The sequence below is a fragment of the Neovison vison genome, chromosome 13 (genome assembly GCF_020171115.1).
Source record: "Neovison vison isolate M4711 chromosome 13, ASM_NN_V1, whole genome shotgun sequence".
In the NCBI taxonomy this organism is placed as follows: Eukaryota; Metazoa; Chordata; class Mammalia; order Carnivora; family Mustelidae; genus Neogale; species Neogale vison.
This window is the reverse complement of record NC_058103.1, coordinates 110,384,887-110,624,402: the sequence shown is the minus strand read 5'-3', so window position 1 is coordinate 110,624,402 and position 239,516 is coordinate 110,384,887. Positions and strand designations below refer to the sequence as shown.

The 239,516-nt window shown below is 36.6% G+C and overlaps 6 protein-coding genes across 13 annotated transcripts; 2 read left to right on the top strand and 4 right to left on the bottom strand.

Moving 5' to 3' along the window:
• Nucleotides 1-7,403: 7,403 nt before the first annotated feature.
• On the bottom strand, nt 7,404-9,457 carry PIGBOS1 (PIGB opposite strand 1). Of its 2 annotated transcripts, none has more exons than XM_044229954.1 (3): nt 9,235-9,457; nt 8,131-8,196; nt 7,404-7,836 (listed from the first exon to the last, which is right to left on the bottom strand). In XM_044229954.1, the coding sequence occupies exon 3, from the start codon at nt 7,752-7,754 to the stop codon at nt 7,590-7,592; it is 165 nt and encodes a 54-aa protein (XP_044085889.1). In that variant the 5' UTR covers nt 7,755-7,836; nt 8,131-8,196; nt 9,235-9,457; the 3' UTR covers nt 7,404-7,589. The 2 variants fall into 2 exon arrangements, with proteins under 2 accessions (XP_044085889.1, XP_044085890.1); XM_044229955.1 differs by lacking the exon at nt 9,235-9,457 and adding an exon at nt 9,111-9,228.
• On the top strand, nt 9,445-50,592 carry PIGB (phosphatidylinositol glycan anchor biosynthesis class B). 4 transcript variants are annotated; one of them, XM_044229950.1, is made up of 12 exons: nt 9,445-9,577; nt 11,408-11,543; nt 11,963-12,080; nt 16,661-16,765; nt 18,187-18,317; nt 29,794-29,934; nt 37,586-37,637; nt 38,905-39,116; nt 39,710-39,774; nt 47,106-47,319; nt 49,408-49,588; nt 50,350-50,592. In XM_044229950.1, the coding sequence occupies exons 1-12, from the start codon at nt 9,445-9,447 to the stop codon at nt 50,485-50,487; spliced, it is 1,626 nt and encodes a 541-aa protein (XP_044085885.1). In that variant the 3' UTR covers nt 50,488-50,592. The 4 variants fall into 4 exon arrangements, with proteins under 4 accessions (XP_044085885.1, XP_044085886.1, XP_044085888.1 ...); XM_044229953.1 differs by lacking the exon at nt 9,445-9,577 and adding an exon at nt 9,738-9,757; XM_044229952.1 differs by lacking the exon at nt 9,445-9,577 and adding an exon at nt 10,194-10,264.
• Nucleotides 50,593-50,917: 325 nt separating this feature from the next.
• On the bottom strand, nt 50,918-90,442 carry CCPG1 (cell cycle progression 1). 2 transcript variants are annotated; one of them, XM_044232027.1, is made up of 10 exons: nt 90,328-90,442; nt 73,060-73,128; nt 70,772-70,892; nt 68,912-68,988; nt 67,458-67,659; nt 62,697-62,948; nt 58,122-58,243; nt 53,928-55,333; nt 51,586-51,683; nt 50,918-51,043 (listed from the first exon to the last, which is right to left on the bottom strand). In XM_044232027.1, exons 2-10 carry the CDS (start codon nt 73,117-73,119, stop codon nt 51,027-51,029), a joined length of 2,355 nt encoding a protein of 784 aa, XP_044087962.1. In that variant the 5' UTR covers nt 73,120-73,128; nt 90,328-90,442; the 3' UTR covers nt 50,918-51,026. The 2 variants fall into 2 exon arrangements, with proteins under 2 accessions (XP_044087962.1, XP_044087961.1); XM_044232026.1 differs by having other exon boundaries at nt 50,918-51,683.
• Nucleotides 90,443-90,618: 176 nt separating this feature from the next.
• C13H15orf65 (chromosome 13 C15orf65 homolog) lies at nt 90,619-99,631 on the top strand. Of its 2 annotated transcripts, none has more exons than XM_044232032.1 (2): nt 90,619-90,893; nt 99,141-99,631. In XM_044232032.1, the coding sequence occupies exons 1-2, from the start codon at nt 90,876-90,878 to the stop codon at nt 99,486-99,488; spliced, it is 366 nt and encodes a 121-aa protein (XP_044087967.1). In that variant the 5' UTR covers nt 90,619-90,875; the 3' UTR covers nt 99,489-99,631. The 2 variants fall into 2 exon arrangements, with proteins under 2 accessions (XP_044087967.1, XP_044087965.1); XM_044232030.1 differs by lacking the exon at nt 90,619-90,893 and adding an exon at nt 91,092-91,114.
• A 5,795-nt stretch (nt 99,632-105,426) lies between these two features.
• Nucleotides 105,427-161,333, bottom strand: DNAAF4 (dynein axonemal assembly factor 4). 2 transcript variants are annotated; one of them, XM_044232028.1, is made up of 9 exons: nt 161,058-161,333; nt 160,552-160,699; nt 156,818-156,951; nt 139,020-139,251; nt 125,527-125,672; nt 124,117-124,226; nt 109,410-109,563; nt 108,099-108,204; nt 105,427-105,796 (listed from the first exon to the last, which is right to left on the bottom strand). In XM_044232028.1, the coding sequence occupies exons 1-9, from the start codon at nt 161,178-161,180 to the stop codon at nt 105,687-105,689; spliced, it is 1,263 nt and encodes a 420-aa protein (XP_044087963.1). In that variant the 5' UTR covers nt 161,181-161,333; the 3' UTR covers nt 105,427-105,686. The 2 variants fall into 2 exon arrangements, with proteins under 2 accessions (XP_044087963.1, XP_044087964.1); XM_044232029.1 differs by having other exon boundaries at nt 161,169-161,333.
• A 23,472-nt stretch (nt 161,334-184,805) lies between these two features.
• On the bottom strand, nt 184,806-214,327 carry PYGO1 (pygopus family PHD finger 1). Its single transcript, XM_044230179.1, has 3 exons — nt 214,218-214,327; nt 193,749-193,834; nt 184,806-192,733 (listed from the first exon to the last, which is right to left on the bottom strand). Exons 1-3 carry the CDS (start codon nt 214,264-214,266, stop codon nt 191,609-191,611), a joined length of 1,260 nt encoding a protein of 419 aa, XP_044086114.1. The 5' UTR covers nt 214,267-214,327; the 3' UTR covers nt 184,806-191,608.
• Between the last annotated feature and the right edge of the window lie 25,189 nt (nt 214,328-239,516).

The window sequence follows — 239,516 nt, the reverse complement described above, 5'->3', positions numbered from 1 at the left end:
GTTATAAAGGTATTTTCCAGGGGATCAGATCACTGCCTCCGCCGTAGGAGCCGGGGGTGCTGAGCAGCTGCAAAGCCGGCCCCACCCCGGGATCCTGGGGCCCAGCACGCTCCTTCCTGCGGCAGGTCCTCCCTGGTCCGGCTCCCTAGAGGCCGGCTCCGCGCCGAACGTCCGGCTCTGCCACTGTCCAGCCCACCTCGCCAGCTCCTTCCTCACTCGGACGCGCCTGGGCCTGGCCTTCCAGCTCCGGGATTCTTGGAAATGACAGGAGGGAGGAAAAGTAAAATACTGGCAGGAAAAATGTATTTCTGAGAGGAAATAAACGGGGTCTCTGTTCATACAGGGTAGTTCGGTTTAGAGAGTTATTCCAAATTTCTAAAAGACAGCAATTCGTTAAGAGAGAGAGAGATAAAATGCAGTAAGATAAAAAATAAAAAATAAAAATCTGTGAGGAGACATCTGCGAGCCTTTGCTGCCCCCCAGCGGCTTCCTTCTCTCAGCGCTGAAGGGTACCTATGCGTCCGCTTGGAGCTGCAGCTGTGAAGGGGGTTCAGGCCACCAAGTTACCACTCAGAGCCAGACAAATTTCTCTTCCAGAGGCCTCGAGGTATGGACAATGGCCTTTGGCCTTGCTTCTGTGGGTTCCAAGCCAAAGCACGTCTGAACCAAATAATTCTACATCTAAGAAGGGCAAAAAATGATTGAAAACCCTAATCCGGTTTCTCTTACAGTCTACTTCTACCACAAATTCCAGCGGTCCCAGGCCCACGCCCCCAAACCCATCATACTTCGAGTTTGCAGCTACTCAAGTTTATGCTACAATACAATTAGCTTCTCAAATATGTGTCCAATTTGCAAAATCACAGAGCATAAATATATGAAATTGTGAAATATTAAACATGCATCCAATCTAATATTTATAGGGAAATATACCAGAGTAATCTCAGAATTAGAGATAACAGATTTCAGCAGGGTGATAGTGTCAAGGATGTTCCCCAGTTGAGAAAGGCCATCAGACTGTTGGTGGTGGAGGCTGGCAGGGAAAGTAGCCCCAGGTTCATGTATAAAGGAACAGTCCTGGGATTTACTGATCAGCTAATAGTTGGGGGCAAACAATGAAGCAACTGTTAGTGGCTGATATGATATGAGAGACTTCCCCTTCAATCTTCCCCACTCCTGAAGGGGACTGTAACCATGAGCTTATGAAGCAGATCAAAAAACAGACAATGGTAACGTGGCCCATTCATTATCCTTTCATTCACTGAATGAGTCCAAATTAGGTACCAGGGATGGAATAGTGAACAAAGTAAATTGGTCCCTACCCTCAGGAGCTTGACACCAGCAAGTAAGCAATTAATTTCAATGTGGTGACGTAAGATCATCAATAAGGGAAGTAAGCAAGTTATTGGAACACAAATAAGTGACACCAAATCAAGACTTCCCAGAGAAAATGATGTATAAATTAAGAAGGATGAATAAGGCAGAAGATGAGGGAGAAGAGAATTCTAAGAAAAGAGAACAGAGAAAAGACTTGGAGCCGAAAGACACTATCCTATTAGTTCAGAAAAGCTGAAAAATTGAGTAGAAAGAAGCAATCAGGGAAGAGACTGGAGGAATGGCAGAGGCTGGATTTTGAAGAACTCTGGAATGATTATTCATTTATTGACCACTTACTATGAATCAGCCAATATGCTAAGAAATTTGCATATATCCCCTCATATACCTCTCACAAGTGCCCTCTGAAATAAGTACTATTCCTGTCTTTGTATTACAGATAAGGAAACTGAGCCTGAAAGCAATGAAGCAACCTGACCAAGATCATACAGCTGAAAGTGGCACAGCCAGGACTAGAACTTAGAACTCATTTTCTAAATGCCTATTAAGGTTAAGAATGGGTTTCAGAGACCAGTTAGCATGCTGAAATCTAAGTAAGGAATAACAACAATCTGGTTTAAGACCATGACCATGAGGATGAAGATGAATAAACAGATTTGAGATATTTAGGAGAGTAAATCAAGACATGATTGTAGGTGGTGAGGGAGACAGAGAAATCCATGAAAATGCCTGTTTCTGATTTGGGCAACTTGAAACCCTTGAGCAAAAGGAAGAGGGCCCAGTTGCAACAGGGTGAAATAGACCACAATGAACAAGTTTAGACATTTTAACTTTGACAGATCAGAGCTGGGAGAACATACAAGTGAAATTGTTCAGTATGCAACTGAACAGGATGATCTGAAGCACAGAACACAAGGGCAGAAGCTATTGCCTGAAAGGGTACTCAAAGACATGAAAGTCAATGAGCTAGTCTAGAAAATGTACTAAGAGGGCAAAGAGGGGGTTTGGTACAAAATCCAGAGGATCACTCAGTTAATGAAGTCTGAGAAAAGAGTGCCCAGAGAAGTAGGAAGAAAACAAAGAGAAAAAGTTATGACAGAAATTAAATATATTGAATATATCTTGCATACCAATTCAAAATCCTCTCTACACCGCTTCTTACTCTAGTCTCAGAACTGGTCACAGTATAACCTTGCTTCCTACTCTGGGTCTTTTCTGACACTGCAGGCTGTTGCTTGAAACATTAGCAGTCCCACTCCAGTATCACTTAATGGGGTGGAAACTGGAAATATCAGTAAGAACTCATGATTTTTAATATGTAAACTAGGTAGGAATAGAATTATATATTGATATGTATGTGTGTATGTACCTTCCAGCAATGTCTGCTAAGAGATCCTAAAAGCAACTATATCACAGTAGTTATGAATACATTAGCATGCAGATTTTGATTTCTAAATACCCTTCTAGAATAAAAGCAACAGGCACATGATTATATCTAAAATATCTACCAAAAAACTATTACAGCTAATAAATAAGCAAAGATCAGGATACAGGATCAGTTGTATTTCTACGCATTGGCAGTAAATAATCTGAAAAGGAAATTAAGGAAAAACCCCTACTTGAAATAGCATCAAAAAGAATAAAATACTTAGGACTCAATTTAACCAAGGAGGTGCAGGGTTTATACACTAAAAACTACAAAACACTACTGAAAGAAATGAAAAAAAATGAAAGAAGACTTAATAAATGAAGATAGTCCATGTTCATCTTTACCTAATATTAAAAGATAGCAATATGTCCCAAAGCAATCTACATATTCAACACAATCCTTATCAAAATTAACTTTATCAAGATTTTTTGCAGGGATGGAAGAGTTGATCCCAAAATTCATGTGAAATTGCAGAGCACCTGAAATAGCCAAAACAATCTTGGGGGTAAAAAAAACAAAAAACAAAAAAAGGACATTGATGGACTCACTTTCTGATTTCAAAAGTTAATACAAGAAGCAGTAATCAAAACAGTGTGGTATTGACCTAAGAATAAACATGTATTTGAAAAAAATTGACATGAGAGTCCAGAAATGAACTCATAAATCTGTGGTCAATTGATTTTCAACAAGAATACCAAGAGTATTCAATGAGGCAAGAAAAATCTCTTCATTAAACTGGTTATTCACATGCAAAAGAATAAAGCTGGATCCTTATTTCACACCATATATAAAAATTAACCGAAAATAGATCAAAGACCTAAACTGCAACAGCTGAAACTGTAAGAACTATAGAAGACAAAGGCACAAATCTTCACTACCTTGGATTTGGCAATGGTTTCTTACATATGATACCAAAGGTATATGAAATGAATAGGTTAATTAGATTTTATTAAAATTTTAGTATTTTATCAAGGGACACGAGAGAGAGGAAACACAACACACAGAATGGGAGAAAATATTTGCAAATTATGTATCGGATAAGAATATAGTATCAGAACATAATAAAGTTCTTACAATAAAAAAAGACAACTCAATTAAAAAGAGGGCAAAGGACTTGAATAGATTTTTCTCCAAAGAAAATATAAAAATGGTCAATAAGCACACAAAGATGTTCAATGTCATCAGTCATTAGGGAAATGCAAATCAAAACCATAATTACTTTTTCACACCTATAAAGCTGGTCATAACTTTTTTCAAAAAGAAACACATACAAGTGTTATGTGAGGATATGGAGAAATTGAAACCCTACAGATTGCTGTGGAAATGTAAAACGATGTAGTCTCTTTGGAAAGCAGTTTGGCGGTTCTTCAAAATGTTAAACAGAATGACCATATGATCCAGCAAGTCCAGTGTCATCTTGGATTAGTTCCCAGACCAGAAAAAAAATAATTGTCTATTGATCCTAAGGACATCAGTAAGACTTGGTAAAATTTGGATAATATCTGAGATTAGATAATATTGCATCAATTTTAATTTCCTGATCTTAATTATTATATTGTAATTATGAAATACAAGGAGTTTGCAGGAATTACACACTGAAATATTTAGGAGTAAAAGGGTATCATATGGGCAACTTACTCTCAGAGGTTTAGAAAAACAATGTGGTGTGTTCATGTGTAAATATACGTACAAGGAGAGAGATTAAAGCAAATATAGTAAAATGTTAACACTTGTGGAATTTTATATACAACTTTTGTACTGTTTTTGCACCTTTTCTCCAAATGTGCAATTACTTCACAATAGTTTAAAAAAAACTTTTGAAAGTCACTTTAGCAAGTCCCATTGGATCAAGTCTAGTGGCCCACTTAAAAACCTAAAATCATTTTCTTGGCTTCCCCTCTCACTTTTTTTACTCCATCTGCTCTCCTGATCTTAAGAGTTAGAATGGATTTGTGCTGAGGTTGGAAAAACAGCCTCCCGATTATTACATAGAAGGCCCTGATGATATTCCTTTCACTGAGGCACTGGTGAGGCCATTGACATCTCTGAAAAGCTCCATGGTGGTTGCCCTTTATAGGCTGAGATTGACAACTGAAGATACTGCTGCAACAGGTCTCCCTAGCATCAGCTAGAAATAAAAGAATCCCCATTCACTAAAGCTACAGGTATTCTCTGTCCCCAATACTTGTCCCAGGCCTTGCTAAAGCCTGCAAGTAAGCACCCTCCACACATGGGATGCCTCTGGAGGAGTTGGCTCTGGAGGCCAGCGGGGCTACCTCTGGTGCACAAAAAAGCTTGAGTTCCTGGGCACCAAAGTACTGTAACAACTAGAAAGGTATCTGGGGGCAGGCCACTATATCGAGGGCACTTCACAGACTGCCAACTGAAACACACCCCCAGTCTGTCTATGAACAAGGCCCATTTACATGCTCTGTAGCTATAACCTGATGGACAGACTTCGGTTTTGTCATATATGTGCAGACTGCAGAGGCACTACTGGGAATGGAGCCAAGGAAACCATCTTTGTACCCTCCCTTCGCCTCATTGCAGCTTACTGGTATCTCTCAGAAAGTAGTTGATACTCATCTGAAGTCCCAATTGTTACAACTTATACCAATAGGACACCTCCAGATCTCCTGGTCTATAGATCAGCAGGGTCTACGATTGTGTGCCCACAGGACTATATATATTTACATAAGTTAAGACCTGCTGCCCAAGGATCTGGCTTCCAGTTAGCCTGAACCCAGGTACTGATTGAGATCACAGGTCTCAGCACACCATCCACAGCTGGGATCCACTCAAGAAAAATCAGTCTACTTAGACAATCACAAATGTTCCAAAGACAAATAAGAGCTAGGGCAAGGTTGAAAAATAAGGTTTATCTCCTACATAAGACCACTGCTTCAAGACTGGGAGAAGTAGCTGTTTTGCACTATACTTAGAAACAAACATGGAGAGTCAAGGGAAATGAGGAAACAGAAAAGTATGTTCAAAAAAAAAAAAAAGCAAGAACAAGACAAACAAGTCAGAAAAAGACCTTAATGAGATGCAAAAAAAAAAAAAGAAAGAAAAAAAGAAAAAGTAATCTACCTGAGAAGAGTTCAAAATAATGGGTATAAAGATGCTCCCCAGGGGAGCCTGGGTGGCTCAGTGGGTTAAAGCCTCTGCCTTCCGCTCAGGTCATGATCCCGGTGTCCTGGGATCAAGCCCCGCATCGGGCTCTCTGCTCAGCGGGGAGCCTGCTTCCTCCTCTCTCTCTGCCTGCCTCTCTGCCTAATTGTGATCTCTATCAAATAAATAAATAAAATCTTTAAAAAAAAAAAAAAAGATGCTCCCCAAACTCAGGAGAACAATGGATGAATACAGGAAGAACTTCAACAAAGAGATAGAAAATATAAAAAGGAACTAAACAAAAATCACAGAGCTGAAGAACAAAACTGAACTGAAAAATACACAATACCATTCAACAGCAGGCTAAATGAAGCATAAAAAAATGGATCAGTAACCAGTAAGGAAGACAGGGCAGTGGAACTCAGAGCAACAAAAGAAAAAAAATTTTAAAGGAGAAGATAGCTTAAGAGACATAGAACAACATCAAGGAGAATAACATTAATAGCATAGGGGTCTCAAAAGGGGAACAGAGAAAAAGGGCAGGAAATTTATTTGAAGAAAATAATGGCTAAAAATTTCCCTAACCTGGGGAAGGGGACCGACATCCAGGTACAGAAAGCAAGGAGAGCACCAAACTAGATATATCCAAGGAGAACCACATCAAGACACATTATAATTAAAATGTCAAAATAATAATAATAATAATAATAATTAAAATGTCAAAAGTTGGGGCACCTGGGCGGCTCAGTGGGTTAAAGCCTCTGCCTTTGGTTCCAGGGTCCTGGGATCAAGCCCCCCATTGGGCTCTCTGCTCAGTGGGGAGCCTGCTTCCTCCTCTCCCTCTGCCTGCCTCTCTGCCTACTTGTGATCTCTGTCAAATAAATAAATAAAATCTTAAAAAAAATGCTTTATAAGCATCTTTTCTGATCATAATGGCATGAAACTAAAAATCAATTACAAGAAGAAAACTGAAAAAAAATCACAAATATGTAGATTAAACAACATGCTATTGAACCATCAATGGGTCAACAAAAAAGTCAAAGAGGAAATCAGAAAATACCTTGAGGCAAATGAAAATGTAAATATAACAATGCAAAATCCATGGCATGCAGCAAAAGATGTTCTAGTAGAGGAGTTCATAGTGATACCTGCCTACCTCAAGAAACAAGGAAAATCTCTAACTTCACATCTAAAGGAACTAGAAAAAGAATAAAGCCCAAAATTAGTAGAAGTAAGGAAATAAGATCACAGAAATAAATAAATAAAATAGAAACTAAAACTAAAATTAAAAAATCAATTAAACTGGTTCTTTGGAAGGATAAACAAAATTAACATTTTGCATTGTTATATTTACATTTCATTTGCTACTTGAGGGGCATTCTGCCTGAGGTGCTTAACTTGATCCACTTCATCTATAAACAGTACTACAAACACCATTTCCAGCTAGTTTATAAATAGAGTCTTGTCATCCCTTGATCCTGTTTATGCTGCATTCCCAGAAAAATAAACATCAACTGGGAAACAAAAATTCTTTAGACATTTATTTGTTTTTAGAAATGACAAAATTAAACACTAAAATTGACAGTGCTTGTTTTAAAATCATTATCTATGATTTGCATTTAAAATCTACTTGAGAACTTTTTACTAGATTATTTATAGTCAATGCATAATTTCAATAGAACTTTAAACAATTACAGTTTAACTCCATGTAGTATTAACTTTTCTTCTCTTCTGATTCTTGTGCCAATTTCAACTTTTCTTTTAATTCCATCTGATCTCGGTAATACTGCTCAAATATTGGTTGATAAATATACATCCCTCCAGCAATTCCAAGGATGCTAGCAAAAAGCAGTTGTGGAAGAGTCAATCTTCCAAACATTTTTCAACAAATGCAATACAGTGCTTTTGCCACACGGTGGTTTTGAAAAATTACAGTCAACATCCAGGAAATATCTTCAGATCTGTGTACAAAGAAAACAGAAAGCAAACCAATAACTCAGCATGACATCCTTTTAAAAAGATTCCATGAGTGTTCCAGAGTGAATAGTATTTTCATCATATGTAAATATCACTTGATTTAACTAAAATAGGAATATAAATACACAGAGAATATGACAAATGGGTTAGGGGGTGGTGTTAAGAAAAAGCAAAATCCTACTACAGAATTTTCTCAATGGTTTTAAATAAATAATTCTTAAAATGACAAAAGTAGGGGAGAGGTTAGGAAGAGGCAGGCTCTTGTCACCTTTACATACCATCATAAAACTATCAACTAAACGAAACAGCTGCCCCCAAAAGTTGAAAGTGGTTGCCAATCCAATCTGGAAGTAAAAGAAAGAGAACTGTTACTTTTCATTATTAGCCCTTTTTTATTTATTTATTTCATGTTTTTTGGCAATATGCATAATTAAAAACAATTTTTAAAACAGGATAAAGGACTTTGAGATCCCTTTGATGTTTAGAAGGTACAAGTAGACATCAAATATATGTAAATAACTTGCCATCCACTTTCGATAAAAATACAAAGAGATCTGACTGATTTTACTTTTAATAACTGAGGAGTACAGACTCCAGTATTTCTCAGAAAGTTATACTTATGAACACCCTAGTCTCTGGAGAAAACAGAGCTTATGAAAGAGGAAAGCAGAATAACGAATTTATATGTTTGCTTATGTAACAGTCTTTCACAGTCTCCTAGACAGGCCCCCGAGGTTACAAAAACCATTCGTGGCAAAACCGGTACTAGAAACTAGGTTGTCCTTAACATCGCTAAAATGTAACTTAAACTAATATGGGAAAGAAATGCCTGTTTGCTCTTGGACTCTACGATTAACTAGATAAACGACAACAAGCATGCTACGGTTCATCGCCTGCGGAAGGAAGGACGGAGGGAGGGAGGGGGTTTTTTGCAAGTAGGCTCCTTGGAAGGTAAACCACATAAAATGGGAAAAAATGCCCTTTTGCCACTAGTTTCCTAAGTGACCCTGACCGAGTCACTTAAGTTTCCGAACCTCATTTTCTACATCCGTACAAAAGCTTAAATCAGCCCTACTCCGCGTACCTCGTCCAACAGCTAATCTGAGATCACCCAAACAGTGAAATGTTACACAAACACGTTTGCAATTATCATTACTACGATCACTGTCACTTAAACACCTCCGACCTTTGGGCTATCGCTGCGCGTCGCTGACCCCGCCTCCCGTCTGCCCTAGCCTAGGAGAGTTCTGGCTCCTACCAGCAGTTTCCGGAAAACAGGGAGCAGAGACCACGAAGCCAAAGGCGGACAGCAATCTCACGAGAAGCAGCTAAAGAAAAAGCGCAGACCCGCTCGCGACCAAGCGTACGGGTGCCAAACAAACCTGCAGCACTCGCCGGCAGACACAAACTTCGGAGGTACTGTGCGAGAAAGCGGCCTTTTCCCAGCTACCTCCGCGCCTGCGAGCGACGGCTGCTGCAGAGGCCAAACTTAGTGAGCGGAAGAGCAACGCGCGTTTCTCCGACTCCCGTCTCCTTCCTCGTAGGGACTGAGGTGTCAAGGGATCCTCAGCCGACCTCGAAGGAGGTGCAGGATGAGGCAAGAAGGGGACGACAGCCGACTCTTTTTCCGCGGCTTCCAGAACCGCTCCCAGGAGAAGATGAAGCTGCGAAAGAGAAAGTCAACTTTGTACCTCAGCCCCCGGAAGAGCACCTTGCGCCACGAAGGTGAGGGGGTGGAGGCGGGGGCGGGGGCGGGGCGCGGACGCCGAACTCCCAGGCGGTGGCGGGAAGCCGCGGACCCTGAGCTAGGGCTCCATCTGCTGGGCGGGGTTGCCAAGGAATCGCAGTGCGCTCGCGACCGGATTCTCGGTTCCGGCCACTCGCAGGGCCCTTTATTCTGCATTGGTTAGTTCTGCCGCGGCCGTGCGGAGCGAGGGGCCGTGACGTAGCCATCCGCATTTTAGAAAGGCACCCGGGCTGGGAGTGAACCTGCGATCTCGCAGCTACGGAGGGACTGGTTCCTGGGGTTGGACCGGGTCTGACTGCCACCCCATTTATTTTTCCCACCCTCGCCTTCCCTCTGGTCCGGTGTGATGATGTTGGCAGGAGCAAAATCACCCCAGCGAGGGGACTTTTGATCTGTCAGACAGGGGTATTTACTCTAAGGAGGGACTTCTCATTCATTCAGGAATTATGTATTGTGCGCCTTGCATGTGCGGAGCACTGTGGAAGCGGCCGGAAAAGAAAGCCGAGTTTCCCCCTGCAAACCTGCGACCAAGAAAGGAGAGAGTCGTTTTGCTAAATGGAGGAGGATTGTGACGGGAGGGCGGGGGGCGGTTAGCCGGGCCCGAGTTCTGTCGCTCTTTTCCCCTAATCCTTCCTTTGTTAGAAGTTGGATCCCTGAGGGTAAAGGTTAGTAACGACGGTGAATTATCATACTTGTCACAGACATATGGTAGAACTTTTAGGTGATTCGAGATCAATTGTTCGGGGGCCCGCTCTGAGTTGTGCACCAGTCCACAGAGTAAAAGGGTTTTTCTTTCAGCAGATATAGTTCAGTCGGGGTGTTTCTTTAGGTGCTCCTGAAAGATGAAAGTTGAGATGGGGCGTGTGTGGTGTGTTGAATGTGCCAATCATCTGAAAAAATATTTAAATATGTTCCCAGAGAATAAGGAAGGAGAGTGGCAGGAACCTAGAACTATATAGCAAAAGACTCAAATTGGATCACAGGGCAAACACTCAGGAGTGTTACTCAGGAGGCCAGACAGGCAAGTCTGAGTAAATTAAAGCCCCTTCTCTTATAAACCAACTGGGTATTGCCAGTTGAGCTTTGTCAGATCTTGGTTGTGAAATGCTGCAAATCTTTTATATTGAAAAAGATTTTAATACAAAGTGGGATTTTTAAATGTTAACAACTAAATTCACATTTTAAAAAATACTCTGTATGCAGCTGGCGGGCTGTCCAGTTGTGGCAAAGAACAGGGCTTTGGAGGCAGCAGACAGACCTCGTTTTGAATCACGTTTACTCATTTATAACCTTTTTGACTTTGGACAAGGCAGTTTAACTTCTTAGTCTCAGTTTCCTCATATGTGAATGGGGCCAGTACCTATCCTTTAGCATGATTTGGAGGATCAAATGAGATAAGGCATGTGAAGGAATGAACTCAGCGCCTTGCATAGAATAAGCATCAATAAGGACTATTTAAAAACATGCAGAGGACGAGCAGTTTGATATGCCACTGTTTGACATACATAGGAAGAGTTGATCCTAAGTAATTTGTTAGCTTTCTTTCATAGGATACCCATATAGTTAGTTCAGTTAATTGCAAGAAAGATTGGTTAAATGAAGGTGGTAATTTCCCAGTGGTGAGGCTTGGGCCCTTGTTTAACTATCTGCCCAGGTCTGCTTTGAGAGTAGTGCGGAGGGGCCAGACTTCTCTATCGCACCTTCACCGAGTCTGAGCAAGGCGCCAACCAGAGCGGCAGATTTTAGTTCTCTCAGTGGAACTTCCCTGACTTTTGTGCCACGATTACCTGTTTTGTTTTGTTTTTCAGATCTCCTTGGTGAAAACATTTATCTGGTCTTGTTTACCATAGCATTACGAATATGTAACTGTTTTTTAGTCCAGACAAGTTTTGTTCCAGATGAATATTGGCAGTCTCTTGAAGTTGCACATCACATGGTTTTCAAATATCCTTTGTAGTTTCTTTTCTGGACTAGGAATGTATATTCATTTTAGAAATTGTGCCAGCTTCTCTTATAAATTTTCTATCAATTTTACTAAGTAATTTTACTTACCAAAGTATACCATTATTTTACACTGATATTTCTTCTTTCTTCGATGGTAATATATTTGACTCAACCTTTAACCAGCAGGTATTACCATAGAGCTCAGTACTGTGGAGGATATAGATGAAGTAAAACACACATTCCATTCTTAAAGAAGTTATGAGTTTAATTGGCCAACTGCATTTTTGATTCAAATAACCAGTATAAAATGCTATGATTTTAAGCTGCTTTATCCAAAAAAATGGAAATTTTTTCATGCACAGAAATTAAAATAGATTATGTTTCAGTGCTATTTTAACATTAATCCTTAATATTACTAATTATGGTTATTTGACCTGGGAATGGACAGAAAGATTGAGGGGTTACACTTATCCCTTAATCTTTGCAAGCATTTACAAGGTCCTGCATCTTTTGGGGAAAGATAGTGTTCAACTGCTGGTAAGTTTGAATAAAAGTAAATTAAAAAGTAATTAAAAGTTGATTTATTCCATCCTTTTTAAAAGGCTAATGTATATTAATTAAATGACTTTATTGGTATCACAAGGTTTGTTTTTAAAAAGATATTGTTACTGAACTCTGACCATATCTGGGCATCCTACAGTTCTGAAGACACTGCGATGTGTAACCCTTCATTATGTGCTAAAACACAAAACTGAGCATGAAAGTGTCCTACTTAAAGGAATCCTGTGAATCCTATTAAGATATTCAGACTTCCAGAATGACTACATTATATATTAACTATTTGGACTTTAGAAGTATTCTTCCTTCATGAAATAAGATATAAGAAATAAAAAATACAACACTCCTCTCACTCATGAGAGGAGTGTTGTATTTTGTTTTAACTTGTGAGCAGAAGATCCTGTTATATGAGCTTATGAAAAACACATATAAACTACTCAGCATTTAGTGTTGAAAATAAATCTTAGAGAAAATTAATTTGATAAGAATTTGATGATATGCACAACCATTGTGCTATGTATATAGTAATTAGGCAGCAATAGTAAGTAAGGTTGTAATTCCTAGATCATGTACTTCTGGGGTCAGTTGCCAAGGAGGGTACAAAAGAACTAATGGGGCCAAAATTTCCCTAAACTCACTCTAAAGATCTTTTAAGCTGTCTTCAGATTAGACTCAGAAGTTTGGGCCTTCCCCATTTTCTGTTAGGGAAGTAACCCAGAATTCCAAAGGCAGTCCAAATCCTGAGGGTTTCTTAGAACCTGGAAAGACACATGGAAGTATCATGGGGAAGGAGAATTTAGAGCAGCAGCAGTATTTCTTCCATGGACAGATGTTGAACTTAGGGGCTATAAATTCCCTTGTCCTGAAAGGGTTTCCAGATTATTTGGGGTAACCATAAAGCCTGGAACCACAGGCAAATATATGTAATGCTATCAAGGATATCTTATATCTCAAGAAGCCATCAAGGATCTTATATCCTAAGAAGAAGATTATATTGTGAATGAAGGAGTCTTCAAGATAGAAAACTTCCTATTCCTCCAGGACCTATCCACTTCCCTCAACCTCTAGCTGACCCACCTGTGATTTAAAGTAAGCCTCCTCTAGTCCCCATCCCCACCCCCCTGCCCCCCCCCAAATCTGTCCTATCTGGAGCTTGACCAGATGGAGAAACTTAAGATGCTATCAGTTAGTCATTCATACTGTCATATTATCTTTTTTTCAAAGATTTTATTTATTTATTTGACAGAGATCACAAGTAGGCAGAGAGGCAGGCAGAGAGAGAAGCAGGGTCCCCACTGAGCAGAGAGCCTGATGTAGGGCTTGATCCCAGGACCCCGGGATCATGACCTGAGCCGAAGGCAGAGACTTCAATCCACCGAGCCACCCAAGCGCCCCGTCATATTGATTATCTTAAACATAGACCACATGATTTTGGAACTAGAAGGGGCCAGAGAAGTGAAATAAATAGACCAAGGTCACAGGATGTTAAAAGCAGAGCCAAAACTAGATCCTGGGGTGCCTGGGTGGCTCAGTGGGTTAAGCATTTGTCTTCAGCTTATCATGATTCCAGGACCCTGGAATCAAACCCCACATCATTCTCCTTGTAGGGAGCCTGTTTCTCCCTCTCCCTCTGCCCCTCCCCTCCACTAGTGCACTCTATCTCTCAAATAAATAAATAAATAAAATCTTTTTAAGAACTTTTTTTTTAAAGATTTTATTTATTTGACAGAGATCACAAGTTGGCAGAGAGGCAGACGGTGGGGGTGGAGCAGATTCCCTGCTGAGCAGAGAGCCTGATGGGGGCTTGATCCCCGGACCCTGAGATCATGACCTGTGCCCAAGGCAGAGGCTTAACCCACTGAGCCACCCTGGCGCCCCTAAAATCTTTTTTTTTTAAATAAAGAAAGAATAAAACTAGATCTTAGGTCTACTTATTTATAGCCTAGATATCTTGTCCCCAAACTGCATGAAGTGTGTTTACAGAACTAGTAATGGCTTAGAATTGCACTGTCTAATATGGTAGCCACTAGCCACATGGGTCTATTGAATATTTGAAATGTGGCTAGTCCACATTGAGAAGTGCTATTAGTGCAAAATTCATACTGGATGTCAAAAACCTAGTACAATATAAAAATGTAAAATGTTTCTGTAATATTTTATTTTGATGAAATGATGATATTTTAGATATATTGGGTTAAACAAAGTAACAAATTAATTTTACCTGTTTGGGATTTTTTTTAGTTTTTTATTTGGCTACTATAAAATTTTAAATTACATACATGGATCATGTTATATCTCAACTGGACAGTACTGGCTTAGAACAAATGAGAAGAAAGGGATATAGAAGACAGACCTGAATAGGGGACCAAAGTGGGGGCTTTCAATAGTCAGAAGACATATAAGGGCATTTGGCATCTGGAGATTAATGGAAGAATCTTAAAGAACAGGAGAATGGTGAGCTGCCAACACAGTACCATACTCTAGATTTACCTCTTGCATGTTCCTTCTCTTTGCCCCACCTCTCTACTTTTCATTTCCAGAAGTCATATATAAGTGTTACTTAATTCTTCTCAGGTCTTTACTGTAAACCTAGAAAATTACAGTATCTTAAAGGTCTGGAGAGAGTTCTAATAACTGGGAATTTACATCTCTACTTACTTTTGTGTTGAACTAAAATCTACCTTATTTTTATTATTTTTAATATTTTATTTATTTGAGACAGAGAAAGAAAGAGCAAGTACAAATAGGCGTCGAGTGAGAAGCAGGCTCCCACTTAGCCAGGAACCCAAAATGCGGCTCTCTCCTAGGACCCTGGGATCATGACCTGAGCCAAAGGCAGTTGCTTATATGACCGAGTCATCCAGGGGCCCCAAATGTACCTTTTTTTAAATTCAAGTTTTCTACAAGACAACCCTTCAGAAGGTTATATTTATCCAGGATAAATATCTCTATTTCTAAATATCATAATCAGATAATATCCTTTAGACATCTTATAATTTATTAAAATCTGTCTTAAAATGTAGGTCTCCAAATTGAATATAATATTGAAAGCTAGGGTAAATAGTTCAGAATATAGTAGAACCATTAATCCTACAAATGTTATACTCCTGTCATTGCACAACCTATAGTTTTAGTGGTTTCTTTGTACTGTTGTCGTATATTAAACTCATAGCTAAACTGACTTCTCACATAAACTACTTTCAGGCCTGAGAGGCAAGAATGAAGCATAAAAATCTCTAGGCAGAGTAAGCAGAAGGTATGTATATAGGTGCCTTTTGCTGTATTTTACAGGGCAGAGTTTAAGTGAAATTATGAAGTACAGCATACCTTTAAAACTTAAACATTTATTTACAAATTACTGATAAAGAGGAGGAACATATAAAGCTAAAGTGTTAGAAGCCATTGGCACCTGAAAGTAAAGCCACTCTAATTACACTGTAAAATTAATAAAGACTGGTCCAACATAAGTAAAAATTTAAATATATTTTTAGAAAACATCTTTTGAGCTAACCTAGATTAAATTGTCCTCTATCAGTGTGTTATTTGTTAATGATAACTGTGACACATTTTTTTAAAACTCTCGAAGATGTCATTGTGTATCATTAAAATTACTAACTGTAATTAAGTTATAATATTTACTCTTTAGTTTTACCCTTAAATTTACTTTTTAATGTCATCTGATTACTGTGTTTCTGTAGTTGTAGAATACTTGTCCTTTTATAGAAAAAAAAAAGTAACTCATTTTATTACCCATATTGCAGGATGGGGAAGCAATGTATCTTAGTAGTTAAGAGCACCGTCTTTAGAATCAGGAAGACCTGGGTTTGAATTCTGGTTTCTACGCTAGCTGTGCAGCCCTGAGAAAATTATTTAATGTCTCTTTACCTCGGTTTCCTCACTTATAAAGCAGTGCTGATCTCGCAGGGATTGTTAGGACTGAATGCGCTGATACACGTAAAGTACTTGGTATGATACCTATCACATATTACTATAAATACTTCATAAAAATTTAATATTGTTATGCTAACAGAGATCATTAAGTGTGCTACTAAAATAGAACCTTAACACAATGAACTGTTTTGTTGGCTATCTATATTAAAAGTAATAGTGTTGTGGGTGCCTGGGTGGTTCAGTTGGGTAAGTGACTGCAGCTCAAGTCATGATCACAGAGTCTCCAGATCAAGTCCCTCATCAGGCTCCCTGCTCAGTGGGGAGCCAGCTTCTCCCTCTGACCTCCCCCCTCTCATGTTCTGTCTCGATCACTCTCTCTCAAATAAATAAATAAATAAAATTTTAAAATGGTAGTAGTGTTGTAATATATAAATTATAGAAAGAAAGAGAATAAAACTACCTTGGGCATATCCCTGAAAAATTAATGTCATTTTTTCTAGAAAAACAGGTATTTTTGCAAAAGAATAGAATACTATATTACATCTGTTTTTGTACTAAGAATGGCCTTCAGTTGACAGTTGGATCAGTTTGTTGATTTCTTAATGATAATTCTATGTGAAACAGTACACGTTTTTTAATATCTTCTTTTTCCTTTTAAACTATTGAAGATTTGGATTCCTAGACTTGCCCAAGCACTTTTGTCTGCTATAGCAGACATCAGACTCTACTCATTAATGAAGCAACTTGAAAATCAGCAAATGGCAAAATGGGTGGTAAGTCCTAAACACTTTAGAAACTATTCATTTCATTCCTAATAGCATGAAGCACATGAAAAAATGCCAGTTCTCAAAACAGCTTCAAAAGACAATTTGTACAACTTTATTATAGAGCTACTTCCATATTGAAGAGCAGCAAAATGCAAGTGGTACATGCCATATCTCTACTTCTGATTGCTCCCCGGGTGACTGAAGCCACTAATGCCCTCAAAATCTTTGAGAGGCTAAACCCCAGGAACAGGCTTGGAAGCACTTTCACTCATCAAACCTGTCAGAGTCCTTGCCTCACTTTCTACAAAATTCAATAGGAATTGTTCTAATCATTGTCTACCTCACAAATAACCTCCACTGTGCACAACCTTTGTTCACTACCTCTAGCTACCCGAGACTGAGCCCAAGAAGCAGGTTTTCACTGAAGCATTCTTTCACCTCTAGCCTGAGTGTTTGAAAGAGGTAGACTCTGTAAGAGAGAAAATGTGGTATAGAAAACTGTCCTTTGTCAGACTGGCTTATTTCACAGTGGGTAGATAGATTCCTGATACCACATTCAAATTTTGAATGGAATTTCTCATTGAAACCATATCCTGAAGAGTGATTGGATTCTTTAGTACTGTAGTTAACCTCCCTTGGGTCTTTCTTAAATAAATTTTTATACAAGCTAGCTTAGAAATCTTACTACCTTTTTAATACTGTTTCTACCAGAAAATATATTCCCAATTCCAAGTAACCAACTTATCAACAAATTTCTGGAATATAATTTATTATTAATTTATTAATAAATATTAATTAATTTGCTAATTATTACTAAGACATGTCTATAGATAGTGTGTTTATTTGAATTAAAAAGACAGGAGGGTTTAGCGATTGAGTCCTTGTTAATGGATTCAAGGATAAAATCAATCTACTTTGTGCTTACATACACTGAAGAAGGCTCAACCTAAAATGTCAAAAAGTGTAATACCTTTGAAATCCTTCCCCCAAAGTAGTAGTACCAGGCTCTTCTAGATTAGGAGAAGCCTGTAAATCCACAAAAATTTGGAACATTTTTTAAAGGCCGTATTTGAAGAGCTAGGAATCTAATACCACATGTTTAACATCCTTGCACAAGCTAACAAGTTTAAGACATTTGCTTTGTAGACTTGATGCTTCTGTTTGCATGTTCTTCTAAAGCCTGGTTTATTATTTTAGTCAATTACCTGAAAGTATAAACTTGGTAACTTTAACACCTACATATCTGGTATTATTATAGACCTATGTATAATGTAACTTCTTGAAAACAATGGGCATGCTTATTTTCAATATCATTTATGTTTTGATGTGATTTTTGCAGTATGTATACTTGCTGTTTTCCATAGAAGATGATAATACTGAGCTTTTCCCTTTACACTCCATATATGTTTGCTTACAATTGTTCTTAGTTTTTTTGCCAGTTGTGCTCTTGGTTCACATGGTATTGCTGTACCAGAACTCTTACAAACACCATGGAAACTGTTCTCACTATAATTGCTCTTTTCTACTATCCTTTGGAAGGTTCAAAGTCTGTGAACAGGTGAGATATATTACTGTTAATAATACTGTGAAAAATCTTAAATAGCAACATACTGTAATGTCTGGTGGGCCCCCAGATGTTTATTATTTCATGAAGTTTATTAAAACCACACTCTCAGTTGATACATTTCTTATAGTAGGAAACATATATGCAAACTAGGTAATGAAGGGCAGTTTAGTAAAAGGACTATGTATAAATATTTAGGCAATGTTTAGAAAAGTCAATAAGGGGACAACCATAGTATCCCAGGGCTAGTAATAGGAAGAAGTTTCTGCTACTCTGTGGCCCCAAAGTGAGGTAATTGTTAATGGGAATCCATACAAAGGTGTAACTCAAGAGAGGGCCCCAATAGGGGACATGCACAGCCAGCCTTTAGCCATAGCAAGAAGAGAACTGGGGAAATAAAATGCCCTGACTTAACTCTTCTGCCCTCCAATCAGTCAAGGCCAGTGAGAAGCCAGAAACCAAGTGAGCTCATTGATATAGACCAGGTAGGTCAGCTTCCCTGCACATAGAGCAAGTGAAGAATAGAGGAAAATAGATCTGGAAGGGCAAAGAGAAAATATAAGGACCCAGGAGATTGGGTCCAAGATGGCAGCACAGGAAGATTCTGAACTCACCTCCACCTCAGACATGCCATCTATAGGAACATTTGGATCACTTCCTTCCAAAAAAGATCTGAAAGCTAGATGAATTGCTCTCCACAACAAAGGGTAAAGATAGGTAGAACAAGCAGAGACACAGTCTCACAAAAAACCTCACATGCAGCATGGCAGCACACAATAGGGAGAGATCTTACCAGCTAGACACTTCTTCCAGAAAAGCAAGGGGTTGATGCCCCCAGTCAGGCACTCTGGCCCCTGAAATCTGCACCAGAAAACAACCTCCCAGAACATCTGACTTGGAAAAACAACTAGTTGATATCCAGGGGTCCCCAAGTTCTATAGGAAACTGAGGCTCCCCACTTGGAAGTCTCACATGTAGTCTGTTTCCCTTGAGACCCAGTGGAAAAACAGCCATTTGAAAAGCGTCCAGCAGTGACCCCAGCAGGAGGGATATCATAAGTGTGGAGGTCATCTTTGTGGAGTTAAGAGGTTCAACTCCACATCAGGGACCCCCTGCCTGGGGATCTGCATCAGGAATGTGAGTCCCCATAATGTCTGCTTTTAATATCAGTGGAGTTTAACTCCAAAAGACCCAGAGGCCTATAGGAGACCTAGACTCTGCTCTTAAAGGGCCTAGAGACAGCATCACTTGCTCCAAAAACCAGTAAAGAAGCAGCAGTTTAAAAATCACCTGAGCCAGACATGAAGGAGATTTATTGACAAATTTTAAGGCATGTACCAGAGAGGCTGGGCACTTTCCCCAGGAACAGAAGTGCTGGTAGGCATCATTTTTCTTGCCTACCTTCAGCCCAGCTGGCCCAACACTGGCAAATGACAGTTCTGACACTTTCTATCTACCTTGCTAGCATAGCTTGCCCCACCCTGGCATTCCCCTGCAGACCTGCCTCACCCAACCTGGCAGATGCCCCTCCAAAGCAACTGCCACCATGCCATACCCAGGTGGCAGCCACTGTCAGAGCTGGTACCCCTCCATAGTGACTCCAGTCCTGGGTAAGAAGGGCATCCCTGCCCACCAGTACACCCACACCAGTTGTGGCCTGTCACCAATGGGAGATCACACAGCCCATACAAGGATAGCCCTGGAATACCTGGTTCTGGTGAGCAGGGGGAAAGCTTTTCTAGGCCCATGGGACACTACCTTTAAACAAGGAGACATAGCTGACCTACCTAATACCAATAAACAAACATAGAGTCAGATAAAATGAGACAGAGAAATGTGTTTTAAATGAGAATAAGACAAAACCTCCAAAAAAGAACTAAAGAAAATGGAGACAAGTAATCTACATGGTAAAGAATTCAAAGTAATGGTCATAAATGCTCACCAAACTTAGGAAAAGAGTGGATGAACTCAGTGAAAACTTAAGGAGATAGAAAATACAAAAAAGAGCCAGTTTGAGCTGAAGAATATAATAACTGAAATGAAAAATACACTGCATGGAATCAAAAGTAGATTAGAGGATGCAGTGCAGCAATCTGGAAGACAGGATAGTGGAAATAATCCAAACAAGAGCAAATAGAAAAGAATTTTTAAAAATGAGAATTGGTAAGGGACCTCTATTACATTAAGCAGACTAACGTTCACACTATAGGGGTCCCAGAAGAAGAGAGAGAAAAGGGTAGAAAACTTATTTGAAGAGAAAATAGCTGAAAAGTTCCCTGAAGGAAACTGACATCCAAGTTCAGAAAGCACAAGAGCCCCAAACAAGATGAACCAAAAGAGATCCAAAATAAGACACATAATAATTAGGATGCCAAAAAGTAAAGATAAAGAGAGAATCTCAAAAACAGCCAGAGAAAAGCAACTAGTTATATACAACAAACCACCCATACAACTATTAGCTGTTTATTCAGCAGAAACTTTGCAGGCCGGAAGAGACTAGCGTAATATATTCAAAGTGCTGAAATGAAAAAACCTACAACCAAGAATGCTCTACTCAGCAAGAATTAGGAAGAGATAAAAAGCTGTCTAAACAAAAAAGCTTAAAGGAGTTCTTTACCACCATACCAGTGTTACAAGAAATGTGAAAGGAAATCCTCTACGCAAAAAATTTAAGAAAGTTATCAAAGGAAAATTTCACTGGCAAAAGCAAAATACAATAAAAGTAATAGCTAGCATAAAATTTAAAGACAAAATTAGTAAAATCAATAATCAGTTAAGATATAGACAAAATAAAAATATGTATAATATGATATCAAATACATAATCATGGAGAGGGTAGATTACTGTGCTTTTAGAATGAACCTCACGGCTTTTAGAATGAACTTTTAGAATGAACCTCATGGCACTAAAAACCAATAATATATACACAAAAAATAGAAAGGAACCCAAGCATAACACTATGGAAGTCATGAAATCACAAGAGAAAAGAGCAAGAGGAAAAGAACAGAGAATTACAAAAACAAATAGAAAACAGTTAACAAGGGGCACCTGGGTGGCTCAGTGGGTTAAGCCTCTGCCTTTGGCTCAGGTCATGATCTCAGCGTCCTGGGATCGAGCCCCGTATTGGGCTCTCTGCTACGCAGGGAACCTGCTCCCCTCCCCCTCTCTCTGCCTGCCTTTCTGCCTATTTGTGATTTCTCTCTGTCAAATAAGTAAAATCTTTAAAAAAAAAAAGAAAGAAAACAGTTAACAAGATGACAGTAAGTACATACCTATGAATAAGTACATTAAATGTAAATGAACTAAATGCTCCAACCAAGAGACATGAAGCAACTGGATGGATTAAAAAGAAACAAAAACAAAACCCCATCTGTATACTGCATAGAAGAGACATGTACTGAAAGTGAAGGGTTGAATGTAGATATTCCATGCAAATGGAGGTGAAGAAAAACTAGGTGGTAATACTTAGACAACAATAGACTTTAACACAAAGATTATAGCAAGAGACAAAGAAAGGCATTATAGGGACGCCTGGGTGGCTCAGTTGGTTGAGCAGCTGCCTTTGGCTCAGGTCATGATCCCAGCATCCCGGGATCGAGTCCCGCATCGGGCTCCTTGCTCGGCAGGGAGCCTGCTTCTCCCTCTGCCTCTGTCTGCCTGTGCTCACTCTTGCTTCTCTCTTTCTCTCTGACAAATAAATAAATAAAATCTTTAAAAAAAAAAAAAAAGAAGAAGAAGAAGGGCATTATATAATGATAAAGGGATCAATCCAACAAGAGGATATAACAACTGTAAATATTTATGTATCCAACATAGCAGCACCCAAATATATAAAGAAGATATTAACAGACCTAAAAGGAGAAATATAGTAGTAGGAGGAGACTTTAATGCCCCACTTGCTACAATGGATAGATCATCCAGACAAAAATAAGGAAACAGTACCTTTAATGACACATTAAACCAGATCAGCTTAACAGACATAGAATATTTCACCCCCAAACAGCAGAATACACATTTTTTTTGAAGTGCACATGGAACATTCTCTAGAACAGATCACATGTTAGGCAAAAAATAAGTCTCAATAAATGTAAGAAGATTGAAATCTTACTAGCATAGTTTCTGAAAACAGTATGACACTAGAAATCAATTACAATTTTAAAAAACTGGAAAAAAGTGAAGGCCAAAAGCATACTACTAAACAAGCAACCGGTCAATATAGAAATCAAAGAAGGAATGAAAAAATACCATAAGACTAATGAAAATGGAAATATAACATCTGAAAATCTTTAGGACACAAAAGAAGTTCTAAGGACAGTTGTAACAAAACAGGCCTACCTCAAGAAGTAAGAAAAATCTCAAACAATCTAGCCTAATCTAAATTTAGTAGGGAAAATCACTTCTCGGCCTTTTGGCTAAGATCAAGTGTAAATTTAGTAGGGGAAAAAAAAAAACCAGTTAGTAGAAGAAAATAATATAGATCCCAGTGGGGGGAAATAGAGACCAAAAAAAAAAAAAGAAAAGAAAAGAAAAGATCAGTGAAACTAACAGCTGATTTTTTAAAAAGATAATGCTTAAAAACCTTTAGCCAAGACTACTCATCAAGGAAAAAAAAGGACTAAATCAGAAATGAAATGGAGAAATTATAGCCAACACCATAGAAATACAAAGGATTATAAGAGACTATTACAAAAAAAAAAAACATACGCCAGCAAATTGGAGAACGTAGAGGAAATGGATAAATTTAGAAACATAATCTTTCAGGACTGACTCTGGAAGAAACAAAATCTGAACAGACTGATCACTAGTAATGAAGATGAATCAATAGTCAAAAAACTCCCAACAAACAAAAGTCCAAGATCAGATGGCATCACAGATGAATTCTACAAAACTTTTGAAGAAGAAATTAATACAGATCCTTCTCAAACAATTCCAAAAAATTAAAGAGGAAGGAACTCTTCTAAATTCATTCATTATAAGGCCAACATTACCCTGATAACAAAACCAACTGGAAGAGATCATGCTGAGTGAAATAAGTCAAACAGAGAGAGTCAACTATCATATGGTTTCACTTATTTGTGGAGCATAACAAATATCATGGAGGACAAGTGGTGTTAGAGAGGAGAAGGGAGTTGGGGGAAATTGGAAGGGGAGGTGAATCATGAGAGACTATGGACTCTGAAAAACAATCTGAGGGGTTTGAAGTGGCGGAAGGGGTGGGAGGTTGGGGTACCAGGTTGTGGGTATTATAGAGGGCACGGATTGCATGGAGCACTGGGTGTGGTGAAAAAAATAATGAATACTGTTATGCTGAAAATAAATAAATTAATATAAAAAATAAAAACTATAGGGAAAATAATAAACTATAATTTATTGATCCAACAATAATTAGTAAAGGGAGAAAAAAGAAACCAGGAGAAATCTTTGATGAAATAAAAATATAAAATAAGGTGGTCAGCATAAAAAAAAAAAAAAACAAAGACACTACCCCCCACCCCCCAAAAAAATTACAGGCCAGTATTTCTAATGAACGTCGATTCAAAAATCTTCAATAAAATATTAGCAAACTGAATTCAATAATACATTAAAGGTATCATTGATCATAATCAAGTGAAATTTATTCCAGAGATGCAAGGATCGTTATATGCAAATCAACATGATATATGCAACAAAATAAGATTAAAAATCATATGATCATCTCAATAGATACAGATAAAGCATTTGATAAAATCTGACATCCATTTATGGTAAAACTTTCAAAACAATGGATGCAGAAGGAATATACCTCAACATAATAAAGGCCTTAAATGATGAACCCACAGCTAATAACCACACTCAGTGATGAAAAGCTTGAAGCTTTTCATCTAAGGTCAGGAACAAGACAAGGATGCCCACTCTTGCCACTATTATTCCACATAGTACTGGAAGTCTAGCCATAGTAATCAGATGAGAAAAAGAAAAGGCAACCAAATTGGTAAGGAAGAAGTAAAACTCACTTCTACAGCTAACATACTACATACTGAAAACTGTAAAGACTCCCACCAAAAAAACTTAGAACAAACACAATAAGGTTACAGGATACAAAATTAATATACAGAAATCTTTGTGTTTCTCTACAAACTAGCAGTCAGAGAAATTAGGAAAGCTGTGCCATTTATAATTGTATGTTAAAAATACCTAGGAATAAATTCAATAAATAAATAAATTCAATAGAGGAAGCGAAAGACCCTTAAAAAGACTCTTAAAAACTGTAAAGCATTCATGAAAGTAATTAAAGACGACACAAGTAAATGGAAAGATGTACCATATTTGTGGATTAGAAAATTAATATTGTTAAAATGTCCATATTACCCAAAGCAATCTACAGATTCATTGAAATCTCTATCAGTGTACCAATAGCATTTTTCTCAGAAGTAAAACAAATAATACTAAAATTGTATGGAACAAGAAAAACAAAAACAACATAAACACCCGGAATAGCCAAAAAATCTTGAGAAAGAAGAACAATGCAGGAAGTATCACTCCCAGATTTCAAATTATACTACAAAGCTATAGTAATCAAAAAAAGAATGTATGGGCACTAAAATACATAGATCAGTGGAACAATATAGAGTCCAAAAGTAAACCCACACTTTTTAAAAAGATTTTATTTATTTTGAGAGAGAAAAAGAGAGTGGGCATAAGCAGAAGGGATGGAGAGAGGGAGATGCAGAATCCCCACTGAGCAGGGAGTCCAATGTGAGGCTCGATCCCAGAACCCTGAGACGATGACCCGAGTCAAAGGTAGATGCTTAACTGACTGAACCACCCAGGCACCCCTGGATCCACACTTCTATGGTCAATTAATCTATGACAAAGATAGGCAAGAATATACAATGGGGAAAAGACAGTCTTTTTAATAAGTGGTGTTGGATAAGCTGGATAGTTACATAGAAAAGACTGAAACTCGATTACATTATCAACCCATATACAAAAAATAAACGTCAAATAAAGACCTAAATGTAAGACCTGAGACCATAAAACTCCTAAAAGAAAACAATGGTAAACTCTTGGATATCAGTTTTAGCAACATTGTTTTAGATCTGTCTCCTTAGGCAGAGGCAACAAAAGTAAAAATAAACTTTTGGGACTACATGAGCAACACAGCAAACCATCAACAAAATGTAAAGACAAACTACTGAATGGGAGAAGATGTGTGCAATGATATACCCTGTAAGGGGTTAATATCCAAAATCATAAAGAACTCATACAATTTTAAAAAATCAAATTAAAAAATGGGCAGACAACCTAAGTAGAGATTTTTCCAAAGAAGACCTACAGATGTCCAACAGACACATGAAAAAATGCTCAATATCACTAATAATCAGGGAAATAAATGCAAATCAAAATCAAAATGAGATATCACCTTACACCTATCAGAATAGCTATTACCAAACAGACAAAAAATTACAAGTGTTGGCTAACAGAAATACCATATGTATAATCCAGCAATTCTGTGTCTGGTTATTATCCAAAGAAAATGCAAAATCCATTTTAGCCACCTGGGTGGCTCAGTCAGTTAAGCATCTGCCTACAGATTCCAGGGTCCTGGGATCAAATCCTGATTTGTACTCGTTGTTCAGTGGGGAGCCTGCTTCTCCACTTGCTTATGCTCATTCTCTCTCTCTCTCTCAGAAATAAATAAATAAAATCTTGAAAAGGCAAACACTAATATGCACTTCTATGTTTACTGCAGCAATTATTATAAATTATAAATTATTATTATAAATAATTATAATAGGCAAGATATGGAAGCAACCGAAGTATCCATCAATAGATGAACAGATAAAGAAGGTTTGCATACACACACACACACACACACACACACACACACACACACAGTGGACTATTACTCAGCGATAAAAAGAATGAAATCTTTAAATAAAATCTTTATAAAAAAAAAGAATGAAATCTTGCCATTTTCCAAAAACATGGATGGGCCTAGAGGATATTAGATAAGCCTGAGAAAGATAAATACCATATAATTTCACTTAAAAGTAGAATCTAGGGGCACCTGGGTGGCTCAGTGGGTTAAAGCCTCAGGTCATCCTAGGGTCCTTGGATGGAGCCCCACATCGGGCTCTCTGCTCAGCAGGGAGCCTGCTTCCTCCTCTCTCTGACTGCCTCTCTGCCTACTTGTAATCTCTGTCTGTCAAATAAATAAAATCTTTTAAAAAAAAGTAGAATCTAAAAAACAACAAATGAATAAACTTAACAGAAACAGACTCACAAATACAGGGAACAAATTGATGGGAGGAGGAATGCATTGGATGGTCAAATTTGGATGTACAGTTTTCCACTTATAAAATAAATTAGTGGGGTGCCTGGGTGGCTCCGTGGGTTAAGCCTCTGCCTTCGGCTCATGTCATGATCTCAGGGTCCTGGGATCAAGCCCCACATTGGGCTCTCTGCTCAGCGGGGAGCCTGCTTCCCCCTGTCTCTCTGCCTGCCTGTCTGTCTACTTGTGATCTCTCTCTCTCTCTCTGTCGAATAAATAAATAAAATCTTAAAAAAAAAATAAAATAAATTAGTCATGAGGATATAAAGTATAGCATTGGGAATATAGTCAATAATGTAATAATTCTGTATGGTAATAGATGGTAACTTCCCTTTTTGTGGTGAGCATTTTGTAATGTGTAAAAATGTCAAATCACTATATTGTACACTTGAAACCAATAACAATACTATATATCCACTATACTTAAGTTTTAAAAAGTAAATTAAAGAAAATATATGGACTGATTTGGATTTATATAAACTGGGGAAGCAAATACCAGACAAATGGAACAACCAACATGAGCAAAAACACAGAGCTGTAGAAGGGCTTCATTTTATTGTGGGCAGATTGTCCATTCTACCATACACATGGTTGGAAGCATGGGAGAAGGGAAGAATAAAGGATGAGGCTGGAATGGGACTTTGCCCTTCTCCAGAGTTTGGACTTTATTCTGTAGGTTGTAAGGAACCACTGAAGGCTTTTGAAAGCATGATATAATCAAATCTGAGTAAGAAAGCATTCCCTTGCAGTACCAGTATTTAGAATATAATGAAAGGGAGAAATATAATGAAATGAAAAGGAGAATATAATGAAGGGAGAAAGCCAGAATTTGGTCTATTTAAGAATCCATTCTTCCTATATAAAAAGTTGTTGGGAGAATCAACTCAAGTAAAATCATTTCAGTATTAAGACTCCTGACTGACTGCAAGAATAGGCATTCACTTAATTTTACCTATATGATGAGAGCCTTATTGTAGGGCTGAAAGTAAAAATAAGGAAAAGAGGTACCTTGTGGCCAGGCCTAGTAGAAAATTATAGAGTATCTCAGCCACATAAATGAAATGAATTAATTATGGCAGTTTTGGGGAAAAGTCTGCTCTGTTGTGCCTTTATAGCCCAGTCTGAATTTGTTTTAGTTGTCTAATTTTAAGGCTCAGCTAGTTTCCGTTTCTGTCCTCACTACCAATTGACCAACTTTTTTTATTTTGCATATAATTTAAGAAAATCTGATTAGGTCTGTTAAATGTCATCATCCCTATAGTTTCACACTGGCCATATTTAGCTTGGCTGCCTGTGTTCAGTCAGGAAGAGAGGGTCACATAGCACAGGCAACTGCAGTAAAAGCATTCTTCCCTGGATAAACATGACAGGTACTATTCCTGGACTTAGAATATATGAGATTTTGAAAACTTCTTTAAAAATTTTATAAATGAAAGATGTAAGGATGGACTGAAAATATATAAGCATTGATTTCTGTAAAATGGTAACAATAAAACATCTCTCTTCACAATTAAATGAAAATCTATATAAAGTATATATAGCATAGGGCCTCTTACAAAGTAAGTGCTTAGTAAGTGTTGTTGATGACAATGATACCAAATAAAGGATTATTTGGGGGCAACACAAAAAAAAGTAAGACAACAACTTTGAAAATATTCCAGACAAGTGGCTTAATGTAAAATTATGGGACTGGGAAGGAAACAAGGTGGATGTGTGGGGTGAGATTTTGCTGTTTGAGGGACTTTACAATTTTAAGACTGAGAAACTGAGTGATGCTATAAATATTAGACACTGAAGTTTCAGGGAAGGTTTGGGGCTTATTTCAGGTGCTTTGATTTTGAGTGCCAGTAGCAATCTATGTAGAAATATTCAGAAAAGAGTAAGAAATCCAAGTCTGGAAGTTTGGAGTGAGGTTAGGACTAGAAGTATACACCTGGGTGTCCTCTCAATAGTTTCTCTATAGCAGAAGTAGCAATCAGGCTGTGAGCAAATCAGACCAACCAATCTATGTAGAAATATTCAGAAAAGAGTAAGAAATCCAAGTCTGGAAGTTTGGAGTGAGGTTAGGACTAGAAGTATACACCTGGGTGTCCTCTCAATAGTTTCTCTATAGCAGAAGTAGCAATCAGGCTGTGAGCAAATCAGACCAACCTGCGAATATGTTTTATTTCACCTGCATAAGAGTTTTTGTTTTTTGAAGAAACTACTTGGCAAAGATTTTTAAAAATTGGGAGATCTTACATAAAAACCTTGGTTTCTAGTTTCTCTTGAAAAAATGAGAGGCCCAGCAACATCTTGGGCCAAGACTCCTTCATGACAATATCAGAACCTCCCCACAGTCTATATCATTCATTTTTATTACTTATGTGGTCTCTGTAAGCATTTGAATGGAATCCCTGCTCTTATGTTCTCACCAACCTTAGAAATGCATCTATACCTCTTTATTAGTTAATAGATATAAAATGGTACCATAAAGTTTTATTTTGCTTGCCTTCAGTTTTTAGCAGAGCTACCACTATTTCCATGTGATAATCTACTGTATGTTGTCCTTATGATTAAATTATTAGTCTTCTTTAGCCATTTATTGAGGCAAGTCCTAATAGTAAAAATCTACATTTTTATCCATGATCTTAAATATTTGTATGGTAGGCTTTTAATCAATTATACATATAGACCTTCTATTTGCATAAAATTAGCAATTTACTTTCAAAACAAAATTGTAGGTACTAAGAAGCCCAGCACTGCCTAAATCCTAGTATTTCCTTAAATGCATTTATTCTTTTTTTTTTTTTAATTAGAGAATGGTTTTGTGTGATTTCCTTTAATCTCCTTAGGAGAGGCTTGGTAATTTTTCCATCAGGAAAGCAATTGGCAGAGTCGTATGGCTAAAGACTAGCATTAAGACATAGAATAACTTAATTTCAAATACTAGAATGGGCTATTAGAGCTGAAAAAGACCTTAGATATTACCTCTTCTTATGGAGGAGGAAAATTAAGAGTCAAAAAGTGTAAGTACCTTACCCAACTTTACATATCTATACCAAAATGAAAATGCTCTCATTAGGAAAAAAAAAAAAGTTATATCACAGTATAAATAGTAGATAACTTCTACACTCATTTCCTAGTTTCTTGATAATACATTTTCCTTGCTTATAGTGTCAAGTACTCGTCCCTGGTGGCACTTGCCTTCATAATTCGTCCCACAGCTATCATTCCATGGATACCCTTGGTCTTTAGACATTTCTGGCAAGAACAGAAAAAGCTTGATCTTATTCTGCATCAGTTTTTACCTATAGGGTAAGTATGGCTACAATCCATCTATTAATGTCCATAACCTATAAATTATAGATTATGAACAAGATTTTACATCTTGAAGTCAATTATTATATCTTCTAATGTCAGCATTGTCAGACTAGGGAAACAATATTTCCAAATTTATAATTTATATTTTTATATTTATGATTATTAACTATAATTGTTTTAATTTACTTAAATGGAGATCTTTGGAACTTTTCTCACTTAGAACTTTTCTATACTTCATTTCCTAAATATCTCTCATGTACATTTTAGAGATGCTTGATTCTTTTACATTTGTATAAGACTTTATAATTTACAATGTATGTTTACATATTACCTCATGACTCACAATTCTTGGAACTGGACAATGTAGATATTTTTAGTTTGTAGTAAGGAAATGGGGAGGGGGGAGGTGGAGCATGGTGAAATTAAACATGCCTTAGCCAGAGTCTCTGGGTTGGTTGCTGTGATGGAACTAGGATTGAAACCCATGTCTTCTGTGTTCAATTCAATAGCATCTATACTAAAATTGGGACAATACAAAGAAGATTAGTGTGGGCCCTCTGCAAAAAAACAAGACCAAACCAAAATAAAAACACATGTCTTCTAATTTTGAGCTGCTAGGATCATACTTATTCCAAGTATCTAGTAGAGTATCCAGAATAGTTATTATTGAAGGGCTGAATTAATTCTGATTCTTAGAATAACAGTCTTTTTACTATACTAGTATTCACTCTGTTTGAGTATTTTTGGATAAGAATTTAAAAGGACTAAATCATCTAGAAGCCAAGTTACCACTGTTGTCATTTCTCAGATTTATTAACATTGTTTTAATGTATTGCATTCATTCAGCAAATATTTGTTTAATCCCAGTAGGTGCCAGGTACTGTTCCAGATGCTGGAGATAGAGCAACTTAACAAAGTCCCTGACTTCATGAAATTTATATTCTAGTGGGAGAAGACAGAAAACTAAAAACATAGAGTAATGTGTATCTGTCCAGTGATAAATGCTACAGGGAAAAATAATGATAAGGATAGAATGCTGGTGTAGGGGATGCCTGGGTGTCTCAGTCAGTCAAGCGTCTGCCTTTGGCCCAGGTTATGATCCCCCCGGGTTCCTGGGATCAAGTACTCCATCAGGCTCCCTGATCAGCGGGGAGCCTGCTTCTCTCTCTGCCTGCCACTCCCCCTGCTTGTCCTCTCTCTCTCTCCCTCTCTTTCTCTCTCTGACAAATAAATAAAATCTTAAAAAAAAAAAAAAAAAGTATGCTGATGCAGGAGAGAAGCATTGTTATTTTTTATAGGGTATTTTTAATGGGGAAGTCCATCATGAAAAGGTGCCACTAGAGCCAAAACCTAAAGGAATTGAAACAAGGAAATAAGGAAAGAACATTCCAGGCAAAGAGAACAGCAAAGACCTTGACATAAAGGTGTATTTGGCATATCTGAGGAACAGCAGAGACTGGAGAATATGATAATGAGGTCAGGGACAACAAGGGCTCAGATTATGTAGGCTTTTACACAGGGAGATAAAAAGCCTTTTTTCTCATTGCAATACAATGTATAGTTTACTCATTCAACAAGCATTTAGCCTGCTTTGTAGCAAACATTTGATGATTCAGAAGTGAGTAAGATGCAGTGTCTGTTCCCAAGGTCAAAATCTGGCATGGGGGTAGGGGGGTAGGGGGAAAGAGATACAACAGTAATTCTTGATCAGTGATATAGACTGTTCTAAATAGTTATGTAACAAAATGTAGAACAGATAATAAAAATGCCTAATTCTGCTTCCAAGGGAAACATTAATAGAAGGTTTACAAAGTAGATGATGTTTTAAATAATATCAAAAAGTGAACATGAGTTTGCTGGGCCTAGGGGATCAGCATGCTTCGAGCTGTAAAGGCCTGAGGGAGCCTATTCATATAGATCAAAATGCTTGTCTTTTTTATTTTGAAGGGAAATACATGAAAGAACAAATGAGATAATGTATGTGAAAATACTTTGAAACTGTACAGTGCATAACAAATATGATTCACAGTCCTAATTAGTCTTAAACTGTCAAGTGTTGTTGCACTGAGTTGGCCCCAGCCAACAGCCTTTTATGTACTAACCACCCTTTAAAAATAACCATTTGCAGGGCACCTGGCTGGCTCAGTTGGTACAGCAAGGTAGGCCTTGCTCCCGGGCTTGTGATTTCAAGCGTCAAGTTGGGGGTAGAGTTTACTTTGAAAAAAAACAAAACACAAAATTATCTCATCTATCATCCCACTTCACATATGAGGCATTGGAGATTCAGAGAAGGAAATGATACCTGCAAGATGATTGGGCTGGTCAGGGTGAGAACTGGGAAGGGAACACCAAACCTCTAGCACCTAGGGCTATTTATTTAAAAAAAAAAAAGAAAGAAAGAAAAGAAGAGAAAAAGAAAAAAAAAAAAAAACCTGGAACAGTAGCATGTCCAGACAGGAAAAGTATCTCTAAATACAGAGAAAAATCTTGCATTAGTCTTAGGAAAATTTCTATTATGTATGGACATACTTCTCCTTGCCTTTTATATGACATTGGGAATTGGGGACATCATTTTGTCATTTATTCTGTAAAATCAAAAAAATTGCCTTTCAGCTGCCACATTCTCACCAACAATTAGCAAGACACAACAAACTATGGGACATCATTATAGATCTTATAGGCATTGGGATAAGAAGATATTATGAATAACTTTTTGCTAATAAATTTGACAACTCAGATGAAATGGACAAATTCCTAGAAAAATACAACTTACCAAAACTGACAAAAGATAAAATAGTAAATATGAATAGTACTATGTATATTAAAGTTAATTTGTAATTAAGGACTTTAAACAAAGGAACACCAAGCTTAGATGGCTTCACTGTGAATGCTACTATATGTTTAAGGAAGAAGAAACATCAATCCACATAAACTTTTCCACAGAATAGAAAAAGAATCACATTTCTCAACTCTTTTTTTTTTTTTTAAAGATTATTTATTTATTTATTTGACAGAGATCACAAGTAGGCAGGCAGGCAGGCAGAGAGAGAGAGAGGAGGAAGCAGGCTCCCCGCTGAGCAGAGAGCCCGATGCAGGGCTCAATCTCAGGACCCCGGGACCATGACCTGAGCCGAAGGCAGAGGCTTTAATCCACTGAGCCACCCAGGTGCCCCACATTTCCCAACTCTTAATGAAGACACCATACCCTTGATCCCAAAACCTGACAAGGACATTATAAGAAAAGCCAATTATAAATCCGTATCTCTTATGATAAGAATGCAAAATTCTTAAAACTTACCAAATTGAATCTAACAATGTATTAAAAAAGAGAGTGGGATGCCTGGGTGGCTCAGTCTATAAGCATTCAACTCTTGATTTCAGCTTGGATCATACTCTCAGGGTCATGAGACCGCCCTGTGCTGGGTGTGGAGCCTGCTTGGGATTCTCTTTCCCTGTCTCCTCCAACCCCCTACCTTCCCCCCAACTTGCACACATGCTCTCTCTTTAAAAAAAAAAAAAGAGGGAGTGCTTGGGTGGCCCATTCGATAAGCATCTGCCTTCAGCTCAGGTCTTGATCCCAGGGTCCTGGGATTGAGCCCTGCATCGGGCTCTCTGCTCAGCGGGGAGCCTGCTTCCTCCTCTTCCATGCACCCTCCTTGTTTTCCCTCTCTCACTGTGTCTCTCTCTGCCAAATAAATAAAATCTTCAAAAATTTCTTTAAAAATTAATTAAAAAGAGAATATATTATAAGCAAGGTTGGTTTTAGTTCAAGAATGTGAAGTAGGTTTAGTATTTTAAAACCAATCAGTATGATTCATGACATTAACAGAATAAAGGAGAAAATTCATAGGATAATCTTAATAGACACAGAAAAGCCACATGATAAAATTAAAAGCCTACTCATGATGGGTAAGGGGGAACAACCATTAGAAAATGTGTATTAGAAGGGGACTTCACTAAAATAACAAAGATTTCTATAAAATGTCATAGCAAAATCATACTAAGTTTTGAAGCCCTGAAATCCTTTTACCTGAGATCGGGGGCAATATATTATGCTCATTATTTCCCCTGCTGTTTAACAGTATATGTCCTAACTAGTGCAGTAAGGCAAGAAAAACAACTGGTTGGAAAGGAAGAAATAAAACTATATGGCATTACTGTATGTAGAAAATCCAAAGAATCTAAAATTAAACTATTAGGATTAGTAAATAAATTCAGCATGTTTACTAAATACAAGGTGAATATGTAAATATTTTTATTTGGATGCTAAAACTAGTGGGTAAAAATTAGAGGAATAAGAGGATATTTATATAGTCTCAAAGTGTCTCCCCATGAAACATTAATTATAAAGGATAAAATAATCATTTTACAGTGGAGAAACTTGACAGACACTTCCTTAATCAAGGGATCAATTGGCTGGCTCAATTGGCAGGGTTGTGGGTTTAAGCCCCACATTGGGTAAAGAGATTACTTAAAAATAAAATAAAATAAATAATTTTAAAAAGAAAAAGGGATCAAAGTTAACATTACCAGCAACTGGATGGATCAGTATCATAAGACACATAATCAGAAGCAGAGAAAACACCCTGTCACTTCTATGGTATTACTCTCATTATGTATAACCTGAATCTATTCATGAAAAATATCAGACAAACCCAAATTGAGATACATTCTAGAAAATAACTAACCTGTATTCTTCAAAGATGCCAGTCATGAATGACAAGGAAAGATTAAGGAAATAATCTAGATTAAAGGAAACTATAGAGATACACAAGTGAACACATCAAATAATAAGAATAATAAAAAAATCAAAATGTTTTTCTTTGTATAAAGGAAATTATTGGGACAAGTGGTAAAATCTAAACAAGGTGTAAATTAGATAGCCATAAAAACTTTGTATTTCCGGTTTCTGATTATTTGTGATGTAAGAGAATTTTCTTGTTTTTAGGAACTAGCCACTGAAGTATAGGGATAAAGGTGAATGATGTCTGCAACTTATTAAACAATTCAGAAAAAAATACATATTTAAATAGAAAGAAAAAGATAAAGCAAATATGGTAAAATGCTAACATTTGGGAAATCTAGGTGAAGGATATATGGAAATTCTTCATACTATCCTTGCAAATTTTCTCAGTCAGAAATTAGTCAAAATAAAAAATTAAGGGGTGCCTGGGCGGCTCAGTTGGTTAAGCATCTGCCTTCAACTCAGGTCATGATCCCAAGGTCCTGGGATTGAACCCCACATCAGACTCCCTGCTTGGTGGGAAGCCTGCTTTTGCCTCTCCCACTCCTCTCCCACTCCTCCTACTTGTGTTCCCTCTCTCTTTCTATGAATAAAATAATAAAAGATATACAAGGAGTCTACACAGGAAGGTATAAAACATTATTGGGAGAAACTAATAAAGACCTAAATAAATTGAAGAATATACCATGTTCATGGATGGAAGACTCAATATTTTAAAGAAATCAAGTCTCCCCAAACTGTGATCTGTATATTCAGTGGAGTTCCAATTAAAGCCCAGTATGGGGTGTGTGTGTGTGTACTGATAAAGCTGATTTTAAATATTTAAGTGGAATGCAAAATACTAATATTAATTAAAAGAATTAGAGAAAATAATGTTGGATGACTTGACTTTACTAGATATTAAGACTTCTTACAAAGTTACAGTAATTAAGACAACTTAGAATCAGTGCAAAACAAGTAGACTGACTGGTGAGACATAATAGTCCAACAACAGACCCAGACATAAAGTCACTCATTTATGATTAACAGTGATAAGGCAATACAGTAAGTCTTTTCAATAAATATATAATTAGCTGGATATCCATATGGACCCCTACTTGCCACCATAACAAAAAATAAAAATCCAGGGAAATATAAATATTAATGTAAAGATGAAAGAATTATACTTCTTCAAGATGTGATAGAATATCTTCATAACCTTGAGACAGGCAGAGATTTCTTAAGTAGAATGTAGTATTAACTATAAAGGGAAAGATAAATGCATTTGAATACATTAAAATTCAAGACTTTTGTTCATTAGATTCACCATTAAGAGTGAAAAAGCAAGCCTCAGACCAGAAGATATTTGTCGTATAAAACACAACACCAAGAAAAAACATCTATCAATTATATACAACACTTGTACAAATCTTTAAGAAAAATAGAAAATTGATTAAAAGACCTGAACAGGCACTTCAGAAGATATTTGAATGGTCAAGAAGTATAAAGGTGCTCACCTTATTAGTCACTCAGGAAATGTAAATGAAAACCACCATGACATCCTAGTATACATCTACCCAAATGCCTGAAAGGGTATAGAGCCTTTATATATTCCTGTGGGAATATAAATTGATACAACCACTTTGGAAAACTAAGAATTTACTAAAGCTGATTGCACTTATACCCTGGAGCCCAGTAATTCAATCCTAGGTATATACTCATCAGAAATGTAAGTACATATATTTGGGAAACAAAAGGCACATAAAAGAATGCTCATAGCACTGTTCATAATAGCTTAAAAAAAAAAGCAGCATCCATCAACAGAATAAATACATTGTGGCATAGTAATTCAGAAGAATACTATATAGTATTATAAATGAAGTACTGCAACATACAAAAAATGTGGTTAAATTTCACATGATTGAAGGAAATTGTGTATGAATACTACAGTGTGATTTCATTTTTGTAAAATTCAGTAAAGGTAAAACATCTAAACTATCATAAACCAGGATAGTGGTCCTCTTTGCGAAAGGAGTGGAGATTGGTTGGAAAGATAGAAGAGCCTTTTGAAGTGCTGCTAATGCTCCATACCGTGGTCTATAGGACAGTTACACAGTTGTGTCCATGCAGTGATGATTCATGAAGGCTTATACTCACTCATACATAGTGTGTTTTTCTGTGTATATGTTTATAGTATGCAGCCTCTGAGATGGCCCCCACTGGTCCCATCTTCTTGATATTCATGCTATTATATAATCCTCTTCCCTTGAGCTTATGCTGGATATTTTGAGTAAATTCTAACAAATAGCAACATGGCAGGAGGGATGTCACTTCCACGATTGGGTTATAAAAGGACTTGGCATCCATGCTAGATGCCCATCTTACTCTCTCTTTGCTGACTTACCCTGTGGGATGCCAGTCTCCATGTCAGGAGGTAGTCTTTAAAAGTCTTTAAAATCTCCCATGTGTGGGAGATTGAGCTCTGCCAACATCCATGTTGAGTGAGCTTAGAAGCAGATTTCCCCACCAGCACCAGTCAAGCCTTCAGATAAAACTCTCTAGCCCCAGCCAACATTTTGACAATTCATGAAAGGCTTTGACCCAGGGACACCCAGCTAAGCTCCACTTGGATTCTTGGCCCACAATGAAGTAATAAATGTTCATAGTTTTAATTTGCCAACATTTAGGGTACTTTGCTGTATAGCAATAGATAATACAGTGTTCATTACTTTTAGAAACTTTCCTTAAATACAGCTTCTATCAGTGAAAGATCTCTCAACGTGTAAATCCATATTCAGTTGACAAAAGTGTAAGACATTTTTAAAGTGACTTTGGTTGGCCAAGCATTTGTAAAAGCCATATGCCAATATTGGATTTTCTGTAAGTTCAGAGTATTAATCACCCTTCTATTTTGTTTTTCAGATTTGTCACTTTGAGTTTGTCTCTGATAGTTGATCGTATTTTTTTTGGTCAAGTAAGTAAAAAATACCTTAAGCTAATAGCTATTTTTAATCTAACCATTTATTACACTAAAAACTCAACCTGACCTATTAATCTGTGAATATTTGGGAACACAGGCAAATCACTTTTTAAAAATTTTATGGGATACATTGAAAAAAAAACTATTGGCATATGCCTTTCATTCAATTTGCTGTGTTTTCTATAAAATGGAATTGTATATTCATAGTTGAAGTTAAAAGGAGTCCCATTTTATGGCATTTTTGTCAAGTTTGTACAATTTAGTCAGGTTTGTTACAAAGGTTAAATTTTTAAACTTTAATTGAACTTAATCATTCAGAATTCCAAATTAATCAGAATACTCTCTTCAAGGATTTGATTTGACATTTTAATGTAATGACTGTTGGTTATGGCCTTTGGTTGTTTTTAAGTTCCCTGATTTTAAGTCACTTAGGGGCTCTGGAATCAGGTTGCCACAGTTTGAAACCTGGTGCCTTCGTTATTAGCTATGTGACCTTGGAGAAGTTTCCTTAACTGGAAATAACTGTGGTACCTGTTTCATAAGGTTGAAGGATTAAATGAGATAATGCATGTAAATGCTTACAATATTGCCTGGCAGAAATGAGCACTTACTGTTAACTGCTGTTTTTGCCGAACTGTTGTTGCTGTTGGTGACAGTTCAAAAGGTAATGTTCTCAAGGCTTATATTTTAATGTGTGATATAATAAACTATAAAGTTTTTAATATGGGTAACACATATACTCATACAAAACCTATTTTGAGGATCTTCTTTATCATTTACCGTATTTAAAACTTACATTATCAAAATACATATGAACATTTATTCATGATTTCTTGAATTGCAGAAACCTAGTTTTTTTAATAAATTAACAACACATTAAAACTTAGAACATTAGGGGCGCCTGGGTGGCTCAGTGGGTTAAGCCGCTGCCTTCGGCTCGGGTCATGATCTCAGGGTCCTGGGATCAAGTCCCGCATTGGGCTCTCTGCTCAGCGGGGAGCCTGCTTCCTCCTCTCTCTCTCTGCCTGCCTCTCTGCCTACTTGTGATCTCTGTCTGTCAAATAAATAAATAAAATATTAAAAAAAAAAACTTAGAACATTAAAAATGAATAAAGAATGATTTCATGTTGTAATTAATCAAAATTATTAATATAAAGTATTGTTTGGTTTTTAGACTTCAAGATTCTGCCAAATTCCCTAATGTCGAAGATTCATACTTGGCACTAATATATTTCTATTTTCTTTCCATCAACTATGCCAGTGGACCCTGGTTCAATATAACTTTTTGAAATTTAACGTGCTTCAGAATTTGGGAACATTTTATGGTTCTCATCCATGGCATTGGTACTTTAGTCAAGGATTTCCAGCTGTCTTGGGTACTCACTTACCCTTCTTTATTCATGGCTGCTTTCTGGCCCCAAAGAGGTACCGAATACTTTTGGTAACTGTGCTATGGACACTGCTAGTTTATAGGTAAGATTTTATTTGTTCAAGTAATTAATTTATTTAATGTTACCAAGAAATTAAATTAAATTCTTCAAAAAGTAAACTGTTTATCTTCTGGATGTATTGACTCTTATGATTTATTACTGGAGATTATTTAGCAGAGAGAAAAGGTAATAATTATGCTGATGCTCAGAATGAATACTTCTGATATGTATAGTTTTCTTGACAAGGATTACATTCAGTTTTCAAGGAGTTGAAAAAACTTTATTTGCTCTTAAAATTTGAAACTACCAAAATTTTAAGTATTGAAGGACTAGAGAAATATTTTTAAATGATAATGTATGTATCTTTATTCCAAATTTGAGTAATATGACTTAATTGGATTGGTAACAGAAATCTTTTTTAGAATGTAATTGTACTTTAGAATTTCACATTGACATCAAATATTAGGATTACTTTTAACACTTCATCACCTTTTAACTAAAAAATAATGAGACTGAATCCTGAAGCAGGAAATTCAGTCTCAGTATTTAGAAAAACAGATTGTTAATATTTCATTTTAAATATATTTACTTCTCAAATTGTCATGTAATTCTCTTAATATCTTTTTTTTATTATAGCATGTTGAGCCACAAAGAATTTAGGTTTATCTATCCAGTTTTACCATTCTGTATGGTGTTCTGTGGTAAGTATTTTTGTTTAATATAGAAAAAGTTGCATTTATGTAGAAATAGGTTAGATAATAAATTTTCCTTAAATACTAAAATACATTTTCAACTAAACTAAATGAGAGATGCTACTTAATTACAAGGTAGACTACTCCAGTATTCTTTTTACTGCCTAAATATACTTTTTCCTATGTCCTAAAATGTGATATAAAAACATAAGGATTTAATATCCAAAGGACCTTTCAGTGATGGTGTTTCTGGCTGTAGGACTCTTTCATTCTAAAGTAATGAAATATGTCTATTTTATAATAGCATTTTAAGTTTATGATTAAACTATGGAATTCTTCATTTGACAAATGAAAAATCTATTTACAGCTGTTGAAACTACTTTTTAATACTTCTTCATACACATCTACCACTTTAAGATTCACTCTAATGCATACGCAATTTTTAAAGTGATCCACGCCTCTGATTTTATTTTTGGCTTTTTCTCCATTTTTCCACTAGGTCTTTTGGAATAATTTTTTTTTTACATGTGACTTCTATAAAGTCTTATAGCACTGATCTCTGGAGAAAGTGACTTTTTACATTGGTTGGTTTGGAAAAAATATGAATTGAAACTTTATTAACTTCAAGTTTAATTCAGAATAAATGACTTGGCTTCCCTCAAATATTAAAAAAAAAAATCACTACTGGGAAGGGAAGAAATAAGTATACAATGGAGACTGGAGGCTGGAAAAAACTAGGGAGTTAATGATATCAAACTTTTGACCTAAAAAAAACAATAAAATACCAAACCATCCACTGGGTTAAGCAGCCAGCTTTGATCAAGTATATACTATCTCAGCTATATGTACTGTCTTCAACTAGATACAAACATAATTATATATAAATACATATATAATTTATATACACACACATATAACTTATATATGTATACACACATACATCCAAATATTTGACACATCTGAATTGCTGAAACCGAAGTTCATTTGTGTTATGACTTTATAGTCTCACTTCATATATAGATGCAGGCACAAATTATAGGCATTGAACAGCTATTTGTCAAGTCTTAAGAATAGTGGGTGGATTCATCAGAGCAAATCTGCACATCTGCTCATGAATCACTATTCAGATTTAAAATTTTTCTTTACCACCACTTGAGCTGGAGTTGAGTTATAATTAAATCAAGTCCAGAGGTCAAATATTTGTGTGTGTTATTCGGTTAGTTTAGGAACTTGGTTTCATTTCATTTTTATAATTTAAGGTTTTTCTAGCATTCCACTTCTGTGCCATGTCTTTACAGAGTGTTTTAGATAAAGACTGGGTTGTCTGAATCCTCATTCCCAGTCCAAAAGAATCAATCTTTTAAGTGGCACATTCTTGGTAACCTGTTTCCAATTCCAAAGATTGAGATAAAATGCTGATGAGATTTGAAGAGGATCTCCTTCTAATGAACAAGAATCAGCATTTGTTCCATATTTTGTCCACTCAGAAGGATCCCTAAAGGACTGGGAACGAGCAAAACCCCTCATTTTCTCAAAGAATGTGATCCCTCCTTTGGACACATTCCTAAGGTCCTTGAATTGGACCTGAAGAGACTTGTATTCCCACTAAGAGTCCATAGTGAGCTCACCAGGACATTAGTCTTTGGATGTTCAGGAGCAATGTCAGATAAGAGTTCTTTTCAGAATTGTTCTAAATGGCCTAATTTGTGTCTTTTCTAACTACATGAAATCTTGAGTTATACTGTACCTCAAATCTCAGTTTTTATTCTTTTTTTGGCCTGTTTTAAAAACCTGATTTTTAGATAAACATAACAACTCAGTCAGCAATTTCTTTATAATAGACACCTTAAAACTCGTTGGCTTAGAACTTACTATGTCTGTAGTTGTCTCACTATCACTTCCACCACATTCTTTTGGTCAAAGCAAGTCGCAAAGCCAGACCAGATTCAAGAGATGAGAAAGAAACTTCAGGCTCAGGTAGAGACTGGACATGAAGAGTGGTAACTGCAGCCATTTTTTCAATCAACAGTAACTTCTCTTGCCTAATTTGAATTTCCCTCAGTTCTATCCAGAACAGGACTAACTCTGAGAAACGTACCTTCTGTAATTGGCTCTGATCGTTAGTGAACTATATAACCTTGTGCCTCTGTTTCCTTATCTGTAAAAGAAAGGTGCCATTGGTCTAGTAAGATTGATATTTTTAGTTGAACCTCTTGTAATTTGCGCTGATGAGGTTTCCAACACCTGCTACTAATTTTAGGTTGGGTATCTGCTTCATCTGTTTTTATCACAGTGGCCAACACAGACTTGCAAGTCTGTTTCTCCATACACTAATTGTTTTATCAAAACTGCACATGCATGTTATTTGAAAAGCCATTTCATATGTTTGTTTAAAAAAAAAAACAAAAAACAAAAAAACAATGGTTCCCTGCCCTCCTTCCAATTCTTCTCTTCAGAGGCACTTACACTCTTTCAGGTGGTTATTTTGATAATTTATCTCTTTAAATAAAATGCTAATAATGCCCTTAAACATCTTGTTTTGGGCATTTCTTAGGACTTCTATGAAAATAGCTTTATTTCCTTAGCGAAGTAGCAACATAAAATTCTTCCTGATATCTCTGTGCCCAATATTCTCCTTACTGTTCGTAATAGTTCCAAGTTTCTCTTCCCCAGGCCCATTCTTCTGTATGTTCCATCACAGAATTAAACCACTTTTTTTTTCATGTAAACGCTGAATTTAAGTTAGCTGAACAGCTTTCCCAGAGAAACATCTCTGATTGGTAAGACTTTAGGTAGAGATCTTTTTCTTGGGCTTTTAGATTGGATTTTCTGTCAAGTCTTGTCGAAACAAGGGTGCATCCTTCCTACCCCTGTGTTTGATGGGATCAGTAATGTACAGCCCTTAACTTTCGCATCCCCTCCATTCCAATGAACCTTACCTTGGTAAGAAGGAACTGATCAGTCCTTGCTTAAAAATACATTGTAATAGGAAGTATCCAAATTTAAAAAGTAACTGTGTGTATCAAGATAAATCATAGGATGATTAGGAGATATGGCTGAGTAAAGAAGGAACCAACTCATGCAGGGCCTTCTTATATACTCAAGTTTTTAGATTTTATTCTGGAGAAGAGTCAGCTGGGACATGATGGATTTAAAACTTTAACAGTGATCTGATAGTGATTGGATAAGAACCCAGTGTGTTTGTTATAAAAATAAACTCCTGGTATAAAAAGAAAAAAACCCTATAATGTCATCCTCTAATCATCTGGTTCCATTTCCCAGAGATAATTATCAGTCTTATAAATTCCTAACAACTTCCTCTTTTATGTATCTTTTTGTTGGCATAGGTAACAGGAGCAAATTAAATATTCTGGGATGTTATTTAGCTTGAGTTAGAGTTACTATGGTAGCGTGCCCTTATTCAGTCCTCATTTCCCACAATTTTAGTAACCTGCACCAACCAAGATCCAGAAGCAGATGATCCCCTTTCTGACCTATCCTCAGGTCAGTAGTAGCCTAACACCACATCACAATGCCTAGGTCATTTGCCATACTTCATCTTATCACATAGGCATTTTTATCGTCTCATATCATCGCAAGGAAGATGGCTACAGTACAATAAGAAATGTTGTGACCACATTCTTTTAACTTTTATTACAGCTTACTGTTACAATTCTAACTATTAATAGTAATAGTAGCTAATAGTAATAGTAATACAGCTATTAATAATAGCTGTTACTATTAGCTGTTACCATGCCTAATTTGTAACAGGAAGAGTATAGGGTTCTGTACTACTGGCAGTTTTAGGCATCCCCCAGGGGTCTTGGAATGTATCCCCTGCAGAGAAGGGAGGACTGCTGTATGTGAAGTGAAGGTGTCTGAATTCCTATGAACCCAGGTTCATAGGAGGTCTTTGTTCTCTTGGAAATTACATGAGGCCAAAAGATCTCCCTAAGTGGTTTACAGAACAGAAGAAAACTTGTGTTCACAGAATCTTCAGTAATTGGGAGAGGGGTCTCACATTTCAAGTTAGATGATGCTTACATTACAGTGTGCTGCCTATCCCATTCTGAGCTTGCTCATTCTAGGGTGGATCCTTGCAGTGAGAATTGCATCTGCATTATTATTTGTACATACAGTTATGTAGACTTGGTAGACAGCAGCTACAGGATCTTGTTACCTTTTTTAAATACTGAAGAAACCACACTGCTTCCCTGTAAGTAAACTGGGAATCCTAAGCTTCTCTTGTGGCGCAGACTAGCACTGCAGCTGTAATGTATTTCCATCTCTCCCTTTAAGAGCTCCAGTTTCTGCAATTCTCTGGAGAATGTTCAGTGTCAGACAGTTTGAAAACCCTGGAAGTCTTCAAATCCAAGTCTGTTCAACTGTTCCTTCTTTCCTTCTTTTCCCAGCATTTTCTGTGTATTTTTTCTCCAAATAATAGGAAGATTCAGTTCCCTCTGAAAAGATCCATCCTACTATCACCACAAAGAAAATATAAAAGAGAAGCATTACCTAATTTAAGACTCCTTCGTACTGAACCAGCTGGAAATACAAGCATATTTTCTTCCAGCATTCTACCCAAAATGCCATTTTTACAGCATTTACCACCGTGCACTCCAGTTTTAGATCAGTCACCATACCATTGTATCCCTAATGCCCATTTTAAAAAAAGCTTTCAAGGAACATTTAGTGAGTAAAAAGACTGTGGATGAGTGAACATTTCACAAATGCAACCTGAAGAGGTAACACTTCATTTGAATATTCCTGAGGGCAAGTTGTCTTCTAAAGTGGCTTGCCAGGATAGGCTTTAATGTAGATTTTTGTAATCTGAGGCCACTAGGTATATTTAGTTTTTTCCCATCTACTCAAGAAAGTACAGCTCTTAAGCTTGCTGGTCTATTAGTTCTGTGACTAGAATTATTACAGATAAGAGAACTCCTGGAATCCTATTTCAGTTCTAATAAAACTAATCCTAGTTCTCAAACTTTAGTAGGTTCCTTATTTTACCATAGCAAACATAAATTTAGATATATTGTACACAGAGGTTTAGTTTTCTTGATCTTCCTACATTTTTTACCACACTTTTAAAAATGTGCTTTGGCTTATCAGCTATTTCAAGTACTAGTAACGAGAGAGATGTGTGATATTCCAACTAATGAATAGAATGAACTATAGGTAATGATATCTAAAACATTTCCTAGAGGAATGAAATTCAAGATTTCTTGGCCAAATTTGGTTCGGCAATCAAGTAAGTGGCAGGTATCAGATGTCTTGGAATAGATGAAGTTATTTTATTATTTTCAATTATATATTACTTATGTACAATATATTATTTATAATCTTCAAAGCAATGAATAGAAATAAAAGAAAAGCGATAAAGGCACCATACCTAATTAAGATATATTTAAGTGTACAACAAAAGGTATCTTTAGTTTTTCCTAAACTGAATGTTAATATATACTTTTTTTAAATTTATGACAATGGTAAGTTGAAAGAATGAGTGTCTTCAGTTAATGTGAAGTGTTATGCCTCAATAATGGGTCTGTGATTAAAGGAGTGAGACCGATACAAAGCGAAGGTCAAGCAAAGCTTTATTTCTTGCCAAGCATCAAGAATCAGACCTGCCGTCAAATAGCCGGGTCGGGGCTGCCACTTACAGAGAGGACCACCCCTCCCTGCTTTCCAGACTAACTTGTATGGAGCAAAGGTCATGTGGTTGGGCCTGGCCACACACAGGTGGCTGATTGAATTACAATTCACCCCACAGTAGCCACAGAAACTAGCCCACCACCTTGGTAGCTAGAAGACAGTATGCGCCCCCACTGACTGGATGTCTCCACCTGGCCTGACCCACCCTTGTATTTGAGCTTTCTTACCTGAGGCTGGTTTCCAGGACTTGTTTTTAAGTCCGTCCCCTGGGGGAAAGGAAGCAGGGACAGTTTAAGGGTTAAAAAACAATTGGGTTAAGCCGCTGCCTGCTGCCTTCGGCTCGGGTCATGATCTCAGGGTACTGGGATCGAGTCCCACATTGGGCTCTCTGCTCAGCAGGGAGCCTGCTTCCTCCTCTCTCTCTCTCTCTGCCTGCCTCTCTGCCTATTTGTGATCTCTCTCTGTCAAATAAAAAAAAAAAAAAAAAAAAAAAAAAAAAAAGCAATGTTATTGTTTAACCTCAATGGAAGCCTCTGGCTAAAATGTAAAAATATAAAATAGGTCCCTACATGAAGTACTGGATCTAAATCAAGTAAATTACAGGTCTTAATTTACTCCTGTTTTTGAAATAGTCCCTCCTAGGCCAACTTCATGTTAGTGTCCTTAAATGGGAACAGTTCAAAATTAATTTTATTCATGTTCAGTCATTTTCAGTGATTGAGCCAACCTAAAACAGCTGAGGCAGTCAATTAGGTGATGATCATGGAAAACAGTGCCTTAGCCCTGGTGGGAATTAGTGCTAAAATTCCAGGCAAGCCACAGACTGGAGGATACCCAAATTCCATGAAATTCCATGAAAACAGTGTATGTGGGGTATGAATAAAATGTCAAGTTCATTAATAAGCTCATTCTTTTCCAATGCAAAGACCTGTTTTTTTAAGGGTATTTTCAATAGATCCTTATATGCTCATTATCAGTGGCTACTGCTGGGGAGGAGGACTATAGGAAGGGGATGGGAGACTTTTACTTTGCATTTATTCTATTCTGCTTGGGGTTTTTGCCACATGCAAGAATAACTTTTACAAATTTAAAAATAAATTGTTCAACATCTCCAAATTGCCCAACACTATAGTGAAAGAAAAGACATACTTCTTTCAGAAAAAGATACCCATGCCACCATATGTACAGTAACTACTGAAAATCTCCCAGTGGTGTATTTTTCTCAGAGGACACTCTGCCACATATGTACACAATCCATTGTTAGCGCTTGGGAGATTAAAGAGAGGAGACAGACAAATGAACTATGTACCAGGATAAGCACTGGACATACGTTTTTTCCTAATACTTGGAAAAGTTACTGTTACCCCATTTGCAGATGAGGAAAATAATGCTCAGCAAAGTAAAAGAAGACACCTGTGCCAGGGTTAGAATTCAAATCTGGGTCTGTTGGACTCCCTAGCCATTCTTTTTCCACTATGCTTCCATTCTTTTTTCCAAGAAAAATGTCGAGATCTGAGGACAATGACAGTGAATAGAGAAATTATAAAGATGACCTATTGCTTATTTCTTATTTGTCCATGACATTATTTCAATTTGTGCTACTTCCATTAAGGTTTATAAATGTATATTTGCTTAGCTATCCTAAAGCAAGAATGCCAATATTATGGTTCATGTCTGTCTTCATACAGGGTACTCACTAAACCACCTGAAAACATGGAAGAAACCAGCTCTCAGCTTCCTGTTTTTATCGAATATGCTCCTTGCCCTCTATACTGGTTTAGTTCATCAACGAGGTACTCTGGATGTCATGACTCATGTTCAAGAACTCTGTTACAATAAACCAAATAAATCTTCAGCTTCAGTATTTATAATGATGCCTTGCCACTCTACTCCTTATTATAGGTAATAGAAGTTGTTCCACTATATGCTATTAAGAAAATGAAACTACTCAAAAATTCCTTTCAGATTCCTGAGTTTACTTGATAACTGATCAAATGACTAAGAAATCTGAAACTTTATCCATATTCACTGAATTTTAAAAGCCATTTAAACTATGTCAATGAAAATCATATACCACTTTTAAGTAGGCTTTATTTTAAAAATGTGACATATTTAAATGATCTATTATAAATGTAATATAAAATATTTTGTAGATCATTTGAAGGTAACCATAGTAAAATTGTTATCATTGAGCTTACTATAAATCTTTGTAATACATCTTCTATTTTTAAAACTTTGAATTAATCTCAAAACACTAGATTCTACTCCAGATTTACTGTTGGACTGCTGCCCTGGTCTTATACTAGTCTTTTAAAATCTCTCTTTATATTAGTTGTCTCACCTATAAAAATTAGGAAATTCAATTAGATGATATTCTAATGCCTGAATTACATATTTCTGAGAAATGCAACACTAAAACTGCCTTAACTATGCAGGACATTTAAAAAGAAATCCATTTGGGCCTGTGCTTCCAGTTGCCTACTAACAGAACATGGGCAAAGCAAACTGCTTTCCTTTAAAAAGCTCTACATCTACTTAGCCTGGCTTTAAACAGTCTGAAGTGAAATTTCCATGTGCACATTAACTACAACTAACATTAACATCAACTATCAAAGCTGACATCATTTTAAGATAATTTAACACTTTTGGAATACTCAACTGAATCATTAATGTCAATCATTAAAACATAATTAGAAAGTTGGGACTGCCTAGCAAAAGCCACAGGTTAGATGTAAGATCCAAGTATCCCTTCAAATTGAGGTTCACCTCCTATATAAAAAAAAACTAGAGGTGAGAGTGGGATATTCACTCTCCCTCTGTGCTCACATTAGCAGTAACACTGCAGAGAACAGGAATTCTAGAGGCATAGAGATGCTTTGCATACATGGCTGTATAGTTGATATCTTAGGTTTGAGTAGTTCACCAAGTTCTCCTGTTACATTTTTCAAACTGCACAATGCATTAAAAAAAGTCTCCTTCAGAGTAGAAGGCTTACAACTTTTCTCGTCTTGTTTTGGTTTTCTCTCTGAAGCAAGACCTTCCCCTCCTAAATTATACAAGCCATGAAGTGTTAGGTCTTGTGTAAAATTTACTCTGTATGCAGTTCATAGATAACATAAACCTTTATCACGTGTTTATTTTTCCTTAGGCAATTACAAACATGGCTTTTGCAGAGCCCAAGTAACTGGCTTAAATTGTCATAATTCCATCAATCCATCTTTTTTACACACAGTCTAGTCTTTCTATGCCACAATAAAACCATTACTCAGTGAACATATGTTGCTCTCTATTACTAAATCTTATTTATATAAATACAGAACAACAACAACAAAAAAAAACCCACACAGCAACAACTTATTTAAGGATGTGAAAGGGAAGAGAGCAAGAATCCTTTCTTGTTCATGAAGTTTTCTACCTTGCCAGTTAAGCCCATGGGGAATTGTTCTCTCTCTTTTTTTTTTCCCAATTTCTTTATTTTCAGAAAAACATTATTCATTATTTTTTCACCACACCCAGTGCTCCATGCAAGCCGTGCCCTCTATAATACCCACCACCTGGTACCCCAACCTCCCACCCACCCCCCCGCCACTTCAAACCCCTCAGATTGTTTTTCTGAGGGGAATTGTTCTCTTATTAAGAAGTCACCCACTTCATCCCGAAGGCCCCTTCCATTCCTGGAAAAGCATACTGATGTTGGAGAATTCAAAGTCTCCCACAACTGCTGACTTACTATCCCACCTTAAAGTGGAGTTTCATGATTTAGTTTGGACTTGAAGGTTATGCTGCTGCTGCACAGGCACATGGTATAACAATCCTATTGTCCACCTTTGAGAACACTACATTAAAATCTTGCTTCTTCACCTTAATGGGACTCAGCGGAGATTTAGGCTTCACGTTTTTTTATGTGAACATGATAGGTCTTGAGAGTAACTGGAAAACTTTCACCCTTTTTAACTTCTTATAACTATTATGGTAACTTTCTCTTCACAGCCACGTCCACTACCCACTTCCAATGAGATTTCTCCAATGTCCCCCAGACCTGACTGGAAAAAGTCAGTACCTTGACGAAGCAGATATATTCTATCTGAATCCCTTAAACTGGCTAGATAAAGAGTTTCACAATGATTCAACATTGCCTACTCACTTGATCATCTTCAGCATTTTAGAGGAGGTAAGGAAATATGAAAAAGGGGAAAAGTCACTATTTTACCTCTGGTTCAGCACTTGGGTAAACAGACAACTTTTTTATGGTCTCTTTCAAGCCCCATATTTTGTAATTGGTTCTTTCCTCTGGTCAAAATCCATCCCAGTTCTATAACTATCAAGATATATATGTTACTTACTTTGAGTTAATTCTTTTATTAAGAAATTATATTGCTTTGGGGCACCAGGGTAGCACAGTTGGTTAAGTGTCTGATTCTTGGTTTCGGCTCAGGCTGTGATCTTGTAGTTATGATCCCAGAGTCATGAGACTGAGCCCCATGCTGGGCTCTGTGGTGAGTTCAGAGTCTGCTTAAGATTCTCTTTCCCGGGACGCCTGGGTGGCGCAGTTGGTTAAACGACTGCCTCCGGCTCAGGGCGTGATCCTGGAGTCCCGGGATCGAGTCCCACATCAGGCTCCCAGCTCCATGGGGAGTCTGCTTCTCTCTCTGACCTTCTCCTCGCTCATTCTCTCTCTCACTGTCTCTCTCAAATAAATAAAATAAAATCTTAAAAAAAAAAAAAAAAAAAAAAAGATTCTCTTTCCCTCTCCCTCTGCGCCCCCATCTGCTTGCATACTCTCTCACTCTCTAAAATTAATTAATTAAAAAAGAAACTATAGTTTTATTAAGAAAAAAAGTGGTAGAGGCGCAAATCAGGTCATTCTAAAGTTCTTGAAACAGTACTCAGAAAATGTAGCCTTTATTTACTTAAACATTTATTTACTTCTAGGAAATAAGCACTTTCCTAATTTCAAGCAACTATGAGAGAACTGCTGTGTTCTTCCACACTCACTTGCCAGAAGGTCGAACTGGAAGTCACATATATGTCTATGAACGGAAATTAAAAGGGACATTCAACAGAAGATGAAATTCTGAACTGTGTTTAAGTCTTTCCTAAAGCGGTGCCTGGGTAGCTCAGATGTTAAGCAGCAGCCTTCAGCTAATCCCAGGGTCCGGGGATCAAGCTCCGCATTGGGCTCCTGGCTCTGCTGGGAAGCCTGCTTCTCCCTCTCCTACTCCCCCTGCTTGTGTTCCCTCTCTTGCTGTCTCTCTGTCAAATAAATAAATAAAATCTAAAACAACAACAACAACAAAAAACCTTTCCTAAAGAAACAGACATTGCTGGGTAGAGATATTCAGATGCTGCATAAATATGCCTGTAAACACTGGGTAAGATTTGTGGAACTAGCAAAAACCACTGGAATTGCTTTATCAAATATTACTACTGAGGAAATGTATGAATAAATATCACAAAGTATAAAAATTTTAATACAAATACCAGATTTTAAATAAAGACCTTTAGTTTTCCTCATGGTGTAGTTTTATTGTTTCTCCCACAATATTCAGATGTGCAAGAAATTTCACAAGAGAACAAGTCAGCAAGCTCATAGGAAGGCAGCATATTCTTCACAAGTCAACGGGCTCTTGAACCCACAAAAAGACAAGAAGCAAGTGTAAGATTATAAAATGTTAAAAGATGAAATTCCATCACAATGTATTTTTTCAAGCTCTACTGCAAATTTAACACAAATGTCAGTGTTAATTACACTTTGTCATATGATTTGAGCTTGCTTTAAGCTCATACACTGAAAGGAAGACATTTCATGCACAAAATATGCTGCATGCCCAGCTTCCTTAAAACTACAGTTGAACACTTCCAGTGCCAAAAAAAAATTCAGCAAAGCTAAACTACAAGTAAAATGCAAGTTAGTAAGCTTTTACTTGATGCTTCTGAGTAATAAAGTCATCAAACTGATACTTAGAAATGACAGAAAGACATTATCTTGATAATTTCATTTTAGTTTCAACACCAAACATTGTAGAAAGCATCCATGTTTCTGTTACCATTTTCTAATTTAACTTATTCATGATGATCAGTATTTAGGGTCAAAAGGTAACTGCCCCAATTCTATTTCAAGATTTGCCATGTGTCTTCCATTAGTGCGACCATATTTATGCCATTTACCTTCCCTTTTATAAGGTTGTGGCTGAGGGTGCTTCTGCTCTTGTTTTCGATGCCTGGAGTTTTCAATATTTACCATACGTTGCTTTTTATCTGGTCGACTGAAAGCAGTAAACACATTTTTCATCTATGTTAGAGTTAAATTTAAACAAGACACAATCTTAATGTTTTTGTCCATTAATCTATTATCTGAACACTCTGAAAAAGGATGTTAAATTAATCTGAAGTATAATCCTAACACAACCATACCAAAAAGATTCAGTATTATACTTTCATCCTACAGGAAAAAAAAAAAAAGACAAACATACTATAGTGGTAAAAAGGGGAAATACTCAACAGATAAATAGAAATGTGACGATAAAATAATGAGATGTGTTTCCATTTTTTCTCCTCTAGTTCAAAATCAATCTCTTCCCAGTGGCTTCATCCCTTACATGTATGTATAGATATCTTACAAACTGAAGAATATGTATACATCTCTTAGAAACTAAAGAAAGTTTCTTTTTCTATAGCCACAGCCCAAGGTATGTATTCTACTGCTTTCCTCAAACTCCATATGATCAGGCTACTTCTGTCACTACTTCACTGAAACAGTCCATAATGCCATTCACGGCCACCCAATTCACAACCATGAAATCCAGCCTCCTCTTTGTTTAAAGCATTTGAGACATGTATATATACTCCTTTCACTTGAGATGATCTTTGGATTTTCTTGCCATCACATTTCAGTATTCTCAAGCCTTCTTTCTCTACAACCCCATACGTGTTAGTGTGCCCCAGGAGTCTGAAAAAACCACCCCAGCCTAGATGATCTACACACACACACACACACAATCTGGGCTAGAAGGAGTCCTATAACTAATGGCCAACTAATTCTTTCAACTTGGCTGTCAACAGATGCCTACAAGCACAATTCTCATTTCCAATTCCCCTCCCCCAAAACCTCTGGTATCCCTATCTTAGTGATGCCACTATCCAAATAGTGACCCAAACCAGAAATCTGGTATTGTTACTTTCTACTTCTCTTTCACAAGATATACCACCAATTTTACTTATATTGCTCAAATCTGTCTCCTTCCACTCCTATTACCCTAGTTCAGATACTCATCAGCTCATGTCTGTAGTTTTTCATATACCACCATCTAGCTTTTAGCTTCACTCTTTCCAACCAACATTTCAGACTGTTGTCAGTGATCCAAAATGCAATGAGGCAAGTCTTTTAGCATAGAGATCCTTCAGATCTTCACAAAAGATCTGTATCTTTTCATACCCCAGCACTACCTGGCCTCCTTAAAGTGGCATGTCTTCATATCTCCAAATATAGTTCTGAGTAGAATGTCCTGCTCTGCTTAGCAAATTCTCATTTCTCCTTCAATAACCAGTTTAAAGAAGTTCACTTCAAAGACCACCTCACTCCTGAAACTTTCCCAAACATCTCCAGGCTGAGGCCACCACACACAATGTGCCTCCAATACCTCTATTTAATGTCTTATTGTTACCTAACTCTCCAAAAGCTTGTGAGCTCCTTGATGGCAAGAATTTTCCATGTTTTGTCAGGGCAGCCTCACAATGTTTTGCTCATTTAGGCACTATATAGTTAAAGACTGAAGACACCAGAATCAGTCTCATTATTTTATAGACACATTACATTTATTCAAAAAGACATATATAACTAATTCAAAGATTAAAAAATAAAGCTAACATTTGAAGATTAGGTAAGTTTCATGTTACAGAATATAAAGCTGATAAGCAATTGATAGTTATTTTTAGAAATTATGTATATAAAGCACACACATTATAACTTGTGGCTTACTAAGTTTGCCCTACCTTTATGAACAATAATTGTGTAATAACTATATTAAGTATAGTTTAGTTAGTAAGTGGAATAGACAAAGAAGTGGGCCAATCCAAATTGTTACATATGAGCTCTTCCGATTTCAGAGTGAACTCTGTACTGTTCACCCAAGCTTCCCAAAGTGAGTAAATAAATAAAAGACCAAAGAAAAATCATTTCACTTAAGATGATTATCTTTTCATATAAACTAGAATGAAAAGAAATGAGCTAAAATAGGATTTACATATCCTTAACTCATTTTTAAGGCAGAATTTAACCATTTGCTCAAGTCAAACTGATTATTTCAGTTTGTAACGGCTATTAACGTAAAACTGTTATCTTTCGACTTAATTTATTCTAAATTCTCTGGCAATAAGATACTTTTACAAATTGCACTTTTTTTCTTTACAAAAAGTACTTTAACATTCCAAGATGTTAACAAGATTAAATTTGCTACCCAATCTATAAATGTCAAAAGCTATTATAATAACATGGTGCTATGTAAACCGACCTGGGTCCATATGGAGGGGAAAGAGTGTGACCAAAGAAGTGTCTATATATATATCCATCCAACTTCTCAAACACTCCATCATTATCTACTTGATATTCCTTCATGTCTTTAAGATAATCTTTAACATCATTAACAAAGTCAGTGAAGAGCTTCTGATCATGTATAAAGACACCATTTAGGAAAAACTTATTGATGAATTGATCAAGTTCTTTCCAGTGATGAAAACTATCCAGTTTTTCTAATAAATACCTTTCAATTAACTGTCTAAACTCCTCTATCCCTACAGGATTCAACATTTTCATATTAAAAAGGTTAATGGATTCCTGTTGAGCACATTCAAATACACCAGAACAAGATTTTCTGAAAGAATCATAATTTTCACTACAGTCATGCTCAGCACTGCACTTCTGTGAATTTGTATTTTTTCTAAATTCTTCAAAGTGAGTTGGCTTTTCTTTCCTTCCCTCTCTTTGCGTAGTAGGGCCTTTATTCTGGTTTTGTGTACGTGCCTTATACTGTGGGTGTAAATATTCACTAAAAACTGTTGATTTTTTCACTGCTTCTTCTTTTGAGGCACTAAATCTTTTATTGCCCTTTTCATCGAAGATATTCTTGGTGGTATCTTTGAAATGCCTGAAAGTGGATTTAACTGAATCTGAAAATTTTTTCAGATTTTCTTTCACAGCTTCTTTAGCCTGTTTAATTTTTTCTTTATGATGCCTCACAAACTCCTTGGTAGAATTCTTCATGGCATCAAATGTTTCCTTAACTGAACCCAAAAATGTTTCCTTTGATTTATTTTTAGCCCTGTGGTTTCCTCTGCTCCCTTTCTTTTTTCCATCGGTTTCTTGTTTTGCATTTTGATCTTTTGCCTCAATATATAGTCTTTCCCACAAATCAGAACGCTGCTGTTCAAAGTTTAGCTTCTGCTCCAGTTCAGTGAGTCTTTCCCGTAGGACTTCTATTTCCTTTTTTTCAGTCAATACATTGGGAGAGTCTGGGTTGTCATATGACTCACTAGAGCTTAACTGCTGGAGTTCCACCTTTAAAGCCATAGTTACTAGTCGTTCTCTCTCCAGTTCCGTCCTTAGCGTCTTTGCTTCTGCCAAAAGAGTTTCCCTCTGATTAAGGAAGCTGTGTGTCTTCAGCTTTTCTTCTTCCAGATGCTGCTTAAGTTTCTGATTTTCTGTAACTAATTCAGTACCTGTTCCTTTATCTTCCAATATCCTAATCTGTTCTCTTAGTTTCCTTAACTCTTCCTGTAATAAAGATAAGGCTTTTTCTTCCTTCTCCAGAGATATTCTTAAATGCTGATTTTCTGTATCAAGGTTCTTTCTCTGAGTTTCAAAAGCCATCTTCTCTTCTTCAGTAAGGGCCCAACATCTTGCAAGATTTTCCTTCAAAGACTAAGTTTTTTGAAAGAGAAGAAAAATGTCAAATGCTTTATTTAAAACCTCAATTCAAATCTTCAAAACATAACCCTAGGTAACCAATACTCATAACATTTTTAGTATCTTTTTCTGCAGAGACTATCTTTTATGCAGTATATATTTTTATTTTTATAGAGTGTATATATATATATATATATATATATACACATATATATGTATTTCAATACATAAAAGTCAGAAAATACAAGGTTCATTTCTAAAAATAGAGCTAGGGATACTTCTCATTAGTGTTTATTAGTGACTAATGATTATTTCCCACATAATCATATGAAAGACTAATGGTTTCTCAGCCCACCTACAAGTCAGGAGAAAAGGAGACTGGTCTATCTTTGGACAACAGAACTCCAATCTCTCCTGAGAAGTCTCCTAAGGAGAATTTAGGCAGGACTAAAGGCTTCTCTGACCCTTGGGTGAAGGAGATGATCTTTTATAAAAGGGAAAATTATAGCTAGAGATGACTTGAGGATTTAAAAATTCTATTTATATTCTCTGCACTCTTTGAAAGGAAAACATTTCAACAATCTTAGTCCTATATGAAGTATCTTCACCCTGAGCAAATTAACATCCCAAAGTAAGTTCAGGTAAGTCCTCCTAGGTCTCTCAGCACTTCTTAGAGGACTCAATCTTGGTAACATTTATAACTAATTTCTCCAATTTCAAATCATCTTCTGAAGAGACTATCACCAGATTAGCAATATAACTCTGAAGTCAGCACCCTTGAAAGAGAGGAAACCATGTTCAATTAGGTTTACGATATTTTGCTGCATTTCAAAGTACTCTTGAATATCTTTTTCAACATATGTATTAGTAACAAAATTTCACAAAAACAGCAAGAAACTAAACAACATGCTTAAACAGGCTAATAGTTAGAGCATTATCCAGTCAGTTAAAATACCTTATAGATAAATCAGCAAATGATAAAATTTTGCTTAATTTAAGACATTACCATTATCCCATTTGAATCAGACCAGAAAATCAGATATACAGAAACAAAAGAAAAATGTCCTTTAGGAGAATGACAGTATTTCCACTTGAAAAATAACTATCTGAAATGGATGGTTCACTATCTGGTTCATTACTCTTTAAAAAACAAATTAAAGGGTGCCTGGGTGGCTCAGTGGGTTAAGCCGCTGCCTTCGGCTCGGGTCATGATCTCAGGGTCCTGGGATAGAGTCCCGCATCTGGCTCTCTGCTCAGCAGGGAGCCTGCTCCCCCCCCTCCTTTGCCTGCCTCTCTGCCTACTTGTGATCTCTGTCTGTCAAATAAATAAATAAAATCTTTAAAAAAAAAAACAATTTAAAATTTCACAATAATCAGGGGTGCCTGGGTGGCTCAGTTGGTTAGGCATCCAACTAGATTTCGGCTCAGGTCATGATCTTGGGATCCTGAGATTAAGCCTTGAGTTGGGGCGGAGACTGGAGCCTGCTTGGGAATCTCTCTCTCCCTCACCCTTTGCCCCCCACCCCGTTTGTACTCTCTGCCTCTCTCTAAAGAAATGTTTTTTTTTTAAATTTCATTATAATCATTTCATCTACTCTCCATATGTAAAAGGAAACAAGTTTCATGTATCCAACAGAAGTGGATCATGAAGTAGTACAGACTAATGTAGCATTATCTTTAAATGCAAGAGCACAAGGGACCACAGAATGACTGGAGGGTATGTTCCACATTCAGTAAACTCCATAATGTTAAAGTTCCTGATAAGTAAATCTCAGGCAGGTCTCCCATGAAGATCTTCAAAATCCAAACCACATTTAATAGATGGAGGTAAGAGGCCTGCCAAGAACTGACTCAGGAAGATCTATGTAGGGTCAGTCTCCTAAAAGCCAACATCATCCTACAGAAACAGAAACCATGGTGGTAAAGAAGAAAATGCCTACTCTTAAATCACTTGATCAAGCTGGGAAAAACTACACTATTTACAAATAACTTCAGTAGTCCCTGCCTGAAAAAAGAAATAATCCAGATATCAAGTGGGATTCTGTCTTCTAAAGAAATATAATCATAACCCTATAAGGGGTACATAAATTGTGAGGGAAATTTGGGGGAATGGAAGGAAAAAGGAACAGTTTACTTTTCTACTGTGAATTTATCTACAAGCCCTATATCTTTCTTATGAAGAACCAGAGAGGAGACCAGCTATTACACTGGTCCTCATAAACCCACATAGGTGTTTAGGAAAGCACAGTCCTGCTGGAGTTAGGTGAGTTTAGGAAGGCAAGTGTAACATGCTGTCTCTTCCATCAGGCCTAACAAGAAACCAAAGAAAAAGGACCCACTGATTATTTCCCTTGATCAAGGAAAGATCTTAGAGAGGGACTACAAACTCTCCTTTTTCTCACTGAAAATGTTTTGCTAGTTCTGTAAAAATAATGTTAATAACAATGTTTTCTAATACCATTAATTTAAAATAATGTTAATTATAGTAACTAGAAATAACACCCTTGAAGTCAGATAAATTCAGCTTTGCCAATTGCTAACCTTGAAAAAGTTAACTTTTTTGAACCTCTTTCCCATCTATGAAATGAAGCTAATACTTCCTTAATTCACAGGTCTGTGGTGAGCAGTAAGAGAAGTAGTACTGTATGTGAGGTACTCACAGCAGTGACTAGGACACAGTAAGGAATCAACAATTATTATAATATTATTATTGCCTCACTAATCTGCTTTGTACTTTTATCTGAACAATCCAATAATTATTGGCTAACAATTCTTTCTTAGAAAGTTTGTTAGTAGTACATACCTTATAATCTATAAAAGATTCTTGTTCCTGTTGACATTGGGAAAGATAATCCTTCATATCATTCAATTCATCTTCATGTATCTTTCTGACTAACTGCTGACGCTTCTGAATCTGAATGGTGCCTGAAAAAATGTGAAAATTTTTGTTAGGGATACACACACACACACAACACACACACACATACAACAAACATTATAATGACCAAACATATAATATATATATAATATAATACATAAAACATATAATAAAACATTTAATCTTTATATATTTAATTAATTAATCTGGATAGGATCATTTTCTTCAAGGCCAGCATTTCACAGTTGTATAAAAACTCTTATTATATAAACAAAAGAATAAGTAAAATCTCATGGTGTCATTCAACAAGTAGTGGCAGATGGATGTTAATAAAAATCAGTCCAAGGTTAATGTATATTTTTAAATTTAGCATACACCCTGGGACATTTAAGCACTTCACTATCCTTTTGACTAAAACAAGCTAGCCTATGTTACCCTTAGAAAAAAAAAAAAAAAAAAAACTTAAAAACTTATACACTGTTTCTAATCTTACGATATCGAGGGCACTCAACTTTGTTGTTTTTGAGAGACTGTTGAGGGACATAAAGTGTTGTCTTCAACGGGGAAAGGAACCATAGAATCTATTCATAGGATGTAAGTCAATAAGGAAAAATAAAAACATCTATCTTTTTCTCACTATATTTTGCCCAGTAAACGATGTGACACAGCCCAAAAAGTACAACAAGGAAAATAACTGCCTGTGATTACCCACCATTCTCACAGCCAAATCATTTACGAGTTCTGCATTAGTTAGGTCTGTACTAGAGTACCACCAACCCCATCCCTGCAGTGGTGAAGTCTTAAACCAACTAGGATTCTCTATATTTTAACCCTAAAAACCAAAATGTTAATTTGCCAAGACATGCTGTTCACATGCTGCTTGTTACATGCCTCATGCATGAGAGAAAGGAAAAAAAAAAAAAAAAAAACACAACAACACTGAATCAAAAAATAAGGCAAAAGGCATTTGGCAACTTGACCTTAACATCTACCAAGTGACATATTATTACTATAACACAGGATTTTGCAATGGAAGTTTACTGTCTTCCCCTACTGCTAAAAGAAGTTAACTTTCAATTTCTTCGATAATCTTGAAAAACACTAAGGAAAACTTTTGCCAAATCACAAACACCTATTACCGGCTATCATATTCTTCGTTAAGATTCATTTCCTCTTTCAATTTTTGAATTTACAAAAGCATGGTAGATTTGTCTCAATGTTACTCAAAAGAATCTCAGATTTTTTTGAATGCTGAAAATTCATTTGTATTTCCCACAATAACAGAAAACCTCTCTTTTCAAACTGCTGACAGGATGAATTCCTTTACCCGCTGGAAAATAACCTAAAACTATGTGTTGAGATCTCAATTTGCCCATGTTGGACAACTGTCTTTATGTGGCTTTTATTTATCTAATAACTATTGGTTTTTTTTTTTTTCCTACATCTTCAGCCACTTAACTATAAAGTGTTACCACCCAAGGAACAATCTTCAGCCTTCATGTCATGTATAACAATCTGCCTATCTTAATCATAAAAACCCAATTTTTGCTATCCCTTCTCTTCTGAGTCCAATCTTACCAGAGTGTCTTGCCAATACATCCAGCTGCCTGTTGGGTGCAATTCTGGGAACATCTTCATGAAAAAAATCGAACCATAACACCTGCCCTAAACCATTTTAGAATAAAGTTGAATAAAAACAGCCAAACTGTGCTCACCATCATATTTATGATCTAGCAAAACTTTCCTAGAAACACCCCCAATTCCAAAAATAAAGCAGCTGGCACACTTCTCGGAATTTAAAAAAATAAACCACTAATATCACAAGTTATGTTTTCCATTATTACTTCAGTGTTCCTTATTTCACTAACCTTTTCTCCACCCCGACCTTCACAATAATCGTCAAGACCCTGATCATCAACAGCAGGATTACAAACACTCTTAACTGTCTTAATTTTTCCCATTCAATATGCCTCTTTGCACTTTTCCTCTAAAATTACCATGAGGTCACTCTATAAATCAAACTCTTACCCGGATTCCAAGATGTTTTACATTACACCAGCCCATGTACTCCAATGTTTTACTCCACTATTTCTCTACTCTGCTGTAGTCCAGTCAGTCTTCTCCTTGCTCCCAAACCCAGGAAAGTTTACTTTCAGGTTGTCAGGTTCTCAATTGCTGGAATGCTCCACTTTCCTTCTGACTAGCATAAACGTTAAGACTAGACCCTGCTCAAATCCTACCACCTTCAGGATGACTCAGTAAGTATAGCTTTTGGGCTATAATTCTCTTTTCTGTGCTACATAGCTTAGCACCCAGGTATATTCTGTTACAGTGTCTGAAGAGCAGGATAACCTATCAATACTTAAAGTCATTAATTCCATGAGAAAATCAAATCGACTGAACTCCACTGTTGATTTAGAATATGGATAGCCTACAATGTAAAGAAAGCATACAGAAGACAGGTGCTTCAAACATGAAGATTTTTTTTTTTAACTTTTGTAAGCATTTTCAGAACCTGAAGGAGTAGCAAATACCTGTAATACACTGTTTTACTATCCTCAATCCTGTTAATTCTCCCCTCCTTCTGGGATAGATCTGATTCTCCAAATTTATAAAGAAGTGCGGTTGGCAAATGTCCTGAGTAATTCACTTAAATAGTATGTTTTTGTTAAATAATTAGTAAGCAAACAACTGATTATGGAGTATGCAATGACTAACTTCATGGTGCATGAGAAATTCAAACTGGTTCTGAAATCAACTCAAATGAGCTCTTTAAGTGTTGAGATCAGTGCCAGAATTAAGGGAAAAAGTGATGTCCTTTAAACAGCGACCCTGAAAAACTAACTGTTTTTATATGTTCCCTGAGCCAAACTCATCACCATGCAAAACTACTTCATATTACCCAGGCTTTTCATATTCTGAAAGGATAATTTTAAAAAGTACAGGAAAATGTTTTATTAGATATAATCATTGAAGTAAATTTTACAAGTAACCAAACACTTATTTAAACAGAGCAGTAATTTCTCAATTTTGAAAGCACTCCTCTCTACATTGCTCCTTCTACAAAATACTTCAAGGTCATGCAATTGGTAGTTTTAATGCAATCTCGATTAACATTAAATCACTGTCCACATTTTTTAGTAAGAAAAAAAGATCAAGATAAGACTTTCTCGTTTGTTAACTCCATGTTTACCTGTGGGGGGAAAAATCATTCTCAAAAATACACTCATACAATTGTTTCAACTATAAAATAAACAAAAGTATGCATATTACTTCAAGTCAAATCTCATTACAATAACCTTCAAGGAAGGATACAAATTATACTGTCTCAGTATTAAATTCAAGCAGGTATCCACCAGGAGTCTAAATGCTTATTTTTAGCAATATAAATTTAAACAAGAAGAAACATATTTTACTAATCTGACTTTAAACAAATATTGTCTTAAGTTTCTTCTAACATTACACTATGTATGTTTTTAATGCATCCTTTCCACACATTAACAAAGGGTACATGTAACTCTTCAATTTTTGCATAAAGAAGACATTGTTGAAAGGAACTAACAAAACAGGAATATTCCAAAAGTTAAATTGTGGATCATACCAGCAAAAAAACCTAGAAGTACTTCATGTACAGCAAACTGAAATTTGTAAAACTGACAAGATCTAAAACATCTGTTTAAAGTGGTTTTTTTCAAAATTTTAATACAGAGTGTGTGAATGAGCATGAAGTTTTCAGTTCTCAAACAGTCTCATCTTTATACAGACATGTTGAGTAAGACTCAATGGTAAGGCTCCCCAATGAAAAATTATACCACATGAAATTCTTCCTCTTTTCATCCAAGACACTTTTAAAGGGTTTAAAGATAATCAATATACATAAATATTAATAAGGAAAATAACAAGCAAAGTTTAGGGGCACTTGGGTGGCTCAAGGGTTAAGGATATGCCTTCAGCTCAGGCAAAGAGGCCTTTCCCTCTGCCCTTCCCTGCCCCTCATGCTCTCTCGCTCTGTTATCGAATAAATAAAATCTTTTAAAAAATTAAAAACAGGGGTGCGTGGGTGGCTCAGCGGGTTAAAGCCTCTGCCTTCAGCTCAGGTCATGATCCTAGGGTCCTGGGATCCAGCCCCATATCGGGCTCTCTGGAGGGAGGGAGCCTGCTTCCCTTACTCTGTCTCTGCCTGCCTCTCTACCTATTTGTGATCTCTGTCAAATAAATAAATAAAATCTTTTAAAAAAATTAAAAACAAAAAATAAACAGGCATGCTAAAAATCCCTACATTTCTTAAATAAATACCATCTAACGTAAGTGAAAATAGTTTTGTGAGAAAGGTAGCACTGTGCCCATTTTCCAAATGAGAAACCTGAGGCTCAAATAAACAGCAAGCTTTGCAAGGTCATATATTTAATGATGACACTGAAAACAGTTCCCAGAATTCCTCTCTTAGCAAGTGCCCATACACACGATTTGTTTACGTGTAACCAACTTTCAAATACTTACCATAGAAATGCCCAAATCCCATGCTGATTGCAATCACCAAAGCAAGTATAACACACTTATTCAGACCACTGCTGAACTGGCGTTTACACAGCTCCTTAGATGGGTCAGGTTCTTGTTCAGGGAGTTGCCGTTCTTCGGATTCTGAACTAGAAACAGTCTTCTTCCTAGCGCGGCGGCGTCTAAAAGCAGGACTAGGCTGATGACTGGTTTCATCACTACTTGATTCGTTGTCGCTAGGCTGGGATGAAAATACTATTTTAAAAAGAAAAATGTAAATATTAAAAATTTTAGAATAGCTTTTTCAATAAATATGATTTAGAATAATCAATGCCATCCCTACGTGTCCTTTTACATAAGACAGCCAAAACCAAAAACAAACAACACAAAAAGAAACTCAAGTTTTCAAGATGTATAAGTGTTCAAGTTTTTCAACATAAAACCAAAACAGAAAAGATTTCAACTGTGATACACAAGAATCTATTAATCATGTTCTGTGCTTTTGAGGGTTTATTTGGTTTTATTTTTTTAACTTCTCTTCTAGTTTACACTGTTAGAACAATCATTCTCATAGCCTATTAAATTTCTTTGCTATTACAGCCATAAACAGATACTGTTTCTAGAAAGAAAAAGAAACTCTCTTCTTTCAGTTGCAAAAGGAGGTAATTTAAGCTCAACTGTTTAAGGAACACATGGAGGTATATGAACAGTTCCTGCAACTTACAAAGTACAGTAACTACCAAAAGTTTTCTTGGGTGAATCTGGACCCTAGTTTCATTTCCATCCTTTGAGTCCACAATCAACATTCAAAGCACTATTATAGTTTAACACAGGTTTCCAGAAGTCAGATGAGCCCTTCCCTTCGACTGCCACTCTTACTAGAAGGTTATTAATTTTACCCTCTAGTAAATATGTCAGCATGAGGAAGTGACACAACAGCTATCTCCGATATTAAGGACTAGTCTGGTGCTGCTCCTTTATGAAAAGAACAGTAAAGAACAACAACAAAAAAACCATAAGAAATCTCAAGTCCTGGAAATATATCCACTAAAAAAATCACCTTCAGTTTTTTTAAATGTAGAACTTGTTAACACTGTTCTACCAATCAATAAACTACATATTGACACAGTAAGTTAGATGGCTCAGTAATAATTTCCACAGGCCAGTTATAAGGAAGAAAAAAAAGGAACTAAAAGTAAGGATAAAATGTGAACCTCAATTTGATACAAACAGCTCCAAACAACAAACATCCATGCTTCAAAAAAGCAAAACAGTTCTTCAGAAGACAGGATATCCATGCCACAGGAAAAGTTGGTGACTTGGGTTAGGCAGTACTTTTTAAAGATGGGTCACAGAGGATCTGGTTAACTTTCACACTGACAACACCAAACACACAGACAGAAAGAACTACTGGATGAATGATTATTTCTAGTATTTAGTTATACAGATGCCACTGAGAGTTCTTTTGGTCATGACCCTTATGCCCATCATGTTTATCTGGTTATTCTTGATCACTAGTTTTTCCCAGATGCCGTCGCCTCAGCTGTGAGGTTATATTTCTTGGACAAAGAGAAAGAAAGGAAGACTTAAATAAAGCATTTCATAACACAAAGGCATTCAAGATTATGGCTGGAGTATTTAAGTCAGTCTTTCTGGCAGTATTAAGATGGGTAAACGTAAAAACAAACCATTTGTCAAAATTCCTTAAATAAATTTAATTCTATTGCCTTCATCACAGATTCTAAGTAAACAAGCCAGCCTAATCCATATTAATAAATTCATATCCTTATCTAATGCTTCCATCTTTTTTAACCCATATATCTAATAGCTAAAGTATTTCGATTTTTAAATTTCTTTCAAAACTTAATTTGGCCCATAGTCCAAGATGCAGGCAATGCAAAGGCATGCAATAAGCTTAGCCAGCTTTATTACAAGATCACTTTGAACACCTGTTTAGAGTATTACAGATGACAACAGTTATCTTTAAAGCACTAAGTAAATAGTAAATGTGACTAGGCACACTCAGCTCAAGAGAAGCTGATCAGATTTAGTCACACCACCTTGGAAAGCGAGTTGGCTAGGAACATGGTGTTTCAGCTGATCATCCCATCCCCTTATGCATTCAGGAATCTTCCACAGCTTCTCCCACCACCTTTCTTTTGTGAATAAACAGGAAAAAAGATGTATAAAGCTTTATTATAAAGACTAAAAAGGAAAAAGAATTGAAAATACTTATTTTAATTATCACTCAACATTGTTATTTGTGCTCCATCAAAATTGAACAATCACACCTTTAAAAAAAACATATATGCAAATACAAGCTTTTCTACAACTACCCAATTTTGCTTTCTTCGGGGGAGACTCCAGTGCAAGGGAGTGGCTAGTATTCTTAAATGAACAAAAAGTATATTGCCACAAAGAATTTAATTTAGAAGAAGAAACAACTTGAAATCCTACAGAGATGGAGAAGAAGGGAAAGGAAAAATCAAAATAACCAGGCAATGGGGAGTAGGGGATTAACAAACCAAAAAAATAGGAGGTGAGAGAGAACGCAGACTCTTCGCAACTGATTTATATATATAGTATTTTCAACATAATCCAAAATGCCATTTTAAAAAATTATTTTATATAACACTTTCTTTACTGAAATAATTCATTCCTTTAGGAGAGAGAGAAATGGATAAAAATACTCCTAGGAAATTAAAAATAGAGCTTCCCTACGACCCTGCAATTGCACTCCTGGGTATTTACCCCAAAGATACAGATGTCGTGAAAAGAAGGGCCATCTGTACCCCAATGTTTATAGCAGCAATGGCCACAGTCGCCAAACTATGGAAAGAACCAAGATGCCCTTCAACGGATGAATGGATAAGGAAGATGTGGTCCATATACACTATGGAGTATTATGCCTCCATCAGAAAGGACGAATATCCAACTTTTGTAGCAACATGGACGGGACTGGAAGAGATTATGCTGAGTGAAATCAGTCAAGCAGAGAGAGTCAATTATCATATGGTTTCACTCATTTGTGGAGCATAACCAATAGCATGGAGGACAAGGGGCGTTAGAGAGTAGTAGGGAATTTGGGTAAATTGGAAGGGGAGGTGAACCATGAGAGACTATGGACTCTGAAAAACAGTCTGAGGGGTTTGAAGTGGCGGGGGGGTGGGAGGTTGGGGTACCAGGTGGTGGGTATTATAGAGGGCACAGCTTGCATGGAGCACTGGGTGTGGTGAAAAAATAATGAATACTGTTTTTCTGAAAATAAATAAATTGGGAAAAAAAAAAAATACTCCTAGTAAAATATTTCTCTTAACTGAAACTGTAAAATTCCCAAGAAGTCCAAGTTCAGAAAGGAGATAAACACCAGAATAGTGTGCTTTGAAGTATCCAAGTACCTGAAAAAATTAAGTTTGTAGGAACAATTTCTTAAATATCTGCTTGGACCGTTCTGCAATACTCCTACTTCAATGTGACTACTTTTTCTGGCCCGTGAATATTCTCAAATTAAACCAAGGAAGACTTAAAAACCAAAAAAATAAAGGAAAGAAGGAAAAAAAGAAGACTACTTGAAACAGTGTGAATCCTAGATTTAAACAAATAAAATAAAATTTGATAAACAAAAAAGATTCTAAAGTCAATTTGTTAGTCCTTGTAATAAATATACTATGTAAACCATTCTGGCAAAGGCTGACCACTAAGAATGCCAGATCAGCATTCAAATACTTGAATAAAGTGTTTTTAAGCTCTTGTTTATAGCCAAACTGATATACTAACTGAAAATAACTTGCCATTAAATGAGATAGCTAAAAATCTTTACTTGACCTTTTATTAGCTTGAAGTGCAGTAACAGAAATTCCATTGTCTGATACTGGCAAATGTAAATATTAAAGAATGGTAAACTCTAAGAAAATGATCTGAAATAAACAAATCCTTATTTTTGAATCAAATTAGGATATTTTAGAATCACTAGCCGTGTTCCAACTTGTCTTTCTCTCAATTCATCCCTGAGTTACAAGTGTTCATTAATAACTGTGCGTTAATTATAGCTTTGTTTCTTTTATTTCCCTTTGTGTCTAAATATTTACGTGCACCTTGAAAGATGTTACATACACCTCTCAAGCTGAGCCAAAGAAATATAGAAAGGAGTTAGCTCAGGAATTCCCATTTTAACCTCCAAATCATTGTCTGAATAGTAGACACTGAGTGCCTTAAATGTGACTTAAAATAGGCACATTTTCATAACTCAATCTACAATGAAAGATACAAAGGTCAGGGGCTTTGGGATCTGCTGTATTGCCAGCTCTGTGAACTCTGTTTAGCACATAAGGAGCATTCAACAGATGTTTGTTAAATGATTAATAATTGAAAGGATCTAACAGACTTCAATAAGAAGCTTCTTCCACAATTTCTAGAAATTAAAATTTGTACCACTGTAAACAGAAATTTTAACTTTCTCCTATTTTTACTTACAATGGCTTAATCTTCTACCCTTAAATACCTAAAATATATCAAATGCATTCTGGAGTGTTTCAGACAATAACAAAGCTCCTTGAAGATATTTTTTTTCATCTTTTACTTAATAAAAGATGGTATTTACTGTTATAGCAATTCTGCTCTTGGGACCTACAATCTAAGAAAACGCTAGACATAACAGTAGATTTTGCAAAAAATCTTAAATATATTAAAAACTTGGCCATTGTATAAAAGGTGGTCCTAAGACACCGTAGGTCTCTATCAGTGTACTCTTTATGCAGCTCTTACCAGTTTCTGGCTGACAAAATGTATATTGGCTGCTAGAAGAAGACCCCATGTTAAAGTCTTCTGGATTCTGCACTTCTTCAACAATTAGAGGTTCCGGATTTCCAGTTTCTTCTAACTTAGGTGGCTCAAGGGTAACAATATCAGAATCATCACTGACAGTTCCAAAATAGACATTGTCTTCAGATGACTTTGCTTCTTCTCTCTGAGGAATAATTTTAAAGACAGTAAATTCAACAATTTTTTGAGAGCCTTATATTTTCTACGTAGCTCAAAGTATACAACAGTACTTAAGTACTGTGGTAGTTTGGGCTTAAAATAAAAGATATAGGAGTCCTGCCCAAAAGACAAAGATGACAATAGCAGGCTCATCTTTTAGTTCAAAACACCATTGAACACCTTGACCAGTCTTTCAGAATTAGAACAAACTGCTGCCTAATCATTGTAGGCTGCAAAAGATAAGAAGCCCACCATTAAATCAAGGACAACAGAAAAGAGAGGATTCATTTCTCACTAATTCCATGGGTTTATTTGACCATAACTCTGTAGTCAGGAAGCCCATAAGACTGATAACAAATTTCCATGGTTATATATGTAATAAACTTCAATAGCTATGCCATGTAAAAATCATCTAATCTAGTTTTATCAAGAAGTCAAGTAAAGCAGCGCCTGGGTGGCTCAGTGGGTTAAAGCCTATGCCTTTGGCTCAGGTCACGATCTCAGGGTCCTAGGATGGAGCCACACATCGGGCTCTCTGCTTGGCGGGGAGCCTGCTTCCCCGGCTCTCTATGCCTACTTGTCATCTCTCTCTCTGTCAAAAAATAAATTAAATCTTTAAAAAAAAAAATAGAAGTCAAGTAAAACATCAAAAAACAAGATTTAGGTTGTTCTCAAATTTAAAAATGAATCTTCCTTTTTTGATAAACCCTAATAAATTATTTCTCTACATAATTCAAGAATGTAATCTATTTCCAAAAAAATTTATTAGAGGATAAATGAATAGAAATTACTTTTGTAATTACTTCGATAAATTAAAAGACATCTCACTTAAGAGTTTAGAAGACAGAAGTTAAACTCTAATATAAAAGTGACCAATCAGGGCACCTGGGTGGCTCAGTGGGTTAAAGCCTCTGCCTTCGGCTCAGGTCATGATCTCAGGGTCCTGGGATCGAGCCCCACAGCAGGCTCTCTGCTCAGCAGGGAGCCTGCTTCCTCCTCTCTCTCTCTGCCTGCCTCTCTGCCTACTTGTCATCTCTGTCTGTCAAATAAATAAATAAAATCTTTAAAAAAAAAAATAAAAGTGACCAATCTATGGAATCTCAAAATTTTTAATAACAGTTATTAGTAATTCGAAGAGGAAAAGAATGCACAACTAGAAATGGAAGCTTTAATTATTCCTTAGTATTCACTAAAGAATATTGCTTATCATATATCTACAGAGTACAACACAAGTTTACCTCAAGTGCTGTCTTTGTTTCCTCCAAAGCTGGATAAGCAGTTTCTCCCATTAACACTGTGTCATTCTGGCTACTCTCTGATATAAAGCAAAGATCAATTCAATCAATTACACTTAATTGAGTTTTTGTAGTCCACACAGATTATAATCTGAGTACATAAAATCTAGTCCTATTTTTTTGAAGTAGATTTAATTAATTAAATCACATATACTACAGTTGCTAAAAAGTTCTCTGGCAATTGATTTATATATAGTACTTTCAACATAATCCAGAATGTATTTTTTAAAGTATTTTATAATAACACTTTCTTTACTGAAATAATTCATTCCTTCAGAAGAGATAGCAATGGATAAAAATACTCCTAGTAAAATATTTCTCTTAACTGAAACTGCAAACTGTTGCTAAAAAGATCTCTATATTTTAAATACAATTATTTGAAATTGTCAGAGGATAATTTTAGATATTGAATTCATTTAGTATCTACTAAAAAAACAATATAAATCTCTAAGTAAACATAATCTTTACTTTACAATACAAAAGTTCCGAATCCAGTGTGCCTGTAAATACCTGTTAATATGGAAAACCAATTTTCAGACGTCTGATGTTACATTTCCTACATTCCTAAAAGTAGCACTATTCTAATGACTGTTAATGCTTGGTAACACAAAAATCAAAACTATCTTTAAATTATGAATTTTTTGCAATAAAAAGGATTATAAAAAGGATTCAAAAGAACACAGGAAAGCAGAATAATGTCACTATAGCAAATGTATTTTATAAAAAACTCCTCAAAGGAAAAATGTACCAAAAAAACCAACTGGAGTTTATAAAATCATATTTTAAATGAAAAAGTCTATAAAACTGAAGTTAAAAATATTAAAACAACGTGATAAACATATATAAATTTTACGCATAACAAAGAACATATACTAAATGTTAACAGCAGTTATCACCAGATAAAAAGAATTAAAGGTAACTTAAAATTTTTTGCTCATTTTTTTTTTCTGTCATGAATGTGTATTTCTTATATAATTCAGCCCCTCCAAAAAAAAAAAAAAAAAAAACCCAGGAGAAAAAAAGAGAGAAACTACCCCATTCATATGTGTTAGAAAGCCCCTAGCAGCATATTAATCTGAAATTAAGACACTTCAAAAAAGATGTACTTGGGTCCAAGGACTCCCATGGAGTAAAACTCCTTTTACATATGTGAGTATGGGCATTTCTTGGGAGAAAACATTCACAGCTTTCAGATTCTGAAGGAGATCTCTGACCTATCAAAGATAAGAATCACTGTTCAAAGGAGAATAATCAATACACAGGCTGAAAACAAGATTTACAGATATAATCTATGGTATTTCTAGCCATGACCCATATACTTTATTCTCCTGAGGAAATGTTTTGTTCATTTCAATGCAGTTTTTAAAGAAGCTTAAGACGTAATTTAAAAATGAAGAGTACGGCAGTTAAATGCCTTTTACCACCTCTAACCAAAAGTAATGTGAAGTGTGATGACAGATAACTTCTTAAAGAATCTGAGTTTAGTAAATCCCTTATGATTAATTATTTTGTACATCACTAGTCTTAATCAAGATTAGCAATATTTAGTTACCGGTTACAAGTGTAGTATGAAAGAGTTATACAGACACCTAAATAATACACTACAGCTGTAAATAAGCAAACGCCTGGACAGGTTGGTACCACTACCTAATCCACACCAAAATTCTAGTCATTCAGCGACCTGATCATTTAGATTAGCTAGAAAGGCTGCCCACCTAGAAAAAAGGCAAGACTTGTACTGTCGTTCACACATTCTATTATTATTAAAAAACAAAACAAAACAGACTTTTTTTCGTATCTTACCTCCCTGCTCTGGCTGCAATACTTGTAGCTCTTCTTGCTCTAAAGATGTACATTCTGGAGCGAGCTCACAGCTGTCACTGGTTGTACCATGTTCAGAATTCACCATCTCTGTATCAGACCCCTAAGAAAAAAACGATAATTAGTTCTATGTCTATCAGCCACTCAAAGTTGATTATTACTACGTGTAGATACTTCCACTGGTCAAAGTCCTAGATGCTGCCATTCTCTGAAGGGAGCAGTATCTAATCTGACTACCTTTTATTCAATTTAGTCCATAAAGGTCTATGGCAATGAAATGGCAGAATGGAATTGCAGGCTTAGATTCTAAGAGAAGTTAGCCAAGTCAAACCCTCTACTCTATTTTATAAGCCCAAGCAATAAATTTGATCCCAGAGGATAAGTTTTTAAACTAAACTTTAGCTGCTTCTGTTATTTTACCTCTACTCAACATTTATGAAGGTACTATGCAAGGCATTTTGCTATGTATTATGAAATATAAAAAATTCAAATCCAAAATTCAAATTTACAGCCTATTCAGAGACACTTTCACATTCAAATAACTATTTACTATGACAATGTAGAACTAAAAAAGTCTAAGGGCAAGGATTAAAATGAACTATAGGATTAATGGAGTAAACTTTCCCTACACAATTTTATAGAGTATTCTTTATTCTTCCAAGGTTGTCCTTCCTACTTTGATGTCAGACTGTCTTCTGTGTAATAATACAGTGGGTCTTACAGTTTTTTCTCCTCATATCTTATTAGCAAAATAAAGTTAGCCACTAAGCTCCTTCTGTTTGTCCCCATACCCTTCTCCCAATCTTTCCTGTAATTTACTGATCCATGAAATCAAAGGTCTAAGTTCTCCTAATATATATAACTTGAAACAGCAAAAATTAAAAGAATTCATCAAAGGAGTATGTTTTGAGTTGAACTCTAAAGAGAACTCTGAATGTTAAGACCATGGGATTGCCTAAAGTGGCAGGAAAATCATAGAAACAGGCAAGGTTAGGGCTGAACTGGGGACTGCAGGGGAGATCAGTACTGTCCTAAAATAGCAATGAGAAAGAAAAGGAAACACATCTATTAGACATTAGCAGTGGAACCTGCAAACTAGATAAGGAAGAGGGATAAAAACACAAGTATGATCTACTCTATGACAAGATATCTCTAATACAGAATACCCTAATGACACACTTGGCTAAATGCCAGAGAGGTTTACTATCTTGCTTCATACTACAGAATCACAAGACTCCCACAGTTTCCTTGCTCCTATACTGTTAATTATCCTTGAAGGAGAAGTTATTGCTATGGGAGTTGATCTACTTCATAGAAAACAGGCTAAAAATAGAAAAATCACTAATTAAAAAAAGAAAAAAGAAACCACCCCAAACTCAATTTGTAGAGCTGCTATTAAATTTTCAAATTTTACTACAGAAAAATCATTTTTTGGTTAATGTTGATTTTAAGAAGACATAACTAGCCATGTCTAAATCTTAAATTATCAAAGTAATTCTAAAAATTACCACTTAATTTTTTTATTAATCTAGGAAAACAAGTTAAGGCTAAGGGACCCTAAAAACAGACAGGTAAACTATAGAAAAATCCATTAAAACTTTACGATATAGATGATTTTTAACTTATTGCTTCTACTCATCAGTATTTTTATGATTTTTCTATAGTTAACCTATGTTACCAGTGTGGAAAGTAAATTAATGCTTATTATATACTAGTCATGTAACATCATACTTCCTTAACAAAACTCCTTTTTTGAAAGCGTTCTAGCCATAGTCCTTTTTCAATCAAGTTCTGTTAGCAACATAATGTAGCGTAACATATCCAAAGTAGAACACATGTTCCCCATGCTCCTTTCTGGTTTAAATGCAGGCTCTGATATTTTCTAGTTACATAATCTTGGCTAAATTAATTACCCTCTCTAAGTTCTAGTTTCCTCAACTATGAAATGAGAATGCAAATCTATATACCACAGAGGTTATTTAAAATTCTATGAGATTATAGATAAAAGTACAGGGCCGAAACAATAATAAACCCTCAACAAATATTAGCCTACTTTCTCAAAGCCGAGAAATATACCACACAACAATGCAGAAGACACTGGCTCATGAATGAAGAGTTTTCAGCAGTAAAGTTTAGTGTGGGTGGGAAAATGTCCAAGCTAAAGACAATGGAACCTCAGGCTTCAATGCAGCAAACTCTGGCCTTCAAAAAACCCAGGTGATACACTGTAGTATTACAAATGGCCTTATAAAAAGTATTAAACAACATACCTCATGATTGATGACAGTCCAGCCACAAGATGAATCACTGTCACTGGAATTTTCAGACATTTTTCAGGTCTACAAATACAAAAACATATTGTCATGTGGGGTACATTTCAAAAAATTCTATAGGAAGCACTGTATGTGCCCAAGCAGGAAAAGTAGCTTACTGCCTGCCTTCCAGGTGAAACTGAGACAACCCATCCATAGATTTCTCATACAGGATCTATTAACTGCATACCTGGACGAACAAATAGAACCAAACTTCGAAGGCATCCTCCTGAGCTAAAATAGTACAGACAGTCACACTGTAGAAATAAACAAGCTGAATATGAAAGAAGGATTTGGCCACACAGGACAGAAGGGAAAGGAGAAGTCAATTTGAATGTGTGGGTAAATCAAGGGTTGAGAGACCAAATAGGAGAGTGGAAGAGCTCCCAGGCCAAGCAAAATGAAGTCTATTGCGTTGGCAACATGAAGCAATTGAGATTTTTCAAGCAGGGAAGAAACATGATCACAGTTTTTATGAAAATAACGGTGTCAGCAATACTCCACCTAAATTAAAATGGGGGGAGAAAACTAGAAATTGGTTAGAAACTTGTGGTCATTGACAATAACCTAGACTTAAGTCCTAAACCAGCAAATATCCTGGTCATTCTACCTGGTTTGTTTTCTCCTTTCTATCTGAAGCTCCTATTTAAACATCAAAACCAAGCTAATTAAATGATATCTTACTGGCTTTGTTCTATACATTTAAGTCCTATAAATGCTTCTATTATTATACATACATTGAGAACACATTAAACCCAACTTGATGGCTGGTGTTTTAATTGAAAGCTCTACTGCAGGAAATTTAATATGGAACCAGTGGTCAAATAAGAACAGGGCAAAAAATATTGGTCTAAATCTTCCATCAGTGATTTTGAAAAAATTAACATTTTGAAAGGAGAAGGTGTTGGGGTGCCTGGGTGGCTCAGTCAGTTAAACATCAGACTCTTGATTTCAGCTCAGGTCATGAACTCAGGATCATGAGATTGAGCCCTGCATTGGGCTCCATGCTGGGCATGGAGCATGCTTAAGACTCTCTCTCCCTTTGTCCCTACTCTCCCCTAAAAATAATAATAAAATAAAATGAGAAGGTTCTTGGTCACTAAGAATATAAAAATTAGCATGTTTTCAAACAAATTATTCAAAATCTAAAATAAGACATAAAGATGACTGTGAATTTTACTGTCATGCTAAAGCACTTTTTAATTAAGTTCACCTGAGATCACTCAATTACATGATTTCTTACTTATAACTGATTAGGGCCCAGACTGTTTATAACTATAAATTTAAAGGTAAACTATTATAATACAATAAATGTTTTCCTTCTTAGCACAGAAGATTACCCCAAAGGCTATAGTCTGTATACCTTTGGGTATTAACCAATTTTTATGTCTTAGTAATTTTATTTCAGCATTCCTTATTAAATTGACTATATAACTACCAATTCCTCATTGAACTAGGTTTTATGAGTTAAAAAAAAGTTTGATACATTACTATTTGTACTTAAATTCTTTTACAACAATTTGAAAATCATGGGTAACATATGAGACCACACGAAGACTGAGCAGGAGGAAAGGAGAATGGTCAATGAATGAATAGAATAAATAAGTGATATAAATAATATAATAATATAATATAGATAATACAAATATAAAGGAGATTGCAATGTTTAAGACATATGAGAGACCATTTTTTTACCTGAATTAATTGCTAAAATTTAAAAAATTAAGAAATCACAAAAAGTTAAGTTCTGTTTCCCCATTTAAAAAAATGACACTGGCGGGATTCCCCAAAAGAACAGAAAAAGCATTAGAGAGCAAAAACAAGGCAGAAACAATTAAATATGAAAGTTCTAACCAAGGCAATTAACCTAGTATGAGTGGAATATTAAAAGAAAATCAGATATGAATCTTTAAAAGTGCATATATTAAGATGAGGAAGCAATTAAAGAGCCCTAAATGTGCGGGATACAAGCCATCACCGCAATACTCCTTGGAGAAGATAAGCATCTACATTTAACCAGGACTGATGAGGGGGAGGAAACAAAGCAGAAGGGAGGGGGGTGGAAAGATTTTGGAAGACATGAAAGATTTTTTTTAAAAGGACTGAATAACCAGACACATAAGAGGGAGAGATTGGTAGGATAACTCGCAGGTGTCTGGTTTAAGTGACTGAGTAGTTGGAAAAACCATTCTATATGGAACAAGAAGTAAAATAAAGAAAACTGGTTGAAGCCTAAAAAGCATTAAAAAAAAAAAAAAAAAAAAGCATTCTTTCTCCACCATGTGAAAGATTCTAACCTCTTCTATAAGCTCACATTCCCACTGCTGCTCCATCTCACCCCGAGACTTACCAGTGCTTTATTCTGTTAATAACCCTCCAAAATTTGTGAATTACCAAACCCAATCAGAGGTATTTAATGTATATATCTCCTACCCTCCTCTTGGTAACTTCTATTAAACATTCCTTTTAAATAGTTCCTAGCATTTGTTTTCTAACAAAGTTATCTAATAACTCAGGTGATGAAATTAACAAAGCCAACATTTCAAAATAAAGTTATATACATTGCTAAATTGGAACAACTTTAGCATATATCAGTTTTTCAAATCAAGGAGCCCACTTAAATCAGGACCCAGATTAATTCTTTGTTTACTCATCTTGAAGGAAGAACAAGTTTGACATCTAGCCCAAATGAGAAAAGGACTACTGGTCACATCACAGAAACAGTCTGGATAAGTAAAATTCACAGACCTACTAAAGAATCCTTTTAAGTCAGCAGTTCTCAAAGAATTGGGAACACTGTAATGAAAGCAAAATTTTAAAAAGTAAATTTCTGAGCCCCACTCTAGACACACTGACTCTAAAAGCTGCCATTATATCTGAAACTCCTCACTTGTCAGTGATCTTCCTAAAATGATAATTTTATATTTTACTCTTTTAAAATGTTAAGATTTTCATACTGGGTTTTTTTTTTTTTTTTTTTGATAATGCCCAAAGGCTCTGTATATCTACTGCTTATTCTTTAGCATCTTATCCTTTCTCCACCCATTCCCTCTCCCCTCATGATTTTGATTCCCCTAAAAGGCTTCGCTTTCTCAACTGAGGCTTTGCAGATATTCTGATCAGTTCCCTATCCCAATACCTCAACCCAAGCCCCTGTGTCCATCCTTCCTTTCTCAAGTAATGCATTACTTTTGTGAACAATTCCCTGACCCCACCCCCAAAGACTAGTATTTTTCCCTAATCTACTACTTGAAAGAGAATGCTGTGCTATAGTTGCTTATTTACCTATCAAATATTCCCAAACACAGCACACTGCTTGACACATATTAAGCAGTCAAAAAGAAGAAAGGTGGGATGCTTGGGTGGCTCAGTCAGTTAAGTGTCTCACTTTGGCTCAGGTCATGATCCCAGGGTGCTGGGATCGAGACCCACATCAGGCTCCCTGCTCAGCGGGAAGCCTGCTTCTCCCTCTGTCTGCAGTTTCCTCTGCTTGTCTGAGCGTGTGTGCTCTCTCTCTTTCTGACAAATAAATAAAACCCTTAAAAAAAAAAAAAAGAAAGGTAAACAGACTTCTGGATGATGATACAGTTAGTAACACAACTCTAAACTATTCCTTAAGAAACTCAAAATTCTAGAGGAACCTCTCATTATTTTGACCAAAGGCAAGTGCACAAACCCTTCCCATTTTAAGAGCTTTACTAATAATTTAGAAATATGCAGAGTTTATGGGAAGTAACAAAGTCATAAAAAATACGATTTCTTTAATCTCTTTAATCAGTCATATATATCCAATTGCTTAGGTTTCTTGGGTATTCAAATATAATCTCTACAAACCGAAAACCACTTCCTGCTGTTCTTCCTGTTTTTGATATCTCAGAGAACAGCATTAGCCAAAAACAATCTGGCTATAAGGAAAAGCCACAAAATATCAGATTAAAAAAATCTAGATTTAGGATAACTAAATCACCTTGACCCAAAAATCCAGGGAAGTCTTCTTAACCATTCCTGCTTCCACTGCCTAACCCAGCTTCATTTCCCACTTCAATTTCAGTGACCGCTCCCTAATGGATCTCTACCTGTGATCAATTCCCTTCCAGTCACGCCTCTGTAAGTCTGCCCACACTAAAGTTATTCTAAAACATGAATCTGATCATTTAAACTACTGAATCACACTCCCTTCAAGATAAAATCAAAAGTCTCCAGAGATTTCAGAACAGGAGACATTATTTAAATTGACTCTTCACTTCATAATAGATCCTAAGGAACATTTCTTCACATTTAAGATTTTATTTGTAGAACTCTATGCAAGAGAATGATAATACATATTACAGACATATGTTTCAACATAGCACATATTGGGGATAACAAGATATAAATTTACTCCATGAAGTCTCATCTCATTTATGAAGCTACTTACAGCATAAAGGCTAATTCCACATTGATACAATCACATTGTTCAGCAGACAGGAGGCCTAAGGTGAATGCCATTTTAAATAATTCCTTTATCCATCTGTACATCATTTATTGAGTTCTTAGCACTTGCTAGGTATTGAAAATACTATATACCAATATATAAGATAGATAGAGGAATCTTGCCTCCTGGGGCTTAAATTCTACTTGTAGTAGACTATGCTGAACTTTACCTGAGCCCTGTGTTCAGGAAAGCAAGGAACACTGAAAAATCTCCCAGTCCTGTTTTGTCTGTTTGTCTTCTGACAAATGAAAGCAGCTCTCTGCTCAGCAGGGAGATTGCTTCTCCCCTCCCCTCTTTGTCTGCCTGCCACTCTCCCTGCCCGCGCATGAGCACGTTCTGTCAAATAAAATCTAAAAACAACAAAAGTATATTTGAGCAACTATTTGAATACATGATGAAATCGCTATGCAGTTAACCTGGGGAGAGCTTTTCTGTCCAAGCAGCAGGTACAAAGTTGGAACCAAGGCAGCCTGCATTTCTGAGTATCAGCAGTTGAGGCATGTGTGCTAGCAAGAAAGTAGGAAGAGAGGAGGACAGAGAGCTAACAGGCAGGGGATGGACCATGAAGGGCCTTATAGATCCTAAGACTTTTTAGCTTTTTACTCTGAGCGAAACTAAAAGTCACAAGAATTATGAGGAAAGAACAGATCATTCTGGTAGCCTTATTGAGACAGCACTGTGGGGGGCAGCAAGGGCTGAAGCAGGTAGGTCATTTGCAAAGCTACAATAATCCAGCTGAGAAATAATGGTGGTTTGATCCAGGGTGGTAGCTGTGAAGACAATAAGAACTGGATAGATAATATGTATTCTGAAAGTACAGCTAGCTAACAGCACTTCCCAAAATATTGAATATAATGTGTGAAAGATGACTCCTGGACTAAACAAATACCAAAATGAAATTGCCACTGAGACAGGAAGGCTTCAAAACCAGTAAGCTATGAAAAAAAAAAAAAAAAAACCACACAAAAAACTGGTGAACTGTTTTGGGGCATTAAATTTGAGACAGCGATTATCATATCCAAGTGGAAACACCAAGCAGGAAGCTGAACCGAATTTAGGGGAGTTATGGGTTAAAGATGTAGCTATAAAATAATTTAGGTGGCAGTTGTCAAAAGTAGTAATACAGCAACAATATTCATTTTATCTCATAAAGTACAACTGGGGGTGCCTGGGTGGCTCAGTTGTTAAGCATCTGCTTTCAACTCAGGTCATGATCCTAGGGTTCTGGGATCGAGCCCCGCATCAGGCTCCCTGCCCAGTGGGGAGCCTGCTTCTCCCTCTCCCACTCCCCCTGCTTGTGTTCCCTCTCTTGCTGTCTCTGTCAAATAAATAAATGAAATCTTTTTTTTTTTTTTTTTTTAGATTTTATTTATTTGACAGAGATCACAAATAGGCAGAGAGGCAGATGGGGCGGGGGCGGGGGGAGGGAGAAGGAGGCTCCCTGCTGAGCAGGGAGCCCCATTCGGGTCTCAATCCCAGGACCCTGGGATCATGACCTGAGCAGAAGGCAGAGGCTTTAACCCACTGAGCCACCCAGGCACCCCTAAATAAATGAAATCTTAAAAAATAAAATAAAGTACAACTGGAGTGAGTGTTACCTGATATGATGGTACCCCTCATCCTTCCTGAATAGCTACATTTTACTATGAAAAAGGGGAAGGTTTCCTATCACCATTATCTTCTAGAATTAGATATGTTGGAGAAGAATGGGGGCATTATTCTCCCACACGTCTATAATTCCAATGTAAGCCAACCAATGGGCTGTCAGCAAAGGTTCCAAAAGTGCTGCTGGACTATAAATGTGATCAAGAGGAATCAAAAGCTTTTTCCAATTGCTTTTTCAAAGGCTCCCGAACTTTCACCTTCCCAAAAGGGTATCAAAATGCCTGGTTTAAACCAGATTTCATCTTAAGAAAGGGTAGAAAATCTAACACCCCAACTAATAAAAACTTTAAAAATGTTCTTTATATTCTATTTTTTGTACAATAACAGCCCTACAGAAATCGTTTAAATGAGACTACCTTAACTGAGAACATAAATACTACATTCGTTCATTCAGGCAGCATATACTTATTGAGCTAGTGCTATATGCCATGCATGAATTTTATTTCAAGTTCTGGAGATACAACACAGTGGGGTGGCAGAACACCAGGACGGCCTCTGAAGAAAGTTCATATTCTAGGTGCCACAAACAAGCAGAATATGAAGTAAGTCAGCTGGTGGCAAGTACTGTGGACAAAAATAAAGCATGAGAGGGGAAAAATGAAGGCAGGGAATTGTGGGGAGGGAGTGGATCAGAATTTTGTATAAGATTCAGGCAGATCTCCTACCAAAATAGTGGGCACCTATTTCTCCATAACCTCAGGAGGGTAATGACCCTATGTAATTTCTGATCACCTCATGAGCAAAAACGATCTCCTTATTTTAATCTGTATTTCCCAGATAACTTAGTGGGATTGTACACCTTTCCCAATATTTATTGGCTATCCTTATTTCCTTTTCTGTAAATTATCTAATGTTCCTATGTTATACGTTCTTAATAGATTATCTTTATTGATTTGTAGAAGTTCTTTATAAATTGCGTCATGAAATAATTCACTATTAAACACTTATCACAAATATTTTCTTCTAAAATTCTTCAATTTTTAAAAATACCTTCTACCACAAACGTTTTTAAATTTTATGCAGAGGTAGAGGATGGAATATAGGGTGTTCTTTAGAACACCTATATTTTACAACTTGCCTTAGAAAGTCTTTCCAAAGATTACATTATTCTCATATATTTTTACTAATACTTTTTCAATTTTGGCTTTTATATTTAGCTACTTAAATTTGTGTATCCAGATTTTTCCCTTTTGGTGTTAGAAATTATCCTGATTATTGAAATTCTATACTTTCTATGATTTGAAATGCCATTTTTTTATTACATAAAGTTCTATATACATTTATGAATCAGTTTCTATAGTCTCCATCCTGTTACTGATCTATATTCCTTGTACCAGTACAATGCTGTTTTAATTATTATGGTACTTATCACAAGTACCCATTTTTCAACTCTTTCCTTGGTCCCTTCCTAAACATAACAACCACCCTAAACACTTATACACAAGCAAAAATTAAACTGATTGCAAGTTACATATAATACTTACTCCAAGTACTAGAATTTTTTTTTTTCTTCCCATTTAAAAGTCTCCCCCCGACCCTGAGGATAAACATTCTCTATAAAGTCAAAGTCTAGGGAGATATTCAGAAGTTTTCACTACCTGCTCTAACCTACCGATCACTTAGGCCTCCTCCCTGAACTCTCGGCTGGTCAAAGTAATCTACTTGCTGGGCGTCTCCTGAATACAGAATGGACAGCCTCACCTCCATGTCTTCACTTCTCAAGTTACACCTTCTGTAATGTTTTCCTCCTTCCTTCCTTCCGATTTCTCTATTTAAGGCTCAGCCCTCCTCCACGAAAGTTTTCCTAGATCACAATTTTCCAACACAATGATCTCTCCTTCCCCTGAATTTACAGCACTTACTTCTTACTTCTTAGCATGTAAGTTGCCTAATGGTAGTTTATATTACTCTTTCCCCTGAGTAACTTCGCTTATTAGCGTTATGTTCAAAGCTCTGATAAAGAGCTCCAATTTTAGACCCATCCTTAAATTTCCCTCTGTTAAACTTTGCATAGTTATAATTTTTTAACGCTATTTTCAAAAGGGATTTAGAGCCACTAAAATCACTAAACACCACAATGAAGACATTGAAATAGAAAAGCTTAAGAAATGCACTATTATCCAACAATTTTACCCACTCTTCAGCTTCCCAGTAAAGTCTCCAGCAATAAGAAAAGAAAATTTGACGATGCCTAATGCCACATCACCACAGCGGTCTTACCTGGTTACTATACTCCCCAACTCTAAAAAACCTCTTACAAAAGCCTAGCAGAATCTATCAAAAAAGAAAACAAGATGAAAGTCTCCAGCTGGAGCTGGCTTCTGTGTCACCTATCCGTCTCGCTTTCAGCAGTCGTTTGATGATCCACTCTTGCATCTATCAGGAGGCCAGCCTTTCTTATGTAATACTGAAGACGCTCACTGTTTCGTATTAAAGACAGTGAAATCTAGTTTAGATCTATATGCTAAGGCATTTTTCTCTCTCAACTGTGTAACAGAGACAGCCCCCAAAGAAGTGCTGCAACTTAACCTTACTTCAACATAAACTCTTGGTTGTGATACTGTGGATCTACATTAACAAGTCACCAAAAAAAAAAAAAAAAAAAAAAAAAAAAAAGGCTTACTGAAATCATTATCTTCTTTCCTGAAACTGTTAGTAAGCACGCATGCACTACATTTTCAAGCATCTTCTTTAGAAAAATCATCAGCAGAAATTTCTTTCTGATTTTAGTGTTAGAATAAATGAGCTTATCCTGACCGGTGGGCTTCAGTAATGTGAAGAGTTTTCCCTCATGATACCTATCTTTGGTAAAAATATAGACATCATAATATACATTGTGGTTAGAATAATATCTTCATCCTTGGTTCCATTTTATAATTCCTACCACTCCTTCCCTCTGTATCACTCTTCTCTTCTACTTTTGTTACCTTCCTGACTTTTACATATGTTACCTTCCAAACATTTTATGTAAGTACTGGGGTCAGTAAGTTTCCTACCTTATACTTTTCCCAATTAGCTGTTTAACAAATTTTTTAATGCTTTAAAAATTATTGAAAAAATGACTTTAATGACTACATAATGTGTTGTTATATTCATCATAGCTTCTTACCCTATTAGTGGATATTTAAGTTGCTAATGGGTTTTTTTCATCAATGAAAAATAATGATGCAAGAAAAAAGTGATCTAAGACTTATCAAGGCTTATTACAGCAGAGAGAATCAATTATCATATGGTTTCACTTACTTGTGGAACATAAAGAATAACACGGAAGACATCGGGAGATGGAAAGGAGAAGGAACTTGGGGGAACTCAGAAAGGGAGACAAACCATGAGAGACTGTGGACTCTCAGAAACAAACTGAGGTTTTTGGAGGAGAAGAGAAGGGGGTTGGGTGAGCCTGGTGGTTGGGTATTAAGGAGGGCACGTATTTCATGGAGCACTGGGTGTGGTGCATAAACCATGAATCTTGGATCACTTAAAAAAAAAATTAAATTAAAAAAAAGTTTAAAAAAAAAGACTTATTACTAAGATGGTTCTGTCACTACGTTTTATGGTAATTTGGCAAATTCACGTTTAAAAAATTATTCTGACATGGGGGCACCTGGTAGTTCAGTTGGTTAAACATCTGACTCTTGATTTTGGCTCAGGTCATGATCTCAGGGTTGTGAGATTGAGCCCCACACTGGGCTCTGTGCTGGGCATAGAACCTGCTTAAGATTTTTCTCTCTCCTTCTCCCCTCCTAAAAAATTTGACATAAATACTTCAGTAGTTAGATGATGAGAAATGTGTCTTTTTCAGGAATTAAGGAGTCTTCAATCTGTTCATTGTGGGAGGGAAGAACCTTCCATTGTATTTGTTTCATTTTTTCAAAGTAGTCCAATCTTGATAGGTCAGTTTATAATTTTCTTTTTACTATCTACAATGTGGACCCTATTTCAGTCCCCAAATTCTAGCAATAAATAAACTTAGTTTAAGAGCACCTAGTACCCATTAGACCTTTGTGTTTTGGGAAATATAAGTACTATCCTAAGGAAGTTGATTTCAAGCTTACTGGCTAGAATGGTCAGGTAAACCCTTTATTTGAAAAAGAGTAAGTTTCTATAGAACTTTTAAACTGTTACAGCAGATAAATCCTGCAACATATTTTCACCAAGCAAAGGGAAAACTAAATGGCCTTCCAAAAACATCAAGGAAAAAGATTTGATAGGCAATTCTGAATAGGGAACTAAGTGCTGTCTGCCATTTTTATGCTCAAAACACAACACAAAAAAGCTTCCCACCATTGGTGTAAAAGGTAGAGGATGAAAGAGATGCAGAAATACAAGAGCCACTTTCACATAAAATACTTCTGAATTAAAAAAGAAAGCAAATTTCATTGTTCTCCTATCCTCCCTCCCAAAGGAAAAAAAAAATTTTTTTTTGCCAAGTTGCATCATTCAGGAATCAAAGCCTCCATTAAACTTCACTAACATGATATTACAAAATACTTTCAATATGTCATCTTTTGTTTGCCTTGTGAAAGATCAACACTAATATAAGGCTTCACAAAACATTAAGACCACCTGGTAAAATAGGCCTAAAGTTTTAAACATACAAATCTAAACCACAAAAAGACTCAAAGAAAATGGAAAATCACTTTATAATCCTGAGGTAAACACAATCTTTTTCTAAGCTTTACACAAAACCTGGAAATTGTAAAGGAAAAGATCTTATATAAAAATCATACACTTGTTAGGGAAAAATATCTGTGACATGTATGAAAGAGTTTTCAAAACACTTCCAGCATACCAATAAACCAGTAAGAAAAAGATTAAAACACTGAGTAGAAAATTTAGCAAGCAGGGTACATGGATGGCTCAATCCGTTAAGCATCAGCCTTTGGGATCCAATCCCGCATCAGGCTCCCTGTTCAGTGGGGAGCCTGCCTCTCCCTCTCCCTGCTGCTCCCCCTGCTTGTGCTCTCTATCAAATTAATTAATTAACTAATTAAAACTTTAAAAAGAAAGAAAAGTCTTCAAGGAAATCTTACATAAAGACAAATTTAGCAAGCAACATATTCAATTTATAGAAAACATAAAAATAATGTACAATACTGAAAAAATGCTCAAACTTACTACCAAATAACACGAAGAGAAGCAAGACTATTTTAATACCTAACCAATTAACAAAGACTAAACAAGTTAGTAAGTTAGATAAGATATGGGGAAAACAGGCACTGTAAACAGTGGAAATGTATATTATCATCCTTTCAGTGATTCGTTTTCTAAGTTTTATTTAAGTAATCTCTACACCCCACTTGAGGCTAAAACTCACAAACCCTAGATCAAGAGCCACATGTTCTGACTGAACCAGCCAGGCACCTCTTCTTTCAGTGATTTTTAACAACAAAATTCTACAGGCAGATAAGCTGTGACCATCCACCAATTTTCTTTCACTTCCTATTCATCTCATTTCTAAGAATTTATCTGATTGTAATATTCACATGAATATGAAAACATATACACATATGTGTAAGAACTGTTGATAGAACAACTTTTACAATATAAAATTAGAAAGTAGAAGGTCCACCAAGAGTGAATTTATTAAAATAAAAATTTGTAGTATTATAATTAATGCAACCATTAAAAAGACAGACTAGATCAACATGCTTTGACATGGAGAAATATCAATATATTTTTAAAAGCAAGACAAACGTGTATAGTAAAATGCTATTTATATTAATTGACATGCAATACTAAAATTTTAGAGTATCTTTCAAATCTTAAAAAACACCAAAATTACATGTATCTTCTAAATTCAATGACCATTTATTAACTCTATAGTCAGCATAAAAAATATTTTCTTTTCTAAAATAAAAATACAAACCCAATTGTAAGTATAGTATATGACTGATACAAATCCAATCATCTTCTGGATGACCAGTTTCTTCAAGACAAAGGGCCGAAAGGAGTCATAGAAAAATATTTACTATCCACGGTATGAGAAATTTACAGTGGAAAATTGACATTTTGATGAAAATCGGGCTTTAATGAGTCCACAATGCAGTAATTATGGTTATTATGTGATCCTATGGTTGCCCTGCCTCTTGGTTACTATATTCATCATATGGGTGGATGCAAAGATAACCATAACCCATCTATAGTAAGTTGCCCTCTCCTAGTTCTAATGGGGTGGAATTTCATTTAGTGGCTCAGTTGGTTAAGCAGCTGCCTTCGGCTCGGGTCATGATCCCGGCGTCCTGGGATCGAGTCCCACATCGGGCTCCTTGCTCGGCGGGGAGCCTGCTTCTCCCTCTGCCTCTGCCTGCCTCTCTGTCTGCCTGTGCTCGCTCTCTCTCCCTCTCTCTCTGACAAATAAATAAATAAAATCTTAAAAAAATAAAAAATAAAAAAAAAATAAAACACTGAAATCTATCACTAAAGACAGGTATCTGGAAAAAAAAAAAATCTAGAACAGAGAAGTAATTTCACTTTATGCCTGCCCAGAAAAAGGCACCAACATGGTTACAGGCAGCAGATTAACCTTCTAATGTAAACAATAAACTAAGAAGTGAGTCAATACACAATTTCTTCACAGGTTTCCTTCAATGATGTAACATCCCTCAAATTAGGAAACAAAAGCAACCACTACCATATTTGAAGATGAAAGTACTCTTTTTTTGCTTCCATCTAAAAGAAGCCACACCTTTGATAAAAAAGTGTGAAATGAAATGAGTCAGCAATATGAATTCAAACACTGTGGGGAAATTAAGATGCCTATTAGTATGTAAACATTCCTTTCACCAGGTACTCTCATTCTGAGAAAAAAAAATCCTGGCTTTCAAAGACTGTTTTATCTTAATTCTGGAGGAGCCTAAACAACATATATATAAACTTGACCAAGGCTCCTACTCACTTGGGCACCATGAGCCCCTGGTGGCCCCTTATTCCCTTTCACGAATAAGTAAGTAAAACTATTGGGTTTTGCCTCTTTGTTTTCCTCTATTCTCAAATTTTTAAAAAATAATTCATTTTTGCTTATTAAAAATACATATTCATCACATATCTATACCTTTTAATTCACCCTAATTCTATGAAAAACAAAGGGATTTTACACCTCTATTGTTTTCCATTTTTAAAAACACTGAACAATTAAATATGCATCCACTGTTACTTTTTAGTAGTAATTTTAGAAAATGTTAGTAAAGATACTGAGTTATCAACTAATCATATAAACAGCTGTCACCAACCCATGCATGATACATATTATATTACTTTGCCTTTCACTTTCACTTACATTTACTCTCAAAAAGTCCTCAGAAAAGTTTCTGAAACACTTTTTTACTTGCATGTTCTGTATGTCCACCTTAGGTAAAGTTAATCTCAAGGGTCAGATGCTGTATAGGCAGGGATGACTTCCCCATAAGAAGATATCTAAGCTCCAAACTATTTCTGAAAAATCAATGCTTACACATGCAAGTATCTCTCAGAGGACCTAGGATTTCATATTCAGTGTAGGCTCAATGTCATGAAGTCAACTTAAAGTAACATTTTACAACATAAAACATATTTAGAACATTAAAAACATCCACCTCCTACTGTCAGAAGTTACACTGATGATTTTCCTTAGACTTTAGATGTGCAATTAAAAAAAAACCCGAAACCAAAATTAAAACTACTCTTTTAAAAGCACACTGCAGTTTCAGGACCTTTAATGCAGCAGAGTGCAAAGTCACAGTCAGGACAGGGGCCAAGTTTCCTCCAACCTAGAAAAAGCCAAAAGCTCTACCAAAATATCAAATTAAGATACTATTTCACTGTTCCATCAAACTTCCCAGTCAAAAAAAAAAAAAAAAAAAACCTATCACATTCTTATCACACTTCAAATGCACAATATACTTTATATAAATGTTACTTATGTAGGCCAGTAATACTTTGCATGGGCAGATCACTCTGCCACTTACAAAGTGATGTCATTTTCATACCTGATTTGAGCTTCACAAATACACCATCAAGTATGGCAACTGGCTATTATGTACAATGTACACATGGAAACAAGACAGAGTCACAAATCATGTGCTCAACATCATTAAACATCCTGATTCCCAATCCAATGCTCTTTTTACAGTAATTTCATCATGATGGTAGTATGAACCAGACAGAAGGTTTTTAGGATACTGATTTACGGACAAATACTAAAGAAAAATTAGATTTCTGACTTCCTGTAGTGGAGGAAAATCTTTGACTCACTTTATTCATTTTTAATACTTACTTCAAAAAACCAACTGGCCCTTAAACAAAGTTTCCACATATCAGACGTCCTTAAAAAAAAAGAAAAAAAGAAGAAGAAGAAGAAGAAAGAAAGAAAGAAAGAAAATACCTAAACTTACCACTTACTTCCAATCCTTCCCACATTATAGGGCTAAATTTCATCTTAGAACCCAAATTTAGAAACTTTTTTCAAATTTATCTGGTGCAGTATATTGGACATGACCTTTGAAACACACTAATATCTCTAATTTGTTTTAATCTAGTCAAAACTGTAAAACTGCCAGCAAGGAAGTTCTTTAAAATGTATGTTATTACATACATTATGGCAACTTCCTCACCTAACCACACATAAACATGCAAACAATCCAGCCTCTAGTAGTTCTGCATTGTTAGATGAGTCTGCATATTCTGTTTTAAAATACCCTGGGCTTAACAGGCCTTGCTGCTCTGTCCATGTTCTTTACATGTCAGAAACTACTGCTCTAGGATCTTAGCAGTTCATACTTATCTAGCTTTTTTAAATCTTTAACTTAGATAAGAATGCAACTACACAACTGAGACTATAATACTGTGTAACAAGTTAGTAAATCAAACATGTTCATCAATTATGTTTCTTATGCCCTGTAAATGGACTCAAATATCTAGTAAGATACTGAGCTAACATATTAGACAATATATACAAAATTAAAAGATACAAAATAGCAAAAAGGAACTGAAACTTGAGGAGGAAGCAAAGCTTCAAAGAAAATAAAATATGAATACTATAGCTTAAAAAACAAAGAAGCTTTAGAATGGATATTGTATTAAGACTTAATAGAAACTTGGGAGTTGAGGCTTAACCTCAATTTTTCAGGGCTGATAATTGCAAAAATACATAGAATATCCCTACAGAAGACTAATGTGACCCTTTCCTTAGGACAGAAAACAAAATGTGGGCTAAATAATATGCTTCTTACCCATTCATATACAACATATCAATAACAGAAAATAAAAGTAAACACAATCCAAAATATCAGTACCGTATAAAACATCGTAGTCAACATGATTTAATGAAAACAAGCTTTAAAAGTCCACATTTTATCATTGATTTACTTCTTTAATTCCACTGGAAATAAATTTAAATTTAAAATTCTCCTACCTCTAGATCTTTTCAGATTAATGTGCCCATCTTTTGTCACCTGATAGATTTACAGGAATAATCAACATTGCACTGCCTTAACTAAAGACTAAGCACTTTTCTCCATGATTTTACCATGCAAAATGAAAATAGATTAAAATGAGACATGCAGATATTAAGAATTATTGTTATATCTGTTTTTTTTTCCTTTTTAATCCAACAAATGCATTTCTTGCCCCTTCCAGACAAATAATTTAGGTTTAAATTGTTATTTATATAATCTGTTGATGCAGTAACAGGGTCTCTGTGTAGGTTCTTTGTTGTTTGTTTTTTAAAGCAATGTTTAAAGGACCTATTGAACTGCTGCACCTGTATCCTTTTTTTTTTTTAAATTGAGTTCTTTTCCTTGGAAAATTTGGAAAATACCAGAAAATATAAAGAAAAAGCCATTTATGGTTTCACCATCTGATCACTTTTATAACTATCTTCTGAGCTTATTTTTAGTAGACATGATCACTTCTGGTTCTACAGTTTCATTTACAAAATCAGAATTATACCATTTTCTAACCTGTTTTCACTTCAAAAGTATTTCCCACACCCCTGAATATTATTTAAGAATGGTTTTTATTCAGTAACTTCTTTAATTAGGATCCTATCCTTCGCTTAAAGGGTTAAAAATTACGCATTAAAATAATACCCTTGCTTTCTCCTATCCCTTCACCTTTATGATGAGAACTCAGCAAAGAATAGTAAACCATTGACACTAGCGTCGAAGGTGTGATAGATTGTATCCCCCTGAAAAATATGGGACCTAATAAGATTCAAACCTTAAACCCAAAATATGAAGCGCTACCAGACACAGTTCAAGCACTGTGTCTTCATTACTTCAAGCAATGAAGGTAACCTTATTGGAGGAGGCAAATCTAAAATTCGCAGGACTCAAGTAGTTACCTCTTCTAGCTACAAGAAAGCTCCCCTTCGTTTTTAAATAAAGCAATTGTGAAGCGGTGCAAACTTCACCCACTCAACGAACTACCATAATTGACTGAGTTCGTTAAAATTGCCGCTCCCAATGGCAGAGATGGATTCATCAAAAAAAAATATAAACATGTAGAGCACACGAGGAACTGTGTGGACAGCTGCTACAGAGAAGTTATCGATTAAGAAGTGGGCCGGGTGAGGCGGAAAAGGTTAAGGAAGGCGATCTGATCATTATCAGCTTGGCGTATAAGCAGCAATCTCAGCTGCATTATTTAATATTTAATCCTCCTATTCCTGGCATCACGGGGCTCAAACGTCACCAAAAGAGAGGGGCCGGCTGAAAAAACCGGCCGGGTGACGCACATCACATCTTACCATATGGATTCTCATCAATCAAGACCAAGAAGCGCCCAAGCCAGCCTTGTGAAAGAAGGGTCCCCCCCGGCCATCAGCTTCCCCAGTCCCCTAGTACGCCGCTCCGGTTCGCAAGCAGGGATCGGAGGGTGCGAGATCTCCCGACCCTACGCCTCAGCGCCCGGCTCAAGACCACCCTTGCACCAGCTCCCGCCCGGAGTCAGTCCCAGCCGGGGCAGTCCCAGCCTGGGCAGCCCCTGCCAGAGCAGCCTCTGCCTCAGAGAAGACACCGCCTCTGCCTCCGCCACACAACTCAACAGCGGACAGGGCCCCGACAGGCGGCCGAGACTCCTCTCCCAGGGTCCCAACCAGCCCAGGGCCATACCTGAACGGGCAGCGCCACCTCCGCCCGACTGTGTTGACTGTCGCGGTGGCGGCGGTCACAGCTCCGAGCACAGTGACGCCTCACTTAAAAACAACAACCTGCTCGCAGGCGTCCGCAGCCGGGAGGCGGCGGCCGGCGGAGCGCCGCAGCGCATGCCGGGACTCGTAGTCCCTCCCGCTCCTCATGTAGGGCACCGGAGGAGGGAAGAACTACTACTCCCGAAGAGGAGCGCCGCCGGCCGAGGATCGGCGGCAGGAAGCTAGGCAGGGCGGCTACGATCCTCAAAACATCCGGGCCCCGCGCGAAAGCGGCTCCGCGGCCGGTTGCTATGGAGACTACCACTCTGAAGGATTCGCGGTTTCACCCGGAGGGCGGCTCCCTGGATTAGGAGGATTAGTAGATCCCGATTGATCTCGCGAACGGTTCATTTTCTCTGCGGCTTTAATTGGATGTAGTAGAAAGGCCTCTCCTCTGCGCGCTCCCTGGTCGTCTTGCTATCCGCTGCCGGAGAAGACTGCGTTTGCCGAATAGTAGAGAAGATACCGAGAATGACCGAGTACGACTGGGTGGGTTTGGGCAGAGGGCTGAATGTTTTTGACAGCTGGTACTCCTCGCTATAAATTTGGGCGCCACGCACCGCCACTCGCCCCACCTCCAAGAAACACCTTTCTAGACAACCACTGGGCTACACAGACGTAAATGCATCGCGTTGAGCCAGAGTTGCCTCTGGAAGTATGAAATGACGGGATGATGTGCAACTGCGGTGATGGCTTTAAATGAGAAAAACGTACCTTGTTAATTTTACATTTTCCTTACACTGCCTTATTCAAAAAGAATAGGAGGGGGAAAAAAGAATAATACAGTGCACATGTATTCACTTTTTATGGAAACGTAGAAAGTTAAGGTTGAGGGTTAAACAAGGTTCTGTCCCCCAATATGGCACACACACAAAAAAAAAAAAGATAAAAAGAAGCATTAACAAAGAGAATGATGGGCCTGAGCAGAAACAAAAAGGTGCCTCAAAATTAGACTTTGGGAGGGTTTTTTGCTTTTGGTGTTGGTATAGTTAACATCACCTGTGACACAACATCAAAAAAAGAAAAAAAAATTTAACTTTAAAATTACAGCTCCCAGAAAGAGCATTTTTATTATCTCAATGACTTGTTCTTATTTATCTTTTAAAAATATGTACATGTTTATAAGAAAGAAGTTTGAAAAACCCCAGTAAATTGGCTTTCTCTAATTCCAGAGGAGCCTGAAAATTACATTAGTGGTCTTTACCACTAATACGATCTCTTTGTAGATTTTTATTACTTTCAAGGCACTTTCACAGTCCAATTTTTTAAGACCTTCAATTTTAGAAGAATCATTTACACTTTTAATTAACCTTTTAATCCTTAATAATATTTGCTGATCCTGTGTGTAACCTGATAGGGCACTTAAAATAATCCTTCTATTGTTCTTTGTATAAGGCTGTTTTGTTTTTAATTGTAACTAATTTGAACTCCACATTTTAAGAATATCAGATTTGAAGAGGGTGAAACCCAAATAAGAAAACTGCAGTAACCAATGACATAAAGTAAAAGAATGAGTATTTTAGTTCTAAGTATGTAACAATTATCCTGGAAGTCAAAAAGATTCATGGTAGACCCTAACATTTCCTGATTGTGTGGTACAAATTATCCCAACAAAGGTTATCAGTTAATTTCTCTTGTTTCGACTAGATTTGGTTTACTGTAATTCTAACTTTTTGAAGAACCTCCATACTGTTTTCCAGACTGGCTGCACCAGCTTGCATTCCCACCAACAGTGTAAAAGGGTTTCCCTTTCTCCCCTTTCTCCATATCCTCACTGTCATTTCCTGACTCATTAATTTAAGCCATTCTGACCGCTGTGAGGTGGTATCTCATTGTGGTTTTGATTTGTATTTCCTGATGTCAAGTGATGTGGAGCATCTTTTCATGTGTCTGTTGGCCACCTGGATGTCTTCTTGAAGAACTGTCTGCTCATGTCTTCTGCCCATTTCTTAATTGGATTATTTGTTCATTGGATGTTGAGTTTGATAAGTTTGGGGTTTGTTGTTGTTGTTGTTGTTTGTAGATTTTGGATACTAGTCCTTTATCTGGTAAGACATTTGCTGGTATCTTCTCCCATTCTATGGATGGTCTTTTGGTTTTATCGACTGTTTACTTTGCTGTGCAAAAGCTTTTTATCTTGATGAAGTCCCAATAGTTAATTTTTGCTTTTGTTTCCTTTGCCTTTGGAACATTTCTAGCAAAAGGTTGCTGGGGCTGCAGTCACAGAGGTTGCTGCCTGTGTTCTCCTCAAGGATTTTGTTTTGTTTTGTTTAAATTTTTTTAATTTATTTTTTTATTTATTTTCAGCATAACAGTATTCATTATTTTTGCACCACACCCAGTGCTCCATGCAATCCGTGCCCTGTATAATACCCACCACCTGGTACCCCAACCTCCCACCCCCCGCCCCTTCAAAACCCTCAGATTGTTTTTCAGAGTCCATAGTCTCTCATGGTTCACCTCCCCTTCTCCCCCAACTCCCTTCTCCTCTCTATCTCCCCATGTCCTCCATGCTATTTGTTATGATCCACAAATAAGTGAAACCATATGATAATTGACTCTATCTGCTTGACTTACTTCTCTCAGCATAATCTCTTCCAATCCCGTCCATGTTGCTACAAAAGTTGAGTATTCGTCCTTTCTGATGGAGGCATAATACTCCATAGTGTATATGGACCACATCTTCCTTATCCATTCGTCCGTTGAAGGGCATCTTGGTTCTTTCCACAGTTTGGCGACCGTGGCCATTGCTGCTATAAACATTGGGGTACAGATGGCCCTTCTTTTCACTACGTCTGTATCTTTGGGGTAAATACCGAGTAGTGCAATTGCAGGGTCGTAGGGAAGCTCTATTTTTAATTTCTTGAGGAATCTCCACACTGTTCTCCAAAGAGGCTGCACCAACTTGCATTCCCACCAACAGTGGAAGAGGGTTCCCCTTTCTCCACATCCCCTCCAACACATGTTGTCTCCTGTCTTGCTAATTTTGGCCATTGTAACTGGTGTAAGGTGATATCTCAATGTGGTTTTAATTTGAATCTCCCTGATGGCTAGTGATGATGGACATTTTTTCATGTGTCTGATAGCCATTTGTATGTCTTCATTGGAGAAGTGTTTGTTCATATCTTCTGCCCATTTTTTGATATGATTGTCTGTTTTGTGTGTGTTGAGTTTGAGGAGTTCTTTATAGATCCTGGATATCAACCTTTTGTCTGTACTGTCATTTGCAAATATTTTCTCCCATTCCGTGGGTTGCCTCTTTGTTTTCTTGACTGTTTCCTTTGCTGTGCAGAAGCTTTTGATTTTGATGAAGTCCCAAAAGTTCATTTTTGCTTTTGTTTCCTTTGCCTTTGGAGACATATCTTGAAAGAAGTTGCTGTGGCTGATATCGAAGAGATTACTGCCTATGTTCTCCTCTAGGATTTTGATGGGTTCCTGTCTCACATTTAGGTCTTTCATCCATTTTGCGTCTACTTTTGTGTATGGTATAAGAAAATGGTCCAGTTTTGGGACGCCTGGGTGGCTCAGTTGGTTAAGCAGCTGCCTTCAGCTCGGGTCATGATCCCAGCGTCCTGGGATCAAGTCCCACATCGGGCTCCTTGCTTGGCAGGGAGCCTGCTTCTTCCTCTGCCTCTGCCTGCCATTCTGTCTGCCTGTGCTCGCTCTCTCTCCCTCTCTCTCTCTGACAAATAAATAAAATCTTTAAAAAAAAATTTTAAGAAAATGGTCCAGTTTCATTCTTCTGCATGTGGCTGTCCAATTTTCCCAATACAGTTGTTGAAGAGACTGTCTTTTTTCCTTTGGATAGTCTTTTCTGCTTTGTCAAAGATTAGTTGACCATAGAGTTGAGGGTCCATTTCTGGGTTTTCTGTTCTGTTCCATTGATCTATGTGTCTGTTTTTGTGCCAGTACCATACTGTCTTGATGATTACAGCTTTGTAATAGAGCTTGAAGCCCAGAATTGTGATGCCACCAGCTTTGGTCTTCTTTTTCAACATTCCTCTGGCTATTCAGGGTCTTTTATGTTCCGTACAAATTTTAGAATTATTTATTCCAGCAGCTCTGTGAAAATAGTTGATGGTATTTTGGTAGGGGTTGCATTGAATGTGTAGATTGTTCTAGGTAGCATAGACATTTTAACAATATTTGCTCCTCTAATCCATGAGCATGGAACTTTTTTCCATTTCTTTGTTTCTTCCTCAATTTCTTTCATGAGTGTTCTATAGTTTTCTGAGTACAGATCCTTTGCCTCTTTGGTTAGGTTTATTCCTAGGTATCTTATGGTTTTTGGTGCAATTATAAATGAGATTGCTTCCCTAATTTCTCTTTCTTCTGTCCCATCATTAGTATATAGAAATCCAACTAATTTCTGTACATTGATTTTATGTCCTGCCACATTGTTGAATTCCTGTATGAGTGCTAACAATTTTGAGGCGAAGCCTTTTGGGTTTTCCACATAGAGTATCAAGTCATCTGTGCAGAGTGAGAATTTGACTTCTTTGCTGATTTGGATGCCTTTTATTTATTTTTGTTGTATGATTGCTGAGGCTAGGACTTCTAGTACTAGGTTGAACAATAGTGATGATAGTGTTCCTCCTGTGTTCCTAACCTTAGGGGAAAAGCTCTCAGTTTTTCCGTGTTGAGATTGATATTTACTGTAGGCTTTTCATATATGACTTTTATGATATTGAGGTATGTTCCCTCTATCCCTACACTGTAAAGAGTTTTAATCAAGAAAAGATGCTGTACTTTGTCAGATATTTTTCTGCATTATTAAGAGGATCATATGGTTCTTGTTCTTTTATTAACATAGTATATTGCATTGATTGATTTGCAGATGTTGAACCACCCTTGCAGCCCAGGAATAAATCCTACTTGTTTGTGGTGAATAATCCTTTTAATGCATTGTTGAATCCTATTGGCTAGGATCTTGGTGAAAATTTTGGCGTCCATGTTCATTAGGGATATTGGTCTGTAATTCTCCTTTTTGGTTAGGTCTTTGTCTGGTTTTGGGATCAAGGCAATGCTGGCCTCATATAATGAGTTTGGAAGTGTTCCTCCCGTTTCTATTTTTTTGATACAGTCTCAGAAGACTAGGTATTACTCCTTCTTTAAATACTGGATAGAATTCCTCTGGGAAGCCATCAGGCCCTGGACTCTTGTTTGTTGGGAGATTCTTGATTACTGCTTCAATTTCCTTGCTGCTTATGGATCTGCTCAGGTTTTCTATTTCTTCCTGTTTCAATTTCAGAAGGTTATATGTCTCTAGGAATGTGTCCATTTCTACCAGATTGCCTGATTTGTTGGCATATAGTTGCTCTTAATATGTTCTTATAATTGTTTGTGTTTCTTCAGTGTTGGTTGTGACCTCTCCTCTTTCATTCATGATTTTATTTATTTGGGTCCTTTCTCTTTTCTTTTTGATAAGCCTGGCCAGGGGTTTATCAGTCTTTCAAAGAACAAGCTCCTAGTTAAGTCGATCTGTTCTACTGTTCTTTTGGTTTCTATTTCAGTGATTTCTGCTCTAATCTTTATTAATTCTCTTCTCCTGCTGGGTTTAGGCTTTATTTGCTGTTCTTTCTCCAGCTCCTTTAGGTCTAAGGTCAGGTTGTGTATTTGAGACCTCTCTTGTTTAAGAAAGGTTTGCATTGCTATATGCTTCCCTCTTATCATTGCTGTTGCAGCATCCCAAAGGTTTTGAACAGTTTTTTTTTTTTTAAGATTTTATTTATTTATTTGACAGACAGAGATCACAAGTAGGCAGAGAGGCAGGCAGAGAGAGAGAGAGGAGGAAGCAGGCTCCCTGCTGAGCAGAGAGCCCGATGTGGGACTCGATCCCAGGACCCTGAGATCATGACCTGAGCCGAAGGCAGCGGCTTAACCCACTGAGCCACCCAGGCGCCCTGAACTGTTTTTTTTTTTCATTTTCATTTATTTCTATGAATTTTTAAAATTCTTCTTTAATTTCCTGGTTGACTGATTCATTCTTTAGTAGGATGCTCTTTAACCTCCATGTATTTGTTTTCTTCCAAATTTCCTCTTGTGATTAAGTTCAAGTTTCAAAAGCACTATGGTCTGAAAATATGCAGTGAACGATCCCAGTCTTTTATTACCAGTTGAGACCTGATTTGTGACTCAATATGTGATCTGTTCTGGAGGATGTTTCATGTGTACTCAAGAAGAATGTACACTCTATTGCTTTTGGATGAAATGCTCTTAATATATCTGTGAAGTCCATTTGGTCCACTGTGTTATTCAAAGCCCTGTTTCCTTATTGATATTCTATTTAGATTATCTGTCCATTGCAGTGAGTGGAGTGTTAAAATATGTGTAGTGTGTCTATATATTCATATTTAATTAGTATATTAAAAATTGTAGTAAATTGCACTACCAGCTACCCAAGTGTTTGTCCAGAAACCTAGTCTTCATCCTTGATCTGTCTATATTCATCACCACCCACTTTCAATCAATCACCAGACCCTGTGAATTCTACTTCCAAAATATATTTCAAATTTGTTTACTTATTTCCCTCTCTATACCACCACCCAACTACAGATCATTGTCATCAGTTACTTGGACTGCTATAGCTTCTTTCTACATCCATTCAAGACCCTGAAAGCAGCCAAAGTAATCATAGTTAAACTTGTTACTTAAAGGCATGCATTTCCTTAAAACACTTTAATAACTTTCCATCGCTTTTACCATAAAGATCCAATTTTTTAAAAGAGTCAACAAGAGTCTTCAGGATCTGGCCCTTGCCCCTCTATTCTCATCTCAGATTTTCACCCTAATTTACTTGACTTTGGCCATGCTGAGTTTTTCTTTATTCCCATTTCTAACTTTTCCTGCCTTCCAGTCTTAGATTCAATGACACTTCACTAGAGTGGCCTTTCTTAGCCCCCATAGTAGGTTAGAACCCCCTATAAATTTTCATAAATAGCTTATTTTTTTTCTCCATAGCACTTACCACAGTTATAATTACTAGTTGTGTAATTATTTACTTAATGGTTATGCCCACAATGCTAAAATCCCTGAATTTTTATCTTATTCTCTTCTCATTCTAGAATTTGGCAGTATGTCCGTTTCTAACTATGACTTCTTGCAGATCTTCTCTATGATTTACAAATGTTTTATAAATTCTCACGATTCCAGTACAGGATTTAAAACCTTTCTTATACATACTTTTGATAAGTTTACTTTGTACAGATATTATGTCATTTATGAGAACTAGCCACTGCCCTCAAAGAACAGAATTCCTGTAAAAGTGAAGTGGACATGCTAACCTTTTTGTTTTGTTTTGTTTTGTTTCCAGGTTTATTGAGATATAATTGACATATAACAGTGTGTAAGTTTTACATGTTACATGTTAAGAAGAACATGTTAAGAACAACATTTCTTGTTATCATGTAACAAGAAATCATGTTACATGATTTCTTGTATGTATGCACTGTGAAATGATTACCATAATAAGATTAGCACATTCATCACCTCACATAATTAAAGTTATTTTTGTGGTGAGAACATTTAAAATCTACTCTCTAGCAACTTTCAAGTATATAATAAAGTATTGATAACTATACTTATCATGCTGTACATTAGATCCCTTGAACTTATTCTTCTTATAACTGGAAGTTTGTATTCATTGACCAACATCTTTCCATTTCCCCCATCCCCTGGAAATCATCATTCTTCTGTTTCAAAGAGTTTGACTTTAAAATTTTAGATTCATATATATGTGAGTTTCTCATATTCTTTGTCTGACTTAGTTCACTAAGCATAACACCCTCCATGTTGTCTGAAATGGCAGGATTTCCTTCTTTTTTATGGATGATTAATACTTATGTATGTATATATACATGAGAATATAGTATACTACATCTTTATCCATTCTTCCATTAATGGACACATAGATTGTTTCCATATCTTTGCTATTATTGTGAATAGTGCTGCAACAAACATGGGGGTGCAGATATCCCTTTGAGATACTGATTTAACTTCCTTTGGGCATATACCTCAAACTGGGATTGCTGGATCATATGGTAATACTAATTATAATTTTTTGAGGAATCTCCAAACTGTTTTCTATAGTGACTGCACCAGTTTGCATTCCCACAAACAGTGCACAAGGGGTTTCCTTTTCTTCACATCCTTGCCAACACTTGTTATTTGACACAAGCCATTCTAATACAGGCATGAGGTTGTACCTCATTGTGGTTTTAATTTGCTTTTCTCTGATCATTAATGATGTTGAACAACTTCTCATGTTCCTGATGGCCATTTGTCATCTTGTCTGGAAAAATATCTATTCAGATCCTCTACTCATTTTTAATCACGTTATGTTTTGTTACTGCATTGTATGAATTCCTTGTATATTTTGGATACTAATCCCTTATAAATATGGTTTTCAAATATTTTCTCCCATTATGTAGGTTGTCTCTTCATTCTGCTGACTACTTCTTTTGCTGTGCAGAAGCTTTTCAGTTTGATGCAGTCTCACTTGTCATTTTGCTTTTGTTGCTTATGCGTTTGGTGTCATATCCAAAAAATTTATGCCAAGAACATCACAGAGCTTTCCCCCTGTGTTCTTTTCTAGGAGCTTTGTGCTTTCAGGTCTTACATTTAAGTCTTTAATTCATTTTCAGTTAATTTTGTGAGTGGTATGACAGGGTTGGTGCTAATTTTAATTTTTTCCCAAAATTTTATAATTGAGAATGATTTGATATGTTTATATTTTAGGACAAGAAATGTGCTTCAGCTTCAAATTCAGGAACAGAAGTGAAACCTGAACAAGTTCCTCCTTGTGTGAATCCTGGCAATCCTGTGTTTTCATGTATGTTGGACCCAAAGACACTCTATACAGCTACCTCACTATCAAAACCTAAGATGATTATGTATAAAACCAATTCGAGTAATTATGGTGAATTTTTACCTAAGCCACAGTTTTTTCCCTGCAATTATACTCCAAGAGACCAAGTATTTTCAAACCATATCAGAGCTACTGGATTTTATCAAAATAACTCTCTAAACACTACACCTGATAGAACCAGAACCCTTGATTTTCCTAATTTTCAACGTACTCTATGAAAATATAATCCTTTGCATATTTAGGAGAAAATTACTCAGGAAAAGTTCATTTTAAATCTAAGGCTAGAATACCAAACTTGAAATATAAAAGTATTTGAATTAGTTAAAAAACTACTTTAAGAAATAAAACATTTGAACTGATACCTGAATAACAGTGACTTCTTAAATAAAAATGTGTTCAAAATAGAATAAAAAGAGACACGTTTTAGTAAATCTTGGCTTTATTTAGTACATGTTCTCCAAAAGTTACAAAAGGCTCTCAAATTAGTGTTTTCATTTTCTTTGGGTAAATACTCAGTAGTGGATTTATTAGGTCATATGGTAATTCTATTTCTAATTTTTGAGTAACTTCCATAGTGTTTTCCACAGTGGCTGTACCAGTTTGAATTCTCACAACAGTACCTGAGGGTTCCCTTTTACCCACATCCTCACCAACACTTGTTATTTCTTGTTTCTCTGGCACCAGCCATTCTGATAGGTATAAGGTAATATCTCATTGTGGTTTTGATTTGCATTTCCCTGATGATGAGTGATGTTGAGCATCTTTTTGTGGGTCTGTTGGCCATTTGTATGTTTTCTTTGGAGTTATGTCTGTTCATGTCTATTTTCAATTTTGAAATCTGGGATTGTGATACCTCCAGTTCTTTTTCAAGAATACTTTGGCTATTTGGGGTCTTCTTGGTTCCATACAAATTTTAGGATTGTTTGTTCTAGTTCTGTGAAAAATGCTGTTGGTATTTTTATAGAGATTGCATTAAATTCGTAGATTGCTTTGGGTAGTGGACATTTTAATAATTTGTTCTTCCATGGGAGATTTCCCACTTGTTTGTGTTATCTTCAATTTATTTCATCAATATTTTATAGTTTTCAGAATACACGTCTTTTCTCTGTTCGGTTAGGTTTATTCCTAGGTATTTTATTATTTTTGGTGCAATTGTAATGGGATTGTTTTTTTTTTATTTTTTTTAAAGATTTTATTTATTTGAGAGAGAGAGAGACAGAGAGAGAGCATGAAAGGGGCGAGGGGCAGAGGGAGAAGCCGGCTCCCTGATGAGCAGAGGGCCTGATGTGGGACTTGATCCTGGGACTCCAGGATCATGACCTGAGCCGAAGGCAGTTGCTTAACTAGCTGAGCCACCCAGGTGCCCTGGGATTGTTTTCTTAATTTCTCTTTCTGCTACGACATTATTAATTTATAGAAATGCAACAGATTTCTGTGCACTGATTTTGCATACTGCGACTCTCCTGATTCATTTATCAGTTCTAGTTTTTTTTTTTTGGTGGAGTCTTTAGGGTTTTTAATATATAGTATCATGTCATCTGCATATAGTGGAAGTTTTACCTCTTCCTTACCAATTTGGATGCCTTTTGTTTCTTTTTCTTGTCTAATTGCTGTGGCTAAAACATCCAGTACTATGTTGAATGGTGAGTAGATATCCCGTCTTGTTCCTGATCTTATGGGAAAAGCTCTCAGTTTTTCCTCTTTGAAGATGATGTTAGCTCTGAGTTTTTTTTATAGGTAGCCTTTATTATATTGATGTCTCTTCCCACTAAACCTATTTTCTGATCATGAATGAATATTGTACCTTGTCAAATGTTTTTTTCTGTATCTGTTAAAATGATCACATTGTTTTTATCCTTTCTCATATTGATATAACATGTCATATTGATTGGTTTGTGAACACTGAACCACCTTTACATCCCAGTAATAAATCCCACTTGATCAGGGAGAATGATTTTTTTTAATGTATAGCTGGATTTGGTTTACTGATATTTTTTTGAGGATTTAAGCATCTATGTTCTTCAGAGATATCTCTCTCTCTCTCTCTCTCTCTCTCTTTTGTGTAGTGACTTTATCTGGTTTTGGTATCAGGGTAATGCTGGCCTCATAGGATGAATTTGGAAGCTTTCCTTCCTCTTCTATTTTCTGGAATAGTTTGAGAAGAATAGTATTAACTCTTCTTTACATGTTTGATAGAATTCACCTGTGAAGCCAGAAGCGACTCTATTTTGCACTTGTTTCTTTTTTTAACATGTTTGCTAAGCAGCTTTTTATGATGTGATTTACCATACATCTGCTTGTAAGGAGAGTGAATTTTCATATAACCTATCATCCCCTTAGACATGCTCACTCAATTTCTACTTATGAATTAATAGTAAGTAGGCAGTCTGTTTAGTTCAGTATCCTGAGCTTGGTTAATGCGAATCTGATACTCAGAGATGGGTCAGCTCTTGATAGGTCTTTGTCTGAGAGGGAGACTGAGCCAGATCAGTTCAATAAGATAATGAAATACACTTTTCTCAGTCCTTTTGAGAGATCACCTACTAATCTTTTCCCCAGATAGGATGTGTAAAAATCCTTTGCCCATAGGATGCCTGGGGGGCTCAGTCATTTAAGCATCCAACTCTTGGTTTCAGCTCAGCTCATGATCTTGGGGCCATGAGATAGAGCCCCGTGTCAGGCTCGGCACTCAGCACTTATCACCCCCCTTCCCCCCGCTCTTCCCCTCACTCGCTTTCTCTCTCTCTCTCTCAAATCAATCAATCTTTTAAAAAAAATATTTTGCCCTTTTTGCCACATGGATGAAGCTCACTGGAAAGTACTTGACTTGCTAGTGACCAGTGGCCTCTCCTTCACCAAACTCTAAGCAGGTTCCTCTAAGCCACTCTTACAGCTGGGCCTGATACTTGGGCATTGTCCTTAAGAGCTCAGTTGTTAGCAAGAATACTGCTAAGTTGGTTTAGCCAGAATCCCCATCATCAGTTTTTATCACTCTCAATATCTGACCAAATTCTTCATCCCCCACAATCTCCCAGATGATACCCAGTCAACCTTGACTGCTTTCAGCAATAATCCTGATAATTCAGTTTAGCCAGAATCTCCCTACCCTTGATGTTTCCTTTTAGTAATTTTCCAACCACTGACAACCCCAGCCTTCAACCCAACTTGCCCCTTAACTATAAATCATCACTTGTCCATTGTCCATGCTATATTAGGAACTGACCCCAGGTCTATACTGAGGTCTCTTTTCATATACTGCAATAGTTCCCAAGTGAAATCTGTTTTTACTGCTCTACTATCCAGCTCTAGTTTTCCTTGACTCTAGGAAACCAGGACAGGATATGTTTATACATACATACATATGTGTTTACTTTCCATTTAGCTCTTAGACAGTATTTATCTATTAGCAGTAATATTTTTACTTGTCAGTAAAGAGCTAAAATATATAAAAGAAAAATTATACCAAACCTGGTCTGAGACAAACCATTTTTGCTTGATGTAATTCACAAACCTCTTTCTGGGAGGAAAGAAATGAGCATTCTTCATAAAATGCTTACGTACTTTAATGAGATAAAAACAGGTTCTGTGAATCTAGCTGACTCTCAAGTGACTATCAGTCAAAGGGCAAGTAGAATATTAGAAAATATTTTATTTTTAAATTAAATCTAACAATAATTATTTACCATTACTATAAAACATCCATAGCAAAAATGGACTAGTCATGCTCTTTGTAATCAATATTTTGATATAGTTTTGATATTTATTCATAGACAAATTTGTCAAAAAGTTGTCTTTATTAATAAACAGGTATACTCTGGGCGCCTGGGTGGCTCAGTGGGTTAAACCGCTGCCTTAGGCTCAGGTCATGATCCCAGGGTCCTGGGATCGAGTCCCGCATCGGGCTCTCTGCTCAGCAGGGAGCCTGCTTCCTCCTCTCTCTCTCTGCCTGCCTCTCTGCCTACTTGTAATCTCTCTCTGTCAAATAAATAAATAAAATCTTAAAAAAAAAAAAAAAAACCAAAAAACCAGGTATACTCTGTATTTATGTATGGCAATCACACAGTAGTGGGAGATTAAATATCCCTTCAGTTTACATTTCTGTAACAGCTACGTTTAGCTTATTATCCACTTGGTATCTTGAAATTAATTTCAATCAAATAATTGACATTATGAAAAAACTAAGGGACTACCATAAGAATTTTTTTCTTATCTTTTATTCATGGGCCTTAGTAATAATTAGCATTATTGTTTGGGAGGTATGTTTTCATCATAAAGGACATAGAAATGTTGTAGCAATATTTCAACTCTATCACTACTTCAACTTAAGACAAAAAGTCCCTTGCAAACAATAGGAGATTGCTCAAAAGAGGTCAAGTATTTTGTGAATACAAATTTGTCTGTTGAGTAAATATAATCCAAGACTTTATTTAGAAAATAGGGCCAAAAATATGAATAAATAACTAGTTAACACTATCCCTTCTTTCCACTAAGGATAGATCTTCTGCCCTTAGGGTAGCTATTGGCTGTACTCTTTTTTGGGGGGTGGGTGGGTGGAGGATGGTAATAGGAAGAGCCTGAAGAAACACTAGGTTTGTTAACATATTTTGAATATCAAACTGGTATTTAACACACATGGAAACCCATCTTTATTTTGGTAATGTTTATTTTTTAAAATAACAAACCATAAGAAAAATCAATCCTATCTTATTAGAAGGTCTATTAACTGGACAAGGCTGCTATGTAATTTATCTAAGGTTGCTTTATAAAAGTAAGTCTTTGGGACGCCTGGATGGCGCAGTTGGTTGGACGACTGCCTTCGGCTCAGGGCGTGATCCTGGAGTCCCGGGATCGAGTCCCACATCAGGCTCCCAGCTCCATGGGGAGTCTGCTTCACTCTCTGACCTTCTCCTCGCTCATGCTCTCTCTCATACTCTCTCTCTCTCAAATAAATAAATAAAATCTTTAAAAAAAAAAAAAAGTAAGTCTTTGGGTAAATTGGAAGGGGAGGTGAACCATGAGAGACTATGGACTCTGAAAAACAGTCTGAGGGGTTTGAAGTGGCAGGGGGGTGGGAGGTTGGGGTACCAGGTGGTGGGTATTATAGAGGGCACAGCTTGCATGGAGCACTGGGTGTGGTGAAAAAATAATGAATACCATTTTTCTGAAAATAAATAAATTGGGAAAAAAAAAAAGTAAGTCTCAAGGTTGCTGAACTAGGATACTCTTACAAATTAAAAAAAAATATTGGTTTAAAAAAAAAGAAGAATGAAGCTGTTTTATGGTCCATTTGAATGACATCAGATTACCAAATACTATAAAAACTTATTCCTAAATATTGTGTTTTATATTTCTAAAAATCCTCTAAATATAATCAGACAATTGTGATAACTACTATATACAAAAGGGAAGCTGTACTGGTTTTGCTTAATGCTTGCCTCATTGCTGTGGCAATGCCAGTATCATATCCAATGCAATGCCAGTATCATAACATTCTATGTTAACATTTGCTGTCTTTTTCTTTTTCCTGTTATGCTTGAAGCTACTAGAAAACATCTCATTAGAAAACTTACCTTCACCAGATAATATGAAATATAATCCATGCTTTGGAAAACACTACATACAACTAAAGTCAAAAATAAGGTCTTCTTAAACAGGGTGCCTGGGTGGCTCAGTTTGTTGAGTGTCTGCCTTCACATGATCCCAGAGTTCTGGGATCAAGTCCCCAGTTGGGCTCCCTGCTCAGCAGAGAATCTGCTTCTCCCTCTCCCTTTGCCCTTACCCCCTGCTGCTCATGCTCTTTCTCTCTCACTGTCTCAAATAAATGAATAAGATCTTAAAAAAAAAAAAAGGCGGGGGGCGTTTCCAAACAGTTGTTTTGCTAGGTTGAACTGGTCTACCCTCCCACAGTGGGATGGAGAAGTAAAAGTTTTGTGCTTTGAATACTAGGTGAATATCAGTACTGATTATACTAAGGTCAATCATTCAATTAAGTAGTACATTTAATTTAAAAAATTATAAACATAGTCTTCTATTTTCAAATTTTACTTTGTCAGAAATGAGTCAGTAATGTCCTAGTACTCATCACACCAAGAAATATTTTGTTAGTTATAGGGGTGAGCTGATTTTAGTAATAGCAACAACAACAACAACAAAATATATATGTAATTAATCCATGTATTGAAGCAGCAAAGAATTAAATCATTCTTAGTTTGATTTACTCATTCAGAAACCATTCAAATCAAACATTTCATTTTCTATAGATTTATAATATTTTGCCATCTACAGAACTAGAGAATGAAAAAAAAAGTGATTCTGCACAATCAGCCATAATATTTACAAAGATTCCTAATGCCTCCAGTTATTTTTGAAAAACTTAAAACAATACCTAGTACAATACCTAGTTGCTTCAGCAGTCATTAGGATTTTAGTTCTGTTCCTTGAATTATCTTCCGAATCTTCTCAGCATCATTTTGTACAATTTTATTGGATGGATCAATCTTAAGTGCAGCTTCATAATCCTGGAGGCCTATATTTATATTGCAATGATGGTCAGTAAAATTAATATTTTATAAATCCTTGAGTTATCTAGGTGATATTTTTTAATAAAAATAACCTCTAAGAACATGGTTCAGGACAAGTATCAGATTTTAAATCAGATTATCATTTTCACAAATATGTCTCTATATAGTATTTCTTAAAAGATTGCAGAAATTTTTCAGTGATTTCAGGAATAATTATACTCATTATATTTAGGATTCAGTAAGAAGCAGTTTTGGGGTTGTTTTGTTTTTGTTTTTTAAGCTTTTTAAATGCATTTAATCTCTACCCCCAATGTGGGGCTCAAACTCATGATCCCAAGATCAAGAGTTGCACACTTTTCAGACTAAGCCATCCAAGCACCCCAAAAGCAGTTATTGTAAGTTCAAGTACAAATAAACTGACAGCTTAAGCTCATTAAAGCATGAAAAGACTCAATAAAACTCACTATAAAAAAGACATTTTTATTACCTCAATGAGAAAGTAATAAATGGCATCTTATTTAGAAATTCTAGATTTATTTTTATTTATTTATTTTTTAAAGATTTTATTTATTTATTTGACAGAGAGAAATCACAAGTAGATGGAGAGGCAGGCAGAGAGAGAGAGAGGGAAGCAGGCTCCCTGCTGAGCAGAGAGCCCGACTTGGGACTCGATCCCAGGACCCTGAGACCACGACCCGAGCCGAAGGCAGCGGCCTAACCCCCTGAGCCACCCAGGCGCCCCTAGAAATTCTAGATTTAAAAAAATAATTTTGGTAGACTCAATTCATACTTTATATAATTCATAGACTACAGTTTGTGGTTTTTTCTATAGTTGTCATATATACAGAATTCCTTTGAGGAAACTTAATTTAAAAGGAAAGCATTGTGGACTGTCTGTTAAATAAATATAAATGAGTCTAAGTTTTTACCAACATAAGCAGTGGGAAAATTTCTTTGAGTAAGAAAACTTGAGTTCTAAGTGCTACTTATTTGCCATGCCACTTAAGGTAAATCACTTAACTTCTCCAAGCCTCCATTTTCTCATCTTTAAAATGAAGTACTTTTAGCTCAAAAGTCTATGATGCTACAATTTCTTTCTTTTTTTTTTTTTTAAAGATTTTATTTATTTATTTGATAGAGAGAGATCACAAGTAGATGGAGAGACAGGCAGAGAGAGAGAGAGAAATGGAAGCAGGCTCCCTGCTGAGCAGAGAGCCAGAAGTGGGACTCGATCCCAGGACCCCGAAACCATGACCCGAGCCGAAGGCAGCAGCTTAACCCACTGAGCCACCCAGGCGCCCTGATGCTACAATTTCTAAAGAATGCTTTATATTGGGGCACTTGGGTGGCTCAGTGGGTTAAAGCCTCTGCCTTCGGCTCAGGTCATGATCCCAGGACCCTGGGATCGAGCCCCACAGCAGGCTTTCTGCTCTGCGGGGAGCCTGCTTCCTCCTCTCTCTCTGCCTGCTCTCTGCCTACTTGTGATCTCTGTCTGTCAAATAAATAAATAAAACCTTAAAAAAAAAGAATGCTTTGTATTATTTCATTCCTGTCCTGATAATTTTTAACTTCATGAAGCTGGTTAAGAGACTAAAAATAAAGGGTGGGGCACATAAATCTAATTGGGATGCTTTGTTTAAAAAAATCTCCTAAAAAATGTCAGAATCAAGTTTAAAAATTCAAGGAAAAAAACATTTTTTCCTTGAATAAAGGAAAGTTGTCTGGTCCTCTGGGTAAGGAGGCATGGGAAGAAGAGCATTAAAGATAAAACGCTAACTACTACAAAATTTTGCTTTTGAAGCAACATGAATAAAAGCAAAAAGTACCTAAATACATTAAAAATGAAAAACAATAAAAAATAAATGTTATGGCTTCTATACACATGAAGCTGAAACAAAAGTTAGTACAGTCTCACAAACATAAGCAGTGATCATACACTGTGGTAGATCAGTTGTTTCTGAGTTTGTGTGTCTGTCTGTATGACCAAAGTAGTTCATTTTAAATTTCCATCATATCTTAAGTGACTCATTTATATCCTTTATTACACATCTTTCCATAAAAAAGTAGTCTGGATACTGTAGCATTTTCCTACACCTAAGCTTGTTCATATCTTATCTTAACTGCCTTCTACAACAATAAATTTTTTAAATACTTAGAAATCATTTTTATCACATAAACTGCAAATAATATATTAAATGCTAAAAATATAAAACAGTGGAGTCCTAAAAAAATTATGATCTTAAATAATTCCAGTGATTTTTTTCAGAGTATAACTAGGAACTTAAAACATTTCTATCAATTTCTTACCTTCTATGTATAATTCCAGTTGACAGAATGCTGTCCCACGTCGTATATATGCCTTCATTCTTCCATTAGCATTGTCTGCAACGGGTGGTGTCAATAACTCTAGTGCCTTACAGAATAAAATAAGGGAAAGACAATCTAATTTAAATTAATTTAAACTCGGGCAAACACATGATAAAAATCTTAACTTTAAAACAAGCATCAGGGGCGCCTGGGTGGCTCAGTGGGTTAAAGCCTCTGCCTTCAGCTCAGGTCATGATCTCAGGGTCCTGGGATCAAGCCCCGCATCGGGTTCTCTGCACTGTGGGGAGCCTGCTTCCTCCTCTCTATCTGCCTGCCTCTCTGCCTACTTGTGATCTGTCAAATAAATAAGTAAAATCTTTTAAAAAAATTTAAAAAGCATCAAGTCTCACCCACCAAAATTTTTGACTTAACTGGCACAGAAATTTATCAGATACTTGTATTTGTGTTGAACTTAAGGAATTGTTCAATTGTTCCTATACCAGATGCATAGCTTTTCTCCAAAGTGGTGATTTGGTTTATCATTTGAAACCTTTACAGCTTTATCTTTATTAGCAGGAGTGATTAAAAACATTGGAGGTCTTTGCATTCAAATTGGGTGATCCCATTCATTCATTCAATAAATATCTGTGCACAGAATGGTGCTAGTAAAAGGAAAACTGGATCATAAAAACACTGTCAGATCTTTTAATAGCTTAATGAGATCAAAGCAGGAGGATATGGTTATTTCCTTCCTCCTATCTCAAGGAGCCACATGAGAGATTTTTGCATATGATTTTCCCCTAAAACAGATTACTCTGACATGGAAACAAAAGAGAGAGAGAGAAAACTGGAAGTTTAAGATAATGACATGATATTAATAATAAAATTAGAATATACTAGGTTTATTCTGATAATTGGGAAATTAATGTAGAGCTATCCTTCTACTGTGCAGGTCATAGTGATAATAAGAAAAAAGCAAGTTTTCTTCCTTCAAACTTTAAGTCTGCAAAACTTTAATAAGATAAAGGGTAATCACAAACTGACAAGCATTTACTAATTTCCTTGTGAACTTCAACTGATACACACCAAGGCAATACACTGCCTTAAAGTCTCCAAAAAAAATCAGTTTCTTGTTGATTCAAAAAAATCTTTTTTTTCAGTTAAAAAAAAAGTAACTAACAAGATGACTCTTAAAATCCTTGCAATTCAAGTATATAAATAAAAAAAAAGATTAAAGGCATCATTTAAATCAATAAACAAGAGGAGAACAATTTTAAAGCACCAGATATAAATAAATAGATATATATATACCTTAGAAGAATCTTCAATAGCCTTGTGTAAGTTTTTTAGTTTTAGGTGGCAAGCAGCCCGATTCAAATACAATAGTGGAATCTTGTTATTTAGTCTTATGGCTAAGTTGTATGCATTAATAGCTGCCAAGTAGTTTTCTTTTGCAAACAGTTTGCTAATAAGACAAAAAGAGAAAAGGAAAACAATGTAATATTGAAATAGAAACACAGAAATAATATCTAATGGTATGTGGCAGAGGAGATGGCTTACCTCCTTTTCTATTCCCTGTACATTAGCCTTCGTTCCAAGGCTGCACCAACTCCATCTTTCCTCTACATACATCAGCATGTAATAGATCTGAATGGGACTGACTTCGACCCCACCTCCAAGGGTACTCATCTGTAGTTTAAACCAGTAAGCATATTTCTACCCTGTTAACTAACTACAATGACTGACTTGGGGAGAGGTTTATGACCTAAACTGGTCAATTCAGAATGAAGCCTATGACTTTCCAAAGTTGGAGAATGGAAAGTTGGAAAAACTCGTCTTACTGGATACAAGTGAAGAAATCACACAGCCCAAACTGTTAGTCACCATGTTTAACACCATGGGAACAGCTAGCACTAGAATAAAGCTGATATATGGAATTATGAAAAGAATAAAAAGGCAGATAGAAACTGAGTCCTTAGTGATACAGTTAAGCTGCTGGATCAAGCTTTACATGAAATGCAACATGCCTTTAGCTTTTTTAGTTATATAAGCCAATAAATTCCTTTAACATAGAGCCAGTTTAAATTGGGTTTTTTTGGTTACATGTAAACAAAAGCATCTAATAGATCAAGTCTTCCAAAATTCTCTTCAAATAGATGTTCATAGTTAAAGGATTTAGTTAAAATGTAAAGTGTTTATTTTTACATATAATTCTTAGAATTTTGAAAAACACATAAACATAAGGAAAATAGGAAATACCAAATATAAATGTACCATAAAACACTTTGTATTCACTTCCAGTTGATTGTACTGCATACTGTACAGTTCTAGAACACGATGACATCAAAAGTAAAAGCACCCCGTACATCATTAGTAAAAGGGAAGATGACACCACTGTGACATCTAACCTAAGCCTGACTTAAGTTTAAAATAACCTGTACAGGGACGCCAGGGTGGCACAGTGGGTTAAAGCCTCTGCCTTCAGCTCAGGTCATGATCCCAGGGTCCTGGGATGGAGCCCCACATCGGGCTCTCTGCTCAGCAGGGAGCCTGCTTCCTCCTCTCTCTCTCTGCCTGCCTCTCTGCCTACTTGTAATCTCTGTCTGTCAAATAAATAAATAAAATAAATAAATAAATAAATAACAAATAAATAAATAAAAATAAAATAAAATAACCTGCACAAACTGGAAAAGCTAATTCTCTGGAACAGTTTATTTTTCTGAAATGCCTCATATCAGCTAAGATATTTTTGAATGCAAGTAACAGACAGAATTCCAACTCAAACTGGTTTAAACAAATAAGGAAATAAATTACCTCACATTTAAAAAGTCCAGACCATGGAAAGTCTCTGTGCCCAATGAAATCACCAGCTTGAGGATGTTATCCTAAGGCTTAAGGTTCCTTTCATTTCTCCATTCTACAGTACTCAGCAACTACTTCATCCTAGGGCTGATCTGATCTGCCTCATAGGATGTAAGGTGGCCGCATAATTTCAGGTGCCACATTCAAGCACAATATTCATTCAAAGAAAATGGGATAGTATCGTCTGACATACGCTCCTTGAGGGTGAGAACACCTTTCTCAAAAATCTCCTGGTTTACCTCCTTTCCCATCTCACTGACCAAGAGAACAAACCCTTAAAAAATATTTTGCCTTAATAAAACCACCAAGTCTCTCCTTCTCTTCCTCAGTCTCTCTCCCCCTCTAACTTTCTCTCCCCACCTTTATTCCTTAGTACTACAAATTGCTGTTTGGGGGCACTTATGAAAATTCAACAATATGATCATCTTTTCATATTAAGAAATGGAGACATACTATTTTTACAAAGTTTTTTTTTGTTGTTGTTATTTTTACAAAGAAACCTCTAATTTGTGCCAGGATTTTTTTTTTTTTAAAGGATTTTACTTATTTATTTGACAGAGAGAGATCACAAGTAGGCAGAGAGGCAGGCAGAGAGAGAGAGAGAGGAAAGCAGGCTCTCCGCTCAGCAGAGAGCCCGATGCGGGACTCGATCCCAGGACGCTGGGATCATGACCTGAGCCGAAGGCAGCGGCTTAACCCACTGAGCCACCCAGGCGCCCCTGTGCCAGGATTTTTGAAACCAGTCTCCTTTTACCGATGGACATTTAGAGTTTTTGTTTCCCAATACTTTGCTTGTATAAACAACATTACAGTACATATTTTTGTTCATCTAACTAAAAATAAAACAACACAAACAGAAAAACCTCACCAACAGTGTAAGGAAAACAACCCTGATTTGTTGAAGTCAATCAGAATTTATACTGGGACTTGGGAAAGGTCCCCATGTAAGTCACAAGGGTAAGTTCTACATACCTAAACGAAATAGGGTCTCAGCCAGTGAGAATAAAGGGAGACCATACATTTTGGCCAGATAACCAATAGTGTCTACTACCAGCATTTTTTAAGACTTGTGATAAAATATATATAACAAAATTTACCATTTTTAACCATTTTTAAATGTATAGTGGCATTAAGTGCATTTACATTGTTGTCAACTATCACTAATATCCATCTCCAGAACTTTTTCATCTTCTGAAACTGAAACTCTGTACCCATTAAAACATTAACTCCCCATTCCCTCCTATCTTTGACAACCACCATTCTATTTTCTGTTCTATGAATTTGACTGGTCTAGGTACCTCAGGTAAGTGGAATCATGCAGTATTTGTCCTTTTGTAACTGGCATATTTCACTTAGCATAATGTCTTCAAGGCTCATCCATGCTGTAGTGTATAACAAGAGTTTATTCCTTTTAAAAGGCTGAATAATATTCTGTTGTATGGATATACCACTTTTTGTTTACCAAATACCCATCAATGAGCACCTGGGTTGCTTCTACCTCCTGGCTATTGTGGATAATGCTACCATGAACAGGGGTGTACACATACCTGTTTGTGTCCCTGATTTCAATTCCTTTGTGTATACACCCTGAAGTGGGATTGCTGGATGACATGGTAATTCTATTTTTAATTTTTTAAGGAGCCTTCATACTGTGTACCATCTTACATTCCCACCAACAATGTTCAACGGTTCTAATTTTTTCCATATCCTCACCAACACTTGTTATTTCTGGTTTGTTTGTTTTTTTATAACAGCCACTGTAATGTGTGTAAAGTAGTATCCCATTGTGATTTGGGTTTGCATTTTCTAAATAATTAATAATATATTCAACATCTTTTCATGTGTTTTTGCCACTTGTATATATCTTTTTTAGAGCAGTATTTATTTAAGCCCTTTGCCTAATTTTTATTTTTATTTCTTTTCTTTGCCTACTTTTTAAAAAGGTTGTTTGATTTTTAGCTGTTGAGTTCAGAAGTTCTTTTTTTTTTTTAAGATTTATTTGTTTGAGGGAGGGGCCAGAGGGAGATGGAGAGAGAAACCCATGCAGACTCTGCTGAGCATGGAGCCGCCAAGGGGTTTGCTCTCACGATCCGGAGATCAGATCAGAGCTGAAACCAAGAGTGGGATGCTTAACCAACTACACCACCCAGGGACCCCACAGAAGTTCTTTATATGTAGTCTGGATATTAACCCTTTATCACATATATGATTTGAAAATATTTTCTCTCCATTCCATGGGTTGTCTTTTCACTCTGTTAATAGTGCCCTTCATGGACAGAAGTTTCTAATTTTAATGCTTTTCAATTAAAGTACTTTTCTGTTGTCTATGATTTAAAAAATTTTTAAAGTGAGAAAGAGAGAGAGAGAATGTGAGCAGGGATGGGGGAAGGACAGAGGAGAGGGAAAGAAAAAATCTCAAGCACACTACCTGCTGAGCACAGAGTCCCACTCAAGGCTTGATCTCATGATCCTGAGATCATGACCTGAGCCAAAATCAAGAGTCAGGCACTTAACCAACTGAGCCACCCAGGCTCCCTGATGCCTTTGATGTCACATCCAAGAAAAATTGGCAAATCCAACGTCATGATGCACTCTCTGTTTTATTCCAAGAATTTTATAGTTTTAGCTCTTATGTTTAGGTGTTTGATATATTCTGAGTTAATTTTTATATAAGGTATTAAGAAGGCCCAACTTCATTCTTTTTTATATGAATTTCCAGTTTTCCCACCACCATGTGTTAAAAAGACTATCCTTTCTACATTGAATAACTGTTGAAAAACATTTGATCATAGGAGGGAGGGCTATTTCTGGACTATCTATTCCATTGGTCTATATGTCTGTACAAATCTTGTATTGACATACACATCTGAAGAACAGTTCCATTTTTGAGGTACCTGGGTGTCTGTCTCTTGATTTCAGCTCAGGTCATAATCTCAGGGTTTTGAGACTGAGCCCACATCAGGCTCCACACTGGGCATGGAGCCTGCTTCAGATCCTCTCTCTTCTCTCTCATCCCCTCCCCCCTCTAAAAAAATAAAAACATAAAAAATTTAAAATTTTTCAAAAATAAATGAAGAATGCTTCCATTTTTCATCTTCCATATAAATTTACAGTTTTATAATATAACAGTTTTGTCAGAAAAATTCTCCCAGGTTCTAAGGGAAAGAGTTTACAAAGAGCATTATTAAAAGAACCACTGTAAAAGGCATAATAACAAGAAATATGAAGTATTAAAATATTTTTAATGTTTACCAGACATATTAAAACATAAATCCAAAGGAACATTACATTCTTTTAAGTTCAATGCCACTACGAACATCCAAGAATTTACATAAGGGCTTTCAGAATGATTTTGAACTTGGAAATAGCCAAATTTCAAAAGGAAAGGGGGAAAAAAATTAAACCTCTATCTAAAGGGCAGTAACCTTTGAACACCAAATTTAAATAGAGAGGTTAATAACCATGAAGTCTACCCTAATGTTCCAAACAAGGCAACGTCATTGAAAAGATTTATGCAAAAGTACTCATTAATTCAACACATACTGAGTGTTTATTAAACTGTATATACAGTGAGAACCAAAAAGTCATGGACAACTGCAAACATTCCTGTCATTTTTATGATGACTGATCGGTGTGTCCTTATGAGAAACGTGCTGATTCACAATGGCCAAAAGGGCCAAAGATTTTGTACAAGAGTTGAGGGTAGGAGAAGAACCAGAGGCAGGACTGATAGGAAAGAAGCACTATAGAGAGAAGTGAAGTAAAGGGCAGGAAAAAGCTAGGAGAAATCAGTAGTAGTAGGGACTAGACACAGCAATAGGGGCAGGAGCAACACAAATTCCAAGAGAAGGCAGAATTGCTCTGTTGTGTGAGCAGTAAGAACTGTAACAGCCACCAGCCCCTGAAAGGGCTTTAAAAGTCCTTGTCTCTTTCAGCATCTCATCATTCAGGTAAAAAACATTCTTGGGTGTCTTTTTTTTTTTTTTAAGATTTTATTTATTTATTTATTTATATATTTGACAGACAGAGATCACAAGTAGGCAGAGATGCAGGCAGAGAGAGAGAAAGCGAGAGGAGGAAACAGGCTCCCCGCTGATCAGAGAGCCCGATGGAGGGCTTGATCCCAGGACTCTGGGATCATGACCCTAGCCGAAGGCAGAGGCTTTAACACACTGAGTCACCCAGGCACCCCATTCTTGGGTATCCTGAGAGCTTCTAAAGGTGAGTAGCACCACACCTTAGTGAAGGCACACAAGAAGTACAATTTAGTGCTCACTATGGATACAGGAAGAGGAAACTACATACTGAACAAAATGACAAGTTAGGCCATAAAAGGTACTCTATTGCAACAGAATATTATGGGCTATAAAATGCATACAAACAAGCAACTGAACAAAATGGTAATTACCTCAAAGAAGTCATCTTAGAATATGGATTCTAAACGTCTTTAAATCAGGCAAAAGGTAGTGGTATAAGAAAACTGTCTTATCTCCAGAAACAGAGTCTTTAAAATGCAGCAGAGCAAAGCAGATTTGGCAAATCTGTCCTGAAAGTATGCAGGTGCAAAGGGCTGTTGGGGGATGAGTCTCCATGGGAATCTTATGTTCATGCATGTCTTAAATCAGATGCAGAATCAGCTTTTAATTGGGACAATCATTTCAAAGATGTTTGTATAGCACACAGCTTTGGAAAATAGAGATAGTGTCTTCCTCTGGGGCAAAGAACAGATTTATTTGTTGTTCAGTATGAAAAAAAGATAGTATCTCCTTGTGGAGCAAAGGTTAGACACGCTTGCTTATAATCCTCTTACAAAAAATTGTGTTCCTTGGGGGCATCCGGGTGGCTCAGTCAGTTAAACATCTGACTTGATTTCAGCTCAGGTCATGATCTTGGGGTCCTGGAATTGAGCTTCATGTCAGGCTCCTGCTCAGCAAAGAGTCTGCTGGTCCCTCTCCTTCATGCTCCACTCCTCCCACCTTCCCCGACCCCTGCTCTCACACACATGCACTCTCTCTCTGTCTCAAATAAGTAAAAGTAAATTTTTTTAAAAAAATGTTTTCCTTAAATATGGTATTCTGAGCTGTGGTTCAAACCTGGGCCTGCCTTTACACTGGCCTTGTAGGACTTGAGCGGCAAAGGGAACCAACATAAAGCTCACACTGTTTGATGTGCCTTGAAAAATAGCCCTTAGTCTCTGACCCATGAGTCTCCTTCCTGTCTTCTCCCCCATATCCATGAAACTGTGGTAGGCTATCTCTTCATAGTTCTTGCCAAGGCATGGACCCAAACCTAAGAATTAGAAAGAAATTCAATTTGGCAAGTAGAATTGTATACTGTATTGGGAGAAGATCGTCAATAATCAGCATAAAAAAGTCCAAAACATGGGGCGCCTGGGTGGCTTAGTGTGTTAAAGCCGCTGCCTTAGGCTCAGGTTATGATCCCAGGGTCCTGGAATCAAGCCCCATATCAGGCTCTCTGCTCAGCGGGGAGCCTGCTTCCCTTCCACTCTCTCTGCCTGTCTCTCTGCCAACTTGTGATCTCTGTCTGTCAAATAAATAAATAAAAATCTTTATTAAAAAAAAAAGTCCAAAACAAAGTAAAAGGACATCCAGATAGGGAGACAGAATCCAAACACAGAACATACACAAAAAACAAGCAGAAATATAGACTGGCAGACTAGGTTAGTCTGTCAGCAGGGTCCTATAAACAAAGCTGGGGTTCAGAAGTAGAATTAGCCGGGGCGCCTGGGTGGCTCAGTGGGTTGAGCCGCTGCCTTCAGCTCAGAAGTAGAATTAGCCTGGTAGCAAAAGAAAAAGCAAAACCAAAGCAGATCCTCATCTTAAAAGGACTGGGGTACTAGGCAGGATATAAAATCTGGCACTTAGGCCAAAAGAATAAAAAGAAAATTCAGGGGACGCCTAGGTGGCTCAGCTGGTTAAGTATCCGACTCTTGATTACAGCTCAGGCCTTGTAGCTCAGTGTTGTGAGTTCAAGCCCCAAGTACAAAGGAAAGGAAGAAAAGTTCCAACTAAGAACTAGGGTAGACAATTATTTTATATTATATAATAATAGCAATATGATGCTGGGAGCTAGATTGTAGAGTAATATATCCTCAATTCCCTCCTAGGTAACATGAGACTTTGTTGTAAAGAGTGAGGTATGCAGAAGGGATTCAAGTGGCCCTAGGGTGGGGAAAGAAGGGATTTAAGTCTAAAGTTAAGACAAAGTCCAAAAAAACTTATGCTAAAAATCAAGCACAGAGAAATGTCAGTGACACAGAACAATGGTCCATTTACTTTATATGATTACAAGCATCTAGAAGGTAGCTATTTAAGTTATTTACAGATTCTGAGTCATGTAAGCCTGTTAAATAACATCATACCATGCATATATCTAAATTAGAGCATCTCGACTCTGTTTTATATGAGATGTTCTCAGTAAAAAGCTATCTGGTACTAAGGTTAACTGGAAAAGGTAAAATGTTCTCATGAGCAAATAAAATTGCCTAAGCTTATGTATTTTCCCAAAAGGTAGAGATTTGGCATTTAAAACTAAGACACAGCAGTGGAAGGGTAGGCAGAGGAAAATGAAAAAGCTATTGGTCTTTTGAAAGGTTTTCCCATGTCTACTCTTCTGTGAAACAAGTGTCCCATGGGTTTTAGCATAGTAAGACTACTTACCATGCTATATTGGACTATTTTCACCTGTGTGAATATAGAAGGCTGTCATGAAACAAAGTCTCCGTAGATTAAAGTATTTCATCCTTTGGCTTAAATTCAACACACTACTTCTAAATAAGTTCTATTAAGCCTATTTCTATCTTTTGTACTGCATTACATTGCTAGTGAGGAAACAATTCTAACAAGTCATACCTTTCATCTATTTGTACTTGGAGCTATGATTAACCATACTTTGATCTATTTCTCTCAGTGTTATTAGTTACTAAGTTTTCCAACTCTCCTCATTTTCAACTTTCTTTCTCTGGTCCTCGTATTTGGCTTCTCTTTCTTTTTCTATCTAATTGGAGGTAGTAAGGCAAAAGTATATGTAAGCAAAAGGGACTAAGTAATGACAATCTACCATGTTTGACAGCTTCAAAGTCTACTATTGCACTAGGGTTGCTGCCAATTCGTTGTTTTTGCCAGCAGTCAATTTTACTTCTATGTTTTAATTTTAATTTTATTTTAACACACATGTGTGCACGCACACGCACAAACACACACACACACACACACACTTTTGCCGTACTTGTCAGTCAAAATTCCAACCCAGGCTCAACAATCTTATCTGCCCTAATTTTTTTTTTTAAGATCTTATTTATTTATATGAAAGAGGGAGAGCAAGCACAAGGAAGTGGAGGGGCAGAGGGAGAAGCAGACTTCACTGGGCAGGGATTCCAAAGAGGGGCTTGATCCCAGGACCCCGGGATCATGACCTGAGCTGAAGGCAGATGCTTACCTGACAGAGCCACCTATGTGCACCCAGCGCTTTCTACTCCTAAATCCAAATCACATCTTTAGTGTATCAGAAATAAGTCCACACCAACACTGCCTAGAACCTTTAGCCTGTCCCAGCATCATAGCACCTGTACCAAAAGACTGTCTCCCCATATCAATTAACTGTGTTATTTTGAGCGCTGATCTAAAAACACGCTTCTCCCTTGTCCTCATGTTCTTGGACTTTCCTACTCCTATCCCCCTCTACTCCTTTGCACTTTTTTTTTTTTTTTAAGTAATCCCCATTCCCACTGTGGATCTTGAACTCAAGATCCTGAGATCAAGAGTCCCTGCTCTACCAACTGAGCCAGGCAGGTGCTCCTCTTTTGTCCTTTCTTATTCTAAGTTCTACCATAATAGACTCCACCTCCCAGTCCCTCCCTATAGCCTCAACTTTTCCACAAAATCCTTTCTAAAATAAACCTGGCTCTGCCCTGAAGGCAGTATTAATCTCTTCCACTCTCTCCACTAAATACCCCTCCACTCAACTCCCCACATCAGGGACTTAAGGGGGTGGGACGGGCATTGTCTAGGCTCTCTTTGTCCTTATCCTTTGGAACTGCTAACATCTTTGCCCTATAGCCTTCTAGTCATGGTCATCTACTGGCTTTTTAAAATCACTCTTCTCATATTCATTCAGGACTTTGAAACCTGGTTCCCAGCATCTGTCTCTATCCCAACTTCTGCCATAACTCCAGAGGATTCTATTATGTATATGACCCATTTATCAATTTATTCTTGAAATACATAGCACTCCTTAACTCAGCATATCTTTCTTTCAACAATACTTTTGCTACCCACTCCCAGGATCACATATTGGCCTCCGTCATCACTTGAACTACACTACCTTAGAAATATCAAACTCTAGAATCCCAGCCCCTAATCAGAAATTTCTAGTCTACCAAATTTCCCTTTAATCTTCAACCTTACAATACCCTTTAACTTCTTAATTGCTCCATTTTCTCTTAGTCCAATGTGACCCTCATGGCATTTCTTCCTTTCTAACTCATCCTGGACTTCATGGGTAAACATCTGAGCTATTTTTCCATGAGCAATCTGGTCCCTTGCACTACTAGTCTTTTACTGTACTTGTCAGTTAAAACTCTCACTCTGGCCCATAGATCTATTCTTAAATTCAAAATACTAAACACTATAGGAGATATATCACACAGCTGTACTGACATCTCTATAAATTCATGCTCTCCAACCTGGCAGGGCCAACAGTATTCACCAATTTCTCTTATCTAGATCCATACTTGTCTTCACTTTCTTTCCTCCAATTTCAGAAAATGAAGTATCTCTATCTATTCCAAGTCAATCTGTCAACATTTTCTAGAGCAAAGTAATCAATCCAACAGGACAGCCCAGTCAGCTTTGCTCGCTTCAGCATTCTCAGATTGCAAGGAGGAGCAATTCATAACCAAACCACTTAGACTGCCTTCACAATTGGAAGGAAGGAACAGGAAGTAGATTTTATTCATCTGTGAAAAGTATACAGCAGTAGTTAGAATACAAGCTTTTAATCATACTGACCTGGAATTGAATCCTGGTTTTACTCATTAACCATCACCTTAGCCATATTTTCTTAACCTCTCTACCCTTGTTTTCCATGTTTGTAAGAAGAGGATAAAAACAATAATATCCACCTAGTCACACTGTTATAGGAATTAAGTGAGTTATTTTGTGTATAGCTGCTAGTTTCTCAATAAACATTTGTTAAATAGTGCAAAAAAAGTAGGTCCTACCCAACTATAGTTATGAGGAATTAATGAGATAATATAAATACACAAAAGCTCTTGTAAACCATCACAAGTTATGAACATATTAACTGTGATCCCAACAACGGCAGTTTAGAGATAAGCAAATGCAATTAAAGAAATGAGTTAGAATGTTAGAGCTCGAGGGCAGGGCAAGCAGTTGGCCAAGAAGAATGGGTGAAAAAGAGAGACTTTCATTTAATATGTGCTGTGTAAATTTCTTCCCCCCAAAATATTTGTTATTATAAAATTTAAAAATGAATGCAACTTTGAAAAAGAAGAAAAGGAAAACAAAACCAAGACAATCCATCCATTCTTGGCTTTTCACCCAATTTTCTCCACTCTGCTCTGAGAGATTTCAATCATTTCTTCTTTCTCTTGTCTCCAAAGCTATCCAATCTTTTATATTCTTAAGGAAACAACACAAAACAAAACTTCTTTAGAAGTTCTACTCCATTGGCTTCTGGGAGTATTTTGTGTACTACCTTCTTTTGCAAAATCTTCAAACGTTGGTAGCTCATGGAGTGTCTATCCTCAGGCCACTACTTTCCTGGTCTACACACTCTGCCTATCTCAGCTCCTTTTTCACTTTTATAAATTGAACTACAATATAAATGCTGATAACCTCCAAATCTATTTCCATAGTGTTGGCTTCTCCTCTAGGTTCAGACTTGCTGGACAGTGTCACCCAGACTGGCTCAGAGACATCTTAAACTCAACATATTAAAAACTGAACTTAACCCCCATTTTGTCCTGACTAGCCCCTCATCTTGTATTCTCTAATTTAGCTGGTGGCATCATGCAATCAATCATTCAAGCTAGAAACTGGGGACTCCTTCATCTTACTCCCCAAAAATCAAACAAGAAGTTCTGCCTATTTTACCTCTTAAATATTTCTCAAGTTGCCCTCCTCTTCAACATCTCTATTAAAGGCAGTTTAAGGCCTTCACCATGTTTTCTGCAACATTTTCCCCCCTCAAAGTACAGAATAAAATATTTTAAAAAGGCAGATTCTTAAATACAGTGAACAAACTGGTAGCTGCCAGAGGGGAGGTGGGTAGGGCAGGTGGGTGAAATAGATGAAGGTGATTAAAAATAATCTTATTGTGATGAGCACTGAGTAACATATAGAAATGTTGAATAGTTATACTGTACACCTGAAATTAATATAACACTATGTGTTAATTATACTCGAGTTAAAAAATAAATTTAAAAAAAGAATCTTAACCAAGTAAACGAGGCCCCTGGTGATTTCTCTAGGTTCAGTTGTCATTACTCATAGCCTCAAATTTTATGTTTTAGTAAAAAACAAACCACACATAGTTCCTGTCCACACTATTTCTTGTCTTTTGAGCTTTTGTTCACATTATCTCACTACTTGAAATGAATGCCTTTCTTTCCTTTTCTCTTGAAACTCCTACTTATCATTAAGAGGAGCTCAGGTGCTATATTCTCTATGAAGCTTTTTCTGAACCTACCTTCCTCCCTTTAAAGGTAAGTACCCTCTTCTCATTTTTTTTTTATTTTTTTATTTTTACCTGACAGACAGATCACAAGTAGGCACAGAGGCAGGCAGAGAGAGGAGGAAGCAGGCTCTCCACTGAGCGGAAAGCCCGATGTGGGGCTCGATCCCAGGACCCCAAGACCATGACCCGAGCCGAAGGCAGAGGCTTAACCCACTGAGCCACACAGATGCTCCTCCTTCTCATTTTACCTTGTTGTTTTCTATGTATTGTACTTCCCACACAGTATTTTATAACTATTTGTTTATATCTATCTCTTCCACTGATCCTTGTAGCTCAGAGTCTAGACTATAGTCCAGTAAATTACAAGATCAACAGATGTTTATTTAATGGTAGAGTAAATGGAGAGGAAGGGAAGAAAGAGAAGGAATGATCATATAGGGCTTTAATGTTGGAAGTAAGAGAAATCAACCTGTCAGGCCCAGGCCTCTGACCTTCAGAAAAACTGACCCTTCAGCTCAACCCGACATATCAATCCCTGGTGTAACAGAAAGGAGAAAAGTCCAAGAACAGAGGAAAGATAAGAAAAGAAAAATATAGACTTGTGGTAGACAGGTAATAGAAAACTTCCCTCCCCCAAAAGATGTCCATATCCTAATCCTCAGAACCTAATCCTCAGAACCTACAATGGTGTCACCTAACAGGATAGGAAGGATTCCATGGCTGTGCTAAATTAAGGTCTTGAGGCGGGAGATTATGCAAATGAGACTAATGTAATCACAGGGATCCTTACAAAAGAAAGAGGTAAGTGGGAGAGTCAGGATCAGAGAAGGAGATGGGATTATGGAAGCAGAGGTCGGAGTGATGCAATTGATGGCTGGCAGCCAGAAGCCAAGGAATATAGGCAGCCTACAAACTAGAAAACAAAAGAAAACAGATTCTTCCCTATAGGCTCTAGAAGGAATACAACTGATACTTTGATTTTAGCCCAGTGAAACCCATTTTGAGCTTCTGACTTCTAAAACTGTAAGATAATAAATTTGTGATATTTTAAGCCACTAAGTTTATGGTAGATTGTTATGGCAACAATAGAAATATAATATAAAAGCCTATATAATGAAATATAACAAGTAACATCTAATGAGAATAGGCAAAGAGTAATAATGAAAAGCTAAAGAGAGTTTAAAGATAGTTTCATTAATAATAATGAAAACCTAAAGATAGGCATCTACAAAGGCCTCAAAATATGAATTCAAATTGCCATTCATAATGTATCAAAACTCACTGTTTTTAATAATTGTATAAAATAGGGGCACCTGGGTGGCTCAGTGGGTTAAGCCTCTGCCTTCGGCTCAGGTCATGATCTCAGGGTCCTGGGATCGAGCCCCACATCGGGCTCTCTGCTCAACAGGGAGCCTGCTTCCCCGACCCCCACCTCTCTCTACCTGCCTCTCTGCCTACTTGTGATCTCTCTCTCTCTATCAAATAAATAAATAAAATCTTTTTTAAAAAATTGTATAAAATATTCACACAGAGCAACAAGTAAATAAATGAAAGGATTTCCTGCATATAAAATGATAATTTATAAGATAATTTGGTAATCTTTTGAAGATGGAAATGAATAATCAAAGAAAATCTAATTTCTAAAAAACATATTTCTTTTTTTTTAAGAGAGGGAACTGTGATTTTGTTGTTGTTGTTTTTGTTTGTTTGTTTGTTTTTAAGTAAGGAGGAACACAGGGAGAAGAAGAAAAAGAATCTTAAGCAGACTTCATAGGAGGAGCCCAACACAGGGCTCCATCTCACAGCCCTGAGTTCATGATCAGAGCCCAAATCAAGATTCAGAAACTCAACTGACTGAGCCACCCAGGTGCCCCTAAAAAACACATTTCTGAGAGAGAGATTAGGAAGAACTTATGCTAAATGTAAGTGATTTTAAAAGGGATTTTAAGGGGCGCCTGGATGGCTCAGTGAGTTAAGCCTCTGCCTTCGGCTGGGGTCATGATCTCAGGGTCCTGGGATTGAGCCCTGCATCAAGCCCTGCATCGGGCTCTCTGCTCAGTGGGGAGCCTGTTTCCCCCCTCTCTCTGCCTGCCTCTCAGCCTACTTGTGATCTCTCTCTCTGTGTCAAACAAACAAATAAAATTAAAAAATATATATATTTAAAAAAATAAAAGGGATTTTAAATAAGTACACCAAAAGATGTCATATATTCCATTTCTGTGACATTTAAATACAAAAACAAATATAAATATGAGCCCTGTTATATGATCTGACTTTTTAAATAAGGAAGCCCTGCCTAACTTATTTATTTGCATTATCTTTGCCCAACAACACACACACACACAGGCACATATATGAAGATATCTTGAAGATGTACTGAGTACTAATGTATACCTAATTTATTATAAACCTCATAGCCTGAGTTCAAACAACTTACTTTCCTTTGTCCTTCAGCCATTCTGGGTTCTTTTCTTCTTCTTTTAAATCAGAAAGTTCAGGAATATCAGTATTCAGTGCTCTTCGTGCCTCTGCTTGTTTGTGTAACCACTGAAATCAGAGGATAAAGTCTAATGAAGGACACAAAAGTTTTATTTTTATTAACAGCTACTTTGAGATTTCTCAGCTCCTACCATGAGATGGAAATACTATTTGTTATGGACTGAATGTTTGTATCTCCCAAAATTCATATGATAAAGCCCTAATCCCAATGTGATGGTGTTTAGAAGCAGGACTTTTGGTAGGTAATTTGATTTAGATGAGGCCATGAAGTTGGGGTCCCCATGATGAGATTAGTGCCCTTCTAAGAAGAGGGAAAGACCAGAGCACAACTCTCGTTCCTCCACTCCCTGTACCTGATCTTGGAATTTCCAGCCTCCAGAACTTTGAGAAATGTCTGTTGTTTAAGCCACCCAGTCCAAGGTATTTTGTTATAGCAGCCTGAGTAAACTAATATACTATTTGATAATGTGATTTTAAACTTCCAGTTTTTAGCCTTTTCTGTTTAACATTACTAGCTGGTAAAGATCAGATGTATAAAAATTTCAAATCCAAATTTCACACAGATTTCTGGGAGTTCATGTGATGATTATTTTACTTTTCTTGTTTATAATATATTTGTTTTTCTATAATGAAAAATATAAATGACTTAAATAATTATAATTTTATAGTTCTAGATATAATAAATAATAAAATTCAAATAATAAAATTCAGAATTTATTATTCAATAATAAGAAAATAGTTAATATTTTTTAAAGATTTTATTTATTTGAGAGAGAGCAAGAGAGGGAGAGATTATAGAAGGAGAGAGAGGCAGACTCCCTGTTGAATAGAGAGCCTTACTCAGGGCTCAATCCTTGGACCCCAAGATCATGACGTGAGCCGAAGGCAGACACTTAACTGACTGAGCCACCCAGGTGCTCCCCAAATAGTTAATATTTATAAATTTTATGTCTTAAGGATCTTCTATTACTTCCACAACTTTTCAATTGTGAGAGGCGACAACTAATATCTTGTAGTAAAAAAAAAGCAGTTCTTAGTGCTTATATAACTAAAGATATAACATTCAAAATTCCAGGGCCCAGGAATTTATAAATGAATGAGAGATAGTCTAGAAAGTCACATTAGAAATACCTGATGATAATGATAATTAGTTGTAAAAATATATTAACAAAAATGTCCAAATCCCTTACCAAACACATATGGATCCCTTACCAAAACACAAGTTTACAAATCTAATATGCAAATGATGTATTTGATAAATTATGTGGCAAGTGTAACAGTAATAGATGAAATAAAAAATAAAGCATTTTCATTTGTGATCACTGTAACTAACAACAAGCATATCTACCTCTTCTTCTTCTGCTACTTGTGATTCTCGGAGAGCAGTTGGAAATACTCTAGGGGTAAAGCTGATTTTGATACTGCCAACAGAGCGAGGACCAGGAATACTGTCTTCCTTTAACTTCTCCAAAAATATATTTTCTGAATTTCTTCCTTGAAAAGCAATATTAACAAGTGAGTTATCTTCCTCTCATTTTCTAGGTAACAATCAAACTGACTTAAAGTAATTACACATCAAAGCTACCTCTAAAATCCTACACAAATAAACCAAAGATAACTTCTACTAGAAGGAATATAAAATCCCCTCATCGAAAGTGTGGCAGCTAGTTATCTCTTCTTTAATCAATGACCCCAGCTACTTTTCTAGGATTCTCTTTGCTAAAACACACAGTGGTTTAATTTACATTCACTCTAGGGAAGGGCACTCTGAGTATTTCTACATCCAGTTTAGAAAGCTGTCACTACCAATACTACCTCTATTTCCCTTAAGCTCCTATAGCAGTATCTTCTTTTTTTTTTTTTTTAACTACTTTTATTTATTTTTTTTCCAATTTATTTATTTTCAGAAAAACAATATTCATTATTTTTCCACCACACCCAGTGCTCCATGCAAGCCGTGCCCTCTATAATACCCACACCTGGTACCCCAACCTCCCACCCCCCCGCCACTTCAAACCCCTCAGACTGTTTTTCAGAGTCCATAGTCTCTCATGGTTCACCTCCCCTTCCAATTTACCCAAATTCCCTACTCCTCTCTAACGCCCCTTGTCCTCCATGCTATTTGTTATGGTCCACAAATAAGTGAAACCATATGATAATTGACTCTCTCTGCTTCACTTATTTCACTCAGCATAATCTCTTCCAGTCCCATCCATGTTGCTACAAAAGTTGGGTATTCATCCTTTCTGATGGAGGCATAATACTCCATAGTGTATATGGACCACATAGCAGTATCTTCTATAAGCCTCCTTGTGGCAGTATAAAAATTTTTCAGCCGTAAGAAATTGCTAATGAGAATAGGCAAAGAGTAATAATGAAAAGCTAAAGATAGTTTGATGTAATAATGGTTAAGCCAATATAAGAGAAGAAATCAATGTGTTCTATGTGTTAGAATATAATTAGAATAAATCTATGTGTTAGAATATAAAATATATGAATAAAAGGAAGGGTAAGTTTAAAAATTGAAAAAGTACAAAAAATATGATACACAGATTTAAAAGGCAATATCAAAACTTAAAAAAAACAGATTTTCCACAAATACAAGAGTAATATCCTTGATATAAAATGCATACATACAAAAAGGAGGAAAAAATAAGAACTGAAACAAAATTTGAGTGCAAATTTTCTGGATGTCTGTGGTTGAGACATCTATCTTCCAGTATTCTATCCATTCTTCCCTCTTCCTTTTAGAGAAAGAATTTGAGTTCTAAACTAGGCATATGACTATTGTCAGGCTAGAATCTACATAACCCAGACTCCCTTGAGATTAGATGTGATTATATGCCAAATCTGAGGCAACAAAATGTGAATAGAAGTGATGTATGCAATGGATCATTTTATAGGTACATCTGCTTGCTGTGGACTCCTCTTACCTCCTTCCCAGTGGCTAAAACTCACTGCCAACCTTGGCATCCAGAGATGGAAGTCAAATGGTGTGATGACAGAGATGGCACTGCCAGCCTGGATGGCCTTGTAGGAAATCATTTATCAAGCCTACATGGGTCACTGTTACATAACAAGTATTGGATTATGGAGAACTAAATTTCTGTCTCATTTGATCTGTAATTTTGGATCTCATTACCACAACTAGCTTTCACCTACCAAATACAATGTCCCAAGAATTTTATATCCAAGTAAACTGTTGCTTACTTATAAAGGCAAAAGATACTCCTAGATATCTAAGAACTAAGTAAATATACTACTTAGCCATCTTTTCCAAATAAATCAATCAAACCAATGTTCCAGAACATGGAAAAATGAAACTAAGAACCCAGGAGTGAGGAAATTAAGGGTAAAAATGAAAAGAATTAGTTTTCTATACAGTGGAGAACACACTAAAAATGTTGTGAATAAGATTCTTAAATGTTAGTGTAACAGAAGGAAAACAGAAAAAGTAAAAATGAAGTATATAACTTCAGATTACTATACTAATGATTACTAGGATACAGAACATGAAGGGAATAAGCACTATTTTCCATAATGAGGAATTAAAAATTTATTTTCTTGGGTGCGTGGGTGGTTCAGTGGGTTAAGTATCTGCCTTCAGCTCAGGTCACTATCTCAGGTTCCTGGGATCAAGTCCTGCATCAGGCTTTCTGCTTAGTGGGAAATCTGCTTCTCCCTCTCCCTTTCCCTCTATACTATCCCTCTCTCTCTCTCTCTCTCAAATAAATAAAGAAAATATATTTTTTTAAGATTTTCTTTATTTATTTATCAGAGAGAGAGACAGAGAGAGAGCGCACAAGCAGGCAGAGGCAGAGAGAGAAGCAGGCTCCCTGCCGAGCAAGGAGCAGTATGCGGGACTCGATCCCGGGACTCTGGGATCATGACCTGAGCTGAAGGCAGCGGCCTAACCGACTGAGCCACCCAGGTGTCCCAAATAAATAAAATCTTTAAAATTTTTTTTATTTTCTTATTAATTTTGCTAAAATAAACAAATGTTTTTAAATGTTCATGAAAAACATTAACATAACAACCAGTTACATTAAAAATAGGGTATCTAGCTTCCAAACCCTTACTGTAGAATAAGACGAGTAGTAAAACATAAAATAAAAATAAATTAGCACAGGTTTCTAGAAACACAATATAAAGTTTTTAAAACTTTTTACAATCTCTAGATAAAATGCAATAAACACATAAAATGCTTGATAAAATATAGAAAATAAATAAAGTTTCAAATATACAATTCAGTTTAAAAAGTAAGCAAAGAAAAAGTCTTAATCAGTGATTTTATAGCTGGTGTAATCTAAAAGCTGACAGAAAGCTGTTTGGAAAGATATTTAGATCTATATCTAAAATACATATATAAAGGCTAAAGGCTGGAAATTTAACGCTGATACAGTTACAGAGGTAGGAAGCTGGAAATGAACCTAGAAGCTTAGAAGGGCTGCTCTCTTAGTGAAAAGGACATTTATAAAATCACTGTCCACTGGTCCAGGAAAGTGAAGCCTATTCTTCCTGGGGCTTTGGACAGGAGGAGAAAAAAATATCTCTTGTGAGAAATCAAAACTCTAGGTATTCCTCGTGAGCAATTCTTACTTCCACACACCATAAAACACCTGAGATTTTTTAATATGTACCCATTAAAAAAAAAAAAACCTTGCAGAAGAGGGACACACAATCAAAAATTACAAATTACATGAGAAAACAATGCAGTATAAAGGACAGTAAGCAGACACAACAAACAGGAGGTATGGCTTCTTAAGCATTTGAAAAAAAACAGAACAATCTGAAAGAGATAAAATAATTTCAAACATGTTTATTTAAAGAGCAGAGACAAGACAAATCCATAATGAAAAATGAAGAAACTAATGACAAAAGAATTAACAACAACAACAAAAAAAAAACAGATGGAACTTCCAAAATGAAAAATATTGCCACTGAAATTTAAAACCTTTAGTATAAGGGACGCCTGGGTGGCGCAGTTGGTTGGACGACTGCCTTCGGCTCAGGGCGTGATCCTGGAGTCCCGGGATCGAGTCCCACATCGGGCTCCCAGCTCCATGGGGAGTCTGCTTCGCTCTCTGACCTTCTCCTCGCTCATTCTCTCTCACTGTCTCTCTCTCTCAAATAAATAAAATAAAAAAATCTTTAAAACCTTTAGTATAAGTTTAACAGTACATTAAGCATAGTTGAAGAAAATTTGCAAACTAGAAGAGATCTGAAGATAATATATAGAATGTGGTCAAGAAATACAGAGAACAGAGGAAGACAATAGCTTAAAAGTTCCCAGAACTTTACTGAAGACATAAGTTCTTTGACTAAAAGTATATTCCATGTTCTGACTTTATGAAGCAAATAAATTAAAAACTGCACAGAGACTAATAAAATCAAAGTACATCAAAGTGAAGAATTTTAAAGCAGCCAGAGACAAAGGATGGATTAATTTATAAAGGTTCAATAGTTAGATCAAGAGCAGACTTCTCAGCAACATTAGAGGGCAAAAGGCAATAGAAAAATACCTTCATATTACTGATGGAAAATAACTATCAATGAGGAATTCTACAACCACCCAAACCATCCTTCAACAACACGCACAAGATAAAGATAATAACTGAATTGAACGCCCTACAAATCTTCATTAAAGAACTACTAATGGATTTATTTGTAAAGGGAAGGCAATTTAACCCACAGATGTGAAACACAAAGAAGCAAAGACAAATTAAAAATCCATAAATATGCATCAGACTAAACAGTAATGACTGTATAGTGGGAAAAAAGCCATACTAACAGTGATGACTAAATTTGGGATTTAAAAATAAAGTGAAGTCGGGGCACCTGGGTGGCTCAGTGGGTTAAAGCCTCTGCCTTCGGCTCGGGTCATGATCCCAGGGTCCTGGGATCGAGCCCTGCATCGGGCTCTCTGCTCAGTAGGGAGTCTGCTTCCTCCTCTCTCTGCCTGCCTCTCTGCCTACTTGTGACCTCTCTCTCTCTCTCTTTCTCTCTGTCAAATAAATAAAAAATATCTTTAAAAGCAAATAAATAAAAAGTAAAGTCAAGTCAACTGATCTCCCTTCCCTCCAAAAAACTGGACTAAAATGTTTAGACAATTTAATAGAAGATGGGTATCACTGGACCTTACACACTAAACTTCCTTATAATATTTACAGGAGTGGTAAAGATTAACCTTAATCTTTGTTTAATATCTTTGTTAAAATAATAAGAATTAGGGCGCCTGGGTGGCTCAGTGGGTTAAGCCGCTGCCTTCGGCTCAGGTCATGATCTCCGGGTCCTGGGATTGAGTCCAGCATCGGGCTCTCTGCTCAGCAGGGAGCCTGCTTCCCTCTCTCTCTCTCTGCCTGCCTCTCCATCTACTTGTGATTTCTCTCTGTCAAATAAATAAATAAAATCTTTTAAAAAAATAATAAGAATTTTATCTATGTACCAAAACAGATACAAAAAATTTAATATTAATCATTCAAAGAACAAAAATAGAATACATACCTTTCAAATTAGTAGAAAGGAAGTAATCAAGAACATTTTTTAAATCCAAGGCAGAAAAATAGAAGAAAGAACCAAAAAGAAAGTCTGGTAAATATCAACTGTGAAGTAAGATAGTAGAAGAATATCCTAAGACATTAGGATACATTTTATTTATAATAATAAATCTAAGTGGCCCATAGCTTATTAAAAGAAAGCCTTAGGATAAACACAAATACACACCATAAACTACAATCTAGAAACACACCTGTAACATAATGATACAGGAAATTTTAAATATGAGAACTATAGTCATTCCCATTTTATATATTTCAAAACTAAAAACAAAACAAAATGAAACAAAAAACAAAACAAAACAAAAAACCCACACACACACACAAAAAAAACCAAAAAACTCTCTACAAATTCAAGGGCCAAGGGAAAAAATGATGATGAGTTACAAAATATTTGCAACTAAACAAGAACAAAAACACAAGATTCCAAGACTTGTGAATGTATTAACATACTCTTTAAGACAAAAAAAATTTAACTTAACATGCATGTATTAAAATATTCCAAAATTAATGAAAACAAGTTGGACAAAGAACAGAGAAAACCTAAAGAAACTAATGTACCTCTATAAAATATTCCATGCCCAGGCATTTTAGGGGTAGTTTAACTAAACCTTTGAACACCACATATTTCATAGTGAATTAAATTATTTTGAAGAATAAAAAAAGAAAAAAGGTACAATTCCCAGCATACTGAGCCATAAATATTGTTAAGACTTTGCATATCTGAAAAGTCTTTATTCTACTTCACACTTGATTATTAAGCTGGGTATAGAATTTCACACTGAAAATTATATTCACTCAGAATTTTGAAGGCACTGACCCATGTTTCAGGATTCCAGTGCTGAGGTTAAGAGGACAGATGCTAACATTCCCAGTCCTTTGTGCATGATCTGTTTCTCTCTCTTTTTTTTTTTTTTAAGATTTTACTTATTTATTTGAGAGAGTTTTATTGAGAGAGATCACAAGCAGGCAGAGAGGCAGGCAGAGAGAGAGGAGGAAGCAGGCTCCCTGCTGAGCAGAGAGCCCGATGCGGGGCTCGATCCGAGGACTCGGAGTTCATGACCTGAGCCCAAGGCAGCAGCTTAACCCGCTGAGCCACCCAGGCGCCCGATCTGTTTCTCTTCTCTGAGAGCTTTCTCAATCTCTGCCAAAAGTGTGCTGAGGGATGCCTGGGTGGCTCAGTCAGTTAGGCATCCAACTCTTGATTTTTGGCTCAGGTCATGATCTCAGCATTATGAGATCGAGCCTCACAGAAGGCTCTGAGGGGGGTGTGGAGCCTACTTAAGATTCTCTCTCTCCCTCTGCCCCACCCCCTGGCTCATGTGCTCTTGTTCTCTCTAAAAAAGAGAAAGGAAAATATAAAGTGTCTGAAATTTCATGTGTTTTTGGCATGAATACTATAAAATCTGCCGTGCTGGACAAGATAGACTCTTTCAATGTGGAAATTCATTTAAGTTTTCAGAAGTTTTGCAACATTAAAAATATTATTTCCTCTCTTCTGTCTCTCCCACCCTCTTTCTTATACCCCTAGTGAATGTTGAACATCCAGGATGGATACTCTGATTATTTTATCTTTTCTATTTCAAATTTTTTTGTCCTTTTTTTCTACTTTCTGAAAAACTTAGAAAACATATTCCAACCATTTGATTAAATTTGTAATTTTTATTGCATTTTAAATTTCCAAACTGTTTTATTCTCTTAATATTCCTTACTATAGCCTCTTGTTCTTAATGATTAAAATATGTCTTAAATGATTAAATGTCTTAAATGATTAAAATATGTCTTAAATATGTCTTCATCTTTCTGAAGACATGTTACAATTAAGTTTTCTTCTGTTCTTCTATTACTTGGTTGTTCCACGTTTCTATATCTTGCCTATCTCCTCCTATAAAAGTATAAAAATTCTGACTGAAGTTCTATGTACATGAATCTGAAATCTGTTGACTGGTAATTTTCAGCAGGGAAAACCATCTGGGCCATTACAGATGTCAGGATTTTTTCATCCTACACTCATTAGCTTCCCTATGGAAGAATTCTCTAATCTGCACCCCAGGTGCACTGGGCTTGTGAATGCATATATGCAAGAGCTAAGGGTAGAGGAGGGCTGGAAGAGATCCCTCGGACCGGTATTTAGATTTACACAATGTTGACTTTCGCTCTATCAATTTTCAGAGCAGAATCTGTAGTCTTCAAATATGCAGAAAGTAAACACTTGATCTTCTGTCATGATCTGGAAATCTGGTAGTGAAACTCTATTTACACACTTTCAATCAATCCTTTTTCTTTTTTTCCAGACTTACATTTGCCCCTACCTTTAGGAGTACCTAGTTCTTCAAAGCTGAAGAAGGACAAATCCACATGGCCTAAAATTTCATTTATCCATCTACCATGCTTTTAGTAGCTTCGCAAGCAAGTCAAAAGTACTTCAATAGAATAGGCTGGTACTAGTAACTGAATTTCTAACAAGATACAGAAGGCCCCATACTTAATTAATTAGATGCTCAATGATTCCTCTTTCCCAGTCTCCTATAAATATACACAATAGTACAAGGGCCAGGACCTTCAAAATAGGCTTCATTATGGCTGGCCTTAAGCATTAACTGTGGAATAATAAGAACCTGAAGGTATTATATGCATTTTGATGCTGTTCTACCTAAAAGTATTCCTAATAAACTTTATTCAGTTTAACAAAGAAATAATCCAGGTACAATAAAATGTACATGAAATAAAATGGGGCACCTGCGTGCCTCAGTAAGTTAGATGTCCAACTCTTAGTTTCCACTCAGGTCATGGTCTCAGGTTCATGCGATAAAGCCCCATGTTGGGCTCCATACTCAGTAGGGAGTCTACCTGAGATTTTCTTCCTCTCCCTCCCTGCCCCTCCCCCAGCACTCCCATACACGCATGTGCTTGCGCTCTCTCTCTTAAATAAATCTTAAAAAAAATAAATAAACTGTACTCATTTTAAAGTACATTAATTCAATGAGTTCTGATAGATGTGTGTACCCATGAAATTATAATCATAATGAAAATGGAAAATTTCTATCACTTCTAAGAGTCCCCTATTGTCCCTTCCTTTTATTTCTGGCCCCAGATAACAATTGATATACTCTCAGTCATTATAAAATGGTTGGTATTTTCTAGAATTTCATATTATGGACTGTTGCAGTATCATTTATTGCAGAATAATATTTCAGTTAATGAATCTATGAGAATTTGTTTATTCACTCATCTAGTGATGAGCATCATTTCCAGTTACTCACTATTATGAATGAGGTTGCCATGAATATTTGAATACAAGTCTTCAGGTGAATACATCTCTCATGTGTAAATACTGAAGACAAGAAAGACTGAGTTATATGATAAGTGCATACTTAACTTTCAAGGGAAGAGCCAAACACTCTTGCAAAGTCATTGTACCATTTTACATTTCTACCATCAGTGTATACTTGCAGCATATCCTCAACAACAATTGTGCTGATGATCTTTAGTTTTCTGTTTTATCATTTTATTTTTTTTTAAAGATTTTACTTATCTATTTGTGAGAGAGAAAGAGCACAAGTAGGATGAGCAGCAGAGAAGAGGGAGAAGCAGGCACCCAGCTGAGCAAGGAGCCTGATGTGGGACTTGAACCCAGGACCCTCAGATCATGACCTGAGCTGAAGGCAGATGCTTAACTGGCTGAGCCACCCAGGCATCCAGTTTTAGTCATTTTAATGCATATGTACTATGGACTGTATCTCACTGTGGTTTTAATCTGCATTTCCCTACTAACGAATAACATTGAACATCATCTTATGTGTCTGTTGGTTGTTCATGTCTTCCACTGCGACAAGACCATTCAAATCTTCCATCTAATTGTTTACTGGATTGTCTTCTTACATATGTATTATGTACATATGTACATAACTGTCTCACTGTGTAGTGAGGCAAGAGTCTACTTTCATTTGTTTCCATAAATATATCCTGACCCGTTCCTTTCCCCCATTGAATTACCTTGCTACCTTTCATTAAAATCACCGAACCATACTTATATAGATTCATTTCTGGTCCCTGTACTCTGTTGTTTTGAACTTATCCTTGTCCTTTCACCAATTCCATCTTGTCTTGATTATGGTAGCTTGATACTAAGTCTTCAAATGAGGCAGTGTGAGCCCTATATCTCTGCTCTTATTTTTAAAAGTTCCTTTGAGGGGCGCCTGGGTAGCTCAGTGGGTTAAGCCACTGCCTTCAGCTCAGGTCATGATCTCGGGGTTCTGGGATCGAGTCCCGCATCGGGCTCTCTCCTCAGCGGGGAGACTGCTTCCCTTCCTCTCTCTCTGCCTGCCTCTCTGCCTACTTGTACTCTCTGTCTGTCAAATAAATAAATAAAATCTTTAAAAAAAATTTTAAAAAAATAAATAAAACTTCCTTTGACTATCCTTGGTCATTCACACTCTCGTATAAATTTTAGGATCAACTTGTCAATTTCTACAAAAAACTTATCAGAATTTCTAATGGATTTACATTAAATCAACACATCAATTTAAGAATAGACATCCTAACAATATTTAGTTTTCCAACTCAGGAACATGTTGTATCACTACATTTATTTAAGACTTTAAAACATCTCTCAACAGTTTTTTGATAGTTCTCAGTGATATGGTCTTTCATTTCTTTTGTTAAATTTTTTCCTAAGTATTTTCTCTTTTAGTGCTACTACAAATTAATTAAAATTTAATTTTCCAGTTCTTTGCTGCTGATAAAATTTTAAGTGACTTTTATAGCCTTATATCATGAGACTTTGCTAAATTCAGTTATTAGTTCTAGCAGTTATCCTTCAGATTTCTCGGGAAATCCCTATCAGGAAATACACAATCATGTCATCTATAAATACAGTTTTACTTCTTCCTGTCTAATCTTTATGCCTCTCATTTCTTCTTGTCTTAATGTAATGGTTAGGACTTCTAGCATAATGTTGAATTAAAACAGTGAAAGTGGACATACTTGCCTACTCCTGGAACTACAGGGCAAGGCAAAGTATTCATCAATAAATATGAAGCTTACTATACATTTTTTGTACACTCTTACTCACCAGAGTAAGAAAGTACCTTTCTATTCCTAATTTGTTGAGAAATTATTTTCATAAATGGGTGTTGGGTTTTATCAAATGCCTTCTGCAATAGAGAAATGGTCATATGTTTTTTCCTTTACTCTGTTAGTACAGTTATTACATGGAATGATTTTCAAATGCTAAACCAACCTTGAATTCCATTATCCATTTCTATCAGTCAAAAATTCTCCAGGCTATGTGGAAACATGACTATAGTTGTTTAACCAAGGATGGGTTTATTTTCTCACTTAACAAACTTGAAAAAAGGTGATTCAATGCAGAGGTACCATCTTTCCAATGTCATTAATGTCCCAAGATCTTTCTTCTCCCCTATTCCACCATTCTTAGGGTATGTCTTGCCTCGTTGTGGTTTTAAAATAGCTAATGAATTTTTTGCACCGACTTTCATCTTAAGTAGGAAAAGGAAAGGAAAAGCAAGCAGTAAGGAGTAATACTTTTCTATAAATCTTTAGCAGATTTCTTCTTGCATTTCCTCAAAATTTGTCACCTGGTTACATCTAGTTATACAAGAGTTTGGGGAAGTAAGATTTGCTTGGTTTTGTTTTACTAATTTAAAATGACTTTGTAAAAATTTCAATGTGTGCTTTTTCTTTTTTTTTCTTTTTTAAAATTTTATTTTATTTTTTCAGTGTTCCAAGATAAAGCGCTTTTTCAGTGTGTTGCCTATTTTTTTATAATAAAAAATTCAAACATATATAAAATAAGGAAGAATAGAATAATTAACTGTCATGCATTCATAACCTGCCTTCTATTATCAACTCCTGGCCCATATCACTTCATCTTTATTTCTACCTACTTTCACATACCATGTTATTTTGAAGAGAATCTCAGACATCAAATACTATACTTTCACCCATAAATATCTCAGTAGGTATCTCTATGAGATAAGGGCTTTCTAAATCTAACTACAATTACATTATCACATCTCAAGGGAAAAATATAATTATTCTTTAATTTCTTCCAATATCCAATTGGTATTTAAATTTCTAAAAGGCAAGGTGTTTAGCTAAACACATTTCTTCTGTCCCTTCCCTGAAACCATGATTCTGTTGGCTCAGTGGGTTAGGCCGCTGCCTTCGGCTCGGGTCATGATCTCAGGGTCCTGGGATCGAGTCCCGCGTCGGGCTCTCTGCTCAGCAGGGAGCCTGCTTCCTTTCCTCTCTCTCTGCCTGCCTCTCTGCCTACTTGTGATCTCTCTCTGTCAAATAAAGAAAGAAAGAAAGAAAGAAAGAAAGAAAGAAAGAAAGAAAAGGAAATCTGCAGCACCTGCCACACCATTTGCATTCTGTATATAGAAAGTGGCTTATCTATTATATTACTATAATAGTGTATATAAAAGTGGCTTATCTAATACATTACATATACTCTTATTATACATTGAGTCTTACTTGTTGATGTGCCAAAAAATAAGAGTATAATAATCCAAACTCCAAACATTTAATTTGATTTTTATTTTTTTTTTGAAGATTTTATTTATTTATTTGACAGAGAGAGATCACAAATAGGCAGAGAGGCAGGCAGAGAGAGAGAGAGGAGGAAGCAGGCTCCCTGCGGAGCAGAGAGCCCGATGCGGAACTCGATCCCAAGACCCTGAGATCATGACCTGAGCCGAAGGCGGCGGCTTAACCCACTGAGCCACCCAGGTGCCCTAAGTTGATTTTTAAAATCACATAAAATCTTATCAAAATTTTTGCTTGTTAAATCACCTTAATATAAAATATTAGGCAGCTTTCATCAAAATGACACCACTCAATATTGAAGTTCTAGGTCCAGAAGAGTATGAAGCCCACAGCACATTTAATTCCTCTGCCCTGCAAAGTAATCATGCCATAGCCTGACGCCTAGCGTCACATTAAGAGACAAAATTAGTGGGGTGTGTTATATTAGGGGACTGGTAATTAAAACTTCTGAAGTTTTGCTACTTCATAATTAGTAATACTTTGATTAAGCACAAACCAATTCATTCTTCAAAATTACTGTAAGGCTTTGGGATGCTCAATAACAAACATTTAAAAGGTAATACTTTCCCAAACCAGGATTATACATTTTGTGTACTTTTTCCCCTAACAAATTGCTGAGTGAAAACATCTCCCTAATACAAACAGTCAGCTAAAATATGTTATGAATTAGATAATGAACATGGTTAATCTGCCTATTTTACCTGTGTAGCAGTATAACACAGTGGTGGTCACCTACTCTAAAGCTTGATCACCCACGTCCAAATTCTGACTCTGCCATTTATTAGCAGTGTTACTTTGGGCTACTAAGACTCTCTGTGCCTTTCCTCACCTGGAAAATGGGGATAATCATGGTTCCTAACTCACAAGTTCATTTATTGACTTTCCAACACACTAGATCTTGAGAGCTTACAGTAGTAAAGACCTAGAGTACAGTAGTAAAGCCTAGAGCATAGCTTTCAAAGATGTGGGTTCAAATCCCACAGATTTACTTATTGGGTAGTTTTTATCTTTTCTGAACACCTATTTCCAATAAAGTAAGAATAGCAGCACTTATCCCAAAGTGGTGTTGTGACAACTGCATGATACAACCAATATAATGGCCTGGCATACGGAAATCACCCAATAATTATTAATTATTATTATTACAGAAGTGATTTTACAACAAAATATTCCATTACTAAAGATGCTAACTATTCCCAAAACAAAGTTTACTATTCTAAATTCAGAAAAAATCAAACTCTTAGCTTTCAATAAAGAAATATGTGCTTTTACCTATTTCTGAACACATCAGGATCAAAGAAAGGCCAGATGAGCCACTATTTGCTTACAACTAAATTTGTGTAATAGTATTCATGTTCCTCAATCATATGAGGAAAATGTCTTTTTTAAAAAATATTTTATTTATTTGCCAGAGAGAGAGAGAGAGAGAATGAAAGCACAAGCAGGGGAAGCAGCAGGCAGATGGAGAAGTAAGCTCCTATGAGCAAGGAGCCAGACGTTGGGCTCGATCTCAGGACCCTGGTATCTGAATCACTGCTCACTCTCTCTTGAAAATGTCACTACTTCCTAAAAGAAGAAATAAATCTTTCATCTTACCCTCTATACTATAGTACTTATTCTCAATATGCCAAAATAATGACCTAATATTATAAATAGATTATGGAAAAAAAATAATGGACTCACTTTCCCAGAAAATACAAAGAAATCATCGTACCTTTTGTGGCAAGATTTCTAGATGCTGCAATTCTAGTAAGGCTTTTATGTTTTAATTTGTTTCTCTCTTCTCCAACTTGCTTTCCTTGTTCACAGAATTTCTCTTCTCTCTGAATTGTTTTTTGTTCTTCAGCTTTTCTTTGACATTCTTTCCAGGCTTCCAACTCTTTAGTTGCTTTCAGTCGTTCATTTTCTTTCATATCTTCTATTTTTTTCCTCTCCTCTTCCTCAATCTATAAAAATTACAATTATAAAACCTTGAAACATGCAAAAAGTAACATTTTAAAAATAAGAAATTTATTATAATAATTAATTAATTAATTAGTCTTACCTCTAAACTCTTATCATTGTATCTGTAGCAGTAGTAGTAGTGAATAAAAACTTAAAATGGGAATGGTAAATGATTTAGCATGTCATGGAATACAGGTTTTAGTTCCAGATTTACTATTAATTATTAATAAAATCTTGAGCAATCATTTTCTCTAGCCTCAGTTTACTCACATGTAAAATGGGGGCAGGTATTCAATTAAATGATATCTAAAGGCTTGGTTAAAAAAAACATTTTCTAAAAATCAAGTCAGTTCTCCCGAAATTTACATGAACACACATTTGCCTTTCTTTCTTTTTTTAGATTTTATTTACTTATTTGACAAGAAATCACAAGTAGGCAGAGAAGCAGGCACAGAGAGACGGGGCTGAACAGAGCGCCCGATGCGGGGCTCAATCACAGGACCCTGGGATCATGACCTGCGCCGAAGACAGAGGCTTTAACCCACTGAGCCATTCAGGTGCTCCCACATTTGCCTTTCTACTTATGCCAGTGTTCTCTTGTCTTGGGACTGAAGTTGCGCCAATCTTCACCTTAAGGAATGAGAGAACAGTAAGAAAGGAAATGGGAAGGATAAACTAGTAAGTGTGTCTCTGGTGGGTTTTGAACTTTGAATGCTGCTTCCAACTGCATCTGCAATAGCAGTTATTTGAAGCTTCCACCAGAAAAGCTAGTTATCAGATGAATTTGGAAGCAGTACATTGTACAGGAGTGTGCTAACTTTTTCTCCCTTTCACAAACTTCCTTCATATGGGCAAGGAAAAAACCCTGTGAAAGAGCAACGGGTTGGTGTATATGATTGACTCTACGTATCTGACTTTCCTGTAGTAACAAAAATATTCTCACCTCTATCCTCTGGAGAAGCAGTGTCTAACAGAACTTTTCTCAGTGACGGCAATGCTTTGTGCTATTCCACACAGCAGCCACTCACCACATATGGCCAAATAAGAACTTAAAATGTTGCTGATGTGACTGAAAAGCTAATTTTTTTTGAGTTTCATTGATGTAAATTTAAATTAATTTACATTTAAATAGTACATTTGGCACAGCTCTAGAATAATACATTGGGATGAAGTTTCCTAGATGCTGAATTACTTCAGGATACAAAATAAAAATAGGTATGAAACTGCACTAAAGAAGTGTTCTGTGGGGGCGCCTGAGTGGCTCAGTGGGTTAAAGCCTCTGCCTTCAGCCTGGGTCATGGTCCCATGGTCCCATGGTCCCATAAATCCTGGGATTGAGCCCCACATTGGAGCCTGCTTCCCACTCAGCAGGGAGCCTGTTTCCTCTCTCTCTCTGCCTGCCTCTCTGCCTACTTGTGATCTCTGTCAAATAAATAAATAAAACCTTAAAAAAAAAAAAGTGGTGTTCTATAATATCTGCATGACCTAATACCCTGTTCTGGAAGACTGTTTGTTATTTTCCAATTGGACTGTGGAACACTGACTTTAAAATAAGCCTCACAGATTACTGAACAGGAGTTTCCTATAGTCCCAGAATTGCACATAAGGCCAAAACTAAGCACAAAAGTAACTTTTACATATTCTAAGTTCAGAGAGTTGCCAGTGAGCTGCCAATAGGTTGGGCCAGAAGAATCTGTGGCAATGAACCAGACTTTAGTTGCCTGACGACAGGGCATGATGACCTGTCAGTGTTAGCCAGAGGCAGCCACAACCTAAAAGAAGATGACAACTTCACCCAGTTTAATGATATGTTTGCTTTTTTTCTGCTTCCTCTTTGCCCCAACAGATGGAAGAAGGGAAAAGTATGTAGAGTCAGAATACCCTCAGTCCCTCATAATCCCTACAAAGGGAATGAATTTTGAAAAGCTTTTAAAAATGTGTAACACTAAGTCTTAATTACCAAAAATGAGACTGTCCTTATACCAAAAAGTAACAGGAAAATTATGATATTATAGTAAAGATGTAATTAAGAAAACTAAACACACACACACACACACAATTTATAATAAGCCAAATAAGAAACAAAAAAGTTCTAATCCTTCAGGGGCTAAAAAGGAAGAGGAGGGACTAAAAAAGGCTTCACTGAATAGGTGACAGAGAGACTAGAATGAAGAGAAAAAGGTAAAGCATACCACAAAATTCATTATAATAAAAGGAAAAAGACTATGTCAAGGAGAAAGAGAAATATTAATCCTTGAAATTCTTTTATTAAAAAAATACAATATAAGAAACATAGCACTCTTTAAAGGAGGACTGTAAAGTAACAGAAAAACTCAGAAAGCTAGAAAAATAATCATCACATATGAAGAAACTGGATTTTAAGAACTCTGTGCTACTAAAAACAAGAAGGATGCCATTAAGTGTGAATTATTATTTTAATTTAGACAGTAAATGTAAATAATAGGAGGATAAGAACAGGTCCTAAACCAGATTCCTTAAAAGGGGAAATCTTCTTTTAATTTGGAATGAATGTCTGCTTCATTAAGTCAATGTTCTTTATAAGCCAATCTCTATTATGAATTACATGTACAAATCATAAATAAAATATTAGCAAACTGAACCAAGGGAAATATTAAAATTATAATACATTTGGATCAAATAGCACATTTCTTATTTACAATATTAGGAAGTCAAAGAGAAAAACATATGAGCTTAGTACATGCCAAAATATCAGTTGATACTAGGAATAAAAGAAAAATTTTAGCTTAATAAAAGGACTCCTACACGGAGCACCTGGGTGGCTCAGTGGGTTAAAGCCTCTGCCTTTAGCTCAGGTCATGATCTCAGAGTCCTGGGCTCTCTGCTCAGCAGGGAGCCTGCTTCCTCCTCTCTCTCTGCCTGCCTCTCTGCCTACTTGTAATCTCTGTCTGTCAAATAAATAAATAAAATCTTAAAAATAAATAAATAAATAAAAAATAAAAGGACTCCTACAATGTCACACTTCATGGAAGCACTAGAAATATTTCTAACAAAGTCACTAAAGCCACTATGTTTTATATTTTATCAGTTTCCTAGAGATCATAACCTATATAACAGAATTTTTTAAATAAATGTAAATTTCATGTATATTTAAAAATTATACATATGAATATATCTATTTAAAAATAATATATCTAAGATATATCTATTTAAAAATAAATATAAAACTATGAATACAGATTTTAAGTAAATAAAATTGTCATTATTTGCAAATAATATGGTAGATTACCTAAAAGAACTGAAATAACAAACTGACAGAACTATTAGAAAAGTAAGTTCAGAGAGTCAATTATCATATGGTTTCACTTATTTGTGGAACATAACCAATAGCATGGAGGACAAGGGGCTTTAGAGAGGAGTAGGGAATTTGGGTAAATTGGAAGGGGAGGTGAATCGTGAGAGACTATGGACTCTGAAAAACAATCTGAGGGGTTTGAAGTGGCGGGGGGGGGTGGGAGGTTGGGGTACCAGGTGGTGGGTATTATAGAGGGCACGGCTTGCATGGAGCACTGGGTGTGGTGAAAAAATAATGAATAATGTTTTTCTGAAAATAAATAAATCGAAAAAAAAAAAGAAAAAAAGAAAAGTAAGTTCAGCAAGGCAATCATATAAAAGATCAACTTTATATGAATTCATAAAAACTAACCCTTCTACAAACTGGCAATAAACAGAAAAATACAATGAAAAAAATCATTTCATTAGAAATTGATTTAAAAAAAAACATTCAAAATGCTAAGAATAAGCTTAACAAAATATGAGTAAGTCCTAGATGTATGTTAAATAATTTTGCTGGAGGGGACACTTGGGTATTTCAGTTGGTTAAGCGTCCAGCTCTTGATTTCGGTTCAGGTCATGATCAGGGTCATGAGACTGAGTGGCATGGGGTGTGGAGCCTGCTTAAGATCCCCTCTCTCCCTCTCCCTTTGCCCCTCCTGCCACTTGAGTGCATACTCTGTCTCTCTAAAAAAATATTAATAATAACAATAATTTTGTTGAGGGATAAGTCCAAATAAATGGAGATAAATGTCATGTTCCAGGAGGAACATGTAATATATTGTATTAATGTAAATATATTGATATTCTGAAAATTAACTTATAAAGTCAATATAGATCTAGTCAAAATACCAAGAGAACCTCTTAGGAAGCTTGTAAGTAAATGTAAAATTCACCTGCAAAAAAAATGTACAAGTTTTATAGAGGGATGAAGGGGTTGGCAATTTCTATACACAAATATCAAGTATAAAGCTGGACAAATCTATCAAAAAGAACCATTTCAGAGCACTAGAAACTAAGCAAAGTCAGCCTGCAAATTGAGAAGTGCTTGTTCTAGAATAAATGCTAAAGATACAGGTAAGAACAGTGGGATGTTGTGTCCTTCTGCCTGCGACAACCCAATGTCAGCCTAACTAATGAGAATGGCAGTTCTGTCAACATGAAACTAGCAAAAAGAACCTAATAGCTTTGTTGGCAAAAAGGGTGCACTCATTTCAGGGTGGGGGGAGATGAAAACCCATGTTTTTAGTGGATAAAAGTGATAGACTTTTTTGGGAATGAACAGGGAAAATGTGAAGTTGGAGTCTGAAGCTGAAGTCCTGGTTAAAGTGAATGTCTGACTAGTCAGAAAATTAACAGAAAGATCATGTAAATAAGAAAACCATAGAAGGTCTATGATAAGCTTACCATACAACTCTGGCTAAAAAGCTAAGTATTTGTTGGGGAGACAAATGAAACCATGGCGGGCACCTGGCTGTCTCAGTCAGTAGAATGTGTGACTCTTGATCTCAGGGCTGTGAGTTTGAGCCCCACTTTGGGTGTAGAGGTTACTTAAAAATACTTAAAATACTTAATACAAAAAATTACTTAAAAATAAAATCATTTAAAAAAAATGAAGCCAAGGAAGGGTGAAGACTGGCTCCTACCACAAAGGAGACTAGACTGACTTCACAATTAAAGCACAGGCAACCTTCTAAAAAATAAACAGCCTTCAATAAATAAGCTAACAAACAAATATAAATAAAACAGAACCCAGAATTGTTATAATCTATTAACTAAAATGTATAGTTTTCAAAAAATAAATAAAATGTACAATTTTCAAACAACAATGTTTCAGAAAATAATTGGTGAAAAATTTCTCAAATTTGATGAAAACATTAACCCATAGCTCCAAGAAGTTCGAGAAACCCAAAGTAAAAACACAAAGAGATACACCTAGATACAACTTAGTAAAACTGCTAAGTTAATATAAAAGCCAAACAAATAGGAAAATCTTGAAAGCAGCAAGAGAAGGAGGACTCATCATATACAGGAAATGACAATACAAATAAGATTAATTCCTCATTAAAAATGATGGAGGACAGAAGACAGTCAAAGCCTGTGTTCAAAGCATGAACTGGAAAAAAAACATATAAACTATGAATTCTATGTCCAACAAAACCACTCTTCATAAATGAAGATGAAATAAACATATTCTAAGTTAAATAAAGCTGTTGTTAGCAGACCTGTCCTATAAGATATACTAAAGAAAGTTCTTCAGGCTGAAAGGAAATGGCACCAGATACTAACTCAGATCCACAAGAAGGAATGAAGATCCGCAAGAAGGAATATGTGCAAAAGTATAAAACACAATACAAATAGATAAACAAAATATGGCATATACATGTTAATAGACCATTATTCAGCCTTCATATGGAAGAAAATTCTGACATATGCTATGATGTAATAAACTTGAAGATATTCTCTTAATGAAATAAGCCAGTCATGAAAGGACATATATGGTATGATTTCAATTACATGAGGTATCTATCTAAAGTAGTCAAATTCATAGAAACAGAAAGGAAAATGGCAATCTGAGGGAAGGGGGGATAAGAAGTTATTATTATTTAATGGGCACAGTGTTTTAGTTTTGTAAGATAAACAAAGTTCTGGTGATGGATGGTGATAATAGTAGCCCAACATTAATGTATTTAAAATCATTGAACTGTACGATTAACGATTTAAATAATGGGTTTTATGTTATATATGTATTATACCACAGTTTAAAAATAAGTTTAAAAAGACAATACAAATCAACATCAACTTATGATAAAAACTCTCAAAGTGGGTATAGAGGTAACATACCTCAGAATAAGAAACAAGATACATGATAAACTCACAGCTAACATCATACTCAATGGCAAAAAGCTGAAAGCTTTTCCCCTAAGATCAGGAATGAGACAAGGAAGCACACTTTCACCACTTATGTTCAACAGAGCATTAGAAGTCCCTAGTCAGAGCAATAAATAAAAGGCATCCAAATCGTAAAGGAAGAAGTAAAACAGTCACTATTTGCAGCAGACATGATACTATATATAGAAAACCCTACAGACTCCACCAAAAAAACTGTTAGAATAAACAAATTCAGTAAAGTTGCAGGATACAAAATCAATGTACAAAAATCTGCTGCATTTCTGTACACTAATAATGAGCTATCAGAAAGAGAAAGTAAGAAAGTAATCCCATTTACAATTATATCAAAAGAATAAAATACCTAAAATTAAATTTAACCAAGGAGGTAAAAGACGTGTACACTGCAAACCACAAGACATTAATGAAAGAAACTGGAGAAGGCACAAATAATTGTAATATTCCATGCTCATAAGTTAAAAGTATTAATATTGTTAAAGTGTCCATACCACACTATAATCTATGAAATTGATTCAATGAAATCTCTATGAAATTCCAATGGCATTTTTCACAGAAATTGAAAAAAAATCATAAATATGCATGGAGCCACATAAGACTCTGCATAACCAAAACAGTCTTGAGAAAGAACAAAGCTAGAGGCATCAAGCCCCAGATTCAAACTTTATTATAAAGCTATAGTAACTAAAACTTGAAAGTATGGTATCAGCATAAAAACTGACAGGTTGGGGTACCAGGTGGTGGGTATTATAGAGGGCACGGCTTGCATGGAGCACTGGGTGTGGTGAAAAAATAATGAATACTGTTTTTCTGAAAATAAATAAATTGGAAAAAAAATTTAAAAAATCTTTAAAAAAATAAACTGACACATAGATCAATGATAGAATTAGAGAGCCCAGAAGTAAACTGATGTATATATGCCAATTAATTTATGACAAAGGAACCAAAAATATATAATGGGGAAAGGACAGTCTCTTCAATAAATGATACTGGGAGGAAAATATATCCTCATGCAAAAGAATAAAGACTACTATCTTACAATATACATAAATTTAACTCAAAATGGATTAAAAAACTTGAATGTAGGATCTAAAACCATAAAATTCCTAGAAGAAAACATAGGCAGTAAATTTCTTGATAATTGGTCTTTGTGATGATTTTTTGGATTTGACACCAAAAACAAAGGCAAGAAAAGCAAAAATAAAAAATGAGATTACATCAATCTAAGAGGCTTCTGCATAGCAATGGAAACCATTCACGAAATGAAAAGCTACTGAACTGGAAGGGGAGGTGAACCATGAGAGACTATGGACTCTGAAAAACAATCTGAGGTTTCTGAAGGGGCGGGGGGGTGGGAGGTTGGGGGAACCAGGTGGTGGGTATTGGAGAGGGCACGGATTGCATGGAGCACTGGGTGTGGTGCAAAAACAATGAATACTGTTATGCTGAAAAATAAATAAATAAAAATTAAAAAAAAAAAAAGAAAAGCTACCGAATGAAAGACAACATTTGCAAATTAAAATATCTGATAAGGGGCTAATATCTAAAGTATATAAAGTATTCATGCAACTCAACACCAAAAATACAAACCATACAATTAAAAAATAAACAGAGTATCCAAATAGACACTTTACCAAAGAAGACATACAGGTGACCAACAGGTACATGAAAAGATGCTCAACATCCCTAATTAACAGGGAAATGCAAATAAAAACCACAGTGAAAAATTACTGTACACCTTTTAGAATGGCTAGTATCAAAAAGAAAAGAAATAACAGGTGTTGATGAAGATATGGAGAAAAGGGAGTCCTTGTACATTATTAGGGGGAGTGTAAACTGGTGCAATCACAATGGAAAAATCATATGGAGGTTCCTCAAAAAATTAACAATAAAACTACCACATGACCCAGTAACTCTACCTCCAAAGAAAACAAAAACACTTATTTAAAAAGATACATGCACTGTCCCAGCTTTATTGCAGAAATATTTACAATAACCAAAACATGGAAACAATCTAAGTATCTACTGATGGATGAACAAATAAAGAAAATTTGTATATATATATCTATATATATAGACACACACACACACACAGACTAGGATATTGTTCAGCACAAAAAAGAATGAAATCTTGTTATTTACAACAACATGGTTGGACCATGAGGGCATTACACTAAGTGAAACAAAACAGAGAAAGACAAATACAATGTGATCTCACTTATTTGTGGAATCTAAAGCAAACAAAAAAACCCTAAGTGCATAGATACCATGATCGAAGTGTTTGCCAATGATGGGTTGCTGGGTTGGGTAAAATGGGTAAAAGGAGTCAAAAGGTACAAATTTCCAGTTATAAAACAAATCATGAAAAGGACTGCTGACATTATATTATATTGTTTAATTTTAAAAAAAGACCTTGCCTTTAATCTCTTGGTTTCTTTAAAAACCTACGATTTTTTAAAAAGTGACAATTTTTATAGAAGAATTATAACATACATTGTTGAGTTATAACAAATACATACACACGAATGGCAAAGCAACCCAAAGATAGGGGAAGATAACAGAGTTGTATTAGAGGAAAGCTGCTATATTTCACTGGAATTGAGTCAGTGTTTACTTAAAGTAGATTCTTATGAGTTAAAAGTACACCCAGCAACCATTAAAAAGTTTTACAACAACATATGTGTGTGTGTGTGTGTATGTATGTATATATATATATATATAAAATAAAAGAGCTCTAGTTTCAGCTTTGACAGGCAAAAAGACTCTTTCAGAAGATGAATAAATGGAGAAACTCAGAGTCAAAGGTGGAGTTTAAAAAAAATCAGACACTAGAGACCTTTAAAGCCTCTGATACCTACAGCCACAGCTAACATTAAACACAGCAGCCCTATTAAAATAAATTGATACCCTAACAGTCTAATAACCTCAGTTTCTACTACCTGATACATGTCTAGCTTTCAATCAAAAATTGCAAGACATGCCAAAAGGCAAGAAAAATACAAACATAAAGAGACAATAACCAACAGAACCAGACTCAGATATAACACAAATGTAAGAATAATCAGACATGGAATTTAAAATAACTATATGGTAAGAATTCTAATGGAAAAAGTAGACAATATGCAAAAATTCCAGGTAAGAATATCTCTTTTTTTAAAGGTTTATTTATTCTAGGGAGAGGAGGGGTAGAGGGAGAGAGAATCTCCAGCAGACTCACCACTGAGTGCAGAGTCCAACTGCAGGTTAACCCACAACTGTGAGATAAGGACCTGAGCCAAAATCAAGAGTCAGATGCCTGAGCCACCCAGGTGTCCCAGGTAAAAGTATCTTTAAGTATTACCTCCCACATGTAGCTATAAATCATCCTAATAATGAATTCCTTTAAGAAAGAAAATTAAAATTCAGTCTAAAGTTTAATAAATATAGTTTTAAATTTTTTCTTGAAAGTTATAAACTTCTGAAATTATTTAGTTATGTTCTATGGAAATGGGAATCTGGTGTTTAGAAAGATAGACATCTGTTACAGCCCAAGCTAAAATGTAGTTCTCTTCTGTGAACTAAAACCATGGTCCCCAAATCCATATGTTGAAATTCTAACCCTCAAATGTGACAATATTTGGAGACAAGACCTACAAGGAGGTACTTAAGGTTAAATAAGACCATAAGGGTGGGATCCTAATAAAACAGAATCAGTGTCCTTATAACAGATACCAGAGAGCTTTCTCTCTCTCTCTCTCTCTCTCTCTCTCTCTCTCTCTCTACCATGTGAGAATAGAGTGTGTAGGCAGTCATCTGTAAGTCTGGAAGAGAGTCTTCATCAGAAACCAAACTGACCCACACCTAGAGCTTGGCCTTCCCAGCCACCAGAACTATAAGGAAATAAATTTCTGTCGTTTAAAGCCATGCAATCTGTTGTTTTTTGTTTTGATAGTTCGAGCCAACTAAGACACTTCTCTTTTCCTTTTGGCAGATTTTCAAAATAGGTGAAAGGGCCCAAAGAAATCAGTAAGAGCTATAAGGAGAGCCAATGGCTAATTAATTCACAAACCAAAAATAAAACTCATGAATTACAGACAGGAACTTGTTCAGCTTTCCAACAAATTAGGACATAGGTTATTCTCCCTTTCACCTATTTTACTTCATTACACTGATATCCAAACTTACTATAAAAAGCATAAGAATTTGTAAGTAAGTTGGAAACTATACATGTAGCCAAGGATAAAAGCAAACTCTTATTACACTAATTAGTTCTCTCTCTCTCCTTCAACAGAAGTTATTAGGTGGTAGAAAATTCTGTTTTTACACTATATGACTTCATAACCGTATCGTGATTTGTTTGATATCTTTTAAAGATTCAGATTCAGCTTACTGATGGAGAAATTTTTCTTAAGCATGTACCAAAATTTACTATACACAGAGACTGTATCAACACATTTAATATTACACATGTTACAAATTTCCTGTTTGAGTAGCCTTCAAATTCAAGGAACAAGGGTGCCTCTCTGGCTGTCAGTAGAGCATGTGACTCCTGATCTCCAGGTTGTAAGTCTGAGCCCCATACTGGGTGTGGAGAGTACTTAAAAAAAAAAAAAAAAGAAAGAAAAAAAAAGAAAACACCAAAAAAACCCCGCAAAGACCAAAACTGACAGAACTGAAGAAGAGAAGGTTTCTCAAACCAGGTTTGGGCCAATGAAAATGAGTTAATATACTTTTGACCCTAATCTTCATCTTATCCTTGCTGCTCAGTAATAATTTTATTCATCTCTGATAACTGATGTTTGCAAACAATTTCCTTTTTAAAGATGCTTAATTTCATTCTGCTACTTCCATCTCAAAAGCCTTTGCTGTTGAGAAGACAAGAACCATTCAACAACTTTGGTTCTTTCAATTTTTCTCTTCTTCCACACTCTGTTCTTTCCAAAGTTAACAGATACCCTAATGGGTAGAATGAATGAGTGAATGACTGAATTTTAACCACATCTCTATAGAAGATGAAAAAGTTTGAAATAAAGAAAAAAATTGGACATACACAGGATTGCTGAAAGTTTACTTCTACACAAATGCTGTGAATCTGGAATATACTTACACAAAAAGGAGGTAGGTCAGCATTCTTGACAAAATGAATATATAAGAAAGGCATTGTCAGAGATTACTGCCTTTTGGTGATGTTACGACATTAATAGCTAAAGTTAATTTCTCATATGCTTAGAAATTTGTGAGATTCACACAGAAAATCAGTACATTCCTGTTAGAGCAAAAAGAAATTAAAGTAGGAAAAATGGGGTGCCTGGGGACGCAGTCAGTTAAATATCTGACTCTTGGTTTCAGCTCAGGTCGTGATCTCAGGGTCATGAGATCAGAGTCTGCTTAAGATTCTCTCTCCCTCTCCCTTTGCCCCTCCCTGTTCACATGTGCACACACACATGCACATGCGCTCCCTTGCATGCGCGCTCTCTCTCTCTCTCTAATAAATAAATCTTTTTTTAAAAAAAAGTTAGGAAAAATAACCATAAGAAGGTAAGTATTGCCCTCTTTTTAAAAAAGTTTCTTTACTATGAAAAAATATGTGTTTATTATTGGGAGAACATAGAATATACAAAAAATTACTAGTAATTTTATCATCCATTAATTTTCTATTCATTTTTTCAATTATGAAAATAACACTGTAAAGTCTCAGGATATAAAATCAATATAAAAAAATAGTTGCATCTCTACACTAACAACAAATTATCAGAAAGAGAAATTCAGGAGAAAATCCAATTTACAATAGCATCAAAAAGAATAAAATACTTAGGAACAAATTTAACCAAAGGAATGAAAGATCTGTACACTGAAAACTACAAAATATTGCTGAAAGAAATGAAAAAGACACAAATAAATGGAAAGATATTACATGTTCATGGATTGGAAGAATTAATATTGTTAAAATATCCACACTACCCAAAGTGATCTGGAGAGTCAGTGCAACCCCTATCAAAATTTCAATGGCTTTTTTCACAGAAATAGAAAAAAAAATCCTAAAATTTATATGGAAACAAAAAAGATTCTGACTAGTTAAAGCGATCTTGAGCAAGAAGAGCAAAGCTGGAGGTATGATACTTTCTGATTTCAAACTATACAAAGCTATAATAATCAAAACAGTATGGTATTGCCATAAAAAAACAGATACTCAGATCAATGGAACAGAACAAGAGAGCCCAGAAATAAACCTATACGTATATGATCAATTAATTTTTGACAAAAGTACTAAGAATGTACAATGGTGAAAGGATAGTCTATTCATTAAAAAAAAAAAGGATAGAAAAAAGTCGATGTTCAGATACAAAAGAACAAAACTGGATCCCCCACTTTGACCATACAAAAAAATCAACGCAAAATGGATTACTGAGTTGAATATAAAAACTGAAACCTAAAACTCCTAGAAGAAAACATAGGTGGTAATCTCTTTGACATTGGTTTGGCAATGACTTTTTTGATTTGACACTAAAAGCAAAGGCAACAAAAGCAAAAATGAGGCGAGACTACATCTTCAGAGCTTCTGTACAGAAAAAGAAAACATCAACAATATGAAAAGGTAATGTGCTGAATGGGAGAAATATCTGCAAACTATATAACCAATAAGGGGTTAATATGCAAAATACAGAAAAACTCCTATAACTCAGCAAGAAAATAAATAAGAACTTTAAGGCGGGCCAAAGACCTGATTAGTCATTTTTCCAAAGAAGATTTATAATAGACTAATAGACAAACATATTTAAAGTAAACAAAATCACTATCTCCAAAAGGTGTCTACACTACCATGCCACGTTCACTGCAGTATTATTCACAATAGCCAAGATATAGAAATAATCATTTTTTAAAAGATTTTATTTATTTATTTGAGAAGGGGAAGGGGATAGAGGTAGAGGGAAAAGCAGACTCCCTGCTGAGCAGGGAGCCTAACATGGTGCTCTATCCCAGGACCCCAAGATCAAGACCTGAGCTGAAATCAGATGCTTAACTGACTAAGCCACCCAGGCACCCCTACAGAAACAATTTTAAGTGTCCACTGGTGGGTGAATAAAGAAAATGTGATATGCAGTGTGTGTATACATACACGCACACATTACACACATACTTAAAAAAATAGGTATCCACTTATTTTCATGTGTAATAGGAAAAAACATAACTAGCACATAAGATTGATGGCAGGATATGTTGTTTAACATAAGAATGAAGTTTGAAGTAAGTAAAATAAAAAAATACGTTGAGCAAAGAAAACATTAAAGCAAAAAAATATTAAAGGAGAAGAGAACAGGAGGTCCTCAGTTACAACAAGAATTGTGGAGGTGGTACATGAATGCCCGGAGTCTGGAACTCACTCTCCAAGTTTTGAGCCAAAAGCTGGGCTCTGTTCTGAGACCTCCAAGGGCTCTACAGGGAGACCCTCCTGGTGCTCAGAGTCCAAGACGTCACCATAGGAGTGTGTGTTGGATCCGGACCACCCCAGGGAGGAAAGTAGGTTTTATTTCATTTGTAATGCTCTACAAGACATCTCAGAAGTTAAAAAGCAACAAAAGTGGTTTTCCTTAAAAGAGAAGAAGAATCTTCTAGATACACCTTGAGGAAGCAATAGTCACAGGGTAGCCTGGGTTGGAGGGTCTGAGTGGGACACGGCTGGGTGGGGATAAACAGGGAGGTGGAAGGGACACCCCAGCACTCTCCTGGAAGAGCGTGCACAGGTGTGGGGTTTGTGTACACAGTCCCAGTCAAGGCTGTAGGAGGAACACTCACAGATCCTGGACCCTGTTCCCAGCATATGACTGGCACTTAATGCTGAATCACTGTGGCACTGGGAGGAGTGTCGGAAGGCAGGGCCGAGGGGTGGCTGGCGTCCCTGGTATATCAGCATATACCAACCTCTTCTCCTGAACATTAAGCTCATTATATACATACGCACACACATATATTATGTGTATACTATATATAACATATGCATAATTTATATGAAATATAACATGATATCGTTTACACATAGAATTTTTTTTTTCAAGTTGAATTCACGGAAACAGAGCAGAATGGTGGAGGTCAGGGGCTCCAGGGCAGGGGAAATGGGGAGAAGCTGTAACGGTATAAATTTCTAGCTGTAAGTAAGCACTAAGATCAAGGTAAGGGTAACTATATGAAGTGATACATGTATTTTTTAATTCCATCGAACATGTATTTTTTATAATGTTCAGTTAGCCAGCATATAGTACATCATCAGTTTTTTTTTTTAAAGATTTTATTTATTTATTTGACAGAGAGAAATCACAAGTAGATGGAGAGGCAGGCAGAGAGAGAGAGGGAAGCAGGATCCCTGCTGAGCAGAGAGCCCGATGCGGGACTCGATCCCAGGACCCTGAGATCATGACCTGAGCCGAAGGCAGCGGCTTAACCCACTGAACCACCCAGGCGCCCCACATCATCAGTTTTTGATGTAGCATCAACAATTCATTAGTTGTATATAACACCCAGTGCTCATCACAACACGTGCTCTCTATAATACCCATCGCCCAATTACCCCATCCCCCTACTCGCTGCCTTTCTGTAACACTCAGTTTGTTTCTTGGAGTCCAGAGTCTCTCATGGTTTGTGTTCCTCTCATATTTCTTCCCATTTAGTTTTCCCTCCCTTCGTGATATATGTATTAGTCAACTTATCTATGGGATTCCTTTCACAAAATATATGTATATCAACAGTTCAGATTGTACACTTTAAATATATTACTATTAAATATATATATTATATATATATCAACAGTTCAGATTGTACACTTTAAATATATTACTATTAAATATATATATTTTTTTGTCAATTATACCTCAATAAAACTAAAAAGTAAAATACTTAAAAGTAATATAATATAAAAGTAATAAAATACTTAAAAGTAAAATAAAAGCTACCATAGCAGCACTTTGAAGGAAAAACAAACAAAAAATGTATTTGATCTGTAAAACTTCTCAATAAGAAATATCAGAGATAATAAAGGTAAAAAATAAAATTCAAAAGGAATAGTGATACAAAGGCTGAGTACACTAACAACACAATTAGGTGTCTTAGGATGGTAATAACTATTAATAACAAATAAGGTAAAAGAATGAAGATTTCACATGTAAAGAATAGGTCAAAGGAATTAGAACAGGAGATACCAAAACACAGAGCCCTAAGAATGGTTTATAGGGAAAATGTTAAACATGCAAAAGCAAGAAGCAGGATGATGAGAAAGTAAATAGGGTCAATAGTGCTGATGTGCTTTGGAAGGGAAGAAAATGCAGAAAAAGGAGGGGCTGAGGCATATAAAAAAATGCTAGGAACATGAACATTACTATTAAAAAGTAGAATTTAAAAAGAGCCAAGCAGTTCCTTGTGGTTTTTGTACATTGTACACACTTCCAATAAAGAGGGCATCCGGTTCACTGATAAGAACTTTTTAAGACCCTATAGTATAACCTAGACAATTTCAGAAAGCAACTCATACCTCATCTGCATGATTATACAAAGTTGTTTCACAGTTTGAGATTTCTGGTTTCAACTTTATGAAAATGACAGAAGAAAGTACTTCAAATTTCATCTACCTAGGTTAAAAGTTCAGAGCACAAAAGTGTAGTAGTACTTCCTCTGAAGAACAAAACAAAATCAAAACTCAAAAGAAAAGAGGGCAATCTACAATACAAAATAGTGAAGAAGACAGACAAAGCAAGCAATAGCAGTCAAAACTGTCAGACAAAGAGAGCATGCGTCAGAAGATCAGTTTGGCATCAGTATTCCAAACTTTCATTAATCACCTCAAAACCCATACCTCCACCTCAATCTCTTTCCCTCTTGCCTCCTTCACAAGGAGGCAAGAAAACAAAGGATTCTTTTAACTGTGTGTGTCCTTAAGAATTTTCCTAATCCTGGTATTCCTTATTCCTGCCCTCTAGCGTCCAAAGATAAAATATCCTGCTCTTAGCTAAGACTAATTTTTTCACCTATTTCAACCTTCGGCCCACTTGTTCCATCATCATCATCAATCCCCTCCTTTGGCTGTATTATCAACTTTTCCCTCTCTACTAGCTTTCTTCTTCAACATATAAATATGCTCAGGTTCTTACATCTTAAAAATACAAAAGCTCTGCTTCCACCCTGCGACCACTCCATACTCATTAGCCAAAATGAGCTTTTCCAAAATACAAACCCAATTAATTTGATATTCTTGCTGAAAAATCCCTAAAGAGTTCCCATTACCTTTAGAAAGATTTTCAAGATATTAAGATTTTATTTCCAACCAATAAATATTCCCTCACTGGGCCATATTCTGTCATGGAATTATCTGTCTTGTAATCATGGACAAACTGTCTGTAATTTCTCCATTTACTCCTCAGTTACCTGTAACTCATTCTCCAATATGCAAAATATAGAAGAACTCATATAACTCAGTAGCAAGAAAATAAATAAAAACTTTTAACTTGTAAAAAACAGAATAGATAAATTTATAAAGACAGAAAGCAGATTAGTGGTTGCCTGGGACGGGAGTGAGTGGGAGAAATGGGGAGTGACTCTTAACAGGCACAGGGTTTCTTTTGGGGTAATGGAAATGTCCTAAAATTGATTGTGCTGATGGTCACACTTCTCTAAATATTATCAACTAATGAATTGTAAGCTTTACATGGGTGAATTATATGGTATGTGAATTATATCTCAAAAAATATATTGCTAATTAAAGCTTTAACTTGAGGGGAACCAGAGTAGCTCAGTCAGTTAAGTGTCCGAATCTTGATTGCAGTTCAGGTCATAATCTCTGGGTAGTGAGACTAAGTCTAGCATCAGGCTCCACTATCAGCTGGGAGTCAGAGTCTGCTTGGGATTCCCTCCCTCTCCTTCAGCTCCTCTCCCGGCTAATGTGATTTTGCTCTCTAAATGAAGAAATCAATCTTCTTTTAAAAAAGTTTTAACTTGGAAGCCTCAACAGTTAAAAAGATATTAATATGTCAGTGTTCAGTGTTCAATCTAGGCTCGTACTGTTTTAAATAGTCATATCCATGTTTTCCAAGATTGAAAAAGAAGTAAAACACTTTTACCATAGAAAATTATAATTTTTTTACTCCCTTGGAAATAGAACATTCTCCCTGAGACAAGTAAATCTATTATCTAACTTTTATACTCTCCACTTTCATATAGATTTTTAGGAACACATGGAAGTAATAGAGAGCCTCTATAACATAGTAAGTCCTATAACCAAAGTATAAATAAAGAAGTGAGGAAGTACAGTGATTGGAATAAATTATCCTCACAGAGTTTACTATTACATCTTTAATGAGAGGACTTTCCCATCAATCTGCAACTTACCTTCATCATAACATTTAGTGCATATTTTTGATCTTCTCGCCTTGCTGCTGCTTTTGCTTCTGTAGCTTCTTTTGCTCTTTCTTGTGCTTGTAAAATAGATTTCTCCCTTATTCTTTGCATCATCTCTTTGTCGACTAAAACAAGAAATATCACTAAATTAGGATTATGATGAGTGTTTTACTCAGGAGAAAACTGCTTAACACCCTGATCCAGGATGCAATTTGGGTGGGGGGCGGGGGAGGACAACTTCACATGGAGAAATGAAAGCATTTCTCAATATTAAACTGGCCAAGAAGCTAACATTAAAAGGTAAGCAGGCAACTGTAACAGCAATTATTTACTACAGAGGTAGAGAAGGAGAGAGAGAAAATATGAATGAGAGAAAGTGGGAACAAGTGGAAGGGTGAATCAGAGTGAGAGGGGAAACACTGAGGACAAGGAGAGGGACATAAAAGGGAGAGGTGTAATGGGAAGGGGGGGAAGGGGTAAAGAGGGAGATGGGACAGGATGGAGGGAAAGAGTACACATTCATCCTTTTCCCTCTCTTTCAGGAAACCAAGGATATTTGCTTATAAACCTAATCACAATAAATCACCACTATGAGGTCTCCTAGAAGAGAAGATGAGATTTGTTTTGTGATAGCATAATAAATACTACAATTTTGGGACGCCTGGGTGGCGCAGTTGGTTGAACGACTGCCTCCGGCTCAGGGCGTGATCCTGGAGTCCGGGGATCGAGTCCCACATCAGGCTCCCAGCTCCATGGGGAGTCTGCTTCGCTCTCTGACCTTCTCCTCGCTCATTCTCTCTCTCACTGTCTCTGTCTCTCAAATAAATAAAATAAAATCTTTAAATAAAAAAAATTAAATAAATAAATAAATAAATAAATACTACAATTTCAAAGTAGTGAGTATAAAAGATAAATGTACTTCATAATATAAATGTCTTCGTGATACTTGTTGATACAGCTGTTGTTTGTTGCCTACATTCATGATGGAAGAGAATGCTAAATTTCAGTTAACAGTTTAAAAAAAAGTCTGGAATTTTAATATTCAAAGAAGTTGCCTTAAAAAGGAAAAGGAAAAAAGAAGCATGGAATTTTTACTAATTCAAGATCTTAACTAGGCCTTCGGACTGGAATTAAGTCTGAAACTTCTCCCAACCCTCCTCCTGTTTAATAACAGTGACAGACAACTGGACCAGATTCAAGGATAAAGGTAGCTAAAATAACCTACTTTCACATTGAAAAATAATGAAAAGTACACCAAGAAAAAACTTCAGAAGAAAACTAACCTATTATGTTCTGAAAAATGAGGAAGACTTGGCATATAGACTGGAGTTCCACACACTTCGTGTGAGAAACAAAATTGTTAAAAAAAATAATTTCACTGAGTTGCTGTGTAACTGAGTTTGATTTCTAAAGGAATTTCAACCCTGGTTTTTGAAGTAAAATCAATGCTCATTACTTATTACATAAGCTAGTTTTAAGACTGTGTTGATCAATCCAAATCAGAGTTGGCACACTATGACCAAATCTAAACCTCTGCTTGTTTCCTCTAGCACACAAGTGAAGAATACTTTTTACATTTTTAAATAGTTGAAAAATCAAAATAATACCTTGTGACATATAAAAATTAGATAAAATTCAAATTTCGGTGTCCATATATATGCATTGTCTATTGGCTGCTTTTGTGCTATCATAGAAGAACTAAGTAGTTGTGACTGAGACCATAGGGATCCGCATATTCAAAATACTATCTGGTCCTTTACAGAAAGAATTTGTTAAACCTTGGTTTAAATGGTCAAAATTTGGAATGGATGACCATATTACCATGAAAGAGAAGACTCAAGCAAGTGTGCATTGAAAGCAGATTTGTAAAATAGAGAGGGAGATCATGATTAGGAAATAAAATTCTCTTCCCACTCCTGGAAAAGATAGCCAAGGACGTTAAGAAGAGAATTTGACATAGAAGAAAGTGTCATGTAGGGAAAAGTAACAGGTTTTCTGACATGATTCTTCTTTCTCTCTCTCTGTGTTTTTTATTTATTTACTTGTCAGAGAGAGAGAGAGAAAGAGTGAGAGAGCAAGAGAGAGAGCACACAAGCAGGGGGAGCAGCAGGCAGAGGGAGAAGAAGGCTTCCCGCTGAGGAAAGCGCTCAATGTGGGACTTGATCCTAGAACCCTGGGATCATGACCTGAGCTGAAGGCAGACGCTTAACCAACTGAGCCACCTAGGCATTCGTTGATTCTCCTTTATATCCTAAAAAGTTGGCAGACAAAATATTTCCTGGAGAGAGACAGACACACACACACAAACATTTAAGTCACTGGTTCTCAAGCCTGGTCAGTCATCAGAATCACCTGCGGTCCCACCATTCTCAATCTGTTTATTTTAAAATCAGCCATTATAAAATAGATGATGGTTCTGGTACCATCTTACTTTAAAATTAATATCATCAACAAGAACTGAAATAAATTAAAGTGTTTACATTTGATCTTAGGTAAGAAGTCAGAACACCCCGGGTGTGTTTCACAACAGAATTACTGAATTACATCTCAGAATTACTGAATCACAAAGGAAGAAATGAGGAGGACAGCAAGAATGTGGTTTTTAAAAACTCTTCAGTTAGTCTGGAACCCACTAAAGAGCTAAGGTAACCTGGATATAGTAATCTGCCTGAGCCAGTATTTTCTGAGCTGAATACTAGACTTTAGAGAAAAATTCTACCTGGTCTTGGGGATTACAAAATTAAATTCCACTGCAAGGTATCAAGAAATAATTATTATAAAGGACTGCAGGGTGCCTATCTGGCTCAGTTGGAAGAGTATGTGACTCTTGATCTTAGGGTCATGATTTCAAGCCGCAATCAAGTGTAGAAATTACTAAAAAATAAATTTAAAAAAAGAAAAAGCAAGCCTGCAATCTCCCCATTGTCAGTAATTCCTACTCAAGACTTAATGCCAGAGGCCTAAGAGAAATTTCAGGCAGTAGATATAAAGCCCTAGAATAAATAACAACTAGAACAGGGAGGAAGGAAATAAAGGCAAAGCAACAGAGGGCAATTACTCAACCACAAAGTCAGCTGTAGCAGAATAGAGTACTCTTTAAGAGTACAGAGAACAGAGGATCTCAGCTTTGCACACTATAATCCCTGGAAAGATTTTACACTCACAGAAACTGATTTGATTGGTCTAGGATGAGTTTCAGATATCCGTATTATTTTAAAGTTTTGTAGGTGATTCAAATACATAGCCAGGGTTAAGAACCACAGCTCTAGAGTCAAATTGCTAAAGCTCCAGTTCCAGGCTGCCACTTATTAGTTGTGGGACCTGTGCCAATTATTCAACACTTCTGTGTCTCAGTAGCCTCACCTTAAAAAAAAAAAAAAATGGGAATGGGTAGGAGGTAACCAAAGTAATAGGTTGTTCTAAGGATTACCAGATGTGTTAATGTCTAATACAAAATAAGTGCTCAATAAAGATCATACCAAGAGGCCTTATCCTCTGAGAATGCAAGCTCACATCTGTTTGATAGCTATTATAAATGTGCTCTAACTTTTGAATGATTCAATCTTTATGTTATTTAAGCAGCAGCTGAAGCACTATGTCATTTAAATCATGCTCACGTTCCTATTTTTTCTTCTAGAAGAGAAACAGTTGTTCTGAAAAAAAATTTTTAAGGTATAAAATATAAAAAGCACAACCAGATGAACATCTTTAGGTAAAAAACTTACCACCTGACACAGAAAGGGTCTCCCACATGGCCACTTCTTTTTTATATAATGTGAATACAATAGTGTCATTCCCAATCTTGGCTTTGCTGTTTTCATCGTCTATGGGTGCATAGAGAAACACTTCAAATAGAAATGGAGAAAAGTTGACCTATTCAGACGGAAGTAAACAGAGGTTAATTTAGTTAAACAAAATAAAGACACAGCTATTAAGAAACAAGTGATAGAGGTCCAGATCCCTTTTCTTAAATTCCTGCTATAAATGTATCCGATTAACAAGGCATAGGAAGAAACCCTGGATAAAAATAATCTCTGGTCTGATGACATCTTTCAAAGATGAGGTATCATCTCATGAGATTCTACTTTAAAAAAAAAAAAAGAAGAAGAAGAAGAACTAAATTTTGGGACGCTTATTTGCAAGAATGCGCGGGTGGCGTCTACTGAGCCGCGCTCTCAGAAGCTTGGGACCACACCCCCGGGGACTCGGCGGGCACAACTCGAGTTCCTACCTTCAGATAGTTTTCTGTGCAGAACACGTCCGCGTCTCTGACGCAGACGCCCCGGAGAGGCACAGAGATAAACACCGCCGTCTTTGTCTGCTGCCAGCTGTAATCGCTCACCTGCAGCGGCATCCCGGGAGGTGGCTGGACCGGAGGATGCGGATGGTTAGGACTAGCGCGGCTCGGTTGCTACGGCAACCGGGGTTACCACGCACCAGCCCTTCCGGGTCAGTTCGGCCAAGGTGCCCCGGCTCCCAGCGTGCCCCGGGCGCGCCTCTGAGACCGCCTCACAAACTGCCCCCTCGTGACGGCCAGGGCTTCTAGGAGCGGGCGGTAAGACTACTTCTGTGGCTATAATCCATTCCCTGGAGCCTGAATGAATCATCGAATAAATAGGTCTTCCTTTAAGAAAAGAGCTTTGCTCCTGAGGATGCAAAAAAAGAACAACAACAATAATAAAGAGTTACGGTAGAGAGTGACCTGACCTGTGAGAAGCAGGTGCACCGCCCCTGCGCCTAGCAGCCCTGGCTTTTGTTCTGATGGAGGCTGTCAGAACATCGTTTGGTGTTCCTGTTTTGAAATTTCTTGGCTGTGCAGAGGTCCTGACCTGGGAATTTAGCCTTTACTATTGCAGTGCTCCAAATCCTGTTAACTGTAAGGCCTCCAAAAGATCAAATGTAGGGTTCCCCACATGGCTTAAGACCTGGAAAGAAATGGGACTTAGACTTATGACTCAAGTGACAAATGCTTGGCTGCAAGGATAGCTTGGATTTACACGGATACATTTTACAATTGCTTAAGAAGAAAGGACCTTAGCTCTGGAGTGACCTTGAAGGTGATGTAGTTCATCCTGCATATTTAAGGAATTTGACACCCACACACTTAACCTCACTGCCATTTAGATTAATGGCAGAATAGTGATTAGAATCCTGTTCCCTTAACTCCCATTCCAATAATCCTTCCCTAGGTTGCTTTCTCTAGACTCAGTTTATAAGTTACTGAATTTGATGTTTGAAAAAAAAAGAAAAAAGAACAAAACAAGGGGTGCGCAGGTAGCTCAGTCCGTTGGGTGGCTGACTCTTGTTTTCCATTAGGGTCCTGATATCAGGGTGGAGAGAGCAGAGAGGCCTGAGCTGTGTGTTTTGGAAAAAAGAGTCTGTATGAGTTTCCCTGCCTTTCCCTCTGCCTCTCTCATCTCTCTCTCTCTCTCTCTCTAAAATAAATAAAATCTTAAAAAAAAAAAAAGAAAAAGAAAAAAGGACAGAGTGAATTTACCCAAATTTAAGCACCTATGAACTACTTGCCACCTATGGATTTGGATTTTAAACTTTTTACTTTTGCAGGCCACTAAAACAAATTTCAAACCTCCTGAAAATACTTGGGAGAAAAAATATATATATCTTCTTTTCCCCCAAACAGGCTACCCCTCAGTACCTTATCTAATTTTGTCAGAGGTTCATCATCTCAAGGTTCTGTAACTTTGACTACTGGGAGCCATTCTTAGACTTCTTTTCCTTTGTCCTCACTTTTGGCATTTTCTTCCCTTTGATTCTATTCTAACTTTTACCATTTTGTTTCAGACTTTCTTGTGTCTTCAAAAGAGAGGATTTATACATTTCTTTCATGTAAAATTTTAAAGGCTAGATTCTCTGACTATATAAAAAGTGAGATAATGTATGTCATTTGGGACTTAAAAAAAATCTATTAGCAACCACTTTGTTAAGCACATACACACCTCTGCAGTTAAATTGTTCTCTGGACTACCATAGCCTTACTAAATTTTCTACACTCTGAATGAATTATCTTTTTAAAAAACTTGGTAAATTTTATTACTGAATCATTGCATCAACTATTACTAACTTAAAACACTAATTTTTAACATTGTTTTATGATTTATGTATTTATCTAAACATTCCATCTTAAAGCCGTAAACTATTTATTACATTTTAAAAATAAAAGAGATGTAATTTAACCCATGTATTGATAGAAGTTTGATATATAGTATAGGTGGCTGTGCATGTAAGTGGGGAAAAGCACAGAAAGGAATGACTCTTGAATACATTGTTGATATGAAAAATGGTTACCACATTAAAAAAATGAGATTAGATTTCTATATCATATGGTTTCATACACAAAAATGAACTTCAAATGAAATAAAGACAAAAGTTTGGATATTAGAAATACATACCTAGCAAAAAAATACATATCCATATGACCTTGGAGCAAGACAGGAATTCTTAAATATGACACAAAAAGCACTAACCGTAAAGGAAAAAGATTGAAAATTTGAACTAATACTAAGAACTGGTGTCCATCAAAAGGCACAACAAGGAACGTGAAGATATTTTACATATAAACCCTTCAGCCAAAGACCACAGGCACACATATACTTGAATAAGTTGAGTTCAGTACTCACTGAGCAAGGCAGAACACACACCACTGGGTGTCTCAGTAAGACGATGTTAGAATTTAGGGAAAGGTCTAAGGGACTCTCTCTCTCTCCTTTTTTTTTTTTTTTTAAGATTTTATTTGACAGCGCACAAGCATGGGGGAGCAGCAGAAGGAGAGGGAGAAACAGGGTCTCCACTGAGGAGCCCAATGTGACAGTCAACTCCAAGACCCTGAGATCATGACCTGACCCAAAGGCAGATACTTAACCAACTGATCCAACCAGGCACCCAGGAGGGTTCCCTCTAGATAGGTCCTTTCAGAAAACAAGGGTAATTCTATGACTAAGGAAGTGACTCTTCATAGCAATTTCCTAGGAAAAACCTGAAAACAAGCCAAATGTCTATCAATAGTTTTATTCACACAACAGAATATTATAGAACAGTGAAAATTAATTTTAACTATACACTGGATGGATGAGTGAGAAAAGTAAGTCAAGTCATCTCTTGGTTAAAAATTCTTACCTATGTGGTAAAATTATAAAGGAAAGTAGGGCACAAGAAAGGACAATGATTAACTCCTAGGTGAAGGTCTTGCCAGTGGGACCCTTTGTGGGCTGATTTCCACTGTGTGAATTAAGACAATGGTTCTCAGGGGACGCCTGGGTGGCTCAGTTGGTTGGACGACTGCCTTCGGCTCAGATCATGATCCTGGAGTCCCGGGATCGAGTCCCGCATCGGGCTCCCAGCTCCACGGGGAGCCTGCTTCTCTCTCTGACCTTCTCCTCATTCATGCTCTCTCTCACTGTCTTTCTCTCAAATAAATGAATAAAATCTTTAAAAAAAAAAAAAAAGACAATGGTTCTCAGAAGGTGGTCCCCTTACCATGATATCAGCATTACCTAGGAATTTTCTAGAAAGGCAAATTCCCAGACCTCATTCCAGGTCTACAGAAATTCTGGAAGTGGGATCTAGCAATCTGTGTTTTAACAGGCCCACCAGATAATTCCAACCCACACCAAAGTTAGAACCACTAGGTTAAGGGCTAGGTTTTACTGGTGAAAAAGGAAGTTTGTTTACAAAACTAAGAAAAAAACACAGGTTCCCCCATTCTACAATCATCTCAAGGAGAAGTATATTGGGGTCAGAGCACTATGTTAGATCTTTAGTGTGAGTTTGCATGATAGGAGACAATTCCATCCCCTTTTTGCTCTCCTTTCTTGCAGGGAAAACATGAAAGAAATCTTGTCAGTAGGGAAATAACTAGGGCACAAGGCAGTCTTGGTTTAGGTACAACTATTTATTTGTCCAAGGGGGCACCTGGATTACTCAGTCAGTTAGGTGTCTGGCCCTTGATTTCCACTCAGGTCATGATCTCATGGTTTTGGGATTGAGCCCCACACCAGGCTCTGCACTCAGCAGGGAGTCTTCTTAGGATTATTCTCTCTCCCTCTGTCCCTTCCCTATGCACTCTCTCTTTCTAAAATAAATAAATGAATCTTTAAAAAAAAAAAGAAAGAGAGAGAGACTTGTCCAAGAAACCTGCCCAGTACCTTTATACCTTGAATCACATGGAAAGTTTTAGTTGGAAGAAGGTGATAGTACCATGGCCAGCTGAGTTCAGATGCACTCCCTCCCACTGGGAGACCAGAAGTCCAAGGCCTATTGGTTTGTTCCCTAAGAAAACCCAGAGAAAAGACCCAAAATAATTTTTGTTTGATTCTGTTAATTATATCAAAGCAAGCCCTCAGAGAGCACCAAAGAAATTGCCGACTTATATTTCTCTCTCTCTCTCTTTTTTCTAATTTCAGGTGATAGATATGTACTATTTGTATTGTGATTCATAACTTAAAAATACAAATATCTGCATCATGCTTTATGTAACATATTATAAAATTGAAGTAAAAAATTAAAAACTAACTCTTTGGTAAAGGAAGATCTCTATTTTCTCCTTACATATTGTGAGGTTCTGAGGGAGTGAAAATATACATTATGAAGTCACAATTAAATCTAATTTATTATTCTTAACCTAAAAATAAGTAACTATAATTGTTTATTTTTGATGGTCATATTATCATATTTGGCCACTGGGAAAGTTGACTATGATTTTTAATACCATTCCAGAATTTTAAAAGCCTTTTAAAGATTGTTTATTCTTAGAACAAGATTATTTAGACCCATTTTGACATTTTTTCCTTTTCTTTTCTCTAGGAAATGGAATCAGTTATTCTCCAAGAAACCTTAGTTCTTTTTAAGATTTTATTTATTTATTTGACAGAGAGAAAGAGAGATCACAAGTAGGCAGAGAGGCAGGCAGAAAGAGCAAGAGGGGAGGATGCAGGCTTGCTGCTGAGCAGAGAGCCTGATGCGGGACTTAATCCCAGGACACTGAGATCATGACCTGAGCAGAAGGCAGAGGCTTAACCCACTGAGCCACCCAGGCACCCACCTTAGTTCTTTTTAATGGAGACTAGCATATCAGACCAAAATCTAGGCACTAGATCTTAAATGCAATAGTTATTTTACTATTTTAAATTTGGGTTTTAAGATTTTTTTTTTTAAATTTATTTATCAGAGAGAAAGAGGGGGAGAGAGCAAGCACAGGCAGACAGAATGGCAGGCAGAGTCAGAGGGAGGAGTAGGTTCCCCGCCGAGCAAGGAGCCCGATGTGGGACTCGATCCCAGGACGCTAGAAAAAGACAATGTGTTCTACAATTAGACAAGAATATATAGTTAGATCTCATTTAGAAACTATAAAGTGGCTATTCTTTTCCTCTCATTTTTGGTCCATATATCATAGATTTACACTTATGGGGTATAGATCTTGATGATTTTTTCTATTAGATTGCTTTAGCACAATATCAGCTATTTAATTTTTTCAAAAGTCTGATCGGCTCTTTACAAAGAGCTTGAAAGTCAACACTCCACCCTATGTGAACAAAATTTAAAAATCAACAACTCTTCTTAGATCCATTAAAAAAGTGAGGTCACAGAGGAAATCACTACCCCCAAAATTGGAGAGGCCAACAAATGAGTACAGAGAATCAAAACCAATTAGAGAAGAAACCTCCATGGGAACAGTGTCAAGATAGGAAAACCCGAACTGTAGTACACAAATTGCTGCTCCCTGTGGGTAAGTTTCAGACATAAAAACTCCAGGGAGACACAATCATCAGGGAGCCCCTACATTTTTGTGAATTTCACTTCCTAAAGCTGTACTAGGTTCTCACAGTCAAAATCAGAGAAAAATCTCCCAGTGCTCCCAACAGGGAAAGGAGAAAAGGAACTATTTTGAAATATGCTGAGCATTCTGCTCTTAGCAAAGATCAGCCTTCAGAAGAAATTATTTAATCAGATCCTAATCTGCTGGGGTTTTATCAGAGTTTAACTGAATTTATACCATCAAATGCATATGTTAGAGAAGAAGAAAAACTAGTCATTCATCTAAGCTTCCATCTTAGGCAACCAGGAAAACAAAGATTAAATTAAATCTGAAGCAAGCAGGAAAAAATAGAATAAAAATTAGAGCATAAATCAATGGAATTGAAAACAGGAACTCAATAGAGAAGATCAATAAAACAGAGTTGGTTATTAGAAAATATCAACAAAATTGACAACCTCTAGACAAGCTGACTAATAAAAAAAGAGAGAGGACACAAATTACTAATATCAGAAACAAAAGAGGGGACACGTCACTATAAATTCCATGAATACTAAAAGGATAATAAAGGAATACTATGAACAACTAACTTTATGCCTATAGGTTTGATAACCTCAATGAAATGGACCAATTTGCTGAAACACAAATCTCTCAAAACTCACAGAAGAATAAATAGGCAATCTGAGTAGACTTACACCTATTAAACTGAATCAATCATCAATAACTTTTCCAAACAGAAAGCACCAGACCTAGATAGGATCGCTGATGAATTCTACTAAACATTTAAAGGAAGAAATTATACCAATTTTCTACAATCTCTTTTAGAAGATAGAGGCAGAGGGATATTTCCTAATTCATTTTGTGAGGTGAGACATACCAGCTTCCTAGAAATCTCCAAGGTGTTGTAGCCAGCCTTGTGGCAAGTAGTCTTGTGTGTGTGTATGTGTGTGTATGCACATGAGCGCATGCCAACTCTTGATGTTGGGTATTGTCACTCCTCTAATTTTGTTCTTCTCCTTCAATATTGTGTTGACTGTTCTCGGTCTTTTGCCTCTCTTTATAACTGTAGAATCAGCTTGTCAATATCCACAAAATAATTTGCTAGTATTTTGATTGGTATTGCATTTAATCTAAATCAATAGATTGAATCTTGATCAACCATAGATCAATTTGGGAAGAAAATAATCAATGCAGTGTAGTATTAATGATAAAAACAGCCAAGTAAATCCAAGGAACAGAATAGAGAGCCCAGAAATATACCCACATGAATATAGTCGACTGATTTTTAAGAAAAGGAAAAGAGGTAATATAATGGAGAAAAGATAGTATTTTCAACAAATGGTGCTGGAATAACTAGACATGTACATACAAAAAAGAGAATCTAGGTATAACCATTACACCTTTAACAAAAATGAATTCAAAATGGATCACAGATTTAAATTTAAAATTTAAACTATAAAACTCTTAAAAGATAACACAGGAGAAAATCTAGGTTGCCCTGAGTTTGATGATAACTTTTTAGATATATACCAAAGGCATGATCCATGAAAGAAAGAACTGATAGGCTAGACATAATTAAAATTAAAAATACCTGCTTTGTAATTGTCACTGTCAAGAGAATGAAGACAATACACAGATTGGGAGAAAATATTTCCAAGAGACATATTTGATAAAGGACTCTTATCCAAAATATATATGAACTTTCAAAACTCAAACAATGAGAAAACAAATTCAATTAGTTGGGATTAAGAGATACAAACTTTCAGTTATAAAATAAATAAGTCATGGAGATATAAAGTACAGTATAGGGAATATAGTCAGTAATAGTATGATGCTATATATGGTGACTAGACATCATGGTGAGCACTGAGTTAATGTCTAGAACTGTCAGATCACTTTCAGGTGCCTGTACATCTGAAAGTAATATAACATCATATGTCAACTATATTTCAATTAAAAAAAAACAGCCCTATTAAAAGACGAGATCAAGGGACGCCTGGGTGGCTCAGTTGGTTAAAGCAGCTGCCTTCGGCTCAGGTCATGATCCCAGAGTCCTGGGATTGAGTCCCGCGTTGGGCTCCTTGCTTGGCAGGGAACCTGCTTCTCCCTCTGCCTCTGCCTGCCTCTCTGTCTGCCTGTGCTCGCTCTCTCTCCCTCTCTCTGACAAATAAATAAAATCTTAAAAAAAAAAAAAAAGACAAGATCAAGACTGTAACGGACACTTCACCAAAGAAGATATGCAGGTGATAAAGAAGCATATAAAGAGATGCTCCACATCTTATGTCATCAAAGAAATGCAAATGAGAACAACAAACAATAATGAGATACTACTATGCATGTATTAGAATGGCCAAAATCCAGAACATTGACAACACCAAGTATTGATGAGGATGTGGAGCAACATCCTCATTCATTGCTGCTAGGAATACAAAATGGTAAAGCCACTTGGAAGACAGTTTAGCAGTTTCTTACAAAATGAAACATACTTGGGGCACCTGTGTGGCTCAGTTGGTTAAGCATTTGACTCTTGATTTTGGCTCAGGTCATGATCTCAGGGTTGTGAGATTGAAAGACCCCGCGTATAGACACCCTTCCCCCAGTTGTTAATTATTTAACCGCTCTTTTGCCTTCTTGTAACCACTTGGCTTTTAGGGTGTGACACTGGTCTCCTGTTTGAACAAGATACCTTCTGCTAATAGCCGAGGCATAGGCAGGGGGCCACAAAGTCACGTAGGCAGGAGGCAGGGGGCCACATAGTCACGTAGGCAGGATGCATCTCTGCTGAGTAATAAGGTCCAACTCCCCCTCCTCATTCCCCCTTCCCGCCTTTTTCTTCGCGCGCGGGTCCTCCAAAGCCAATCCGCAAACACCAAGTATGCCTTTTTCAAATGTTCAAATTGTCAGCCAATCAGCCCTGCCCCATCCAAAACTTGTTTGTACCTGTCTATAAAAATCCTGCACCACCCCGGCCTGGAGTGCTCAGCTAGCAGGAGCTGCTGACCACCCGCAGGCGCCTGCGCTACAATAAAGAACCTCTTGCTGATTGCATCCTGTGGCAGTGTTGGATTCTTGGGTAAGGGGATCCGCGGGTCTTACAAGATCAAGACCCACATCAGGCTCTGTGCTGGGTATGAAGCCTGCTTAGGATTCTCTCTCCCCCTCCACTTCTCTCCCCACTCCTCTCCCCTTCTCTCTTACCCCCTCTCTCTCTCTTCCAAAATAAATAAGTAAATAAATACATAATGATAAAAATAAATTTAAAATTTTTTTAAAAAATGAAACATATTCTAACTGTATGAGCTAGCAATCATGCTCCTTGGTATTTGCTAAAAAGAACTGAAAACTTATGTCTACCCAAAAACCTGCACACAGATGTTTATGGTAGCTTTAATCATAACTACCTAAATTTGGTTGCAACCAAGCTGTCCTGCAGTAGTTGAATGAATAAACAAACCATGGTACATCCAGATAATGGAATATTATTACATGCTAAAAAGAAATGAGCTATTGAGCCATGAAAAAACATGGAGAAAACTTAAATGTATATTACTAAGTGAAAGAAGCCAGTTTGAAAAAGTATATACTATTGGTTCCAACTGTGTAACCTCCTGAAAAGGCAAAACAACAGAAGCAGTTAAAAAAAAACAGTGGTTGCTAGGGGTTGGAGAGAGGAAGAGATGAATATGTAAAGTACAAAGGATTTTGTATGATAACATAATTGTGGACACATGTCAGTATACATTTCCAAACCCTTAGAATATGAAATACCAAGAATGAGCCCTGATGTAAACAATGGACTTTGTTTGATAATGACATGCCATTGTAGGTTAATCAGTTGTAGCAAATGGTGGGGGATGCTGAGAATGGGGGAGGCTGTACAAATATGGGGGCAAAGAGATATGGGAGAGCTCTGTATTTTCTGTGAAACCGAAACTGGTCTAGCTTATAAAATGTATTGAAAAAAAATCTTAATTTATCATTATGGAGAATAGCTATTAGGGAAATTTTGTGTGCTAGTTACTAAAGATTAGTAATAGAAGAATGTAACATTAATTTTATTATTTGGTCAACAATTTTTAAAAACATTTCATAACTGGGCCACCTAGGTAGCTCCGTTGGTTAAGCTTCCAACTCTTGATTTCAGCTCAGGTCATGATCTCAGGATTGTGAGATCAAGCCCTGATTCAGGCTCTGTGCTGGGCATGGAGCCTGCTTATGATTCTCTCTCTCCCTCTCCATCTGCCCCTCCTTGCTTTCTCTCTCTCTCTCTCTCTCTCCCAAAACCAAAAAAATTTATAACTGAGTTTAGTTTAAAATTTTAGAGTTTTATCTTTTTTTTTAAAGATTTTCTTTATTTGAGAGAAAGAATGAGAGAGAGAGAAGGAAAGAGAGAGAGCATGAGAAGGGGGAGTGTCAGAGGAAGAAGCAGACCCCCTGCCAAGCAGGGAGCTTGATGCAGGACTCAATCCCAGGACTCCAGGATCATGACCTGAGCTGAAGGCAGTCGTTTAACCAACTGAGCCACCCAGGCACCCCAGAATTTTATCTTTAGGTAAATATAGATATTTATTACCATAACATTCAGATATTAAAAGTTCCAATATTTATTAAAGAATATCAATAAATATTAATATAAAAATTAATACAATATTATTAGAAAAATATTAAATGATTACTCTATAAATATAAATGAAATAATGTACAGTAGTCCTAAAACAAGACAACTGTTTTCTTACCTTGACTAAATATACCTCAAAATGACCTGGAAGGCCAAATTCAAGAGTTTTCTGCAGAAGCGTAGGAGAAGGAAAGCCTATCTATTTTTATTTTTTATTTTATTTATTTATTTATTTATTTATTTATTTATTTATTTATTTTTACGATTTTATTTATTTATTTGACAGACAGAGATTACAAGTAGGCAGAGAGGCAGGCCGGGGGCGGAGGGAAGCAGGATCCCCATTGAGCAGAGAGCCCAATGCAGGGCTCGATCCCAGAACCCTGAGATCATTACTTGAGCCAAAGGTAGAGGCTTATTAACCCATTGAGCCACCCAGGCACCCCGGAAAGCCTGTCCTTGAGCAAAGAGATATACACACAAGAAGTACAGGCCAGTCAATGCAATCTTGAGAAAGAAGAACGAAGCTGAAGGTACCACACTCCCTGATTTCAAACTATACTACACAGCTATAGTAACCAAAATAGTTATGTTACCAGCATAAAAACAGACACACAACTCAATGGAAGAGAATAGAGAGCCCAGAAATAAACCCATTTATATATGGTCAATTAATTTATGAAAAAGGAGCCAAGAATACACAGTAGGGAATGGACAATCTATCTCTTCAATAACTGATGTTGGGGAAATTGGACAGCCACATGCAAAAGAATGAAACTGGACCAACTCCTTACAGAAAAATTAACTCAAAAATAGACCAAAGACTTAAATATAAGACCTGAAGCCATAAAACTCCTAGAAGGAAACACAAGTGATAAGTTTCTTGATAATAACATCAGCATTGAATTTTTGAATTTTATTCCAGAAGCTAGGGCAACAAAAGCAAATATAAACAAGTATGACTATATCACACTAAAAAGCTTCTGCTTAGCAAGGGAAACCATCAATAAAGTGAAAGACAAACTACTGAGTAGTAGAAAACATTTGCAAATCATATGCTTGATAAGAGGTTAATATCCAAAATATATAAGTAACTCAAAAGCAAATAAAATGAAAAATCCATTTCCAAAGAAGTCATAGAGATGGCCAACAGGCACATAAGAATATTTCCAGTATCACTAATTATTAGTGAAATGCAAGTCAAACCACAATGAGATATAAGCTCACATCAACAGAATGTCTGCTATGAAAACAGGGGTAGCAGGGTGACTCTTGATTTCAGCTCACGTCATAAGCTCGGGGTCTTGGAGTCAGGCTCCTCACTCAGCATACAGTCTGCTTGTCCCTCTCCCTCTGCTCCTCCCCTGCTCTCTCCCTCTCTCTTGAATAAATAAATAAATAAATAAATAAATAAATGTTTTTTTAAAAAGACAAACAAAAATCAAGAAATAAGTGTTGGAGAAGATGTGGAGGAAGAGGAAGCCTCATACACTGTTGGTGGGAATGCAAGCTGGTGCAGCCACTATGGAAAACACCGTGGAGGTTCCTTGAAAAAATAAAGATAGAATTAACATATGATCCAGCTATACCACTTCTGGATATTTATCTGAAAAAAATGAAAACTAATTTAAAAAGATATATGCATTTTGATGTTCATTACACTATTTACAATAGTCAAGATATGGAAACAATTTAAATATTCATCAATGGATGAATGGATAAAGAAGATGTGAAATACACACACACACACACACAGGAATACTATTCAGCCATAAAAAGAAGGAAATCCTGCCATTTATAACAGCATGAGAGGACCTCAAGTGTATTTTGCTAAGTGAAATAAGTCAGACTGAGAAAGAGAAATACTGTAGGATTTCACTTATATGTAGAATATATGTATATACACATATATTTTATATGTGTAGAGTATATCATATATATACATATATATGTATTTATATGTGCGTGTATACATACATATATGAACAAAGAAAACTCATAGAATGGATTGATGGCTATCAGAGGGGAAGGAGGTAGTATGTGGGCATATAGGTAAAAGGGGTTAATTGTATGGTCACAGATGGTAACTGGATTATTGTGATTTTTTTGGTAGTATGTACATAGTATATACAAAGATCAATTTATTATATTGTACACCTGAAACTAATGATGTTATGTATAAATTTTAGCTTAATTTAGAAAAAAAAAAGGTAGCAGCTGCACAGGCCACCCTCTGCAGGCTAGCCAGAAAAAGACTCATAATGTTCCTAAGGATACTGAGCAGAAATTCCAGATTTGGAGCAGCCCAAACATGGTCTAGAAGAGGGAACATGAAGGTCCCTGGGTACCTCAGTTGGTTAAGGATCTGACTTCAGCTCAGGTCATGATCCCAGGATCCTGGTATTGGCCAGCATTGGGCTTCCTGCTCAGCAGGGAGTCTGCTTCTCCCTCTCCCTCTGTGCTCCCTCAATCTCTCAAATAAATAAATAAAATCTTAAGAAAAAAAAAAATAGAAGAGGGAGCATGAGTACTCAATGGCACATCCTGTTGACCTGCAACTTCTTTACCTTTTGGAGAAAGTAAAGATAGAACAAGGTCAGAAAAGGGTCCTCAAAGGCAAGAGGTTCAAGATCCAAAGCAGGAATTTAGGAATGTTAACATGTTTTCAGGCTAAAATTATTTATTTATTTGTTTGCTTGTTTGTTTGTTTTTTATTTTACTCTTGATGTTAAATTTGGTACTACAATCCAGTGCTTAGAATCAGGCTAATTGGTTTAGAATCTCACTCTACTTTTATTAACTGTATGACCTTGAGTGAGTTTCTCACCACCTGAGCCTTAGTTTCCTCAATCTGTAAAATAGAGGCAATTATATCTATTTGCAGGGCATTGAGAAGATTAAATAGGATTTAATCCTCTTTAATAGAGTGCAAAGTGCTTGTTATTGTTGCTACTTAGACATTTTCTCCTGGACTTAACCATAAGCATTTTTTTCTGATACACATCCTGGCAGACATTTCATGAAATGGCTTTCTACCTGCGTGAGAATAAAAGTGTCACTTTTAACATTCTTGAACTGAATGTTGTTGACCTTGACAACTATATCTATGATAGACTACAAATCCAGTCTCCATGTCTGAAATATTTCTCAGATCCATCCACTTTTCACTGCCACTCTCTTAATTTCTTTTTTTTTTTAAGGATTTTATTTATTTATTTGACAGACAGAGATCACAAGTAGGCAGAGAGAGAGGAGGAAGCAGGCTCCCTGCTGAGCAGAGAGCCCAATGCAGGACCCTGAGATCATGACCTGAGCCAAAGGCAAAGGCTTTAACCCACTGAGCCACCCAGGCGCCCCCACTTTCTCAATTTCTTGAGCTATCAGTAGTTACCTAGTAGAAGAGTAACAAGGTAAGCAACCAAGTACCTTGAAAGTACATAACAGAATCTTTTCTTCGAAGACTCTTCTCCTTGGCTGAAGACCTAATTTCTAACCTGCGAATTACAAGCAGAGACTTCAGGCAAGCATGAGAGAGAAACAGAAAGAAGCTCCGATGATAGGACTGAATGGCTGAGGCTAAATGAGAATGGAGGAGAGTTCTCTGTTAGGATTCAATACATGACCATATGATAAGGATTTGATCACTCTTCCCCTCAAGGGAATGAAACATAGTGTGGATAGTGAGGCCAGTGAGAAATTATGCTTAGTTCACAATCTCTGAAACATGTTTGCGTTAAGTAGTACTTACCTAAAGGTTGACCTAGAAAAGATTGAATTTTTCTTTTGATTTGACACCTCGTCTGATGCAATTCTTATAATCACGTTGAGCCTATTAAGAAATGGGAAACATATCTGACAATCCCAAATATTTTTACCTTTTTTTTTTTTGTAAGGTAAAAGAACAAATCTTTGTGACTTCCCAGGGAAACTCTTGGAAAAGGTGTTTTAGGTCTAAAAGACATTTTGGAAATGTATTATGTATATATTTAATATATTAAAATATGGAATAAAAATACATTTATATTTATCTTTAGGGTCTGATCTTAGAAAGCATAATCAAAAAAAGTTATCATGGGATTTTGTCAATCGATTAAGAAAGGTTCACAGAAGTCAAAGAACAATGAATGACATTAGCTGGGCTGCCTATTAACCAAGGTACATAGAAGGTGACAAAAACCATAGAAGGTAACACTGTTATAAGGAACTTTAGCTTTTTTTCAGACCTAAGGACTTCCGTGTTTGTTTTCAAGTTAGTAATCAAAATCACCAAAATGCAAAGAAAACTTGAAAACTTTTCTGGTGAGATAGAAAATTTTAGTTACCTGGGTGGATTATACAGACTATAAAGAATACCCTCTTATTATTTTTCATTAACAGCAGACTAAAGGCTCTAAAATCAATTTATCTTTTTAAAAATATTTTATTTATTTATTTGACTGAGAGAGAGCGATCACAAGTAGGCAGAGAGGCAGGCAGAGAGAGAGGAAGAAGCAGGCTCCCTGCTGAGCAGAGAGCCCAACAATGGGGCTCGATCCCAGGACCCTGAGATCATGACCCAAGCTGAAGGCAGAGGCTTTAACAGCTTGAGCCACCCAGGCACCCCAAACCAATTTATCATTTTACAATAACAGGAAAAAATTCTAGATTTATATTGATATGATAGCTGGCATTTGTAAAAGTTATCTTAAATTTTTAAAAATTATCTTAATAAAAACTAAGCATAATTTGACAAAAACTTTAACACATCTCATTGCTTCTATTTAGAACCATTATCTGTGCCTATTATGAAATAGGCAAATAAAGTTCACCTTCTGTATGACATATCATTTTCCTCATCCTTTCACATTTTTATATCCTTTAAAATTTGACATCAAATACTTCATTATAGAATAAAACTACTCTCTTCATGCTTCCTTGCCATTATGACACTTAGGATAGTCTTGATCACCCACATTTAACCAAAGAAACTACTTATACTTCACAGAAAGTACTGGGAAGAGACTGCTGAGAATTACCTGTCATATACAACAAGCTTTTATTGGACTAGTACAGCTCATAAGTACATGTAATATGGCCACACAGTCATCTCTTTTCATGCTTTAAGTTTCACTAACAGGACTCAAAGATAAAACCACTCTATAACCAAAGAAATCCAGTCCGAAACTGTACATATGAAAATTATGCACAGAGTAATATTCTATATTACTTAGAAATTATCAAAGCATCCAAAGATTATTAATTAACTCAATATAAGATAATTCAAGCTCTTAAAGCTAACATTTAAATTGACACACTATAGAATGTAATACATTCTTGATGTTTAAAATTTTTGTTAGAATTCTAAAGCAATTAGGTTAAATAAAAGAAATAGTAAAGATGTATTTATTTGTTTTAGAGAAAGAGAGAGAGAGTATTGGGGGGGCAGAAGGAGAGGGAGAGAGAATCTCAAGCAGACTCCCCACCGAGCCGGAGCTCAAACTCTGAAATCACCACCTGAGCCGAAACCACGAGTCAGTCACTCAAGGGACTGTGCCACCCAGGTGCCCCAAACAAAATTTTTCATTGTCCCTTATCTTTAATATATAGAAGTCATGTTAGTTTATGACATCAATTCTATATAGAAAATGTAGGGAGTTCGACTATTCTCTTTTAAGAGAAAGCAAATCCAAATCTTTAAAAAGAATAAAATGTACTTTTGTATTTTACTTCACGCTGACATCATCAGGTAGAAGGTGTAGCTCTTTTTAAACCTGTGTTTTCAAAGAAGTCTGCTTTGATTGCATGAACTTGAAGAAATGCTTCTAATCTAGTGGCTTCTGTGAGAATAATTTTTCTTTAAAAGATTACCACATTGAAAGTATTCATTGTATACTTTCTTTATTGGAGGGAAATTTTGAAATTATTAGATTTATATAAGTGCTTTTTAGTCTCTCTAAGCTAAAGTTTCTCGCCCTTGTCACTACTGATATTTAGGGCAGATAATTCTTTGTTACGCAGGGCTATCCTGGGCAGTGTAAGGGGTTTGGCTGCATACCAGACCTCTACTCACCAGTTGCCAGAAACACCTCCACGTTGTGACAGCCAGAATATCTCTAGACATTACCAAGTGTACTCAAGGGAAGATGGGACAATTGTTGCAAATCAATCAGAATAGTGCACCTTTATTTTAAGAGGTTTATCATTTATTAATACATTCCAGAGGTAGGAGTGTATCTCACAGACACAAGCAGAGGTTAAGGCTTTTTTCACTTGTAGATGCCCCAAAACATAAGAATCTTACAGTTTAGCAGGTTAGCAAGGGGTTAAAAGTAAACAACAGAAAAATTCCATTGCTGGGTCATAAGGTGGGTGTATGCTTAATTTTATGAGAAAGTACAAACGTTGCATTCCTGCCGGCAATATATCAAAGTCTCAACTATTTTGCTATTCAGGCACAATTGCTATTAGCACTATTTTAACGAAAATTTTTTAGCAAACCTAATAGGTGTATTGGTATCTCTTTTGCTTTTTTGTTTGTTTAAGATTTTATTTACTCATTTGACAGACAGAAATCACAAGTAGGCAGAGAGGCAGGCAAAAAGAATTAGGAATTAGGCTTCCTGCTGAGCAGAGAGCCCAACACAGGGCTCTATTCCAGGACCTTGAGATCATGACCTGAGCAGAAGGCAGAGGCTTTTAACTCACTGAGCCACCCAGGCACCCCTCTCTTATGCTTTTTATTTGCATTTCCCTCGAGACAAATGAAGTTGAGCGTCTTTTCATGTGCTTTTTTCATTTCACTCTTCCATGAATTGCCTGTTAAAATATTTTAATCATTTTTTAAAAAAATATTCTACATTTATATTGATTTGTAAGCAATTTTTGTATATCTGGATACAAGTCCTCTGTCAGATATGTTTTTCAAATATTTCCTCATCTTCTGTGGTTTAGGTAAAGCTTAATTTATCAACTTTCAAAATATTTGTCCCTTTTGATTTTTATCTAAGAAATGATTCCCTAACCTAAATTCACAAAGTCTTTCTATTTTCATCTAAAAGTTTTATAGTTTTAAATGTCTTAAATTTGAGTTCCATTTTGAGTTTCTTAAAAATATGGTGCCATATGTGTTAAGTCCAGGCATTTTTTTTGCATATGGTTATCTAATTATTTCAGTATCATTTGTTAAAGAATATTTTTCAAGTGACTTATCTTGGCAACTTTTCAAAAACCAATTGACTGAGTATGTGTGGGTCAAAGCAGTTTTTAAAAAAAGAAAAAAATGCTTTCTATATTTAACCTTTTTTTTTTTTACCATTTCCAACACTCCTAATTTTTTGGTGTAGTTTCTTTCTGGTCTAATCCTACCTCAAGAACTTTGACATTTCTGTTAGCACAAGTCTATCAGCCCACGAAACAGTTTACGTACTGCATCTCTCCTTGGGAAGGCTTGTCCCTCTGTGATATTCAAATTATTTTATAGCTTCTGAAATCAGCTCTCTGATGATCTTAGGTAAAATTACAGTTTTGTAGATTAGCTAACTTCTTTTTTTGTTAGGGTGGGAGTGAGGTTCCTTGTAACTTTCTATATTCTAAACCTATGCTTTTAGTTTTGATACGTAGTATTTAAATTGTCTTTAGGTTTAAATATTATGCAACTTTTGTTTTAATTAGTTATTTAAGAGGTTATTCTTATATACTATATAGACTGTTTTTTGTTACCTTTTGGTCAGGCAACACAGTGTACATAATAAAAGTTCTTGGAAATGTGTTGCAACTTCTTTTATAACTTAGGACAAGGCAAAATTTTGCAAATATTCCTTGAATGCTTGAAAAGAATGTGTATTTCTTGTTTGGTGCCAGGTTCTTCACTAGCTCAAGCTTGTTCATTTTGGGACCAGATGCTATTGGTTGCTTATCTCAAAACCATTCTCCTTTTCTCCTTATTTTCCTTGTTTCCATATTTTTCCTTATTTCTTTTATTTTCTTTGCATATTAGATGGCAATATTTTCAGAAAAGTTGGGTCCAGCTCCAAAGGAAGAATCATGTTTGGTCTAAACTAGTGATTCCTATTTCTCAAAGGGAAAGGCTGCTGGAGACCTCTGAAGGATCCTCCTTTTTCACAAAAATAGAGTAACATGAGCCTCCTTTTCTGCTTGCTTTGGATGTTATTCTGTAAGAAAATGATATATGTAGCAGTGGTAACCATCTTTCAATCATGAGAGGAAAGCCAAGAAAATCATAGAGAAAGCTACATGGTTTCCTGATATTGAGTTGATGAATTAACCAGTCCTGAAATGATCTATTTTCAAAGTTCATTTTATGTAAAGTAATAAAATTCTGTTGTTTTTGGCACATCTGGTTAAATATTCTAAATTCATCCTGGTATGTGTTTATTCTTTAACATACAACATATACTTGAGCTATCATTTTCAGATACAAATTTTTAAAAGATCTCACACAACTGCTACTTTTCCTTCCTGTAATTCTGTCTTTTGCTTTATGTATGTTGAATCTCTGTTGTAAACATATGTATTCATGATTATTTTATCATTTTAGTGGGTTGTTCCCTTTATAATTATGAAATGTTCTTCTATTAATACTTTTTGGCCTTTTATTTTTTAAATGTGTAACCAGAAATACTTTTCCAGTTCTCTTGTGATATGATGGACATATAACATTTATTAGTATCAGGTGTACATCATGATGATTATATATATTATATTATATTATATATATACATGATGATTATATATATATAATCATATATATAGATGATTATTTCATTATTTCATTTCCTTTGGATAACCAGAATTGGAATCATATATATAGATGATTATATATATATAATCATAATTTCACTATATATATAGTGAAATGATCACCACAATAAGTTTAATTAACATGCATCACCTCACATCATTATAATCTTTTCTTATGATGAGAACTTTTAAGATCTATTCTCTTAGCAACTTTCATATATATACCAGTATTGTTAACTTTACTCACCATGCTGTGCATTACATCCCCTGAACTTATTTATAACTGAAGTTTATACCTTTTGACTCTCTTCACCCATTTCAACGCCCACCCTTCTGCCTCTGGCAATCTCGAATCCATTTTCTGTTTCAGTGACATCAGTTTTTTAGGATTCCACATAAAAGTGAGATCATGTAATATTTGTCCTTCTCTGTCTTATTTCACTTAGCATAATGCCCTCAAGGTCCATACATGTTGTTGCAAATAGCAGAATTTCCTTCTTTTTATGGCTGAATAATAGTCTATGTATATATATACACACACACACATATATATACATATATACATTCTGTGTGTGCGTGTGTGTGTGTGTGTGTCTGTATATAATCTTTGCCATAGTGATTTCATTTCCTTTGGATAACCAGAATTGGAATCATTAAATCATATGGTAGTTTTATTTGTAAATTTTTTTCATATGTCAGTTATCTTAAATTTTTATTTTTTATAAACATATATTTTTATCCCCAGGGGTACAGGTCTGTGTTATTTGTAAATTTTTGAGGAAACTCCATACTTTTGTTTACCACAGTGACGGTACCAGTTTTCATTCTCACCAATAGTGCAAAAGGATTCCCCTCCACCCTGCCTTTTTTTTTTTTTTTTAAGATTTTCCTCATTTATTTGTCAGAAAGAGAGTGAGATCTAGGAGGGTGAACAGCAAGCATGGAGAGAGGCAGTCTCCCTGCCAAGCAAGGACTCAGGGATCATGACCTGAGCCAAAGGCAGATGCTTAACTGACTTAGCCACCCAGGCGTCCCAAGATTCCCTCTTTGCTACATCCTCACCAACGCTTGTTATCTCCTATCTTTTTAATAATAGCCTTAAATTCTATTTTGTCTTTTATTAACATTATAGTAGCCTCCTTTGAATAGTATTTTGCTGTTATACTTTCTGCTCTCTCTTTACTTTTTTTTTAATTATGGTTTTTTGATGACCAAAGGAATATGTGTTTATTTTTGACAATACCAAGGAGAAAATCACATCACATACTTCCATTATCCAGGGATAACCACAGTAACATTTTGGCATGTAATCATTCCAGACAATTATCTCTGCATAGTTATACATAGATACATAAACTAACATGCCTTCACTACCACTTGAACACCCCTCTGCATATGATCACTAGGCCACATTTGAAAATCATGTTAAGTCTTATACATCTTTATTGATTTGGGGGGCTCCGTTTCTCCCCTCTGGACTATTTCAAAGCAAACTGAAGAATTATTAAGTTTTTCAGTATTCATCTTCCTAAATATAGGTGTTTTATTACAAAAACATGCCATTATTGTAACAGAACTAAAATAATTATCAGTGTCATATAATCCAAGTTCATAGTCACATCTCCCCAGTTGTTTGAATCAAGACCAAACAAAATCCACATTTCACTCCTTCCACTGTTATCTTTGTGGCTCTAATCACATTATGAATTACTATAATAGCTTCCTAACTAGTCCTCTTTCTTCAAATCCCTGCCTTTTGAATCTATTTCAACACAGGAGTCAGAATGATCCTTCTCTTCTGAAACGCTTCAGTAACGTCTTCTTTTTTTAAGATTATTTATTGAGAGAGAGAAAGAAAAAAGAGAGAGAGAGAACACACACACGTGTGCAAGTAGGGGGGGGCAGAGGGAAAGAATCCTCAAGCAGACTCCTGGCTGATCTCAGAGCCCAACGCATGGGCTATTCACTCCATTCCAGGCATACTGGCCTCCTTTGACATATATGAAATGTACCGAGCATGCTCTTTTCACAGGATCATTGTATCTGCTGTTACCTGTGCCTGGAATTTTCTTCCCCAGTTATCTCTATGATAGTATCCCTAACTTCTTCATTGAGATATTAAAACCTAAGAATTTGCACCTCTTGCCCTACCAGGTTCAGCATTTTCTATCTCGTGCCTTTTTTTTGTGTATAGCACTTATTCTCTCTAGAATGACAATCTCCTGAGGGTGGTAATTTTTGTCTGTTTGATTTACTGCTATACTTTAGCATCTAAAACATGGCCTTACACATAAAAAACAATAAATGTTGAATAGATGAATGTCTACTTACCAAATTTTGTAACTGCAGTTTTTACTCTTTAGTTTGGCTTTCAGGATCCCAAAACATACTTCTCTTAAAGTCCTTTTCAGTCTACTCTATTATTTTCATTTTGGGTGAATTACAATTCCACAAGGTGTTGGTTAGCCATCTTATCATTATGTTTCTTCACAAATTTGAAACTTTTATTTACAGTGGCTTTTTTCTTACATTTTATTTTTCTTTCTTTCCTCAGGGTTCATCCTTTCTAGCAGTTTTAAGTTCCCTCCAAGTTGTGGCCTAGAAACCCCAATTCAGCCAAGCGTTATGTGCTGATTCACTGCGCCAGTTCTTTGGTGATAACTGATGTTTTTGGTGATACCAGTTGCCAACTGAGCAAACTGCAAACTGGGCACTTCTGCCCACCTTGGGCCCACATCTTCCTCCATGAGCTGGAGCTCCACGCACATATCATTTGATTTTGCTGCTTAGTCTCCTTTGCAAGTGGTGCAGCAAGAGAGAGGAATCCTAACTTGGCCTTTCACCCAAACAGTGCTGTTTTGGTCCCCCTTTTCATTCCTGTTATTTCTGCTATTAAAAAAATTTCATTTCATCAGAGGATCATTGATTTTATTATTCTTTTAAATAACCTGTTTGTGGTTTATTATTCCTCTCCTGTTTTTTATTTCTTGTTTTCTTTAATTATTTTCTTCCTTCTGCTTTCCTTAGGATTTTTTTCCCCTTATCCTCTTGAGCTCAGTGCTTAGTTCATTATATTTGGGCTCAAAAATTATCTAAATGTATACATTTCTCTTCTAGTACTGTTATCACATCTCACAAGTTTTGAAACAAAGTAGCACTTTTAGATCTCATTACCCTGCCAGATTAGAACTTCCGTTCTGGACCTAGAGTAGGGCAAGCAGCTGCTTCAGCATGGTTCATGGTGTCTTCCTTTGTTTCTTGCCCCTCAATATGTATTTCAATTTTGAACCCGATTTTCTCTTTTTATGTTTATCATACTATGTTTGGAACAGAGGGGGTGTTTTAGAGCAACCATACAAGATGTTATTTGATCAGAAGTCTCTGTATAGCTTTCTCTCTTCTACAGCAGGTAAAATAAACACATTTTTATTGATTTTTTTTCTTCCATATACTTATTTTAATAAATTTTTAAAGGTTTTATTTAAATAACCTCTATACCCAACATGAGGCTCAAACTTACCACCCAAGATCAAAAGCCCCACATTCTTCCAATTGAGCCAGCCACGCGCCCCATTCGTCCATTAATTTGTAATTCATTTTTTTAAACTTAATATTAAGATTTGTTTAACATGTGTGATTGATTTGACAGATGTTTTTACATTGAAAGAAGGTTAGTGGGTTTGGTTGGGAGATGGAATTTTCTTTTTTTTTTTTTAAATCTTACATTTTTTTCAGTGTTCCAGAATTCATTGTTTATGCACCACATCCAGTGCTCCGTGCAATAAATGCCCTCCATAATACCCACCACCAGGCTCACCCAAACCCCCACCTCCCTCCCCTCCAAAATCCTCCATTTGTTTCTGAGTCCACAGCCTCTCATGTTTCATCTCCCCCTCTGATTTCCCCCAGTTCACTTTTCCTTTCCTTCTCCTAATGTCCTCCATGTTATTCCTTATTAATTCTTACTTAATTGACTGATTTTTAAAGTAGGTTCCACTCCCCAATGGAGCCTAACATGGGGCTAGAACATTCTATCACAACCCTTAGATCAAGACCTGAGCTGAGGGGTACCTAGATGATTCAGCCAGTTAAGCATCAAACTCCTAATCTCAGCTCAGGTCGTGATCTTGGGGTCATGAAATAGGCCCTGCTTTGGGCTCCACACTGGGCATGGAACTTACTTAAAAACAAAAACAAAAAACAAACCAAACAAACAAAAAGACCTGAGCTGAGCCTGAGTTGGACACTTAAATGACTGAGCCACCCAGGCATCCCCTTCCATATATTTAAATAGAACTTTCATGCATTCAAATTTTATCCTGACGTAATTTTATCTTATTGCTATTTTTGTTACCTCTTATGCCAAGTTGCATCAACACATTCACATGCATCTTTCCATGTAAGATTCTAGACAGCTAATGATTATTTCCAACAAATTTTGAAGGTCTTTTGTAAACATGATCTGATCTTAATATTGCTACAGTGGTGTCTCCGTTTCAGAGATTGTTAAGCTGCTGAGGTTGTAGAACTCCTCTCCAATTAATTTTCTGTTAACAGAACTGAAGTCTTAATCTGTTAAAATCAAGACAGAGACAGGTTATGCTCAGATTTTTAAAGAGAAACTCAGGACTCAGTGTTATGTATAAACTTCATGGGAGGGGGGTAAAGAATGCATATAACTAGGCCTGTCCAAAAGTAGTAGTTTGGTCCTCAGTATAAAACTAAATTCCTGGAAAATTGTAGGCTATTGCTCTGGTAAATGTTTCCTGGAACATTTCCTGCCCAAAGCCGAGACTGTCATACCTATAACCTAAGATTGTCCTGTTGAAAATCAAGCACTTTAAAAAAAGTTATTTTTCTCTTTAAAAACTAGCTTTATTTAAAAGAATCTGAGGCATAACACTATAGGAACAAACTTACAATACATATTGTTCAAGAAAGCCTGCCATACATAATTTCTACTAATAGTAGGTCTAAATATTGATAAATAACATTCTTTATACAATGCACAAATGACATTTAGTATGAACCTTGGAAAGAATGGCCAACAGTAACATGGACTGTTTTGACAATAGAACCTCTACTCGTCTTACTACTTATCTGAGAATAAAAAACTAAAATGCGGAAGATAAGTTAAACTTCTCTTAAATTCTACCATGATGTCTGAGGAAGAAAGAAAGGGATCAAAAGGAGGAAACTATAAGAATTAAAGATCTTAAAAGAAAAAGAAGAATTGGCTTACCACTATTAATAGTAATTATTAAAAAGTAATTCAGAATTGAGAATTTTTGGTTTAATACTTGGAAGCCCTTAGACAAACTATCTATTATCCACTATATTCAATTAGTGACCAAGCCAATTTTATTTCTCTGAAAACTATAACCTGTACAAAACCATACAAAGAAAATAAACAATTTGGGGGTAACCTCATCATTTCATACTTTAAATTTTTCCACAAAGCAATTCATGAATCATTTAATACTAATACTTCTTTAATCCTCTATGACTTAAATAGAAAGAGACTCATTTCTCAGTCATTATATGTGAAGATGCCAGGGAAAAAGATGAATCCCTAATATGTAATTCTAAATTTTTAACCCCAAAATAGACCCATGTAAACACTGGGCATTCAAATCAAATATAATGGAATTGTGCCATAGTACGGTATATGGCATTTTTAAAAATATCGAGAACTGAATCAGATTTATTGCTATGTCAATCTTATTAATAGCTGATAATTAAATGTACAAAATACACCACAACATCCATGCCAAAAACGATGCTGTATAGAGATATCATTAACATAAATAGGTAAACATTTATCTTGTAATATATATCACTAATATAGTAAAACCTTATTCAGGGTAGTTTGAATTGATAAAAGTCTAAAAATTTGAATACTTTAAAAAGATATGCAGTTTAAGCACTCATAAGCATTCTTTTTTTTTTTTTTTTTTTTTTGCTTTCAAGTATACAATTTCAAATCTACAATTTGCATTGGCCAAGTTTCACCTTTGGGTATTTCTTTTGGGTATTTGTTTTAAAGACAAGAGAATGCTTTTAAAATAGTATTCTCAAATAAATGCTCTATAAAGCTTAATATTTTCCTAAGATTAAACACTTTTTAAAATATCTTGATTATGACTTTTATTAATAAACCTTTCATCAGATAATACAAAGCAACCACCACTCAAGTCCTTGTATCAATGGTTACAAATTCTAAGTAAATCATAGGACTTGTATGGTATCATAATTGCTTTTTAACAAATGAAGATTAGTATTTCTACTTATTTTGGTTAAGGTGAAATGAATAGTATCTTTTTTGGTTGGAAGAGATCAGAGTAGGTTCAAAGTCTAGTATATAATTTTAATAGTAAAGGCTAAGAAAAATCCCAATATTCACAATTAAGATATTAATTCCTTGATAAGTTATAACTGTGAAAGGAAAATCAAAATTTTAAGAAGTATTCATTGTATTATTAGTGTTATGAATTGCTAACACCAAATTTTACCCTCTCTCCCATTTCAAAACATCAGGCCATCTACTAATCCATAAATATTGATGTTTCACATACTTCATAGAGTAGCTTAAACATACCAGCACAAGAAATAATTAGTATTACATAGTAATTTCCTTCGCCATAGGAATAAATGTTGGACAAAGTCTGGAAACATTTTATTTTCCAATTTGAATTACAGTAATTTTGCCACAGACCACAGCACTAGTGCATGTGTTACTTTAGACATGCTCTAAGAACAAAACAAAAAATTACTGCAAAAATACATGTCACCAATGTGGAACACACTCAGATTTGTATAAAAGTACTGAACTAATATCCCAAAAAGAGGTATATGTAAACAGTACATAAGGAAGAAATAGTTTTAATATGAAACAGTCATTTAAGTCACATACATCATGATAAGAAGCAGGACTTTCTTTTATAAAAGATAATTTAACTAACAAGCAACATCATCTATGCCACCTACAGAACAAGAAAAGTACAAGTCTTTAGAATAAGTTTTAATATAATTGCAAGTAATGTATTTTGACAAACTATGATCAAGATGAAGCTTATCCATTGGGTTTCATTAAAAATTGTCAAAGAAATACAGGCAGCCTCTGATGAACTCACATCTGGCTTAAAGATAGCCACTGCTCATTTCCCCTAGACTGTATGTCAGGGGAGATGTTAATGCCAGCCCTTGTCTCCCTACTCCAGGAGTACCTCTAAACTTCCATCTCTGTACCAAGAGTTAGAAAAATGCAGATGTGACTTCTATACTCTTCTATTGGATAAACAGAATAGGGAGAAAGGGGAAGTTACTAATTTTGAAATGAGAAAAAACCTCTGAGTTCATAAGTTGAGGGGAAAAACTGTAAAAAGTCCCAACAATCTAAAGGAAATTGGTAAGTACTCTCAAGAGGCATCCACCAATTGAATAAAAAATACTGCTTCCCACAGTGCCTGAGATGTGGTCATATTGTCTGAAATCCTATTAGATAAAAATTCATTCTGAACTAATAAGCAGTCTTTAAAAATGTTTAATCCCACTTTCTTCACTATTCACATCTTGGTGGAAAACATTTTTCTCTTAAAATCTAGCCAGCCATAACCACAGGGGGAAAAAATGGGAATTTTGAATGGAGAGAAGATGAAATTTTGAAGCACAGAGCATCCAGCAAGGGAAAAGACAAGTTGGCTTATATATTATTCCACTGGAGGGTTTAGGATGGTAAGAGGACAACTAGGAAACACAACACCAAGAAACCTAGCTTTCCTGAATCCCACCAGGAAAAAGGAAAGACCCCTGTTTCTTTCTACCTCCTACATTGATTGGTTCCCTAAAGAAAACTGAGTGCTCAGCATGATACTAGTGGTTAACTACATTATGGTTGAAATAAGCCTTTATCAGCTTTCTTAACAATCTAATCATTTTATATAATGTTCCAAACCACTATTTACAAATGACATTTGGGAGCCTGGATGCTCTTAATTGAACTTTTTAATTAAAAAAAATCAAAATAGCACGAATGCTCATGCATATGAAACCTCTATACACTGTAAAAAAAAAATCCAAAAATTCTTTAGTGCTCCCTTAAAAAAATTATTACTTACATTTTTTTTTACTATTAAATACAATTACTATAGTATACGCTGGACAATAAGTACTAGCACTTTTAATATGTTCAAGACAAACAAGTTTGAAAGAATTCTAGATGAAGACCCCTGATACTTATTTGGATGACTAAAGTCAGCAGAATTCATGCTGACCTACACTACTGAGGTTTTTTCCTACCAGTAGGCAGAGCTGGAAGGCTTAAAAAAAAAAATCAGATTTCTTTATATTGTGTTAATCCAGGAAGAGTAAGCCCCACTAGAAGAAAATCTTGCTTTATGTACATAATCTTCTAATTTGGGTAACAAGAATCCTAATAGCAGTACTCTAAATGTATTTCGCACCAAAGGAAAACACCAATCACAAAACTAATTCTAAGCACTCTATCTGAAGAATAATTTTTCTTTTACAAGCTAAGCTACTTCGGCATTAGTGAGTCCAGTAGTTCAACAAGTAAGTAGACTAGGAATTCTCTAGTAAAATGAATAAAGCAAGTTTTGGGAAAGGAATAGATGCTTTAAAACTATCAGTAATCTAGCTGTCACGGGAAAGCCTAGCTGCTGAGAGTTAGCCAGGTTGAACTTAGACAAAACTTGAGAATATGGAAGAAACCATGTTTTCCTGCTCAGTTGTGTATGTGTATCTCTCTGGGTGTATGTGTGCATGTGAGATGAGGCCTTCAGTGAAGGAAAGGATTATATAAAAAATGGTGCAATGCTACTGGAAGATTATTCTACATAAGTACAATTCTTTTCATTACTGAATATCTGAAAATGTTTAGGGTAGCTCATCACTTGTCCTAACAAAGCCATATCAATATGTATAATAGCCTTTTGGGGTCAAATTGGACATTCTTATACTTCATCACTTTTCCTATCAAAAAACATCTAACTTTTGACTTAGTAAGCATATACAGACAAATGTGGAACTAGTTAAGAAAAGTAATTTGAATACATGAAAACATTCACAAACTATGGTTATAGTTTACCTGTGACTCACAGTCAGTCAACCACGGGTTTTTCTCTGAATATTTACAGACTTACTTAAATAAGGTGCTCAGAAGATCTAAATACTTGAATAAAAATTCACTTGTAAGTTTTCAAAAATGGCTATTTGGAAATGGAAAAGAACCACATTACAAATCAAGTACCTTTAGACTAGCTTGGAAGAGGTTACTTCACTTTCACAAAACAACTACTGAAATTGTAAGCAACAGATGGCTTAAGAAAATGCATAATCAATTCTAACAGTAAGTACAACTCAAGTACTACCATGTAGAATGTTAACTTCTGAAGACACTGGAAGTGTCTTCAAAACCAGCACTCACTAGGATTTCAAGATTTCAAGAACAACATAAGTAGGTCCTTAAACATTTAGAAAATCGTGTACTTCAAATATAAAGTAAGCAACATGGAATCTTCAAAAATGCTTCTAAATACATCAAAAGTCAGAGTCAGCCAAAAATACTGCATTTTCACCTGCTTCAATTGGTAAAGTTTTCACACGAAGGAGTACCTAGTATAAGAGTTTATATCATTTCATTTCCTAAAATTGTAAAGATATATAATTTACAGCTCTATTGAAAATATTTTGTACTCACCTCTAACTAGTCACAGGTAAATGGAGAAAACATACTAAATTGTACCATATGAAATTGCTGTTTTTGTAGGTCAAAATTAAAACACTATTTAAAAAAATAAATTTTATTTAATCAAAATATGTATCATGAGCATTAATAGTTTTCTTCTAGTAGGATATTAAGTATTTCATTTTTATAAAATTTGTCATGTCTTCAACTGTATAAACTGTTCATATCCCTCCAATTACTGTTTCTTAATTGGAGAACATGTTGTTTATTAAAAAAAAGCTTCAAATGATGAAAAAGATGGTAGTTTGCTGGATAAAGGTCTGGTGACTATAATGGATATGACAAAATTTTAAATCCCAATTCAGTTAATTTTGCTTTAGTGGCTTGTGGCATGCGAGGTCAAGTGCTGTCATGTAAAAGTGTAGGGTCATGTTTATTAACCAAAGAATGTTTTTTTAATCAAGAGTTTCACGCACAATTTTAATTTCTTGGCGAGACACTGCTGCTGCTGCTGCTGCTGCTGCTGCTGCTTTACTAGGGTTTAAACAGTAGTAATTAATTATTCTTTTGCAGATCCCTATGTGGCCTTCAGAACTTTTTTGGTCACAATGATAATGATGGTGCAAGTTTGGGAGCTTCACCAACATCCAACCATTGTATGAATTGCTATCAATCCTCAAACAGTATCTTGTGTTGTATTTTGTTTGTTTTTTTGTGTGATTTTTTTGGTCACAGGTCACTGTTTTAAGTCTCAGCGAGTACACCTCTGTCTCTGTTCTTGATCATCGCCCAGGAGGATGGTCTTGAGTCCATCGTTACACTTCCCCAGTCACAACAAAAACTCCTATCTACTTCAAGGCCTTGAAATTGTTGTTTGTAAGTTAGCTTCACCCTGGCTCTTAATTGGTCTTTGCTCAAAATGGATTCTGATCTCCCCCGAGGCTTGTCTTTGAATCCAAATCCCCAGAACAAGATTTTTCAAACCACCACTGAGCAGGTCTCACCAGCTGAGCTTTCTAAGGCCAACTTGATGTTTCCACCTATGTCATGTGCAGTATATCCTGGCTTCAAATCGTGTTAAAAGAAGTATTCACAATTCTTCCGAAGACACTATGTTATTTATTTCTCTGGAAAACAATAACAAAACAACTCAATAATCGAAGGAAACTGAATGAAGAGCATAATACTATTGTAATTCTAAACAGCACAACTAGAAACATATTTCACTTCAACTCTACTAACTGCAGTCCTTTTTCAACTGATCTAATATTAGCAATTTCATGTGGTACAATCCACAACTTAATGAACAAGTACTTACAAAGCATCTACTATCTGCTAACTTCTGTCTCATATCTGTATAAACAGATTATCTTGAAAAGACTGACTTGAAAATAGGAAAGTCACTAACTTCAAAGACCCGAGTGGGAAGAAATCTGATAACATACTCTATTTTTTTTAAAACATCCATTAAAATGTATGCTTTCTTCCATGTTATAGCTACACATATCTTTTCCTGAAAACATGTCAAGTAGATCCTTGAAAATTTTTTTGAACCATTTAATGTAATATTACCAAAGTTCAGCTCTGCAATGTACATTTTTCAATGATTCTAACTTTCTAAAGTCAAAACTTGCCTACATTTGCTATATATTATTTTGAAGCTTCAAGAGGCTTTTTTATGTTTATGATTAACAACAACAACAACACCAACTAACATTTATTAGTATAGTACTTTCTAAAGCACCCCCATATACATTATTCTCATTTAAGATAGCAAACAAGGACAATATAAAATTTGCACTGGTAATGAAGTAGAATATTAACAAAAACTAAAAGGTAAATAATCTTTTTGTGTGTGCATTTAAAAAAATAATGTAAAACATTAAAACCCTGTGTCACTGAACCTCTGTAAGACACGGGGGGAGGGGACCCTTTAGTTAATGCCGGTGATTAAGCATCACTGCCCACTGCAGGTGGACCAAAAGTCTCTCGAGTGCGCATCAACTGGACATCCTTGTCAGCCATACAGGTGTCACAGCCCCATACTGCTGAGGCCTCCGCAGTTAGGAGGCCATAAGCGGTTTCAGTCATTCCAGTGCAGATCCGATGAAACCATTTCTGACAAGAGGCTTCACACAAGATGGCATCCTGATCATCATTCACTTCATTTGTACAAATTCCACAAGGATACACTGGGTCAGAAGAAGAATGGCCATGACGGCTTGGGTGAAGAGAGGATTTATTGCTTTTTTCAGTGGTGCAGGTATCTGGGGCACCTCTAGGTTGTCGCGGCTTATTCTGTGTCCCATTTGCATGGCTGTTATTTGTTGCCTCTGTGGTACTCGAACGGCTATTCTCTTGATTTACTGCATTATTTCGATTAACATTTTTTAATTCGATATTACTCTGATTCACTGTGTCATCCATATTTAAGTGAGGTGGATGAGCAGAGGAATTTTGATTAGTATTTTTGGTTGCTCCTTGACTAAAGTCTTGTTTTTGGGGTGGTGCTTTTGCTTGACTGAAAGTGTTTGGGGGAGGAATAAAAGAATGATTAGATTCTAATGGAGAAGTAAAATTTGCATTATTTCCAGGGACAAAGTTAGATGACAAGTCAGGGTTGGAAACTTGGTTAGCATTCTGTGGAGGAATCTGATTAAAGTTTTCAGCAGGATTCTGTCGAAAATGTTGATTAGGCATATTAACGTTCTGACTTAGTGCATTATTATAGGATGGGTTTCCAAAGCTTGAATTATCATGTGGCCCAAAGTTAAAAGCATGAGGTCGATTAAAACCCATGCCCAAAGGATTCTGAGGAAATGGGTGTGGCTGATTCCTGAGTGAGTAAGGACCACAGTATGGGGAAGACATTCTTGGAGGTACGTGAGGTGGCATTCTGAATGTGCTATAGCCCCCAAAGCCAGGATAACCAGGGCCAAGATATGGATTTGATGAAGGTAGTGGTTTATAGGAAATAGTATTATAGTTGTCATCAAATGGATTAGCAGCCACTAGATGGTCAGAGTTTGGATTCGGTGGTGGAGCATACTCAGACAATGGAGGAAAAGAAGGCCCCTGAAATGAGAATGTAGAGTAAAGGACATGTTTCAATCAAAGAAGTTATTAAAACTGTTATCTCAACATGTAACAACCTAGCTTTAATCAAATTTCTCTTGCTTTGTTTATGAAAATCTAATTCATTTGACCCTTTAATTCCAAATAATTTTCATATTTAATTATATTTAATGATTAAAATGTGTAGACTTCTTTCTTTAAGAAAGGAAAGGAGGTATGCTTTTCTGAGCTCAAACTCATTGTTACTTCAAATTCCAAAGGTATTTAAGCTTCAACAGAAGCTTCATTATGTAACTTTCATTTAATATGCTTAACTGTAATTCTGGAACCTTTCACTTAAACCATAAAATTAAGTAACAATAAACAGGATCTAAGTTTTTTTGTTAGCTTAACTTCAGGGAGTAGCTATTAAAGTATTCCCCAAGCACTATGCTCTTGGCCTCAGAATGGAAAAATAAACTTCCAGTTTTAGTCACACTGGAAGTTTAACAGATGGTGGCCAAAATGGAAATAATCTGAATACACATCTTTCTTTCTCGTAGTCTTTAAATAGAAAGAGTGCTTCAAATTTATAAGGAATAAAAGCACAGAAGCCTATTCTTATAATGGTTATCTAAGCACAGGTTATACACAAAAGATTGTTCCACCACAATTGCTTAATGACACAGATATACCACTGAATTACTGTTAACAGCTGAACACTACTTCAAGTTAAACCTGTGTCCCCAGATTTTACAATCTTTTAGTAGAACTACAGTTACCTATGGTTTTTAAGTTAGATTTAAGAACAAGCATTTTCATTTGTCTGCCTACACTTCTTTCTTGCAATACTCACTTTAGACCTATAGGCCAACATCAGCAACTAGTTGCAGAATTTAAAAAAAAAATCACTGTAGAATTCACAATTAGGTTATGAAGAGGATAGGAAACAAACCCATGACCAAATTTAAATTTACCTCATCAGATTGATCTTATCCGTGAACAAAAACCATTATTAAAGAAAATGTTAATTTACCTGTGTATTTGTCTTGCGTTTTTTCTTGTCAGGGCTTCCTAGTTGTACACCTGGTCCTCCTAACCCATCCAGTCCACTATCACCACCTTAAAAAATAATAATAATAATAACATTTCCACTTGTAACTAAAATCATTTTACATCTCTCACAGCAGTATCTATCATAACTAGCTGTCAATATATGTTCTATTTTTATCAGATAAAAGCAATAACAAGCTTTAAAAAAAATCTTTGTTTTTCAAATAGTCTTCCCCATAGTTTCAGCCAGAAACATTCATCTCTACTCCCACAGTAATTTTTATTATTCTTTCAGTGAGAAAGTATCCATCTTACCCTTGAAGCTTTAGTCATCTGGTTTCTTATCCTTGAGGCAACCACCAGTTTTTGCTCTATCTTTCAAAAGATAATCTAGAAAAATTCCAGCGTAATATCTTTTGCGGGGAGTACACAAACCATAGCATGCATACTATACAACAATGCTCTCTACACTTTGCTTTCTTCTTGGAAATCATTCCATGTAATTACCTACAGAACTGCTCCATCACCTAATAACTGAGTAGTATTTCGTGGTATAATTATACCATAATTCATTAAACTAGCTCCTTCCCTACTGATGGATATTTAGGTTGTTTCCAAACCTTTGCTGTCTGCAATGAAAATCTATGTATAGGTGTCTTAAATACACGTACAATTCATTCCTAGAACTGGAATTATGGCATTAAATTTTATACCTTTAAATTCTTAAAGGTATTGTCAAAGTACAACAATGTACGTGAGTATTACTTTCTCAACAGTATACGATGAAGCAAAAGCAAAAGCTTGACTGTGAAGTAAAGAGGCTAAAAAAAGCTTATCAATATACAACACTGAATGAAATTAATGTCACTGATTTGTATGCTTAAAAATGGTTTAAATGGAAAGTTTTATTTTATATATATTTTACCAAAATAAAACCCAAAAAGTATGGAGTTGACATGATCTGAAAATATCAACAGAAGTTTTTTCTGCTGGAAAAACAATTATGGAGGATTCTGATCATTACAAAAGTAGACAGAAGAATAAAAGTATGTATACATACGCAGATACATATTTGTAATAGATTCAGTGAGTTGACAATTAGAGAAGACATGCTCACGTATGTGGATTCTGAGAAACGGGGTATTTAAGCTGAGACTTAAAAGATAAAAATAAAAATAAATACACAATTAAAAAATAAACTGAGACTTACAGGACAAAAACATCTCTCATTTAAACAGCCTAAGGAAGAGCCTCTAGGCAGAGAACAGCACGTATAAAGATTCTTAAGTAAAAAGAAGCCCGATGTGGGGTGCCTGGGTGGCTCAGTGGGTTAAAGCCTCTGCCTCCGGCTCAGGTCATGATCTCAGGGTCCTGGGATTGAGCCTGGGATTGAGCCTGGCATCGGGCTCCCTGCTCAGTGGGGAGCCTGCTTCCTCCTTTCTCTCTCTCTACCTGCCTCTCTGCTTACTTGTGATCTGTCAAATAAATAAATAAAATCTTAAAAGAAAGAAAGAAAGAAAGAAAGAAAGAAAGAAAGAAAGAAAGAAAGAAGCAGGATGTGTTTGAGAAATTTAGAAGAGGCCAGTGTGTGAAGGGACTCTGGAGAATGCCACTAGAAGAGGTTAAAGAGATAGGCTGTGATCAGATCATTTAGAGCAGTGTGGACTGAATGTGTCCCCCCAAAATTCTTATTTTGAAGACCTACCCTACAGTATGCTGGTATTTGGATATAGGGCCCTTGGGAGGTAACAAAGATTACCTCCGGTCATGAGGGTCAGGCCCTTTTGATGTGATTAGTGGCCTTAGGAGAAAGAAGAGTATGTTCTACATCCTCCCTCTGGAGTACAAGCACAGGAAAGGCCATGTGAGGACACGGGCAAGAAGGTGGGCATCTGCACACCAGAAAGAGAGCACTCACCAGGAAATGAATTGGCTAGCACCTTATCCTTGGACTTCCTAGCCTCCAAACCGGGAAAATAAATTTCTGTTGTTTAAGCCACGACACTTTGTTCTTAAAGCCCAAGAAGACTAAGACACAAAGCCTTGTAGGTTATGCTAAGGAATCTGAATTTTATCTGAAGAACAGTGAATGATCACTTAAGGGTTATGAGCAGGAAAGCGATATGATTTAAGTTTTTAAAGTATTATATTAGCAACTGTGTTGAGAATGAATTGGTGATGGGACAGGGGTAGAAGCAAGGAGACTAGTCTTTTACAATAATAGTTCAGGAAAAAAAATGGTACTTGGCAATAAAGAGAAATAAGTGTGTTGGACAAAGACTCCCACCTAACAAAATGTGAAGCCAATTTCTCTAAGAGCTATTTAGAGAAGCTTATAAACAACGAAGGTGAAAAAACTAACAAACTAACAAAATTCAGTAAGGATTCTGGATGTTAAATCAGTATTTAAACATAAGAGTGCTTTTTATACACAAACTAAAACCAGTCATAAGATAGTGTAGAAGAAAAGTTTTCACTTATAGGAACAAAACTAAACTAAATTAGCTAGCAATAAATTTTTTAAAATGTGCAAGATCAGTATAAATAAAAACTTTCAAAAGTTCTATTTTGAGAGACACAGAAAAATACTTCTAATAATTGGAAAGGTATTCCCTGTTCTGGCTAGCCATCTAGAACAAAATAACATTGTTTTTTACCTCATTTATTATCCCAAATAGCCTTTTTGTGCCCTCCTCAGAGACATTAGCTCCAGGCATTTGAGTATAAATACTAGAATAAGCAGGACCTCCTTCTCAGAGATCTGAGTTTAAATTCCACAGGGCCCCTCCTGTGAATTTATATACTCTAATAATTCCAACTTCTTTCCTATGGCCTTTGGAATGGCAGCTGCTTCCCACAGTCAACATCTCCCTGAAAACTTTAATATCCTATTTTGCCACTTGAGTTTAATGTCTGTTAACAATACCTTATATTAAATTTTCTATTAAAAGTAACTGGTATGGTTTTTATCTCCTGAGTAGATCCTGACTGATACATATCTCAAGTGCACCAGCCAGAAACTGTCATTACTAATAAGTTAACGTCATATCATTCTAGACATATAGCTTATTACCTCCTACCTACTTCTCCCTCTGTGAATATAGAGCAGTAGTAATAACTTTACAAAGATGGGATACATTTTTACATAAAAGCATTAAATCTTAACTTTTTTATAATGTAATAAAGGCAATAAGAAATTAATTAAACTACAGAATATGTTAAATATTTCTTTACCATAAGAGAAGTTTTTGGAAAGAATCCTCTAAGTCTAAAAGAAATCAAGGAAAACATTAAGTTGGAAAATGTATGTCTTTTCTCAATTTTAGATAGCATTGATTGAACTTCGAATGTTTAAGATAATACGGTATCACATCTTACTCTTTTTTCCATCTTGTTTCCTATCTACTTTTTCTATCTCTACATTCAATTCTTTATTTCAGCTAAATTTTCTTTTATCTCATCTTTGAATACATTTTCTGCTCTTTGTTGAGTGCTCTATTTGGGGGGCACTAATTATTATTATGCTAGAGGAATTTTAGCCCCATATCTATTAGTTAGCTTTTCCAACTTTACTCTTTTTTAATATCTACTTAATCTATCTATAGTTTTCCTATTTTCTTATTATATAATTCATATGTTAGCCATGTTATATTCTTTATTTCTAATTTTTTAATTTGTTCTAGAATTGGTTTAGTCCTCAATTGGTTTCCTGAGATCTGCAATTTATATTTAATCTAATTTTGTTGTATTAATCATCCTGTCTTTGAACTCTTTCCTGCTCTTATTTTTGCTTTTGTTTTTTCATTAAAGTCTACCACTTAAAGTACATATGAGATCTTTCCTTCTCTCTTTTAGGTTATGGGTCTTCATCTTCTGCATGCTATTTCTTTCTTCTTCTTTTTTTTTTTTTGTTAATTCATTAGTTTCCTATAGTATATTTACATAGTTATGCTTTTATTTTTAATCTTGCAATTCTGTCTAGATCTTTTAGTTGCTCTTTTATTTAATATGGGTGACTTTCTGACTCTCTTATTTACATCTAAGATTACTTGGTTTTGGTGGTATGTTTTATCTATTGAGATAATCATGCGATTTTTTTCCCCTTTAAATTATTTTAATGTTCAACTCAAAACTGATATTCCGAAAATAAAGCCAACTAACTCACTTTTATACAAATGTTATCATTTTCATGTGACTGGATATGCTGTTATCTCTTTAGAACACCTGCTTCTTCTAGTAAGATTAGTAAGATCCTCTTGTGTTTCCTTGGTACATCCAGGTTTTTAATTCTCACATTTTGTTAAATGCCCATCTACCTAGTTGGGGGGTGTCGTACCCCACTCACATGGGAGGTTTCCTTGTGTTCCTTGATTCAGTTTGTATCTAATAGAAATAGTCCTCTTTTTTTTAACTTTTTGTTTCATTCATATTTTTTTTTCTTGCACAAAAGAATGAGAAGATAAAGAACAGTCATTTAATTTCCTTCTATCCAGACTTGGGGTTATTAGTAATAATTCTCAAAATTCTGTAAATTACTAATAGCTTCCAAGGGTAGAGACTGTCTTAGAAGTCTTAGTGCATTTTTCACTATTTCAGAATTACATTATTGGGCCTTTGTTTGCTGCTGTTGCTGAACATTTTTGCTCTTTTTCAAAAACAACTTTGGTTCATTTTACTTAGAATTTAAAAAGAGATTCTATAAAGTAGTTCTGTTTTACCATCCTAATTTAGAAGTCTGTATTTGCTTATATCTATGTTCTTTAAGCTCAATCTTCATGACAAACCTAAGAGGTAGGTAAGTCATCCCCACTTTTTAAAGAAAGAAAAAAGAAATGCAACATAAAGAAATCATACCACTGGTAAAAAGTAGCATAGAAATCTAAAACTAGGGTTTTGTTTCCTTTTGCTTTTAAGTTTTTGAATATATTCACAAGGTCATATAACCATTACTACTCTTTAATGCCAGACCATTATCATCACCCCATCATATACTCATTGGCAGTCATTTCCCAGTCCCCCAGGCCCTGGCAATCATGAATCTACTTATATATATTTGTCTATTCTGGATATGCCATATAAAAGGAATCATACAACATGTGCCTTTTTGTATCTTGTTTCACTTAAACTAGAGCAATATTTTCAAGGTTTATCCATGTTATAGTATGTATTATTTCCTTTTTATGGCTGAATAATATTCCCTTGTATGGATATACCACATTACATTTATCCATTGATCAGTTGGTGAACAATTTGGGTTGTTTCTACTTTTTGGCTACTAAGAATAATGCTGTTATTAGTATTTGTGTACAGTTTTTATATAACATATGTTTTCAATTCTCTTGGGTATATATCTGGTAATAGAATCTCTGGGCAGTATGGTATCTCTTAAGTTTAACATTTTGAAGAACTGCCCTACTGCTTTCTATAGCAGCTACACCATCCAACGTTCCCACCCGCTAAGTTTGAGGGTCCAATTTCCTCACATCCTCCCCAACACTTATTTTCTTTTTAATTTAATTTAATTTTTAAAGATTTATTTGAGAGAGAGAAAGAGCGGGGGTATGGGCAGAGAGAGAATCTAAAGCAGATTCCCGGCTAAGCACAGAGCTTGACGCAAAGCAGAATCTCATAACTCTGAGATCATGACCTGAGTAGAAACCAAGACTCCGATGCTCAACTGACTGACTCTCCTCTGCTTGTATTTTAAATGTAGCCATTCTAGAAATTATAAACTGGTATCTCTTTGCAGTTTTAACTTGCGTTTTCAAAATTACTAGTGACGTTGAACACCTTTTCATATACTTATTGATCATCTATACATATTTTTCCTTTGAAGAAATGTCTACTCCAGTCACTTATCTATTTTTCAGTTAAGTTGTTTATCTTTTTTGTTAGGTTGTAAGAATTCTATATGTATTCTGGATACTAGACTGTTATCAGTTATAAGATTTGCAAAGATTTTCTTCCAATATGTGGGATGTCTTTTCACTTTAATAGTGTCCTCTGACACATGTAAGTTTTTAATTTTGATGAACTCCAATTTATCTTTCTTTCTTTTGGTTGTCTGGGTAAACAAAGATTATATATTTCTAAGATACTAGTTTGCCTCCCTAAAATCTTACAAACATACTGTCTTCCTCAGTGGACCACAAAAGACAAAAATGAAAACTTCAGGTTCAAACTAAAGGAACCCCTATTTTAAATTCTTTGATGTGGTAGTAATCCCATTTCAGTAGATGTTAAGTAAAGAACTAACAGTGAGATCCAATCCACCCCTCAAAGTCATTGATTTAAAATTTCATGGTTCAGAAATGACTGAATCTATTACTAATTTATAACTATTCAGTAGACCATATAAAGTGAATTGATGATTCCATATTAACAAATCGTATTTGTTACACTGACATGCTGAGCCAAGAAATGTGCTGTTCTGAAATACGATTACCTAGAAATTCTGATGGGTGTGGTAGAGAAAAAGAATCAGCAATGATTTTGGTGATCGAATAATAAAGTGGTTATATAAATAAACAAAGGTACCAAACAACAAAGTCCTGTATTTCCTAACATCTGTCATGGATATTTCATTATAACAAAAATATAAAAAGAAAACTGCAATTCCTAAAAATAAAAACAATTACTATTAATTTAGTCTCTAATCTCCAATCTAGAATATATAAATTCTCACTCAGAGCATTAAGAATACTGAATAACTATAATTTTACAATTAAATGTTGTAATTTAAAGGTGGACAGAAAGTACTTTCAAATAATGGTATGCACATCTCTGCTCACTTTCCAAAAATTTAACAACAATTACTTGTATTCACTGTAAGACAAGGCTTTGACACTTGCAACTATTTAAATAAACATAATTTTCAAGTAATCTGTGAGTAAAACCACCTTAAATTCTTTTTAGAATCTGACTTCTATGGTATTAATTTTTTATTTAAGAGTATAACATTTCCCTCCATAAAGCAAATCTTCAAGTTCCACTGGTGTCTGTTGCTCCATTTATTGTTCATCTAAAGAGTGAACTATAGAACATTTTCAATGGTTCTGACACTTTGCCTTACCTGGGTCCTTCCTCCTGCTACCTGTAATACTGGTAGTTCTTCTCAGTGAGGTAATCATTGGTGTTAGATCAGAATCAGAGACCTCAGGCCTAATTAGACTACAAGCTACCAAGAATTTCCATGATTCTCACTCTTTAAAAATAGTGAAAGGTCAGAATCCAAGGAACAGGAAAGTAGTGGCTGTGGAGCTAGTCAATTACATTACCCTAAGAACTTTTGGTACCAAAGCTTCTCTCCAGCTGCTCTATAATCCAGCAGCAGCTAACTCTGCAAGTAAATCACTACTCAGTCAGGAGCTGAGAGCTGTGGGGCAGAGAACCAAGAAAAAGGAAACTGTCAAAGCTCATTGTTAACACTGGCCACTGTTACACTTTTAATCTGTTAATACTTGAATCTCTTTATCTCATCTCTTCACTCCTACCTGCCCAGTGACCTCTGAATTCACAAGAGGAAAAGACATGCGAAAGGGTGAAGACAAAAACGGAAAAAAGAAGCCTCTCTTGTCTTAAGAAAGCAAAGAAACTTTATCTCTGTAGATATTATCACCCTACATTATGCAACTCAATCTCAATTAAATGAAATAATTATCTTATCTCTCCTTTACCCTTTAAACTTTACTTGGAGCTGGAAGTTGAAGTATATGCCTCTTCATAGTCTTATTGGAGATGTCATCTATTAGACAAGGCAATTTTTTCCCATCTAAAGAATCTACAAGTTATTCTTTTATATGAAATCTATTGGAAGTATAGTTATTTTTTTCTATTTATAATTTTTATTTTTATAAACTATGGTTTGTTTGTTTTAGGGCTTTTATATATTTTTTGTTCTAATTACATTATATATATTATATATATATATATATATATATATTCCACCTTTTTATTTCTTCTATTAAAGAATCTATTTCAGCCTCAAGTCCTTAAAAAGGAAGTGAGGGCATTGTTCTGTACACTAGATAGTGGTATGCCTTCTATGTCCTTTAAATTTTCATTTTTTAACTTCACATTTTATAAAAACTTGAGGGAATCAACAGTAGATTAGAGGATGTAGAAGAATGGTTCAGTAATCTAGAAGATAGGGTCATGGAAAGAACCCAACATGAATAGCAATAAGAAAAAATAACTTTTTTTAAAGATTTTATTTATTTATTTGACAAAGAGAGACACAGTGAGAGAGGAAACAAAGCAGGGGGAGTGGGAGAGGGAGAAGCAGGCTTCCCGCTGAGCAGCGAGCCCGATGTGGGGCTCGATCCCAGGACTCTGGGATCATGACCGAAGCCCAAGGCAGACACTTAACAACTAAGCCACCCAGGTACCCCAAGAAAAATGATTTCTTTTAAAAATGAGGATAGGTGAAAGGAGCTCTTGGACAATATCAAGTGAACAAACATTTGTATTATAAGGTCCCCAAAGGAGAAGAGAGAGAAAAGGGGGCAGAAAACTTATTTGAAGAAATAATAGCTGAAAAGTTCCCCAGCCACAGGGAAGGAAACAGACATCCAGCTTCAGTAATTCTAGAATCCCAAACAAGATGAATTCCAAGAAGTCCACACAATGACATATAATAATTAAAATATCAGAGATTAAAGACAATTTTAAAAGCAGCAAGAGAAAAGAAAATGGTTACATACCAGAGAAATCCCATAAATCAGCTGATTTTTTAACAGAAATTTTGCAGGCCAAAAGAGAGAAGCATTATCTATTCAAAGTGATGAAAGGAAAAACCTACAACCAGGAATACTCTAGCCAGCAAGATTATCATTCAGAAATTCAGAATTCAGGAGAGATAAAGTTTCCCAGACACATAAATGTTAAAGGAGTTCATCACCACTAAGCTAGCCTTGTGAGAATTGTTAAAGGGACTTCTCTAAATGGAAAAGAAAAGGCCATAATTAAAAGTAAGAAAATTATGGGGGTGTCTACATGGCTCAGTTGATTAAGTGTCTAACACCACAGAAATGCAAGGAATTATAAGAGACTGCTTCAAAAAATTATATGCAACAAGCTTGACAACCTAGAATGGTTAAGTTCTAAAAACAACCAACATTCCAAAACTGAACCAAAAAGAAATAAAAAATCTGAACACAGACCAATTATTAGCAATGAAAATTAACTGGTAATCAAAAAAGCTTCCAAAAACAAAAGTTCAGGATCAGTTGGATTCACAGGTGAGTTCTACCAAAGAAGAGTTAACACCTATTCTCCTCAAACTATTCCAAAAAAAAACAGAAGGAAAATTTCCAAACACATTCTACAAGGCCTACATGATCCTGATACCAAAACCAAACATGGCACAAACAAAACAAAACAAAACACAATTACAAACCAGTTGGTATCACCAACGAATACAGATGCAGAATATTAGCAAATCACATTCAATAATACATTGAAAGGATCACTTACCACCAAGAATGGTTCAACATCTGCAAAGCAATCAACATGATACACCACACTAACAAAATGAAGGGTAGAAACCATATGATCATCTCAGTAGACACAGAAAAAGGATTTGACAGAATTCAACATCTTTCCTGATATAAACCTTCAACAAAGTGGGTTTAGAGGGAACATACCTCAACATAATAAAGGCCATATATAACAAACCCAAAGCTAACATCATACTCAACGATGAAAAACTGAGAGCTTTCCCTCTAAGATCAGAAAAAAGACAAGGTTGTCTACTCTCACTGCTTTTATTCAATGTAGTACTGGACATTCTAGCCATAGCAGTCAGACAAGAAAAACAAATAAAAGGCATCCACATTGGTAGAGAAGAAGTTAAACCATCACTATTTGCAGATAATATGTAATACTATACATGGAAAACCTTAGAGACTCCACCAAAAATCTATTAGAAGTAACAAATGAACTCAGTATAGTTGCAGGATACAAAATTAATACTCAGAAATCAGCTGTGTTCCTATACACTAATAATGAACCATTTCCAAACAAATGGAAAGATACTCACGCTCATGGATGGAAGATTTAATATTGTTACAATGTCCATACTACCCAAGGCAACAACAGATTCAATGCAATCCCTATCAAAATACCAATAGCATTTTTTGGAGAATTACAACAAATAATCCCCAAAACTGTATGGAACCACAAAAGAGCCTAAACAGCCAAAGTAACCAAGAATAAGGAGAACAAAGCTGGAAGTATCATAATCCCAGATTTCAAGCTATACTAAAATAGCTGTGGTAATCAAAAAAATATGGGGGACGCCTGGGTGGCTCAGTTGGTTAAGCAGCTGCCTTTGGCTCAGGTCATGATCCCAGCATCCTGGGATCGAGTCCCACATTGGGCTCCTTGCTTGGCAGGGAGCCTGCTTCCCCCTCTGCCTCCGCCTGCCATTCTGTCTGCCTGTGCTCGCTCTCTCCCCCCTCTCTCTCTCTCTGATAAATAAATAAAATCTTTACACAAACAAACAAACAAAAAAACAATATGGCACTGGCACTAAAACAGAACAAAGATCAACAGAACAGAATAGAGCTTAGAAATAAACCCATGCCAATATGGCCAACTACTGCATGCAAGGAAGGCAAGAATACGTAATGGTAAAAAAATAGTGTCTTCAATGGCTGCATGGGTGGCTCAGTTGGTTGAGTGTCAGCCTCTTGATTTTAGCTCAGGTCATGATTTCAGCATTGTGGGATCAAGCCCTGTGTAGGGCTCTACACTCAGCAGAGAGTTTGCTTGAGATTCCCCCCACCCCACCGCCCCTCTCCCGTTCACACTCTCTTTCTCTCAAATAAATAAATAAATCTTTTTAAAATATGGAAATAGTCTTGCAATAAATGGTGCTGGGAAAACTGAGGACAACTACATGAAAAATAATGAAATGGGGTCACTTTCTCACACCATAAACAAAACAAATTTTAAATGGATTAAAGCCTAAATGTGAGACCTGAATCCACAAAACTCCTAGAAGAAAACAGACAGCAATTCTTTGATATCAACATTTCTCTAGATATGCCTCCTAAAGCAAGGGAAACAAAAGCAAAAATAAACTATTGAAACTACACCAAAATAAAAAACCTTTCACACAGTGTAAGAAACCATCAACAAAAGGAAAAGATAACCTACTGAATGGGAGATACTCACAGATGACATATCTCATAAGGGCTTAGTATCATAAGTAAAGGACTTACACAACTCAGTAACAAAACTCAGTAACAAAAAAACCCCGATGATTTAAAAATGGATAGAATACATGAACGTTTTGTCAAAGGAGACATATATATGGCCAACAGACATACAAAAAGATGCTCTACATCACTAATCATCAGGGAAACACAAATCAAAACCACAATGAGATATCACCTTACACCTGTCAGGATGGTTAGTATCAAAGAGACAAGAAATAAGTGTTGACAAGGATTCAGAGAAAGAGGAACATTTGGGTCCTGCTGGTGGTAATGCAAATTGTTGCAGCCACTATGGAAAACACTATGGAAGTTTCCTAAAAATTTAAAAATAGAAACACAATATGATCCATTAATTTCACTACTGAGTGTTTAGTCAAAGAAAAGAAAAACACTAATTTGAAAAAACATATGCACCCTTATGTTTACTGAAGCATTACTTACAATAGCCAAAATACAGAAGCAACCTAAGTGTCCAGTGCTGGATGAATGCATAAAGAAGATGGGATATGGACACACATACACACACACACACACACACACACACACACACTCCCCACACCGGAATATCACTCAGCCATAAAAAAGAATGAGATCTTGCCATTTAAGACAGCATGTGTGGACCTAGAGGGCATTATGCTAAGTGAAGTAAGCCAGACAGAGAAAAGCAAATACCATACGATTTCACTTTTATGTGGAATCTAAAAAACAAAACAAGCAAGAAAAACAAAAACAGACCCATAAAAACCAGAGAAAAAACTGGTGGTTGGCAGAGGGGAGGGGGCGGGAGGAAGGGAAAAGTGGGTGAAGGGGAGTGGGAGATTCAAGCTTCCAGTGATGGAATGAATAACCCACATGAAACAGACAAACACATCAAAAAATGGGCAGAAGATATGAACAGACACTTCTCCAATCAAGACATACAAATGGCTATCAGACACATGAAAAAATGCTCATCATCATTAGCCCTCAGGGAGATTCAAATTAAAACCACATTGAGATATCACCTTACACCAGTTAGAATGGCCAAAATTAACAAAACAGGAAACAACATGTGTTGGAGAGGATGTGGAGAAAGGGGAACCCTCTTACACTGTTGGTGGGAATGCAAGTTGGTGCAGCCTCTTTGGAGAACAGTGTGGAGATTCCTCAAGAAATTAAAAATAGAGCTTCCCTACGACCCTGCAATTGCACTCCTGGGTATTTACCCCAAAGATATAGATGTCGTGAAAAGAAGGGCCATCTGTACCCCAATGTTTATAGCAGCAATGGCCACGGTCGCCAAACTATGGAAAGAACCAAGATGCCCTTCAACGGATGAATGGATAAGGAAGATGTGGTCCATATACACTATGGAGTATTATGCCTCCATCAGAAAGGATGAATACCCAACTTTTGTAGCAACATGGACGGGACTGGAAGAGATTATGCTGAGTGAAATAAGTCAAGCAGAGAGAGTCAATTATCATATGGTTTCACTTATTTGTGGAGCATAACAAATAGCATGGAGGACAAGGGGCGTTAGAGAGGAGTAGGGAATTTGGGTAAATTGGAAGGGGAGGTGAACCATGAGAGACTATGGACTCTGAAAAACAGTCTGAGGGGTTTGAAGTGGCGGGGGGGGGGAGGTTGGGGTACCAGGTGGTGGGTATTATAGAGGGCACGGCTTGCATGGAGCACTGGGTGTGGTGAAAAAATAATGAATACTGTTTTTCTGAAAATAAATAAATTGGAAAAAAAAAAAAGGTCAACATAGGGAATACAGTCAACAAGAGGATTGTAATAGCAATATATGGTGACAGAAGGTAGCTACACTTGTAGTGAAAATAGTGTAATGTATAGAGTTGTCAAATTACCATGTTGTACACCTGAAACTAATGTAACACTGTGTCAACTATATTCCATAATTTTTTAAATATTTTACATTTTTTCCCTTCAAAAACAGCTTTATTTCAAAAGTAGTTCAAATAAGTATGCATTCTAATTACTATGCTGATTAAATGACAGAAAACAAGTCTCTGTCCCTCCCAAAAAATTTACATGTTGACATCCTCAGTTTGATGGTTCTTGGAGGAGGGACTGTGGGAGGTGACTAGTCCCTGCCTTAATGAATGGAATTAGTGTCCTTATAAAACAGACCTGGGAGAGCTCCTTTGGCTCTTCTAGCATCCAGAATTGTGCCCAATAAATTGCTATTGTTTATAAGCCACCCAGTCCATGGTATTCTGTTACAGCAGCCTGAACTGACTAGGCAGTGCTTAACTGTACTGCCTGGCACACAGTGGACCATCAGATATTAGTTTTCATTTTGCTCTCCTTTCAACTAAACTATATCATAATCTCACTTCATTTCAGTTTCTATAGTATTTAATGCCCTATCAAAAGATCTCGTATCAAGCAAGCATTGTCAACACATTCAGTGGAAAAATATCAATTTTTCATAATAGCACAGAAGTCCGGGATATAATGTCAGTTTATTCCATCATTTACTATGGATGTGAACATCTTAACTAACAGCTTTGCCTTCACCTGAAACTTCTGTAACACTGGTCTCTACCATTGAAAGAAAATATTATGAATTTATATGTCAATACAGTATTATAAGAAATGGCCTTGGAAGGGAGGGCGTGGGAGGATGGGTGAGTCTGGTGATGGGTATTAAGGAGGGTACGTATTGCACGGAGCACTGGGTGTGGTACATAAACAATGAATCTTGGAACACAAAAAAAATTAAAAGAAATGACCTTATATGATTGAAATGAAAATGCCATTATACTCTTTAAGAATGTAAGGCAGAAAATGTCTGCCATGTGATGCTCAGAACCTAGATCAATCTGGGCATGTAATAAATATTAAATTCTGAAAACCCTCAACATCTGTGATTTAAGGTTCCAAATATTTGTGGTTCCTGTACCAGCTGTTCTCCCCAGACTAATGATCTTTCTATTACTGAGGTGCATGAGGTTTAAAGTTGCTAACGGATGTAAACTTATAGGAGGGTGGGTGGATAGCACTCATGTGTGAAGCTGACTCTATACAATAATGACTCTAACAATAAACTTATTTTATGAACAAAGTCAACCAAATTTTCAAACAAAAAACTTCAAAAATAAAGGAGAAAAAACCTGCAAATATTCATAAAAACCACATAATAAACAGCTTATACCTTTCTGTTTCGGCAAAATTGTGAAATATGAGGGGTTTCTGCTTTTATAATTTTTTTTGGTTCATTGTCTTTTCCATAAAGGGAGAGTACTTTATTTTTTTTCCGTTCATATCCACTCCTAATCAAAACAAGAAAACATATGCTGTCTTTTACTTATTAATTGATTAAATACACCTAAAAGTGAATGTTGGTCACATTACTTGTTATATTTTGGAATGTGTATTTTAGAACATATGTTCTATTTCTGATTTTAAAAGTAAACAGGTAACTTCAAAAAATAGTAATTCTTCCTTATAAGGATCCCATAATCTACAGAAAACAATTTCTTTCTTCCTTTTTTTGGAATTCTTAAATTTTATGCGATAAATATTATGATAGACAAAGCACAGGATATGGAGGGAATATAAGGTGGTCCCATCTAATTGTGACTGAGGGAGGAATATCAGAAAAGACATCCCAGGAGGTTTCAACAAAGCTGAAGCCGTGAGGATGGGTATTCTACCAAAGGTGAGGAAAAAAGAGGGCAAGCCTAGCAGACAGAACAGAATGTGCGAGAAAGGTTTAAAGGCAAGAGAAACCATGAGAACCTCTAAAGAGGGAATGTGATTATCTCACACCTGGACAGGGAACCGTTTCATGGAATCTGAAGATTAGAGAACTAAGGGGTAGGCCTGGACCAAGTAAAAAAAGAGCCAATATGAGAAGGTTGGATTTTTATCCAAAGATAATGGGGAACAACTAAAGAGTTTTACCAAAAAAAAAAAAAAAAAAAAAAAAAAGAGTAACATGACTGAATTGTGTTTTAGAGCACACTGGCAATGAAACACAGTTAACTAAGACTTTCAGGCATAGAGTTTAGCTCTAGCTTTGTCACTTAGTAGCTAGGTAAACTTGAGTGTTATTTAACCACACAGTACTTGACCTCTCTGGGCTTTAGTCAGTCAACTGTAAACCTAGAATGACAGTAACATCTAAGTCAAAGGGTTCTTGAGAGGTTTAAATAAGACATCCATTTAAAACAATTAACAAGCTGCTTGGTAAGTACTCAATAGATAGTAGTTATTAATCATCAGCAGTAGCAATGTGGAAAATGGATTAAGAGTGACAAAACAGGAGGCCAGGAAACCAGTGAGAGGCCTATGATAATAATAAAAAAGATGAAGTCTAAACTAAAGAAGTGGTTATAGAAAAGTCAAGGAGATGGTGGGTTCAAAATGTGGAAAGGAGATAGGTATTCTAGGACTTTGGGAAAGTGTTGGCTGGGAGTGGAAGATGGGTTTGGGTCCCTGGATAAATGATGTTCACCAAGACAGGGAGTGTGGGAGGAAGAGCACACTGGACATCTCACAGATAAATATATTTCAATCAACAGACTAAAAACAAAATTCATTTATCTTCCCCTCATAAATCTTTTCTTCCCTTTACATTTCTGTGACACTCTCCTCTTTTGGTTTTTCCTTCTAACCTCTCGGGCTATTCTTTCACATTCTGCTTTTCAGAGTCCTCTTTTCACCCTTTGTCTTCTAAATACTAGTTTCAAAGTTGCTTTTGTCACTGCTTTTCTTTTCTCACTTTTCACTCTCCCAAGTGAGTTATCTACTCCCAAGGCATCAATTAGTTTACTTGTTTACTGATAACTTCCAGATCTCTATTTCTGGCTCAGCCCACTTTCCTCAGTTCCAAACCATGTATATCCATTGTGCACACTGAAACACCTCAGGGGGATATTCATGCAAGGTGTTGAAAATCAAACTACTTTCCTGATAATGTTTAGCCTTCATATGTACCAATTAAAAATAAAACAGCAAAACCCCCTAAAATCTTTCCTTTGGACTTCGATTGGCTCCTCCCCTCCACTTTATGACTACATAAATTAAGTTTCATCTCCAGTCTGAATTCAAATCCTCCATACACTCATTCAACATGGTCTACAAGTATATTTTTACTACTTTTATGATATCTCTATGCTATTATCCCATTCTAAACCAAATCCCAACATCTCCAATGTCATGCCTAACTCTGTTTAAAAACACTTCATTTGGAATGAATGCTCAACTTCCTTCTTCACCTCTAAATTTCTTTCTTCGCTCTTTTTTTCTCCATGACTACCTCTTCATTTCATTCTATTTCCCTTCTCTCACCTGCAGAGATGTGACTTATGGGAAAGAAGCCTTTTCTGTCTCACCTCTAGCTTCCCACACTGAATGCTTAGCACATGGTACGTATTCAAAAACATGTATTGAATGTTTTATTAATGAATTATCCTCTCTTCTGATGTTTTTCAGTTTCTCCCCTCTCAGGTTCTTTTGTAAGTCTACCAGTATGTTTGTCTATCTTCAAAGGAAAAAAAAAAGAGACACTTTCTCTTAATTGTATCCTTCCAACCTACTAGCTATGTCTTTCTGTCTACCACCATGCTTCTTTATATCACATTTTTATCACTCAATTTTTACTAATTGAAAATGTGCTTTTTCCCAGAAATGACTTTTTAAAACCACTGTTGACTTACTAACCTTTTTCTCATCCCCACTGTCTTTGCTGCTTTTTCTACATCATTTCCACAAACGAACACTCACTGCTTCTTAGAACACTTAGAACACTTCTCCAGAAGGCATTCCTTGATTCCCTTAAAGATAGGTTATAGGTTCCATTATTTCCTATAGATGATCACAGCACTTCTCATGCTGTTTCTAACTACTTATTTGTCTGTATCCTAAAGACTTCTTGAAAACAGTGTTATGTCTTCCTAATCAATATTTCCACTGTCTAGTGCTATGACTGCTCAATAAATATTTGCTGAATAAATGAATTGATATTGTGATCAGATCAACACCTAAGAATTCTGAGAATACTGCATAATGGGAATATTGGTTAAAATAAGGATGACAGGTAACATTTTAAGAGAACAGACAATCAAAAATCAGCATAAATATATGAATGAGTTACTTCATGTATTCACTCATTCATTCATTTGGCATATATTGCAGGCAAAAGAATGAGGGGAGAAATAGTAAGATAACCAAGATATTGTACCTATCTTCATGGATCTTTCTTATAATCAAGGGCTGAGGGGCTGAGGATGGTAACAACTGGTAGAAAATAAGAGTAAGATACATTGCCACCAAATAGCAATTCTGAATCTAATATTAAAATATCAGGACAGGTTTAGAAGACCCCCAAATCAGCTTCCTCTTGTCTACTCACCTTTTCAATCTAGGTCTACCATCATTGGGTCTCAAACCTTAGTAGGCATAAGGAACACAAGGGATCTTGTTAAAGACGTAGAGAAATCACCCAGAAATTCTGATTCTGTGGGCCCAGAAACCTATATTTTTAATAAATATCCCAGGGGATATGATACTTTTGGTCTACAAAACATACCACTGTAAAGTCCTTAGTCATGTTGTCATAATTTTGTCATATCTGAGTTCCATCTGTGACACTGTTTGCTTAATAATTTCTTCAAATTGAAATTGTGTGTGTGTATCTTAGCCTTAAGCTAAACAAGAGGTTTGATGACTTATATTTTTTATAATACACATGAAACAAGCACATAACTATTTAAAAGTCTGTCTGTATACATTGGTAGATGGTAAACAGTTTAAGAAGCACTGTTCACAGTTTGTATTCTGCAAAGACCACATCCTGCATGTCTTAGGATATAAATTACAACAAAAAGTTGCAGAGAAGTCAAGTTCAGCTGAATTGTGTTTCAGAATCACTCATATAGATATTCTGGTACCTTTTATAAAATAATCCAAAATATTTTAAAAATTGTTATAGTCACTACAAAGTGACTTATTATAAAAACTCCTCCTCATTGTGATTTTTCATTTTGAAAAGTGCTTTCTTTGCCTTTTATTCTGGTACTTAACTTGCAGAATATTCTTGAGCTGACACCTGAGCCGACTACACACAGCTAAGGCACCAAACTTAAAAGCAGTAGCTGGAACAAAATAAAGACAGATCTGTGCTCTTGATCTACAGCAAAATATCCATCCATTTTATTTAAAATTACATTTAAGACTGATAATTGAGTTCAAAGGTATAAACCTGAGAACTCTCTTTTTTTCCCTTCAACCCCAAAGTAATTTATAATAATCGGCAAAATAACAGGGCAAAAATATCAGAAGAATAACTATATTTCAGAAAGGTCTATTCCTTAAAGGGTTTGGCAACTCAAAACCACAAACAGAAAAGGAAGCTGCAATAGAAAACCTAAGCTGGTATTAAAAACAATATTCTGAGAGAGCATGCATGTGCTCTTAAAAACAATATTCTGCTCTAAATTGTGTTTTTGCTTAAATGGCTAAGAAAATCAATCTTTACCTAAATACACAAGTGATGTCTTTTGGATCATCAACACATTGTCACTGTGTTACAATCCGGTTCTCTGGGATTAATCTGTAGTCACATGGAACAAAAACATAGATGAATGACTGTGGTTCTTGATCTCTACATCTCTTAAGTCAACTGGAAATTTACCTTACTACTTACTGATTTATAAAGCACTTTATCCTGTTTGGATGAAGGGATTATTGCAGTAGCTTCCTAACTAGCTTCCCTGCCTCACCCCTTGTTCCCCACAGTCTATTCTCCACAGGGCAGCCAGAGAAATCCTGCTAAAAATATAATTCCTGGGGTGCCTGGGTGGCTTAGTCAGTTAAGTGTCTGCCTTGGGCTCAAGTCATGATCTCAGAGTCCAGAATTGAGCCCCTGCTCAGCGGGAAGTCGTCTTCTCCCTCTCCTTCTGCCCCTCCTCCCCTCGTGCGCATGCATGCTCTCTCAAATAAATAATATATATACCTCTTCTCACCTTTTCTCCTCAGTTCATACTACTCTCCCTTTGCTCACTCACTGCCGGTTACCAGAAGTTCTTTGCTGTTGCTTGAATACACTCAGCAATTTCCAGACCCAGGGCCTTTGCACTCGCTGTTCCTTTCGCTGAGACTGCTCTTCCCACGCATACCCATATGGGTCTGGTCTATCACTTCCTTTGGTCCTGGCTCAAACATCATCTTCCAGATCAGTCCTCTTATACATAACCTATACCTCTCCACCTCTTATGCATTTCCTAACCACTTTACCTGCTTTGTTTATCTCTAGAGCACTTACTATCTGACATTCTGTATCTTTTGTTCATTATCTCTTTAGAGTGTGAACTGCTACCCAGTGAAGACTCTCCCTGCTTTGTTCACCGTTGTACCCCAGTGCCAAGAACAGTGCACAGCACACAGTACATGTTCAATAAATATTTGCTTAATGAACAGTGTTATTTCAACTTTGGGACTTTCAGCCTTAACCCCATTTAGAGTTGAAAATAAAAGCTGGAGGATAATCCCCCAAATTTCCAGCCGCTATTTGGCATCTGTGAACTTACACGCATTATCTTTTGTCTGGTACGGCGTTCCCTCCGATTTTTCTTCGATAGTAAGGCAGCAGGAAATTTCCTAACTAGTGTGCAAGGAACACGCAAACCAATCACGTATAAAATTGATTTTAGGTGATTTGATTCTTATCCAGAAGCCCATAAAGAAAATGCCTTTTGAATTTATATAGTGTCTCCTCTTCAACCCAAGGAAAATACGCTGTATATTTGTTGCCTTTGGGGGTGGGAAGGGGGCTGGGAGAGACGCGAAGGCCCGGTACACCTTCCTCAAAGCGTCAACTCTTGAGCAGCCCAACTTACTTTTTGGGGGGGTGGGCACCGTTCGTGGTCTCTGCCGGGGCGGGGGTGTTTCTTTCTCCCCCTTCGAGGTGCCTATTGTGCTGTCTTGCGAACGAGCTAAGGTGGGAGAGGAGCGGGGTACGGAGGGATGCTGAGCGCGGCTTCAACTGCCGCCTAACACAAAGTCGGAGGCGAGGGCTCCGCGCGGGTGTCTGGGGCGAGCGGGCTCCGGGGCCGCGCGCCTCGAAACGCAGCCTCGGCCCCGGGGCGCAGGCGGGACGCGCGGACTGCGCGGAGTTAGGCCCGGACAGAGCCCCGTGGCCTCCCAGCGGCCGGGCACGCGGCCCCCGCGCACCCCACTCACCCCGAATCCCCCAATCCCGTGCCCTTCCCGGTTACCTCGAACTCTCTTCAGCGAAATGGAATCCTTCTCCTGTTCTGCTGACATTACAGACCGCAAAGCATGACTCCCCCCCAGGCCGCGGGAATTCGGTCTCTTTGATGCTGCGGCGGCGGCTCCTCCTCCTCGCGGGGCCGCTGCGGCTGCGAGGCGAGCCTCCGAGCCGAGGCGCGGCCGAGGGCGGCGGGGACGCGGGCCGACTTTGCAAAGTTTGGGAGGAAGACGAGGCCTCGGGGCGGCCGGGCGGCGTGCGGGGGCTGGCCGAGCTCAGCGGCGGCGGCCGGGAGCGCGGCCTGGGGGCGGCCCCCCGCCCGGGGCCGGCATGTGCGGAGGACGAGTGCGCCGCCGCCGCCGCCTCCTCCCACTCCTTCTTCCTCGCCGCCGCCGCCGCCGCCGCCTCGGGAGCCGCTGACAGGGGAGGCAAGAGGCGGGTGGCCGGGCCCTGGCGGCGCACTCACAGCGCCCTCTGAGGAGGAGGTCTGCGCTCTCGCCGCTCCCGAGTCGCAGACACAAAAGCCCCCAGCCTGGAGCCGCCTGCAAAACCCGCTCTGGGGCGGGCGAGGGACGTGGCGCGGCCCCGCGGCTTCCCCGCCCTGAGCTCCCCAGCCCCGCGCGGGGACGGACTTCGGGGGGCGGGGGCCGCTGCCTGGTCCCGCGGCGCCCGCCGCCGCTGCCGTCTCGCGCTCCGCCTCGGCCCAGCCCCCACGGCCCGCGCGCGCCTCTCGCTCCGCGCCGGGACTCGCGGGCCCGCGGCTCTCGCAGCCTGGGCTGGCCGTCGCGCGCCGAGGGGCCGCCCCGCCCAGCCCCGCGCCCGGCCTCCCCCGCCGCCCTCCGGGCCTGAGGACGTTCGGCTCTGCGGCTGGCCGGCCCGGGCCACGCTCCTGTGAGGAAATGGCATCTCCGAACTTCGTCGGAGGCCACAGCAGGCATCTTGGCCTCGCAGCCAGGGATCTGAAAGAGAAACGTAGGATCCGAGCAAACTTTGTACGCGGGAGCTGGAGAGTTCTCGGCCGGCATGTGGAGATCCCCATGCTCAGGCTCCGTGTCCGTGGTCTGGACACCTGTTTGTTGAATGCCCCAACTTTAAGTTTTAATGACTCGATTCTTCGAGAAAAAGCGATGAAGAATTTCATACAAGAAAGGAGTATGGGTGGGAGCGGTGAGAAGACCGGACCTGATTCAGACGTTACATTTTAGGAGAAGGAACACCAGTGTGATTTGTACGTTAGATTTGATCACTGATTCACATCCATCAATTGGGCTGTGTGTCCTGAGGCAACCCAGGTGACCTCTCTGAGTCTTAGACTTAGGATCTTTAAAAGGCAGTGGGGCTGCATCTCTGAGGTCCCTTCTAGCTCTGACATTCTTTGACTTACTTTTTACAAAACTTGTCCCTATTTGTTAGGTTTTCCAGTAATCCCACTAAAGAGAATCCGTAGGTGCAGCCTCCAATCTTCAGCTGGGCTTATTTTGATGTTAGTATCACTGAAAAGTACTCATTAATCATACGAGGACTAACTCCAAAAGGAGTGTCATCCCTCCTGAGACTAGACTCAAAACTCACTCAGCTACACATACAGTATCAGAAAGAACAGAAGTAAACATGAAGCCAATGGATAGTCTTAGCAACTACATTAACAGGCAAGCACCATAGTCTCAGAATCGGCTTTAAAAGGACAGGGTGTGTCCAGGGAACAAATTTTACCCTTTCTCTATTAAGTTTTGAGAAAATTTCTCATTGGAAGATCCAGACTAGGATAGGCTGGGGGAAATTTTGTACTGGAGGCAGGTCTAAAGAGAAGCCCATCCTCCTCCCCACCCCACCCCACCCCCAGCAGCTAGAAGGTAAGATCCATGCAGTAGGAATTTTATCCAGTTCACTGCTATATCCTCTGGTACCTAACAGTGACTGGCAAGTGTTCAGAATTTTTTGTTGCTGTTGAATGAATGCATGAATAAACAGACTGGAAGTGGTCCTGGGATGACAGGATTGATAGGGGTTTGTTGAGTGTGATAAAGCCTAAGCTAGTTCTATGACAAAGCAAATTGGTCTTACACTATCAGTCAATATGGAAATGTAGAGTTTTCTTTATATAAACCTAGTGCAACGGGAGTGGTTGAGCAAAATCATTGCTGAGAGATTTTGACCTCTTTATTGTAATTGCCTAAAGCTAGAGACTCAGAAATAATATGTAAATCAAGAGAAACTAATTGGCCTCTTTTTAATGATTCATCAAGAATAAAAAGACCATCTTACCCAGCGATGGATTTTTAGATCGATTTGACTTCCAGATTCTGACTACTTACTTGCTACATACCAGAATTACTTGGAGGGCATTCTAAAATTTCAGATTCCCAAATCCCTCCCCAGATTTACTGAGTCAGGATTGTTGAGAATGAGGTCTGGAAATTTGTCTTTAAATATTCTTTATGTGATTCTACAGCAATGAGAATTTCGCATGATATTCCTTATGCCTCCAGTATGACAGAATCCTAACAAAAATATCCCTTCACTTTGCTGTTATAGTCTTTATCCATGACACTTGGTTATGAATCCCAGAGTTCATCTTCACTCCCTCTTTCACACAGAGAAATTCAGGTACATCTATTGTTGGTGGGCCAGTCATGACCTGTAATGCCCAGTCATGCCTAAACTCAGTAGAAAGCACATCTTGGGGTCAACAAACTTTTTCTGTGGCGGGCCAGATAATAAATATTATAGGTTTCATAGGCCCTTGTGTCCTCTGTCACAACTACTCAACTCTGTCATTGTAGTAGGAAATCAGTCATAGACAATATGTAAAGTGGGTATGGCTGTATTCCAATAAAACTTTATTTTATAAAAGCAGGCAGTGTACCGAATTTGGCCCAGAGACTAATCTGACTCCCAGACTAGAGGCTGGATCACAAAGTTGAGTTTTGAGCTCAGAAAACAGGCCTAGGTTGCAGATATAAATGAAGGAGGCATTACCTAAAAATGGATAAACTACCCAGGATCAATGAGAAATGAGAGCCAAGGAAGAATACAGGGAAACAATGATATTTTATTTTATTTCATTTTATTTTATTTTTATTAGCTTTGTTTATTTGAGAGAGAGAGAGAGAGAGCATAATCAAGCAGGGTGGAGGAGGCGCAGAGAGAAGAAAGACAAGCAGGCTTCCTACTGAGCTCAACTGAGAGCACCAGCTCCGGTGGGATGGGGTGGGGAGGGACTCTATGCCAGGACTCTGAGATCATGACCAGAGCCAAAGTCATATGCTTAACCGACTGAACCACCCAGGCACCCCAACACTGACATTTTAAAGGCTAGATAGAGATAGAGGAACCTGTAAAGGAAATTGAGAAGGAATGAAAAAACAGGAGTGTTAGGGCAATTGAAAAAGAAGAGAGAGATAGGATCAACATTATCACATGCTGCTGAAAGAAGTACTCATTTCTGTCAGAAGCCATCCTTGGTCTGCAATCTACTAAACTCCCATCTCATATTTTGAAATATTGAATTTATAGTTTTCGCTTTAAATATATTACATCTCAAACTTTGCCTGTTTGTATTGTGGAAGGTAGCACAGTGTTTAAGTGCAAAGACTCCAATGTAAGTTGCTTTAGATTTACACATAAACTTATTTTTCAGGAAAAAAAAGAAAATATCCCTGTAAGTTCTATTTTCAAACATTTAAAATCATAAATGTGTTTAAAATTGAATAGAAGTAAAAAAAAAAAAAACCCTGATTCTAGGTATTTGGGAGTTTTGCAGCATTGGTTTGAATCCTTTTGCAATATAATTACAAACGTGGTCAGACCAGCAATCTCTGGTCAACCACCAGGAGCCCTTTGTTGACAAATATAGATGGGCTGTTGAATGCTCAAAATTGAGAGAATCACAACAGCAAACTTTTGGAGATGTCTTTATGAGTTAGGATTCAATCAAGACACAAAACCACACAGTAATTTGAATAGAGTTAAGTTTAATACAAAGAATTATTAATTATAGCAAGAGATTGCCGTAGGGAGGGATTTTGGATAGTAAGAAGTCAAAAGAAGAGGGCACCTGGGGCTCATTTGGTTAAGCATCTGCCTTCGACTCAGGTAATAGCCCAGCGGTCCTGGGATCCAGCCCCACATCTGTTGGTGGGGAGGGTCTCTGCTCAGCAGGGATCCTGCTTTTCCCTTTCCCTCTGTTCCTCCCCCTGCTTGTGTCCTCTCTCTCCCTCTCTGTCAAATAAATAAAATCTTAAAAAAAAAAAAAAGTGAAAAGAAAGCTAAAGAATATTAGAAAAGCAGGGACACCTGATTGGCTCAGTTAGTAGAGCATGTGACTCTTGATCTTGGGGTACTGGGTTCGAGTTTCATGCTGGGTGCATACATTACTTAAATAAATACATAATTTTAAAAAAAAATGAAGGTGGGAAAAGTAGGTATGAGGAGGAGCCACTCCCCTTAAGGCTGAGAGGGAGCACCCAGAGAAGGGGGCTCTCCCTCTCCAGGCTGCATTCTGACCTTACCAGAGAGTGCCAGAGAAAGCTGTTGGCTTGGGTGCTACATGTATTGCAGGAGCCTGGCCCTGGATAAGTGGTCAGCACTACAGAAGCTGGATGCTGGAGAAGACAGGGGGGCTACAGGAGCCCACCAAGAGGAGCACTGTAACAGGAAGGGAAGCCCCTTCCTCCTGCACCTGCTACTGACAACACATAACATCATGCCAGCTGGCAAAGGAAGAACATTTAAGGAATCTGTCTTAATTTTTGCAGAGCAGGCAGTGAAGGATAAATTGGCGTTGAGAGGCAACAGACTGATTATTCACACAGTGTTCGTGTGCACTTTAACTTAGGATCCCTAAGTGATCTCCTATCAACAGCACCTCTGGTTCTGGAAGTCTCTATTTAAAAAAAAAAAAAAAAGGTACTTTCCAAATGTTGCTATCTTGTCCTAAACGAATACTTATTTTCAAGGTAATGAAATACGGTACAAAGTTTAACTTAAAAATACTCTTGAAGTCATTCTCTTTAACCTCTTCTATCCCACCCATTAATTTTATAAATTCTATAAATTTTACCACCTAAATAATTCTCAGATATGTTTGTTATCTATTCCTGTGGCTACCACCCAATCCCAACCATGACCATTTTTCTCTTTTCTAGACTAATACATTAATCACCCAGTGGTTTGCCCCACATTCACCTTAACCTCTATTCGAATCCATTTTCTACTCGGTAGCCAGAATGATCCTTTTTATTTTGAAAGAATTATTTTAGATTCACAAGAGCTACAGGGAAGGCCCGTGCATTCTCACCCTGGCCTCCTCCAAAGTCAACATCATGTACAACTACAGTATGATATCAAAACCCAGAAACTGACATTGGTACAATCCATAAAGCTTATTCATATTTTACGAGTTATGCATGCCCTGGTGTGTGTGTGTATGTTTGCATGCGTGTGATTTTATCACATGTGTCACCTTTATAACACTACCCCAATCAAGATACTCAACTGTGCCATCCCCACAAGACTCCCTTGTATTATCTTTTTATGGCCACTCCCACCAGCTCCTTCATTGCTAATGGATCAGGGAGAGCCACTAATCTCTTCTTCGTTTTTATAATTATGTTAGTTAATGAGGTTTACACAAGTGAAATCACGCAGTATGTATCCTTTTGAGGTTTTTCTCCCCACCCAATAGAATCTCCTTGCTTATTATCCAAGTTACCGTGTGTGTCAGTGTGTTGTTCCTTTTAACTACTTAATGCTATTCCATGGTATGGATGTACCACATTTAAAGCATCCACTCATTGAAAGACTACATGAGTAGTTTCTACTCTTTGGCAAGTATAGTAAAACCATTATGAACATTAATGTACAAATTCCTGTGTGAAATTAAGTCTTCATTTTTCTGGGATAAATGCCCAAGAATGCAAATGCTGGGTCGTATGGCAAGACCATTTTTAGTCTGAAAGTAACTGCCAAACTATTTTCCAGAGTGTGGAGTGCTCTTTTTAAAACACAGAAATCATCCTGTCATCACTTTACATTAAACTTTTCAATGGCTTCCCACTGTTATTATAATTAAGGATAGATTTTTTTTTAAGATGGACTATAAAGCCTATGTAATATGATTTCCACTGATTTCTCCAGCCTCATCCTCTACCACTCCCCTTGCTCTTGAAGTTTACTGGCCTTTTAAAAATTTCCTCCAACATTTTCCTGCCATGGGGACTTTGCAAATGTTTCCTCTTTGGGGAGTGCTCTTCTTTTTGGTCCTAGTCCAATTAACTCAAATTCTACTTGTTTCCCTGAAGTATTTATCTCCAGTATTGATCTCCTCAGGGAAGCCTCCTCTAGTCTACCTCAGGTTCTGTGTTTTCATGTTCCTTTCTTTCATTACTTGTCTCAGTTTGAAATTACATGTTAATTTCTATGAATATCTGATCAAATTTTGTCTTCACCTCCAGACTCTAAAATTCATGAGAGCAAACATTGTGTTGATATTTGTTTATTTTCATCTAATATAACAGGTTCTCAAGAAACATTATTGTCGGGGCGCCTGGGTGGCTCAGTGGGTTAAGCCGCTGCCTTCGGCTCAGGTCATGATCTCAGGATCCTGGGATTGAGTCCCGCATAGGGCTATCTGCTCAGCGGGGAGCCTGCTTCCCTCTATATCTCTCTCTCTGCCTGCCTCTCCGTCTACTTGTGATCTCTCTCTGTCAAATAAATAAATAAAATCGTTAAAAAAAAAAAAAAAGAAACATTATTGTCTGGTGGGGTACCTTGGTGGCACAGACAGTTAAGCCTTTGACTCTTGGCTTAGGCCCAGGTCCTGATCTTAGGGTAATGAGATCAGGTTCTGCACTAGGCTGAGAGTGTGCTTAAGATTCTCTCTCCCTCTCCTTCTGGCTCCCCACCCTGCTCTTTCTTTCTCTCAAAGTAAATAAATCTAAAAACAAAAAAATTAATTTTTTTTAAAGATTTTATTTATTTATTTGAGAAAGAGACAGTGAGAGAGAACATGAGCGAGGAGAAGGTCAGAGAGAGAAGCAGACTCCCCGTGGAGCTGGGAGCCCGATGCGGGACTCAATCCCGGGACTCCGGGATCATGACCTGAGCCGAGGGCAGTCGTCCAACCGACTGAGCCACCCAGGCGTGAGTGAATGAATGAATTACATACTTGCAAAGAATTCAATGTCAAAGCCTTAACATTCTGTAATTGTGTTTATTCATTATTTATTTAAGATGTATTAACTAGGGGTGCTTGGGTGGCTCAGTGGGTTAAAGCCTCTGCCTTCGGCTCAGGTCATGATCCCGGGGTCCTGGGATGGAGCTCCGCCTCGGGCTCTCTGCTCGGCAGGGAGCCTGCTTCCTCCTCTCTCTCTGCCTCTCTACCTACTTGTGATCTCTCTCTGTCAAATAAATAAATAAAATAAAATAAAATAAAAATGATGTGTTAACTACTCTAAAGCTGGTGGGAAAAGGGAGATAATTAGCTACTCATGTTCAGGGTAGTCAGATAAGCAATAGATTCCTTTAGCCGAATTTCAAATCCATACACAGTTTACATTAATACATTCCAAAATATATATTATTTCAGCTAAGACTTATTTTCTAAATAATTCTATCAGATAAATATTATTGAAAAATAAAAAATAGGGGCACCTAGGTGGCTTCATCGGTTAAGGGTCTGCCTTCAGCTAGGTCCTGGGTCATCTCTGCGTCCTGGGATCCAGCCCCATGTCGGGGTCTCTGCTTGTCAGGGAGTCTGCTTCTCCCTCTCCCTCTATGCTCCCTCCCTCTCAAATAACTAACTAAATGAATAAATTGTTAAAATAAATAAATAAATAAGAAAAGGATTAATAGGACACTTGTAATTCTTTGAAAGTACAAAGGAGGCTTGAAAGTCAAGGGACGAATGTCTAGGGAGCTCTCCAGCTTGATCATCGTCCTATGAATGTGACAAACCCCTTCCCATCAACACCCAGAGATTTTAGTTTAATGAACTGTCCTAAGAACTTTCCTAGGACAGCGTGGTTGAAAACATTCGCAGGTTAAATAGAGGTGCCTCTAGTGAGCCACCTGTTTTTGATCTTTGATTTTAAAGACAGTGAATCACATGCTTCTTACGTGACAGCTGATGAAACCAATATGGCAAAGTAATGTAGGATTTTTGCCTTGTTTTGCTCTGTTTCTTACAGCAATGGGAAAAGAGGCAGATTTTTTTCAGGATGTAAATACTGCCAACATAGGCAGACTGCAACACTGTGGGTGCCTGAGAAATTTTTTAAGAGCATGTGGGAATGAGCAAGATATGTGCATACTCGTGAATGAAACACAGCAAAGCAGGACTACCTAAGAAACATGACAAATCTTGGTGTTAAAACAACAAACTGTAAATATGGAACAATTGGCATTTTATGAAATCTCTTTTAAAAGACAGAAAATGTGCCAATTTTAAGCCTTTTTGGTTTGTATATGTGTTTGGAGGGAAAGAGCAGGGAAAAAGAAGGCAAGGTAATGACAGCTTTGTGCAAAAGCCTTCCTTTGAGTCCCCCCATTTCCTTGTACATCCACATTTTTTTAATGAAGATACAATTAACATATCACAGAATTCACTGTTGTAATGTGTACAATTCAGGGTAAAGTATTTTATTCACTTTTTAGTATATTTTAGTATATTCACAGTTGGGCAACCATCACCATATCTAAATCCAGAACACTTTCATCACCCCGAAAAGAAACCCCGTAGTGGTTCCGCAGCCACTCTGTATCACGAACTTTCCCTTTTCCCCTCTCCCCAACTCCTGGGCCTGGGCACTACTAATATACTTTCTGTCTCTATGCATTTGCCCTCTCTAGATATTTCATTTTATAGAACTGGAATCATACAATACATGTATGGCCTTTTGTGACCGGCTTCTTTCCCTTTGCACAAAGTTTTCAAGGTTCATCCAGCCTATGTACCAGTATTTCATTCTTTTTTATGGCTAACAATTTTCCACTGTAAGGACATACAGAACATTCTCTTTGTAAATTTTTAAAATTTGACTTACCTTCAAAATTACAGAAGAGGTACCAGAAAAGTGAGAAGAGCACTCATATATCCTTCATCTGGGTAAATAAACTAACGTTAAGCCTCATTTGCTTATTTGCTGTGTTTCAGGCTTTTTTCTCTCTGTACACACACACATTATCATCCTTTTTTAAAAGATTTTATTTATCCATTTGACAGAGATCACAAGTAGGCAGAGAGCGGGGGTGGGGGGTGGAGGCAGAGCAGACTTGCTGTTGAGCAGAGAGCCTGATGTGGGGCTCCATCCCAGGACTCTGGGATCATGACCTGAGCTGAAGGCAGAGGCATTAACCCACTGAGCCACCCAGGCACCCGCTCTCCTTATTTTCTGAACTGTCACGCCCCTCTATCCTTGTACATTTGTTGTGTATTTTCCTAAGAATGAGATAGCCTCTTGCAGGATCACAGAACAATGATTAAAGAACTTTTAACACTGGGAAAATACTAGTATCTAATACACTGTCCATATTTAAACATCACCAATATTCCCAGTAATGTCCTTCACACCAGTCTTTTCTCTGTGATCAAAGATGCATACTGCATTTAGCCCACACGTATGTCCCTTTGGTCTTCCTTTACCTGGGACAGGGGTACCTCAGTCTTTCCTTGACATTCACCATGCTGACAGTTTTGTAGCCAGTTGTTCCATTGAATGATGCTCAGTTTGGATTTGTCTGGTGGTTTCTCAGTATTGGATTAAGATTTTTGCATTCCTGGCAGAAATGGTGGATCAGTGAGGCTGTGTCTTCCTCGGTGCATCATACTGATAGAGAGGCACGTGATACCAATGCTTTATTACTGGTGATGTTAACTTTGACTACTTGGTTAATACGGTACATTTCTAAACTATAAAGCCATCATTGCTGTAAGGTTAATAAGTACTCTCTGGGAAAATATTTTGAGATTGTGATCCTTTCCTCATGAAACTTTCATTCATGAGTTTTTGCAACCATTGGGGAAGGATGTTTAGTTGGGAATGATATTAATTTGTTTTAAGAATTTTTACTTACTCATTTGAGAGAGAGAGTAGGGGGAAGGAGCAGGGGGAGAGGGAGCAGCAGTCTCCCCACAGAGCAGGGAACCCAATGCGGGACTTTATCCCAGGACCCTGGGATCATGGCCTGAACTGAAGGCAGAGGCTTAACTCACTGAGGCACCCAGGCGCCCCAGTGTGGAGGAATGACATTTAGAAAACGAACTCTGAGTGCTTGGTTTGCTATTGCCACTAAAGTGTCACAGCTTATAGGATTTTTTTGGTGGGGGAGGGGGTAGAGAGAGGGAATACAGTTCATGTAGTTCAACTATATATATGAAATCACAAATTTGTATCAATACATAGGGAAACCTCTAATTGTGAGCCAATTTCACACGGTTCTTCTTTGCCTTTACCCCTTCTCTCTTTGTTTCTTTCTTCCCCTACAGTGAGAACCCTGGTTCCCCAAGTTCCCATTTTATTAGGGCTTTTGTTACTAAATAAACAAAATGTGAAAGCCCAGTTTTCATTTCTAATTTCAAAATATTAACAACACACACAAATTACAAACACATGCACTCAAGTGTTCATATACAATTTGAGAGTATATGGTCATTCATTTTAATGAATTTTAGTCCAGTCCTCCTTCCATAAAATGCAGACCTCACCACTTATCACTCTACTATTATGGTTTCATTCTTTTGGATTGTAAAATTATTTTGCTTTTGAAGAGCTATCTATTAAAATGTATATTACGGCCTTATAATTAGTTAACGCCTTACACAGAAATTAGTAGACATCTCTTGTAAAGTTGAGTTGGAGGGACTTGGAGGTGAAGAAGTTTAAGACAGCAGGATTGAAGGAAGTCAGGGGAGGGCCAAATTGTACACAAAGTTAGAATTTTCTAATTATCAATTTTCCTTTATGTATGTATTGATCTCAGCACAAATGTTTGTGTAAACAATGTAGTCAGTACATATAGTGACACTGAGTCAGTATGGTTGAGCACTCATTTTCTTGGATCCAGGCTGCCTGACTTCAAATCCTGCCTCAATGTATATTGGCTGTATAATCTTGGGTAAGTACTTGGGCTCTCTGTGCATCACTGTCCTCATGTGCAAAATAGGGACTATAAGAATACGAACTTCAGGGACGCCTGGGTGGTTCAGTCTGTTAAATGTCTGTCTTCCGCTCAGGTCATGACCCCAGGGTCCTGATACCATGTCCCTCATCGGGCTCCTCGCTCGACAATGGAGCCTGGTTCTCCCTCTCCCTGCCTCTCCCCCTGCTTGTGCTCGCTCTCTTTCTCTGACAAGTAAGAACAAAAATTCACACATAAAAAAGTCTTGAAAAGTAAAAAGAATACATACTTCCTGAGGTTGGTGTGAGGATTAAATGAGTTAATGTGTATAATGTGCCTGATACACAGTAAGTACTATATAAATGCTTGCTATTACTATTGTATTTAGTCTCTATTTTCTTACAAAGATTATGTTCTTACAAGGAATCTTTTCTTACAAAGATTTAGTCACTATTTTGTTATAAAGATAGAATCAAATTATACATACCTGTTAACTTGATTATATTCCAGATGTTTATCTCCCCATCAATGAGAAAAGAGCTGCCTTATATTCTGTCATGGCATCATAAGAGTTGTTTATATGGGTGCTCTCTATTTTAATTTTTAACCCATCCTGATGAGACAGGGTTTTTCTCTTTTTCCTATTATAAACTGTGCTAAACATTCTTGGACATAAATCTCATTTGTGCACTTTATTTTCTCGCCAAAGTGCCCTTTAAAAGGTTGAGTTAATTTGTATGTCCTTCAGTAACTTGTTTTAATTTCCTTCTTGGGGTTTGTTGTTGGTATTGAGAAACTCGATTGATTTTGGTCTTACAACCCATCAGTCTTACTTGACTCCTCTCTTTAGACTAGTAGTTTGTCTACAGATTTTTCTTGGATTTCCTATGTGGGTGATCACAGCATATGCACATAATGAAAGCTTCTTTCTTCCTTTGCAATTCTACCTACCATCCTATGTGATGATGTCTAGCTACTCTAGCACATTGTTGAATAGGAGTGGTAGTTTCAAGGTTTGTCAATGTTGTAGCATGTATCAGAACTTCATTCCTTTTTTACGATGGAGTAACGTTCATCGTATAGGTATGTATAGATACACCACATCGTGTTTATCTATTTATCTGTGGATGGACACAGGTTGTTTCCAACTTTTGGTTATTGAACAACGCTTTTGATAAAAATTGGTGTACGAGTGTCTGTCTCAGTCCCTGTTTTCATTCTTTTGGGTATAGACTGCTAGCCAATACGGTAATTTCTATGTTTGCTTTTTTGAGGAAGCTGAGCCGTTTTCCAAAGTGGCTGCACCATTTTATGTTCTGATTAGCAATTTATGAGGGTTCCAAATTTCTCCACATTTATTTTCTTTTAAAAAAATTAAATTTTTATGTATGTAGAGGTTTCTTATTGTGGTTTTTTATTTGAATTTCCCCCAGTGACTAAAGATGTTGAGCATCTTTTCATGTACTCATTGGCCGTTTGTCTACTCCCTTGGAGAAATGTCAATTCAACTATTTTGCCCATGTTTAAGTTGGGGTATTGGTCTCTTGTATTCTACAATGTCTTTGTATTTTTGTCTTATGTAGTCAATGCTGACTTAGATTTACCCACATTTCTCTATGTCTTTGCTCAACTTCTTTTGGTAAAAACAGCTTTATTGAGATATAATTTATATACCATATAATACACCCTTTTGAAGGGTACAATTCAATGGTTTAGTATATTCATAGAATGGTACAAACACCATCACAATCAATTTTAAAATATTTTTATCACCCCAACAAGAAACCTTATACCCACCATCAGTCATGTCCCATTTCCTGCCACCTTCTAGTCCTATGTAACCACTAATCTATTTTTGTCTCTATAGATTTGCCTCTTCTGAACATTCCAAACAAATGGAATCATACAACATGTGGAGTGTTTTTACTGGCTTCTTTGACTTAGAATGTTTTCAAAATTCATCCTTGATATAGCATTTATCAGTACTTCATTCCTTTTTATTGCTGAGTAACATTCCATTGAATTGATATACCATGATCCATTTAACCATTCATCACTTGGTAGACAAGTGGAAACAACTTTTTGGCTGTTACAAATAATGCAGTTATGAACGTCTGTACAAACTTTTGTGTGAACCTATGTTTCCATTTCTCTGGCTATATAACTAGGTATGAGATTTCTAGGTCAAAAGACAACTCTGCATTTAACTGTTAAACTATTCCATGGTGACTGCATCATTTTACATACCCACCAGCAATATATATGGATTCTAATTTCTCTATATCCTTGCCAACACTTGTTATTATCTTTTTGATTATAGCTATCCTACAGGATATGGGATGATATCTCATTGCCTTTCTGATTTATATTTCCGGTTCATCATTGCCTCTTTCTTCTCATATCTTCCCTGTGGATTGTATTTTTTTAAGTATATCCTTTATTCACTCAGCAAGTGTGTATGAGTGGTAAATTCTCTCAATCTTAATCTAGAATTATGTCTACTTAACTTTAACATTCAAATGATAATTTATCTGGGTATAGAATTCCACATTTTAGTTATTTTTCTTTGTGATGTTTTGAAGATACTATACAATCTTCTTGCTTCTTTTATTGTCACTGAGAAATCCTCCCACTGGAATCTGCATCATCTCTTTTTTCCCCACCTCCTGCCTTTAAGTTCTTCAATTTGTCTTCAATGTTCTGCGGTTTTATTCAAACATCTTGGTGTGGACTTATTTTTATATTTCTAGAACAAGAGTTGTACTTTCCGAGTCTGATGATTTCATAAATTAGTCATTTTGTCTTTGAATATTACTTATCCTTCATTCTCTTTAGTCTTTCATTTTAGAGTGGCTGTCAGAAGTATGTCAGGTCTTCTTTGTTTACCTTGTTTTGTATTTTCTATTTCTCTGTGCTGCATCCTGCATAATTTCCTTACATCTATCTCTCAATTTTAGAATATTCTTTCAGTCTATTTTGTAGGCTACTTAACAATTTTCAAAAATTCAATGACTCTACCTTTTTATTTCTAGAAATTCTGTTCATTTTTCTAATATATTTATTAAAAATAGTTTCTTAAAAATAGTTTCTTGTTCTCTTATGCTTTAATTCTTTATGTTCTCCACAGTCAACACAATATCATTTCAAGAAATTACTGTCCTATTTTTCAGTTTCCCTTTCATTTCCCAAATCAGGAATTTTTTTTTAAAACATAAGAATTCAACTATCTTAAAAAAGCTTGTTTAGGTCATATTTTGTCTATCATTTCTAGATTTTCTAATGGGAGCATTTTCAGTATTTGTCAACCTTTTAAAATAAAAATATTAAAAAACAAAAATTATTTTTAAAAGAACACTCTTCATTATTTCTTTTTTTAAAAGATTTTATTTATTGGAGAGAGAGAGAGAGAACAAGCATAGGGGACAAGCAGAGGGAGGAGAAGCAGACTCCCTATGGCGCAAGGAGCCCAACGTGGGGTTCAATTCCAGGACCCCGACATCATGACCTGTGAAGAAGGAAGACACTTAACCGACTGAGCCACTACCGAGCACCCTGTCTTCACTGATTTTTCTTCTAATTACAAAAGAAAATCCAGCTACACATTTGTAAGTAACAGAGATCATGAAATCTACTTCATGCTCCTACTAGTAGGTGATCACTGTAACATCTGCATATTTTCCTCCAGTTTTGGGGAGCATATACCTACAAACATTTATAAAAATTGGCTCCTTCTGAAATAGCATTGTATGCCTTGATATCTTTTATCTTGTTAGATATAGATGTGCCTCCCGTTGAATGCCTGCAGAGTATTTCATACTATGGATATGCTCTACTTTACTTGAACATTCCATTATTGATAAACATTTAGGCCAATTTCTTTTTTACTCTTATCAGCAATGTTGTTATAAGAATCCTTGAATATTTATGAGTGCCTGAGCTATCATTCCTGTAGTAGCTCCTAGAAATGGGATTACTAGGTTGTAGGGTATGTGGTTTTAAAGTATTATGTAATACTGCCAAACTACTCTTCTAAAAGTTTAGCCAATCTCCCACCCCTCCAATGGTTTATGAGCACTTATTTCCCCACATCCTTGCCAGCAATGGTTGTTATCAATCATTTTAGTTTTTCTCAGTCTGATGGGCAAACATGGTATTGTATCATTTTCATTTGCATTTTCCTGATTGCTAGAGCAAGATAGAACATCTTTTTCCATATGTTTATTAGAATTTAGTTCTTTTTTTTTTTTCAAAGATTTTATTTATTTATTTGAGAGAGATTTATTGAGAGAGAACACAAGCAGGCAGAGAGGCAGGCAGAGAGAGAGGAGGAAGCAGGCTCCCTGCTGAGCAGAGAGCCCAATGCGGGGCTTGATCCCAGGACTCCGAGTGCATGACCCGAGCCGAAGGCAGCGGCTTAACCCGCTGAACCACCCAGGCGCCCCGAGAATTTAGTTCTTTTTCTGTGGATTTCTAATCCACTGATAAATTTTCTTTTCCTTTGGACTTTTCCTTATTGACTTATAGGGACTTTTTGTATATTAATATTTTCTTCCATGTCTCACTTGCCTTTTGTTTATAATGTCTTTTGCTGTACAGATATTTTACTTTAAAAAAACAAAAAATTTTAACCTGAATTAGAACTTCGTCTAACTGGCTGAGCCCTTAGCTTTTAGGCTACCTACTCTTTAGTTCCTGAGGTGATCAGTCATCTACTGGAAAGGGGAAATTGTTATTTCCCTGCTGCTATGCAGTAAAATGACAGATGAAAACAATTCCTAGATCCCTAAAATAGGCTCTATTCCTGTTGCTTGGAGTGGACTCTATAATCATCCCATATAGGATATGAAAGTCATCATTCTATAAAGTGAAAGAAAACAAAAGGGAAAAAAAAGTTTTTTTTTCTTTTTTAACTAAGGAAAACTTTTATTTAAACTGTGCAATCAATCAGTATTTAGACAGCAGTTTCATAAACATTTTGGCATTTAAACTTTTACTTATTTTTGGCATGACCTGTAGGATAGTATGTAAACTACCCTGGGGAGGGGGGGAAATACTAGGCAATATTTACTATGATGCTAGAAAAAGAAAACAAACCCACATTATTAAACAAAATACGTTTTAAGAAGACATTAAAAAGGTACATTCAAAATCAAGGCAAACATTTGCTTTCTTCATGCAATGGAGTTCACAGAGCTGATCCCCTGAGTCAAGTATAAAATTAAAATAGCTCAGCTCTAGAGTCCATTAGCTAGTCTGCAAATGTTGCCCTTACAAGAAAATGGTATACAGAGTGAAAGGATCCAGAACATCCATAATATGAAATATATAGCTGGCTCCCACACTTTCATTTAATTCACATCTTTGAAGAAAATAGAAAAAAAAACCTGCGCATACACAGACATAAAATTTTGTCCAACAACAGCAAAAAACAGACAAACTTAGGTAATATGTCCTCTATTCTACCGATAGGCTAAGGCAATGTGTGTGTATACCAGGCTTTGCACATTCTTATAACAGGCTCAAGTCACTAAATCATTAATAATCATTTCATTTGCAAACAGAATTAATATGGAGAATGTGGTAACAGGAAGAAGAAGGTTTTAGGTCAAAATTTAAAATATTTTTATTACTTTTAAAGATAGTTCTGTAGAAAAATATACTTCTGTAACATAAATTCTTAAAGATGGTTTGAAAGGACTGTGTCTACATACCATGAACTACTTACTTAGAAGATATAAACTTGAGTAAATCAGCAGAGATGTTCAGATTCATGATAATCATTAACACTTCACAAGAAGCTTTAAAGGTAGAGTCTGGTAAACTAGAATTAGATGCCAGTAGGTGTAGCCCTATATAAAATTCATTCCAAATAGTTTAGAGAAATGTTAAGACGTTCCATAACCTTGAAAAAGTGGATGTGTAGATTAAGGAGGGAAGAAGCTTAAAAACTCACTTTTCTCTTCACCCATCTACCCCTCCCAGGATATTTGACTCTCTTTAAATCTTCAGAAGCCAAATATACATACATATATATATATACACACACATATATATATATGTGTGTGTATATGTATATATACATACACACACACACACATATATCTCAAAGTTGGGGGGAACATCTAGGGGAGTGGAGAAGTGGCTGTAAGGCAGCCAGGCAGAACACAGTTCTCACCAAGGCCAATACATGAGGCTTCCACAGCTCCCTGCCCCCAGTCCACAGCTGCTCCCCTCTCAGAGCCCTCTGGGCACCGGACCAGGGTGAGTCACCTATCCGTGGGTCCCAAGCAGGTGAAGGGAGGGCCCTGTGCTTACTATCCCCATCCTCCCAACACCGCTCTGGGCATTGCGTCCCCTCAAAACACCACCTGGAGGGCACAGCCACCCCAGGGAGTCACTGAGGGTGAGGACCCTGGGAAAGAGAATCCCATGGATAGCTGCCATCAAACTGTGCCTTACCTGCTCTTTGGTGCTGAAGGACAATTCAAATAACACAGTGACAACTTTTTTGACACCCACTCCATAAATAAACTTCGTGTCTTTGTCAAGGATTCCTGGAGATGGAATCCAGTCACTGTGCTGTGGGGAAGCCTGAACCAGCCTTTCTGGAGAGACTCCGTGGGCCAGCACACTGAACAGGAACTAAGGTTCTCAGATGACATTCCCCCCATCAACACCAGATTTGTTTCTATGGTGACTGGAAGCTGCAGTATCCTTATTGACATCTTATCTCATAGTATTCTACCTTCAGTGTAGCATCTTGAGGTAAGTTCCCTAGTCTATTGTCTAACTTTCAACCAAAAAAGTCTCCACAATAAATGCAAACTATAAGGAAGGAGAGGTCCTTGCTTTAGGTTTGAGTTTTGACTACTGTTTGAAAAACCAAGATTCCAGGAAAGATGTTATTTATCTAAAGTTAAAATTATAAATTCATGAGTCTTGTTCTCATGGACTTTATAAACCAAAAGGAAAAGTGGACATTAGACAGAAATATAAATATAAAATGTAAATACAGATTTTTAAGAGTCATATTAAACTGATATTTAAAAAAGCAAGATGTTGCATAATTAGAAAGTCTATCCAAGTTACCCTAGTTAGCTATTTGTAGAATGCTTTTCATAAGAAATTTCATTTCTGGCAAGTCTTAAAAGATCTTTAAGTTTAGTAGCTGTGAGGGTTTGGGCACATTTAAATAAATCTTGATAATCTCTATGGTGAACTTTTTTTACTATGAAAAATCATGTAGAATAATATTTAATATTTTTTGCTTTCTTGATATATAGTTAAATTACAAAATATATCAGTTTAAAGGGTAAGTTCTGATAAAGTTTGGTAATTGTATACAGTCATGTAAATAGCACCATAATAAAATGTAGAAGAGTATCCTCTTTAAAAAAAAAAAAAAAACAAAAAAGATTTAAATTGACATAAATTCCCATTTCCTTTTGTAGACTTTCCTACATTACAGATGGGTGGGTTTTTTGTTTTTTGTTTGTTTGTTTTTAAAGGTTTTATTTATTCATTTGACAGAAAGAGATCACAAGCAGGCAGAGAGGAAGGAAGAGAGAGAGGAGAAAGCAGGCTCCCCCCGGAGCAGAGAGCCCGATGCGGGGCTCAATCCCAGGACCCAGGGATCATGACCCGAGCTGAAGGCAGAGGCCCCAACCCACTGAGCCACCCAGGCGCCCCGAGATGGGTGTTTAAATACTAGTCTTTATCTTTTAACAACCACTGTCTTCTTTTAGTTTTTGGTGCATATACAGGAAATGCAAACATGATTCATTTTAGCACAGGCAAAATGTAATTGAAAAGGCTGACCTATAAAGAAAAAAAATCCATTAAGATATTTCACAACCTTATAGAAATGACTTTCAGATTATAATAATTTATACTTGAATTTCCTTTTAAGTCTTCACAGTACTATTGCTTCATTCTGCACATCCCCTCATTTGATGATTAGAGATGAAACAGAAATAGGTTGAGAACTTTCCTACCAAACAATTCTCAAAATGGTAAATGATTTGAATTTAGGTGGTCCAATAACTAAACTTACACTTGTATTATAGGACTCTTCCTCAGCTTTGCTCTCTCCTAAATTAGTGTGAAGAAGTAGTTACATTGTAACTCATATAAAAACTATCGACTCCAGATCTAGCAGGGAAGGATGACAGGTTACATGCCCGGTTTTTTCCAGTGAGTAAATTCCTACTTGGATATGGGGATCATAGAAAAATCACACAAGATGAAATCGAATTCTGAACACCTAATCTATTAGGCAAATGCTTAAAAAGATAAGGACTCCAGAAACCATAATTACCTTATTTCTAATGCAACCTTAGGCACAAACATCAGTTTTCAGGCAATATTGGCTAAGAGAAATTGAAGGTTTTAACAGAGAAAAGAGAGAGGTTAGGAGATGACAAGAGGTAAGTTATGGCTCAGCCTCCTAAATTCCTCCTGTGAATAAAGGACACAACTAAGATTTCTGTTGATTGGATATTACTATGTGGACAGGTTGTGTTGGCACAGCAGAAGGCACCACAAGCCTGAGTAATTAAATATAATTTCTTAGCTGAGAAGATACATCCTAGTAGAAATCCTATCAGCTTTGGAAATAGACCAACTCGGGTTTGTAACTTGGGTAAGCAACTTAACCAGCTGTGGTCTTTGGCAACTTAGACATTTTATTTTTTTTTAAGGTTTTATTTATTTATTTGACAGAGATCACAAGTAGGCAGAGAGGCAGGGAGAGAGAGAGAGGAGGAGGAAGCAGACTCCCCACTGAGCAGAGAGCCCAATGCGGGGCTCGATCCCAGGACCCTGAGATCATGACCTGAGCCGAAGGCAGAGGTTTAACCCACTGAGCCACCCAGGCGCCCCCAACTTAGACATTTTAAACCTTAGTTTCCTGATCTCTAAAATGGGGGGAATATTTGCCTCACAGAATGTAGTAGTTTGCAGGAATGAAGCACATGTTTGGCACACCACATATGCTCAGTAAATCACATTATCTCTTCCTAGAGACTGGGATCAAAAGCAGCTGAAAAATGACCAGCACATTATCCCTACTCAGAATATCATCATGTCTTTACCCTATAATGGAGATAGCTGTATCTCCTTAGTTAAGACATACTGAAACTTAGGGTTAGAATTAGAAACTATCTTTCAAAACAGAAAGAAGGCTTGACTTGAACAATCCAGGAATTAGAACCAACTAGAGCTAACCAACTAGAGCTGTGGAATATAAAGCTGTCCAGGGAAAGGCCAACTGAAATCAAAGACAGAGCATGACAGGAAAGACACCACTGCCTCAGACGCACACATGCTGGAGAGGTGAGTGGAGGCTCCTGCAGAGGTTGATGGGAAATCGAGGGATTACCAAACTGAAAAGAAAACAGGTGGTGAAGCTTAAGAAATAAACCTGACTTAAAAGCAGAAAGGGGGCATGTTGCAAATATGCTTTTAGAAGATGAAGAATGAGCGTGAGCATGATCTTGTTCATCTCCTGAGTCCCATGTCTGAGGTCTTTTTTTGCCTCAATCCTCCGCCGGCAACAAAATTACTTAAGAGAAAAGCAGAAATTTCAACTATAGTAAAGAACAGTTATCAAAAATTTCTGATGAGTTTCCTTAAATTTCAGGAAACTTTCTGTGAAATGCATAGAACTGAGACATTAATTTATGAAGCACATACTCAAAAAAGTTTAAAGCTGAATTATTTTTGAAAGCGATCTAGAGAGAGAGTTTAATGATAAGCTATAAACCAAGGTATTTATAGCTTTGAAATTTTGAAGATCTCTAAAGGGTACATGACTTCAGACTGCCAATCTCTGTAATGCAGCCGACATTTTGTAGAAATCAGAATTCTACCATAATAATGTGTCTATGGGAGGCAAAATAGTGGCCACCCACAGAAGTGCATGCCTGAATCCTTGGACTCTAAATATGTTACCACACTGGGCAAAAGGACTTCGCAGATGTGATTAAGTTTAGGATTCTAAGATGGGGAGATTATCCTGGATTATCCAAGCAGACCCAATGTAATCGCAAGAGTCCTTAAAATTGGAGAACCTTTTCTGGTTAGGCTCAGAAAAAGAGATATAAAAATGGAAGCAGGGTCAGAGTGATGCTACACTGCTGGCTTTGAAGGTGGAGTCCACAGCCTCTAAAAGCCAGGAAAAAAATAAAAATAAAAAACGGATGTTGATTTTATCCCAGTGAGACCTGTGTCAGACCTGTGACCTACAGAGTGGAAGGTAATAAATCTGTGTTGTTTTAAGGCCATCAAGTTTGTGGTAAATTGTTACAGCAGCATTAAGAAAATACAGCATCTGTCTGATAAAAATGCAAGACTGTCATAATCCTAAACAACTTCAAAGCCTTAAAATGGGAAACAGCCTGACAAGATTAAAGCCTGCAAACATACACATTGCATTAGCCTGTGATCTGGTATCCTGAGCATAAATCAACTTAACACAGAATTCTATGTATATGTTCTTCTAAACATCAGTAACAGTTCAACAAGTTGACAACTGGTTGTATATGGAAATCTCCAGAACCCTCTACTCTTTGCTCACAGCCCACAAAAATTATTCTATTAAACCAAAGCAATTTTACCAGAGAGCCATGTGGCAAATTGTCAGGAACACAGTTTACAAAATACAGGTTTAGTCTTAGAATGATCATGACTCTTTCCATACAGTTGAAACCTTTTTTTTTTTTTTACATTCAGTATTAAAAATTTACATTCAACGAAATAGAAACATACATGTGAATCACTACAGCTACCACTGAAACGGAGCCACATCTGGATATTCTTACATTAAAAAAATAAAAGATACTTTCAATTCCATTTTTCGGACACTCTTCAAAGGTGTCTCCATATGGACTTGACCATCGATCCTGAGTAGTCAACACCAGCAAGTTTCCCGGAGAAGTCCTTATCAAAGTCAAGACAAACTAATGCAAATCACTGTCACTGTTACCAATGTTGGCAGTGATCTTGTCTGAAACAAAGCCAAATAAAAGGCATTTCACCGGAGGACCAAGGATCGAATTTCCCTGGTGTGCCAAAGCCAATCTTTTAAAAGCTACTTATTTAGTGGATAAAGCTGTGTCTTTACTTTAAGGCTAATTAAAATATAAAACCCCAGATTTCATAAAAAAAGATTATGGTTTCACCCAAGGTTCCCCCTCAAGTTTGAAACACTAGGGTCCTTGATGCTATTAAAATATTTCAACTTATGGACAACTTTAAAGGGCACATCCATTGAAGGACAGTCTACTTAAACAGTGATACGATTTGTTTGCCCACTGTATGTCACTGCTCCCAAGAGATGAGAAGTCCCTATTATTTTGATACTGCCTCAACCTTCTGAGTTAACCAGGTAATGCTTTAAGCAGAAGGAAGACTGCACAGGCTAATTCAGGGGTTACCATATGCTCTGGAATGGAAAAACTTGCTGAGATTTCTGTTGACATCTCACACTCAAGGTGCTTAGGAAAGTAATCACATCATTTGGCAAAAACATCCTGTGGCTGAATCAGCAGACTTGATGGAAAGTCCCTATGTATGCTATTTGGATACAGACTGGGTTCTGGAGAGACAATTTGGTTGACATAAAAACAAGAAACAACAGTTTAACGTACAACTAAATTTGTCTATATGCGGAGGTAACCTTAAATATCTTTGGTTTTTTTATAATTTGCTGATAAAAAGTACTTGAATAAAAACACTGATAAATACCAACATAAATTGTATTGCTTTTAATTATGTAAACTTAGCCCTTTGATATCTTTTGCTACTAAAGCTAGAGTCCTATCAGCCTCTAAATAAATTTATTTTAAATCTGCTCATCTTTACCTCCTTACAGGCTAATCTATATATTTTAATGGTCTTTGGTATGAAAATACTGATGAGCAGTATCTCGTAATATTTGGCATAAAAATGGCATGCGTGTATCAGTACTTACAGCAAATAAGTCTTTGGGAAAGAAAATCATTACCATTTGCGTATTAACCCCGTTGGAATGAAATGCCATGAAGTAACACCACTATGAGAGATGAATGAGAAACTTCACATTTTAGTTACAGTTTCATACTTAAGACTTCAAAGAAGCTAGCTTTGGCCAAGTAAAAAGAAGTCTTTGGTGTATACTAAACATCTTATTCAATGAGACCAAAATACTTATCTTTGGTGAAAAGATTTTTTTTCTCTCCAACAAGTAGTTTCAACAATTTAAAAATACTTTATTCTAATACTGTATATGAGGATTTACTTGCTGAAGAAAAAAAATTACACTTGAAATTCTTTGGAACTATCTGCTGGTAAAGAAATCATTTTAAATGCTCTGGTAACAATAAGGTAGTTGAAATTACTAGTCTATTTAACTATAACAATCAATATAAACCCTATTATTTTGGGTTAGTAACTACTTATATAAGCTTCAGACCTATAGAAGTTTCTAGTTAATTCAATTTTGAGGGGAAATTAGAGTCAAATTTTTACTTTCTGCTGAAATTTCTTTGGTAACAGGATTATTATGAAAAAAATCTGTATAAGAACAAAATGAAAAGGTGAAAAAGTAAAAATGTACTGGTAAATAATTAGCAAACAGTTATAGCCTAAAGATCTATAATAACTATGGGCCTATTTATCAAAAAAAAAAAAAGAAAGAAAAAAAACAAACAAAATACTTTCCTCAAGGACTTTCAGATCATCTTTTGAGGCTTTTAAAAATGATTCAAATTCATGCAGTCCTGGACACATCTTCCATAACCATGATGGATGATGTTTCAACTTTAGATTTTATCTGCCTTTTAATGAAAGTTTAAGAAATAAAACAAACTCCTTGTATTCCTTAATTTTGTATGCTGATAAAAGTTGGCCCCACAAAACTACTTACGAACCAAAAGACACCATACCCTGTCAGTTTGCCCATGCTCGCATGAGGCAGCTTAAAAGTAACAAAATGTTCCCTGAGTACAGGAAAAAAAATAACACTAGAATAACTTTAAAAGGAGGTAGTATAAAACAGGAGCTATAAAGGCAGGAGCAGCATTTTTCCTTGCCTCAGATTGTTCACCTAAAGCTCTGCTTTTTTTGTTTTGCCATGAAGCCCATACTTAGATAACTAAAGGGGGACTTTGAATTTAGTTCACAAGTGGTTGCTGGCACTTAATGTTGGTCTGCTTCTGAACACATCCAGTTTGGCACAAAACCACAGATTAAGAAACAACAAGAGAGGCACCATCAGACAAGGGGAAAGGCAATGACAGAGGTGGGACTAATACCCAGGAACATTCTTTTGATTTTAGAATGCCATTTACATCACTTCCTCACCATCACCCCACCCCACCTCACCCCATAAACCAAAGGTTTCAAGGGGAAACCCATGAAGATTCCTTTTAAAATAAAGCTCAGAAGTCATTTCCAAATAATGTGAAAAAATACCAAAAAACATGGGGCCCCTCTCTACGCCATGTGTTTAATTCTTTTTCCTTTTTCACTGCTGGTTACCTAGTAGGTAACTGTCTCATGACTGAAAGAAGGTCTATTCTATGTGGCTGAGTAAACAGTTTGCTGATTTCAAACCAGCAAGAGGATTAACTCACTCCTTGAGTTAGCATTCCTCATTCACAGCATTGACACAGAAAGATTATAGAGTACCAAATTCTCTTAAGAATTCAAGAAAATACAAACGAGGTGGTAGAGCTCTGAACACTTATCCCTAAACCAAACCTGTGTGAAAACAAACTAAAACTCTTTGATAAGATACTATACCATCAAAATAGTTATTGATAAAATCCAAGAAACTCTTAAGGCAACTTTCTGTACTCCTGTCCTGAACAATTTCATGAATATTAAAAAGGTATAAGGCAAAGAATTTCATAATACATAATGGAAGGCACTGTTACCATGATAACCTCTAGTTTATTTTATGGTCTACTTGCATTTATCTTTATTCTTAATATTTTATGAAATTTCTTTACCCTTTTTTTTTTTTTAAGTCAAGGTGGGATTAAAAAACAAAAAACTCTAACCAATTCTCTTTAAAAACGGAGTTTTGCAACTAACTCTGGAAATGCTGAGGATGCTTTGCAAACTAGACAGTGCAGGCTTTGGCCGACCGTCAGGCAAAGGGGAAGGTAGAAAAGGCACGGCTCTAGGCAGCTGAGGTTTGGGGTAC

Excerpts from the sequence above, each read along its gene's own strand:
- C13H15orf65 (XM_044232030.1), top strand. The coding sequence starts at position 91,094 with ATGGCTTTAAATGAGAAAAAC. Across the intron at positions 91,115-99,140 it reads TGGCTTTAAATGAGAAAAAC|GACAAGAAATGTGCTTCAGC; the intron begins GTACCTTGTTAA and ends TTTATATTTTAG.
- PIGB (XM_044229950.1), top strand. The coding sequence starts at position 9,445 with ATGAGGCAAGAAGGGGACGACAGCCGACTCTTTTTCCGCGGCTTCCAG. Across the intron at positions 16,766-18,186 it reads AGCAAATGGCAAAATGGGTG|TTTTTTTGCCAGTTGTGCTC; the intron begins GTAAGTCCTAAA and ends AATTGTTCTTAG. Across the intron at positions 37,638-38,904 it reads ATCGTATTTTTTTTGGTCAA|TGGACCCTGGTTCAATATAA; the intron begins GTAAGTAAAAAA and ends CAACTATGCCAG.
- PIGBOS1 (XM_044229954.1), bottom strand. The coding sequence starts at position 7,754 with ATGTTTGGAAGATTGACTCTTCCACAACTGCTTTTTGCTAGCATCCTT.
- PYGO1 (XM_044230179.1), bottom strand. The coding sequence starts at position 214,266 with ATGTCAGCAGAACAGGAGAAGGATTCCATTTCGCTGAAGAGAGTTCGA. Across the intron at positions 193,835-214,217 it reads TTCGCTGAAGAGAGTTCGAG|GTGGTGATAGTGGACTGGAT; the intron begins GTAACCGGGAAG and ends TTATTTTTTAAG. Across the intron at positions 192,734-193,748 it reads AACGCAAGACAAATACACAG|GGGCCTTCTTTTCCTCCATT; the intron begins GTAAATTAACAT and ends TTCTCATTTCAG.
- CCPG1 (XM_044232026.1), bottom strand. The coding sequence starts at position 73,119 with ATGTCTGAAAATTCCAGTGACAGTGATTCATCTTGTGGCTGGACTGTC. Across the intron at positions 62,949-67,457 it reads ATTTTGTCAGCCAGAAACTG|TATTTTCATCCCAGCCTAGC; the intron begins GTAAGAGCTGCA and ends TTTTTAAAATAG. Across the intron at positions 58,244-62,696 it reads GGGATTTGGGCATTTCTATG|GCACCATTCAGATTCAGAAG; the intron begins GTAAGTATTTGA and ends ACATTTTTTCAG.
- DNAAF4 (XM_044232028.1), bottom strand. The coding sequence starts at position 161,180 with ATGCCGCTGCAGGTGAGCGATTACAGCTGGCAGCAGACAAAGACGGCG. Across the intron at positions 156,952-160,551 it reads GACCCTTTCTGTGTCAGGTG|TCGACAAAGAGATGATGCAA; the intron begins GTAAGTTTTTTA and ends TTCTTGTTTTAG. Across the intron at positions 139,252-156,817 it reads CACTAAATGTTATGATGAAG|ATTGAGGAAGAGGAGAGGAA; the intron begins GTAAGTTGCAGA and ends TAATTTTTATAG.